Source organism: Symphalangus syndactylus, chromosome 1 (assembly GCF_028878055.3).
Source record: "Symphalangus syndactylus isolate Jambi chromosome 1, NHGRI_mSymSyn1-v2.1_pri, whole genome shotgun sequence".
Taxonomy (NCBI): Eukaryota; Metazoa; Chordata; class Mammalia; order Primates; family Hylobatidae; genus Symphalangus; species Symphalangus syndactylus.
In genome coordinates, this window is record NC_072423.2 from 55,087,487 (window position 1) to 55,375,844 (window position 288,358).

Sequence of the window (288,358 nt, forward strand, 5' to 3'; positions counted from 1 at the left end):
GCCCGTTTCTTTCATCTGTGTTTCTGCCCAGCCTTTTGAAAAACTGAGTTTGTGATTGCTGGTCTTCCAACAGCCATGTAAGTAGTATTTTCTTTTTGCCAAATAGACATTCCCACTTCTGTGAATGAATCTTGTTTAGACATAGTTTCTAAGATCCTCAGCATCCTGAACTTCCTTTTCTGGCATACTCCCCTTGGTCAAAGTTTCTCTTCAAATGTGATGCTCTGAACAAGACACAGTCCCTGAAGTAGATCAGGCCACAGGATGTTGAGACTGTTGCCTCCCTTGGCAAAGGCACTTTAGTGCAAATGTTGTACCCAGAATCCATCTGTAACTGTAGTAACTGTGACCCTCCCTTCATCATAACACTACCCACTGTGATCTGTTGGTCACAATAATCTAAAATGACCTATATTATCTGTCATCTTGTGCTTTGATCATTTATAATTTTAACGCAAATATGAGACCCTGTGTTTGTATCTGATATACCTCATCCTGTTAGTTTCAACCCACCACTTGATCCTTGATACGATTAGGCTTTGTGTCCCCACCTAAATCTCATCTTGAATTGTAACCCTCGTAATCCTCATGTGTCAAGGGAAAGACCAGGTGGAGGTAATTGAATCATGGGGAGCGGTTCCCTCATGCTGTTCTTGTGATAGTGAGTGAGTTCTCACAGGTTCTGGTGGTTTTACAAGGGGCTCTTCCCCCTTTGCTTGGCACTTCTTCCTGCCACCTTGTGAGGAAGGTGCTTTGCTTCCCCTTCATCTTCTACCATGATTGTAAGTTTCCTGAGGCCTCCCCAGTTATGCTGAACTGTGAGTCAATTAAACCTCTTTCCTTTATAAATTACCCAGTCTCAGGCAGTTCTTTATAGCCGTATTGAAACGGACTAATACAATCCTATTGACATCATTTAATAGTTGTTCTGGAAATTCCTCTCTTAGAACACCTTTCAGGCCATGCCCTTGGTCACTTCGACTTGCTTGCTTTCTGAACTATCATTGATCTGGAAATCATTAATGAAATCTGCATTTGAATAAGACAAGGAAGTGAGGAGAAAGTAAGGCAATTCAGGGTACAGAGGAGATCCTAAATTTCATTGGAAAATCACTGATAAAGCTTACAGAGATAAAGATTATTTTTTAATATAAAAAGATGAGAGGGTACAAAAAATAGAAAGAATAAGATCTACTATTTGATAGCACGACAGCGTGACTATGATTAATAATTGTATATTTTAAAATAAAGAGTGTAATTGGATTGTTTGTAACTGAAAAGATAAATGCTTGAGGAGATGGATACCCCATTCTCCATGATGTCCTTATTTCACATTGCATGCCTGTATTAAAACATTGCATGTACCCCATAAATATATACACCTACTATGCATCCACAAAAATTAAAATTAAAATTAAAAGATATAAAAATAGGAGAAAATTTTGGTAGAGAATTAAAGATTAAATGTAGGTAGTCTGGAGTCAAAGTGAGAGCTCTGGGAGAAGAAGCTTGCAGTGTTTTAGGTGAGAGAAAACCAAGGCTGAAGCATGAAGGAAAAAGCAAAAAATGGAGATGGAATGCATTATTTGTTAAATGAATGCTTGTATGGAGCCAATGGCAATGACAAATACAAGAAAAATCCAATATTTCTTGACTAAGAAGCAATTTATGATAAGAGAGGGTTATAGGGCTAAACATATACTCTCAAAGATAAGAAAGTCTTCCTTTCCTGTGTTTATTTGAGTTTGCGAAAGCTCTTTTCGGAGGATGGTTACATAGGATCCATGAAGGGGAATGAATTAGGGTCAATGGTCACCACATTCCTGGAGGCCTAAGTGGTTGCTGCAGATGCTGTGTGCTTGGGCACGATCAGTAGCTATGAAGATCCAATGCTTTAAAACAAAAGAGCACCAGTGAAGCATTTCAGTTACAAGTTTATGTCTTTTCTTAGCTATGTACTGTTTTTCCTCTCAATCTGACTGTGGGGCTGTAGCATAGATGTTTAACTGAGGTGAAAAAGATGAATTTGAGGACAACATTTCTCCTCCTCCTACAGAATATGCTGTGATTAATGAACAAGTTGCCTGGCTCTTAGTTTAGGGTTCTTCTGCCCTCTTCCTTATAATGGGCAGGTTTATCTATGAAAAATTTTGATATTATAGATAAACCCTTTCTTCTTGGTTTATTTTCTGAGGGTGCCTGTCAGCTGCTAGACAGTGATCTGTTGACACTGAAATGCCCACTAATATTAATGTGTCTAAGCTGATTACCCCGAGTTGGACACAGGCTGGCCGAGTGCTGAGACTGGGCCTCATGGTGGGGGTTAGGGGAGAGTGGAAATGACGATATTTGGGGACCCTAGATCTTTGCAGGTTGAATAATTCAACTTTGTCAGCTCCCCTTGAGGTGAATAAGCCTCGGGGGTTTGATTAATGGCAAGCAAATCATAAAAGATTCATGTTAAAACCATAATACCAATTTAATTAATAGTTAGATGGTTGCTAGGTAAACGAGAAATTGGAGCAAAGGCCCCGGGCTAATTTTCTGAGAGTATTTCATCCGGGCTGCAGGAGAGCCTAGGAAAGTTATCTGCCTTCTCTGCAGCACATACCTTTCTTGTGTTTGGAATGCCTGTGTCTGCCTTATCTGGCATGCCTCTCCTCCGCCAGTGTTGAATAAACACATAAAAAGCCTTCTCCCTTATCTTCCCTTCTTCCCTTGTCCATGTAAATAACCATCCAAGTAAAGGCAAACATTATCTAGGTTATATTAATTAGACCATATTTTATTTTTGTTAATTGTAGTTTGAATTTCTTGGTTGAATTTTGGGGGCCAACCTGGTTGGGAACAACCATTGAGAACTCCCTTGTGTAAGAATCTTCCACAACTCTTAGCCTGAGTGCTGCCATGCCCCATATTTGGGGACTGTATAACCAAGAGTGGCAACTTCAGTCCCACCCATGGCTTGAGAACACACCTGTCACTATCTGGGGGATTTTGCTGTATATCAGTAGCTCTGATGATTCAGGCAAGACACCCATGTCTTGGTCCAGGTTCATATCTGTCTTAGTGATCACACACGTGTTAGAAGATTTTATCCATAAACAGTTATTAGACACAGTTAAGAGTTTTGGCTTTAGGGTTACTCAAAGCTCACCCACCCCTACCTATGGGGCAGATACGCAGACAGAAGAGGAAGTTTAAATTTTTAAGATATTTTTTAAAAGAATCTATTTGGCATGTTTCCTTTGGGCTTCTTTTATCCGCCCCCCCACCCCACCCTGCCCCGGAGCTCTCATGCAGCTAGTGTAGCAAAACAAACTCGAAGTTGGAGGCCACTTAGGTGGCCTCTCTGGCCATGATCTGTGAGGGAAGGAGGAAGTGGGGTGTGGCCTTCTGGATATGTGATATGATATATACGATTTCCTCTCCAAACACATCCTTGTGATGTTTAATAACCTACCCCATTTACCAAGAGACTGTATTGGGGTATGGGTGAATTGCACCAGCCAGAATTAAAGAGGATTCATTTGGTTGACTCTGTGTCTGTACTTACATATCCCTTAGATCAGCTGTACTGATTCTGTGGCCATAATCCATTGTGCGTGGTTCAGGATATAGATTTTGGCTACTTCTATTTTCTTTCAACCTTGGAACTGAGAGAGATATTTTAAATTCAGCAACTAATTTAAAAGAAGCGACTATTAAGCATCTTCCTAATGTGAGCCAATGTGCTAGCCACCACTATGGGAGCTATCAAGAGAGGCATGTGCCTTCAAATTGCTTATAATTTAATTATTGAGAACATATACATATGAAAAAATGCTCAACATCACTGGTCCTTAGAGAAATACAAATCAAAACTACACTGAGATATCATCTCACACCCGTCAGAATGGCTACTAATAAAAAGTCAAAAAACAACAGATGCTGGTGAGGTTGCAGAGAAAAAGGAATGCTTTTACACCGTTGGTGTGAGTGACAATTAGTTCAACAACTGTGGAAGACAGTGTGGCAACTCCTCAAAGATCTAGAGGCAGAAATACCATTTGACTCAGCAATCCCATGACTGGGTATATACTCAAAGGAATATAAATCATTCTATTATAAAGATACATGCATGCATATATTCATTGCAGCACTATTCACAATAGCAGAGACATGGAATCAACCCAAATGCCCATCAATGATAAACTGAATAAAGAAAATATGGCATACACACACCATGGAATGCTATGCAGAAATAAAAAGGAATGAGATCATGCTCTTTGCAGGGACATGGATGGAGTTGGAAGACATTATCCTCAGCAAACGAATGCAGAAACAGAAGACCAACTACCACATGTTGTCACTTATAAGTGGGAGCTGAATGATGAAAACACATGGACACATGGGGGGAACAACGCACACTGGGGCCTGTTGGAGGAGGGGCAATGGGGGAGGGAGAGCATCAGGAAGAATAGCTAATGGACTCTGGGCTTAATACTTAGGTGATGGGATGATCTGTACAGCAAATCACCATGGCACACTTTTACCTGTGTAACAAACCTGCACATCCTGCACATGTACCCCTGAACTTAAAATAAAAGTTGAAGAAGTAGGAAAAAATATACCCAGTCAACAGGAAACAGTTGATGAGGTGGATGATAATTCACAGAGGGAGGAAGTGACTTTGGGATAGTGGAAGGTGTCTGTGAAGAGGTGAGATTGAAGCTTGATCATCAAGGAGAAATACAGTCTACAGAGGAAAAAAGAGCAGTGTGTGGAATTCCTCTCCCATACAAGTGGGAAAGCATTTGAGATGCTTCAGGTTGATGGGGATGGAAGAAGAAATAAATGGCATGAGTGCTGTGGAACCAGGAATGGAGGAAAATCCAGAACCTAGGAGTAGTAACCAAGCATAGAATCTGACGAAGCGTCAATGTTAATGGGCTAGGGTGAGAGGGTCAGACCAGGAGTGAGGCAGTGGGAGAGTCATGGAAGCAATGGAACAAGCAGGTCAGAAGGGGTAGGAGCAGTTCTAGAGCCTGGGATCTGATGGAGTCTGGGCCGTAGAGACATCTGAATGCTGTGCTTCTTCAGTTTTCCACATGCATAAAAATAATTTTATATAGATAGAATTATATATATTATATATACACACATATTTATTTGTGTGTGTGTGTATGTGTGTGTGTGTGTGTGTGTGTGTGTGTATTAGCATTTTGGGATAATTGGAAGAGATTGCTCCATTTGGAGATAATGAGCCCAGGGAATCCAGCTTCCCCAGGCCTCATTTGGCAACTCCAAGGGCAGAAGGGACCATTCCTGTAAACCATTTATTACACCTGGTTTGGGAATTTCAGCATAACACACTGAGGCCTAGTTAAGAGTGTTTGGCTATGATATTTGTTACTGCTATCATAGATGTTATCGGACTCTTGGAGCCTCTTCAGAGAAGGAAGGATGAGGGAGTGTCTCTGCGCACTGAGTTTACAGGACAAGAGAATCTGTTTTACAAGACACAGAAACCAGAATGAGTGCAGGTGCAAAAGTGGAAGAACACTAGGCATGGCCTGAGAACAAAGAGTAGAGCAGGGCCTACCATGTGGATTAGATGAACCTAATGAGATGAGCCAGAGACACCATTTGGAGTCAGACTGTGGAGGATCTTTAGTGCTCTCCTGAGAAGTTTGAGTTTTCTCTGTAAGTAAGAACATAAACCTATCTGGTAATTCAGGGCTATTACCCATGGAGCACTCTACCTCATGAGGTGGGGTGCCTCTTTGCCACTAGGGTACCCAGGTAGAAGCTCGCTGACCTCAGGCAGGAGTACTGGGGATGGGGCTTGGCAGTGAGTCAGAGTTGGAAATTCATGACCTTCAAAGTCCTTTCCGCTAACAAGTCTATATAAAAGGGTTATTGAGAGTTCTGAGAGTTCTGGGTTATTGACAGAACAACAGGATGGAAACTAGAGAGACTGAGCCTGGAAGAGCCTGGAGGAGAAAAATAACAGGCTAAGTGGCCATTTAGGACACTAATATAGTTGTGTAATCAGTAGGGTACAGCCTGTGGGTCAAGGTTACCTGCACCCCTGCCCTTCTGGAGTTATTGCAGATTCTTGAGTCTACAGGCACACTTGTATTTTCTCAATGAAATGTTATTTAAAAGACCTCTATTATGTGAAGGTCTGAATATATTTTATCATACTTTTAAAAGATATATTGTGCTAAAATTTACATATGGTAAAATTCTTTTTTAGGTGTACAGCTATATGAATTTTGACAAATGTATGTAAGTCATGTAATTAACAACAGAATCAAGAGTTGTAATATTTCCATCCAGAAAGTTTTCTCACACCATTTTGTAGTGAATTTCCTCCTTCCTCCCAGCCCCTGGCAACCACTGATTTGTTTTCTGTGGCTATAGTTTTGCCTGTTCCACAATGTCATACCCATTGAGTCCTGCAGTAAATAGCTTTGTCAGTGTGGCTTCTTGAAGTTGGCATAATTCCTTTTAACATTCCTCTATGTTGTTGCATGTTTTTATTAATTTTTTCTTTAATTTACTAGTAGTATTCGATGGAGTAGATATACTACAATTTATCAGTTCACCACTTAGCAGACATTTCAGTTGTTTCCAGTTTTTGGTGATTGTCTCATACATTTTCAAATGTAAAAACAATGTTCTTGCAAAGATGGAGAATATACCTAATAACGATAGGTAGTATTTATGAAACGGAATGACTTGCCCAAGAACTTAGAAACTGTGATGTGAGAGATACACTAAGAAATCAGCATGTCGCGAGAAAAGCAGAGCCATGCCACATTAACTCAGTTGGGGCTCTTAACCCGGGCTCTACAGATCCTTGATGTCTGTGAGCAGAATTCAGGAAACCTGTGATTACTGGATGAGAAAAAGATTGCATCTTTATACAAACCTCTGATTGCAATTTAGCATTTTCTTAAATTATGAATGTAGATAATAAGCCAGAGTAGTTATGAACAGTAACTGTGACTTTGTCACCAACAGAAATCACCGATATACTCCTATCACATATAGTTGATGGATACATTTTGAAATATTCTTTATGCTCATCACTACTTTAAAATTATGACACCCAGGGATAGATTTTGTAACTAATAAAGATGCACATATATTACTATATGACTATTTAAAAAATATTTTAATAATGGTGTTTCAACACATTTGGTTTCCTTTGTCATCCTCTGTATTTAATTTGATGCACAATAAGGTGAAGAACCTGGACACAGAGACAGAATAACCTCCCCCAGGCCATCAAGGCTTGGCGGTAATCGAGTGGAATCTACGAGCACATGTAAAGAAAATGGCAGTCATCCCTGGAATTTGTTGGCAGTGGAAGGAAATAAAAAAGGAAGTTGTAGTGTGTTGGCTTTTTGGACTGAAGATTTACAGTCTTATGGTCAGGACTTTTGCTGGAGCAGGAAACACTGCTGCAAAGACTTCCTACACAGATATGCCAGAAAGAGAATATATTAGTCATTCTGGCCTGTGTGGCTGCAGGATTTCTTATGGAATATTACTACATTGAGATTCTTACTTATGCGTTAGCCTTTGTGAGCTTGGTTAGTGAGTCCATTTCTGAGATTTTTAATGAAACTGTGATTCTGAGCCTCCCCAGTGGACTTCGGTCATTGGCCAGCCTGAATGAATTGGTAAATTCATCCAGGTAGCCCTGGAGAGAGAGTTAGTTGGCCTCCACGTGGAGACACTGACCTCAGTAAGCACCTCTCCTACAATGTCAACAATAGTAATCTGGGTGGGGGTAGTGCCACTGGTTATAGAAGGAAGGCATGGATGCAACAGACAGTGTTGTGCGAGGATTAATAGCAGAGAGACAGGGTGTTGAGGAAGGAAGCTGAAAGTCAGAATGATTCTCTAGTTTAGGACCCAAGAGGATTAGAGACGGTCTCCTTGACAGACACCTAAGATAGTGAATCAAAGTAACATCCAAGTAAACTGAAGATTTCATTTATGACAAGGGAAGTCATTGACTATTTAAAGGCAGAGGCTTAGGAGACAAGCAAGTTTAACTTTAATTCGATGTCCTTGCAACAAACACATGATTTCCTCAAACAAGGCCTTTGGTGTCCTGGAAGAGACAGTCTTAGACAAATGGACCACGAGAATGGAACAATAGAGGAATGCTTAGGTTGATCTGCTTCATCCCTCAGAGATGGAGAAGTATGACTGATTTTTCCAGTTGGCAGGATCCTGAGACCTGAGTGAACAAAAGGGATTGACCTACAAGTCAGGCTCCATTGCCTTTATCCTCGTAGGTGCAAACTCCTCCCTCGTCCCTGACTTCTCAGGCTTTCTGCTCTCTTGTGCTCACTTAGACTCCTCCACCCAATCCTTCCACTGAGTACCAGACAACTTCAATCCCACTGTGGCCAAATTTGCCAGTACCGTCAATCAGTGCCCTAAGTGCTCTCTGTACTTCGTCTTAGTTGGGATCGGGGTTCTCCTAGCAAGTGCACTTCTCTTGAGCTTTCTTCAGTGGTACCAGTTTCCCCATCTGATCAAGAGATCCTGGAGCCTCAGCACTCCTATTTGGGATTCGCTTATCTTCCCTACCAGCCTGTGTCCCGTGCTCAGTCGTTTCTCTCACCTGGCGCCCTAGATGCCTTCTGTCCTTAATCTTCCCCACCCTCTGACTGAAGAATATCCACGGGAGGAGGCAATGTGCTAAGCTTGCTTAAGGGAAAAGCAACAACGTGGTCTTGATCATGCCCTCGAAACGTTCATTTAATTCATGTATAACCCTTATTATAGCTTGGTAATTCTTACATTCATGTGCATACTGTATTTACTCCTTGTTGCATTTTCTACATATTTTTAAAGACTTGCGTTAAACATTCATCCTTCATTTCTTTCGTGAACCATTCCTTGACCCTTCTTTTGCTTTCATCTCCCATTCAGAAGAAAGTTCATTGTTTCTTCTGGGTTACCCCCGTGTTTCATTCTTCCAAGACTATTGCTCCTATTTTGACACTGATCTTAATTTATTTGTCTTTTTCTAAGATTATCTATTATCTACTCTCTATTGTCCTTTCTCCTTCTTTCTCCCTACCTTTTCTAGGTCTCTGTGCCTGAAAACTAATTCATGTCACCGCAAGGGAACTCATCCTTCCCAATCTTTCTACAGCCTTTGACTAGGATTCTGCCTCTCTTACTTCTATCACTGCTAATGATTAATCTACTGTGCCGCTTCTACTTTCTCATCACGAACAGCAGTGATGGCAGTCTAGTTTCCCCACCCTTTCTTCTTACAGGACTTTTTTCTACTTCAAGGGTGTTGGTATTCTTATCATCACCAGTTACAAAAGCATTTTGGTCAGGATTACACCTTGATCAGTTTCATGCAGAGCTGCTCTTCACCTCTAAGTAGGGCCATGAGGCTCTGGTCTTTCTGTCCCAGCCTCACAATCTGAATCCCTCAACTCTCTTAGCATCGCAATAGTGCCTCAAGCTCAACAGGCCTAAATCTGAACACTGCATTTCTTCATTCCCTTCTCCCCTTGCCCCATCATTCTTTCCCTAAGTGAAATCCTTATTCTCCTGGCTAGTCAAGGATAGAACCTCAAGAGTTAATGCTTGAATTCTGCCTCCCTTAACATCAGACTTCAAAAGGTAATACCAACTCTATTTCCAAAATATTTCCCCCATCTCTTACTTTCTGTTTCCACAACTGCCAACTGAATTCAAACCTTCCCTGTTAATCATATGGCCTTTTGCAATTATGTCCTAGCTGATCTCCTTACTGCTAATCTATTTTCCATATAATCTTTTCTATAAGCTACTGCCAAATTAATCTTCTTAATGCATACCTCTGATTACATCACATCTCTCTACAAAAGCTTTTCCGCACTCCTCATGGCCAGCCAAATAAAGTCAAATGTCCTTAGTCTGACATTCAGAGATGGTCATGACTTGGTTTTTTGCTTTGACCGTTCAAAAACCAGTTGAATTCTGGGCAAAGCCTGTGACAGGCCAGCCCAGGGCCTTTACTCCTTTCTCATCCATTCTCCCTCACACTTCTAATTGTCTGAAGGAGCCAGCATAGTGGGGTGTTGCTGAAGGCAGTGGTTACAGAGAGAAAAGGCCAGATGAGAGATAGTTATGGGAGTAGGAATAAGAGATTCTGGTGACATCAGAAATGGAAAGTGAGTGAGAAGAGCCAAAAATGTCTGGAAGGATGTTCAGATAGTGAAGCCATTAGCTTATATGATTAAAAATAGGAAAGAAAATGAATCTGTTTTTGGACATGTTGAGATAAAAAGGTCGATATGTAGGCATCCATGCCTAGAAGACGGCTGGAGGTGACAGCCTAGGAGATGGAGCTTAGAGGAAATCAGGTTGGAGATGGAGATACAGCATGTGAGTTCAAGTATAGCATTTGGAGGTCACCACTAGACTAAATTTTTATTTTATATTATTTTATTTGATTTTATGGACAGAGTCTTGCTCTGTTGCCCAGGATGGGGTGTAGTGGCATGACTATAGCTCACTGCACTCAAACTCATGAGCTCAAGTGAGGCTCGTGCCACAACATCCAGCTAATTTATTTACTCGCTTTTGTAGAGATAAGGGTCTCACTATGTTCCCCAGATTGGTCTTGAACTCCTGGCCTCAAGTGATCCTCCCGCCTTGGCCTCCCAAAGCACTGGGATTACAGGCATAAATATCCACCCTGGCCCCAAAAGCCTTTAACAACAAGAAGTCCAAAGATAGAGCGCTGGGGTAAACCAACCTTTGGCCAGTGATAAAAGCAAGAGAAACCTCAAGTAGAGGTTTCTCCAGGCAGAAGTTAACTCTGCTATGCAGTGCTTTGTACCTCTGTTGAACATTCATGCCATTCCATCAGAGTTGTTTGTGTTCACAATTTCTCTTTCTTGGGAAATGCCTTCTTACTTTTTGCATCCCCAGTCCTAGTGCAGGGCCTAGCATGCAGGAGATGCCCAGTAAATGATTGCCAAATGATTCAATAAATGAATGGAGTTAGCTGCAGTCGCAGCTGGGTCTTGCTTTCTCTCTTAGTGAACCAACACTTGCACTGCCCTCTATCCTGTTTCTGGCATTCCTGATTCCAGCTCAACAATCCAGCTGCCATTTTCCCATGTTCTTGATTGTGTGTGCCCAACTGAGCCAGACTGCTTCTGAGCCCCAGTGCTCCTTGTTCCATCCACTGATCGTGTCCTTCTTTTCCCACCTGCATTTGTTCATTTTCACCAGGCTGATAAAGACATACCTGAGACTGGGTAGTTTGTAAAGTAAAAGAAGTTTAATGGACTCACAGTTCCATATGGCTGGGGAGGCCTCACAATCATGGCAGAAGGCAAAAGTCACATCTAACATGGCAGCAGGCAAGAGAGAATGAGAGCCAAGGGAAAGGGGAAACCTCTTATAAAACCAGAAGATCTCATGAGACTTATTCACTACTGTGAGAACAGTATGGGGGAAACCAACCTCATGATTCACTTATTTCCTACTGGGTCCCTCCTACAACACGTGGGAATTAGGGGAGCTAAATTTCAAGATGAGATTTGGGTGGGGACACAGCCAAGCCATATCACCGCCCACATGCCTGTGCCCACCTTCCATTGCCACCCATCATTTTCCCTGGGCTTCTATATTTGTCTGAGGATTATTTCTTCATCTTTAATTTCAGACTCAAATGTAAAACTTCCTTAGGATGGTTTATCAGGATGAACAGAAGCCTTTCCCCCTGACATTTAAAAGCCTCTAAAATGTGCATTCTAGAAGACAAATTCCCCCTAACTTACATAGCCTAGGACAGATTTGGAAATTGGAACAAACTTCTTTATTCTGAGTTTTTAGATAAATCTTTTTTGTCCGTGGGGTCAGATGAGCAACTTTTCCTCCTATCTAATCACACATGCTACCTCAGTGGATCTCCACATATGGGCCCTACACAAGAGTATCACCATTCCCCAGGGAACTTGTTAGAAATGTAAATTCTAGGACCCCAGTCCAGAAACACTGAATCTGAAACTCTGGGGGTGGGACCTGGCAATCTGTGTTTTAACAAGCCTTCCAGATGATTCTGATGCTAAAGTTTGAAAGCCATTGTCTTAGATGCAACTAATAACCAGGAGTGAGGTTGGGCCATGGAATCTAGAGTCTGATGTCTTTAAAAGCTTTGCCACCTCCTAGCTGGGTAACTTTGGCCTAGTCACTTAACCTCTCCGGACTTACTTTTCTTTCCTCTAGGAGATAAAGCTTTTGAGTCAGTTGATCTCAAATTGTAGTCATTTTAGTCTATGGCTTTGTGAACACCTGTAAAGATAGCAATGGCAAATTCCTATTTTGTTAACAGGGCAAAACTTCAGGGATGGCTAGGCACATTAAAAGAGCTAAGCTGACTGGGGACCAGGTGCATGGCTACCTCTGGTTTCCTCTGACTTTGCTCAGAAACAAATCCATCTGGCCAGGTGTCCAAGGAGGGCATCTGGCCTCCGTTAATCAGATGCTAAAGTTCTGTGTTGAGAGAGGCAAAGCAAATGATCTGTGACATGTAGGTTCTACTGAATCAGGCTCTCTTTAATCTGCACAGAAAGATCTGTTTGCAGACAGCACTAGCTTAGGAAGGCTGGTGCAAAAGCAATGATCAACACAGGTTTCCACAGGCAGATGAGTTACCCAGATAGTGACTTGGTGTTGCCGTGTCCTAGTCACTTATAAATTCAGTAGAGGAGCTTGTTCATTGTGCTCTCAATTCAAAGAATTTAAACTATAAAGTCACTCTGAAAATGAGTGCTGATTCTTCCAGAGAAGTAAACCATGTCATTAGCTGCTTGTGTAGTCAATACAATTCCTTTGGAACACAATTCAGCTTCTGTTCTTTTAATGCATATTCATGCCAACACTATAATTCTTCAGTTGGGATGAATGTTTGCACAAGAAAACAAAATTAATTTATCCAGAGCTTTATCTGAGTCATGTATAATCTCATTTGGCCTTCTCTCCACTGCTTAGTTCTGAGAACTGCTCCAAAGTCATCCTGAAGATCAAGTGTGATTGCTGCTGATTGGGGTTAGCAGTTTTCCTAATAGCACAGTTGCAGTCAGCCCACTGTGTTTGCAATCTCTTACCTCCATCCCTGTGGTGCCATGGGGCTGAAGCCAGTTCCTGAGATGGGTAAGCTGCCCACCATGCATTATGCCCATCCCCTAGAGTCCTTCCTTCACTGCTCACCTCTGCCTGGAGACCTCAAAGGCGATAGACATAGCATTTGTACTTGGAGCTCCATATGGTAATTCATTGCCGAGTTTTTAAGAAGTTTACATGAGTGAGTAAGTGGAACATGTCTGTGCATATTTGATTTTTGAAATCTCTGTCTTATCAGGGTCAGCTGAGGGAATATTGATTTAAACACTCAGCTGGGACTTCTGTGGACAAGGGATAGTTTGAATTTTTGGTGTCAACAGTTTTTTGAGCCTTCTAAACATCTCCCCACTTTCTTATACTAGAGCCATACACAGATCTGTCCACACCCACCCTGACTGTAAGTGAAGGCTGCTAGGCAAAGAAATAATATTTCACTTGAGAAGCAAAGTAATGTAAGAGGAATAGTATGGGCTTTGGATTTTCGGAAAATCTTTGTCTGAGTCTGACTGCCTGAGTTTGCTTTGTACTAGATTGTTTACTTGTGTTTTCTTACACAACCGAGGCTTAGTGTCCTTATCTGTTAAATAGTGACAAGAATAGCATCTGCCTGTTAGGGAGGATTGAATTCAATAGTGGATAAGAAGCACAACACAGTTTATGGGCCATAGTAATTCATGAATACTGGTCCCATCTGGTAGAGGTGGAAATGGGGTTGGCAGACCTGCCCTAATTTTTATTTGAGCACTTTAATCTTTGGGTCTGTTTGTTGTTCGATAGAGAAAGTTGCAAGCCCACGGCTGTCTGGATCCATCTTCCAGCCTTTTGATAGCAATCACTTTATCACGACTCATTTTAAGACCCATTTCATTTTTGCTCTGAATGCAGATACAGTGTCAACAATATAAAATGTAAATCCATCAGAATTTGGCTATTTATTAACTTGATAGTTGCCTCATGGTTTATAAGCATGTAGAAATGTAACGAGTTAGTATGGCATTTAAATGATGTCCCCATTTATTTTAGTGGGACACACTATGCTAAATGGCTATTGCACCACGTAGTTTGTGAAAATAAAGGCAGTGAATTGGGTCAAGGAAAGAGAGTTTTGTTGTGTCTGTTAATACCATGAAATACGAAACTTGGTCCCCACCTTTCCTAACTATGCAAGGGTAGGGCTCTGAATAATCCTCACTCGGGGCTGGGTGCGGTGGCTCATGCCTGTAATCCCAGTACTTTGGGAGGCCGAGGCGGGCGGATCATGAGATCAGGAGATCGAGACCATCCCGGCTAACATGGTGGAACCCCGTCTCCACTAAAAGTACAAAAAATTAGCCAGATGTGGTGGTGGGCACCTGTAGTCCCAGCTACTGGGGAGGCTGAGGCAGGAGAATGGCGTGAACCCGGGAGGCGGAGCTTGCAGTGAGCCGAGATTGCGCCACTGCACTCCAGCCTGGGAGACAGCGAGACTCCGTCTCAAAAAAAAAAAAAAAAATCCTCACTGGGGAGAGGGAAGGATTGGAGCTGAGCCTTATTGTTTATTATAAACTGAAATAGAACTGTTTAAGTCATATTATAGACTGTGTATGATTTCAGCTCCCAGCAAATTGGTCAAGAGTGACTGTTGCATCAGTTGCCTTTAAACTTTTCCCTAAGCCTTGAACTTCTGCAAATTCAGACGCTAATTTTTGGCAGACTCAATGACTGTGTGTTCATAAATGGGGAACCTGGATTCTGGGCTGCAGCTAGCAGCATGCCACCTGACTGTGAATGAGGAAAGGAACAGCATTCATGTATGGATCAGTAGTTCCAAAATGTTCTAATATGACATTGAAGTTCTTTCAAATGTCAAAAAATCCTGGGACCTGAACTTTTAATATCTACCTATTTAAAAATAAATTTATAACAAAATGTAATAAAAAGTCAGTAATGGCTTGAAATGGCTTTGTATTTTATTCTTTTAAATTATTATTTGAGACAGGGTCTCACTTTGTCACCCAGGCTGGAGTGGTGTCGTGTGAACACAGCTCACTGCAGCCTCGACCTCCTGGGCTCAAGCAAACCTCCCACCTCAGCCTCCCAATTAGCTGGTACCACAAGCATGCACTGCATGCCTGGCTAATTTTTAAACAAACTTTTCGTAAAGACAATGCCTCTTGGCCAGGCACGGTGGCTCACGCCTGTAATCCCAGCACTTTGGGAGGCTGAAGTGGGTGGATCACCTGTGGTCAGGAGTTCAAAACCAGCCTAGCCAACATGGTGAAACCCTGTATCTACAAAAATACATAAATTAGCCAGGCATGATGGTGGGTGCCTGTAATCCCAGCTACTCAGGAGACAGAGGCAGGAGAATCGGTCGAACCCAGGAGGTGAAGGTTGTAGTGAGCCGAGATCACGCCACTGCACTCCAGCCTGGGTGACAGAGTGAGACTCCGTCTCAAAAAAAAAAAAAAAAAAAAAAGCAAAGAAAAGGCAATGCCTCTTCATGTTGCCCAGGCTGGTCTCAATCTCCTGAACTCAAGCAATCCTCCTGCCTTGGTCTCCCAAAGTGCTGGGATTACAGGCATGAGTCCTCATGCCTGGCTTGTATTTTATAAATCAAATGTGTGTATGGGTGTTTGAAAAACAGTAACCCATTTCTGGATGAATATCAGCTCCAGACCACCTGAAATGCCTAGGCCAAGGATTGGCAGGCCCTCTGCTGTACCTTTGTGCCCTCATACTCTGGAGGCCCAGAGATAGGGAACAAGAGCACTGCCTTCTCTTGGTCCTGAAGAAAAGCTCTCGAGGGTTCTCCTGCCAGTGCCTACATAGATGAGAGCATGCTGGGACTTGGGGAGGGAATTCAATCAGTGAGCGAATGCCCATCTTGAAGGGTGAAGTGCAGTCCTAGATCTTGGCTACAAGGAAAGTGTCTAGCATAACTGTCCTTGAGCAAGTGAAGCCTCGTGTTTGGAGAGTGTGTCAGGAACCAAGGTTATATTCTCGAAACCAGAGGCATGTCATAAAGTGCTGCGTTGGTGGTTCCGACTGAAATTGCCCAACACACTTGGGAAATGGGGAGCTCTCAGTATTCAGTTGTGGCATTAAAGAAGACTTTGTGGAGGAGATTTCACTGGGGTCTAGAGCAAATGATAAGATTCAAAGATACAGAAATGAAGCAGGGAGGAGAAGGGAGTTCTAGCACTGAAATTTTCATTACCCTTTGCCCACCTACAGACTGTTTTCACTTCCCCGCTTTCCCTCCTTCCCTCTCTTTCCTCCCTTTCCCCCTTATCTCCCACGTGTCCATCCTGCGAGCTTGCTGTCACTTGTACCATGCCAGTGGCTGTAGCAGAGACTGTGAGGAAGCACAGAACAGGTAGATCTTCCACAAGAGTATATTAAGTCAGATGTGGTTTGCTCCTGCTTGGCTGGGAGAACAGGTTAAAGTAGGATCCTGGGCCCTCTAGACCATCCAGGGGCTAGTGTCCTTAGGCTCAATGCTCAGTTTTTAGGACCCTTGGCACAGTTGTTCTGGAAACCCTCTCCTGCTAGATACTTCTTGATTTTGCCCCACAGTTATTGCACTGGGTGCTACCTGAGCAGCTTTTAGAGCCAACTCGGAGATTAAGATCCAAACCTCGACAGCAGCCAGACTGTGCCCCGACCTGGGCTCGCGGGAGGAGTCTGCACTGTGCCTGCTGCCCTTACCCAGACCTCGTCCAGTCTGGAAGGAACCTCCTTGCCTCCTCTAGGGCTATCCGCACAGGCCCACGGCAGTCTGAGGAGGAATGGGCCTGGGAGCCAGTAGCTAGTGGGGAACAGGAAGCATGCTTGGGGCCCTGGTACACCATGTTCGGTTGGATTCTTGGCTGGGATTTGCCATCCAAAGCCATCAATTTTACTTCATGTGTTCCTTCAGTCTAGGGCTTGAACTTTCTGGGAAAGCAGTACAAAAAATGGTACAAATGAGGTTGGGGGATTATCTGGGGATTTCAACAATGGTTGATTCCCTTTAAGAAGGATAATCTGGACTTGAAGGTATAAGGGTTGCAATTTCAAGTCTTATGCAGGCTGCAGGGGGCTGAGTGAAAACAGTGAATGCAAGAGAAATGTATACACAGAAGGGGATGCGTCTCTTCTTAGGACTGTGGAAAATTGGTCTTCTCATTGTGGCTTCCTCTGAGCGCTAGGCTGGAGCTGCCAGCTCAGCAGGGAATCTGCAGTGAGAGGCTCTCAGAAAACACCCCACTTCTCTAAAGACAGAGCAGACTCGTCTTTCGATGCTATTTTGCTGGGCTATCGTGACTGTGACCTTTTTGGGTGTTTACACCTCTGTTTACCTCTGGGATTTCTCTCATTCATTAGAAGAATTCATTATCCTCTGTTCTTGCAGAGAAAATCTCCTTAGGCAGCTGCTGGGAATAACTGTTAAGTTGTTCCTAGTATTTCCATGGCTACCCCCATCCCAAGTAGAAGACAAGCTGGGGTCTCCTCTAAGTAGACAAAGGTAGGGTGGGGTGGAGGAAGGATCAGGAGCTGTGAGTCAGACAGACCTCGTCCAAACCCCGCTTTTACCACCTTCTAGGCGTGCAGATGAATCTCAGCTCTCCCAGAGTTTCTAGTTCCTCCTCTGCATTGCTGAAGATTGGTAAAGATTGGGAAGAACAAGGCCTGGAAAGCACAGGTTTAACAAAGAATCGGCTCTCAGTCTATACTTATATTTCGTCACTTGAATGGCTTCTTATAAAACCTCTTTCTAATATGTTGCCTTCTTTCAGCGAAGTCTTGTTCTTTGTCTCTGATATACTATTTATCCCCTTTATCCTTGTATCTCCTCAAATCTTCCACCTGGCAGCTTTCCCAATGATAAACATCTCGCATCAGTGTGGTGCATTTGTTGTAATTGATAGCCAATATTGATGCATTATTCTCAACTGAAGTCCATAGTTTACATTAGGATCCACTTTGTGTTGAATGAGGTTTTGACAATTGTATGATAACACACATCCGCCATCACCGTATCATATGGAATAGTTTCACTGCCCTAAAATCCCCTTGTATTCCACCTATTTATCCCCCTCTCTTTCCTTACCTCCCCTGCAACCCCTGGCAACCACCGGTCTTTTGACTGTCTCCATGGTTTTGCATTTTCCAGAATGTCAGATAGTTGGAATCATACAGTATGTAGCCTTTTCAGATTGGCTTCTTTCACTTAGTAATATGCACTTAAAATTTCTTCATGTCTTTTCATGGCCTGATACCTCATTTCTTTTTATTGTTGAATCATATTTTGTTGTGTGGATGCACTAAAATTTGTTTATCCACTCCTCGTTGAAGGGCAACTTGGTTGCTTCCAAGTTTTGGCATCAACTATGCCAAATTATAAATTAATAAATAAATAAAGATATTATAAATATTTATGTCCAGGTTTTTGTGTGCAGGTTTTGATTGGCAGCTAGAATGACTGACCTAGCTTTAAGAATAATCTTAGCTTCTCCAATTATATGTGTTTATTTTAGCATGGTTTGCTTCACCTACTACATACAGGGATTTCTCAGTTCTCTAAGCTAATGCTTCCTCATTTAAAAAGAAACAATCATTGTCATATAACTGCAGGCATGGTGGCTTATGCTTGTAATCCCAGCACTTTGGGAGGCCAAGGCAAGAGAATCACTTAAGGCTAGGAGTTCAAGACCAGCCTGGGCAGTGTAGTGAGACCTCATCTCTACCAAAAAAAAATTAGCCAGGCATAGTGGCATGTCCCATAGTCCCAGCTACTTAGGAGGCTGAGGCAGGAGGATTGCTTGAGCCCAGGAGTGTGAGTCTGCAGTGAGCTATGATCAAGCCACTGCACCCCACCCTGGGTGACTGAGACCCCTTCTCAATTAAAAAGAAAATTTAAATGAAAGTCATATAACTTGCAGAATTCTGGAGTTCAGGAAGCTCTCAGGACCCAAGTCCACACGATGTCCTTCAGCTTCCAGGCTTGATTAGACTTAGGGGACTCTATCACTCTCACAGCAATTAGCAACCATGGAGCTTTAACCCAGAGAAAGATCTCACATGGGGGTTTCTGGAACGTGGCAGGCCATTCATAGCACTTGGCCGTAGGCTAGCTCCCTAGTGACTTTCAATCCCACTGTTCCTTCTCCTAAAACTGGCTCAAGCAAGGAGAGCTTCTCACCAGCTAATGCACCCCAGAGCACTGCTCAGGTTTCGGTGAACAACTGTGAGAACTGTTAGGGGGGAGTTTTTACTGGTGGGGGACACAATCCACACGTAGACCAAGAAGGAAATGCCTGAATCTTGTTTGCCCCTCCGTTTAGGCAATAGGGCTGTGAAATCTGTTTCCTGATCACTCTGCTGACTTAGCCCTGCCCTTTTCTTTTACTTGAGGGCTGAGATGGTAAGATTATCATTTTCTTTTCTTCCTTTTTTTTTTTTTTGCACTCCTAGGCTGGAGTGGAAGGCGTGATCTTGGCTCACTGCAACCTCCGCCTCCCGGGTTCAAGCGATTCTCCTGCCTCAGCCCCCTGAGTAGCTGGGATTATAGGTGCCCACCACAACACCCAGCTAATTTTTTGTATTTTTAGTAGAGTCGGGGTTTTGCCATGTTGGCCAGGCTGCTCTTGAACTCCTAACCTCAGGTGATCCACCCACCTTGGCCTCCCAAAGTGTTGGGATTGTGGGCATGAACCACTGCGCCTGGCCATTCTCATTTTCTATTTGCTCCTATTTTTACACAGCCGTTTCTTCTCTTCTAACTTTTAATTGCCTCAATAAAAAAGAATCTTGCAGGCCAGGCATGGTGGCTCACGCCTGTAATCCCAACACTTTGGGAGACCGAGGTGGGCAGATCGCTTGAGGTCAGGAGTTCGAGACCAGCCTGGCCAATGTGGTGAAACCCCATTTCTACCAAAAATACAAAAAATTAACCTGGCATGGTGGTGTGTGCCTGTAATCCCAGCTACCCAGGAGGCTGAGGCAGGAGAATCACTGGAACCTGGGAGGCAGAGGTTGCAGTGAGCTAAGATGGCACCACTGCACTCTAGCCTGGGTGACAGAGTGAGATTCCACTCCAAAAAAAAAAAATAAATAAATAAATAAAAATAAAAAATAATCTTGCTAGAAAGAACTCCCCTGGATGGAGGTATTAGTAAACAAAATTAGCGAATACATGTTGTTCCAAGCTATTAGGTTTTTCTGTTTCTTATTATTTTTCATTCTTTTCAATAATTTTAGTTAAGTTTAAATGAAAATAAAAATATGGTCCCGAGGTCAATTGGGATTGATTTTCTTGGTTGATTGAATTAAAATGCCACTTTCTTGAATTGCTAGTATCAGAAATAAAGGAGCCGAGGTGAGCAAAGGCAAAAACAAAACGAAGCAGACGCCTTTTTCCGAGTGTATAGATAAAAGAGCCCCAGTGACACACACATTCTAACAAGCTGTGTGTGAAAATGCACGTATATATGTGTTTACATTTATAAACCTGGATGTCTAGGTGTCCTACTCCATTTTGTGTTGTCATGAAGGAATACCTGAAACCGGGTAATTTATATAGAAAAGAGATTTATTTGGCTCATAGTTCTGTAGGCTGCATAAGAAGCATGGTGCCAGCAACTGGTTCTGGTGAGGGCCTCAGGCTGCTTCCACTCATGGCAGAAGGTGAAGGGGAGCTGGTGTGTGCAGAAATCCCATGGCCAGAGAGGAAGCAGGAGAGAAAGGGCTGGTGCCAGGCTCTTTTTAACAACCAGTTCTTGTGGGAACTAAGGGTGAGAACTCACTCATCCTCAAAGGAGGGCATTCATCAATTTATGAGGGATCTGCTCCCATGACCCGAACACCACCCACTAGGCCCCACCTGCAACACTGGGGATCAAATTCCCACATGAGGTTTGGAAGGGACAAATACCCAAAAGATAGCACTAGGTGCAGTTTACCACTTGGAAACACCTACGTAGAGGGACCCAATCAGATATGGAGTAGCGGGTGGGTGTGAGGGTTGTGGGGGCAGAGGGTAGGCCAGGAGAAGAGACAGCACTCAGAGACCTGGATATTGATTCCCAGGGCAGGGGACAGAACGGTAAACCTTGCCAGGCCTTCCTGCAGAGGTGACAGTGCTAGATCAGGGACTAGCTCAGGTGCAGGTAATGGGGAAATGCTTCATGGCCAGACCCTGTTCTTCTCTGGCTAAATAAAGCAGTTAGAATAATTTGTGTGCAAGTGTATTTAATTTAATGTCAGAGTTGAAGCCAAGATTAAGGTCCCCAACCAAGAAGAATGATTAACAAAATTCAGGCACTAAGAACCTGCTTACTTTTTATCGTGAAGCATAATGATGTGCAAACTCAAGACAAATTGGATGTCCTAATTATAACTCATAAATATTATAAATACTGACTGAGATCAGGGTTTAGCTTTGAAATTGATGGCAGTGAAATTCTCACCTGTGCCCACTGTGGAAGTTTAACTACATTCTCTATATTGATAATGACAGCATTTACATGTAGTGGAAGAAAAAAAAAACCGTTTGTCAAAGGCATAATATCCATTAACAGGTATCAGTATTGCCCCAATACTTACTGTAGAAGACCTCCACATAAACAAATACATGACTAGAGTTAACACAGAGGAAGAGTCTGGGACTCTGATGAATTTGGTATTATTCCTTCTCTGGGCATTGATTTCTTCTTTGTACTACAGCTGATTTTTCAAACGTTCCCCTTTTTGGTGTCTATGCATTCAACTCTAAGGAATTACATAGGAGAAAATATTGTTTTTTAATTTAATTTTATTAATTCTTGAGACAGGGTCTCACTATATTGCCCTGGTTGGTCTCGAACTCCTGGCGTCAAGTGGTCCTTCTGCCTTGGCCTCCCAAAGTGCTGAGATTGGAAGCATGAATCACCGTGCGTTCAACAGAAAATATATTGTGACCCTAGAAAAATTCGCATGAAGCTTTGTTATACACAGTCCTATGGACTAACTCCACGTGGTCTCCATTCATTTATTTTGTGCCCATAGGAGGAGTGGGTTGGGACAGGTTTGGTGGGCATAAGGTAGACCCAGCTTGGCAGTGTCAAGGCTGGGGCATGAGGTTACCTTGGGTGAAAGGATGCATGGGGCAGGAAATGGACTTCTTATTCCGAAGGAGAACAAAGGGCAAAGTTGTGTTAATACATCCAAAGCCTGATGACTGAGTCAGCAGAAGCCAAGGTTCAGAGCAAATCTCTGGCAAGAGAAAGTAGCAAAGCCAGGAGGTGGCAGAGTCTGGCAGGAAACACGAGAGGCAGCCTGAGGAAAGCATGGAGATTGCATACAGAGCACGTGGGTTTTTCTGTGGCCCTAAGTGGGCTTGCTTGGGCACTCTAGTTAAGTCCAGTGGGCTGCGAAAAAGCAGTGAATCCCTTGCAAAACTGGAAATGTTAAAAATGTATCAGGCATCTACCCAAGAACGCCTACCCACGAGTGGCTTGATCATCTGGCATGAGAGGAGTCAAGCGGTGGGTGGTTGCAGGTTGTCTCACAAGGTCAGCAGTGTCACAGGTCTGGGTTTTGCTTCTCTGTGATTCTCCTGACTTCTCTCACAGCTCTCAAGACAGCCACCAGAGCTGTCTTCTGCAGAAGCCTGAGGAGGGAAAAGGATGTTTCTTTTTATCTGGGAGAAAGCAACACCTTTTCACAACTTTCCCTCTGATGCTGGGAGCCAGGATTGGGACACAAGGCAGGTACTGGCTACGTGTGATGGTAGGACAGCCAGTGCCTGGAATTTTGGGCTTTTATCATCCAGAAAGGAAGACGGTCCAAGGAAATGGCTACTGTAAGAATGAATGACAGCCACAGCATTTTAATGTTCTGGAGCCTTTAAGGTCTTCTTTAGAAAATACAAGGAAATTGCAGCCACACTGCAATTTCATGTGACAGCCAACCTTTTCAATTGCTCTCCATCCTTATTGAAAGAACAGTTATTGATTCACCAGAACTACTCTTGAAACCCTGAATGCGAGGCAGACAGGAAGCTTGGAATCTCTTCTTCTGCCGCTGTTTGTGAATAACTGGAGGTGGCAGATCCTGGTTGAGAACTCTCTCCTAAGGAAGAAGGAAGGTTTGGGGAAAACGTTGGTATCAGTAGCAGAGCATGTGTAGGTCATGAATTATATTGCTCATCGGAGAATCTGTTACATGTAAACTACTGTGTGATGAATGTTCAGTGTGTGAAAAAAATTTTAGATAGAAAATATATCGGGTCCACTTCCAGAGTCAACTTTTCCATGGCTTTCTCTGAATTCAACCAGTGCTATTTGGCACTGCCACGTGTTCATATGTGTAATAACTTTAAAGCTATAAATCCTGCAGCAGCATTGAAATGTACTCAGTGTGCTGGATTGTTCCACAGTCACCTTTGGCTATGTTAGGAACTATGTTTTTCAGAATCCCTTCCCTCTATGGATCCTAAATAGAGTTGGCCAAAAGAGACACTTGCATGAGATTTGAGAGGCAGAAGAGAAATAGTGGTCATTTTTCTCTAGATCCCTTTGCAGGCTGATATCGTGACTATCAGCTGGGCAATGCCCTGTGGGTCCCAGCCCGTCTTTGCTCTGTTCCTCTCCATGTCCAGGTCTTCTTTCTGATTGTTGGCCCAGCACCAGCCACTTGGCCGTAGACCTGCAGTGGCCAACACTCCCTACCCACACATCCCAGCTCTCCTACTGTCATCCTGTTTCAGCAGCCCAACAGCACTTGGCCTTCCTTCCCTGATCTCTAGCAAGCTCTGATCAATCCACTTGGCCAGGGCTTCAGGAGGACTGGACAGTGAGTTTTCTCTGATACTCTCACTTCCCCTTCCAGATCTCTGCCTTCCCAGCTTCTCCCACAATTGTGTCAGGTCTAATCCCTATCCTGTCTCTTCTTCCACGATATCCACAGTGACTCTGCTTTCTTGAATGCATGCTGACAGATACATGCTGTTATTCAAATCTGCATAGATTTGGCCTTCATTCATCTTCTGTAACTGCTGTTTAGAGCCCCATTTCTACCAATGCTGGAGGCTGGGGTGGGATACTATTTAAACTTGCCAAAGCAAGAAAATTCTGTTTCTTATGGTTTAAAGTAGTCATTTCTGGGTTAACTTAAGCTGTCTTGCATCTCCCTCCTGTTTTCCTAAAATGCCTGTGGGTGCAGGGAGAGACCCACCCGTACTCCTGGTGGGACGGGCCTCTCCCAGCATGCTGGTCTCTGCTGTGGAATAGAGAAGCTGTCCCCGAACGTTCTGTACCATTCTTTCTTGAGATGTGTCTAATTGCACTTGTCCTTTGGACCAATATGCTGAGACTTGCTGCTGAATTTCAAGGCCACTGATGTTTGCCTCTATTGATGAGGGGCCACCCTCTCTGGCCTCATCTCCTGACCCTAGGCCTCCCCTGAGCCACCTGTTCTCTCTGCATCTCCATGTTGCTCTCCGGGACACTCCTGGCTTCCTAAATTTCATGCCAAGGCTGTGAAGGAATCAGGGTGCTATCTCAGGACCACTTAGAGGGTGTCTGCAAGTTAGGGGGCATCTGTAAGCAGGGAGGAAAGGTTTTCTAGAAATCACTAGAAAGTGGAAGAGAAGAGGTGATGGGAATAGAGCCATACCCTGGGGCTTGAGATAGAGGTTTCTGAGGTGGAACAGTTTCAGGAGCTGACAGGCTCATGGATCTGATCCAGGAGAGGGGAGTGAACTGGAGTATGCGGGGAAGTCCAATAATTGGAGTCATCAGACCTTGTCTGTGTGTCTAGGAGAGAGTTCAAGGAAAGCAGTGGGGAAGCACTAGGGTTTGCAGAGAAAGCGGAAGGTTGCTTAGGAGAGTAGAACAATTGGGAACTCTGTAAGCCAGCCTCCTGAGTTTAAATGCTGGCTCTAACGTCAAGAGTGGATCCTTTCTTGAGCCTCCCATTCTCCAGGTGTTAAATGGCTAAAATGATATCCCTTTTGTGGACAATTGTGAAATATTCAGCGTATAGCAGGGACTGGGTGCATGGTAATCCCCATCATTAGCTGCACTCACTACTCATCATCAGCTGCCAACTGTTAGAGAGAAAGTAGTGAAAAATGAGCATATTTCCTTAAGATGCTCCTCACTTATCCTAGGATTTCTAAAATCCAGATGATGTATATATTTGTTGTATTTGTTTCCATTTTTGTTCTTTTTGTTCCCTTACTAAACCAATGGTGCATCTTACAATTTTTGATACCTTGAATCCAGGAAATATATTCCTTTTTCTCCTCCTTATAGATACAAGGATGCTAGTACAGTTTGGAGTTCTTTTTGTCTCATTTTGCCACTAGATGGCAGGCCCATTCTATTATTCCTGCACCCCGCCCCCCACCCCAACCCCATCAGTGGAATGAAGAATTAAATTTTATAATAAAATTATAGCTAAAATTTTGAAATGGAAAAATAGGGTAATCTTGAATGGACAGATATCAAAATGCAAAGTTTCAAAAACAAAGAATGTCAGAACTTTACACAATAACACTCTGCTGCCATCATTTCTTTAAACATCTACTTTACCCCATGAAAACATAAGCTCCTTGCAGCCAAGGGCCGTGTTAAATCTTTCTATGTTCAGGACTTAGAAAGTCCAGTCCTGCTGCCAGGCCCAGTGGATTTAAAAATTGGACCCGGAGAAGAGAAAGGTCTTTATGAATTCATTACGCACATCAAGCAAGACTAAGATAACTCTTAAGAAAGATTGATGCCTTCTTTATGAAGAGTAGAAGAAGAGATTAGCTTGAAATAGTAGCAAGAGGGACTCCGATGAAACTTACAAAAGAACTTCCTGATACAGATGCTGTGAACCCTGGGAGTGGATAATCAAGAATGGTAGATAGCGGCCCCCTTCCACCTTTCACTGGTCAGGAGGTATCTCCTAATGGGAGAATTGGATTAGTTGGCCTCTCAAGCTTCTTTTAATTCTCTTTGTGATTGTAAATGTATTTTCCACACTTATTGCAAATTATTGCTGTTATTTGCTCCACTGGTGAAAATCTATTGTACAATTAATTTTTTTGTAGAGACTTCAAAGCATTTCATAGCCGATCTTCATTATCATGGGCTGATGTAGATTTCTGCAGAGACAGAAAAACTGAGAAACTCTACTGAGCAAGCTGGGGACCCTCCCCACAGTCGAGGATCTGTTCTCTTGCAAAGATCTTATGAGTTTTTTAAGCCAAATAAACAAAGAAAACTTGTTTTGCTCTGAAGGAAAAAAACAAAAAAGACAAACAAAATGAACAGCAACTTTGTCTGACCTTTCCATCGCCTGTAAGCCTCAGAGCTGTTGGCCGTGCCTTGTAATAACTCTGATTTTTTGACTAAAAAAGAATGCTAATCAGCCCGGCTTTGCCAACTTCCATTTGTTACCCAGTTGCTAAGTGATCGCTAAAGATTAGCCAGTCATAGGTGAATGGAAATTTCTACCCTGTGCTTTTTTGTAGAGATGAAAAATAGCTTAGGGCATTTAAAGAAAAACAAACAAACAAACACTTGTATGTCTTTGGCTCTTGAATTGTTTTCAAACAGCCTTTCTCTGTCCCAACAAATCCAAAAATTGGAAGAGGCAACAAATGTTTTTCTGAAGTTCTGAAGTGCCCTTAACCTTGGCTTTTTTCTTGTTCCCGTCATCATTTCTTTAGCTGGGGTGAACTGTCTGATGATGCAAAAGCCACGAGACAAACCACCAGCTTTATATATTGTATATCTTCTCCAGCTCACCCATCAAATTGGGGAAAAATAATAGTATTGATCACTAGGACTGTCGTGAGGATCAAATCAGACAATAGTATGAGAAATGCTCAGCACAGGGCCTCTCCAGAGAAGGTACCCAGTGCATACTGGAGTCTTTACTAGTGGTGTGATCACCATCACCTTTGCCGTCCGCCAGGTTCTCTCTGTGCTTCAGAGTATTATTATTCCAAAGGGAAATGCACATTGAATTTTCTCTCTTAAAAACTACTTGCAGTAGAACACCCTTTGACTGGGGTAAGAACCCTTGAGTAACAGGCCACTGTGTCCGAAAGCTTTACCTGTGTACAGGTGTGCCACAGTTGCATGAACCTCACCTTTGGCTTGCTCATCTAAAAAGTGGACCAATAAACCTTGTAACTGACACACAAGTTTAGAAAGGTCAGATAGCATGGTGGGTAGATCTATTCCAGGTTTCCTTGCAATTACCAAAAGGAGTTTGGGAGGATCTCTGTCTTGTAACTTTCAAATGCTTCATTAATCCACATGTAGCACTGCACAGAGCTGATTTTTTTTTCTTTTTTGAGATGGAGTCTCGCTCTGTTACCCAGGCTGGAGTGGAGTGGCATGATCTCGGCTCACTGCAACCTCCGCCTCCCAGGTTCAAGCAATTCTCCTGCCTCAGCCACCTCAGTAGCTGGGATTACAGGCATCCGCCACCACACCTGGCTAATTTTTGTATTTTTAGTAGAGACGGGGTTTCACCATGTTGGCTAGGCTAATCTCGAACTCCTGACCTCAGGTGATCCTCCCATCTTGGCCTCCCAAAGTGCTGGGATTACAGGTGTGAGCCACCACACCCGGCCCACAGCTCATTTTGAAGGAACTCTACCAATAACCTGCTGTTTACAATTTTTACATGATAAACAACATAGTAACAAACATCCTTATATACATATCTTTTCATAACTCTAAGACTCTCCTGAGGTAATATCCTAGAAGCTGGGCTGAAGAATTTGGTTCTTTTTCCATGGGTCGGGTCATTAGAATGTTCAGAGGATGCACCCGGTAGCAGATGCTCTTCATCCCTAGTTATCAGGGCTATGTCAGGAGCAGGGGGAAAGAGACATGAGGATTTTGTTTGCCTCTATGTTCCTTTTACTTCCTTAATAGTTTGTCTTGGTTTATCCTATTTCTTTTTTTAACCCCCTGGCTTTTACTTATGGCCAAATATTATTGGAGTATGTATGAGAGTAGAGGGAGACGCAGATGGGTCGGGGATGCAGGGAGCGGGAATATTGAGGGAATATTCCTCTTAATCATTATCTTTATTTTTATTTCATTCCAGCTTCTCAATGTGGATCAGGTGAGTAGATTTTTCTAATTTTTAAAACTATAAATCCTAAATGAATTTCTCTAATTTTTAAGACTCTAAGTCCTGTACTAGCAACAACATGGATTTTTCCACCCTTCCTTAGAGTGCTCCAGATTATGTGGGAATTTTATTTCTCTTTGTTTGCAAGAGAAACTCCTAAAGAGCTCATTCCTTAGAAAAGCATGAATTTCAACATGTCTCTTTAACCATCAATTTAGCTGCTCTCAAAGAAATCTGAAGAATGCTTTGCTTGTGTGTCTTTTTCCTTCTTTGTCCACTTTTAACTAAATGTCTGTTTCCAGTGTCTCCATTTCTAATTAACAAGAAGGAGTTAACTGGACTGATTATTCTTTGTCATCCCATTGTGGGCAGATCTTTGAACAGTCTATCTCTTGGGCTTCTAGACAACCTGTAGATGGCCACTTTTAGGTTCAGTACCTCTCTCATCCAGTCAGCTGTTGGTTGAGTGTGTGGTAGGGTGTGTATCATATGGAATGGAAAGATCCTCGGATGCTCTAGAATTCCGAGTGAGGTGAAGGGCATTCAGCAGACCTTGGGTGCTCTTACTCAGGGATTTCTTTTAAATTGGCAAGCTAGTCCAGGGGCAGTGGCAGCACTTCGGGAGGCCGAGGTGGGAGGATCACTTGAGCCCAGGAGTTCAAAACCAGCCTTGGCCACAGAGCAAATCCCCATCTCTACAAAAAATAAAAAAAAAAATAGCTTGATGTGGTGCATGCCTGTGGTCCCATCTACTCCAAGGGCGGAGGCAGAAGGATCACTTGAGTCTGGGAGATTGAGGCTGCAGTGAGCTATGATTGTGCCACTGCACTCCAGCCTGAGCAAGAGTGAACAGAGTGAGACCTTGTCTCAAAAAAAATAAAAAAAAATAACAAAAAAAATAATAATAAATAGGCAAACTAGGAGAGAAAAAGCATGGTAAGTATAGCCTGGCATTTTGGTAAAAAAAAAAAAAAAAAAGCTTCTAAAAAATGTCTACACATACATTTACCCTATGACCCAGCAATTTAGGTATTTGCCCCAGAGAAATGAAAACATATGGCCACCAAGACTTGAACATGAATGTTTATAGTAGCTTCATTTTTGATAACACAAAACTGGAGACAGTCTGGGTGTCCATCAAAATGAGAATGGAAAAGCAATTTTGACATAATTATACAATAGAATGCTACTGCCTTCCATTGCAAAATAGTTTCTTTTCTACAAAAAGAAATGTATTACTGGAACACACAACCTAGATGAATCTTAAAAAATTATGCTGAGTGATAGAAGTCTATTCCAGAGTACACACTATACGACTCCATTTATATAAAGTTCCAGGAGAGGCAAAACACAAAAAAATTTAAATAAAAAAGTCATTGCCTCTCAGAGATAGAGATGAGGCCTGAGCAGGAAGAGGCATTCGTATTTTCTGGGGTCATGGTCATTTTCACGTCTTGAAAGGGGTTTGGTTACACGGGTGTATGCATTCTCCAAAACTTAGCAAATGTACACTTAAAATTGATGCATTTCATGCTACGTGATTTTGCCTCAGAAGAAAAAATGTAAATAAATCTTGAACTGTAATTCAACTCTGATGTGTTCAGCGTACTGATGTATTTGAGTATACTTATGGCTATAATTTAATTTGAAATTCACCAAGAGAAATAAGATGGATTGATCAATGGATAGAGACATGGATAGATATGTAATAAACCAAGAACAGTAAAACGTTAATGGTGAAATCTTGGTGGTAGAAATTCAAGTGTTCACTTTCAGTTTGCTATGTGTGTGAAAAGTTTCCCAATAGAATGTTGGGGAAAATGTCTATTGATGTATGATATACCATTCAATTAACAACAAATAGTCATGCACCTGTCATATATAAAGCATTATGATATGTACTAAAGATGCAAGAATGCAGAAAGACAAAGCTTTTGGCTCGGAGGTTTCACAGTTTCATAAAGGAGACCAAAGTACCAAATTGATAGGGGAACAAACATGTCAACAATTTTCTAGAATCGTCTAATTTCAAGTGTTTTACTTTTATTTATTTTACATTTAAAAGAAATGCGTTTAATATTATTTAAGTTTCTGTTTCTATTTTTATATATTTCAGGGGTACAAGTGCAGGATTTTTTAATTTTCATTTTTTTAAAGCATAGTCTCCCGTCATCTAGGCTGGAGTACAGTGGCACAGTCATGGCTCACTGCAGCCTTGAATTCCTGGGCTCCAGTGATCTTCCCATGTCAGCCGCCCAAGCAGCTGAGACCGCAGGTGTACACCACCATGGCCACCTAATTTCTTAAAATTTTTGTAAAGACGAGGTCTCACTGTTGCCCAGGCTGGTCTAGAACTCCTGGGCTCAAGCAATCCTGCTGCCTTGGCCTCCCAAAGTGCTGGGATTACAGGCATGAACCACCGAGCCTGGCTGCAGATTTTTTACACGCACGGATTGCATAACAGTTACATCTAGGCTTTTTAGTGTACCCATCACCGGAATAGTGAACATTGTACCCGAGAGGTAATTTTTCAATCCTTACTTTCTCCTACCTTCCCACCTTTTGGAGTCCCCAGTGTCTATTATTCCACACTGTATGCCCACGTGTACCCACTGTTTAGCTTCCACTTATAAGTGAGAACATACTTTTTTTTTTTTTTTTTTTTTTTGAGACAGAGTTTCACTCTTGTTGCCCAGGCTGGAGTGCAATGGTGCAATCTCGGCTCACCGCAACCTCCGCATCCCAGGTTCAAGTGATTCTCCTGCCTCAGCCTCCCGAGTAGCTGGGATTACAGGCATGCACCACCACACAGGCTAATTTTATAATTTTAGTAGAGACGGGGCTTCTCCATGTTGGTAAGGCTGGTCTCGAATGACTTTCTGTTTTTGAGTTATTTCACTTAGGTTAATGGCCTCCAGTTCCATCCATGTTGCTGCAGAAGACATGATTTCATTCTTTTTTATGGCTGAGTAGTATCCCGTGGTATATACGTACCACAGTTTTTAATCCAATTGATGGATTAAATTGGACACTTAGGTTGATGCCACATTCAAGTACTTTACTTTTAAACGTAAGGAATTCTTTAAGTAAATGACTCCATGTTATTTTGATTATTTTGTAAGTGTTTTTATGTAAACAAACTCACAAGTTAGGAAAAAAATCTTTCATCAAATGCTGTCTTCTAATTTTGTTTAGGGAAATGTTTTTGTCATAACCATACCTTGCTTGTCTGTTGCCTCTGTGACCTATTGACAAAATATTTAAAATTTACTTTACAGCAAGGTAAAGGGCACTGAAAATGCATGAAAAAGTCAGTGAAAGTCAGAAGAAAAAAAGGTTAATATTTAAGTTTGACATTGGTTGGAGTTATCTTCAGCTTTCCCCACCCTCTTCCTGCAGAATCTCCTCCTTCCAGCTGAGGATTCTTTCTAAAACCTGGTTATAAGGTGTCTTGCTCACAATTGTCCGTGGCTCTCTACTGCATAAAGAGTCTGGTCCCACAGCCTTAGCTGCTGTTCCAAGTCCTCCATAGGGTGGCCTGTACCTGCCTCTTCACCCACACCTGCTGCGCTCACTGCCTCTAATCCCTTACCCGCTAGCCACCCTCACCTGTGTGAGGTAAGCTTCTGATCTAGATCGCCCTTCCTCCTGTTTACTTACTCTCTGGATTAGTTCATTTTTGCATTACTATAAAGAAATACCTGAGGCTGGTTATTTATTTATTTATTTATTTATTGAGACGGAGTCTCACTCTGTCGCCCAGGCTGGAGTGCAGTGGCGCCATCTCGGCTCACTGCAACCGCTGCCTCCCAGGTTCAACCGATTCTCCTGCCTCAGCCTCCAGAGTAGCTGGGAATACAGACGCCCGCCACCAAGCCCGGCTAGTTTTTGTATTTTCAGTAGAGATGGGGTTTTGCCATGTTGGTCAGGCTGGTCTTGAACTCCTGACCTCAGGTGATCTGACTGCCTCAGCCTCCCAAAGTGCTGTCATTACAGGTGTGAGCCACTACACCTGGCCTGAGGCTGGTAGTTTATAAAGAAAAGAGGTTTAATTGGCTCAAGGTTCTGCAGGTGAACCAGAGGTGTGGTGCTGGCATCTGCTTCTGGTGAGGGCCTCAGGAAGCTTCCAATTATTGGCGGAAGGCAAAGCAGGTGTATCACATGGTGAGACCAGGATCAAGAGAGAGGGGAGAGAGGGGCTACACTTTTAAAAAACAACCAGATCTCGCGTGAACTACCTGAGCGAGAACTGGCTCATCACCAAGGGGATGACACGAATCCGTTCATGAGGGATCGGTTCCCATCATCCAATACCTCCCACCAGACTCCACTTCCATCATTGGAGGTCACATTTCAACTGAGATTTGGAGGGGACCGTATCCTAACTATATTAACTTCCAATTTTCATCGAAAGCCCACCTGTCCAACAAGAGCTCCTAGACATTCCCTTTCCCCTTCAACTTGGAGGAATTGGGAATGACAAAGAGAAATTAATCAAAAGAAGAATTAATCTCTCCAATCAGCCTTGGCGTTTTCTTTCTATCTTTGGTATGTTGTTTTTTACAGAGTGTCTTGGTTTTCAGAATAAGCTGTTTGTAACTACTTCCTCCACTATATTGTGAGCCTCTGGAGGGCAAGGGCTGGGTCTCACTCATCTTTGAATAAGTTTAAAGCCACTAAACAGGGCTCTGCACATAGTGAGAATTCAACATATGCTTAGTTGAATCTAATTTTTCAGAAAAAGTCAACATCTGTTCTTAAGATTGCCCACACCAGGCTGAGTGTGTTATTTGTAAATCCATTGGCCAGCGTCATTTCCTCCAAAGTGCAGCATTTTTGATAGAACCAAAGGCTCATGACTGACCTTCAGAAAGACATTTTGTATTTCACCATCAAAGAGTGGTACAGGTTTTATTAGACTTCCGTAATCCAGGCCTCGTTTCTCAGGCAACTCTGAAGCATATCACACTTTATCTGAGAGGATCACAGTTAGTGAAGGAAGGTACTGGCCTTTGCAAGTTTGTGTTGCTCACGAACTTATTAAATTGCTTATTTTTTTTTCTTCCTAGCTTAGATTGACTTCGCCTCTTTTGCTGCGTGCATAGTGCCATCTTGTGGCCACGAAGCAATAACAGTCATAGTTATGCCACAGCGCTTCTGCAGTTCCATCTTATTTCTATAGTCCAGAGGATCTCTAAGTGTAGAAACACATGGATTATTACTAGGTGAGCGTACATATAGTTTACTGCTAAGCCAATTCGACCTGGTACATCTAGCTGGGGTATATCTAGAAGCATTTAAGATGCTTGTATTTTGTGCGTTTTCCAACTTCTTTCATTGAAGTACCCCAATCCAGTGTTTTTCTTTGAGAAAGAACCCATGTATACTAGGGAAACAATATATGTTGTCCTTGGAGAGGCTGGAATGAAAAACTCAAGATTACTTTAGAAGGGTCCAACTCGAGAGGGGTTGCAAAACCAAACTTCCCGCTAGAAGAAGCTGAAAGCAGTAGACGAGGGGCAGGGGAACATATAGGGTACGTTTTAATGTATAGCCTCGGGTAAAAAGAAAGAAGAATAAAACAGATCTTTAATAAGTGAGTAAAATCTCCAACAATCCAAGTAACCAGCATATAGGAACTGAAAGAGATTTTGAACCATTGCAAATAGATCGTGTCCTGCACTGAAACCTGACACAAAACCTGACACTGAAACTTGTCAGTTTTCCTCAGAATCCCTCAAACCCATTGAGAATCCATCAATTCAGACTTAACAATGAGAACTAACTTGGGCTTGGGATGCAGCACATTAAATGTTGCCAGTTAAATGAATCATGCACAGGTTTAGAAAACCAGTCTGAAAATTTTGTTTGGATTTTTGCGACTGTCCTGCTTGAATGTACCAAAAACCCTTACCCTCTGAGACAGGTAAATTCCTCCCACCACAGTTCACCATTCTTCCTATGACTGGCCCTCTGTTCATTCAGTCACCAACTATTTCTTTTGTTGGTTGATACTGGAGTAAGTATGAGGTGACAAACATCAAAAAGGCCCATTCCTGCCTTCATTTATCTCAATACCCACTGACAGTATGCAGGGGAACAATGGGGGATGCAAATCAATTCTTCAACAACTTTATGATCCTAACTTCAGAGATCCTATCTATAGGAACAATGGGAATGCAAATGGTCAGTACCTGGTGCTACCTGACTTTTAGCAACAATGAAGTGGGTCAAAGTGCAGCCTGATTAATGTTTAATTACAAATATATTTCTGTTCAGAACTTAGCATGCAATCGTTGTCAACACTGGGAGACAGTTTCAAGTCTGGTAATAATTGAGGAGGAAGCAACCACTACTAATGGGCCTAAAGGAACAAGAAGAGAGCATGGGTCCAGGAACTCAGAGAGGGAGTTGCTCTATAGAGGGATGTGTGACAGAGGGAGGTAGAGGGAGAGATGCCCTGATCTCATTTTTCTCTTTCTCACCAATCTCTAGCCAAGGCCATCACTTGCCAAGCCCATCTAAAAGCCAGAGGCAGCAAGCAGTGCCCGTTGAAACATCCATAAAAGGTAAGCTCCTGGGTCTTAGAGCAGGGTGAAGAAGGGCAGAGAGTGAGTATAAAGAGGCAAATGGAAAATACCTGGCCCAGGGCATATCTGGATTTTTAAGACACACATTCCTCATCACATGGTTTTTCAATCTGGATAGGTGGGTTTTTGTAATCTGTGGAGCAATGTGAGCCCATTCCCATCCACTGATGAACTTGATACTGTATGTTTCATATCATGCCAATAGCGCATTATAGCAAGTGGGGCAGGGGTATGATGGAAGGTGTGACGGACAGAAACAATGCTGAAAGCTTCTTGATTAGCATGAGGGTAGAAAGAAAGTCAGAGATTGAATGGCAATAGCAAGATCCACAAAGTGAAAGCTCAAGGTTCACATATATGATTTGTGAAATAGTAGAATATTTGAAGGTTGACTGTGATAAATTAAAGATGCATATTGTAATTTCCAGAACCATTGTAATCACCCAATGGGTTCTTCCTGCCACTGCACAGACAAAACCAATTCACTGAGACCATGACATTACAATAAAGAAAGAGTTTAATTGAAATGGGCTGGCCATATCACGTGGGAGGTTGTTATCAAATCAATCTCCCTGAACATTTGGAGGTGAGGGTTTTCAAGGATAGTTTGGCCGGCAGGGGGATAGGGGAATGGGTGCTGCTGATTGGTTGGGGATGCAATCGTAGGGGTGTGGAAAACGGTCCTAGTGCACCAAGTCTGCTACAGGATGGGGGCCACAGGAGCAGTTGAGCCAAGAGTCGTGGGTATCCAGTCGTCAAAAACGCAAAAGTAGCAAAGGACAGCCCAAAAGGCCAGTCTTATTTTCTATTATAATAATGTTATCTGCCGGAGTAATTGGGGAAGTTGCAAATTTTGTCACTTCCCGAATAATGGATGGTAATTGTTTACTCCTACACCTTAGCAGACTAGAAGCCCCTTTCATCCTCCTAACCTGGTGGTTAGTTTTCATTAGTTTTATAAAGGTGGTTTAGTTTTAGGGAAAGGTTCTTATCATTTAAACTATAACCTAAATTTCTGCCAAAGTTAGCTTAGCCCAAGCCCAGGAAAGACCAAAGGCAGTTTGGAGGTTAAAGGCAAGATAGGAGTTGGTTAGATCAGATCTCTTTCATGTCGTAATTTTCTCATTGTTATAATTTTTGCAAAGGTGGTTTCACTCTGAAGTTCCCCCCAAATCTTTACACAATGATAGAAATGTTCTAGATTTGTGCTGTCCAATTGGTAGCCGCTTGCCATGTAGAGCATAGCCCTAGAGTGTAAGTACAAATCTAAATGGGAAAAAACTGAATTTTCCCTGGTGCAAAAAAGGAAAACTTTCCCTTGCCATCTCTCATCTCTCTTTTCTTGGAGTATTCAGTTTAAAAAAACTTGCAGTTGTTAGTTCTTTCTCTATCTCCTTTGCCAGCTTTATAACCAGGGATGTCCTTCTGAAGGACCTGGGGCTATCTCTTTGAAATGTTAACATCAAGGAAGCTAGCCTCCCTATCTTCCCATCTCCATGGGTGCTTGCTCCAGATTATAACTAGCTACCTGTCAGAGAGGTCTAAGAAGTTTTATTATTTCTTTGAATAAAGGCAATTAGCAAACACAACAGCCACCTCAATTACTAGGTGAGTTTAATATGAGCTATGTATGACAAATGGTGCTGTCAAATCCGCTGACTTGAGGACAAGCTATAGTTTATCTTGTGAACAGGTATGTTCTAAATGGCTATATAAAAAGCAAGAACTTTTTGTCTTTGCAATTTCTTTTTTTTTCTTTTTCTTTTTCTTTTTTTTTTTTTTTGAGATGGAGTTTCACTCCTATTGCCAGGCTGGAGTGCAATGGTGCAATCTCAGCTCACTGCAAACTCCACCTCTTGTTCAAGCGATTCTCCTGCCTCAGCCTCCTGAGTAGTTGGGATTACAGGCACCTGCCACCTGCCCAGCTAAGTTTTTTATTTTTAGTAGAGATGGGTTTCTCTGGTCAGGCTGGTCTCAAACTCCTGATCTCAAGTGATCCGCCGGCCTTGGCCTCTCAAAGTGTTGGGATTAAAAACATGAGCCACCGCACCCAGCCTGCAGTTTCTTTTTTCTCTTTTTTTTTTTTTTGGACGGAGTCTCGCACTGTTGCCCAGGTGGGAGTGCAGTGGCGTGATCTCGGCTCACTGCAAGCTCTGCCTCCCAGGTTCAAGCAATTCTCCCGAGTAGCTGGGACTATAGGCGCCCGCCACCACGCCTGGCTAATTTTTTTTGTATTTTTAGTAGAGGCGGGGTTTCACCATGTTAGCCAGGATGGTCTTGATCTCCTGACCTCGTGATCTGACCACCTCGGCTTCCCAAAGTGCTGGGATTACAGGCGTGAGCCACTGCGCCCGGCCTGCAGTTTCTTTAGGAGCTACCTGTGATGTGCCTCACCTTCAGGGCTTAATGCTTATTCAATGATAACACTGTTTTCTTTCTCCTTTACTTTGTGGAAAGGTTTTTTAGGTTGATGGGAAATTTTGTTGTTAGTTGTATGTCCTCAATAAGAGCAACCAATTAAAAAGTAAACACAAGGGGGTGTAGGTGAAAGGTCAATAGAGGTGCTACAGTGGAATCCTAAAGTGTGCAGTACACAAAAGAAGTCAGGAAACAAGAGTGGAGAAAACCGAAAAACCAACAGAAAACCTAGGTGGACAAAGAGAAAACAAATACAAAGATGGGAGCTTAAACTTATCCATATATATAATTGTTGTAAAACCTTCTGATAAAAGTCAGAAATTGTCAAAACGGGAAAAGCCAAGACCTACCTGTATATTGTTTACAATAAATGTACTATAAAGGCACAGACAGGTGTCAAGCAAAAGGATCAAAAAGATATACCATGGAAGCACTAACCGTAAGAAGGCTGGTGTGGCTGTATTAATGTTAGGCAAAGTAGATTTCAAGACAAAGAATGTGTTAGAAGAAAAACTTCAGGCAAATTAAATTTTACAAAGTTGGCTGGGTGTGGTGGCTCACGCCTGTAATCCCAGCAGTTTGGGAGGCTGAGGCAGGTGGATCACTTGAGGCCAGGAGTTCGAGACCAGCCTGGGCAACATGGGGAAACCCCATTTCTACTTAAAAAAAAAAAAATACAAGAATTAGCCTGGTGTGGTGGCGTACGCCTGTAATCCCAGCTACTCAGGAGGCTGAGAGGAGAATCACTCGACCCCGGGAGGTGGAGGTTGCAATGAGCCGAGATCCCGCCACTGCACTTCAGCCTGGGTGACAGAGTGAGACTCCATCTCCAAAATAATAAATATATAAACAAATTTTACAAACTTTAATTGAGCAAAGAATAATTTGCAAATTGGGCAGCACCTAAACCAGAGTAGATTCAGAGCCACGCTGGCGCTGCCACATGGTCAGAGAGGATTTACGGATAGAAAAAGGAAGTGAGGTACAGAAATAGCAGGACTGGTTACAGCTCAGGGTTTGCCTTATTTGGATGCAGTTTGAACAGCTGGCTGCCTGTGAGTGGTTGAAGTATTGCGGCCATGATTGCCTCAGACAAGAGTAGGTTACAGTCTGTTTACAAATCCAGTTAGGTTATAGTTCACTAAGTATGGAGAAACCTTCAGGCCAAACTTAAAATATGTAACAAGGGCTGGGTGTGGTAATTCATGCCTGTAATCCCAGCACTTTGGGAGGCCGAGGCAGGCAGATCACCTGAGGTTGGAAGTTTGAGACCAGCCGGACCAATATGGAGAAACCCCGTCTCTATTAAAAATACAAAATTAGCTGGGCGTGGTGGCGCATGCCTGTAACCCCAGCTACTTGGGAGGGTGAGGCAGGAGAATCATTTGAACCTGGGAGGCAGAGGTTGTGGTGAGCTGAGATTGCGCCATTTCACTCCATTGAAACTCCGTCTCAAAAAAAAAAAAAAAAAAAAGAATGTAAGGAGGCAGCTTTAGGCTAAAGGTAATTAGCAGTTATAAACAGAGATGAAGAGAGGCATTTCATAATGATAAAAAGATCAGTTCTTCAGGAACACAGTAATCCTAAATGTATTTGTACCTAGTAACACAGGCAAAAAGTTTCAAAACACAGGAAACAAAAATAGAATTAAAGGGGGAAATAAGCAAAGCCACACTTGGGAGACTTCAACTTCTTTGTAATTAATGGAAAGAGTAGACAAAGTAATTGGGAATGATGTAGGGGATTAAAATAAAACATAAGGAAACTAATAAATTTTGGTCCATTAAGAAAGTCAGATTTAATGATCTGAAATGTCTCATTTTTAGGTGATGTTTGGTTAGCAACGTCCTACTGTAGACATTTTGATGTGGTGGTGATTGGAATATGGTCTGCAGAGATCAGCCAGAATTAGCTCCATGTGCCACTTGGAGTGGGAACTGAAGTCACACAGGAATAAAACCGTCTTCATGCTTTAGGATGTCCTGATGTGCCAGTGTCGCGAAATCTTCATTCATGAGAAATTCCAGTTTACCGGCAGTGTAGACTAGAATATGCTACAGCCCCCAAAATACGTTTTTAGTATAAGGATTATTTTGAGCTGATTATTTTGAGAAATAGCAGATGCAGGAGAAACTCTGAAGACAGAACATAAGTTTACCTTTTGTAAAGGGATTTAAATTTATAAGGGAAATGTCCATTTGTAAGACTGTCTCCCTCTGTACCGGAAACACAGGATGACTATAAGTGACAAAGACATTAATTTAAATCTGCATGATAAATCTCACTCAAGCTTACCAGACTTTTCCTGGTCACCTTCCCATAACTTGTTTCCCCTGCCCAGAAGCCCCTAATCCCCTTTCCTTTGTTTCAGCCCAAGTTGGTATATTATTAATTTTTTTTTTTTTTTTTTTTTTTGAGACGGAGTCTTGCTCTTTCACCCAGGCCAGAGTGCAGTGGCGCGATCTCGGCTCACTGCAAGCTCTGCCTCCCGGGTTCACGCCATTCTCCTGCCTCAGCCTCCCGAGTAGCTGGGACTACAGGCGCCCGCCACCGCGCCCGGCTATTTTTTTGTATTTTTTTAGTAGAGACGGGGGTTTCACCGTGTTAGCCAGGATGGTCTTGATCTCCTGACCTCGTGATCTGCCCGCCTCGGCCTCCCAAAGTGCTGGGATTACAGGTGTGAGCCACCGCACCCGGCCCCCAAGTTGGTATATTATTAAACTAAATTGGGCCTGAGGCTGCCTCCATACCTTGAGTCCCCACATGACGAACTGAAGCCTAGCCTGGTACATAAATGAACTGAAAGCCTAATTTAGGAGTATATTTTTGTAATACATAGCTGAGTGTCAATCAATCACAGCAGCTGAGTTTCAGCCAGTCACTGGCTGCCAACTGATCAGCCCACCTCCAAATAAGGCAAAGGCTCAGCTGTAACCAATCAAGCAACTTCCCTACCTCACTTCCATTTTCTGTCTATGAATACGGCCTGCTCATTATTGTACAATAGAGTTCTCTGAACCTTTTCTAGTTCCAGGGCAGCCCAATTTTGTGAACCATTCTTTGCTTAAATAAACGGTTAGATTTAATTTGTTTAAAGCTCTTAACATTTTACACCCAAGTTCTAACCACTCCTTTGAGCTGCTCATTCCAGTTACTCCAAAGCATGCATGAGATACACGTTAACAGACTAATGTTTGTCTTTCTCTTGTTAATCTGTGTTTTGTTACAGAGCCCCAGCTGGGGACCTAGAAGAAAAAAATTTGTTTTTCTTCTCTTACAGCAGCAACTCTTATCTTTTCCCTTCTAAACTATAACAAGCAATTAAAACAGCCTCTCAAACATTGGTAAAATGATTTCATCTCTTTGGGTTAGATATACTAGCCTTCTGCCAAACCCAACAGATTTCTCCAGCATTACTCTGGGCAGAGAGCAACCTTCACTTCCTTAGGAACAAGGTTGCCAGAGTTGGACAATGAAAATGCTGAGTACCCAGATAAATTTGAATTTTAGATAACCGATAACTTTTTTTATTGCAAGCAGATCTAATTAAGTAACAAAGTCCAAGAAACACCTGCCTTTAAGGCAGTCTCCCTAACAGAGTTATATTCCTCGTAAAATATAATAGAGAAATAAAAATCAATGGGGAAAGGGTCACTCTAAAGATAGTCTTTTTATTTAAATATTTTATGATGATACATATACAAATATAATCTTCCAAAAAACAAATGTAAAACTAATACAAATCACTTTTTCAGGAACAAAGAAAATCATTTAGAAAATGTGATTATGCTACAAGAGGCAGGTTAGGTTTCCAAGGCTGCTCAAGGTGGAAGCTTAAGACCAACCTTTGTTTGAGTACATAGGTGACATTGACATTTTCACATACTAGTGATATTCCTGTTGCATGCTTGGCAAAATAAAACTGTTAGTAAGTCTACAATAATAAAAGAAACAACAATTACTAAGTAAACAATTCTAGATGATGGAAGAGTAACCTCCATTTAAGCTAGACTTAGATGTCTAAAAATATGTGTCCTGATCTGTACACAGTTAGTGGGAGCACACTATATAAATCCTTTGCATAACACCATTCAACAATATTTTTTAAAGTCTACAAAATTTTAAAGTTTGACTTCCCTAGCAAAATATCTTCAGTCAAGAAATTAGTCTTTGAAAATTATTGTGTTGTGGGAAATATTTATACAAATTATTACTGATCATGCACATATATCTTGAAACATTGTTTCTAGGAGCAATAAAATACAACCTATTTAGGAGATAAACAACCCAAATGATTTGTAAAAAAATTAACTTGTAGAAAAGGATGTTGTGCAAAATCGAGTCGATTATTTGAGGTTTTTATAATATAGAGTACTTATGTACTAAGTCACACCCAGCCAGTCAATAACTGAGAAATCAAAATAAAACAATAATTTCAAAGAGTTACAGAAATACAGGGCCTTCTGAGATTTTTGGCAACTGTAAACAAAAACGAATAGTTTGTATACAATTCAGTGTAATTCTACGAATATTTATTTGGCACCCATGTTAGGCACTGAGGATACACAGCAGTGAAATAGGCCTAGTTGTTATCACAACTAGAGAACATAGCTGGTTAATGTAGCTGCACTAAATTGTAGCTGTTTAGAAGATAATATACCCTGAGGCTTTTTAAAGTATACTATTACTATAAGAAGTAAAATTATTTTATACTTATAAATTTTGTTTTGGATTATTCAACTGAATTTGGAGTGTTCAAAATTTTCATGGTGGTTGAGACGAGGAAGAGGTATAATGCTATTTTTTTCTTTCTTTTTTTTTTTTTTTTTTTTTGAGACGAAATCTCACTCTGTTGCCCAGACTGGAGTGCAATGGTGCGATCTCGGCTCACTGCAACCTCCACCTCCCGGGTTCAAGTGATTCTCCTGCCTCAGCCTCCCAAGTAGCTGGGATTACAGGCGCCCACCATCACGCCCAGCTAATTTTTGTATTTTTAGTAGAGACGGGGTTTCACCAGGTTGGCCTGGCTGATCTCAAACTCCTGACCTCAGGTGATCCACCCGCCTCGGCCTCCCAAAGTGCTGGGATTACAGGCGTGAACCACCACCCCCGGCCAGTATAATGCTATTTTTAAGACTATACAGTATGTATGTGCACACACACAAAGTCATGTGCACAGAAACATACAATGTGTATTCTTATCATCAATGGTCCAATTTAATGAATCACACAGATTAAAAGGGTTCAAGTCTTAAGGAAGTTATGAGCACCATAACTGGTGCTCAGATTGTGCATGTATCTTTAGATCAATGAGTTGTTGAACATCTGCTAGATGCAGTAAAGTACACAATACAGAACATCAATGTTTAATGGTAATATGGTAGGCAAAGAGACCCAATCAGTTTCCTGGGTTGCTTTACTGGACAGCTGATGAACTAGATACTCTGTTCACTTGGTAAATTTTCAGAAGCCAGATTGACTCTCTATGTATCTTGTTTCATCAGGATTGTTTGCATAGCTTGCTAAAAGGCACCTAAATAGCAGCATCATCTCTATGTCTTCAGTAAATCGTGGAACATTTCTAAAATACACTCCTGGAAGCACAGACAGTGTGGTCCTTTGCATATCAGTGACTGAGAAAAATTTTAAGATCAATGTGTATGTGTCTCTGTGTATCTGTAAGGCTCATGAAGAATCAGGTACATTGGAAACATGAAATTAGTCACCGCTAACTAAACTCTGGGTCAGTTTGTGGCTGACTGCTATTTAGGAGTAAGAATGCTGTACAGTGCTATGCTTGGTGACTCTGGTGGAAGATGTAGTTATGGTAGAATTAGAATGACCAGATTCCTCTAAACCAAAATCTGGCAGAGGGCCAGGGACTCCAGCTCCAGACACCATGGTGTTCCTAGCCTTCATAGAATTTTCAGTGGGAATCTGGTAACTGGATTGCAGAGTGGAAGCAGGTGCTAGAACTCTTTCTGTCACTGTCACATTCTGTCCTACTGCTATATTAGGCATGGCCAGAGTAGGCTGCACACCTGAGCTGGGGGCAAGGAAGCTCTCTCTTTCCCTCACCATGACGTAAGGTGCATCTTGAAGATGCTGAGTGCCTTCCAGAGGATTCGATCCACCCCCATGAGGCTGTATTACTCTTTCAGTGACCACAACTGTACCCTCATTAGCATAAGGCTGATCTACCAAGGTAGAAGCTGGAGCATACACCCTCTCTGTCACAATAAGGCTCTGTGGCTGTCTAGGACCCAGGATCACAGTGGTTGGTGGCACAGTGGACCCTGTGACATAGGAAGTTTCTGTTGCTATCACATTTCTAGAAGCCATTGGGTCAGGAAGAGGTGTAGCTACCTTTTGCGCCTGCCTAGAAGACACAGATCTTTCAGTGACTATTTCCTGAGTTACTTTCTCTGCATTTGCTTCTTGCAAAGATTTTGGAACTGGGAAGCTACTGCCAGAGGAGTAGGTATTCTCTGAATTAACCATAGTTTGCTCATAGAGTGAATGTGAAGCTGTGTTCATACTTGTTTCTGTGGCAGGTTTTTGTCTCTGCTCTATTTCCATATTTATATCTATTTTTTGACCCAGGCAAACTTCAGCTAGCGTCTTGAATTTAAGTCCCAAATCATCTAAGAAGCAGTCATCTAGCTCTCCTTCAATAAAACTGCAACAACCAATAGAAGCATTCAGCGATTCAGTTTCTTCCTGAGAATAAACCAGAAGGCAATCTTTGGCTGTGTGATTTTCATCTTCCTCAGTGTAAGAGGCCGCTTTCTAAAATGAAAACAAAACAAAACAAACACAAAACAGACAAATAATTAGCAATACAAATTCGTTTTAAAACAAGACTCTATATTCCTGTTCAAAATGCAGTAATGTGAATTTAATTACAAGGAACCATCAGGGAAACACAAATTGAGAGAGATCCAATGACACAACTGGCCTGTATTCTTAAAAAAAAATTAATATCAGGGAAAAACCAGAAAGGCAGAGGGGACTGTTTCAGATTAAAGGAGACTAAAGTGTCAGGACAACTAAATGGAATGCAGGATCCTGAGAAAAACAAAATTGCTATAAAAGATATTGTGATAGTTGGCTAAATTGAAATACGGACTGTGTCAATATTAAAGTTCTACATTTGTTAACTGTACTATAGTAAGTAAGAGAATGTGTGTGAATGTGTCAGTGAGAGAGAGACAGAGAAAATGGAAAAGCAAATAGCAAATGTGGCAAAATGTTTATTGGGTTCAAAATTTCTACTATTCTTGCAAATTTTCTGATAACTTTGAAATTACTTCCAAATCAAAAGTTAGTACATACATACGCAACCAAGAATGACTGGAGCAGGATTAGAGTGGAGAGAGGGAAAAATTATCAAAGGAAAACAAACAGGACGCTAGAATTGAGCTTAGCAGTGAGACAGGAAAGGCCAAGAAATGGTTTTGCTTGACACCAACCACATCCCTGTTAAGCTAAAACCTGAAGGTGGGTGAAGGATGGTATGAAAGATGGGAGGGTAAAAAGGAGCAGAAAGTGGGAAAGCACGCTAATAATTTGCAAATTTAGAAAAGAGGGGACAGAAGCAACTTGCTTTCCTCAATGGAAGCCCCTCCCCTTACTCCTCTCCAGTGCCCTTCAGATGCCTTATATTCCAACTCTGTCCATTCTCATGGGAGCACAGGGCCTTGTTCTCAAGAAAACCACCCAGTCCTTTTTTTTTTTTTTAAATTATTCTTACTATGTAAGATCTGAAGTAAAGTTCTTTATTTTACTTCTAATATCCATAGTTTGTGTTTAATCTCTTAATATCCTAATTAGTCTGGTAAAATGTTTATCAATTTTATTGACCTCAATAATAAGCTTGTGGCTTCAATTTTTTTTTCTTATTACTTTTTGCTAAATATTTCATTGATTTTGGCTCTAAAATTCATCATTATCTTATTTCTGCTTGTTTTGGGTTTAATTTGCTCTTCTAACTTCTGAAGGTGGAAGCTTAGGTCACTGATTTGAGAACCATCTTCTAATATAACCATTTTTGCTACAATTTCCCTTCAAGCATCACTTTAGTAGTACCCCACAAATTTTCATAAAGTATAATTTAATTTGCAGTCGTGTATTTATAAATATTTGAGTATATTTTATATATCTCTTTGTTACTGATCTCTGGTTTTAATTTTTTTGTCATCAAAGTACATTGTATGACTGCAGTTCTTTAAAAGTTCTTTACATTTATTTAACATCCCAGAATATATTCTATATGAAAAAGCATGTATATTCTGCTTCTGTTGCATAGAGTGTTCTGTCAATATCAACTAGATCCATTTGGTTGACAGTACTAAGTTTTCTATATGCTTACTGATTCTGTCACTTGTTCTTTCATTTACTGATAGATCAGGTTGAACTCTCCAACTATCATTATGAATTTGTCTGTTTCTCTTTCAGTTGTTTTTGCTTCAAGTTTTAAAATTTCTGTTATTAGGTTCTGACATATTTAGGAGTTTCAGGCCTCCTGATGAACTGACCCATTTTTCATTATGAACTATCCCTCATTATTACTGGTAATATTCCTTGTTCTGAAGTATACTTTATGTTATATATATATATATATATACATATTTTTTTTTTTAGACAGAGTTTCACTCTGTTGCCCAGGCTGGAGTGCAGTGGTATGATCACAGCTCACTGCATCCTTGGCTTTCCAGGCTCAAGTGATCCTCCTACCTCAGCCTTCTGAGTAGCTGGGACTACAGGTGTGTGCCAGCATGCCCGGTTAATTTTTTGTATTTTTGGAGAGATAGGGTTTTACCATATTGCCCAAGCTGGTCTTGAACTTCTGGGCTCAAGCAATCTGCCTGCCTTGACCTCCCAGAGTGCTGGGATCACAGGCATGAGCCACTGTGCCTGACCTCTACATTATACTTTTATTTTCAGTTCTGCTTCTAATTCCTTAATTCTAGCATGAGCTTCCTTATTGCATCTGATCATCTTCCTGGAACTTTTCTCATCATTTTTTGGTGGACCCTCACAATAGCAAAGCCAAGTACTCTCATACAGAAGGTAAAATTTAAATGGACTTAATAGATTGTGTTTTTTAGGTTATCTATTCTCTGCCTTTCCTACGGAGCTCATCCCTACCAAGCCTGCTCCTGCAGAGGGATGGAACTTTCCGACCCACTGACATCTGTCTTGGTCATATGACTTGCTTTGGTCAATGAAATGTGAATGTAAAAAGGTGGAGGCTTTGAGAGCCATTGCCTGGTTCTGCCTTGTTCTTTTCTTTGGGTCACAAGGATGGCAGCTTCCCAGGTACAATCTGCTCTCTCAGTGTGCATCTTGATATGAAAACATCACGAAGGAGAGCAGAGCTGAGCTGACTGGCAAAAACATAACTGTGAGAAATATGCCTGTGTGAGAACTCAGATCATGGGGTCACTTGTTACTGCAGCATAATTTAGCTAACACCGACTGATTCTGTGGGTCCCATTTCTCTTTCCTTATTGCCTGTAAGTATTCCCTGAAAAAAGAAAAAAAAAAACCACAAAAAACCCAAAGTCTCATTTGGATCCAAGGCAATGATTACCCTAATAATATCACATTCACATACAAATGTTCCCCCCACCCCCCACCACCAATACATAAAACCCATCCTTACATCAGTGAAATAATTTCTTACGAATTCTTCATTCAGTGCAACAGCAGCTGCCTGAGCTCCGGCCATGTCTCTGGAAGCCCCTGTGGCTCTTGTGGTCTTCATGGTTTCAGTGGTCATGATAGCGCCTGTGGCCCCTGTAACTTGGGTAGCTCTACCAGAAAGCAGGCTTCTGTGTTCTTCCCACCTTGCATCCATCTCAGACATCTCATGTTGCCCTTTGGCAATGGAAGCAGAGCTACCTCCTTTCATTGTGGCTTCCTTGGCCATACCTCCTACTCCATTTCTTCCTACTAGACTGTCCCCTTGATCCACTGGCAGAAATGATGGCACCACCTGTGAAAGCAAACACAGCTGAGAACTGAGTCAGGAGGATGGAGGGAATCCTTCATCCTTGGTAGAAGGATCTGAGCCAAGGAAGGATCTGAGCCATAGGAAGGTATAAGCTATTTCCACTGAGGCCAATTAGAAAAAGTATTTTGAGTTGAATAACTTATAAAAGTCTTATGAAGGTTTCCTTTCTTCTATCTTCTTGTTTTACAGCTGGATAGAACCCAAAGAGAAAACAAAGCCCAAACGGTCATGGGACCAATGGCACTTCAACCTCCCTCTACAGTTTGATACCTTCTTCTATAGTTATAGAATTCTTAATTTTGTTTTGACCTGGATCCATGGCCACCCAAAATAAAGACTATATTTCTAAGCCTCTGATGCCACTAGGTATAGCCACCTGACTAAACTGTGGTCAACGTGAATGAAGCAGAAATGGTGTACGCAAGTTCTGGGAAGTGTGCTTAAAGAGGGTTCTTCACTTTTCTCCCATCTGCTGGTTAGAATGTGGGGATGACAGCTAGGTAGCTAGAACTGGGACATGAGGACAGTGTGGGAATGGAACTCAACCATGGAAGAAAAACAAGGAAGAGGGAACTGGGGACCATGCTGTGGATGAATCATCATGTTGATCTTGGAATGCCCATTTTAGGGTTAAGCCACTGTTATTGTGAGTTCTCTGCCACCTGATGCTAAATTCTATCCTATTAGAAATGGTGCTCATAACAGATGGTGGTGAGAGGTCCAGGGTGAAGATGCAATAGAGAGACAAAGGGATATGGCTATGAAGTAGTTGGGAAACGGGGTTTTGCAACATTTTACAACCGTCATGGGGGTTGTGGGCTTACCTCTGCAAACCCTATGTATTGAGGGAAATGGGAATGAAGCAGTTCCTGGTTATGAAAACTGCCCATTTAATGTTAGGACAAAAGACTTAGATCCCTACACACTCTTGCTCTTCCTGAACCTTGCTCTACATTCTTTACAACATGGGAAGTGTCAAAACAGAGTAAAACTATCTCAATTCTGCCCCGGCAACAAACACAAAATATGCTGTCATTTGAACTCTTTGCTTAACAAAGGTACATGAGTGAAATCCATAGTGATCACTTTACTCATTCAACCAAACATGTAAGAAATACTTCCCTAGGCCCCTTTAAAACCCAAAAAGAAGACAAGTCATATTGACATCTGATCCACTGACCTTGTCTTCAGGTGGTGCTCCTTCATTATTCCAAGGATGCAGCATCTCTATGGTGCCAGGTATGGGGGTAAAGCCTTTGGCGCCCTTTCCGCAATGACACATCAGCAGTAAAAGTGGTACCACTGTACAGACACAAAATTGAACACAGATAAGGTTAACCTTGATATATTTCTAAATTTATATTGCACAATTTTGGAATTTGCATGTCCCTTCCTGGAGTTGTCTTCACTTATTTACAGCTCTATTTTTCTTTTCTTCACCCTGATCCAACCTTACCAAGCTTGTTTTGGGCGAGTTACTCCAAAACCCGAAGGCAGGATGAGAGAGTCTTACAGATTCAAGGCCTTGTTCATCAAAAAGAGGCTGTCTGTGGTTGCTGAGTGGAATACCAAGACTAGGTCAGATAGTATCCAAATCATCAAAACCAGCTTAAAGATTAATTTTTTTAAAACTATGGTCCAATTAAAAAAAAATCACTGTTGCAAAAATATATGTACTATTAAAAACAGTAATTAGAAATAATAAAGTGAAACATATAACAATTTCAGAGCCCTCTTCTTAGATTTTATTTTACACCTAGGAGGAAGAAAAGACCAAGGCTGACCCCTTGATCAATGCAGGAAAGAATTAAACACATCTGCATGCCCATCTGCCACTCCCATTTGGCAGCTTCCAGTGATGAACTAGCTACTGCCTAGATTCGTTTTTATGTCAAACAGTCAACAGCACATTAACTATAGCTACTATGATTAATAAGAAGACTGAAATCAGCCAGTGGCAATTCAACAATTTTAACAAACATTCATCAAGTGTCTATTGTGTGCCAAGTACCACATTAGGCTCCAGGGAATCTGCGATGAGAAAGCAGTGCAAGGAATTCCTGAGCAAAAGATACAGTCCCAGCTCCAGTACCTACCTACAAACTTGGTAAGCTGAGGCAAGTCATTTACCGTTATGTATCTGTATATGTAGCCATAGCATGGAGATGATGGTATAAAAGTACGCTGCAGACTGTTGAGTGCTGTGTATTCAATTGCACATCTACCAATGGCTCTCAAACAGCAGTCCCCAACCTTTTTGACACCAGGGACTGGTTTCACGGAAGACAGTTTTTCCACAGGGAAGTTAGGGGTAGGGGGGTTGGTTTTGGGATGACTCAAGTGCATTACATTCATTGTGTACTTTATTTCTATTATTATTACATTGTAATATATAATGAAATAATTATACAACTCACCATAATGTAGAATCAGTGGGAGCCCTGAGCTTATTTTTCTGCAACTAGATGGTCCCATTTGGGGGTGATGGGAGACAGTGACAGATCATCAGGCATTAGATTCTCATAAGGAGCACGCAACCTGGATCTCTTGGCATGAGTAGTTCACAATAGAGTTTGAGCTCCTACAAGAATTGAATGCCAGCACTGATCTAACAGGAGGCAGAGCTCAGGTGGTAACACAAGCGATGGGGAGTGGCTGTAAATATAGATGAAGCTTCACTCATTCTTCCACCACTCACCTCCTGCTGTGCGGCCTGGTTCCTAACAGGCCATGGATAGGTGCTGGTCTGTGGCCTGGGGGTTGGGGACCCCTTGTCTAACAGACCTCTCCTCTGTCACTCCACTAGCCTAGGCTGCCTTGGAGGTGGCCCTGTGTCCATATTCAGTGGTCAAGTAGAGTGATATTTCATGTGACCTCAGGATACAGTCCCTTGTTCTTTTATAAAAGGAAACCCGAGGTCTTTGGAGTGTGGGTAGGGCAGGCAGGACTGGTTGAGAACATCTTACGGTCAGGAAGGACAGGAAGTGCTCAGAGGGTCTGCCTACTTTTGGTGCTGGTGAAGAAACAGGCCAAGCGGGGAATATCAGGGGGGGAGAGCTCTGACAAATTGAATGTACAAAGCAGGATTGGTTGGAATAAGCTGGGTTTGTAAAAAACCTGTGCCCATAACCCAAAGTCATGCAACACATCTTTTTTGAGCACTTACTGCATGCAAGGCTCTGTTCCACACACTGGGAATACAGCAGTGAAGAGAACAGACAGCATGCTGCCCTCACAGAGCTCATCGAAATGGGAATACCAGCGAAGTTTATGCCAATAGTTCCTAAGTTACTGAAATCAGAAAATGATATACATTTATAAAACAAAATTCTGAAGAGTCTTATATTATGCTTTGGTGATTTGTCAATCATCAGTTGTTTCCCTATTCATTCTCAAAGTGCTCTAGTGTGGTTAAAGAATAACTGTGATGAAATCAATGACTACCATAGTAACACATCTCCAGGAGTGCACTCAAATTCCCAAAAGCACAACAGAGTGGCTTTTAAAGACTTACATAGCAGGAGCAGAAAGGCCAAAATCATGAGCGCAACTGCTGCGGGTCCCAGGCCCACATAGGAGTCATGCTGTGCTTCCCTGCAGCCGCTGCCATGCAGACACTCACAAACCGTGAGTGTAAGGATCTGCTTTTCAGGACAACTAAAACCCTGATTGTCTGAAATCAGGAACTGAATTTCACTTCTCCCAAGCTTTTTCTCACTTTGTTGCAGCAGCACACTGGTACCTATAAGGTTGGGAGGCAGAAGGAAATAAAAACGAATGATAACCAAGGATGAGGCAACAATAAATTCCACAAATGTTCTTTCATTGCTGATTGTATTTAACTCCAATTAGATACTTTGTTCTTCCTTCACTTACTGAAGTGTGCTCATTAAAATTTGTCTATAGGCCCTGAATATGCAGTTTAAATTGCAAAGGTTCAGACCTGGACACCTTACTTTCATGATGATTAGCTGTAACCAACGTGTGTGGGTCTAGGAAAGCTAGGAACTGTTCTATACGCTGGGAAGACAGTGACAAACAAGTGGTGAGTTAACATTTCTACTGAATGACCTTTATTTTACCATTTCTTTAAAAAAAACTTTATTAAGGCAATTTTTCAAACATAGTAATAGAGAGAAGAGCATAACCCCCATGGTACCCATCCTCAGCGTTAATCGTTTTCAACAATGGGCTGATCTTGTTTTCTCTAGTCCCTTCTTTTTTTGTTCTCAACACTATATACATTCAAAATGGAAAAAAAATTCAAACCTACAGAAAAGTTGAAAGAATATTTTAGTGAATATTAACAAACACTTCACTAACTGTTTACGTTTTGCAACAATGCTTTCTTGTCCTCTGTATACCCACTTTTTCTTTTTTTTAAAGTTTCTGAACTATTTCAAGGTAAGTTACAGATAGCACGACATTCTTCAGCATGCACTTTCTAAGATCAAGGAATATTAGCACTCTTAACGCTTCTTCTTCTTCTTATTTTTTGAAATGGAGTCTCGTTCTGTTGCCCAGGCTGGAGTGCTGTGCTGCCATCTTGGCTCACTGCAACCTCCACCTCCCAGGTTCACCTGCCTCAGCCTTCTGAGTAGCTGGGATTACAGGTGTCCACCACCATGCCCAGCTAATTTTTGTATTTATAGTAGAGATGGGGTTTCACCATGTTGGCCAGGCTGGTCTCAAACTCCTGACCTCAAGTGATCCACCTGCCTCAGCCTCCCAAAGTGCTAGGATTACAGGCGTGAGCCACCACGCCCGGCTTCAACTTGTTATTGATAATATTCTCTAATATACAACTCAATGTATTTGTAAGTTAAATTTATTAGAATTTTAGAGTATAAGGGTCACAGGGAGTTTTTTTTTTTTTTTTTTTTTTTTGAGACAGAGTCTTGCTCTGTCGCCCAGGCTGGAGTGCAGTGGCACAATCTCGGCTCACTGCAAGCTCTGCCTCCAGGGTTCATGCCATTCTCCTGCCTCAGCCTCCCGAGTAGCTGGGACTACAGGCGCCTGCCACCACACCTGGCTAATTTTTTGTATTTTTAGTAGAGACGGGGTTTCACCGTGTTAGCCAGGATGGTCTCGATCTCCTGACCTCATGATCCGCCCGCCTTGGCCTCCCAAAGTGCTGGGATTACAGGTGTGAGCCACTGTGCCTGGCTGGGAGGTTTTGTTAATTGAGATCACTGAAATATATAAGGAAACTAAATATAATAAATCTGTAAATAGAGCTTGAAATATTGATGGTGTTTAATTTGTTAATTGGACTAAACATTATTCAAACCCTCTTAAAATGATTTCAAACATTTGCTAGACTTAACATAATAAAGCTGTAAATTAAAAAAAAAAAACCTGACTATTGTCTTTGAAATTTTTCTGAAATGAACCCTAGTTGTTTAAAACAAAATAGTTTTCTGGATAGACTTTTCTGCATTCAGAACCAACCTGAAGGACATCTGAAAACTCACATCAACACATCATATAGTCCATGTGTCTAGATGTCCTGGATGTGGACATATGGACATGTCCACTGACATGGGGAAGGGGGGAATCAGACAACCCCCCTGTTATGTTGTTTCTATCATGTTCTAGCTTTGAGCTTTACTTACCTCCAGTTAAACCAAGGTATCCTCAGCTTTAATCAGGGAATAATGTTGAAGGAAGGATTAAATATGGTAATACATAGGATGGGCTAGCAGAATGCCTAGCACATAGCAAGTGCTCAATATTTTAATGGAATTATTGTTTTAAATGGAATTATTGTTACTATACTTCAAGATTTTTAGAAGGCACCTACTATGATTGTGGTGCTGACAAAGGCTTGGTACACCTCACCTTACCAGACAAAACTACTTCAAGGGCTATTTAGGGAATACCCAGCTACCTTCAAGACATTTTAGATTATTTTTCTTCTCTCCATAAGCATATAAAAGATACTATATGTCAGTAGGTTCAGGACCTCATTTCATAAACTCCTTTAAAAAACTATATTGGAAATATAATTTATGAGAAGAAATACAACTTACAAATATTTTAGATATCTATCATGCTTAATATTTAGATTTCAATGTAGTCCAGTGATTTTGCTTACTTTCTTGGCGTGCTATTTTCCATTTTTCTGCCATGCCAGGTGGTTTGTCAATGACAGAGAAACTGAAAGGGCCACTGTTTGGGTGTCCATCCAGGTCCTCTGCAGTAACATTCACATACTGTGCATCGTGACAGATTGTCTGCACAGGCTCCATCAGTGTGGGACAGTTGTCGTTGATGTCTTCAACATTGATAAGGACTGTGCCAGTGATGGTTTTTCTAGGATAATCTTAAAAATAAGAGAGAAAAAGTATGTACATTCTGTTCCTATTGCTGACAACAGACATAGTTTGAATTCCCTTGCCAATTTGGAGTGGAGAAGGTACTAACCACTTAAGACATTTTCTATCCTAGATATGTTTCAAATTTGGACCAAGTAATATCTTTTAATCCACCTACCAAGTAGAAATGTGAGATTTATCTATTGGAGAAATTAGGTGCTTATTTCATCTTATTAAAATTTTTTTTAAACATCTATTTTTTAATTTTATCTACCCCTCGTTTTTTTTTCGAAGATGGTGTCTTGCTTTTTTGTCCAGGCTGGTCTCAAACTCCTGGGCTCAAGTGTTCCTACCATCTCAGTTGCCTGAGTTGCTGGGATTACAGACACAAGCAACTGTGCTGGGCTGAGATTAGGTTTTTGTTTTTGTTTTTGTTTTTTGAGTTGGAGTCTTGCTTTGTCGCCAGGCTGAAGTGCAGTGGCGGGATCTCCGCTCACTGCAACCTCCACCTCCCAGGTTCAAGCAATTCTCCTGCCTCAGCCTCTTGAGTAGCTGGGACTACAGGTGCATGCCACCATGCCTGGCTAATGTTTGTATTTTTAGTAGAGACGGGGTTTCACCATGTTGGCCAGAATGGTCTTGATCTCTTGACCTTGTGATCTGCCTGCCTCGGCCTTCCAAAGTGTTGGGATTACAGGCATGAGCCACTGCTCCCGGCCGAGGTTAGGTTTTTATACACAATCAAATCAAAGGTTTCTGATGTTGGAAAATAAAAATCTAAATACATACAATCAATAAAAAGATCTATTTAATAACTTACCTTCTGATATGGCCACAATCTTTACAGTGTATGTGCCATTTTGAACATATCTAGATTCAAAATCAGGAAGTTTTGCCAGTTTAATTTCTGATGTGACAGAATCCAGAGAGATCCAATTATCTCTATCTTCTAATTTTACATATCTGTCATAAAACAAACATAAAATTAATTCTGAATTCTGCATGAATTGGAAATCTCTAACATCTACAGCTCTTTCAAGCTTACTTTTCTTCTCTTTAAATATGTTCTTATTACAGGCATTTGTTTTGAATGTTTTTAATTTCGTAAAACCATCCTAAAAGCCCCTCTCTTTACTGCATGTCACACTTAAATTGGACCTTCCTTATTCCTGCAACATACCCAAGACATAAAATTAAGGGTGATTCTCTTGAGCCCACTAACCACTAACCCAAGTTTTCAAGTTGCTCTGCAGTCTGACCTATGGCATTTGATTTAGTGTCCCTTAAAGTTGGGTTAAACTTTTGGGGAATAACTTAGTTATACAACAAGGACTGGTGGAGAAGAGCAGTCTTATGTTCTGTTGTTTAATTGGGGGTGTTAGCAACATTTACAAACATCAACTTTAAAAATCAATGATCGCAGGGGCCGGGTGCGTGGTAATCCCAGCACACTGGGAGGCTGAGGTGGGTGGATCACTTGAGGTCAGGAGTTTGAGACCAGCCTGGTCAACATGGTGAAACCCCGTCTCTACTAAAAACACAAAAAATGCCGGGCATGGTGGCGTGTGCCTGTAATCCCAGCTCCTCAGGAAGCTGTGGCAGAATTGCTTGAACCCAGGAGGTGGAGGTTGCAGTGAGCTGAGATCACGCTACTGCACTCTAGCCTGGGTGACAGAGCAAAACTCCGTCTCAACCACAACAACAAAAAATCAATGACCATTTTAAACGGAAGCATCTAAAAATTTTCTGATACTGTTGATTATTGGGGTAATAATTTTCTTTCGGGTAGAACTGGTTAAAAGTGGAAACAATGCCAATAAAATCATTTCTGGGTTTCTTCCCTCAAAGCAAGGAGAATTAGTGTGGAAGGAGCCAATGCTGGGAGATCAAGGCAAATGTCCATATTATGTTTTCAGAAATGTATGTAACTGGCCGAGTGTGGTGGCTCACGCCTATAATCCCAGCACTTTGGGAGGCCGAGGCAGATGGATCACCTGAGGTCAGGAGTTCAAGACCAGCCTGACCAACAGGGTAAAACCTCATCTCTACTAAAATACAAAAATTATCTGGGTGTGGGCCGGGCGCGGTGGCTCACGCTTGTAATCCCAGCACTTTGGGAGGCCGAGGCGGGCGGATCACGAGGTCAGGAGATCGAGACCACGGTGAAACCCCGTCTCTACTAAAAAAAAAAAAAAATACAAAAAATTAGCCGGGCGTGGTGGCGGGCGCCTGTAGTCCCAGCTACTCAGAGAGGCTGAGGCAGGAGAATGGCATGAACCAGGGAGGCGGAGCTTGCAGTGAGCCGAGATTGTGCCACTGCACTCCAGCCTGGGTGACAGAGCAAGACTCCGTCTCAAAAAAAAAAAAAAAAAAAAAAAAAAATTATCTGGGTGTGGTTGTGGGCACCTGTAATTCTAGCTATTTGGGAGGCTGAAGCAGAACTGCTTGAACCTGGGAGGCAGAGGTTGCAGTAAGCTGAGATTGTGCCACTGCACTCCAGCCTGAGTGACAGAGCGAGACTCAGTCTCAAAAAAAAAAAAAAAATGTATGTAGTTAGTTAATGAATACCAATGAGTTTAACATAAAAATACCACTACCAACCAAACATATGAGTATCTTGGTTTGCTCAATCAAATTGTTAATTTATTTTCTATTAAGTGGCTTTGAGGCACACAGGAATGACTGGCTAATTTATAGCAATATTTATTTATAGTGCTATTTCCAATTATACACTTGAACTAAATTTTTCTGCCTCTTAATACTGCTACCAGTAAATAACAATACATTTCGATTTTCACAATTAGTTTTGAATTTCATGTCTGAAATTTTAAAGCTTAGACGTAAGTTGCTGTCTATGGTTTACCAACATTCATACTGATAGTAAAAGCAGTCTTAGAAATAGGGATTACATTTCACAATGTGTTTGTTTAATCTCATTTAAGAAATTTTCTGTTCTCTGTTGTAAAAGCTAGACATCATTCAAGTAGCATAGCTGCTTACGTGTTATATCAAATATCCGTAAACAGCTGATACACATGAATAATCAATAAAACAGTAAATTATGACAAACAGTCTGGAGTGCAGTGGTGTGATGGCAACTCGCCGGAACCTTGAACTCCTAGGCTTAAGCAATCCCCCTGCCTAAGCCTCCCCAGTAGTGGGGACTACAAGCATGTGCCACCACGCCTGGCTAATTGAAAAACAATTTTTTTTTTGTAGAGACAGGGTCTTGCTGTGTTGCCCAGGTTGGTCTTGAACTCCTGGCCTCAAGTGATCCTCCTGCCTCGGATTCTTGAGTGCTGAGATGCCAGGCATGAACCCACCGTGCCCAGCCCCTTATCAGTGTTTCAAAATAACAACCACTAATTAGTTAGGTGAACATTTGGAAAATAATTTAACTTGGCTGTGCCTCCATTCCTTATCTGTAAAATAATAGGTTTGAGCTGGTCTTTAAGATCTTTTCTTTCTAAAATTCTGTAACTGCATTCTAAAGAATACAATAAAACACTAAGAAATAAAAAAGGCAGGGTTCATTATTCTTCCAGGCAGAACACACAATCTTTTGATGTATTCATGGCCCCTAAAACAAACAAACAAACAAACAAACAAAAAAAACAGCAGCCAAAAGTCAATAATTTGGTGGGAAACAGAAGCTTCAATAAGTGGCCACATATTATTGGTATATAATTAGTTTGAACATATAAGTTTCTCCGTAGACAGCAGTGAAAAATGATCATATAGAAAATTCATCCTCAATTTTGGGAATTCAGTTGGGTATACTGTCTTGTGAGGTATAGAGCTGAGAAAATTAAAACTAGACCAACTAGACCACATAACTCAAGAGAAGCACAGCGGGCCAAAGAATGTCACCAAGGCACTACAGAAAACATGGTGGAAGCTGTTTGTTAACACTATTTTGGAAAAAACATTATTTAAGGAATTCCATGAAAAGGCGATTCACTAAAAGGAAAAAGGTTGTTGAGGAGCTTCTTCCACATTTTCATTCTTGCTAAACTTGGCGATGCACTTAAATACAATGTTTTAGGAAGCACTCGTACACAGGGACTGCTATAATTTTAATGTTTGTAACCCTCGGAAATTCTTATGTTGGAGCCTAATACGCAGTATGATCATATTAAGAGGTGGGGCCTTTGGTAAGTGATTAAGTCATGAGGGCACCACCCTCATGAATGGAATTAGTGCTCTTAAAAAAGAGACTCCAGTGAGTTCCCTTGCTCCTTTGGCCACGTGAGGATGCAGCAAGATGATGCCATCTTGGAAGCAGACAGCAAGACTCACCAGATACCAAATCTGTTGGCTGGTGCCTTGATGGACTTCCCAGCCTTCAGAACTGAGTAACAAATCTGCTGTTTATAAGTTACTTGGTCTAATGTATTTTTGTTACGGCAGCTCAAATGGACTAAGACAGGGACACAGGTGTATAAGGACACTCAAGCAACCAGGCAGCTCTGGCACTGAGCAGGAAGTCACTAAAGTTGTGTCTGGGACAGCAGGTGGGGATTCTTTAAATTCAACTGCAGTCACAGTAACTAGAGCTCCATAAATAACAGCTCTGTAGAGAATGGTCTTTCCGTGGCATGGCACTGAGATCTAAGATGTAAATTTACTTTGAAAATTTGAAAGCATCACACAATAAGGTGCCACTACAGAGTGGACACAAGCTACTCTCTTCCAACACAGTGAGCATCTTGTAGGTTCTCAATAAATGTACTCTGAGTAAAGGTCACCATGATCAAGACAAACATAAACAGTGTAGAAGGCTCATTAATCTCTGAAGCAAATAGGTTTAAATGAAGATTCATTCCCAAGATTTATGCGTTAAGTAAAGCTGGTTTCCCCATATTAAAATACATTATGTAACTTGTATAAAGTAAATCTTGTGGATGTTATCTGCTATGTTCTCACCCTCCAATAATAATCTTTTAGGAAATAAGACAGGTTTTAAAAAGTTTTTTCCTGGACTTTTCCTTTGTTGCCTTTTAGCCATCTCTAGCCAGAACTGTGTCAGTGGTGAGTAAACCAGCTTCCTCCTCACACACAGGTGGTTGAAGAAGGTGGATTCTGGTGAAAATTCCCCCTCATCTCTCAGGTATGGACACATCTTTGGAAAATTTAACTTGTAGACCTTTGGGGAACTATAATGCTGGATTTGAAGGAATGAAGTGTTCAGATTTGATTATGATTTTTGAAAATAGGCACTGAAAATAATTTAAAATAAAGAAATACACGTGTCACTCTCTCTTACCTTGCATGGGCTGGTAGTCCAGTGTCCTCATCAAAAGCTTGAAATTTTCCAATTATTTGGCCTTTGCTTGATCTATCCATGCTCTCGCTAATGTAAACTGAGATGACGCTGCTTTTAAAATGAATGCCTTCTTTCACATTTTTCACTTTGACCTTGATGGGAATGGGTGTAGGCTTGTATTTACTCCTAATTGACTTGTGAAAAGCTGCTTTATTAGTGACAATAACACTGAAGTCAAGATTCTTCATTTCTTCATAATCTACTTCCTAAAAGGGAAAACCAAAGGGAATTCTTTTCAAAGAGAAAACAGAAGACACACATATATACATATACGTGTGTGGTTTTAATGTTAGATACAATAATTTAATGCACAGGAAATATAGCAACACTGAATAGTCCAACTCTTATACTGACACCAAGCAAATAACAATTCTCTGTCAATCTGGATAGTCATAAATGTTAAGGATGTTTAGAAAGTATTACCAACTTATTTTCCTAAATGTTGAAATCATTGTAAATATATATATATATATATTTTGTTCAGGCATGGTGGCTCATGCCTGTAATCCCAGCACTTTGGGAAGCCAAGGCAGGTAGATCATTTGAGCCCAGAAGTTTGAGACCAGCCTGGGCAACATAGGGAGTTCCCATCTGTACAAAAAAATACAAAAATTAGCTGGGCGTGATAGCTTGTGCCTGTGGTCCTAGCTACTGAGGAGGCTGAGGTGGGAGGATTGCTTGAGCCCAGAGGGTTGAGGCTGCAGTGAGCCATGATCATGCCACTGCACTTCAGCCTGGGCAATAAAGCGAGACCCTGTCTCAAAACATACACACACACATATCTATAGATATGCGTATATATATTTAACAATCTGAAGTGATTTTTTTTTCTAATGTAAAAAATTAGTGGGCATTCAGTATAAATCAGTATTCCTTAAAATGTGTTCCATGGGTTTATTTTAGTGAAAATAAGTAGTGGTAGCTCTGTGAACTCTGTCCCTCTAATATAGCTATATATTACACATTAGCATATTAAAATACTTGAACTCCTGGAGTAAAGAAGAAACCTAGAGATTTTCAAATTTGTTTAAACAGAGAGCTCCACTCTCCTCTTTTTTAGCATACGTATTAACCTATTAATATCTGGTTTGCTGTTAATTCCATAAAAGATTAACCTTTCTTCAAATAGTTCTTTGTAATAGCACAATTTCCATTTGAAATAATCAGTTCATTACTGTATACATATTTTATGTTCCAACTTTTCATTGTTTCTTTTTATAAACATTTCCATAGTATTCTACTACTTAGATATAGACAGTCATTCTATAATTAGGCATTTGGGCTATCACAATTTCTAAATATAATGAATACTGCTCTCATCATTTTTATACACATTATTTTTCCTCTGTTGACCTATATCCTATTACTAAAAGAATTACCTAAAGTTTACTTAGGTCCTGTTGCTTTTTATTTCCAGTATCTCTGACGATTTAGATGCACTAAACATTTTTGCTTGTTTCTTCAGTATAAAATTAAATACATTAGGTATGTTTACATGAATTACAGCAAAGCTTTTCACTTGTTTTTTTTGGAGAATTCACTGTGAATTTCCTTCCTTTGGAGCTACCACTACTTATTTTCACCAAAATAAGTCAGTCAGTTTTCCTCTCTATTGGGCTCTGAATGGATCACAACTTCTGCACCCTTTAAAAATATGGATCACTATGATGTTGAGACAAGGACACAGGAGAAAAAGACTAGAGAAAATACATCCTTTGTGACTGTAATATCTTTGTGAAAGCTTGTTAGTTTATTTAAGTCACTCTTCCACTTGACATGCTTGTCTGATGGCATGATATATGCCGGATGAGAAATGAAATCTTCCAGCCAGATGTCATTAGTATCCAAAGGCCAAGACCATGAAAAAAAAATCAATAAATAAAAGCTAGGTATTGGGGCCATAAGTGTTTCACAGTGTTAGTCATAAATAGCCATAATGCTCCAAAGCAAATGGAAAATTTTCAGTATCAAGAGCACTGTGAGGGAATAGACCTCTATTTTTTACAACTCTGTAAACTTTATCATTTGCGTTTTTGCTATTTTTTAATAACATTAAAGATTGTAAGTTAATTTGTTAACAAAGCTGTGAATTTTTCTCATGTGCCATTTACTATTTACTATCTCTATTTCCATATTTAAAAATATCTGTTCATCTCCTTTATCCTTTTTGGACAGCTTCATTCAGGTATAACTTAGCTTACCATAACTTCTCTATAAACTTTTTAATATTTTCTTAACTTTTTGACTCTTTTGTAATGAGCCTTAGCTTAAGACACAAACACACTGTGCAGCTACACAAAAATATTTTTTTTCTTTACATCCTTACTCTGTATTTCTCAGCTCCATTATAATTTAACGGGGCCATCGTCATATATGTAGTCTGTCACTGACTGAAACGTTCGTATGTGGCACATGACAATTCTATGCTAGCACCTCTGTCATTCATCAATATCTGACTGTTTCTCCTTGCGTGTATAATTGGCTTTTCTATCTCAGGTATCTGGCATGGTCACACCTATAAATTGATAGCTTAAAAATTATATTTCTACACAAGCAGATAAACTGATTTTGTCTCGAATGACATGATCCATTTCTTCAATAATCATGAGTTCTTCCCTTTAAACAGGAGGTAATGCTATTCAATTTTACTCTGCTTTTAAAAAGGTAGCTTAAATGCATATAGTAGCTGTCAATAAGTGGTGCTCAATTATCATGAAACCTCAAGTTAATTCTTCCCTATTCTGTTATACATTTATATCACCATTATTCCTCTTTCCACTGTCAGAGTTTTACCCAGTCTGTTATATATTAAGTTTTCATAAGAATTTTGAAACTTCTGGAATCAATTTTTGCCTATGTGTAATTTAATGAAATAGTATTTTGGAACTGTGGCTTTGTGTTTTATTTTAAGATCTGGTAAGGCAATTCTAATATAAACTACTTAAAATACACTGATATTATTCCTTACCTATATTTCTTGAGATGGAGTCTCACTCTATTGCCCAGGCTTGAGGGCAATGGCGTGATCTCGGCTCACTGCAACCTCTGCCTCCCAGGTTCAAGTGATTCTCCTGCCTCAGCCTCCTGCAAAGCTGGAATTACAGGCGTGCACCACCACGCTCGGCTAATTTTCGTATTTTTAGTAGTACAGATGGGGTTTCACCATGTTGGCCAGGCTGGTCTCGAACTCCTGACCTCGTGATCTGCCCTCCTTGGCCTCCCAAAGTGCTGGGATGGGATTACAGGCCTGAGCCACCACACCCGGCCCATCCTGTAATTCCACATAAATGCTTAATATCCCTATTTAGTTCAATTTTCCCTTCATTGACTCAATTAAGCACAAGAACTTAGTATACTATATTTCCAAATGTGAGCCTCATACTAATATTAGAATCACAAGTGGATTTTTGTTAAAAAGACAACTTCCTGAAACCTGCCCAATGAAACTTTTGGTTGATGAGACCAGGAACCTACATTTTTGGCATGCAGTTTTATGAGGTGATTCTCAGGCACACTTAACTATCAAGTTATCACAGCTTTTATTTTTAGATGTTATTAGTGAGATCTGGGTTTACTGGTTTTGTTTTGGGTTTTTTTTTTTTTTTTTTTTTTTTTTTGAAACAGGGTCTCACGCTGTTGCCCAGCTTGGAGTGCAGCAGTGTGACCATGGCTCACTGCAGCCTCCGCCTCCTGGGTTCAAGCTATCCTCTCACCTAAGCCTCTTTAGTAGCTGGGACTACAGGCATGTGCCGCCAGCCCAGCTAATTTTTGTATTTTTTTTCGTAGAAGCGGGGATTTGCCATGTTGTCTAGGCTGGTCTCGAACTCCTGGGCTCAAGCTATCTGCTTGCCTTGGCTTCTCAAAGTGTGGGGCTGGCTTTACTCTTAAGTAGATAAAATCAGAGGTAGTAATTGAGGGGATACTCAGTAGAGGCAAGAGGTTGTGATGTGAGAATGTGATCACCAGGTATGAGCTGCAAGAAAGCCTGGAAATGAGCTAAGCAGTAATGATGGTGGTACCATGCTGTCTGGCTAGGATTAGAAGCCCCTGATATGAATTTGAACCATAGTGTGACCACTTCCTAGGCATAGAACTTGGGCAAATAGGGATGGCTCCTTTCTCAAACAACTGTAGTGCTAGTTAATTGAGTATGTAAAGCACTTCTAAGTGTTCAGGGCTCAAAATATATTAGATTCCTTTCCAGCACCAACTTGGCCCACGCCAGTTTTGAATACTTAGTACTTACCTTAATAAGGGTCACGATTCCTTCATTAGTTTGAGCATCTGTTTCTATGTGGAAATAATTCCCTTCATTTCCTGATGCAATTGTAAAATTTGCTAGCCAATTATCAGAACCTATTTCGTCTGCATCGAACACTTTTATACGCGTAACTTCCACATTGACTTGATTTTCTTCAACCATCCCTTCAAGCTGCAAAACATGAACACATGATTTTTATTTCAATGAAATACAAATATAAGTGATATATTTTTAATTAGGACTAAAATATACATAAATAGGTACAGTTATTATAAGAATAATAGTTACCACTTTATTTTCTACTACAGGTATATTGTCATTGACATCCAAAATACGAATCTGAACTTGAGCTTGTTTTACAGGTTTGTCTGTAACTTCTCCATTGCCATCTCTTGCTTCTACCGTCAAAGTGTAGCTGCTGTGTTCCTGCAGAGCAATGAAAAATATCCAGCTGTGTGAAAAGAGTCACTCTTACATCTGGCTTTCTGGTTTTAGTCCAGTTTATCATGTACCACAGTATATTTTATTTACAAATCTGTCTTACGATCTGCTATTATTTGTGTGAAGATACTATTTACTTGCAGTCAGAGCTTTTGCAGAACAGAAAAGCCTTGGGAGTTGTAGATAGTCAAATTCTTCAATATGTCATTGGTGATATTATCAGGAGACAGTCTGCACAAAGGAGCCACTATTGAAAATGTAGCTTATTCTCTACTGAAAGTGAGGTGGAACTGTAGGAATTGGTTCTTTCTGTCTTGCACTTCATTCTCAGAGAGGAAAAGCTGGTCCTAAATAAACTTGGTTAGTGAAGGCAAAACTGGGTGAACTTTGTCCAGAATTCCCCAGAGATTTGATTCTTATAGTATGTGTCCTAGAGAACGGCTTCTCAGATGTCACTTCTTCTCTTCCATGAGGTCCCCTTACTATGGTTCTGTTCAGTGTGGCTGGAATTTAGGAGGGCAGGTAGTGCCAGTGCTTGGGGTCCCGTGTAGGGCAGAACCACTCAGTGCACAGCAAGACACCAGGACCCTGGAGCCATCTGCCTGGGTTCCAATTCTGGCATCACTTACTGACTGTGTTGGACATGCAGTTATTCGCTTTGACCTTCGGGTTCTTTATGTGTAAGATGAGGATAATAAGTGAATCTGCCTCACAGGGTTTCTATGTGGATTAAATGGGTTAATCCATAAAAAGGCTTAGAACAGTACCTGGCAGAAGGTAAATGCCCAGTAAGTTAACAGCCATTACTATTGGCTAAACTTTCTGTCCTTTAGAAACAGCAGCTTGTTAAAAATCACACTACTAATGCAAAGTAACACTTTTCCATTCTAATTTTATGTGAAAAGGTATAGAGTATAATTTTAGGTGTAATCATATTCTTTAATTTTATAAACATCCCCGTAAGCCTGTTGGGCACAATCCTTCCAATTTGGGCAGAATTAAATCATTTTTCTTTTCTTTTTTTTTTGGATACGGAGTCTCGCTCTGTTGCCCAGGCTGGAGTGCAGTGGCATGATCTCAGCTCACTGCAAGCTCTGCCTCCTGGGTTCACACCATTCTCCTGCCTCAGCCTCCCGAGTAGCTGGGACTACAGGTGCCCGCCACCACGCCCAGCTAATTTTTTGTATATTTAGTAGAGATGGGGTTTCACCGTGTTAGCCAGGATGGTCTCGATCTCCTGACCTTGTGATCTGCCCACCTCAGCCTTCCAAAGTGCTGGGATTACAGGCGTGAGCCACTGCGCCCAGCCAATCATTTTTCTAAGAAATACTGAACGTAGTGCACTTGGATGATGATTTATATCTGATGACAAAGAGTGTACTTTACAATCAACCACATTTTACTCTTGTATGCTGTCAAAACCTTTATGTATACAGCATTTAAAAAATCTTCTATCTCCCCTTTTTATTTAAAAATTTCCCTTTGAGTTAGAAATAATAAAGTGGAATGTTCGAGAGAAACGCCTTCCTAGTAAACCTACTCAAATTTTCCTTCAATTTGGGATTTAGAGTAATTCTCTCCTTTACAGATACTTTTATTCTCTAACTAGGATTCCTATTTTCATCCCTTTCCTCACTGCCTCCTATGTACTAGCAGTGGAGGGGCCTCCTAATGTTTCATTAGAGAACTGCAAACTGAGAAATGTTTTAGGAATCTCTAGTAAACAGAACCCTGATAGGAGAGGCCCTAGAATGGTGCTGTTTTTATATAATTTTAAATCTTCTAGTAGTCACATTTTAAAAAGAAACACATGATAACAATTTTAAACAAGTATATTTTATTTAATCCATGATATCTAAAATATTATTTTAACAAGCAATGATCACAAAAAACATTAAGGTCATATTTCGCATTTTTCATATTAAGTTTTTCAAATCTAGTGCATATATTACACATTCAACGTGCATACGGCACATTACAATTTGGGCCAGTCACATTTTAAGTGCTCAGTAGTCACATGGCCCATATTGGACAGCACATCCCTAAAAGAGAGTAATTCCAAGAGTTATCCTATGGATAAGGAATACAGAACAAAATAAGAAAATTAGAAAAGAAAAAGAGAGGAGAAACTGGAAAGGATAGAGAGTTTAAAGATGGGCAACAGAACATATTAACTTACCTCTCTGTCCAACGTAACACTGGTTGTATAAATCTCTCCTGTATCTTTATTTAGGTAGAACACTGGAGGATAAGCAGGCTCCAGAGATACGATTCTATAGGAAATTTTCGAGTTCAGGGTATTGGGCTCATCTGCATCTGTTGCATTGATTTTCATCACAAGTGTATCTGGCATTAGAAATAAAGATGTCTAAGATGAAATTCAACTTTAAGCACACTTACATGTTATTTTATTTATAATTTTAGCTTGTTCCAAAAAAGATTTCAGGTGCTTATCAAAATCACGTGCAGTTGACCACAATATAACATTTAACTGGATGAGGACATAGGCGTGAATGGAATATAACAATAGTAAAAACAAGATGAAGGCAAGGCTGAGGGTACAGTCCTGAAAAATTGCTGTATAAGGTGACAGATTTGTTTATAATAGTATTAGTAGCCAATACAAAGAAAGTAACATGAGCAGGTACACCATCCTGATATTTATTAAAATACAAACAAATCAGGAGAAGCGTAACTATTCTTTATATCATGGTCAAAAAGAAATCTCTCATTCGGGTCCTCATGAAGAGCACTGTGTTGAACAATGTTATGAATAAACCTTACAGTAAAAATAATACGACTTACAGGTCAGCAAACTATAGCCAAAGCTGTAGGGCCAAAGCTAACCAGCCACCTGTTTTTGTAAATAAAGTTTTATTGGAATACAGCTAGGCTCATTTGTTTACATATTGTCTATGGTGCTTTCCTGCAGACAGCAGAGTTGAGTAGTTGCTACAGAGACCTTATCTGTCACATTCATCTACCCTATCTGTTCTGAGGGTAAAAGCAATGGCATGTAAAGTCCTTTAAACCTATAAGGAAAGCAGTTCTGAACTGCTTTCTTATCATTTGTTCTGTAGGTAATACTCAACTTTCATTAAGATATGAAATTTAGTGTTTATTTACAGTGGGGATAAAGTAATCTTAGATATTTATTTATAAAAAAAAAAAAAGACTCTTACGTGCCGCACTCAACTCTTCAACAGACCCAACAAAGACATCCTGTGTGAACACTGGTTCATTGTCATTGATATCAAGAACCTTAATGCGTAGCTCTAAGGGTTTCTCTACATTGTTTCCTCTTGCATCCAAAGCGTAACCTGTTAGCTGAAATCATGACATAAATAATAAATAAGATTAGATTTAAGCTAAGAAAACTAAATTACCATACTATGAAAAAATAAAACAAATGATACTTATTATGAAAGAAAAACTACAAACTAATAAATGTAAAATTATTCTTCTTACCAGAAAAAATGGTGTTTCTTCTCGATCGAGAATGCTGGTAACGTTCAGCTCTCCAGTGTCTTTATTAAAGACAAATATACCAAAAGGTGGCTCTGTAATCCCTTTTCCAGTGTATTTGTAAGTAATTTTGAGTCCTCTTTCTTCTGCAAGATCAGAATGTATCTAACATAAAAATAACAGGAATATTTCAGGTTGAACTCTCTGTAATTTACTAGATTTGATCTTAGCCAAAAGCCTGAGAAGTGATTCTCTATAATTTACAGGTAAATATTTTTATGGACAATTTCCTTCTGAAGTTCTTTGGTAATACAGGCCAGAGATGACATGACTTGGACTAGGGGAATGGCAGTGGAGTTGAAGAGAAGCAGCAGATTTGGAATATATTTTTGGAATAGAACTGATAGTGTGTGGTACATTTTTGGATTGAAAAACAGGAGAGAATTATAGCGTCAATTACCAAAATGGGTAGAACTTATGAAGAAAAGCTTTGGGGGGAAAAAATGAAGGGTTTATGTTGTGCATGCCAACTTTGAAATATAGAGTAGCAACACTATCACATAATTTATCCAAAAAATTGGACCCGTTGAGAATGAAAACATAGATATTAATTATTAAGCCAGGACAACAGGCATAAACCACGACTGTCTCAGGCAGATGAAGATGGTCCCCCCACCTAGTAACAGACACCAGTTCATCTTGAAAATGACATTTTATGACATCCTCTTTTGGGTACTGAACATTTTGTGTTACCAGTGCCAAATCCCTTTACTCTTAGTTAAATCAAAACTCAAAGTTATCTATATTTTTGCCAATTATGCTGCATCTTCCGGAATGGGAAAGAGAATCTTAAAGTTGATACTTTATGCTAAAAAGCAAGCTCTGCTAGTTTTCAGATATATCTTGAATATTTAAAAACTCTGTAAGCACATTACACATTTTCCTTAAATCTTAAAGTAGACATAAAAGTCCTCTCACAGCACATTTTAGTCATATGCATATATTTCATGTTCCTCTTTAGGAGGTACCTTGGCAATTGGATTCTTTTTGGACAGATCCTCTCCCTCCCGAAGAGCCACGGGGGCGGTGATCCAGGCGCGCTTTTGCCGCACTAAATGAGGATGTTTAGGAAGCAGCTTATTTTCATTTCTTATGCTTAAGACCTACAACAATAGAATATTGCCAAAATTTATTATGTGTCATGAATATAGAACATTAGTATGCTGTCCTATAACATATTAAACTTTTAAATAGTGCAAATTTTAAGGTATGCTTCGTATTTCCTATGAGGCTTCATTGTCTAAAACGGAATATATATATTCCAGCAAACTGCGTAGGGCCTCAAGAGATTGTCTCCAAGCTAGTAAAGTATAGGGTTTTTTCTGGTTTATTTTTTCTTTTGAGACAGGGTCTTGCTTTGTCACCCAGGCTGGAGGGCAGTGGCATGATCTTGGCTCACTGTAGCCTTGACTTCCCCGGATCAAGCCATCTTCCTACCTCAGCCTCCCAAGAAGCTAGGATTATAGGCATGCACCACCACATCTGGCTAATTTTTGTATTTTTAGTAGAGATGGGGTTTCACCATGTTGCCTAAGCTGGCCTCTAACTCCTAGACTCAAGCCTCAAGCAATCCACCCGCCTCAGTCTCCCAAAGTGCTGTGATTACAAGTGTGAGCCCCTGTGCCCAGCCAGTAGAATTTTGTTTTTAACTATAAGAAATGATTTCCCAGAGTGAGAGTTTGAAAAGTTTAAAGAATCATTTAGTAGCCTTACAAATTGGCAAAGTAAAAAATAACAGATCATGTCAAAAACGTTTTTTCTTATTAACTGAAAATGAAGTTTCATTTTTCTGTGGTGGTTTGTGGTTTAAAAATAAATTACTAAATGTTTTTTAAGACTAAATCTTAGTAATCTATTGATATAAATTTGATTAAAACTAGGGAAACTGCCAGTTAATGAATTTATTGTTTTCAGGATTGGGTAAAGAATTAAATTTCCCATTTGATTTTCAGAACCTTAGGCAGAAAACCATTCTATCAATTTCCAGTTGGGTTTTATAGGTGAATATATATTTTATCCAAGGAAAATTTCAATACAGCTGACCTGGGATCTTAAGATCAGAAATAATCCTTATACTAGGTTTGGTTCATCATTTTACTCATTTTGTTGCTCTATGTAATAGCTATTTTACTTCAAAATATTTACACTGGTTATCACTAGGTCATTGATTTTTTTTTTTTTACTTGAACAAAATTTTCTATGACAAAAAATTGAAATTACTTTTTCATTTATACTTCACAAAGTATTCATTAACAGCTTGATTAATATCTTTTATGATTTTTCATAACTATACAGTTGCACATATATACACAGATGTATAAACGTCTTTTTGCTATAAAAATGGACTTACACTATGTATCTTATTTTGCCCCGATTTTCATTCAGCACCTCGTCACTGACATTCTTCCATGTACCATAAATGGTTTTAACATTCACCTATTGGTGGATATTTACATTGTCAAAAACTGCTGCACTGAATACCCCTGGATAAGCTCCTCTGCACTTGTTTGAATGGGAATGGCTGGGTCTAATACAACGTGTGTCTTTAATCTAGTAAAGCCCAGCCAACCTGTTTGCCATGGAATTAAGCCTCCTGAGTCAGAAGGCAGAAATAATCCCTTTGTTTCCTCACCTGTAAGTGAAGTCCACTTCCAACGTTAAAGCAGATCTGTAAAATAAAATTATTTGATATTTAGCCAATTTACTGCTCAATTCAGTGTGAAAACATTGTTCATGAATAACCTACCAATTGAATATTATAGATATAAAAAAAGTTTAACCACTACTACTATCCTTTGTCAAGAGGAAACTAATTTTTCCCGTTGCCTTCCCTAATGGGAAGTGCCAGAGGAGAAATCTATATTCTCCTGGATCCATACTGACTCCTCCAGAAAATAGTATCTTAAAAAACAAACAAAATTATCTGCCTTGTGAAATCTTAGAGATTCTCTCATCCTTTACTCCGCATCCTATGGTTTTTATCTTGTGTTCTCCAGGACCTGCTTACTCTTCCTCAAGGCCAGCAGTACGTAATGTACTCCACACCCAGCTAACTCCCACCATCCCTATGGATGTGTGTGCATTACACACACACAAACATACACACACCACACACACACAGACAGCCCATGTTCTGACCTCTCAGTTCCTCAATATCCTCAGTCCCACCAACTCTTTGCTTTGGTTCTTCATAGGCACAATCACGCTTGGGACTTCATCATGACATAGTACTGTTCTAAATACAGTTATGCTTACTCTTAAATTTGCCCAAAAAACTCCCATCTTGCTTTCTGAATATTTTGCACTCTAAAATAATAATTTTAAAAATTGATGCATTAAAGATGTGCATAGTTTTGGAATACATGTGATAATTTAATACATTCATATAATTTGTAAAAATAATTAGTGTACTTGGGATGTCAATTACCTTAAATACTTGTCTTTTCATTATGCTAGAAACATTCAAATAATTCTCTTCTAGCTGCTTTGAAATGTATAATAGGTTATTGTATAAACTATAGTCACCCTGCTGATCTATCGAACTGTTCTTATTTCTAACTAGTGGTCTTATTTCTTCTATCAAACCATATATTTGTACCCATTAATCAATTTCTTTTCTTCCCCCAACTCCCCACTACCTTTCCCAGTTTCTGGATTCTATCATTCTGTTCTCGATGCCCACGAGATCAAAACTTTTAGCTCCCACATATGAGTGAGAAGATGTTGTATTTGTCTTTCTGTGCCTAGCTTATTCAGTTAACATAATGACCTCCAGTTCCAGCCATGTTGTTTTGCTGCAAATGGCAGGATTTCCTTATAGTTCATTAATCTCCCGCTGGCTTCCTTCTTCTCTTGGCTCAATCTGAACCAGCACTTTCTAATATGGTAGCTACTTGTGGCTATTTGGATTTTAACGGAAATTATTTGAAATGAATAATCCAGTTGCTCAACAGCCACATGTGCTAAGGGCTACCCATTTGGACAGGGCAGACAGAAAACATTTCCACCACTGCACACAGTTCTACTGGACCAGTGCTAGCAGACTGCTGCCTGCCACTCTGAAGATGTTGTCAGTGACCACCAGGGAGCCTTCATTTTCATGACTGCTATTCCTGCCTCACTTTTCCTCTCAACTCTAGAAACCTATTATTCTCTTTAGTTCTGACCATGTACTGGCAATATCGCTAGAGGAGGCCACAGTGGCTGAATAGATCCCTTACACATTCATACTCTTGAATAGCTGCTCTTTCCATGGGGTGGCGGTTCCTTTCTAGTGTGACCATATGTCTGCATTTGCCCAGAAGAGTCTAGGTTGACACCTGCTGTGAGGCATTCCATTTGTTAGCAACCCTTTCATCCTCAAAAGTGTGCTCACACTATAAATTATATCGTCACCTTGTCATTGCCTTACCCTTATTGCATTTCTAAAATAGGCATTCCAAACTTTAGGAGATGACTCTAGTCACACCTCTGTACCTATTCACTCTTATGAGATGACCCCATGTATTATTTGACTGAGACTATCTTCAGTCATCCTCTCCTTCCCTTCTTTCCCCAGGGAAGAGGTGTCCTGACTCCTTTCCAAGGCAAACCATCGTTTGTGTGCTTTATTTGCAACTCTATTTGTTCTCCCACATTTATCTTCAAGAACCTTAATCCTTTTACTAACCTTTTATCTTCCTTCTCCATCGGCTAATCAACACATTTATTTCCTTCTGACTGGCAAACCAAATATATTTAGGTTTTCCTTATCTAAAAAAAAACCAGATCCCTCTCTTGTTTCTGTTAACAATCTATTGCTCTATATCCCTCTCTTACTTATAGTTCCAAACTGAAATTATTGTCTATAAGTATTGCTCCCACTACTCCACCTTCCATTTATGCATTAATTCACTGGACTCTGTCTTTGGTGTAGCTTGTCTCAGTTGTTTGCCTTTCCCCATCTGCATGGTCACATGGATCCATGAAGCCCTAGTTGGTACATCATGGGAAACAAGGCATTCCCTAAAATTTCAAAGTCTCTTTCACATCCTTTGCATTCATTTGAAAGCTTCCTGTAGGGTCCATTCCACAAGTGAATCCTTCAGCCTCTTTCTTTCCTTTCCATTGTCAGTTCATGTTCTTGGCTCTCCATTTCAAAGAGAAACTGAAGGAGAGCAGATGTTCAGCTTCCAGTGTGGGCTTCTCTGGGGCATATGAACAATCATGGCTAATTCTCTACTTTATGATCAGATCTATGATCTCTTCTTCATTCTGTCCACTATTAATTTGCCCAGCTAGCAATGGCCAGAGATGTCTCTAACCAAAGTGGTGCTCCCCAAATTTATGTATTTTCAAAGGTGGCATGGTATGAAAAGCAAGGGAAAGCAATGCTGAGATAGATCACTTCTCTCTGCGTGTTCCTTGGGTGGGAATTTTCGAAGGGAAAGATCAGTGCCTGGATCAGAGAGGTCCCAGTGTCCACATCATCAGGGAACAGTCTTAAAATTAAGTATATTTCGGCCGGGTACAGTGGCTCACGCCTGTAATCCCAGCACTTAGGGAGGCCGAGGCAGGCGGATCATGAGGTCAGGAGATTGAGACCATCCTGGCTAACACGGTGAAACCCTGTCTCTACTAAAAACACAAAAAAATATTAGCTGGCCGTGGTGATGGGTGCCTGTAGTCCCAGCTACTCGGGAGGCTGAGGCAGGAGAATGGCGTGAACCCGGGAGGCAGAGTTTGCAGTGAGCCAAGATCGCGCCACTGCACTCCAGCCTGGGCGACAGAGTGACACTCCATCTCAAACAAACAAACAAAAAAATTTAATATATTTCTTGCCCATCTTTCTAACCATCAGACTCTTCTCTTTGATACAGGCCATATTAAGGAGTTGGCTGCACTGAATATTTGCTACTTTTATTCTTCCCTACAATCTTACTGGCCCTAGCAAGAGGGTATAATTTACATGTCATTTTAAGTAAATATTATTATTCTGACCAAGTGTCATGTGTTTTACTAGGATATAAGAAAATGGAAGTAATTTATAGTCCTCTAGTCAAAGGTAAATTCATCATATGAGCATCTTCACTGATTTTTATTGGAATTTACTTTCTAGATGTGATTTGCTCAGAAATGCAGAAAATCACATGGTTACCAACAGTGCTTCTTAAACTTTAATGTGTATTTTGTTCACTGGGGACCTTGTTAAAATGAAGATTCCAATTCACTAGGTCTAGAGTTCAGCCTTACACTTTGCATTTCTAACAAGGTTTCAGATGATAGCAATGTTGTGGGTTCTCAGACCAAATTTTGAGGATCAAGACTGTAGAATGTGACATGAAATATCGTTTGTTTAGGTACAAACAACAGTCAATGAAGTCTGCCTTATCCATTATTGTTTCAGTGGTCAGCACAAGAATTTTTGTTACTCTTGACTGCTAGTATGTCGAAGGCAGAAACTCATAAAATATATTTCATTAATGTATGTATTTTTAACATTAAGATCATTTTAAATTGCAAACATGTATAAAAGCAGAGTGAATAGTAAAATGCACACCAATATAGCTAACATCCAGTTTCAACAATTACCTAGCACACATTTCTTTTAGAATATGTTTTTACTTAGGAATAGTTTTAGATTTACACAAATGTTGCAAAGATAGTACCAGCAGTTCCTTTCTCCAATTTCCTCATATGTTAACATCTTAAATAGCTGCTGTACATTTGTCAAAATTAAGAGATTAACATTGGTGCATTTAGTTAATGCACTGTTAACTAAATTCCATACTTTATTCTGATTTTACCATTTCCCCCACTAATGTTCTTTTGCTGTTCCAGGATCCAATCTACGATTCCACATTGCATTTGGTGATCACTTCTCCTTTATATCCTCTGGTCTTTGACAGGTATGTATGCCCATTTACTTTGATAGTGGCTGGTTTAGGCATAAATGTGTAAGAGAATTTTGGTCAATGAGGTTATCAGGAGACCCTACAAAAGATTCTCCTCACTGATTAGAAGAGAAGCGCATGCATAACCTCCCTATTTAAGCGCCTCTGGAGACTGTTGAGTGAGGAGGTGTCATTTGGAATAGCTACAGCCATGCTGTGACCATGAGGGGAAAGCTAACAAAATGCTAGAGAAGCCAAACTGAAACCATAAAGGCTTTAAGTCACAGAATCATTCAAATCTGGACCAACTCTCTCTCTAAACCTTTTCTTACGATATTCAACATTCTTTTCTTTAACCTAGTTTTAGTTGGGTTTTGTTACTTGCATCTGAAAGCCACCTAACTAGGACACATCCATTTTGCAGGGCTGACGTGCAAATTGAAGAAATACATGAACTGTAACTATTGCAGTGACTAGCATTCAATAAATAGAATTTATGAGACATTTCCTCAATTCTAAGTTTTGCATGGTCCTTATCTTAAAATTTCTGCAAGTTTGAATTAATTCATACCCTCAATTTCCTGAGCTTGTAGGATATGTTAAGTAACAAATATTCTTACCCTGTTGGATGCTTACATACTGGGGAGACAGACAAAGACAGACCAGGTTTTGATAAGAGCAATAAAAAAATTAAAGCAGGGTCAGGATAGTAGAGAGTGATTTGGAAGTGTGGGAAAACTCTCAGAAGGGGCTGCATTTGCACAGAGACCTGAATGGTATGAGGAAGCCAGTCAGGCAGAGCCCTGCAAAAGGAACGCCCAGGCCATGCAGTGGTGAATCAGTGATGATGATGTCACAGGGATAGGCCAGTACCCAGTCAGGGAGAGGACTTTGGGTTTTACCCTGAGTGTGAGAGGAAGCCACTGGAAGCTTTTATGTTTGGAAATGGTACAACCAGTTTATGTTTGAAAAAGCTTGCTGGTGCTACTGTATGGAGAACAGGCCATAAAGGGGCAGGAACAAATGTATAGAGACCAGACTGTAGTCACTGCATCACTGCAGAAGCCCGTGCAATAGATAACACTAGTTTAAACCCCGGGGGTTGCAGTAAAGATGAAAGAAAGCAGATATCTCCAGTGTTTATTTTGAAGGCAGAGGCAACAGAGACCTGTGAATGGAATGAATGAGGGCAAATAGTCAAGATGACCCTTAGAATTTTGACCCAGAACACCTGGGTGAGTGAAGGCACCACTTCCAGAGATGAGACAGAATGGGGAGAGAGATGGGGTAAGCTGAAGGTGGGGCAGGAGACGGGGATGGTGTTGAGGGAGGGGTGAAATGGGAGGTAAGAGCTGTTTTTATGTGTTCTGTGTGAATGGCCTTTTGGACATAGGAGTTAGTAGCTCAGAAAAGAAGTTATGCCTGGAGATAAAAATTTGGGAGTCATCAGTCGGTTTTAGTTAAGGAACTGGGATGCATATTAGAGGTTTTGTACATCTTTAATGCGATGTTTCTTTTCTTCTCTCAAAAGGCTGGTATTAAGTTGCTGAGCATCTAGGGAGCCAGTGTAACACAGACAAGGCTAATCTGCTGTGAATTGGGACAGCGGCTATCGGGGGATTGTAGGGACTGAGGGGAGCACAAGGGGCCTTCTGGGATGCTGGCAATCTGTTTCTTCACCTGGTTACTGGTGACATGGTGTTTTCAGTTTGTGAAGATTCAGTGCACTCATGATATGTGCACTTTTCTGGATGTATGTTACACTAAAACATTAGAAGAATTGATGTGCATCCTAAAGTCAAGGTTGTCTTGGAATCTAGGTAAGAGGGTTCTGCTATCTGCATTTTTAAAGCATGTATTGCAGTAGCATGTTTTTAGTGAGGTGTGATGGACTGAAATATTTGCTTCATTCACTGTACAAAAACGAAAAAAGAACTGCACTAACATTTTGTCAATTGTGGAACTGTTTGTTTATTTGACTGAACAAACAGTTAAGATCTCAGCCACCGCTTTCTAAATAATTTGGATCTGGTTCCTTAAGTTCCTGTATCTCACAGAACACATTCTTAATTTAGACCAATTGTTCTCCACTAGGGGCAGTTTTGCCGTGCCCCGCTCCTCCTGCCACTGGGGATATTTGGTAATGTCTGGAGACATTTCTGGTTGTCAAACCAGGGTTGGGCTCGAGGTAGGGGAGATAAATGCCAGTGGCATCTAGTGGGTAGAAATCGGAGATGCTGTCAAACATCCTACAATGCACGATAGCCCTTACAACTAAGTGTTATCTGGCTGCAACTGGCCAAGTGCCGAGGTCAAGAAACCACGGCTGCGTTTCTCTGATTGGAAGCTACTATAATAACTAGGTTCAGGACAGTAATACAAGCTGCAGAGGACTGTGGAGATTCTGTACATCTCTAGTGGGTAGTATACTGCAAGTAACATGAATGGAACAAGCAGAAACTCTCTGCCTTAGTCCTCCATTCCCACTCCCTGGCACTTTTTAAAAAACCTGTCCACTCTGTAAGTTCAAGTCACCTCCTGTGGGGATGCTGTAAAGGGGTTTCAAGCATTGGAAGGGTGGCTGGACAAAATGGCCAATAAGGGTTCCTCCAAACACTAAATCTGTGACTTTTTTTCTCACCAGGAACTTGGTGACAGAAAAATGTCACCTGCAACATGCCTTTAAGACTGACGAGGAAAAGTAAGCTGCTAGTTCCTGTATCCAAAGCAGTGTTTTCAGATGAACCAAAAAATTCTGCAAAAGCTTTTCTAATTTGCTAAACTCTAAAAAAATCATTTTATTAACTAGTTTTGCTGCTTTGAAAAACATGTAAAAAAATTTCCTACCATTGGATCCTGCACATCTTATAAAAACTGGACTTCCTGGTATCTGGCAAAAGATTTTTTTTTTTTTTTTTTTTCTGCAGAGGCATGAGGGAATACCAAACACTATTAATCAATGTACTCTTTGTTTTCAAGGTCAGCACTTTTAGAAAAGACTTCCTGTTCTGAAGTCACCTTGATGGGTTTAAACAAGAATCCAGGAGGACTCATGAGTCATTGGATGACAGCTCCTCCTGGCTGACAGGTTCTCTATCAGAAGTCTTTCCTTTAAAGTAGAGAATCTTGAAGTGTTCAGTGGTTTTATGGTGAGGTGATCCCTTAAACTTTAATAGATCAGACTAAGAGATATCTTATTAAAAATGGATGTAGAGAAATACAATTAGTTTAAAACATTATTTCAACTTTCAGTCACTATAATGGCTTCTAATGTCCATTCAGCGAGAAATTACTAGAAGGTAAGCAGTGTGCTCAACGGATTATCTATAGAACTCAAACACAGAGGACGTGGCACTTGCCAGTGGTTCTTTAAATTCATGCCCACCTCGGGCCCATCATCCAACATCTGTGTTATTTTCTTTCCTTGTGTTACTCAACCTTCCAACCAGCAGAATGTTTTGTAATTCTTTTGTTTCTCCCTTTTATTGTATGGGAAGTCAAATCAAAAACTGCCCAGAGGATCCCTGGTTTATCCCCAATCCATTCTTAAAGAGCTTTCAACTTTGGCTGAAATAATCTGAAAGAAATAAAATGAGATAAAATAAAGGGAGTGGATGCCACTTGTTTATTTCCTCTGGTCACACATCCTGATTTTTCTATTTGTATTGGCAGAGCTGGTGGTCTGGTCTGCAGTAGCGTCTGCAGCCACAAAGAAGGCTCTGTAGTCTATAGTCACAGAAATGTACACGTTCAGAAGAGTTCAAGTGACCCAGTGCAGTCAGGGTGGACCAATGAGTTTGGTGATCTGCTCTGATAAATCTGATGTGGGTCAGATTTATGTTAGAATTCACCTACTGCACTTTTTTCTTCTTAATCTTATTTTCAGGACGGGAGGAAGAAAAGGCAGTTTTTATAACATTTATTATTTTAAGGCTAACCAGCACAACTTATTTAGAAAATTCCAATTTAAAAGTCCAACTTATAGACGATCTAGACTTTTATATACTCCTATAGCAGTCTCACTCAACAGCTGATTTAAATACGTAAATATATTTTTCACAATTGCTAATTTAAAAAAAAACAAGAGCAATATTTTGAACTTTTAATTTTTGAACTCCGAATTTGAACTTTAGATAATAATAAATATTTTAAGTCTGACAGTAATAAAGTATATGACTTACCAAAATCTTTCACCTGTTCTTCAGATGTTTGGGCTAATCTGAATGCAACAAATATGATTTTAGGTGAGTCATATTGAAGTTAGTTACAAAGAGGAAGACAGTTTCTTTGAAAGCTTTTTATTAACTCATAGAATTTTAAAATATGCATTTAGCAATGCTTTGCTACACTTGACTTGCTCATTCATGCTGTGAATTCTTATTTCAAGTAAAGTTTTGTATATTAATGGACAGTTCCTATTTTTTCCCTTGGCATAGGGCTTTTTAATATTTAATCTTCTTTTCTACTCCAGTTATTTTTATTTTCTAATTGGGATGTTAACAGTGGTTTTCAAGCTTGAATAGCATTAGAATCACCTTGATAAAACACAGATTACTGAGCCCCGCCTTAGAGTGTCTGACTCAGTAGGTCTGGATGGGGTCCAAGAATTTGGATCTAACAAGTTTCCTGGGGATGCTGATGCTGCTTGGTCCCAAAAGTGGGACCACACTTTTGGAAACCACTGTGTAAAATCATATGGTAGCATAGGAAAGGGAAGAAGAGGAGAGCCTGGATAATTCATAAACTGGATAATGAGCCCCTAGTTACAGAGAGATGTGTGAAAAGATGTGTTCTAAATCAGGCAGTTCAGGCCAGGCTCATGCCTGTAAGCTCACACCTGTAATCCCAGCACTTTGGGAGGCAGAGGTGGGCGGATCACCTGTGGTCAGGAGTTCAAGACTAACCTGGCCAACATGGTGAAATTCCATCTCTACTAAAAACATAAAAATTAGCCAGGTGTGGTGGTGCATGCCTGTAATCCCAGCTACTCGGGAGGCTGAGGCACAAGAATCACTTGAACCCAGGAGGCGGAGGTTGCAGTGAGCTGAGATGGCGCCACTGCACTCCAGCCTGGGTGACAGAATGAGACTCTGTCTCAAGAATAAATAAAATAAAATAAAATAAATCAGGCAGTTCAGTTACTGTGAATTCTCCCTATCACAAAAAGATTTTTCATTTTACAAGTATTCATCAACCACAATTGAATTACTTTAGGTAGTGTTTTCCCCTGGTTTATACCTCTTCTTCTAGTTTAACTTTTACTGGTCCTAAGCATTTGTCACTTAAAAAATACCATTTTATGGTGTTGGGAAAACTGGCTAGCCACATGCAGAAAACTGAAACTGGACCCCTTCCTTACACCTTATATGAAAATTAACTCACGATGGATTGAAGACTTAAATGTAAGACCTAAAACCATAAAAACCCTAGAAGAAAACCTAGGCAATACCATTCAGGACATAGGCATTGGCAAAGACTTCATGACTAAAGCACCTAAAGCAATGGCAACAAAAGCCAAAATTGACAAATGGGATCTAATTAAACTGAAGAGCTTCTGCACAGCAAAAGAAACCATCATCAGAGTGAACAGGCAACCTACAGAATGGGAGAAAATTTTTGCAATCTATCCATCTGACAAAGGGCTAATATCCAGAATCTACAAGAAACTTAAACAAATTTACAAGAAAAAAACACTCAGCCCTATCAAAAAGTGGGTGAAGGATATGAACAGACACTTCTCAAAAGAAGACATTTATGCAGCCAACAAACGTGAAAAAAAGCTCATCATCGCTGGTCATTAGGGAAATGCAAATCAAAACCACAATGAGATACCATCTCACTCCAGTTAGAATGGCGATCATTAAAAAGCCAGGAAACAATAGATGCTGGAGAGGTTGTGGAGAAATAGGAATGCTTTTACACTGTTGGTGGGAGTGTAAATTAGTTCAACCATTGTGGAAGACAGTGTGGCGATTCATCAAGGATCTAGAAACAGAAATGCCATTTGACTCAGCAACCCCATTACTGGGTATATACCTATAAGATTATAAATCATTCTACTATAAAGACACATGCACACATATGTTTATTGCAGCACTATTCATGATAGCAAAAACTTGGAACCAGCCCAAATGCCCATCAATGATAGACTGGATAAAGAAAATGTGGCACATATACACCATGGAATACTATGCAGCCATAAAAAAGGATGAGCTCATGTCCTTTGCAGGGACATGGATGAAGCTGGAAACCATCATTCTCAGCAAACTAACACAAGAACAGAAAACCAAACACCGCATGTTCTCACTTATAAGTGAGAGTTGAACAACGAGAACACATGGACACAGGGAGGGGAACATCACACACTGGGGCCTGTTGGGGCTGGGGGGGGTAGGGGAGGGATAGTATTAGGAGAAATACCTAATACAGATGACAACTTGATGGGTGCAGCAAACCACCATGGCATGTGTAAACCTAAGTAACAAACCTGCACGTTCTGCACATGTACCCCAGAACTTAAAGTATAATTAAAAAAAAAAAGACAAAACAAAAAAGCAAAACAGTACTTTTTCTTTTCATTGAAGTCGTTGTTGGATTGCTCAAACAAGCAAACTAACTAAAATACAGTTTCAATTCAAAATAGCATTTGTTAAATGACTAGACAAGTAAAAAAATATTTTACTGTTTTATTGGTAGGTGTTTTCTGTAATGGCCACAAATGCTTTTGGAATTAGGCAAAATATAAATAAATCTGTATAACAGACTTCACAAAATTTGATAAACAAAAATTATAGGTTGTTTCCACTTTTTTGCTGCAATATATTCCTGAACACTACACTGAAAAGTAAAATGAAGAAAATGATTTCTTTTCACTGAGAAGTTTAAGAAAACCAAGAGCTTCAGACTGTCCTTTTTTACCATTAGATGGCACTGGCCTGTCAGTAAGGCAAACTGCAGGAACTACCAGAAATTAACCCACAGGCAACTCCAAGGTCCAAAGTGGGAAGCAGGCATTTCATTGGTCTCAAATAAGTGGATCAGCAAAATTGAAAAGAGTGAAAATCAAGGGCTTTAGAAAGTTATATGTACAGTTTTGCAGGATTGTATCTCTGAAATGAGGTAAATCTTCATTTACATTTCTTGTTTTTTCCTTTCTAGAATGATTCTAATTTGCAGTGAAATTAATTATCTAGTTCCAGAAGTTCGGACCTTATTGATGACTCACTGTAGCAAACTGCTGTAAGGGGAATTCATGATGATGCCTCTGGGTTGATAGACAGGCATTTGGTGCCAGGTGAACCTGGGTTTGATTCAGTTTCACCTATTATTAACTTTCACTAAATCCAGTGACTGGCACACAGCAGATATTCAAAAAATGTCAAGTTCTTGTCCTTACACTCCTTTCTCCACTGTAAGCTCCAGGATTGCAGGGGACAGTTCACATGTCCTTAGAAGACTGTTGGTCACATAGTAGATGCCCAATTTGTGACTGCTAAATGCATAAAATTTAAACAAAAATTTACTACTCGGCCAGGTGCGGTGGCTCACGCCTATAATCCCAGCACTTTGGGAGGCTGAGGCGGGCCAGGTCAAGAGGCCGAGACCATTCTGGCCAACATGGTGAAACTCCGTCTCTACTAAAAATACAAAAATTAGATGTGCGTGGTGGCACACAACTGTAGTCCCAGCTACTCGGGAGGCTGAGGCAGGAGAATCGCTTGACCCTGGGAGGTGGAAGCTGCAGTGAGCCGAGACTGTGCCACTGCACTCCAGCCTGGTGAAAGAGAGAGACTCCATCTCAAAAAAAAAAAAAAAAAAAATTACTACTTAACCTACCTGGGCATTAAATAATTCTCTTAAACACATGAAATCCATATCATTATTCCAGCTTTTCTAAACATAGAGAGATATTTTAACTCACGTTTTTAAAGAATACGTCCGTGCCCAAGGCATTTAGCTAGTTTATAGATAAAAGATACAAAGATCTTGCTCTGAAGAAGCTTACAGTTTAATAGGAGGATCAAACTACTATGAGGTAGGAAACCTTAACTGTATAACTGACGGCTATAAAAATAGTTCTGGGGAACTTAGAAAAGGCAAGATTACTTCCCTGTGGGGAAATCAGGAGAGGTTTAGCAAGGAGATAGCAATGGGCTTGGCCTTGGAAATGGAAGATAATCTGTTTCTGTGCATACAGGAGGAAGGAAAACGCACAGATGAGAGACTGCATGTGCCAGAACATGGAGATATTTGGACAAAAAATGAGAAGTAGTGCAGTTTGGCACCTAGAACTATACGATGGTGGCAAGTAGAAAATAAGGACAAAGCGTTGAGCTGAGGCTCTTCACTGATCTTATAAGGAGTGGAGAGTCGTTGTCAGCTTCTGATTAGGGAGACTATGTCGCTAGTGATTCTGAAAGATTTTTTGGCAGTACTGTGCAAGATAAAAGGCAGGAGACAGTTCAGAGATTAAAGTACTAAGTCAGGGAGATGGAATGAGGAACAGTATCAGGGGAATAGCAATGAGATAGACAGGTAGAAGTAGGAGTCTTTATGGGGACAAAAATCCTTGGCAATACCCTGTGTGGGGATAATAGGGAAGGAGTCAGAGGGTGCCAACGTTTTCAGTCTGAGTGGCTAGAAAGATGCAATTTCCAGAGGACAGATTGTAGACATGTTAAGCTTAGGTCCTGGGGAAAGTATTTGAGTAGGGCGGAGAGATGCTAGATAACAGAGAGCAGGGCAGTGCGGCTCAATGACGGGCATGGATTGCCTGGCCACTGGGGACATTCTCAACATCAACACACACACTGTCCTAAGGGCAGCACCCTCTTGGCCACTGCCATTGTCTCCCACCCCTACTTGATGTCTCCTAGTAATATGTGTACTGTGTCCCCCCCACTGCTGTCTGCCCCATCGTGCTTGGCCAGAAAAAAAAGGGGTGAGAAGCACTGCAGGTTCCTGTAAGTGAAAGGAACCCCAGAATATTGAGGAAGCAAAGGAAGGTGATATCTGAAACAAGAAATGATATGATTAATGGTGTTAAAAGAAGATGATGACTGAGCTAGGACCCTTGCCCAGTTTCTCAGTTAGCACTTTTGGGGTCTAAGGAGACTGGATCATTAAATTGAGGCAGTGGGTATCAAACATTGTTTAATGTTTTTGTTTGCATTGTAGGGGGCTTAAAAGAGTGGTGGGATGGAGGTGTTTTAGACCAAGGGAAATCTGAACGGTCTCATCTCCTCTCATCTCCATCCAAAACATTCCCCAGTCAGCCAGCTGGAAACTCCTTGACTGACGACAATAATCCACAGTCAGGTGTGATTTTGAGGTGCGACCTGGAACAGTGCTTGGCACAGAGTAGGTGCTCAATATTTGTTGAGTGGATGCATGTATCAAGGCGTATTTGCCTTGATATTTGCCTTTCAAAAAGGAGATATTTGCCTTTCAAAAAGAGGGTCCAGACAAGTAAAATAAATCCCTACATAGAACCTCTTACTTTGCCTATCACTGTTTCTCAATGTGGGTGCTATAAGCATTTTGGATAGAAAAATTCTTCACATGTGCCCAATTCTAGAAGGTTCTGCAGAATGTAGGAGTCTTAGCATCCCTGGACTTTGGGAACTAAATACCAGGGGCATCCTCAGGCACTGTGACAACCAAAATGCCTTCCCACCCCTTTGGCTCCCAAACCAATCTCCTTTTGGCAGTCAGGCTGCTTCTCCCTCCCAGGTACCCCATGGTCTCTGGGCTTTTCTGCCTGGCTTTGATCTCAGCTTACAATGTCCTCAATGCCTCTTGCCTCTCTTTTTAACCGGGCGAAATTATACTTAATCACTCAAATCCTATCTCTTCTTTCTTGACCCTTTCCTGACCATCTCAACCAAAGCCCATCTTTTCATTTACTTAGTGATGTGAATACCTCCCTGAAAACACTTCCTTGGCAAGTAACTTTTTTGGGCTTCTGTTGGCTTGAAGGCCTATCTTCCCATACATTCTTCTGCCTCACTTTCTATGTTCAAGCAACAATGAACGTTTAGGTTCCTCTGCAGAACCATGAACTGTCATTTTCAGGCCTTTGTAGATGCTCTTCTCTCTACCTAGAATCTATTTCTCTTCATATCATCTCACTAATTTATAATTATTCTCAGATACCAGCTGGGATACCCAGTGCTGAGATAGTTGCTGCTTCTGTAGGCTCCATGGTACTATGTTTCTCTATTATTACTCTTCTTATCGTTACCCATTTGGAAGTTAGCCATTTACTTGTTACACCATTCATTAGACTGTAAGCACCATGAAGGCAGAACACGTCTGGCTTTTTTATAGTTCCCCAGTGTTTAGCACATTGCCAAGCATCAAGCAGGGATTCACTAAATAGGGGTCATGTGTGTTTGGTTTCTTTTCTTATGGACATTTCTCATCTCACTATAGACCATAGTATGAATTCTGTTGTTCCAGCTTCTTCACTCTAATCACCAAGCTTTGCATATGATCAAAACTTAATAAAAAACAAAACTGAGAAGATAGTTTCTCATCATATATAGACTACATGTTTATAAACTATTGTCAAAGCTATTGAAATCTGTGTCAGAGTGAAAGACAGGGGATAAAAGCTGTGATTAAAAATTGCTCAAATAGGTCTAAAAGTCCTTTATGCTTCAATTAAAGTTCCTTCCTCCCTCCCTTCCTCCATCCCTCCTTTCCTTTCTTCCCTCCTTCCTTCCTTCTTTTTTTTGACAGAGTCTCCCTCTGTCACCCAGGCTGGAGTGCAGTGGCACAATCTCGGCTCACTGCAACCTCCGCCTCCCAGGTTCAAGCGATTCTCGTGCCTCAGCCTCCTGAGTAGCTGGGACTACAGGCATGCGCCACCACACCTAGCTAATTTTTTGCATTTTTAGTCGAGACGGGGTTTCACCATGCTGGTCAGGCTGGTCTCAAACTCCTGACCTCAGGTGATCTGCCCACCTTGGCCTCCCAAAGTGCTGGGATTACAGGCGTGAGCCACCATGCCCAGCCTAAAGTTTCTAATTTTAAATATAATTTGGCAGTTTTCAAAAACACCTACCCCTATTCAATGTGTAATTTTTCCCATGTAAATCTTTCTACGTCATAAATATAGATTTTTTTTTGCAAAATATAGACCAGTAATTCTCATGCTTACACTTGTCTGACAATTAGATCAATTGGGAAGTTTCTATAAATACATATTTATATTGTAGTGAGCCCGCCCCAGGGCTCACTACACTCACACACCACGGAATATTAGCCTTGGAAATTTTAATTTAGCTTATCAGGGATTTCTAATAATCAGAGAGAATGTAGGCCAATGAATGCTCATGTCTTTTTGTAAAGTACTTGCCTTAAGTTATAATTAAAGAAAATTTCTGTTAAGAGCTGCCATTTTCCCATTACCTACTAACTTTTAGAAACAAAAACCAGTAAGAAATCCATGTTTCTAAAATCCTTGGATATGATAATTGATTATTCTTATGGCTTCAATATTCACCATCTAATTTATACTTAAATGTATTCTTTAATATGTGTTATTCAGTTGTATATTAGAACACTAAGCATAACTATGATATTATTGATAATTTATAGATACTTCAATCCACTTGTTATGGATCAAATTATGACCCCTAAAAGATAATATATTGAAGTGCTAACCACCAGTACCTCAGAAACGTGACCTTATTTGGAAATAGGGTCTCTGCAGATTTAACCAAGTTGAGGTCATTATTTTGGGGCATAATCCAGTACAACTGATGTTCTTATAAAATGGGGAAATTTGGACAAGGACACAGACATGCACAGAGGGAAGATGATATAAAGAGACAAGAGAGAATGCCATGCACAGATGGAGGATTGGAGTAATGAATGCACCTACAAGAGAGGGAATGACAAAGATTGCCAACAAACCAGTACGCACTTGGAAGAGGAAAGGAGGGAAACTGGTTTCAGAGGGAGCATGGCCCTGCCCATATCTTGATTTTGGATTTCTAGCCTCTGGAACTGTGAGATCATACATTTTTGTTGTTTTAAGCTACTCAGTTTTTAGCACTTCGTTACAGCAGTCCTAGCAAACTAATACGCTACTAAATATATCTGCTCACAGTGTGATCTGCTGTCATTGAATCCTTAAAATGTAGTTTGATTTTAAAGCACAAGCTTCATTAGTCGAACCCAAAATTGAAGCAACCATCAGGAAATCTCTCACCCACGAGCCCTCCTTGGCAATCTGGCGAGGCCTATGAACCCCTTCTCAGATTAATGATTTCAAATGTATATAATAAAATACAGGGGATTATCAATGAACCCAATTATATTGAAATAGTTATCAGCATTTTTAAAATACCAATTTGTGATGCAGCAAATCATGTATTTTGTTATTAACATATTAAGTAAAAGATCTAGTAGAAAGTCTATTAGTAACGTTCAGAATAAACGATATTTTGAGATTACCATAAGACGTAAAGGTATTTGTGAATTCTATTGTGATAGTCACAGCTACTGCTCACACTACTATGCAGTGTCTTCCCCACACTCATAATTTAAAGAAATACTAAATTTCAGTCAGAAGTTAGTTAAAATATATATGTAATTAATTCCTTGCCATCTCTAGGAACCCCTTGAATTCTATCTATGAACCATTTGGGAGTCGATGGATTGCAGACAAAGAACCCTTGAGGAGGAAACATTCTCTGATTTTAATCAGAAAATTATTTCTTTTTCCCATTTTGATACAGCTGGCCTAAATGTGTGATAGCTATGTGGGTGACACAGCTACCTTCTGGTGTGTCTCCCCGTACTGCTAAGGAAAGCAAAATACCATGTGTCATAGACTCCACTGCAGGCCTTGTTCTGAATGGGGTTTGGGTTCAATCAGTATTTACATGATATTTGAAAGAAGGAAGTGAAACAGCTCTGTGCCTCCTGGCAAGCAGATACGGATGTACGGAGCTGGGTTCTTTGTAGTCATCTTATTATGGCTCTAGTGTCCAGCTACTAGATTCGCGAACACCAAGAGGCAAGGTACAAGCATCCATGTTGTTATGCATCCTAGCAGATGTGGCATGCATGGGTCTGCAGCTGGTAGTGAAAGTAGCACCCTGATCACAGCAGTTTTTCACACCGTGGGAGTGGCAGTGCCGTTCCTGGTCGCACGAGAGGCAGCAGCTCCCTAAGCAGTGTGGCTCTGCCATGTGGCTTTGAAGTCATCACTGACAGCTCAAATGGCAGTCTTCTCAATCCTTCCTACACTTAGGTAGTCAGTTTAGTGCCCCGAAATAAACCTATTCTTGCTTTAAATAGCTAGAGTAAATTCCGTTATCTGCAACTGAACTCTGATCTAACAGACTACAATTTATATTCCTTCCAATAAAGGACCTGTTTCCTTGGCAACTACTTCTGTCAGATGAGTTGCTTTCCATTTTTTTTACCAAAAAACTGCAACTGCAAACACACTGGGGGTAAAATGCTGCATTGCCCACTACTCTCTGGACAAAAATAAACATATTCAAATTTATACTGCAGAAAGTTTTATAGAAAATACATATAACAGTCCAAGAATTTTGCTCCTGTTCCATTGGCTATAGTCGCTTTCTAAAGGAGATGTTTATTACTGCCCAATAAGGTAAAAGTATCAAATTGCTAAAATGAAAGATATGCCTAATTTGCTTACCTGCTACTCTGTGAGTGTACAAATTGGCCTGATTGCTATATTGTTTGAAGATTAAAGGTCATTTGTTTTCATATATGGAAAGAATATGTAACTCTCAAAGTAAGCTAGGTGTTATATTAGCTTGGAATTCTCCTTAACCAAGGAAACATCAAGGTGAGAGGATCAGTTGTTTTGCCATCTCGGAGGCTAAAAACGACGTCCCAGATCACTTCTTAGAAAAGTTTTGTCAACAAAATGAACTTTCATTGAAAGTTACCTCAAAGACATGGGGAAAATGAAATGGATAAATAGAGCATGAAAATGAACTGTGTGCTAGGCCTGGACGTCCTAATTATCATGCTCTTCCACCAGAGTTCATGGAAATCTCTAGACTGGATTCAGTCACGCCTTTTTCCGTTTTGAGACACACACACACACACACACACACACGATTTTCTTCCATATCCCACCAAAACTCGAGGATAGAAGGGCTCATGTTTTTGGAAGTTAGAACTTTGAATATAGTGAATGTATTTGCATTTTTAATTATTACATAAGAAAACTGAGTATGATTTTGCATCTAATCTCTGTAAACACATATTTGTGAACTCTCTGGAAGGCGAACTCACACCTATATTTGCAGCATAACTGTCACTTTATTAAAACCCGTTTAGTAAACCCCTATAAGCGAGATACATACTTGCAACCCCTTAAACAAACAGAAAACCGACAGTTTAAAATCCAATTTGAACATAAGAACTCTAAATCCAGGGACTGAACGTCGTTTCCCGGGGGTGAGGGGTGGGGCTTGGGGGAGGGGGCGCTACACTTCCATTTTCTGTAACCTTTTAAATGAATAAGCCTTCAAACTATTACATATGTTTATTATCTTTAATATTGGAAAACTTTTGAAACACCAACTTCATAAACTTTAAGTTAAAACTATATGTGAGTGATCCACCTAAAAGTTAAGCTTTGTAAATTACACCTTTTAAGAAAATTTTTAGCCAACTTTTTGCACTCGAAGAATACAAGTATGTTCCTGGTTCCCCCAGTTCACTGGCTTGTGTCGGCGGCTAGAGGAGCTGGGGACTTCTAGGGAAATTTAAGGAACGTGGAAGAGGCGCGAGGTTGCTTCCTATTGCCCCCACGTTTCTCGTCCCAGAGACTCTAAACAAAGCCTCCGACCCCCAGCAATGGTGTTCCCCGCCCCAGGGCTCACTACACCCACACACCACAGAAAAGAGCGCTGGGGCCTGGGTGATAGGAAAACACAACTTCGATAGGTCGCAACTTACTCTCCTGGCTCCAGCCAAGAGGTTTTTCCGAAGCCCCAGGTCGGATCTCGCCGCAGCCTGCCCGGCCCTTCCCCACTCGGGCAGCAGGAGGGAGCGCCGGGCAGGTAACGCGCACAAGGGCAGCGGGCAAGTCTGGTCGCGAGCTCTAGACCTCGCCCACCGACGCCCTCCCGGGCGGTGGCTCCCCTGCCCCGCTCGCGGCACTTACCAGGAGAAGCAGCAGGGCGTACGCGAGTCCCGGGCTCCGCGCCATCGCACCCTCGCCTCCGCCTCCGCCTCCCGCCGCCGCACCGCTCCGCGCCGCCGCCTGCCCCGAACGCGCACTCGGCTCCTCCCCGGCCCGGCCAGCTCTGCCACCCTCTCCCTCCCCGCCCCGAGGGCTATCTTCCCCGTGGCGGTTGCGCGGCCCAGCCCAGCCCAACCCAAAGGCGCGGCTCCAGGTGTGGTCGCTGCGAGAAAATGGAGCTGGGGGCTGGCCCGGGCCGCTCTTACGGAGGTGGGGAGTTCCGCAGAGGAGGGAGGCGCGGGGTGGACTCCCGCCCCCTCGCACTCGCACCTGGGACCGTGACGTCCTTGGGTTGGGGACTGTGGGTGGCAGGCCCTGCCCCGCCGTTCCCTCCTTCCCGAGCCCCTCCTCTCTGGGAGAATGGCGGGAGGAGGGAGCCTCCCGGCGGGGCTCGACCTGGGTAGCGCGGGTCGCACGGCCCCGGCCCAAGGACAAAAGCTCCACGGAACAGAGTCCTGCGGGACCAACCGGCCCAGTGGTTGCGGGGCCAGGCCTCCCAGCGCCGCCCAAAGGTCCCGCGCTTTGTGATTGTGCTTTGGGCCCGGTGCGCAGGTGGCGCTGGTGACATGGGGACCCGCGTCCTCAGGAAAGCTGCGACCGCCGTGCGTTCGGCCAGTTCTCCGGGAGGGGAGGTTATGAAGCCGAATTTCAGGTGGCTGTCTCCGCAAAGGCCGCTCTTCCCTATGGCCCTTCACTGCTTCCAACAGGTTTGCAGCTTATCTGGCGCAGGGAGAAACAATCACCAGAGGTCAAAAAGGACAATTCTTGGGCTAGGAGAAAACTCTAGGGTGTTACGGGAGATATATATACTCTTTGAAATGATTTACAAATTCTTTTACACCACTAGATAGATCAGAGGCCCCGCTCCAAGAGTATCTAGCTGGGAGGCCGGGACTAGCCTCTCTGGGCCCCAGTTTCCAGATCTGTCAAATGGGGTTAATAGCGACCAACGCACAGGATGTTTTGAGAACGAAATTGGAAAATCTTATGTAAAGCATTTTGCAGTGTCTAGAACTTAAGGGTTCAATAAATAATTGTTAAAATTAGAACAATATGATTGCGAGGTAAGATGTTAAACTGACATCTTCTTGAAAAGCAGAAACTTAGTATGGGCATCCAAACACTAGAATCAGCACTGGATTACGAAACTTCCAAGAAATGTAACGACTGGAAGTAATGGACGAGCCTATTGTTCTGTGCCGGAAAGGCGCAAGGGGAGAAGAAAAGACACACAATACCTTTAAGGGTAAACAACATTTATCCCAATTATATGGCAACGCGGATATAATAAGCAAATGATATAATAAGCAAATTGCAATGGGAAGGGGAGAAGGAAAAGATATATTTATATTTACACTCACCAGACTGTGGAGGATTCACCACCAGACCAGGAAGCAACAGCCTGGGCTCCAGAGTCGGGACACTACACTCACCAGACTAGAGGATTCTCATGAAGTTTCCGCATAGTCTGGGACCCTAGCTCTTATTGTAACGAGTTGTTTGGCATGAGACCCAGTCACAAGGGCCCTTCCCGACTGGGCTCAAGGAACACAAAAAGGTCAACTTGTTCTTGCGATTGTCTGTTGTTTTTCAATAACTAACAAATAGGAATAGATTAAATGGAGATTTCTTTGAAACAGCGCTGGATGAATTCCTCAAGGGGCTCACACCACCTGTTCCGGGACTTGGTGACCATGTTTGTGTCCATGTTCAATTGAGTTCAAATGTAATATTTAACTTTTTTCCACACCTATATAAGCATAAAGGGTTATTTGGAGACTAGAAAGAGAGGTTTGGCATTAAATTTGGCTCAAATAGTAGAGTTCCTTCTGCGGTCCAAAGTGCCCCTTCTCCCTCTGGCAGCATCTCTCACCCTTCTCTCCCAAGTGCCAATCTTCAAGATCCAGTACAGTCACCACCTCCTCATTACACTCTTTCTTCCCAGGCCCCCAAGGACTACTGCCTATTTGAGTTGAGAGAAGCAGATTCTCCATATGTTTGGGGCTTAGCTGCTGAGTGGATTTTCTCGTGCAGTTACTGAAGTGATGGTGGCTGAATTAGTTGAGGACTTAGCTCATTACTCTGCTCAGAAGTATCTCAAACTGGATACTCTCAGTAAACTTGTTTACATCATTGAATCTGGAGGAAATATGTCTTAATTTCCACTGCTTTCTCTTGAGCTAGATGTGGGTATTAGCACACCTCAGTGATACTTCTCATTTGCCATCATGCTGGGAGCACTCCTGATTTAAGAAGTGAGGCTTTACCAAATCACTTGCAGAAATCATTGTAGGAAACTCTATGTCAGTCCTGCCTTAAATTTGTGCCCTTGCAATTGAGTCTTGTAGAGAAGTATTTATGCCTCATTATTAAGACTTTGGTTTCTATTCAGAAATGAAGATAATCATAGCTTCCAGAATGAGAAATAGCCAATGCAAACTTTATTTCTGTTGTATTATTCAACCTCCCCTGAAGGCTGTCAAAGTTAGTTTCTAGGTAATATTCCTTCTATAAGACATTTTCCCCAGGACTTTGAGAGAAGATGCCAATATGTCATCCAAAGCCATAGAATGTCACTCCTGAATTAGTTCTACTTTAAAAATTCTAAAACTTATGACTCAGGGAGATGAAGGGACTTCTCGAGAATCAGATGTTTCATAGCTAACTCTCTGGCTCCTAACTTCTTTATGCTGGGGTTAGAGTAAATCTGTTTTGTACATCTCTGTGCACAAAAATAAATGTAGCCATTACCAACAAAGGACTAAGGATTTGTTTAAAATAAATTGAAGTGTTAATAGGATGTGAACATTTTAACTTTCATGTTTTCCTCCCCCAAGTTAGTTCAACATTATGGTAAATGCACTTCTCTTAAGACATTTAGAATGGATTAGTTCAAAACATATTTTGTGCAAATAATAATTATCTTTAACATCTAGATATATTCAAAATATCTACCTGAATTTATGTTTTCCAGAATACTTTGCTTCACACACATACACAGATGAGAATAATCTTCAAGTGATTAGCTCATTAAAATCACCTGTTTAATATGATCTAAAACAAAAAATACTTTAAAGGGTTTCAGAAAGATCAATGAAAATTAATATATCTCTTTTCTACTAACGCTGCCTCCTTACTGCCAACACATCCTAGCATTAAATATTACTTTAAAACTGGACAGTTGTTCGCTAAAGGTCTGATAAGTGGCTGACCACTTAAATCCAGTGAAAATCTCATGAGTATATGTATTAGAATTAATGTTTCAGAGGTGAGAGCTAAATCTGGTTGTTATCCTTTTAAAATGCCTTATAAACAAGTCATAGAGTTGTGTAGCTGTTATGAAAAAAGGTTATCATGGTCAGGAGGATTACTCATAGAATGTTTATTAGCAAAGGGCATATGGACACAGGACAAAATATGAAATACTCCCAGGTAATCTGAGAAGGGAAATACGAGGAGGAATCTGTTTTTTGGTTTAGTTCTACTAGTTTATTCAATATTTACCTTGTCCCTGTTCAACAAACATTTAATTTGCATTTTATTGGAAATGCAAAATTAAATGTTTTCCTGTATCGAAAGAAACAAGAATAGGTGCTTATAAAATAATATAACTATAATTACTTATAAAATAATATAACCGCTGTGGTAGAACTACACATGCAGTATATGAACAGTGAAGAAGTTTCCCACCTCACGCTTTGGACTATGGGATTAGAAAAGGCTTCTTGGAGGAAGTTTGCTGAAGTGATTCTTAAAGGATGAGTAATTGTGAACCAGGTGTTGAACCTGCCAGGGCAGAGTGACTCAAAGCATAGACGCTGTTGATGAAGAGTCAGGGGCTTTCGCTTTAGCTGTGAAAAAAGCTTTCTTTTCATCACGTTGACACAAACAGGGAAATCAGAAGTAAAAACTTTTCTTTTGGTAAAAACATGTTGAATTTGAGACATTAGAACAAAATCCAATTAGAAAAGCCTAGCAAGTCATTTGAAATGAGAAAGGACAACTGCATTGCAAATAGATTTGGGTAGCAGAAATAGTCACCTTGTTTTGTTCGCATTCACTGGCTGTTCTTTCTCAATCCATTTCTTACCCTCTGCTACTTGTAAAATGTGTGTGACTTCTGAGTTCCATACTTTGCTTCTTTTCTTCTTACTTAGTAGCAGGTATGATTCTGTGGTCACTTCCATTGTGTAAACTTAGCTTTCTTTCTCCAGCTCAAATCATGGGACATCACTATTTGGATATTTCATGGGAACCTCACACTTCCATAATAATTTTGTAGGGATATCAAACTCAGCATATTGATAAAAAAGCTTTCCCTCTGATATGCTTTGGCTGTGTCCCCCACCTAAATCTCATCTTGAATTTTAGCTCCCATAATTCCCACGTTTTGTGGGAGGTACCTGGTGGGAGATAATTGAATCAGTTTCCCCCATACTGTACTCATGGTAGTGAATAAGTCTCACTAGATCTGATGGTTTTCTGATGGGTTTCCTCTTTTGCTTGGCTGTCATTCTCTCTTGTCTTCCTCCATGTAAGACATGCCTTTGCTTCTCTTTTGCCATGATTGTGAGGCCTCCCCAGCCATGTAGAACTGTGAGTCTACTAAACCTCTTTCCTTTATAAATTACCCAGTCTCAGGTATGTCTTTATTAGCAGCATGAGAACAGATTAATATCTCCTCTCTTTACTTTCTCTCCAGTGCAAGCTTGCTGCTTTCTCGTATGCCCCACTCAGTCAATGGCAGCCTTGCGAACTTGGCCACTCACATTAGGACCTGAGTGGCATCCTCTATTCCTTTTTCCATACTCTCCATATCCAGTTACTTACCTCTCCTTCAGTACTCTGTGGCTCTATCTCAGATGACTCACACAACCTGCATAGCAGCAATCACATTGTAGTTTATGGTTATTTCATCCCTATCTACTACTCCACCCATTTCTTTTTCTCAAAGCTCTTCCTTTTTTGAAAGCAGAGCTTTCTCAAAGCTCTTCCTTTTTTGAAAGCAGGCCATGTGATATTCACAGTGCGCCCAACCCTCAGCATCCAGCGCATATCAGATGATCAATTAAGACTTTTTGAAATAAGCCCACACACTGGAAGGGATTAATTTTAAGTGAAAAAGGAGTATTATAAGGAAAAGTGTTTGGAATATCCACTGTGGGTGAATTAGCAGAGGTTCTGGTAAGAAAATGTTGGTCTGTGATGTGTGTGTACGTGCATTTGCACACATATACACGCACGTTAGTTTGTGTATGTATGTTTCCCCTAACAACACTGCAGCCCAGAGCAGAATAAGGATGGCAGCTGGTAGGTGTAAGTCAGGGTTGTAGAGTGGCCGGGATGACAGTTAAGAGGTGTAAGTATCCAGGAAAGATCAACTATTATTTTGATGTTTTTCTAGGTCCAGATTGATGACATCTTATGGAAATATCTATGTAAAACATCTATAAAGAGAACTGAACTAGGCGCTGAGGACAATATCACACATACAAAGATGATAAACAAGATCTGTAACAAAAGGCTGAAGGTGCTGGGAATATTTAACCTAGTAAAGAATAAAGTGGTCAGGTGCAGTGGCTCAAGCCTGTAATCCCAGCACTTTGGGAGGCCTAGGTGGGTGAATCACCTGAGGTCAGGAGTTCAAGACCAGCCCAGCTAACATGGTAAAACCCCATCTCTACCAAATACAAAAAATTAGCTGAGTGTGATGGCGCATGTCTGTAATCTGAGCTACTTGGGAGGCTGAGGCAGGAGAATCGCTTGAACCTGGGAGGTGAAGGTTGCAGTGAGCCGAGATTGTGCCAGTGCACTCCAGCCTGGGCAACAAGAGTGAAACTCTGTCTCAGAAAAAAAAGAATAAAGTGACAGTATCAGAAATAGAATGTAAAAGTCCTAAAAATCATTTCTGTAAGGAATGTATTCCTGTTACTTCTTTAAGCAGAAACATGTTTAAGTTTCAGAGGAAAAGATGTATGTTAGAAACTGTAACTTTCCATTCCATAAAAAAAGCTTTATCAAAAGAAAAGAAAAAAAAGAGGTGTAAGTATCCAGGATACTCCTGGAATTGAGTGTGGTCAGGAGGAAGACAGACAGGGTGAATGAAGCTGGAGGAGCTCAGGGGCCAGCTGAGAACAGACAGTTCGTTACATTGGCCATGGAGAAATGGGAGAGGATCATCCTTTTCCTCAATCCTGGAGAAAGACCCATGGTCCTATTCCATGGAAGTCAAGGCATGGATGACAGCACCAACATTTGGAGTCAGGATCTTGAAATTCTTACGGACTCTCCAGTTAGATGGACCAAGAGCCGCTTCTGCCTTAGGTGGTGAGAGAGAAGCCTTGGCCAACGTGGGGGTGGAGGAGGCCTCTAATAAGAGAGTGGGAAAAGTTATGTTGACTTTCCCGGTTAGAACTCACAGGATAATAAAGCCCAGCAGACTCCAAGCCCTGTTGTCTAGCACAGAGAAGCCAGCACGTCCTTAATGAACAGTCCCCTCATTCTGGGGGAGCAAAAATAGGCAGCCCTGAGATCAAAGCCTCAGACGTCAACATCCCGAAAGAGTGAGAGTCCCAGTGCCATGAGTCACGGTGTCTCACTGAGCTTTCCCCACATGTTCTTCCTTGTGAGTCAGTATACATGGACTGACTGCTTTGGATGCAAAGTCTCTGAGCCAAGCTGTTTTAAGGAAATTGTTAACATTGCTCATGAGGTAGAGGAGAATTAGGGAAAGACAATGACAGTTGCAAAATAGGATTTGGTGCAGTAGAGGAAACAAAATGATCTATTCTTGGGAATCAGTAGGGTGTTGAACACACCTCATGCAATCTTTTTTGAGCTAAGTCACACTAGTTTAAAAATGTGATCAGAATATAATAATGCTGGATTGAGGCAATTATGAAACAGGCAACTGCCTGGGAAACCCCAGCAAGGCCTGGAGGCCCCAACAGAATGCCTCTCCCATTCACTGATTAATGTCGGCATTCCTTCAGCAGAAGCCTTCCTTGGAGTGCGTATTACCGGGAGGGCAGCGTGTTGATCCATTGTCAGTTATTTACATCTTAGACTAATGCCACAGGTTCACCAGGCATGCCCCACCTTGGAGCCTTGCACTTGCAGTTCCTTTTCCCTGGAAGGTTCTGCTCCAGAAATGTACAAGGTCTTTTCCATCACTCTTCACTTTTCTCCCCTCAAATATTACCTTCTCAGTAAGGACATTCCCTGACCAATGATTTTAAAATTGTAATTACCCTTCCCCCCGACCCCGTGCCCAGAGCTCCCCATCCCCATCCTCTTTTTCTCTTCTTTATTTTTCTTCTTGGTACATTGTAACCTAAAAGACTGTGTTTTAACTTATTTCTTATCTGTTGCCATTCCCTAGGATGTAAACTTTGTGAGGGCTGGGATTTTACTCTGTGAACTGCCGGGTATCCTGCAAATAAAACAGTGCCTGGCCCAACATAGGCTTTTGGTAAATCCCAGCTGAATGTGTAAATAAATAAATAAGTGAAGAAATTTTCAAGGTTATTTTGGAATTGAGAGAGAGAGAGAGAGAGTGTAAAATGAAGGTAAAGGGGAAAAGGGGAAGAGAACATTGGATTCCTGGAAGGACATGAGTGACTGTCACCAAACTGGGGCGGGGGCGTGACGGGAGGCCTGGCTCACTGTGGATAAAATTGCTCTACCTCACAATTTCGTCAAGGGTGGGCATTGCTAAGACTGCCCGGACAGGGTGATGTGGAGGAGTTCAGCGGCCAGTGGAGAACACTGCTGTGTTCTTCCTCTGCTTTAAGGCTCCCTTCCTTGCAGGGGGAACCAAGGAAGAAAGCATCAACAACATGAAAAATCCTCCTTCTCCCTGGAAATGAACAAAGTATGCATTCACTACAGGAGTGCAACACTGGGGAAAGTTGATTTTATCCGCTCATAACAAATCTGTCATTTTGGTTTCACCCTAAGTTTTGTTTATGGAAGTTCTTGGAAAGATAAGGGAAATAGCAAAGAAAGAGAGCAGGGGAGTCCTCGGTTGCTAACAGCAGTCCTGGACTGGAATCCATCACCAGCATGACAGGGCTTGCAGGGTTTTAGGGCAGGCACAGCAGTACTTACTGAGTTTCAGAGAGAAACCATCACACTGACCCATTGTGACTAATGAGCTTAGGGAGATACAGAGAAATAAATAAATTTTAAAAACCCCTCAGAAGACAGAAAAAACAAACAAAACTGGTTTTTGGCAATTATCTCATTCATTCGTAGATAGACAATGACAGTCTTATGTGCAATGAAAAAGTGAAATAGGAACAATGCAGTAGCTTTGGAGAGTGAACCTGGAAGTAAAATAGTGGGTTTAAAAATCTTTCCAAATGACCTAGAATGATAATTGTAAGTACTTTGGTTGAGAGATGCAGAATTTCAAAAGTACATGATTTTCATTCTAAAGAAAAAACAAGAATTTAAAGTAATTAAATTATTTATTTTAATTTACTTCACAAATTAGTCTTTTTGGTGGTGGCTTGAAAATTTCAGTCAACGTACTAATTTGTTAATAACATTCTGAAATTTGTGAAGGATTTCCTTTGTTAAAATGATTGGAGTGCATTTAAGGCTATTCAATAATGAACTTACCCACTTGTGTTCTGCTATTCTTCTCAGGTTGAGGAAAAACATGGGTTCCATCAGGGAAGGAGATGGGAGCCTTAGCCTTGATCACAGGGCTTCTCCATCTGAGGGCATGAGCTTGTGAATGTCATCTACCCTGGAGGACACATTTCATGAACTGTGCTGACTACAATTACAATATTGTTATTCTTGAATCCCAGGTTAGATATTGTGAATGGCAAATTACTTCTATCTAGTAACTTTACTTCTGTAGCAAAAGTAATTGAAAACCCCATAACACGATAAATAATAATTTAATTAACTTTGGCATCTATGTACACCCAGGGAACTGGAGAGTCAAAGCAGTCTTTCAGATATTATAAGAGAAGAGAACCAAAACGTTGCCTCTGGTGTCGAGAATTTCAGGAATTTTTTTTTTTTTTTTTTTTTTTTTTTTTTTTTTGAGACAGAGTCTCACTCTCTTGCCTGGGCTGGAGTGCAGTGGCATGATTTCAGCTCACTACAACCTCCACCTCCCGGGTTCAAGCGACTCTCCTGCCTTAGCCTCCTGAGTATCTGGGATTACAGGCACGTGACACCACACCCAGCTAATTTTTGTATTTTTAGTAGAGACGGGGTTTCACCATGTTGGTCAGGCTGGTCTCGAACTCCTGACCTCATGATCCACCCGCCTCGGCCTCCCAAAGTGCTGGAATTACAGGCGTGAGCCACCACGCCTGGCTGAAAATGTCTGTTTTTAAACCCATTTTGTTCAAACTATATAGCTTTTTTTTTTTTCAGTAGACCTAGATTGAGTTACATCACCTCTTCTAATTCTCACTCCAAGTGGAGGTTTTATGAGACAGAGATGTGTTTAAAGATTAAGCAAACTGATTAAGCAAAAAAGTTTAATACAAAGAAGGCAATGGGAAAAAAATTGCTCTGGATAGTTTAGATATAATGCTCACAACGACCCTTTTCAGCTTGTTTGAGGACAATTGTGGTTAAAATTAAAAAAAAAAAAAGATTGTGTTCATTATGAACATTACTGTGCATCTTGAAAGCTGACCCCTTACTTAGCTAGGCGGTTGTCTGCACATTTACCATAACATCTTCCTCTTCCCAATGGCTGTCTCTTCAGCTGGAACAATATGTGAATGACATTATACCTTTGGAGAGAGTTACACCCATCTTATGCAGAATCAGCTACAATAAAGTTAAGTCAGTCAACAAAGACTGCTTGTAATTAATTCTCTTATGGGTATGAGAGAGGATGAAAGTATATCACTGTACTTCTTTCTTAACTGTGGGATTAGAACATGAATCTGAAGTAAATAGGTATGTTGATGACAACAGGTTAAGCAGAACAGTATTACAGAAAAGCTTCGGAGTTGGATAATGTGAAGTCCATGTAAAAGCTCATGTGAAGAATTGCTCTATGGTTCATAAAATTGCCATGGCTAGTTTTCATTGTTTGACACTGCAGGAGAATTAGTCTACTCTATACCCCAGAATTTTCAATCATTGAAATCTTGAGTCTACAGAGTATGCTCAAAGGGTCAGAATTGTGAGGCCTGAGTCCCAGGTGTGATCATGTGCACAGAAATGGTCTAAATGGACAGATGTGAAATGTGTGATTAGGGGGATGCTGGACAGTGTGTGTTCTCAAGTTGCTTTACCTCCTAACCTATTGCTCAATGATAATGAAAATTAACTTTGTTTATGCAGTCAACAAATATTCTAAACATTAAAGACATACACTTCAGGGAGGAGTAACAAAGTGCTTTTTGTGATTTATACCTTACTGTGAATTAATTTCTCAAACAATTAAAAAACTTATCAACTAGTTATAGCCAGTTTTTAGAGGAAGCAGGTAGCAGTGAATATGAAGACATCAGGCATGTCATGTGCTAGAAATAAAGAAAAAACATGCAAAGGTAAAGACAGATTTCACTTCTTTCCATTTTATGATGGGTCAGCTGGCATTTGCAAATAAGCTCATTTTCACTTGCCCAGCAGTGATAATGGTCCATAAATCATATAGAAACTGAACATAAAAGTGTGGTCTTTTTTCACGCAGTTTGTCACTATTCTAGTAACATTAAAATATATATCCAATGGAAGTGGGGTCGATTAGCATCATTCTTTTCATGCTAGTTTTCAAGTAACTTTTTTTTCCCCAAAGCCATCTGGCTGTCCCATCTAGCTGGTAGAAATGACATAGTAAGTATTCTTTGGGGAAGAAAGAAGCCATCCATCCTGCCCATGACCCTATTGCAACCTACATGACCCTGTCACACTTAATATCCACCTGAAGACAGGAATTCAAGTCTTCATTTAGAAGCCTAAATTCACTTTTCCAAGGAAGCTGAATTGAAAAATGGCAATCATCTGGTGATTCTGATTGGCTTGGGTATACAAGATAACAATTTGTTATGAACTGGCACATCTTCATTGGACTGTCTATTCATCGGAATTTCCAGTGCTGAGAAGACTAGGACAATCCTTGTGGCTAAGGCAAAAAATTAATAAAAAAGACATATTATGGTGGCAGTCTAGAGTAGCAGAAAGAGAATCAGCCTAGCCAGTTCTTAACTCTGAAATTGATCCACGAGTTACTTCCCAGCCTCAGTTTAAGCATCTATATAAAAGGAGGGCTTTGGATCATACAATAGGGATATTTCGAGATTCTGTGGTTTCAGTAGTTTGTACGTCAGAACTCTTAACTTTCAGATGATTGAGTTCATTTTGAAGATTTAAAATACAGTAAAAAAATGAAAACAAATCTTTATGAGCATTTACTATGTTCAAAGTGCATTCTTGTAACTTTACAGAAACTCTGTGAAGTAGAAGCTATTATTATCTTCATAATAATAGTCCAGAGAGGTTCGCAGAGATTAAGAAACTTGCCCCAAACCATAAAGTTAGTAAGTTGGGAAACGGGGATTTGAACTCAAGTATGTAGTTTGTCTCCAAAGCCTGAACTCTTAACCATTAACTTAAATGCACAAAAAAGACAAAACAGAAGCCTTCTCAAGTTTAACTTTTTTTTTTTTGAGATGGAGTCTCGCTCTGTTGCGCAGGCTGGAGTGCAGTGGCTCAATCTCGGCTCACTGCAAGCTCTGCCTCCCGGGTTCACGCCATTCTCCTGCCTCAGCCTCCCGAGTAGCTGGGACTACAGGCGCCCGCCACCACGCCCGGCTAATTTTTTGTATTTTTAGTAGAGACGGGGTTTCACAGTGTTAGCCAGGATGGTCTCCATCTCCTGACCTCGTGATCCGCCTGCCTCGGCCTCCCAAAGTGCTGGGATTACAGATGTGAGCCACCGCGCCCGGCCTTAACTTTTGTCAATCATTAAAATATAATATAGTTATTTTGATTGATTAACAGATGGAATGAGGTTTTTAAAAATTCTCTTAGCTCCTTCAGTAGTGGGTTTTTTTTTTTTTTGCAAACTTTAATAGGTTTTCTTAGCTTGACAACTCATTCTCTATATTCACGAACATCTCCTGACTTGTTCCTTCAGTGGAGATACCCTTTTCTAGCCAGAGTTGGCAAAAGTAGCAATAGCATGCATTGGCTTGTTTGAGAGGCCCTGGGTGAGCCTTTGTTGCATAAAGTAGGAGATCTGTTATTGTCTTGGTAGCATATGCCTTCCTTACAAGTTTGCCTCCTTGAAAGAATATTCAAAGACCAGCACAAAAGAGAACATTTCCAGGATCCAAGAGCGTGTATGTAGAAACAGTGGCAAGTTAGAAAATCAACTTAGGTGTCAGATAGCAGCCACAAAATATGTTTTGAGGAAAAATTCATAGCAATTTATAACAGCTGAGAAAAAGAGGGAAGATACAGGAAGGTAGATTTTGTCAGAACTTACTAGACTAAGGATTTATTGCGTATTTTTTACTAATTAAATGTTGGGGATGTCAGACCTGGTTGAAAATAATTAAAAGTCTGGTTAAATAAGGCTTTTTCACCATAGCTTACCTAAAGAAATTCGGGTGCAAAATCTAGGTGATTATTATTATTTTCTAAAATAATAAAGCTAGATAGCAGAATTCTTAAGCGCAGAAACTTTGTGTCTGCAGCGCCCACTAAGCATTAGTGTCAGTCCACAGATTTGATAATGGAAAGACCCTGCTTTAGCTATGCCAAGCCATGAGGTTACCTGAGGCAAGAATGTGGGTGTGTGTGTGTTTCATCTGAGTTAGGACCATATAAATCTTATTATCAGTAGAAGTCAGTTGGACGTGAGAAGACATGACTGAAGTTAATCTCATATTTTGTGTTTAAATACTCATTTTTCACTTAGTAACAATGTCTTCTTGCAGGATTGAAAATCATGTCATTATGCCATTTGAATAAATACAGGATTACCTGATTCTTTACAGCGTTATAATCAAGAAAGTTCCTTGCAATCCTTCTTTTGATTATGAAAGAGCATAAATACTTCTTCTGCCTTCTGGGAAAATGAGGACATACACATTGTTTCAATATAAATGTTTTGCTTATATTATCATCATTTGATTGTCTGTGTTGTCACATAAAATTCACTGTTTGCTAACTTAGTAATGATGAATTCTGCACACAGAAAACATCAGAGATGTTCTGAGGCATAAAATTGAAAATACAGTGGTACCACGTTTCTCAGGAAAGTCAAAGTAGAAATGAAACTGACTTCAAGGAGTAAAAAATTTGTAGTTGTTAAAATGTGTTCTTTTCCACAAATCATGGAAACACTGAGCTGGAAGGACCTGTTTAAGGTAATCATTTCATATCCAGAAACATTTCATACAACCTCTGCTAAATAGTGTTTTATCAAAGTAATTCTTAGGGAGTTGACTGAGAAAGAGATTCCAGGTAGTTTTTTTCAGTACTTACAGCATCAGTTATAATTGTATAAAATTGCATTTTACTTTTGTATTAAAATACAAAAATTGTAATTTAAATTCAGCTAAATACTTGTTTCTGCGATTTAGGCTTTTGGCTCATTCTTATTAGTTATTGGTTGTGGAAGAGACCTGGTCACTGGCCCCTGAAAGAAAAACCTCCACATGTCCTTCAAAATAGCAGCATCATGTATTAGCATTCTCTTTCTCTCTCTCTCTGTCACTGTCTCTCTCTCCCTCCCACACACACATATGCCTACATTATACTGCTTCTTTAGTCTTTAAAATTACATCTAGATTTGTAATCCTTTTTATAATTTTCATTTTCTTTGTATTCTTTCTAATTTTTAATGTTCTACTCAAGTCTTAGACTGGAAGTGAACAGATTATTCTGAGAGTAATAGTTATTATTTCCAGACAACTATCGATAAACTTTCACATTTGTGTCACTTATTGTGCAACCTTGAGAAAGTTATTTTGCTTCTCTGAGTCTCTGTTTCCATGCCTGTAATCTAAGGATTACTCTAGAATTGAATTAGAGTATGCAGCTCTCTTGACCACTTGGTAACCCTCACCAATGTCTCTTTCCTTCTTGCTCTGAGAACCGCATCCATTTGTACTTGTTCTTCAGACGTTATCCTCTTGAGTTTTAACTATATCTCTATTGTGTCTAAAATTTTTTGTTTTTTATTTGTAAAAATGAATCAAACTGTTGAAGAAAAAGAAAGTAAAGACACCAACCAGAGAACAGCCTGATGTCTCTGGCCAGGGAGGGAATCTCAGCATAGGAGTCTCAGCATTCATCATGGAAAACATGTGGTTTCTGGCTTCTGGAATTTAAATGATTGTTTATCTTCTTGTCTTACCAATTATCCCCTTTACATAAAACCGTCTCAGACCATGTTACTGAACGCTGTTAAACCATATAATCTCTAATTCAGTATTCCTCTTTGTAGACCCAGAAGAAGATACGAGACAATGTGGAAATGCAAGAACAAGAAGGATTCTTAACTTTCGTTTCTAAATTGTTAGTTGCATTGAAACTAGTCAGTTGAATGTGTTCCATTCACACTCTTACCTCATGTATGAAGGTCCTCAAGTTAAACTAAACCGATTTTGTCACTTTTGTTCCTTGAACTTTCTATGAATAGAAGAAGCTGGTAATATTTTTGGATTTTATCTCCGTGACTTACATTTTCCTGGAATTGATTTGAAACATTTGAATTAAGCGAACTACCATTCTTTACTCAATATTTGCTTTAATCCAGTTTTTTTTCCTCCCCATACTCCACGTCCAAGCCTCATTGTCCAGATTTAAGAAGGAGGAAGGTCAGCCAGAAGAAAGTTCTGAAGCGTTGGAGGGACTTATTCTGTGGCATCTTTTAAAAGGAGGCGTAAGGACTTTAGCATTTATGGAAAAACAGTTCCACTTCTGGGGCTGATGGCTTTCACCAGTGACATGGTACACATTTTTCATCAGGCTAGATTGTAAATATTGCCTTCTCTTTACTCCAACTTTTCTCTCCAAGTCATCTTAGGATATTGCAACTTTTGAATGTCACAACAATGATCTCTCAGTTACCTGAGAGACAATTGCAACTTGCAAAATAAACAGTAGATGACTTAAAGATTCCAGTTAGTACAGTCCCTCTGCCCTGACCTCATCCAGCACTTTCTCCTGCACTATCCTGCACTATGTCCACCTGAAGTCATCCTGAATCTCGAGATACTTCCTTCCTGCTGGAAGATGCAGAAAAGCAATCAGCTAGAAAAAATAGCTAAAATACTGATAAAAAAACATATGTGAGTCATTTTATATCAGGGGTCCCCAAGCCCGCCCCCACCCCCAACAGTACCTGTCTGTGGCCTGTTGGGAACCAGGCCGTAGCAGGAGGTGAGCTGTGGGCAAGTGAGCAATCCAGCTTGAGCTCCGCCTCCTGTCTGATCAGCAGTGGCATTAGATTCTCACCGGAGCGTGAACCCTATTGTAAACTGCACATATGCGGGATCTAGGTTGCCTGCTCCTTATGATAATCTAATGCCTGATGATCTGAGGTGGGACAGTTTCATCCTGAAACCATCCCTGCCACTGTCTGTGGAAAAATTGTCTTCCACAAAAGTGGTTCCTGGTGCCAGAAGCGTTGGGGACTGCTGTTTTATAATAATATTTCTTAATAACTATTAATATAGCAAGTAGTTCAGCTTTTATTTATAAATTTATTGCTGGTTTTATTATAACAACATTACACTGTTTGTGGTTTAATACATATGGTTCAAAATGTATAATACATCAAGTAGTACAGTTTTAAAATTTTCTGCTTAAAACAAGTTTTGTGTAAAAAATGCAGATACATTTTACATGGTAAATCAGTTTTTAAGTCATCCTAAAGATTGATTTTTTTTGAAATTTAAAAACACATTTAATTTTAATTTCTCTCTTATATAACGTTTATTACTATAGCATGGTTTCCTCTACAGTTTAACAATGCAGCAAAATTCCCATTTCATGGTAAATTGGGTTTTAAGCAGCAAGGTTAAAATGCTTTGAAGATCCTGAATCACCTTTGAACTTTGAATGAGGGCTATGGTTGTTAATTTAACCCTCATGCATAAGCAGAGGCACAAGTTAGCTGCATGTGCTCTAGACCCCAGAGCGAGCCACTGTTGAGAAGCAAAGGACAGCAGCAGGAAGAGCAATGGAACCTCCTCAGGACTTACCAAGCTGCTGCGCAGGATCTAGCTTCTCCCACCTAAGATGGGCACATTGAAAGCCTTGTTGCAGCAGCACCCCCGTATGTGGAAGCACACAGCTGCCTGCACTTTTCCAGCTGCTCTAGCACCTGCCTTCCTGGTAGTCAGGGTGCCAGGGAGAGGGAGGAGCACCAGGGTGGGGGATATGTAGGGGACCTCTTTCCTTCAGGATCACACCTTTCTAGGTGAAAGCATAAACACTTGATTACTTTGCATTCCATCTGCAAAAACAAATTTAGGTTTTGAATATGGCAAAAAAAGAAGAAAGGAAAATATAAAACTCTGTTTATATATACAATAAGGAATAATGGAGGTTGATAATGATCTTGTGATCAGCTAAGACAATGTCAGTAAGCAGGTGAGGTAGGGTGCTTTCTATGGGCAAAAGGGCGAATATCTTGAATGACCAGAAATGACTCGAAGAGCTGCATTACTATCATGGTGGCATGCATGAAATAATACATCTAAACCTTTGCTAACCTAACATTATTACTCTCAAGCTTTATTACCCTCAAGCCTTAAATGGCTGTAGCTGTTTAATTTTAAAGCAAGGCTTAAAAAAATAGTGGTTACTCATAATTCCCTTTCCATATCCCTTTTTGACTTGAAAATTATTTCACCAACTACTTTTCTGAAATGCTGCTTATAATACATATTCACAGATTGCCCCATGTGTTATTCTAGTCATTGGCCCGTTTTGCTTATAAAAAAGGCCATGTTTTGTATTCTACAAAATCTGCAGACATTGTTAACATAATACACGTCATTATACATCATACGTATGCTACATCTACTCACTGACATTTAAAAAATGAGCTATTTTCAAAGACTAACACAGGATCTGTTACTGAGACGTGTGTAGGAAGGAGCTCAGTGTAAAATATTTTCTTTGGATAGATCCTTTCGAAGTGATTAAAACACACGAAATATTATTTATACTAAACTTTCTTAAATGTTCTATGATATTTCTATTTTAGAATTCTCTTATTGTGAGAATATGTGAAATATAGATGCAGCAAATTTAACACATAAGCTTATACCCCTTAGCTTGAGCAAAAGACGCATGTATGGCCTCCCAGCACCAAGAAGATGGAAGAAACGCTACAGCAACTACTTCCCTTTTACCAAGCAGCTCAAAATGCTTTAGCAAATACCTTGTGATTCTTACATCATTATCAATGATATAAGAAAAGGCAACGGAGACAAGAACCAGCGCTCCTGCTTAATCCACTAAACCACATTGCATTTTAAAATGATAAACACCTTCCTTTGGCAGTGGAAAAATAGAAGCTTAAGAATGTTTAGGAACATTTCCTGGCGAATATGATCTTAAGGATTTTGAAAAACTTTAAGATTTACTACCATTTGAATAGTACTTAAGAATTAGGAGTGACAACATATCACTTTTGGGGTATGAACCCAAACACTTAATTTATAATCGTGATCAGTTTATGAGAGAAGCTAATGAGTGCCAAATTATTAGCCCAATACAGTGAGCTTTGCTATGCCATTTTGAGTATTTTAGTCCAAAGATCCAGATTTGGTCAGTGTGCTATTCCAGCTCATTCTGGTCATATTAGACGGGAGCAAGGATCCTCTGTACAGAGCATAGTGTGTGACCCTCGTAGCTGCGTTGGGCCAGCTAGGTTGCCAGGAACACTGGAAATGGGACAGATCACCCTTTCTGTCACTATCACATTTTGTGTGAGAAGTGGATCAAAGCCTGCAGTGGAAGGTTGCAGGACGGAACCAGAAGCCGAGTAAGTCTCCGTTACCAAATAGTTACCGTGCTGCAGAGGGTCAGGGATGGAAACCGCTGGCTGGACAGACCCAGAGGCGGAAAAAGCAGAAGCTCCTTGACTTCCTGACAAAGTCTGGCACTTAACAAATCCTGGCTGCTGGACTTCTGTGAGACGGCCGCAGGATTCAATCCCATAACTGCTGTCTTTAGAGGGTGGCTGAACTTGTTTGCCTTCACCATCAACACCAAGGCTTATCTCTGCAAGTTTTTTAAATTTGGGGCCAAGTGAATCCAAGAAGCTGTCATCCAGGTCATCAGCAATAAAACTGCAACAACCCACGGAGCCCACAGGAGAACCAGTGGCATCTGCGCCTTCATTATCATAGATCAACAAGCAGTCATTTGCCTCCTGGCCATCGTCTTCCTCCGCACAGGCAAATGCTTTCTAAGATGGAGAAAAAGTGGGAAAAAATGAATTTTAAGAGTCAATTGAACAATATAATACTGTTTGTAGAACTCATTTGGATTATGAATGCCCAAACTAGGTATTCCATAGAAGTAAAGGGCACTGTCTATTAACAATCTTGTTCAAAAAATTATCTTGTGTTTGGACAACAGTATGGTTAACATTACCTCAAAATTGAGCTAGAACCTTTGTCTAGATTCTACGAATCTTGTGGGAGCCTGACCTGTGACTGTAACACACATCCCACCTAGAAATATCCCAAGAGTCCTCATCTCAAACAACCCCTCCCTTTCTCTCCTGCCCTGCAGTCTTTCTTCAAACACAATATCACTCTTTGTTTGCTTGGATAGTAGGTCAGACCTTGGCACTTACCAGTATCGATAACAAAACTCAATGTGAGATCCATTCTAACCATGCCTCTCTGCCCACTAATCTTTGGTTATCAAATGAGAGGCAAGCATCCTACTTTTCAAAGTCTTCTTTGTTTTCGTACCCATGTTCCTTTTCTGTTCTATGCTTCCTGACATGTCATTCCTCCCATCACTGATCTTCCATCCTATTCTTTTTGCCTCCCCTTTTTTGGGGGTCATTAATTCAGTGGTTCTTCAACTTTTTTAGACAGAGACTCCTTTGATAATGTGAATACTATCCCCCTCTCTCAGGAAAATATACACACATGTATTTGGATATCCTTTATGATATAGGAAATACAAAATGAACTGCTTTGTATTCTTAAAGAAGATGCTAGAAATTCTCACATAAAACAGATTTGCCCTCAATTGTTTGTTCAGTTGGAGGAATGAGATGCTACTTGCTATATGGTCTCATGTTGTGGTTATCCACTCATTCTTCTTTTATTATTAATTTGTTTATTTTAGAGACGAGGTCTCACTCTGTCACCCAGGCTGGAGTGCAGTGGTTCCATCATAGCTCACTGCAGCTTCTACCTCCTAGGTGCAAGCAATCCTCCCACCTCAGCCTCCTGAGTAGCTGGGACTGCAGGCATGTACCACTATGCCCGGCTCCCATTCTTCTTTTGATCAGTGACCCAATTTTGACAGCTACCTTAGGTTATCTGCATTATTTTGGCAAAAAACAAACAAACCATTTTTTTCTTGCATTTTAACAAGCTGTAAATGAAAAGAACTGCAAAACTGAAGTATATAATCAAATAAAAAGATCTCTAAGGTAAATAAGATAACCAAGCCACGAAGTTTTTCACCAAATTACCTGAGAAAAGTAGGAGTCCAGAAAATTCATGCTTATTGCCCCATCAGCGTAGTCCTTATTGGTTCCTCCAGTGGAATGCCTTGTTCTCATGGTTCCAGACTGCCCTGAGGAACAGATGCCAACTCCAGTGGCTGCTCCGAATCCCGAAGCAGCTCCTGACACTGTCCCTGTTGCAAAGCCTGCAGCACCTCCGGATTCAGTAGCTGCTCCAAGCTTAGTGGTCATTTCCATTCCTGAAGTGCCTTCCACTGCTGTCCCTCTGGCATACGTATTTGTACAAACTTCTAAAAACAAGGGAGAACATTCTGTAGGATCTTACGCTGTTATTTGTTGCATTTTATAAAACGGGTCTTGAGTGTCTATAAGCAGTCACCATGTTAAGCAAGTAAGTGGGAGAGAATACAATTATATGACGAGAGGTGATAATATCCCACAGTGTGTTATGTGAGAGTCATAAAGGAGGGCATATAAACGGGTGAAAAAGCTCTAAAAATATACTAATTTTAAAAGTGTACAAAGAAATAAGATTTTCAGTGACAACAGCCAGAAATAGAAAAGACAGGATATTTAGTACACAGCTATGGGAAGCTTCTAATGCAATGCTTGTTTGTTTTCATGAAAAAAACGTTATAATTAAGCAGTCATATGAGCTCAGTATGGAAACCAAAGAGGAAACATACATAATGTAATCATGCAAATTAGCATGTCTTGGTACCTAAAGAGAATTTAACAAATCACGACTATTCAGCCTGTTACCTTTACATTATGCTTTCATGGAAATTTACTTTTTTCTAGATAATTCTTTACATAGCTCTTGCTATGTAATTCTAACGGGAAAAGCAGGTGAGGATTGGAGCATCTGATAAAGGAAGACAGTTACATATTTGGGGAAATCTCATGCAGATTGTGCAGGATGGACACTTGAAAACAATCTATGGAATTAAGCAAAACTTTAATATTAGGCATTAAGTATTATTGTTCTTTTAGTTCACTGAGTAGTTGTGGCACTCAGATAATATTAATGAAATAGCCACTTGGTAAAACCAAAGAAATAAACAAATTCACCTGTATGACCTGTATGACAACATAAGTGATCATGTCCTATTATGTCTGAATCCAGGAATTAGTAATTGAACTGAAATCAGGATACTGTTAGTTCTGGGGAAGAAAGAAGGGGAACAGGATCGAGGATGTGCACATGAGAGTTTAACTGAAAATATGACCAATGTTTGGAACAGACAAAGTTGGGTGGTGGATACATAGATGTTTGTTATATTTTCCCTTACATTTTTCTATATGTGTGAAGTCTTTCCTAATTAAAAAATTAGTAATTGATTGCCTGAGAACTACACATCACTAAAGTTTGGAAAAAGTATAACAAATCTTTAGATATTGACAATGGTGGCATCAATGGATAAATTAACTTATTGAAGCCAGACATGTCAGGGAATTGACTAATATAAAAATACTAAAACAGCTTTTCTCCATTTCAGTGGTAACAGCTCCTGACATGTGCACACAGATGCAAATTATTAAGAAGATAATTTAAACACTTCTTATTTTTTAATATTTCTCACTGAACTCACCATTGCTTTCAAACATTTTATGTCCACTTACCAGAACTTTCCATGAAATCGGCTCCATTGGCTGTTACAGGAGGCACACAAATATTTGTGATTTCCTGCAAACCATGTGAAAAATAAATTCATTTAAAAGCGAACCAGATTTCAGAGCAATATAGTGACATGTGGCTCTTTGCAAATTTGCAAATGATAACATTACAAGAAGTGCAAATTCTTGCAGGGATAACCATTTCTATGATTTGACATCTGAAGAGCTAAAATCCTAAAAGCCTCCATCTATTCAGCACTGACTCTCAAACTGAAGGTCAAGAAATCTCTTTTTATGTCTCAATGTAAATCAAACATTTCCTCTATGTAATTGAAATACATAATTTATGAACTGGATGCTTACTTTGTCTTCAGGATGGGCTCCTTCAATTCCCCACTGATGAATTGTTCCTTCTGAGCCATCAGGAACTGGGATAAAACCACCTGTCACTCCCCCAGTGGAACCTGCCCCACAGTCACAGGTCAACAGCAGAAGGGGGGCCACTAGTGAAAAACAAAACAAGACATCAGAACACTTGACTAATTTAGGAACTGTTTAATGTGATAATTGTCAGAAATGTTACAAAGAAAATACAGTGTCTCAAATATTTGTAGACAATTCCTAATGAAAATCAAAATTAGTTTCTACAAATGAAACTTGGTACAGTAAGCACACTAAAATTTCATGTGATTATGAAATTGGAGACAGATCAGATCATTTCTTGTTTTTTTTTTGGTATATTGTCTTAAAATAGGCACTGATGTATGATGAAAGTAGCTGTTTGGTCCCTCAATCCTTTTCCTTAATATATTTTTATGATTATTGCATTTATTTGCACATGTTGGGGCTATGTATATTGTGTCAGGTGAATACACAGATAAATATATGACCAGAATGGTCCAGATTTTAGGTGGGCACGATGGTGTTTTGGTAATCTAGCCTCTAATTATCGCTCAGTAAACAGTAATTAACCAGAAAACTCCCTCAGTAACTAGGGTGATAGCCTAATAAATGGCTATCAATGCATTCTTCATTGTAATTTAAGAATTTCTTAGCTGTGGCTTGAGCTTGGAGGGCTCTTCTGGTAGTGTAAATATCCTTCTGTGCACATCCTTGGCAATAAAGGTTAATGTCATTCTCATGTTAACTGACCAAGAGTGAAATACTTATTCTTGAAAGCAGGTGTTTCCCACACTTTGTTGTCAGTGGCCCCACTGCCACCTCTGCCCTGCCAAGGCCACCTGAATCCTAATGTTTCAACTCTCTTCACTTAGAGGCAGCTTAGTGAGGGGTTTAAGCATGCAGCCTCTGAAGTCAGATTCTAGGGTTTAAATTTTGGCTGTACCACTTAACAGCTATGTAATGTTGGGCATGTGATATCAACCTTCTTTGCTCAGTTAACTCATCCATAAAATGGGGGAATAAATAGTATCTACATCATAGGTTGTTGTGAGGATTGAATTAATACAGGTAAAGGCCCAACTCCTTAATACTATTTTATTAGGGTTTAAGTTTCAACATATGAATTTTTCTGGGGGGACACACACATTCAGACCATAACAATTAATCTCCCAATCCTCTCCAGGGGCCACCATAATGCACGGCACACTTGTCCTTTCTTTTCCAGTCTCATGTCACAGCTCTAAATCTGAACTTCATCATCTCTCTTGAACTCTTACAATGACCTCTTAAGTGTTCTTTCCTTTCTAATTTACAGTACATACTGTGGCCAGGGTTGTCTTTCTAAAATACAAATATGATCATGTTAGTCTTTTATTTAAATGCTTTTAGCAGCTCCTCTTTCTCATAGGATAAAGTACAAACACCACAGCACGTCTATGTAGCCCTTTCAAATTAGTCCTAATGCATTCTCTGTTTCTCCTTCACTTTCCACAATTTCCCCACGCGTTAGCCTTCCAAGGCTGTGTGATTCCCAAAACAGAAAATATTGAGTGTTTTCTGGCCTTGGCTGATGCTGTCAAGTTTTGGAAACGCCTTTTCCATTTTTTTGTACTGATTATATCCTAATCATTCTTCAAGGCTCAATTGAATGATTCCTCTATTTCGTGAAATCTTCTGTAATTACCCATTTGTAGTAATTTCTATTATAGCTTTATCAAGGTATTTTTTCCCCTATAGTTAGACATGCATGAAAACCAAAATCAAATTTCCTTTTCAGCTAGAAGCTAGCATAGTGATTCACATAGAGGTACTTAAAAATTTTTGGTTCTTGAACTTGATTAATACGATATCGAAAAACCAAACCTCTGAGTGTCAATTTCAGCTCTTAAACTAAATGGTGTATAGTAACTTTAGAATAGTAAATGCTTTTGGAGAATAAGGAAGGGAAAAATATAGCATGTGTGGCAATTAGCTCTATCTATAGCAATTTATTTCTTTTTAAAAAAAGAGACCTGAAAAAATATTGCAAAACATTCATATCTGTTCAGTTGAAGTGATGGTTGTATGTGTAGTTGTCTACACATTTTCTCTACTTTTTGTGGTTTTAAAATTAATAATCATAAAATTAATTTTAACTCTAAAACTCTGTGATTTTTATAATAAATTAAGAAAGTGTGCATTTAGCAAGGATTTCTCTTGTTTATACAAGAATTAGTCAGGAAGTTCTTTTAAATAGAGACCTCTTACAATCAAAATACTATTTGATTTACAAGATTTTGATTCAAATACAACTTTTCAGAAACCTATTGATAAATTTTACCTTTATTGAAAAAGGATACTTATGCATCGTTTTCTAAATGTGTTTAATAAACTTAGTCATGTTAAATGTGAAGGTCTTAAAGGGGATGCATATTCAGATGGTAATCTATTTTGAGGAAATGCTAGATGAAGCAATAACTTCTCAGAACCTATGCTATCTTAATAGCATATGATATTAATATTAATATCATATGCTATTAATTAATATTAGTGAGGGGTTAATTAATTAATTAATATTAATAGCGTATGCTATCTTAATAGCCTATGATACCCTAGTTGTATTTCCCTAGGTTTATTTGACTAGTGTTCTCTTTTTATCTTAGAATCTCATGAGATGTGATCAATACAGAGAAAACATCTTAGAAAGCACCACACTCATGGATAAAGCCATAATTTTGACCACGAACATTACTAACAGTGTGTAGACAGTCTTCATGATTTGCTTTTCTCTTGATTATGTTGTGCTGTCTTCTAAATGTCTGACATATATAACTTGTGTTGCTATATTAATATAGACTGTTAGCAAGTGACATGTTACACATTTCAGATTCTTTCTGAAAATGCCATTTCCCCCTAGCTTTACCTATAAAACATCAGAGAATATTCTTTCCCCATTGCACAGATGAGCAGGGCAGTATGGAGGCCTTTGCAAATGAGGACACCCAGTTCAACAGAGAACGAAACATTGGCTACTCACACAGCAGCAGCAGGAGACCAAGGAGCAGCAGGCCGATGGCGGCAGGCCCCAGCCTCCCTGAGGGCAGCCTGCCATCCCTGGTCCCAGGGTCTGTGGTTGGGTAAGAAGTTCTACAGACATCCCTGTTGTCACACTGGCAGACTTCCAGTGTCAAGCTGCCTGGAATCTCACACCGATTGTTCTGACTGTCTGTAAGTACCAGGGAGATGTGGTACACTCCAGGAGCTATCTGTTCCTGTGCTCTGAGGAGGGCCGAGGTAGCTGTAGAGAAAGAATCATGCAAATCAACAGTAGGACGAGGTGTCTTTTCAGTCTGTTTTGTGTTGCTATAACAGAATATCACAGACTGGATAATTCATAAAGAAAACACATTTATTTCTCACAGTTCTGAAGGTTGGGAAGCTCAATATCAAGGTGTCAGAATCTGACAAAGGCCTTTGGACTTCATCAGCCCATGGCGGAAGGTGGAAGGACAGGACAGCATGAGAGCAAGTGGGGGCTGAACTCACCCTTATAACAACTCACTCTTACTGTAATGAACCCACTCCCATGGTAACGCCATTAATCCATGCATGAGGACAGAGCCCTCATGACCTCATTACCTCTTACAGGTCTCACCTCTCAACACTGTTGCAGTGGGGATTAAGTTTTCAACACATGAGCTTTGGAAGACCTATTCCAACCGTAGCAGTGTCTTACACTCTTACTACTTATTTTCATTAGCAGAGTTAGTTGCCACAAACAGTAGGGTTGATAATAGAGTGAGGTTTGAGCAGTGATGAGGGCTATAACGGGTTCAAGTGGGTAAATCTGTCTACACCTGCCTCCTTGTCCTCTCTGTTTCAGGTAGGCCCATTATTCTCTCCCAAGAAACTCGGTTCTACTCTGCTTTTCCCACGAAAGAAGATGGGCGACATCATTTAGAGTCAGGCACTCCGCTTCTGGGGCTTAACCACTCTCTTGTATGTCTGCACCAATCCTTGGACTTGTGTGGCCCTCTGAGTGTATGTGTTCCTGACTCTGTGTTCTTGTACTTATCAAGACTTTCAACTTTGGCTGCTACTACCTCAACTGCTCTTCCCGGTTCTTATCCCGTGAGCTGCAGGTCTATGATATGGGATTTCCTTGTGGTGATGGCCTATTGCCTATCTGAGTCCTGAGCATAGACTGTTTTCTATCTCCCACTGCTATGTTGCCTTTTTTAAGCGGATCCCACAATAGTTCTTATAAGGTTCAGCATTGCATTTGTTGCATCTTTTTGATCCCACCATACCCTTTGACATTGTGCCTTGCCCACCTAGTCCAATCACTGTTGCCTTGCCCAGCCACACCTGGGCAGGTATGTCTTGTGACACATCCTGGCCCTCTCTGATCTTTCTTTGGCAGCCTCTTCGTTGGCCACGTATCCAGTAAACGCATTTGGAGCAAAATGCTGCATGCAGTTTGGAGATAGATCTTTATGCCAGAAGTGTGAGGGCCCAAGGGAAGATGACCATCGAGATCAAGATCCCTTTGGTAACTCTGGCAGTGGCTGCTACTTAGGACTGAAGGACATGCTTTAACAGCATGTACATTCATGAAAGGAAGCAAGGCTGGTTCAGAAAGGAGCTAGGGAAAAGTGAGTTTACTAAGGATTTGAAGTAGTCTCGTCATTATAAAATCCAGAAAGGACGGAGACTTTTAGGAAGTGTAGTCTATTTCTATGACACTTCTGGAAAGCACAGACAATGTACAATGAGTATGATAAAGGTTAGGAAAGAGAAAGGATGAACTAGCTCCTCCCTGTTGGATAATGGGTTTGCAAATTTCAGTCCACTATGCCCTCAAGGTTCCTGACTAGTGACAGTGTAAGCGGCACTCCCTGTGGCCTTGGGCAGACTGATTTCTTCATGCTACATGTCTGCTCATAGACTGCTCCATCAGAACAAGTTTATGTATTTAGTATTTAGAAATCTAAACAGCTCTGTGATAAATAGATATCTGACTTTATTTTTTTAGACTGAGGTTTTACTCTTGTTGCCCAGGCTGGAGTGCAGTGGCACGATCTCGGCTCACTGCAACCTCCGCCTCCTGGGTTCAAGTGATTCTCCTGCCTCAGTCTCCTGAGTAGCTGGGATTATAGGCATGCGCCAGCACACCTAGCTACTTTTTGTATTTTTAGTAGAAATGGGGTTTCACCATGTTGGCCAGCTGGTCTTGAACTCCTGACCTCAGATGATCCTCCTGCCCCGGCCTCCCAAAGTACTGGCATTACAGGCGTGAGCCACCATGCCCCACCTAGATGCCTGATTCTAATTTTTTTTGGGTGCACTATGGAAGTAGAAATAAACAGATTTAAAATGTTAAAACATTGAATGAACCCTAAAAAGGATTCAAAATAAAATATTAAATGGTGCTAACAGTATATCATTCCTTTTCTCTTCTGAAAAGAGAAATAATTCACAAGGCTACAACCACATCTTCATTGCAAAGAATTTTTCCAGTTACTTTTGGAAGGACCTGCTCTTAAATGATCTTCCTTATCCTTCTGGAAATATAAAGGAGCAGTTTGCATTTATAGAAGCAACTTTACTGTTACCATTGAGGGTTGTGATACTCCATACGGCAGGCAACTTTACAGGCTGATCTTCCAGTGCAAATGTATAGGGGCCAGTGTATCTATTATTCAGTGTTCTAGCAGAGACAACCACGGAAGGTGAAGAACTGCAAATTGCATCTTTTTCGAGGACAGCTGTTGGACAATTGTCATTGAAACCGGGTACTCTAACATATACCGTGCCTGTAGAAGTTTTACCCGTGTATTCTGTAAGAACAACGTTTTAGAGTTAAAGAAATGTATAGAATAAAGTTGTACAAAAAAGGAGAATCTTTTACATTTCTCTTTTCTGTAGCCAACTTAGTGTGTCTTCTCATGAAATACTATATTATCCTTAGAAGTAAAAATAGTCATCCTATTTCTGCATCTTGTAAAAAGCAAATTTAAATTTACCAAATAGGCTGATGTCTTTAATTATAATTAATTGAAAATTAATTTAATATGCTCGAACCCAAGACCAGTAAGATGATGAATTCACCGATTTCAACTGAAATCAGCACAAAAATAATAACTTTCTTAAATGTGTTGATTTCACTTGTAATCAACGTGTGAAAGGTTTTTGCTTCTAAAGCGCACATTTTTTATTCAGAATAAAAAATTGTGTATTTTTATTACTCAAAACGTTAAAGTTTATTAAAGAAAAATTTTAAATGCTGAAAATAAAAAATAATGAAATAAAAATCTCTCTGTGGGGGCATTATGAGTCATTTCTGTTGTTACCCTTACTACTTTTTTTTTTTGTTTTCCCAAATGGCAATCTTTTTGATACTTATTTTTTTTGGGGGGGGGTTATGTTTTTTATTACCTTCAACATAAATTAATTTTATACTTGGGGAAACACATACCCTCAATGAATATTATTTTAAAACATTGCAGAAGAGGAAATTGCATTGTTCAATGATAAAAGTACATGAGGTCTCCATAGGTACCTCACAAAAGCACCTCACATTCAAGCTGAGCTTCCCTGGTGGGCTTTGTCTATGAATCCTTATCTGTTCCCTCAAACCCAGGGATTTCTGTCGGTCAAAAAATTTCTGCTTCAACCACAGCAAACTATAGGGACCTAACACAGAATTCGCTGGTTCAAACTCCACTGAGAAGTTGGAACTCTTAGTTTTCTCTCCTGGATTCAGCTGCCTCAAACTTGAGGCCCGACACTCCTAAGATAATTCTCTCTCTCTAGTGGTAAAGATAATATGTTGAATAATCATAATAATCTATGCATAAAGAAACATCAATTACAATAACATTTCTCTAAAATGATTCAAATATTTTTCTTACCATCTATGGCCAGAACCTCAGCTGTGATTGTTTTGTTAACTATGAAAGTAGAATCTCGGTCCATATTTTTGACAAATTTGATTTCAGCAGTTTTTGAATCAATCATTAGGTATCCACCATCGTTACGTCCCATGACATATCTGTTTCATAATATTAAAAAAAATAGTTTTCTTTCAAATGTGGAATGTTACATATTTAATGAAAATGACTCATTTTATATTTAGTATATTCATGTTTAATATATGTTGACATTGAAATATGCTTTTATAAAAAGCAACAGAAAATTAACACAGCATGGATGAGCCATATTTCATAATTCTTCTTTTTTTTTTTTGAGATGGTGTTTTGCTCTTGTTACCCAGGCTGGAGTGCAATGGTGCCATCTCAGCTCACCACAACCTCTGCCTCCTGGGTTCAAGCGATTCTCCTGCCTCAGCCTCCCAAGTAGCTGGGATTACAGGTGTGCACCACCACCGCTAATTTTGTATTTTTAGTAGCGATGGGGTTTCTTCATGTTGGTCAGGCTGGTCTCGAACTCCCAACCTCAAGTGATCCGTCTGCCTTGGCCTCCCAAAGTGCTGGGATTACAGGTGTGAGCCACTGTGCCAGGACCATATTTCATAATTCTTAAGCATATATTAGCTTAGTTTTCCAATTCTGCTGTGCACAATAAAATAAAATAAAATACCTGTGTTCTTGCTCTGTATAATATAGCAATTATTTTGTATGGTGCCATTATATTTTAGGCATATATGTCTTTGTATGTGCTGTTTTATATGATAAAAACATGTTCTCGTGGTGCACTTCTACTCCTTTGTAAGACTCAATTGTAAGTTTCCATGAGACGTGTTCCCAATTTCTGTTGATAGGCTAAGGCATTCTTCCCTTGGTTTCCACTGTAACTTATGCTTATTGTCTTTGCTTCTAGTATAGTTAGATGATCACCTAATGATTTAGCTAAATGTTACTTTTTGAGTTACCCAGTTTCTTGTTTTTATCAATGTCATATCTCTATTCTTGGCACATAATAGTTTATGTGTTATGTTGTGATAGCTTATAGATTAAAACCTCATCAAGAAATAGGATATAAATAAAAATAGTCTTACTTGACATTTGAGGCAGCTTTGTTAGTGTCCTCATCGATGGCTTGGTATGTTCCCAGGATATAATCCACCAATTGTTTGTTACTTATGCCTTTTTGCACAGTAAATATCTTGGAAGCAGGACGAAATGCAATTCCTTCTCTTACATTTATTACTTGAATCGTGACTGGGGTTGACTGAACTCGGTATCGAGAGATTACTGATTGGTGAAATTCAGCTTTGTTTTTGACAGCAATACTAAGTTTCACGCTTTGTAGTTGTTCATAATCTAGAGCCTGGAGAAAAAATAAAATTAGAAGGCAGTTTCACAAAAATATACTCCCGCAAACCCAGTAGATGATGACAGCACACTATGCAAGATGCTGTGAAAGAATTCTTTTGTTTTTAAATAGCAAAACAGCTTCAGAAATTATTGTAATGTTGAGATAGAGAAAGCTTTAGGATTCTTAACTCATGGGACCTCAGTTTGGTACTAATAAAGGTACCTCTTTCAGACTAGCAAGACATCATCATATTCTCTTTAGGCTATGAGGTGCAGTGGAAAAAACCCCAAGTTGGCTATGGTAACATGATTTGAATCCTGGTTCTGCCGCTTAATAGCTGTGTGACTCAGGGAACAATGTCTGTTTTCTCTGATCCTCAGCTCTCCACTTCTGAAAAAAAAAGGCTTACCTCATCAGGGTGTAGTGAGGACTGAACAAATCAAGCCCCCAAATACGTTCTTATAACTGGCAGTTATGGTCATTTGCAGAATCTTCATTGGATTTACGTGCAATGGTATCTTTCCTGACTTAAAAAATTCCTAGGTGGGAAAGGCAAACTATCTTCACAATCTTGGTTGGCAAATAGGCCCCTGCAAAGCAGTGAGCGGGTGGCCCAGCAACTCTTTGTAGACTCATTTTCAGAAGGTCTTGCATGATAGCCAATTTTTTGATCCCCTTATTGAGGTGGCCCAAATCAAGGCCTGAGGAATCCCAGGATAACTTTTCTTCGTTCACTAGTAAATTTTTTTGAGTGATGAGATAAGAAAATGCTTATATTGGTTACAACTGTATATCACTAAAAATGATTCAAGTAAGAGATCTGGATTTAAGTTTTAACTTTGCAATGACTGGCTTTGTGTGCTCAAGCATTTTCCAGTGAAGTGGAGGAGAAAGATGTCTAAACAGGGAACTATAATACAAGGGGTAAGAGGCAAAAGAGATGATAGGGTCTGTGTGTGAAAGCAAAGGAATAATTCTACTTAGGAGAGCTATGAAGGGTTCTGAGAGGTATTCATCTAAGCTGAGTGTTGAAGGATGCCGGGAAATTATCCAGGCATAGGTGAAAGCAGTTGTAGGCTGAATACAGATGGCAAATCGCCTTGTGAATTTCATCTTAAAGGGCTAGCAGCTAGCAACCCTGGCTGACTGTAGGAGTCACCTGAGGAGCCTTAAGGACCCACTGCTGCCTGGGCTTCTCCAATAGTTCCTACACGCTTACTGTCAAGGATAAGTTGCAGGTGACTTGAGTTGGTAATTAGGGTCGAGGGCCAACTTCACAGCCAGTGTAGAGCCAGGGATGGTTTTAAAGAGAAGAGTAAGGGATCCAAACTATTTTTAAGAAAAATATGGTGGTGCACTGGTAAGAATGAGGAGAACAAAGTCCATGGAGACAAGAGGTAGGGATATCTATTAGGAGGGACTGCGATCGTCTAAGAGAAGAGAGGAAAAGCCAGGCCAGGGTACAGGCAGTAAGAAGGTAGAAGAGGGTCAGACTTCAGAGACAATTTCTAAGGCTCCATGCTGTGAGCAAATGTCACGATTCAGGGTAAGGCCCACATTTCTAGTTTGGGAGACTGAATGACACCAATACACAAGATAGAGAATAGGTCACTCCCAGGCATTGGTGGGAGTTTATAGCAAAACCCTTAGAAGTGGGGATGGCTGTAGCACTTGTCCTGAAGAGCACAGTAACAAAGGACTGCATGTACAGCTTTCAGCAGCCCCCTTGTTAAAGGATTATATGGTCTGTCACTCAACTGGATTTAAGGCTTAAATAAGGACGCTCCCATGGAATCCAAAATGCTGTACCAAGGGCCAGATGCGATGGCTCATGCCTGTAATCCCAGTACTTTGGGAAGCCAAGGCGGGTGGATCACTTGAGGTCAGGAGTTCGAGACTAGCCTGGTCAATATGGTGAAACCTTATTTCTACTAAAACTATAAAAATTAGCCAGGCATGGCGTCACACAATGTGGACCCAGCTACTCAGGAGGCTGAGGTGGGAGGATCACTGGGGCCTGGGAGGTGAAGGCTGCAGTGAGCCAAAATCACACCACTGCACTCTTGCCTAGATGACAGAATGAGACCTTGTCTCAAAAAAAACCAACCAAACAAAAAACACCACAACCACAACCACAACCACAACAACAAAAAACAAAAACCAACCAACCAAACAAAAAACCAAAGTGCTGTACCATGGAAGGGGCCCAGATCACATTCTCAGATAAGGAGTCTGTCATAGCCAAGCATATTAGAAGCTTTACTCAATTATTTATCCTTTATTTTGCAGATTTTGTTCATAAATTCCCATTTAGTAGGAAGAGCTGCAATTTATTTTGTATTGATGGTAGCTAATCCATTTAAAACCGATTGACAAATGGGCAAGACATGATTCCATCTATTCTTATCTCGTCCTAACTTCAATCTGATTGTTGCTAATGAGATTAAGTCAAGAAATGTGTTTTGCTTTCTTGTGCTTAAAGTATGGACACCCATAATATATTACCATGTGCTTAAAGTATACATCATCACTCCCATAGCATGTTAGTGTGTTTGTGTTTACTATAGAAAGTTCAATAGCTTGGAACGAGTTCAAGATGTTAAGAGAGGTTGTCCTCAGGTAATGTGGCTCTATGGGGATTACAAACAATTCAATCTGCTTTTATGTGTTTTCTGTAATAAAGTGCTATTAACAAATAAATACATTTTACCTGTAGAAATGATCATTTTGGTTAATAAAGAATTTTTTTTACCAGTGAAGGGAAATCAGACCTTACCTTCACCACTTTCAGGATGCCTTCATTAGTTCTAGGATCAGTTTGTATTTCAAACCAATTTCCTTCATTCCCAGAGGTAAAGAAATATACTGCAAGCCAATTATCTGTGTACTCTTCATCCAAATCTGTTACTTGAAATCGAAGTAATTCAGAACTTAAAATATTTTCTTCAATACGTGCTGAATACTGAAAAGGTGAGAAGCAGAATTAAAGACCCAATGACAGGTTTTACATGGAGGGATTATGTTTCTTCTAAATGGTAATCCTTATTTCTCAAATTATGTATTTCCTTCTTCTGATTACTGAATTCTTATATATTTTTTTAATTATATTTTTTTCCTTTTTTATTAATTTTTTTAAAAAGCATATTTCTTTAAAGATAAATGCATATTTCTTTAAAGATAAGTGCAGAAAACTTAAATAAAAGCCAACAAACAGGCAAGTCCTGAATTAGGATTTCAAAGTATTAAATATATATCTAAATGATTCTTTAAGGAGCAATAGGTGTACCTGAGAGTCTCTAAACATTGGGAAGTTATCGTTGACATCTTTCACTTTAATATTACATTCACATTGAGTTGATAGTCCTTCTCCATCTTTGTCTGCACCACTCACAACCAGACGATAGCTGCTAGCTTGCTAATTTTGGATAAGAAATAAAGAAAAATAATTAATCTCTAAGAATTATAAATGGAAACTACTTGATTCCTATGGGTAAGGAGGTAGAAATATTCAAGTTTATGTAGAAGACGTTTGTGGGGCTCTGGATGGTTGGGTGGAGGTCTTTAAGGGGCTAGGGCAGGTTTTCTGTTTTGTGAGCTCCTTATGGCAGGACTGTACTGTATCCTTAGAGCAAAAATGGGCAATCAGTAGGGTGGGAATAATAAGCTCACTTATGGAGCTTCTCTGTTAGTCTATTGGGAAAGCCATTTGTACAAAAATAATTTGGAGTCTGATAGGGTAGCCTGTGGTAATGGAGATAGAAGGTGGTGGTAGGTAATGAGGCGGATTGGGGAAGGAGATTCTTTAGTGCTCTGGAAGCAGGGATAAAATTAAAAGAAATCAGGAGAAAAAGTGTGATATAAAAGAAGGCTTTATTCCAGACAGAAATTTCTCCCTTCATCTAAGACACTTGCTTCTCTTCCATCAAATGAGGAGTTAGCTGCAGTTCAATCTTTGTCCATGTATGTCTATGTCAATGCCTTCTTTCATTGCCCCTATTTAACTTCCACTGGTATGTTCAGGGTACAATTGATTCTGCAGGTTCCCGGTACACATCTCGCCTCACCAGGATCACACTTAAAAATGCAAACAATTTCCCTAGATTAGCCAAGTTAAGTACTGAGAACCTCTTTTCTTTTTTTATTTTCGGGTAAAATGGAGTCACCTCTCTTGGTTTTCTTATAATCAAACCCTTTATTTTTGAATGTTCCCCCAAGTGCTTTGCTGTACCTCTCGGTCAAGAGAATTGGTCAAAGTACGGACTTCTCCAGTGTTTCTGCTTAGGAGGAACATGGGTGTGCCTGCTGGTTCCTGAGAGACAATTTTGAAGGCAATTTTAGAATTCAAGTGGTTTGGTTCATCTGCATCTGTGGCATTTAGTATCATCACCAGTGAGTCTAGGAATACAGGAAAATGTTTATTAAAGAATACGCAACAATTAACATTATGTTTATTTTAAATATTCCAAACAAGTTCACATTGATGCTAATTTTTAAATATCCTAAAATAATCTATACGTTCAAAAAATTGCATATCACTTGTGATACCTCTTTCTGTCTCTCTGAACCAGGTAGAACTGTGTTTCCTTCCATACAAACTCTTCAGTTCTCTCTAAGCCTTACTTTTGCTGAGATTGAGGCTATATTCTATCTCAGTTTTCTCCCTTGATAGATTGTCATAATTCTCCTCTTTCCACAAATTATCCAAGTAATGTGAATGTGTCTCTGTCCCTTCTAACCTAAAAGAGCCCAGCTGATGCATCCAGGCTACCCAAGGCGCCTGTTTAGCTCTGTGACTGCCAAATGCTTATACAAATTGTATATACAGAATAAGATACTATTGACCTGATAACCAGACTATAACCTAGAAATACAATGATAGTAAATAATAGGCTCAAATACACATTTTAGAAAGGAAGACCCAGATTTATCTTAATGAATTTTACTTTTCAAAACAACTGATTTAACTAAGAGCATAAATTAGTTTATAAGAATGACATATTGTAGTGGGACTCACATTTGAAAGTAGATAAATTGAAAGTGGTAAGTACTGTAAAAGACTTACTTGAGGCACTATTTTCTTCAATTTCACCCATGAAAATTTGTTGTGAAAATACTGGAGGATTATCATTAATATCCAAAATTTTAACTGTTAGTATAAGTGGCTTCTCTACATCTAGTCCTTGGGCGTTTAAAGCCTGACATGTAATCTAGGAACAGAGGGAAAATGTGGATTATTACTCTGCTATCTTAGTTTTCATACTATTAAAACTTGTAGAAATAAGGCCTCTGTTGGCATGTACATAACTTTTGTGAAAAGAAGAAACGTTTCCCCAAAGGGTAGACAAAGTGGAAAAAGGTGCCTGCTCTGGACAGACCAATTGGGCAAGTTGCCCCTTCCACCAGGCTAATGCTGTGTCATGGCAAACTGAAGCACTTGGCATGCTAGGTGTCAGCCCTCACTCATGCACCCTCTGCTGTGTTCCCTCAGGCGAGGCTCTGTGGAGGGACTAATATTGTTATTTGCTGGTGGACTGATTCATGTACTGAACTCTCCTCTAAATTTACCAGTAGAAAAGTGTCACTTTCTAAAGTGATAGTATACAAGGAGAAGGGTAGCCTAATGTTGAGGACCCAAACTTACCAGGAAGCTTGGAGTTTCCTCTCGGTCAACTATAGCTGTTATGTTAATATCGCCAGTGTTTTTGTCAACAACAAAGATTCCAAAAGGCGGCTGATCAATTCCCACTCCAGAGATTCGGTAGGTAATTTTCTGGGTTGCTTGGTAATCTGAAGTAATCTACAGCCCCAAATACCCAAAATGTTGAGGTGACCATCACTCAAGCCTTTCCCTCTCCACCCCTACTTCCATAGTCTAAAGTCATCTGTTCATTCGATTCACTCTTTTTGACATTGTGCCATTTACTTTTTGCCTTGGTAGATATTAGGAATATGAAATAAAGTCAAACTGTTGTTTTTGACAACCAGCCTGAACCAATGTGTGCTCATCATTTTGGTGTTAGAATATTTGCTCAGACTGTGGCCACATGATAGTGTTAAAATGTTAAAAGAAAGTCAAAGACATTTAATATTGACAAGGCTACTCCTGAAGGCTCCCTCTTTACCTGAAAACATTTAAAAACAAAAGATATTTATTTAGTTTAAATAGGGGGAAGTGGAGAGACAAAAAGGGAAAGAGATCATATGGTAGGGTTAAAATATGTTTTAAAATAATTTACTTTTTATTATTGTAATTTTAAAGCTTTTTAACATGAAAGATGTGAAATATATATAAAGTTAGAATAGTATAACAGGCTGGGCGCGGTGGCTCACGCCTGTAATCCAAGCACTTTGGGAGGCTGAGGCGGGCAGATCATGAGATCAGAAGTTCGAGATCAGCCTGGCCAATACGGTGAAACCCTGTCTCTACTAAAAATACAAAAACAATTAGCTGGGCATGGTGGCACACGCCTGTAATCCCAGCTACTCAGGAGGCTGAGGCAGGAGAATTGCTTGAACCTGGGAGGAGGAGGTTGCAGTGAGCCAAGATCATGCTGCCACTGCACTCCAGCCTAGGCGGCAGAGTGACTCCATCTCAGAAAAAGAAAGAAAAAAAAGAATAGTATAATAAGCCTGATACATCCTATCACTGAGCTTCAACAATTATCAGTACATGGCCAATCCAAATTTTGCTCCCAACCATTTCTCTAACTGTCTTATACATGCATTATTTTTCCTATTTGTTTGCTAGACTCTGTATCCAAGTAAGCCTTCTATATTAAAATTGGTCAATATGTCTCAATTCTTTTTCATAACCCTAGAAGCTACCTTCCTTTCTCTTTCTCTCATTATTATTATTATCGTACTATTTTGTTGAGGATACCAGTTCACTTGTTCTGTGGACTCCCCAGTCTTCATTTTGTTATTTGGAATTGCCGTATTATTTTAATTTACACCTTATACATTTATTCTAAAAACTTATACTGCCCCTGTCGCTATAACTTACCTTGGCAATTGGGTTTCTTTTTGAGTTATCTTCTCCTTCTCTGCAGGGTTTGGCAAATTTCACCCATTCACGTTTTTGCCTTCTTTTAGCTTGTTGCACAGCCATCTCTTCTTCTTCATATTGACCTTTAGTCTTATGTAAAAAGGGATTCCATTTGTTATGCAAATTAATGGCAATTTTTGCTTAGAATATTGATTACAGACACCTAGTTGAGGAACCCCCTGTGTTTCAAGATCTCTAAGACTGTTAGGTATCTAATTAGCTCTACCTGATACTTTGTCAAGCAAGTAATAAATGTTAAATAACTAAAATAATTACAAAGCTATATGATTTTTAATATTAGCATTTAGTCATATTTTATATTTTCTTTTCATACTCCACAGTATCTTACTGGGCCCATAGGGTTTGACCAGCTGATTTGTTTAAGGTAAGAAGAAAAGAATGCATGAAATAAATTATAATAATGACATTTATGGATGACTAGTTTTTAAATATTGTTTTCAGTTACCAGAATTTTAATTTTATATATTTTCACAATTAAATTATTGAATAATTTTAGAAATTAAATATTCATTTCTACTAAACACAATTTAATTTTTTAAACTAAACTATTATTTTAAGAACAAAAACCTTTTTCATACTTTACCTCTATTCGCAATTCTCCATGAACCAATATGACCACCTGCAGACATTTAAACAAAGTCGAATTAGATGTGAATTCTTCAAATAAGGAATTACATACAACGAATAATCCTGATTATTATGTTCCATTGTTCATATTGTGATTTGTTTCTATTTCAAAAGAAGTAAGTTTCAAGAAGCAATAATCAAAGGGTAAGTTCCTACTAGGAAAAATAATATTACTATCAATATAAACACATTCCACCAGCTTTTTAATTGACTACAGAATTTTGATGATATAAAGAAGAACCTATTGGACTTTGCAAAAACTATGCCTAATAATCAGTTGCAGCAACCACACAATTCTTACCTGGCTGCTTTATACACAGTTCCTGGAAGCTATGAAAGTCATCGCTTTGGGAAACATTGGTAAGCACCATTGTGAAATACTTCAGAAAGGGGCCACAGGGGATTATTAAAAACCATCAGCCACCCAACTGATTTGTAGGAGGGCGATCCTGTATTAGTCCTCTACAATTACAGAACATCTTCTTTAATTGTACAAGTGAAAAGAATGGAATGGAACCAGTCTGGTTTAGAGAACAAAACTTAAAAGATGAGGATATGCTATTCCAATCACAAACCCTGTTTGCAGTGAGACATGGATCTGTTCATCTCTACTCTATTACTTCAATTTAAATATTGAACTTAATCTTCAGGGTGGTCCAAAAAATTAAATGAGAGCAAAATGAAGCCATGTAGGCTAGAGCCTTCACCTTCTCAAGAGCATATGAGATGTTCATCTGTGTCATTTTTCATCTTCTGTTCTGCCTGGCATGCATTACCTCTTTCTATTCCACCCACTTAAATATTGCTCATCCTTTCAGATCCATCAAGTTCCAACAACTTCCATGAAACTGTCTTTACTGATGTCTCTTTTTCTGAGTTTGTACAACACATATTCTGTACCATGAAATTTAGCCCATGATGGTTTACCACAGTTTATTATTTCTTGTTTTATATGCATGAAAGAATTTCTGTGCTAAGCCAGGAGTGTTGTAAACTTTCCAATTCAGTGCTATTAGGTTATTTTTTTTTTCTTGTAACCCTCACAGGTGCTTAACAAGTATTTGCTAATCCACTGATTATCTGATGAATCTGGTAGAAAAATAATGGTGGAAAATAAGTCAGAAGAAGAAAAAACTAGAAGAGTGATAACAGTAGCTAATGTTTATTGTGTAGTTTCAGTATCAGCTGCTACTCCTAGAGCTTTATACTTATTGTCTCATGTAATATTTACAGCAGGCACCTGAAGGAAATTCTAGTATTATAATCCCTAGTATACGGATGAAGAATTGGAGATGTGAGGGAATGAATACTTTGCCCTAGCTAATGGCCATAATAGGATAGTGACCGCAGCAGCCTAACTCCAGAGCAGGTACCTCACTACTACTAAATTCTTTTTTTTTTTTTTTTTTTTTGAGATGGAGTTTGGCTCTTTTTGCCCTGGCTGGAGTGCAATTGTGCGATCTCGACTCACTGTAACCTTCGTCTTCTGGGTTCAAGGGATTCTCTTGCCTTAGCCTCCCGAGTAACAGGGATTACAGGCGTGGGCACACCACCACACCCGGCTAATTTTGTATCTTTACTAGAGACGGAGTTTCACCATGTTGGCTAGGCTGGTCTGGAACTCCTGACCTCAGGTGATCCACCCGCCTTGGCCTCCCAAAGTGCTGGGATTACAGGTGTGAGCCAACTACTGCTAAATTCTAACCAAAGTTGTCATAAAGAGAAAAAAAAAAAAAACTAATGGTCCAAAGAAAATTATATGACAGTCAATTTAGATTTCTATTTGGCAAAAGACTATGGTTGCCCCTGAAACAATGTAGATTTATTACATTGTTTATTTTCTAGGGTTATAATGAATAGACTAGTACAAGTCTGAACCAAATGAATAATTATGTCAGACATAAGATGTCAGGACTCTTCCCTTCTAGGCATTCCAGCTGAAACCTTGATTCCAAGAAGTGTGTGTTCAAATTTGTCATGGAAAAGAACCACTACTTGTGGTTATAACATGTCTCAAAATTATTTTCCAACATTGTTGCTCTTTTTAAAGCAATACCTTGAGTTACTTGGTAGAAAAGACCAGAGCAATGTAGTGACTGCACAATTCCTTTCTCAGAGCATAAGAACGACTCAGCTACACGTGAGAGGAGGGATGGGCCAGGCTGGCTCCTCTTTACAGGAAAACTGGAGAGTCATCCCGAAAATATGAATCATGCTTGGACTAGCCCTACAGAGAATGATTCTTCTAATACACAATAGGTACAATTTCTGTTCTCCCGGGAAGTAGGTGATAGGAAACATTTCTGAATATTGCAATGATCTTTAGATTTTTAGAGGACATCACAGCCTTACATTATTTAGAATAGTATTTTTTTAAAAAAGTTATTTTAGTTGATTAATATTTATATAATGGCTACTTGTTTTAGTTAATTTGCTAATATAATAATTTTGGATATTTTAAAAACAATTTGTATGTTTTTATTTGTAAATCTATTTTCATTGACAAAATTGTATATTATTTATCATGTACATGTTGTTTTGAGATATTTGTAAACTGTGGAATGACTAAATCAAGCTAATAAATATTTACATAGTTTTCTGACGATTTGAATGAACTAAGTTGTCTCTTTTGGTGGCCTGGATTGGAAATACCAATGTGGAGGAAACCTCCCTTATCCTGAGAATTACTGTACTTTTCTTTCTTTTTGTTTTCTGGTTATTTTGTAAATTTTAATTATATGATTTTTAAAGCATTGATATAGCCTTAATGCCTTGGTATAGATATGAATTACAAATATTATCAAAAGCAAATCTAATTATTAAATTTAAAAAATATATGAAATAAAGCAATTTGATATCCATATGCTCTATTTGTTAATAAAAATGTATATGGTTGTATCATTAAGGTTCCTATTGAATATGGTATGTACACAATAAATATAATCCGAGGATATGGGTAGCTAGATTAAACAAAAAGCAAGTACAATAGCACCTGCTCTTTACTTTGGTTTGGCCGAGATCTTGTTTGGGGTTACCTCATACTTTAATGTGGCAGGGGACAGAACATAAGACTATGGATTAGATGCAGGTAGCTCATCCCAGCCAGGCCAAGGGCCTGACTACACTTCTGATTTCTAGAATTGGGATGCTTGGGGAAATTTGTAGAATGAATGAGATAATTCAAACAAATCAGTCCAAATTTTAAACATGATTTTGTATTTATTAAATTTTTTTGGGAAAAATACCATGAAATATACACAGGTAAGTAGTATCATTCATATTAGCATCTTTCATAATATCTCACAGCTTTCTATATATATTGAAATTTAAAATCTAAAAACTCTGAAACATTGTGATAAACTTTGTATTTATCAAAGCAAATTCCTTAATTGAACAAAGTTGATATATGTCTAATTACTAGGAAATTATTTAATTGTGAAGAATTCAATTTCCAATAACTGATTTTTAGAGTAAACTCAATTAATTTAGAAAGTTAAGCCTTGTATCATGACAGAATGCTAAGAAAAATAAATATCCCTGGATATTCTTAAATGCTTATTTGAAATGCTGTGTAGGCTGCAGTCAAGTATGATAATATAAAATTGGATACTGGATTCTGAATCACTGAATTTAAATCCAACTCCCAACCATGTACTAGCATATAACTTGGGAACATTCCTTAATCTTTCAGTTTCTTCATCTGTCCAATAGGAATAATAATTAATTTTACTTACCTTATAGGTTTGTTGTGAGGATTAAATTAATAGGTGTAAAGCACATAGGTGAGCCCTAGCCCAAAGTAAGTTAGTTTTATTAAATTGACATTTAATAAAATGTTAACCAATTCTGTCACCAAACTTCAAAAGAGATATAAAAGAGCATTTTTTTTTTTTTTTGAGACGGAGTCTCACTCTGTCACAAGGCTGAAGTGCAGTGGTGCCATCTCAGCTCACTGCAACCTCTGCCTCCCGGGTTCAAGCGATTCTCCTTCCTCAGCCTCCCGAGTAGCTGGGACTACAGGTGCGCACCACCAAGCCCAGCTAATTTTTGTATTTTCGGTAGAGATGAGGCTTCACCACGTTGGCCAGGATGGTCTCAATCTCTTGACCTTGTGATCTGCCTGCCTTGGCCTCCCAAAGTGCTGGGATTACAGGCATGAGCCACTGCACCCAGCCTAAAAGAGCCGTTTCTATATGAAGTGACCTGTTATTATTCACTGTCAAGGTGCATAAGAATGTTCTCTTTCTTGACCATGAGAAAGAGAAAAGAAATAGTACTCCACTGTACAATTGTCTAGGTTGCTCCTTGAATAATGCCAGGGCACTGCTCATGCTGTAGTTTATGTGAATGCACCTCCTGGAGTTGTGCAGTGTACAACCTAGCCAGCTGCACAGCAGCTCTCCAAGAAAAAGGTGTGCGTTAGACAGATTCCATTATTCATCTTGTGATTATGGGTAGTAACCAATCGTCTGTGTAATTTTCTTATGGTGAACTACCCAAAGCAAGGCCTCACCTTAGGCTACCAGCTTGACTCTTAACTGGACAGAAAGAGCCAAAGGCTAACAGGTTTGTGAGAAACCTCATGAGCACTGAGTGTTCTAGCTCCAGATGAAAACCGGTTTCAGGTATGAAGCAAGAGGGAGTGCTAATTGGTAGAAGTAATTACATCCTTCCTGACTTCTACCCAAGTAGGCAGGGCTGGAAGAACCACTCGGCAAGGTTTTTCTGATTTTAGAATATTAACTTTTTGGGAGGTTCAGTAGGACATTTATTTTTATACATATTAGCAGTGCTGGAAACTGGGTCAATCAGGAGAAGAAGAGATACCTTAGAGATTTTTCAATTTGTTAAACATTTGGGCCATTTAGCCTAGAATTCTTTTTCTAAAGATTTTCTTTTTAGATGTTTTATAGAAAACAAAGCGGTTGAAGATAGTTGTGCTGTATTTAGAACACTTGCTAACTCAAACTTGGTATTTAAACTACTTCTCTCTTTTTTTCCTACCACCAACTACTTTAAAAAAATTGTACTCTAAACATCTTTAGATTTCAAACATCTCTGTTAATTTTTAGTGAGGAAAGTTTTACCTAATATAGTAACATAAAGGTATATAGCAAATTGTCCAAATGCTCATAGCAGTGTTGGATGACAAACTGTTTTGGATTTGGTGGACTACAAAACACAGTGGTTTCCTCTGAAGATAAATTTTTTTTCAAAAGATTAAATCTCTGAAGATAAGCATTTTCAACCATGAGTCCTTTCCTCAAAAACATTTATTTTACATTGCATAAAATGGATCAAACAAGCACAAGAAACTGATACATATTACACTTTTTTCAATAGTAGACAGTTACTCCCCATGCCTTCTCCTCCCAAATATAGCTTTTATTTTTTCTCATCAATTTAAAAATTGATACGACACCTGTTTTTGATATACTTTGTAGCTCAAGACAAATGTAGGCCCTTTCTTGACTTACTAATACTGGTATCCATGGTTATTTAAGATAGTAAGGCACAATATTAAGAAGTTATCAAGAATTACCCCATTACTAAAAATAGTACAAGTGATAAAAATTAGAGGGTTTACAAATCACTTCATCTTTCTCACAGCACTTTTTAATTGTTTTGCATGCATTGCTGCTTTATTCTCACTACGACCGTTTTCATTAGGCAGGGGGTGGGGTATGATTCTTATTTGACAGTTGAGGAAACAAAGCCTGTAGTGAGTCAGTGGCATAGCCAGAGATTTAAGTCTATGACTTTGCTATTATTTCTCACTGTTCTGGGCAACCCATGTATGGTCACTGGATGGTGGATTATTACAAAACCTTCAAACACATCTGCCAACTTTCAGACCCCACCCTGCAACAGCAAAAGATGAGCATTCCCTCTTGAGAATGCTTTAGAAAACATTGCTTTCCCCCCCATAAGCACATTATTTCAAAACTCTGGGTGGCTCCCCACTTATAAAAGGTTTCCATGAGCCTTCACAAAATGCACTTTTCAATCTGACCCTCAGCTGCCTTTCCAATTCATGTCCAGATTCTCCAAAGCAAACTGTCATTCTAGTCAAACCGGTGTGTCCATTTCCCCCAGGCAAATCCTAACTGTGCCTGCCTTTCATTATACTCCTCTGACAACCCAAGAGATCTCCTTTTGGCCCGCCCATCTATACTTATTCCAAATCACCTCACATTTCACTGAATCCATAAAGACTTGATTGTCTCACTCCTGACTGACACTGCCTTCTATCAATAGCATTAATAGTAGACCAGTACTGTCCAACAGAAAGATAAAAACCACAAATGCGAGCCACATATAATTAAAAAATTTAGTCACATTTAAAATGTTTTTAAAAGGTGAAATGCATTTTAACAATATGTTTAACTTAATCTAATACATCCAAAATACTATCATTTCAACATGTAATCAACATAAAAAATTATTAATGACATATTTTACATTCTTTTGTTCATTCAAAGTCTTCTTCAAATTATGATGTATATTTTATATTAAATAGCACACCTCAACTCAGACCAACCACATTTCAAGTGGCTTAAAACCACATGTGGCTAGTGGCTACCATATTGGACAGAATAGGTATAGACCACTCAGTTGAACAATTATGTATGAAGTTATATTGTTGTTTAAACAGCATGTGTATGTAAACTTTTCCTGAGTGGAACCAAATATATGTCATTTCATAGTTTCCTTTATGACTAGAATTATAGGGACATTGTGTGGGGGTTTTATAGTTTAGAGAAGGCTCATTAAATCATTCATTTATTCATTCTTCAAACAATTGCATGTCCACTCTAAGATATAATAAGCATTGGGAATATAAAAATAAAAATTAGCCTCAATGTAAGGATGTCACAGTCACTCCAGAATCAGAGGGGTAATTGAGAGTGGCCTATATGTCAAAGCAGAAAAAAGGAGACCCCCCTTAGATTGTGGTGGCCCAATCCTATGTCCTCATGGCAATACTATCCCGACAGCCCATGCTGCATGGCCCCTAACTTCCTGAGCTTTGCCATTGGCTTGGACATAGGGGTTATCAGACTACCTGGAGTTCAGCCCAGACATTTCCCATCTGGAAAGGTGGGAAAGTCATACAACCATCACATTTCTCTTTAACAACATCCTCCTTTCAAATAAACTCATCAGGTATTGAGCACAGTTACATTGTCGTAATAGAAATAGAATCTTAGAGGCTGGGTGCAGTGGCTCACACCTGCAATCCCAGCATTGTGGGAGGCCGAGTTGGATGGATCCATTGAGGCTAGAGTTTGAGACTAGACTGGTCAACATGGAAAAACCCCATCTCTACTAAAAATACAAAAAAATTAGCTGGCTGTGGTGGTGCACGCCTGTAATCTCAGCTACTCAGGAGGCTGAGGCACGAGAATCACTTGAACCCCAGAGGTGGAGGTTGGAGATCGCACCACTGGATTCCAGCCTGGGTGACAGAGCCAGACCTTGTCACAAAAACAAAAACAAAAACAAAAACAAACAAAAAAAATCTTAGGGAGAGCTAAGAAAGTCCTTTCTTGAGATCTATCTCCCTGTGACTTCTTGAAGTCCATTTATCTCAATTTTTTAGATGAAAAAATGAGGTAAATTGACGCCTAGGCCAACCCAGCTTATCATGGAAACCATATGAATTCGCATTAGGAATTGTTTTGACATTCATTTTTAAGGTATATTTAGCTATTTTGATATCTCCCTATAACAGATAATATTGTGACTTTTTTTTTTTTTTTTTTTTGCTATAAGAATACAGTTAAGGAGTAAGTTAGTCTGTAACATCCAGGTTTTAAACAGTCTGTAACATTCCGTTTCTCTTTTAGATAATACTATGTACAACTTTCTCAATCAACAGAAGTATTACTCGTCTGGAAAAATGGCTTTAAAATGTTGTATGTCTTTCCCCCCACCCCCAAAGGCTGACATTTTCTTTTGGCACATAATAGCTAAACGTAAATACTTACTTAATAATCCTCCCAACTTCTCTAGAGTCAAACACTGCTTTGATTTTAACTCTGCGATTTTTTACTTTTAAAAGCATGTCAGGTATCAAGCCCAGGCGTGTAGAGTTCTTAGCTATATGCTAAGAGAGATGTAATCTTGGAAAATAGAAGTGGCTCCTGTGTTCTTGTTTGTGGGTTAGAAAAACTAGTAAAAGCATAACTTTAAAGAAAGTGAAAATGTTGTGGAAAATATAACCTGTGATTAAGATTACTTAATTCGTTAACTAAAAAAAAATTCTAAGTGGTTTTAAAAACTCATTTCTTTCTGGTTTACGTTTCTATGTAAAATACAACATAAACAGAAAACAACAAAAGAAGGAAATTGGTAATCTTCACAATTTCATTTTAAAGTGTTGATTTCCACTGCACTCCTTTTAGAATTTATAATAAAGATTGAGCAATCAAATATAATATTCTTTAACAAGGGAGGAAGCAGGGAAGTTTGTGATTATTAAGAAAATACAGGACTTACCATGAAGATGGCCAGAGCCCCTGTAGTTCTGGGGAAGAGCCCCATCATTGTCTCTGATTTCACTGGTGAACAAGTCCAAGTGAGCCGCTGCTTCTATCCTGCCAGCCGTCTGCAGATGATGTCTAAGAAAAGCCCTCTGCAGCGTCTCTGCTGCCTTCCGAAGGAGTCTACAGATGGTCTGTTATGCGGTCCCTCCCCACCCTAAACCAAGGGTAGGTCTCACCAGAAACGCTTGCATCACCTTTGCTCCCAGGTAAAAACTTAGCCACACCTCAATTCCTAAAGCAATGAAATCCTTTGTTGGAAGCTGAAAGAAAAGTTCACAGGCTAAAGACAAAGTTTAATAGGAAGGTACCAGATGAATAATAAATTAATCATGATGTGGAAGTGCAAAAGCTAGTCCGGACTACACTTGGTCAGTGTTGATGTCTTATGGCTGAATCGAGTTGACTATGGTTACAATGAAAACCGAAAAGCAAAGCAAAACATACGAAATCCCCCAAAATCTAACTTGTAAAAGAGCATTTATTTTCAGCCCGAGTATGTGTGGGTAGATCTAAAGTTAAGCAAAATGTAGATGTTAAGCAATGATATATTTTATTGAAAGGCACTAAAAATATGAAGAAGAAAAACATCCCATTAAGCAACTATGAATGTAGGCTTTGAATAAAAAAAATAGAAATAAAATTGAACAGTTATATGGTGCCTTGAATATTTGAAATATACAAATAATGCATTGCAAAATTACTCTGATGATAATCAAATGACATGTTTTATACTGTATTTCTTTTCATTTATAACTTTCAAAAAAGCCTAGATTGCCTAATAAGGTAGATTATCTTGGTGCTCTTTTCATTACTCAAGACATTTTCCCCAGTGTGGTGAACCTGGTTGCTGTTACATACTCGGAGGTGCTTAAATATTTCGACTCTAACCCAAGATAAAGCAGAGGGGAAAAATTACCAGCCCCATTTTAGCTACTTTGCTTATAACATTAGAATTTAAAGTACTTTTTACGTTTCAGAAATATTGAAAGAAAGGTTTGGTAGAAGAGCAATTTTATCTTTGCAAGTATTACACATTAGGTTTTAGAAACCACTTAATCACAGTTTTTTTTTGAATCGGGGTCTCGCTCTGTCTCTCAGACTAGAGAGCAGTGGCGCGATCTCGGCTCACTGCAACCGCTGCCTCCGGGTTCAAGCAATTCTCCTGAATTGAGGAGGCTGTCTCCTGCCTCAGTTTCCTGAGTAGTACAGAAAATGGAATATTAATTGGCCGGGCGCAGTGGCTCACACCTGTAATCCCAGCACTTTGGGAGGCCGAGGCGGGCGGATCACAAGGTCAGGAGATCGAGACTATCCTGGTTAACACGGTGAAACCCCGTCTCTACTAAAAATGTAAAAAATTAGCCGGGCGTGGTGGCGGGCGCCTGTAGTCCCAGCTACTCGGGAGGCTGAGGCAGGAGAATGGCATGAACCCGGGAGGCGGAATTTGCAGTGAGTCGAGATCCCGCCACTGCACTCCAGCCTGGGCGATAGAGTGAGACTCCGAATCAAAAAAAAAAAAAGAAAGAAAGAAAATGGAATATTATTCTTATTTATTTATTTATTTATTTATTTATTTGAGACGGCGTCTTGCTATGTTTCCCAGGCTGGAGTGCAATGGCGCGATCTCGGCTCACTGCAAGCTCCACCTTCCAGGTTCAAGTGATTCTTCTGCCTCAGCTTCCCGAGTAGCTGAGATTACGGGCGCCAGCCAACTCGCCCGGCTAATTTTTGTAGTTTTAGTAGAGACGGGGTTTCACTGTGTTAGTCAGGATGGTCTCGATCTCCTGACCTCGTGATCTTCCCGCCTCAGCTCCCAAAGTGCTGGGATTACAGGCGTGAGCCACCGAGCCCGGCCAATCACAGAGTATTTGAAGCAGAAAGGATTGTGTAGTCTAGGAGTTAGAAAAAACATCTTGTGAACAAAATTTTGTTTTTGTTTCTTTTTAAATTGTGGTAAAATATACATAACATAAAATCTATCATTTTAATTATTTTTAAGTGTACAAATCAGTGGCATTAAATATATTCACATTGTTGTGCAACCATGACCATTACCACCCTTCATTTCCAGAAAAGTCTTGTTTTTGAAATAAAGACTTTGTAAATAAAGTTTTATTGGAACACAGCTATGCCCATTTGTTCATGCATTGTGAATGGCTGCTTTTGTGTTGTAACAACAGAGTTGATATGGATAAAGTAAAAAATATTTTCTTGTTCTTTACAGAAAAAAAAGAAAAATTGCTCATCCCTGAGTGATACCATATATCTTAAATGGTATTTGTGACAAATCTGACGAGTGTTGATGCTAATAAATAATTAGGGAACCCTTAAAATCTGCTTCCACTAGGAAAGAAAATTTCGAAAGATCAGATTTGGTGTTCTTTGTAGAGTTCCCGCTAAATTCTATATATCATATTTTATGCACTTTTTGACTAAAATCAAAAAGTGAACTACTACTGAATCCTTTCCAACATGGGAAAACTGAGACACAGGACAAGGTCTTTTCTGAGTTAGGAGGTGATTTCTCTGTGACTAGACTAGTTAACAAATAAATGTGATAAAATCTGAGCTGAGTACTATTGAATTTGTTAGTGATTTATATAATGCGGAATTCAGTGACCAAAATGTTGGTTACCTTTCTGAATTTAGTGTTTGAGTTTGTTTAACAGTAGTGAGAGTTTGGGTTCATGTGGATGTATATGGGTGCTTTTTTCTTATAATATAATGTGAGGAAATATATAAGCATGGACAAACCCCATAATATACTGGAACTTATTTTCTGAATGAGGGGATTATAGATGTATTTTTATTTTTTCTTCATTGCATCTTTATATATTACATTTTCTGATTTTGTTTTTTTAATGAGGATACATTGTTTTTATAATTAAAAAAGAAAGTGATTTGAAAAATAATGTGAAGAAAGCTAGACTTTATGAATAATAGCATTCTAAACTTCGAGGCAGGTAAGAAGAGACAAACAATACACTTTTAGTTTTTTCTTTCCCATCATTTAATATATTGCAACTCTTCAGAGTGTTATTGTGATGAAGGCAAAGGAGATTTTTAAAAATGATAGCCAGTGAATTATATTTGTAAGCATACCTATTAAGTTGCATTGTGGACTAAATTCTAGATATGATTCACTTTGTCATGATTTGCATTTTCTAAAACTCCAGTTTGTTAACAATTTTAATTAATTAGTGCTTAAAAAGGTAATGATCATTCCACTGTTAGCTTACCTGAACACAGGTTAAGGATTTCACTGGTAATTCACTTCTGTATTTTGAAATACTATCTAGGGATTCTTGGTCAGGTAGTACATTAAGAGCAAATGCAGCCTTGATAGGAGTGTCATATGGCACATCGGTCTGATGCAGGCTGGTTCCATTTCTTGTCCCTGTACAGGATGATTGTAGAAAGCAATGACAAATCTCATCGTGCTGTCCATAGGCATTTGGGGATCTCTCATCTTTCCAAGTGCCCTTGACAGCACTCTGTTAAGCCAACACTTCCTCTCCTTTGGAAGATTGGGGACCTCAGTATAGTAATAAAGCATCCTTGTATTGGGGCTACATTTACACGGTGTTAGGAAGGTAATCTGCAGGTTAGTCCTGCTGGGATGTGCATTTGTGTAGAGCCTCTGGACTTAGCAGTTCTTTCTCTTTTTTTCTCATTTATGTTTGGAAAAGGAAGGAAGGAAGAATTTTCCCGTGTTTTCTAGTGAGTGGTTATGTTATTTATTCTCTAGATAATGTCTTTGGAAACTGAAGCCCAACCTGAAACTGGATCTTACTCAAGAGGTTGAAATAAAGATAAGAATTATAACACTATCATAATCACTAAAAGGGATCTTCACTGGGTGTGTAGATTGTGCTTCAATTAATGTGCCATGTTGAAAATGTATGAGTTGGAAAGTGGGTACAACACATCACAGGTTGAAAAAGCTAAAGAAACCATTTTTCTCTTTGGTGGAAATTGTGCCATGTTATATTGTCACATAAGGAGTGAAGCAATAAAAATGAGTATTTATTCCAATGGGCAGTACCTTCAGAGGTTTCCATAATGTTTCTAGAACTCATTATCTACAGAACTTTTATTGCCTAGTAAGTAGAGAATGTTAATTAACTTTGCTTTCACTGGCAAGCCTTCACTGGCTTTAGTTTGTTTTGACGGAAAACATGTAATATATCTTACATCTCAGATGTTACTACTTTTTGGTATTTAATTATTCTTGAATATCCAGAAATCCATGAATTGAGATCATAGTTCCACATATCATGCATTAACAAAATTATATACACATCTTGGGCCGGGCATGGTGGCTCATGCCTGTAATCCCAGCACTTTGGGAGTCTGAGGCAGGTGGATCACCTGAGGTCAGGAGTTTGACACCAGCCTGGCCAATGAGGTGAAACCCCATCTCTACTAAAAATACAAAAAAATTAGCTGGGCGTGGTGGCTCAAGCCTGTAATCCCAGGAGGGTAATCTTGGAAGGCTGAGGCAGGAGAATCTCTTGAACCCTGGAAGCAGAGGTTGCAGTGAGCCAACAAAGTGCCACTGCACTCCAGCCCGGGTGACAGAGCAAGACTGCTTCAAAAAACAAAATGAAACAAAACAAAAAAACCCAAAGTTATACATACATCTTGAAATGGCTTGCAAAAATAATGATCTATCACTTTTTGTTACTCAAAGCAATGGAAATCGTATACCTCTTCCCTTAGGATCATCATATGAAAATATCCAGAAATGTAACAAAATGCAATAATTGTGCATCTGTAGAGAACAGTCTGTACTTGAATCATCAGTAAAAGGAGCTGTTAACCCAATTTCCTTTTAGATGGTCTGTAACGTGGTTCACCATGCTTCTGTGATCCCTGGAATTATTTCTTTAAAAAGATTTGCAAAATTTTTATCATATGCTGATTTAAACCCAGACTTCAGAAGGGTAAATGTAGATGAACGTAACTTTCTAAAAGTTTTACTTATGCTGTGGCCCACAGTCAACCTCTTTTTGCTCTGAATTAGTCTGGTCAGGTAATTGCATATTTGTGGTAGTATATTTGTAAGGTCATAAAAAGTGTGACGAAGGAGTTTTCCAAATTAACCTAGTGCTCACTTTAACAAAATGTTTCTTTTAGGAAAATCTCTTCCTCAGTTCTTATTTGTCAGAGATACAACTGACAAGGTTTGATTTACTTGCAAAATGTATTTTGAATCCACTTTAGTTCTCTTCTCTGAGCTTCCTCATTAGCAAAATTTTTAACATCTCTCATGTAGCCTGGGCAGTGGGCTTATAACTGAGCTTTTGCTTTTTTCTCATCTCTTGTCCAGTTTTTCCCTCACTTAGGACACTGAGTGCTATTTCTAAAAAGATCATGGCTTCCATTGTGCTTGGAACAGAATAGAAACTGCCTGTCATGTAGTATAGGGAACTGCCTGACCCATTCCCCATTATCCTCTCCCGGCATATTGCACACTCCTTTTCTCTCACAGGCACATTTTTAATTCTTCCAAAGCCCTAAGCTCTTTCTGCCTCAAGTCTTCACTCAGAACCTCCCCACCATTAAGTGGTAGCTAATGAGACCTTCTCAGAGATGTCTTTATTCTCAACACTTGGGCACCCTCATCCTCATTTAAAAAAATCATTTATCCCAATGTGTTTCCTGTATAGTGCTTAGTATACATGGCATAATTTATTTCTTAGTTGGATTGCTTGTATTGCCTTTCTCTACCACATATAGTCCAAATGTTTCATAGATTGTCATCCATAAGACTATACCAATTTATGTTCCCACCGATAATGTAAGAGAATGCCTGTCCCTCCTCCTTGTCTGTCTCCCCATAAAGTTTGTTATTGGTAAATCTTTTCTGCTTCTTTTATGAGAAAAATAGCACTCATGAAAAAACATACTTTAGCTCTATTTAGAAATTTAAATGTTATTTAAATATTCTAATAATTTATTAGAACATAAGAAATTAAAATAAGGTAAAGTATGTCAATAGTATATCAATCTAAGACACCAGACTTAGAACTTAGAAAGTTCTGGATCTTGATTAGACCCAGGGAACCTGGCATCCCTCCTGGACCTAACATTGTCTTAACTCTTCCATCATCTCAGGTGATAGGATGATATGATATGAAAAGATGAGAACCAGCTATGCAAAGTCAGATATTAATTTACTACGCTCTTTGGTTCTGCTATGTCCCCTTCATTTGTATATTTTACATCTTCCTTTTGATGATAAAGAGCACAGTTCTCAGAAGTCCTCAAGTATTTTTAAGTAACATGGGAGAGTTGGCTTCTGTTTTTCTAGTAATCAAATTGTATTAGTCTTATTGTGGTAATTTCTGAGGAGGGAGATTTTCTTGTTTATGGGTGTTTTAATTTAGATCTCCACCCATGGGAAGAAATAATATGTAGACAACTCCACCAGCTTCTGAAACCACATGCCTGGAGCCCTGCCTGCTAATGGAAATGTATGAAGCAGCATCTGTGTTTCTTGCTATGCTGCAGATGCCAGTCTGTAGAAGAATGGAGTTTGAAAACAGCATGGAACATTAAGGAAAAATGACCTCCAAGGATTTCAGGAATGACTGCAGTTGAGAACTACTAGCTCTACCATGATGAGGAATGGAAATGCTTCTAAAAGAGGAGGCTGTCATTCTTTATTCTTCAGAGTCAGTACATTTTTCTACCAAAGACTCATGTATTACTGACTTTTTACCTAGTGAGGCATCATAGACTGATACTTTTATAATTAGTAAGTTCCAAGTTCGTTTGTCAAACCTGTAAAACTTGCACAACTTATTGTACTCTGTGTTTTAGTATTGGTGTTTTAAGAAGGAACTACAAAATCTTCTGAAAGATTAATTTAGAGCGAACAGACATTTCAAGGGTCTTATTTCCTTTTTTTCCTGCATTTTTCGGGTGACAGAATAATGCTTTCATCTCAAGTGGATCTGTAGTGCTCAGGAAAGCACCAAACTTTTAGTTTACACACACGAATATTTTCTCTGCAGTTTTGGACATGTTTAACTGGCCTTCCTTTGAATAAACACAATATTCTATTCACTGACATTAAGAAGATGATTAGAATCATTACTTACCTGAACTGTTAATAAATCTGTCTCATACATTAAAATGAGACTGCAGTCACGCCCTACTCTCCCCTTTGAGCTATGTATTCATCTCCCGAAACTGCTTGCTATTGCCACAGGCAGCTGTAAATTAACTTAATAATGCCGCACTGGACACAATAACCTGTAACCTATAGTAAGGGTGTCTAATCTTTTGGTTTCCCTGGGTCACATTGGAAGAAGTATTGTCTTGGGCTACATGTAAAATACACTAATACTAATAATAGCTGATGAACTAAAAAAAAAATCTCATAATGTTTTAAGAAAGTTTACGAATTTGTGTTGGGCTGCATTCAAAGCTGTCTTGGCCCACATGTGGCCCACGGGCCGCAAGTTGGACAAACTTATCCTATAGCTTAACAATGTATAGCCAATCATGAATCAATATTATTTCTTTAAACCAGTGAGAATTTCTGGCAAACAACTTTGTAGCAGCCCATTCCTGGTCCCCATTTTGTGCCTTTGCAAATCCACTTGTTGCTAACTGGAGTATATACTCAGGGCAACTTGAATCTATGCTCCTGGGTTGCAATCCTCTAGCTTAACTCAAATAAACTATCTACTTAAATTTAAAAAAATCTGTCTTATAGAAAAATGCATTATTAGCCTATAGTTTTTTTCTTTATTGTTTCATATTAACATTTAACATTATTTCAATTCCTTTATTGAAACTTAAGATTCCTATGGATTCATTCAGTCTGAATTCTAGTGTGTTTCTCAAAGCACAATCTTTGCAGCATAAATTGATGTTTTTGATCTGAGGCTGGCACAGCTGCAACATATCTGGCCTTTCTTCTGGAAGGTACACCTAAAAGAGATTAAAGGTAGAGAAAACTCCACCTCTGCTCTTCTTCATTAGCACAGCATGTCCATGAGTCAGCTTAGGCTTCCTTTTTGATGCATTAGACACTAGGCCAATTTTATGGATGTTTGTGCATGTTGCTCAACTTGTGCAACATGGTGGCTTAATGTCAATCTTTGATGTGAAGTCAGGATGGACAGATTCTCAGAATACCTCTTTATTTCTTTAGACTCTGAAGTGATGCAATTTCTGCTAAATTGGGTTGGTCAGCTTTCATTTGAAGGAAGTGCTTTGAGCTTATGAAATTTTATCTCCAGTTACTCAGTTTTGCTACACTGAAGCTCCTCAATATTCTTTATTTATTATTGTTTTTTGAGACAGGGTCTCACTCCTGTTGCCTAGGCTGGAGTGCAGTGGCATGATCATGGCTCACTGCAGCCTAGACTTTTCGGGCTCAGGTGATTCACCCACCTTAGCCTCCCAAGTAGCTGAAAGTACAAGTGCATGCCACCACACCTGGCTAATCTTTTGTATTTTTATTTATTTATTTATTTATTTTTAGTAAAGATGGCATTTTGGCATGTTGCCCAGGCTGGTCTTGAACTCCTGGGCTCAGGCTATCCACCTGTCTTGACCTCACAAAGTGCTGGGATTACAGGTGTGAGCTACTGCGCTAGGCTGCTCCTCAATATTCAATTGATCTATTAAGGTTTTCCTTTTTGGGGGCTACATTTTGATAATTTACATTTTGTAGGAAATTATTTATATCTCCCAGTGTTTTCAAATTTATTATTACACATGTGCACTTAGTACTTTTCTTAGAAATTTTAAAGTAAATTTTTATAGAATAAATATATAAATGAATCACTTTTCTTTATCCTAGTAATAAGGATCTAGAGAGTGAACTGAAAAAAAAATCTATTCACAGTTCAGTTAAAAATTGTAAAATTCTTGAAAGTTACTTTCCTAAGAATCCACAGAAGAATATTAATGAAGGACATAAAATAGGATCAAAGAAAATAGGAAGACATTATTAGATTTCTGGATGAAAAGAATTACTATTATGAAATATCAATTCCTAAAAAAATGTTTCATGCAATTCTCAGACTTGACCCATAGTATAAGTGGGGAATAGAGGTGGGAGAGAATACAAAAAATCTGGAAGTCTATATGAAAGAAAATATGTACCTAAAAGCTAATCAAAGAATAATTATGAAGAATAATGAAGGGTTTTGTCTTATCAGATATCAAACTTTACTATAAGGATACTATTATTCAAAAACCAACTGTTAGATATAATTATTGTTTCTGAACTCACATTTGTATGTGGGAGGCTTCAGCGACAGGAAAACTGACCTTGCTCCCCATCCCTCCTTCGCTCCTGTTTTTGGATGCAGGAAGAAATCCAGTGGAAATTGAAATTCCACTGAGAACTCTGGAATACGTATTCTAACACCGCATTTATTCATCTATGTCAAATTAAATACAGATTTAAAACATTAAAATTAAAAATAATGTTGTCATTGATATGCTTAATATATTTCCTTTCAAAGTATTAACTATCAAGATAAAAGAAAATTTACTATTTGATGTTTAAAACTATCTCGAAAAAGATGAACTTTACTATTTGATGTTTAAAACTATTTAGAAAAAGTGTTATATATATATATATACATACGTAATTATTATTTTAGGGCTTTGTCTAGTAACAAAAATAGCATAAAAATACTGAGCTATTGGATTTCTCTGAGTCACGTGTTTTGCGCTAAATAAGAACAATGCGGTCTGAAAACACATGCATCAGCTCTGCTCGTGCTGCTGAAGGTATCGACAGAGTGATCAACTGTGTTCATTTATTTTTCATATGACTGGTAGAGATGTGCCCTTGAATTAAAAGAGACAGGGGCAAAAATAGGGGAAGAGCCTTATTTTTACTAGCAGTTTGAAATGAAATCCCCAAACAGCATCATTCACTACTTTGGAAATAACATTCTTATTGCTGAAGATAGAGGGAGAGAATTGCTGTCCTGGCAATGGGTGTCAATAAAAAAGTGACATTACTAGGGGCACTGTGATTCACTAGCAATTTCTAGGAGCACAGACAGTTTTAAAAAGTGATCCCGGCTGTACCACTGGAAACCCTGGCCCATAGCAGGTGGGTAGCTCCCAGCAGGTGAGCGTGGAGGCTAGTTGTCCTCACCAGCAAGCCTAAGCCACTGATCTGGGAGAGTCTTGTCAGCTGTGAGCCAGCATCTCTCTCCAATGGGTCTAATTCAAAAGGCCAACCGGGACAGGAAGTGGGGTCGCTAGGCAGCGACTTCAGGTGTGTGGCTGGATCATAAATCAAAGCAATCCCGAATTCACGCAAGCAATGCAGGAAAAAGCATGCAGCCCAAAAGAGTAGGTCTCCTTTGGAAGGACTAGACTGCAAGCTCTCAGAGGGCGGGGGTTAGGGCGTCGGTCATTTGCCACTTCTCACCTGGTCCACTACTTGGCTCTCAACAGCTGCTTGTTGAGTAAATAAGTGGAAGGATGAATCACTGGATGTGGGAGTAGAGATGAAGGGAACTGAATTGTGATCCTTAGCTGGGCTCCAGATAGAGCTAGTCAAATAAAAGCTAGAAGCCAGGGGCCCCCATAATCCCCTTGAGGCTATAGTCTAAAGATCATTGAACACCCAAACACACTTTTATTTCAAGTGAGCAAGAGAGATGATGTTTACTGAATACGCTTTACATACTTAATTGTGGTGCTAAGTATTTTTAAAAATATTATTTATTTAATTATTTAATTTCCCAAATACCCTGTAAGGAATAGATTATTAACTCATTTTACAGACAAGGAAACAAACATTCAGAAATGGTGAACCCAGTAATTTATTAAAAAATCACCATACTGGTAAGTGGTGTAGGTAAATATTTGAATCAGATCTGTCTGACTTCAAAGTTTATATTTTCCCCACGACGCCATGACTCTGAAAGGAAGGACATAACTACATAAGAGAACATTTCATAATTTGGCAGAGAGTGGCAGAGGTTTTTAGTTTTAGTTTTTAGTCTTCATGTCTCCTTATTTGCAGACTGAAAACAAAGTAGTCTTATCTTCTATGACTGGCTTTTAAAAATTATGGTATTTATTGGAATTTCACATAACTACAGATTTGTATGTTTATCAAAAAGGGGTGTGGGTTTATAAAAGTTAAAAAATACTGTACTTGTGTATTTTGTGTTCATTCTCTTCTTAAACTATTTCAATCATTATTTTTGAAGTTGTATTAAAAAAATCAAGGAATTATATCTTAATATTTAGCCATGAGTTACTTTTTTTTTTCAAAAAAAGTTAAAGACAAATTTTTAAGAGAAGTTTTTAGATTCACAGTGAAAATGAGAGGAAGGCACAGAAGATTTCCCCTATACTCCCTACCCCCCACACATATATAGCCTCCCTGATGATCGACATCCCCCACCAGATTGGTATATTTGTTACAGTAATGAATCCACACAGACACATCACAATCACCGTAGTCCATTGTTTCCATTAGGGAACACTTGGTATTACACATTTGGTGGATTTGGACAAATGCGTAATGACACATATACACCATTATAGTATCATACAGAGTATTTTCACTGCCATAAAAATGCTCTGTGCTCTGCCAGTTTATTCCTCTCCCTCCGTAACCCCTAGCAGCCACTGATCTTTACTGTCTCCATAGTTTTGTCTTTTCCATAACGCCACATAGTTAGAATCATACAGAATGTAGCCTTTTCAGATTGGCTTCTTTCACTTAGTAATATGCGTTTATAGTGCTTAGATGTCTTTTTACGGCTTGACAGTGCACTTCCTTTTAGTGATAAATAATATTCCATTGTCTGTCTGTACCAGTTAACTTATCATTCACCTACTGAAGAATATTTTGATTGCTTCTCAGTTGTTTTGCAATTATGAATTAAGCTGCCATAAACATCTATGTGCTGGTTTTCATGTGGACATGAGTTTTCAACTTCTTTGAGTAGATACTAAGCAGTATGATTGTTGGATCATATGGTAAGAGTATGTTTAGTTTTTTAAGAAACTGCCAATTGTCTTCCAAAGAAATTGTACCATTTTACATTCGCATCAGAAATGAGTAAGAGTTTCTGTTGTTCCACATCTTTGACAGCACTTGGTGTTGTCAGCATTTTGACTATTTTAATTGATATGTAGTATTATCTCACTGTTGTTTTAATTTGCATCTCCCTGATGACATATCATCTGAAGCGTACCTATTTGCTATTTATGTATCTTCTTTGGTGAGCTATCTATTAAGGTCTTTGGCTGTTTTTTAAATCAAGTTGTTTGTTTTCTTATTGCTAAATTTTAAGAGTTCTTTCTATATTTTAGATAACAGTCTTTTATCAAGATTTGTCTTTTACAAATATTTTCTTCCAGTCTGTGGTTTGTCTCCTCATTCTCTTGACATTGTCTTCACAGAGCAGACATTTTTAATTTTAATGAAATCTAGCTTACCAATTATTTCCTTTATGGATCATGCCTTTTGTGATCTAAAACATCATTGCCATATTCAAGGTCATCTAGGTTTTCTCCTATGCTATCTTCTAGAAGTTTCATAGTTTTGCATTTTACATTTTAGATCTATGACCCATTTTAGTTAATTTTGTGAAAGGTATAACATTTGGGTCTAGCAATAGCAAAGACTTGCAACCAATCCAAATGTCCATCAATGATAGACTGGATTAAGAAAACGTGGCACATATACACCATGGAATACAATGCAGCCATAAAAAAGGATGAGTTTATGTCCTTTGTAGGGACATGCATGAAGTTAGAAACCATCATTCTGAGCAAACTATCGCAAGGACAGAAAACCAAACACCGCATGTTCTCACTCATAGGTGGGAATTGAATAATGAGAACACTTGGAGACAGGGTGGGGAACATCACACACCGGGGCCTGTTGTGAGGTGGGGAGAAGGGGGAGGGATAGCATTAGGAGATATACCTAATGTAAATGACGAGTTAACGGGTGCAGCACACCAACATGGCACATGTATACATATGTAACAAACCTGCAGTTGTGCACATGTATCCTAGAACTTAAAGTATATATAAAAAAAAAAGATTTGTGTCTAGATTCACCTCTCTGCATGTGGATGTCCAGTTCCAGCACTAGTTGATGAAAAGACTATCATTTCCCCATTGCATTGTTGTTGCTCTTTTGTCAAAGATCAGTTGACTATATTTACGTGGGTCTATTTCTGGGCTCTCTATTCTGTTCCACTGATTTAATTGGCTAGTCTTTAGCCAATATCACACTGTCTTGATTACTGAAGGTTCATAGCAAGTCCTGAAGTCAGGTAGTGCCAGTCCTCCAACTTTTTGCTTCTCTAATATTGTACTGGCTATTCTAGATCTTTTGCCTTTCTGCATAAACTTTATTTTGTTTGTTTGTATTTTTTTTTTTTTTGGAGATGTAGTCTCACTCTGTTGCCCAGGCTGGAGTGCAATGGCACAATCTCGGCTCACTGTAACCTCTGCCTCCTGGGTTCTAGCGATTCTCCTGCCTTAGCCTGCCAAGTAGTTGGAATTAGAGGCATGCACCACCACACCTAGCTAATTTTTTTTTTTTTTTTGAGTAGAGATGGAGTTTTGCCATGTTGGTCAGGCTGGTCTTGAACTCCTGGCCTCAAGTGATCTGCCCACCTCAGCCTCCCAAAGTGCTGGGATTACATGTGTGAGCCACCCTGCCCAGGCCTTTCTACATAAACTTTCAAACCAGCTTGCTGATATCAACAAAATAACTTTCTGGGATTTTGATTGGGACTGCATTAAGTCTATAGGACATGTTGGGAAGAACTGGCATCTTGACAATATTGAGCCTTCCTATCCAGGGACTTGGAATAGCTGTCCATTTTATTTAGTTCTTGTTTGATTTCTTTCAAAGTTTTGTAGTATTCCTCATATATATCTTAAACATATTTTGTTAAATTTATACTTAAGTTCTGAATTTTGGAGGATGATGATATAAATGATATTGTGTTTTAAACCCCAAATTATACTTGTTCATTGCTAGTATATGGGAAAGCAATTGAGTTTTTTATTTTAACTTGTATCCTGCAACCTTCCTGTAATTGCTTATTAGTTCCAGAAATTTTTTGGTTGATTCTTTCAGATTCTTTACATAGACAAAACAGTTTTATTTTTTTCTTCTCAATCTATATTCCTTTTATGTCATTGTCTTGTCTTATTGCATTAACTAGTGCAATATGATATTAAAAAGGAGTGGCAAGAGGAAACATTCTTGCCTTTTTTTCTGATCTTACTGAGAAAATCTTAGAGTTTCTTATTAAGTACGATGTTAGCTGTAGGTTTTTTGTAGACATTCTTTATCAAGTTGAGACAGTTTCCCTCTATTTTTAGTTTGCTGAGATTTTTTTTAAAATCATGAATGTGTGTTGGATTCTTTTTTTTAGCCTGTTGATGTGATGGATTACATTAATTGACTTCTAAAGGTTGAACCAGTTTTGCATACTGGGATAAATCCCATTTGGTTTTGGTGTATATTTTTAAAAAATATGTTGATGGATTTTATTTGCTAATTTTTTTTGAGGATTTTTGTATCTATGTTCATGAGAGAGATACTGGTCCGTAGTTTTTTTTTTTTTTTTGGTGATATTTTTGTCCAGTTTTGGTATAGGATAATGCTGGCCTCATAGAATGAGTTAGGAAGTATTCCTTCAGCTTCTCTCTTCTGATAGAGACTTTAGAGAATTGGTATAATTTATTCCTTAAATATTGATAGAATTCATCAGTGAACCCATCTGGGCCTGTTGCTTTCTGTTTGGAAAGGTTATCAATTATTTATTCAATTTCTTTAACAGATATAGGCCTACTCAGACAGTCTATTTCTTCTTGTGTTAGTTTTGGCAGATTGTGCCTTTCAAAGAATAGGTTTGTTTCATCTAGACTATCTAATTTGTGGGCATAGAGTCATTCATATTATTTCTTTTTTTTTTTTTTGAGACAGAGTCTCGCTGTCACCCAGGCTGGAGTGCAGTGGCGCGATCTCGGCTCACTGCAAGCTCTGCCTCCTGGGTTCACGCCATTCTCCTGCCTCAGCCTCTCCGAGTAGCTGGGACTACAGGTGCCCGCCACCACGCCTGGCTAATTTTTTTGTATTTTTAGTAGAGACGGGGTTTCACCGTGGTCTCGATCTCCTGACCTCGTGATCCACCCCCCTCGGCCTCCCAAAGTGCTGGGATTACAAGCGTGAGCCACCGTGCCCGGCCCCATATTATTTCTTGACTATACATTTAATGTCCATGGGATCTGTAGGATGTCCCTTTTTCATTTCTGATATTAGTAATTTGTATCATCTCTCTTTTTTTCTTACTCAGCCTAGCTAGAATTTTATTGATTTTTTAATCTTTTCAAAGCACCACCTTTTGGTTTCATTGATTTTTCTCTGTTGTTTTCCTTGGTTTCAGTTTCATTGATTTCTGCTCTAAGTTTTGTTATTTCTTTCCTTCTCTTTACTTTGAATTTAATTTGCTTTGTTTTTGTAGTTTCCAATGGTGGAAACTTAAATGATTGATTTTAGATTTTTATTTTTTCTAGTGTATACATTTAATGCTATACATTTTCCTCTAACCACTGCTTTCTCTGCATCCCACAAATTTGATAAGTTGTGTTTTCATTTTTGTGTAGTTTAAAACATTTCAAAATTATCTTGAGATTTCTTCTTTGACCCATGTATTATTTAGAAGTGTCTTCATAATTTAAAAAAACCCCTTTTTAGTATTACAAAAGTAGTAAATATGCATTGCAGAAAGTTAGAACACCCAGTCCAAAAAGAAATTAAAGTCACCAAATTCTGACCACCAGAGAGTATTTTTATAAAAACTTTAAAGTACGTGTCCTGTTTGTAAAATGGGGTAAATTGCATCTTCTTTGCAAGAAGTGTTTGGGAGAATTAAATAATTAAACAAGTGATATTAAAAAACATACTTAGCATAACATTTAAGTACATACAGGGTGCTTAATAAATATTAGTTCCCTTTCCTGATTGAAATTCTTCCAGTTACTTTTCTATTCACATTTATTTGTCTTTTTATACCAAGATAAGATTCTACCGTAAATGCTGTTTTGTTACTTGCTTTTTGCGTGAATGAGCTCTACCTTTTAGAGCTCACTAAATATTCATCTTCTTAATGTCACTAAATATTCATCTTCTCTAATACTCAGTCCATATTCAAATTTCCTCAGATAAACAAAACATGATTTTTATAGTTCATTTGTCTAAATCAGGATCTGACTCAGAAACACAACTTTTTTCCGCAAATTTCTTTTACTTTAGCAGTGTCCTTTTATTTAATTATTATTTTTAATATCAACTTGTTGAAAAAAACTGAAGCAGTTATCCAACAAAATGTTCCACTTTTGTATTGGTCTTGAGATGTTGTTTAACTTGTTCCTCTATCCTTGGATTTCTAATCCCTTGTGTTTTACTCTTAAATTTAAAGGTTCGTCAAATTCTAATTAAATATTTTTGTCCAGAATGCATCCTAAACACTTCATATTGCATGTTATCAGAAGGCATCATAATATACGATTAACCCACTTGCTCCTTTTTTTTTTTTTGAAATAAGGTTGGATGGGGTCTTGCTATGTTGCCCAGGCTAATCTCAAACTCCTTGGCTCAAGCTTTCCTCCTGCCTTGGCCTCTTAAAGTGCTGGGATTTCAGGCATGAGCTACTATACCTGGCCTTTTTTTTTTTTTTTTTTTGTCTGAATGCTGCTAATTAATTCAGGTTAAAATGGGAGTGAAGACCCCAAGGGAGATTCTAGTGCTCTGAAGTGATGGTCTATTTAACATGTGAAACAAGTTCCGAAATATTTCAACAGTTGCAAAAATAGACCAGATATTAAAGATATTAAACTAGCTCATTGGTAATAGCCTTCAAGGTCCAAAGACAAAGTAGCTTATCTGTGCAGCTGCCTTCAGTGGTACCCAATAGGTCCAGACTGTTACAGGTCTAGACGGGCTGAGAAATAAAGAACTGAAAGCCAGACCAGCCCAATTTCCTCTTTTCATCTAAACTTACTCTCCACAAATAATGAGAGTAAGTTTAAGTAAGGGAAATTTAAGTAAGGGAAACATACGTTCAGGTTTGCATTTCAGATGTGCCTTTTCGGTGCCAGCACCAAACAGGCACTAAAAATACATATCTGAAATGCAAACCTGAACATGTATTTCACTTACCTAAGTTTTTTCAATGTCTTCCCAAATACCGTAAGATAAACTTCCAGCTATTTTGAGTGATGCGTGGTTTTCCAGTGCTTGGTCAATGACATTTTCAGTCTAATTTCCTGTCCTTCCCTGGCGTGACTTTATGTTCTTTATGTGTGTGACATACCAGACTGCTGGTGGTTGTCCCCCCACCACCTCTGGAACAGGACTCCCCCACCCCTTTCCTAGCTGCTTCCCTAGCACTAAGCTCAGGATCCGTCTTCTCCAGGTACCCAGCTCTGAGCTCACATACTAGCCTGTGCTCTGTGTCTGCATGCCCACAGCACCTGGGTAGAGTTTTCTTAAAGGTTATACTGAAATGTTTGCTTAAAAGTTGATCTCTCTTGTTAGCCTATGATTCCCCCAAGGATGGGATTCTCTTTGTACCCCCAGTGCCTAATCTGTTCATAGCAGATACTGCATAAATATTTGTTGAGTTGAAGTGAACTCAGTGGATTAAAAGCCTGAGCAAAATATGAGCTAGAAATCAATCCTCTGAGGGTTACATGGAAGAATAGAGCTGGGGGGTCCTGGGAGGAAATCTAAGATCAGGGTCAGTGACAACAATTCAGACAGTAGGATATGGGCAAGTTTCAGTGTCTGAAACTTAAGGAATCAGAAGAGGCAGCTATTTAGTGCACCCAACTCCAAACCAGGAAATGACTGTATTCTAGAAGGCGGACTCTCCCTCTGCTCTGCCTTGGGCTGGGTGGGAGGGGCTGGCTTCTAATCACCTTTCAGGGTGTGCCCTTCTTCCTGTCTTTCTGGACCCAGCCTACTCTTTCCGGGCTTTCTACTGTCTCTTGTTCCCTCATTCTTCCTTCCTGCTGTTTCATTTTTTTTCCCTCTCTGCCTATCTATTCTTCTCTTTCTGTGTTTTTTCTATTACTTTCCTCCTTTGTCAGTTCACTCTTCCTCATTACCTCTGGGCAGAATGAGGATCTGAAGCTTATATCAATCTTTTTATCAGAGGAAAATTTTGTGTTTTGTATTTTCACTTAAAAATGTAAATGTCCCCAAATAACTTTTTCTCACTCTTAAAAAAATCAACTAATTAAATTGCTTGATGTTCATTTAGATTTAATTCAAATCTGCTGTGCACGAGCTTGAAGAAAAGCAAACACCTGTGTGTTGGGGGGAAATGTGACCCCCACCTTTACTGGGGTCAGGTTCAGGCATCCATCCTCCTGATCCATCTATCATCCCCCTGATCCATCTATCATCCCCTGATCCATCTATCATCCCCCTGATCCATCTATCATCCCCCTGATCCATCTATCATCCCCCTGATCCATCTATCATCTATCATCATCCATCGATCAGGGGGATGGATGTCCTGACAAAGATGTGAGCATCCCCTTCTCTTTCAGCCCATCAAGAAGGGCAGCACAGAGAAAGAGGTGAGGTTAACACAAAATCCCAAAGAATTCTGGAGTTCCTTTTAGAAAAGTTGTCCCTCAGGGAACAATTCTTCATTGCTCTCCAAGGGGCTTTGTCCAGTTTTCTCAATTGACTATAAAATATTCTGGGGATTGCATACCTGTGGCTTTACTCACAAAGAGGATCCTTTAGGACTGATTTCTTCTTGAAAAAAATGCCTGCAATCCTCAGGTCCTTCTCATTTAGGAAAGATATTTTATCCAACAGGGATTATCTTGCTAAATAGGAATAGGTGACAACTGGGCAATTTAACACCCAGAGATTACGTTGCCCAAGAAACTCACTTTTTGAAGGTGATGACCATGAAGCCCAGAGGGGTAAGGGACTGGTCTACCCTTGCACGGCCTGCCAGTGTTGAGGACAAAGTGCTAGAAGATAAGGGGCACATGTATCAACATCTACAAGATGTGGTCTAGTTTTATATTTCAAAAGTTGAAAATCAAAGCAAAGACAGTCAAAAGTGGGGTTTTCTAGGCTTCATTTAAATGAATGAAGAAATATGATGCACCTACAACCACAGACTTCTTTCTATGTAGATAAACTGCCTCTCCTTAGTAACGATTACAATGGGCCTAGAGTAGGTGAGGACCATTGAGTACTCATTTTTACAAATTCCTGTCTTGCAATCTAAGGATTTAATGACTTTCTTATTTTCCCAGTGCTTTTCTGGAAGAGGTGTTCTGTAGAAAGGACCTACCCAGTGCTTACCTTCCTGTGATGTGTATAATATCGAGGGTACTGATGGTATCTCTCAAATGCACAGCATTTTTTCTGCTCCAGGGGATACTGCCTTGTGTCTATTGCTCTAGTTTCCCTCTTCCTAGCGCTAAAAAACCCTTCCCATATCTCTCGCAACTTACTCATAGAATTCAAGCATTTGAGAGCCTGAGGAAACTTAGCATGAACTAGTCTAGTGGCTTTCAAATTTCTTTTAACCACAACTCATGGTCAAAAACATAGTTATGCCACCAACCAGTACACACACATACACACAGACACATGTACAGAAACGAAACAAAATTTTTAAGGCAATACTTACTCTTACGTTGTGTGATGTATTCTGATTTTTTAAATATTTTATTTAATTTCATTAAAAATGTCTAGATAGGCATACTAAATTGACTTTATGACCCATCATTGGAGGTGTGACTAACAGTTTGAAAAACATGATCTGGTCAAATTCTTTAATTTTATAAATAAGAAAAGAAATGAGAACAGATTTTATGTGTCTTATCCAAGAATTGGACCCAAGTATGAATAGAATTCTCAATCCAGTCATGCAAACTGCAAGCCTTGGTTGCAAGAAGCTGAAGCATCTAATATTTTACCCCTGAAAGGTTAATAACATATCTCTTTATAATTTCTTTTTTTAAAAGATAGATTTTTTTCCTGTAATCTATAGCTAATAGAAGAGATGATTTTGGTAAAAGTGTTAAGAAGTGACTGAAGAAGGATAACTCAACAAATATTCATTTTACAGGCATGTATTAGTGCCTAACACGTACTGAGCAGAGTCTGACCTAGAGACGTAAAGATAAATGAGATAATGGTATAATTTTGGATCAGGGTGTGCCAACAGGCATAGAAAAAAAGGAACTAATTCGACTCATGCTGTGAAGGATTATACATGACTGATTGGTTATGCAAAATTGACAAATATTTAATGAATGCCCATTATGGTGATTGTATTTTCTAAAACTCAATTTGATGTAACAAGAATGTATAATAAGAGGACAATAGGTAGATGATTTTAAGTTAAGCCTGACAGGGGTGGTGATAATAATTATGAACCTGCCCTGAAAATTCAGGAGGTATGGTTGCTATTAATCACGCACCCAACCCTTAGAGTCACCAATTGTTTCAAATTTCAGGACTCATGAGAAAGCATTTCCTTATTTCGACCAGATTTTCTTGTTGGCAAATTGATGGATGTTTTCTCTTTCAAGCAGTCACTGCTCATCTGTCTGCCTGTCATGGAGCTTAGTGGTTTCAACTTCAGATTTCATTTCTCAGCCTTTTTTCTTGTTAAGCTACATGCTTTTCTGTCTTAGCTGAGGATGCTTGACAAGTACTTTGCCAAAACATGCAGTGAAGTGAACACACCCTCATCTTCAGAGAAAGAACACTCCTTTTTATTCCATGGAAACCATAATTCCTAAGCCAGTGAGATTATCTGTGGTCTTTTCTCTTTATCCCCTCCTTTCGCCCTTTAGGGGAGAGAAGAGTGTGGAGGGAGGAATCGGGGAAGCCCAGTGCCCTACTGATGCTCTGGACTTTGTTTTTGGAGGTAGCCTGTGATGCAGGGCAGAAAAGAGCTGATGCCTTGGAGAGAGACTGGGAGAGGCTGGAGTTAATAGAGGGTAGGTGTACGGTTCTGTCTTATTCTGTTAGCGAATTGCTCACTTTTTCAGATTCTCTGGCTTGCTTTCTCCTTGTAGAGAGCCTCTGAGCCTTTTTAGCCTCCTCTCGGAAAATCTGAAAATTGAGGAAGGAAGATACTAACTTCCTAAATTAAAATAGATCAGTTACCTAGTTGATACCAAGTTACTTACGTGATAAATAATTTTTCTTTACTTTTTGTTTCTTTAGATAATTGGTTGTTTTTTTACTGATACCTTTTATGAAATTGGGGTGAGTGAAAAAGTGGTAAGGTTCTAGTTAACTTTTTTTAGCGCTTGCTCTGTGGCTTGGTCCTCAAGTACTACTAGATTTCAGTAGTTGGTGGAGGCATTCTGAATCTTTGATAAAGGATTCTAATCATGCTGTGAAGATTATGCTGCTGTATGAATAGATAACAGCCATCAGAAAAAGTTGGTGACTCTTATTAGCTTGCGACATTTGTTTGGCGGAGTTTGCACCCAGCTTGTAACTGTTATGAAAGTGATTACCATATAAATGGAATGTTCCTTCACGTGTCCGGGTCTCCCATCCTGTCCAAGGGATAAAACAAGACCTTTTATCTGAATTAAAATGTCAGTTGTCACAGTACCTTCTTTCTTGCCAATATCACAGTGCAGGTGAGGCAGAGCATATACATTCCCTAAATTAAGGGAGGCAAAGAGAGGGGTGGAAATGGAAATTATGGAAATAGAAACTAAGAAGGAGCAGGTTAGTACATGAAATCCACAAATTGTGAAAGATTAGTCATAGTGTAATGTATTCTGGACAGTGTAAAAATCTTCAATTGTTTGAAATTAGGAATGAAGATAAGTAATAAGTGCCATCTCAGGATAAGATCCACCATTGTCAAGTCAGATCATGTCCTTTTTGCTGGGAATATATATATTTTTCTTTTTTTCTTGTTCTCATTTGCACTGAAGGACTAAGCTGGGAATATTTTTTTCCTCTAAAATGTGTATTTAAATCTAAGGATACTTATTGATCGCTGTCTACCGAGTTCTATCAATCAGCCCACAGGTAATACCTGGGAGATTCTGTTGTGGTATTGTGATTCAGGTCTTCTCATGCCTATTTTCTTGGAGGAGAGAGTTCTTCAGGGTTCAAATTGTTAGATGTAATATGGCTCTTTCTTAGAAAATTATGTCCTATAACTTTGGTTCTAGGACTATACTATATATAGATGGGGCTGGACACATTATAGATAGCAAAGCCTACATTGTCTTCAGTCCAAAAACCAAGTAAGTTTTATGGCCATCAAAAACAACTGGCACAATCTAACCCTTGATAGCAGAGGTTATCTATTTAAATATGCCTTTATAATGCTGGCATCCTTATAAACAAATGTAAGCTTCATAATGATATCTATTGGACTCACAGACTCAGAACTGGAAGGAAAACTAGAACTCCAGAGATATAAAAAAATTTATAGCTATGATTATTGTACTTTGGTGTATAAGGTGTCTTCACTAACATCAAGGACTGTCTTGTTAACATAACAATGTGTTGTAATATACAGATTTTAAAATACGTGCATAGTCGTTGACCCCAAAACTTCAGTTCTAATGGAAATAATGTAAAGTGCATGTTAAGCTCTATGCACAAAGATATTAATCACACAATCACTTATAATATAAAAGGAGTAGAGGAAACCTCAGTGTCCTTTCATGGGATGAAATATCTCTTTAATTATTTTACAAAGAATATGAAGTGTAAAATGCAGGTACAGGCTTTTATATAGGATAACCTCAACTAAAAAAATAATGTATACAATGAATATGGGTATTAGAGAAAGACTAAATTTCAGTCACAGATTTGGGTTTCTAGGCCTTACCTATTAGTTGAAGGGTAGAGCTATGTTAGTATTAGTTGAGGAGAATTATCCTAGTGTTAGTTGTTGTCTCTGGGTAATGGGAAATTATTTTCATTTTCTTTTATATTTTTACATTTTCTAAATTTTCTACAATGAGCACATGTTAATTTTATACTGGGAAAATAATCATCCTGCACTAAGAGCAAAAAAAAAAAAAAAACCTTGACATCGTAACACGGAGTTTGTCTTTTCATTTCATTTCTATTCCTTATAAATGTAGAAGGCATATTTTTCTTGAGGTGGAGGACTAGGTCTGAGTCAGCTCCTTCAGCGCATGGTCCCACAGAGAGACCCTTAGAGTTTGCAGGGCATTTCCTGGGCTCCGTGCTTTTAGGTTACAGCGCCACCTTTGGGATACAGCCGGCATCACTCGTTACCACCATTTGCTGATGATGTGAAATGCACAATTGTAGTAAGATTTTGTGATGTGGGCAGCTAATTATTCAGTTATCCCAAGGGTTAAGATGTGTAGATGGAACGCATATTATTTCTTCACTGCCTTGGTTTATCGAAACAGCTCCTTTCTGGTCTTCTCATCAACAGCTTCATTCTCCTCCTATGCATGCCGAGGCAAACTTCACGAGAGATTTCAAATTCACTGTTCTTCTTTAGGCATATTCAATGGTTCTCTTTCAGATTTAACTATCAGATTAAAATGGAAATTCCTTAGCATGTCATTCATTTCCAGGTTTCTGACTCCTTCCTATCTTGTGATGATCTGCCTTTATTCTTCAGCCTTACCAGCTGCTTCCAGTTGTCAGAGGAGCCAGTCTTTCTCCATCTTCCCTGTTTCTCTCCTTCTCTCCAATTCCATCCTATTGGCCTGGAATGCTCTTCTCATTTGTTCATCTGGCTGTTTCCTGTGGTTCCTTCCAGGCTTGGCTCAAAGGTCGTTTCTTATGGGAAGCCTTTCCCACCTCATTAAGGCTAGGCACCCCTTCTCTTCTCCCTTAACACTCTCATTCATACCCCCTTGTATAAGTTTCTCATACTGTATTTCAACCCTTTACTTCTTCCTGAATCTGACTGAGGTCCTTGATGGTAAGGACCCTAATTCACCTTTCTATTCCTAGCCCTTAGCTCATATGCAAATAATGAAAATGCTCAAAAAACATTTAATGAATGAATGAATGAACATTGGAATTGGTTCACGGTGATTTCCTTATAGTTTTTCTTTTCAATTTTCTTCAACTATAAAAGAAAGATCATAAGCTGCATTAAATAAGAAAAATTTTGAGAAACAACTAGCCTAGTGCTAGACATATTTTAGTAAATACTTGTTTTTTACTTTTTTTTTTTAAATTCCTATCTAGTTTCATGTTCTCCACATATGGTGGCTCATGCCACACTGATATCAAAGTCGTCACCCAGTCAGTGCCTCCTTGTTAAATACATAATGTGTATTTAACAAGACTTCGTAGTCAATCAATATTTATTCTGATCACATGCATGCATGGTGACTTTTGTGCCAACACCTCACCATCACTCACCACACAAACTTGCTGCCTCCCTATCAAACACACATTCAGCTTCTCTCTTACCTTTAACTCGGTGATCTTATCAATCTCAGAAAACCTTAGCTCTGAATGTCTAACCAAAGTATGGTCCTTTTTTGTTTACCTCTCTCTTTTTTTTTTTTTCATTTTTAAAAAGTTGTATTTTAGAATCAGGGAGTACATGTGCAGGTTTATTACAAAGGTATATTACGTGATGCTGAGGTTTAGGATATGACTGTCACCCAGGTAGTGAGCACAGTACCAGACAGGTAGTTTTTCAGTCCTTGTCCCACACCCACCTCCACTCCAGTAGGCCCTGTGTCTATTTTCCCATCTTTATGTCCATGGGTACCCAACGTTTAGCTCCCACTTATAACTGAGAACATGTGGTACTTGGATTTCTGTTTTTGCATTAGTTCCTTAGGGTAATCACTCCAGTTGCATCCACCTTGCTGCAAAGGACATGATTTTCTTCCTTTTTATGGCTGCATAGTATTCCATGGTGTATACGTACCACATTCCCTTTATCCAGCCCATCACTGATGGGCACCTGGGTTGATTCCATGTTTTTGCTATCGTGAATAGTGCTGTGATGAATATATGGGTGCATGTGTCCTTTTGGTAGAGCAATTTATTTTCCTTTGGGTATATACTCAGTAATGGGATTGCTGGGTGGAATGGTAGTTCGATTCTTAGTTGTTGACAATCTCCTAACTGCTCTCCACAGTAGCTGGAGGAATTTACATTCCCACAAACAGCGTATCAGTGTCCACTTTTCTATGCAGCCTTGCCAACATCTGTTATTTTTTGACTTTTTAACAAAAGCCATTCTGACTGGAGTGAGATGCTGTCTTATTGTGGTTTTGATTTATATTTTGTGGTCCGCTTTTTAAGAAAAGTTTTCTAGGGTCAATCTTTTATGCCAACAACAATAAATACAGGTAGTCTTCAATTTTCATTTGTTCCCCTTTCATTCAACTCACTTTATCTACTTTATATATTGGCACCCTGACACTACCTTTCTTATGCACAATTCAGCTAGTGAACAAACACTTTGTGCTAGCACATGCTACCTGTGTGCCAACACTTCAGTAACTTCAGTAACCAGACAATACACATTGTTATCTGTAAAATGGATTTATATAATTTTATTTATAAAAATTTATATATAAATATATAAATGGATATGTATAATTTATATAAAATAATGTGTATAATTGCTTGAATAGTTTTATTGCCTTTTACCTTATTATTTTCAAAAATGATAAGACATCTCACAATCTTTTTTATTTATTTACTTTCTTAATCCATAAAAGCCTTGGCAAAATTGCTGCCAGTAATGCCTTCTCATTATCAACTGGGTTTCTTCAGCCTACTGGTATTTCAAGTAAGCTAAAATAGAATTTAAAGAAGTTGTCTTAGCAAATTAATTTTCATGATCTGTATTTGATAGTCTATGTTTAAAATATTGTAGCAATCATTTATGTATTTCAAATTTTATGATAAAAGTTGAAAATTATCTCACATTTACTGATATTAAGTTGGCTTTCTGGAAGTGGGATTTTTCCATGTGACATGTAAGTTTAAGTTTAGGATTCATTTATTTGGCTTTCATGTTGCTTTGGAAAATATGATTAAAATAAATAACTTTCATCTAGTTCTTAATATTGAGAGCTCTATTTTGCTACCTGTCATGTAATTTTTTTTTGTTACTGAATTTATACATAAGAAATAACTTCAAAAGAAAAGAAAAACTATTAATCAACTAATGGCTATAATGAAAGCAATCTTATTATCAATTGCCTCTGTCAATGATCAGCAAATTTCCAGAAGTTTTAACATTCTTCTAAATCATTTATCTTGTGTAAATGTCATAATGGAACAGGCAAAGTTACAAATTAATGCCGGAGTTTTGAAGATATCAAAGTTACTAATGTATAATCCAATTTAATTTTAATTAATTCTAAACATATCCTTCAAATTTTTTTAACTTCAATGTATTAGAAGTGCCAAGATAATAATAATAAAAAAAGAGTCAATGGGTGGGGATTGTACCTGTCAGATAGTAAACACACTGAAAACAGTATACTACAGCTGTAACAATAGTCAGAATTATCTGCATACCCAATAATACATCAATCTAATAGAAGAGAGACTAGAAATGTATTTAAGTATATATGGTAATTTATATTGATTGATTAATTTCTTTTATTGTCAACTAATATTTACTGAATGCCAAATTTTATATAATGATGAGTAATATCAAGTAATTATAATCTTTATTAGATTATTAAACATTAAAAAGCTGATAACATCAATTATTATTAGGTCTATGGCTAAGCAAGCCCTGTCAAGAACAGCTGTCAAAAGTCTAAGTGGACATTCTTGTTGACAGAAAAATTTGGGAAAACGCTATAAAAATTATTTGTCCATATGCTTTGATATGGCATCCCTCTTTAAAGAGTCTATCCTATACAAATATTTCAACTTCCATGTGTTTGTTCTTGTATGTACATCTATATCATGTCTATATTAGATATGAAAATATTCATTGTAGCATTATTTGTAATAGCAAAAACTGAAATCAGCCTAATTTTCTGGTAACAAGAGAATGGTTAAAAAGGTGTGGTGCAAATTTATGAATATTATGCAGATTTTTGAATGAATGAGGTTGATAAACGTGTGCTGACACCGCATGATGTTCATAATAATGTGAGAAAATCAAGCTACAGAAAAGTATACTAGAAAAAATTCAACGACAAACTCTTGGCACTAAATTCACATTCAAATACCTCTGTTTGGCTAACTGTAGGAAAAGCAAATCTGCTGTCACTGCTTTAAAAACTGGCTGTGTTGGGTATCTGTGCTGGATTGACAATTACCAATTGTCAATTTTGCTCTACCATCACACACTTTTAAGGCCTTTGTGGAACTACATTTCCCAGCTTCACTTTCTCTGTAGCATTTTTAGAATTTAGTTTATCCATCTATACCACAATTTCTTTCAAAAAGCATGCAAAGTTATTTTCCGTGACTTTATTTTAGTACTCTTTCTGCAAAAGATCGATTTCTCTGGAAATGTGATTGTCCTGTTAGTTAATAGGCTTGCATCTTCTCCTTAAGGGTGACATTGACACAAGCTTTTTGGAGACCATTCAGAAGGCTGCTATCTAGAGGCGACACTGTTGAACTGTAGACACTTACTTTTAGGTGCTTGAGAAAACTTGACTATATTTTTCACTTCTAAAATTAAATGAATGCGTGCTATACACTAGACTTTCTAACATCACAGATACAGGAAAGAGAAAAGCATTGTCTGTATTCTTAAGGGGCTCACAGGCTAGCAGGCACAGGGAAGTAGTGTGGTAATTTCTGAAGGGAATAAAGTAGAGCTAGCTGTAACAATAGTCAGAATTATCAGCATACCTAATCGTATGTCAACCTAATAGAAGAGAGACTATTAGCAGCACCCCAGCAGGCTGGGGTGGTGGAAGAGATAACAAGAAATGCTTCTGAGAACTGGCAATGCTTGAGGTGAGTGAGTAAGGAAAAGCTAAACAGAGGAGGCGAGTGGAGAGGGCTCCAGATTAAGAAACTAGGGTGGAGCAGCGTGACAGAGGTATGAGAAAGCAGGCCCTGTTCTAGGAACTACAATTAGTCCAAACACCTCACTTAAAGTGATCAAAACGGGAAGGGCATTCAATGTGCAAATACTTTGGCTAACAAGTAGGATGATTAATTGGAGTCGCTTTAGAAACATCACAGACCTGCTCACCTCACTGGTGAGCTAAAGGATTTCCTAGGCTTGGAATGGTGACTTATCAGGAGATCCTGACTTCCACAGAGACAAACACTAGGCTCTCCACCGCAGTGAACGAGCCACCTGGGTGTCTCAACAGAACACAGACAGACTATCATGAGGATTCCTGAGGGCCGTCTCAGTGCCATCTCATAAAATTGGGCCTGCCCATTGGCCGGTACAAAAAAATTTCACTGGTTCTCCATTTCCTACCAAGTTAAATCCAACCTCCTAACTGGATTCAAGATCCTTCTACAGGCTGCCTCTCACACATCCTTCCAGAATTAAATAAAAGAATTTGGTGAGTAGCAGTAAGAGTTTTGGAGTGAGTCCTGGGTTTGAATTTTAATTTTGCTACCCACTTAAGCTCTAACAAAAATGATTTCTGGCCGTGTGTGGTGACTTACGCCTGTAATCCCAGCACTTTGAGAGGCCGAGGCTGGCGGATCACTTGAGATCTGGAGTTTCAGACGAGCCTGGTTTAGTAGAAACCCTGTCTCTACTAAAAATACAAAAATTAGCCGTGTGTGGTGGCACGCACCTGTAATCCCAACTACTCGTGAGGCTGAGACAGGAGAATCGCTTGAACTCCGGAGGTGGAGGTTGCAGTGAGCCGAGATCGCGCCACTGCACTCCAGCCTGGGACACAGAGCGAGACTCCATCTCGAAAAATAGAAGAGGATTTCTCTTAGCTTAGCTTTTGTGTCTTCATCTATGACATGGGTATAAATCATACCTCATAGTGTTATTTTGATAATTCAATAGGATAGTATATTTTGAGTAATTAATGCAGTAACCATCATCTTAAAATGGTTGACTATATGATAATTTTAAAATTCCTATTTTGTTTCAGACATTTTTAAGTATGTTTAATTTGGCTACTTAATAGTCTTTGGATATAGCCTGTGTTTTGGCTTTTATACCTTTGTAATTTCCGTCAGATAAAATTCTACATCATCTTCAATTCTACATCCTTCCTCAATTCCCCTGATTGAAAATAATTATTCTTTCCTTATTCTACGTAAATTGGTACCTCTGGCACAGAAACAATAGTAATAATTTTGTTGAATACAGAATTGGTGAAAAAAAATTGTACAGGAAAATTTTCTTACCCTTTTCACAAGTACTGTTTTCACCTCTTTCTAAAATTTTAATTTGTTAGTTAAATGCTTGGTACTATTTTATTTTAAATTCGTATCTTAAATCTCATGCCCCAAGATTGAATCCAGTGGGAAGAGATAACGTTTTTTAAAACTTTTATTTTAAGTTCAGGGGTACATATACATGTACATGTCTGTTACATGGGTAAACTTGTGTCATGGGGATTTGTTGTACAGATTATTTTGTCACTCAGGTATTAAGCCTAGTACCTATTAGTTGTTTTTCCTGATCCTCTCCCTTCTCCCACTCTCCACCCTCCAAGACGTCCCATTGTCTGTTGTTCCCCTCTATGTATCCACGTGCTGTCATCATTTAGCTCCCATTTATAAGTGAGAACACATGGTATTTGGTTTTCTGTTCGTGCATGAGTTTGCTAAGGATAATAGCTTTCATCTCCATCCATGTTCCTGCAAAAGACATGATGCCATTCTTTTTTATGGCTGCATAGTATTCTATGGTGATACTTAATTTTTTAATTGCAGTATCTACAATAATTTATGGAGTTTATTAAATTTGTTATTTTATAATGAGCATTTAATAATAAAATAATAATTCTATTGAAAAATTTTATTATTAAAAAACAAATGAATTATTCTAAATTTTAATTTACAAGTGAATTCATGCCCCTGTACTGTGCACGTAATAATAAAGATGATTATCAGTAAAATGGGAAAAGATTTTCTGAATTTGTCTGTGTTTACCTATGAAATGCTACATTCACCAAAGAGAAAATAAAACATTGTTTCATCATATATATTTTTAAAATAAATACTTAAAAAATTATTACATTTAGTAATTAATACACCATGATCAGAAATAGTTAGTTCAAAAGAAGAATTTTTTTAGAAAATAACTTTTTTCTTGAACAAGTTTATTAACTCTATGTTCTTAATGTTTTCCTTTCCCTTCACCTATAAGACTTTTCCAAGATAACCCATTTATTCATGTAATGATGCTACCCCCTCAAGTAATTTCACAGGGCAGGAAATATGATTCAGATTATATGTTATCATATTTATTTATAAAATATAATTTCTCGAGCTTTTGGGTTCATTTTCAAACCTTAACATAAACACAATATCATTTTTACTTCTTAGACAAATTAATACCCTGAGTCTTAAGCAGTAAAGAGAATATTGGTTTATGCTATTTCGTTTGAGATGACATTTAAAAAATATGTCAATTTTGGAAGCTTGAGTTGCTTCCGAATGATACTGATCACCTTGGAATGGTGGAAGAGTTCCTCCTTACTAACAATGTTGAGAGAAAATTACATTGTTCAGCTCTTATTTCCACAGATCGTATGGAGGAGGGCATCTATTAGAGGCAAATCTTTTCTTTGGAAGCAGCTTTAAGTCTTTGTGTATTGATAAAGAGAAGAAAAAGCTCACAGGAACATTATCTTATCCTTTTCACAAGTGGTGTTTTAACCTCCTTTTAAAATTGTAAGCAGGGCCAGGTGTGGTGGCTCACGCCTGCAATCCCAGCAATTTGGGAGACCGAGGTGGGTGGATTGATTGAGGCCAGAAGTTTGAGACCAGCCTGGCCAACATGGCAAAAATCCGTCTCTACTAAAAATACAAAAAATTTAGCTGGGCTTGGTGGCGCGCGCCTATATTTCCAGCTACTCGGGAGGCTGAGGCACAAGAATCGCTTGAATCTGGGAGGTGGAGGTTGCAGTGAGTCAAAATCATGCCACTGCACTCCAGCCTGGGCAACAGAGCAAGACTGTCTCAAAAAAAAAAAAAAAAAAAAGAAGACTAATCTATTAGTTAAATGCTTGGTACTAATCTTCATTTCTTAAATCTCATATTGTTTTGACTATTTTATAATTCTTAGAATGATTGGCCTAATAGAATGCAAACTCTATTTTTGCAGGTCAATTTCCACTTTTTTGGTCAGTTTAAAATATAAAAAAAGACCCAAATTTAAAATAATCACTATGTTCTAGAAGAGAAAACTTATTGAGTTCATTTTTATAATTTTTTTAACATGTTTTAAATGTTAAATGATAACAGTAATTTAAAATACACTCAAAAAATTTCTCTAATGACAACATGTATTTCTATATACCAAGAGTATGATCCTACTTATCCATTTATAGTTAAAAACATTCAAACAGTATGGAGATTTCACAAAGAACTAAAAATAGAACTACCACTCAATGCAGAAATCTCGCCACTGGGCATCTGCCCAAAAGAATAGAAGTCATTATATAAAAAAGATACCTGTTTATAAATTTTTTATTTTGCTATTTTTCTTTTTCAACTTTTATTTTAGAATCAAGGAATACAAGCGCAGGTTTGTTACAAAGCTATATCACGTGACGCTGAGGTTTGCGGTATGACCGAACTTGTCACTCAGGTAGTGAGCATAGTACCCAATAGACAGTTTTTCAGCCCTTGCCCCTCTCCTTCTCTCCTTCCTCTAATAGCCCCCAGTGTCTATTGTTTCCATCTTTATGTCCATGTGAACCCAATGTTTTGCTCCCACTTATAAGTGAGAACGTAAGGTATTTGGTTTTCTGTTCCTGCACTAATTTGCTCAGCATAATGGCCTTTAGCTGCATCCATGTTGCTGCAAAGGACGTGATTTCATTCTTCATTCTTTTTTATGGCTGCATAGTAGTCCATGGTGTATATGTACCACATTTTCTTTGTCCAGTCCACTGTTGATGGGCACCTGGGTTGATTCCATGTTTTTGCTATTGTGAATAGCACTGCAGTGAACACGTGGGTACACATGTCCTGTTGGTAGAACAGTTTATTTTTCTTTGGGTTTATACCCAGTAATGGGATTGCTAGGTCAAATGGCTATTCTACTCCCAGTTCCTTGAAAATTCTCCAAACTATTTTCCACAGTAGCTAGACTAATTTGCATTCCCACCAACAGTGTATTAGTGTCCCCTTTTCTCTGCAGTCTCACCAACATGTTAGTTTTTGACTTAACAAAAGCCATCCAATGCAAACTTTAAGCGAGAAATGTCCATGTCAGGATTTGCCACAGAACGGAGTGTGTGCCAGATGCTATGTGGCTGGTTGTTGCTTGAGTGTTTAATCACCATGAGACCAATGCTCCTTAGATACCCCATGGATTTCATCAATTACAGAGTAGTAAAATTTACTAAAGTGAGAAATGGACGTAGCAGCTGGCAGTACACATAATTTGGAAAATATTAGGAAATATGTAAATAACTTTGTAGCATTACAATGTTTTAGCTGGTCTGAGCTTACACTTCATAAAACTTAATTTTTTGAGATAATTTTTCTTCCAATTAGGGAATAGCAAAGAGTATGCAACAGGCAGGTTTGGATCCTCTTCATATCTGGTGAAGTTATAGTATAAAAAAGCATACTGGCTAGGGTATCTGAACAATGGGTTCAAGGCTTTGTACCACAACTAGCTGGTTGTGGTCATTTAACCTCTCTATTTCTAGATTCCTTGCCTAGAAAATGAGAGAACTAGGTAAGAGGTTATCTGAGATGACTTAAATTCTACAACAGTTTTATTCATAAAGGAGCAAAAGATAGGCAAGAAGCACTACAATTATTTCCTTTCAAAAGGATTAAGCCTTGAAAATAAGTTTATTTCATTTACATTATCTCAGTCACATTATTGCTGCTACTGTATACATATTTTACAGAATTAAGTAAAATTACCTGGCTAGAGTTTCTTTTTTCTCAAGTCAGCTTTATGCCTACTAAAAGTAAGCAAAGTGTTTCCATTTTATTTATTCAACATAAACAGTAGTGTTGCAAAGAGAAACACAACTTGGTAATGGACTTAAATAGTTGGTTAATTATTGTTGTTAGGAACTTAAAGCCATATCCCAGAGTTTTATTTTAAGTCTAGAAACGAATAGAAGCTCTATGAAGGCAGAAACCATGTCTGTCTTCTTTACCTGTACATTCACAGAGCCAAGACTAGCACTCAACACCTAGTTGCTTCTAAGTAAATATTGTTGAATATATGAATAACTACAGAGTGTTTTTGGAAAATATCTGGTTGCAAGCTGAAAGCTCTATGATTCAGGTCAATGAAATTGATTAAGCCATATTTCATGTATTTTTCTGACATAATTGGCAACAGTAGGGAAAAAATTCCCTGTAAGTGGGGAAAACTCTAATATTTCCCCAATAACTCTTTCTACTTTAGGATTGTCATTTTTTTTGCTATTCTAGATTAATTTACAGTTAATCATATAAATCAATAAAGTTCAATAAAAATATATATTTTTCTTTGATGAACCATTTCCAGCCATGCTTTCAGTTGGCAAACTCTTTTCTTATTATATTAAGCATCCCCTATTGCTTAATAGCGCATAATCTTGAAAAATCTTTTGAAGAGACAAACGACTTCAGATATTTAAAGATATTGACAGATACTCTACGTTCCTTTCAGAAATGTACATTTCATTCAACTTTTCAATTAAAAATTTTAATATAAATATTTCTCTAAAGAAAAATATGGCTGGTGGATGTAGACAGGGCTTCTTTTGTAACTTCCAAGAACAAGGCATCTTGGTTTACAAGACTGGTTCTACGGGCCTCAAGACCCATAGGATTCACAATATGAGTTATGTGCTATTCATTAGACAGTATCAAGGGATGCAATACATTTTTCTGCACATTTTTTGACACATTATTTAAAATCAGAAAGAATTTTAAAAAGGCTTATCTAAAGTGCCTAGCCATATTCACCCTCAAAATGGTATAATCAGATAATGGCATTGAACTTAGAATATCTGAGTATTTGTTGACTATTAATATATATGGTACATTATATATTTTTGGTGGATGTATTGGTGATTACAAGGTGCAAGGTCTCCATATAGAATACTGACCATAAAGCACTTACTGTTGGGTGTAATGTATGTTACTGTATCGTGTTACTCTGTGTCGAGATGTCATTGGGGATGTGGAGCCAACGGTTTGGCTTATGGGAAGGTCTGGACTCATTATTTGCATCACTTGAATTTCTGGCCCTACTAAAATATTGCCGCTCATCACAGGTCCCATACAACCATCAGTCATGCTACTATTGCTCATGTCAGGCACACCAGGACTAGCCAGCACTCTCTCAGCATAGATTACATTGTTGTAATCTGCTAACTCAGCAGGTACACAAATATTCCCTTGAATATCATAGACAGGTGCCATTACTGCTTCAGTTACTACAACATTGGGTGCGAGCTGAGGATCAAAAATAATTGTAGTGGGTTGCACACCTTGATCAGCATTACCGTAAGTCTCAGTCACAATAATATCCCCATGGACCACAGGTTCAGATGCTGCCATTTCTTCTTGGAATTCAACTTCTGAGGGAGTCAATCCTGAAGATTCATTAACAAAGTAATTAGGTCCAAGCAAAGGGAGGTCAGTACTGATTGGTATACAAGCCTGGTGTGAAGGAAATGGTTCAATTTCTGTGTTTAAGCAGATCTCAGCAAGAGTCCTAAATTTTGGATCTAAAGTTTCCATGCAGCTTTCATCTAAGTCATCCACAATCCAACTGCAACAACCAATAGAGCCTACGGGAGACCCGACTCCCTCGTGGTCATAAATGAGCAAGCAGTCATTGGCTGGTCGACCTTCATCTTCATCTGCATAAGCATATGCTTTCTAAAATTAAAAGGAAATGTGAATTAGAAATTTCTTTTTCCCTAAAATAAGGAAGAATAACAGCAATCCCTCAGAGAGACTTCTGAGTTAAGTGGTTACAGAATAAACTGAATAATGGTATCAATCACTCATTAAAATAATTGATACTATCCATGCACATTCTGTGATAGCATTTGTAACTACCAATTTTAAGATATAGTTTACAATTGCAACAACATCTCCAGCATTTTTTTGGTAAAGAATAATGGTGAAATTCATGTATGAACAGATGGGGAATAAAGCAGGCTAACTGAAATATGAGATAAAATTCTAGTTCTATTTTAGTTCTTCTAAAATGTGTAATAAATTATTGTTAACTATAGTAATCCTGTTGTGCTACCAAATACTAGATCTTCTTCATTCTATCTAAGAGTATTTTTGCACCTATTAACCATCCCACTTTGTTTCCCCTCCCTACTACCCTTGTCAGCCTCTAGTAACCATCATTCTACTCTCTATCTCCATGAGTTTGGTTTTTTACTTTTAGCTTCCACAAATGAGTGAGAACTTGTCAAGTTAGTCTTTCTGTGCCTGGCATATTTCACTTAACACAGTGTCCCCCAGTTCCATCCATGTTGTTGCAAAATGACAAAATTTCATTTTGTATGGCTGAATAATATTCCATTGGGTATATGAATCACATTTTAAAAGTCCAATCATCTGTTGATGGACATAGGTTGATTCCATGTATTGGCTACGTGACTAGTGCTGCAATAAACATGGGGGTGCATATATTTCTTTGATATACTGATTTCCTTTCTTTTGGATATATACCCAGCAGTGCTATTGCTGGACCCCTTTTCTTAGTGAAGGTCAGTTGGTGGATAAGTCACTGGACTGAGAATAGGAGAGCTATCTTCTAGGTCTTAATCTAGCACGAGTTGTGGTGATGCTGTGTTCCTGAGTTTTAACTCCTTTCGTTCCCAATTCTTTTTATTTTCTCTTTTCTGTTGGAGGCTCCAGGAGAACATGAAGGACATCAAAAACAGAGGTCATAAATGCACCTTTTTTTCCCCTTGATGAGCATTTTCCTTCTTTGCTACTGCTATGGGAAACAAGGTGAGGAATCAAGGAAACAGAAGATAGAAAAATGGAAAAGGGAAGTGGAGAATGATGAGGGGTGTGGCCTTGTTCGCAGTACTAAGATGCGCTATGGCAGTTGAATATGAAATCCTGTGGCAAATTAGTATTTTGTGTTTTAAGGAGAAGTGAAATATTTTTTATTCAGGTTTGGGATAGGGTTGAGAATAACAGCATATTTCAGAAGAGGCCTACTGCCATTGTGAGTATTTTACTATTATTATTATTCAATCTCAAGACGATTTTGTGTGTGACTGTGAGGGCATTACCTCCGAGAAGTAGCTGTCCAAGAAAGCCATGTTGATGTCTGAGTCAGCGTAGTCCCGCAGGGTTCCCATGGTAGAGCTCCTCTTCCTTGCGGCTCCTGCGGCCCCTGCGGCCATGAGGCCAACGGCTGTCCCCATACCTGTGTTGAGCTCCACTCCCGATACACCTCCTTCCACCGTGCCCCCGGCTGCATAGGTGTTGGTGTAGATTTCTGAAAAGGGAGGATGTTGGTGTAACAGCGCTCGAGTTGCCTGCAGCGCGCATCTACCTAAAACGCTGCCGCCGCCGCCATCTGCGGTGCCAACACCACCGGGCAAGGCGTAGGCGCTAAAAAGCTGACAAAGAGCGATACGAGTTACATCGATACATCTCCAGGCTTGTTGACCAAATAAAAGTAAATTAATTACACAGAGGGAGTCAGTGGTGGGAAGTGGCCTTCCCACATTTGCACAGACTTCGCCCTAGACTTAAAGGTGTAGAACTTGCCAAGGGGAACTACAAGCAGGCGCCCGTTCCCGCCGTGGCTGCTGCGGGCTTGACCCACCTGAGAGCCCTCCAAAGCAAGGCCAGCGGCGTGATTGCAGAAACTGAGCTCATAGTCCTCCTTCACTCCCGAACAAGATGGAGCTGGGCTCACAGGGATGTTCAGTCACGAGTTTCTTTGCATACAAAGGGCCAAGCTTGGGATACTAAGGAACCATCAGAGAAAGCTCACGTGCACTGCAGAATTAAGCACCCTCTCTATTTGGTGCAATCATTGCCATATAGCTAAGTAGTGTGTTCAGTATTCTTAGATATTTGTGGGGCTGGTAAGATAGGAGAGTTTATGACACTCTTTTGAGGCAAAAGCTTGTCTGAATTTAAGAAAAGTTATTCAGTGTATTATTAGAGTACATTTACTGCCTTTTCTTTAGCTCCTTTTTTTTTTAAAAAAAAAAAAACAGCTTGTATTATAAATAATTAGTACAGTAGCATGTACTCTGTGCCAGGCACTACTCTAACGTATATTTTGTGATATATGTATATATACACACTTATATATGTGTGTGTATATATATAGACACACATACATGTATGTTATATATAATAAAATAATCTATACAATATATGTATATATTACATATATAATATGTATTATTTACTCCTCACAGCAACACTTTAAAGTAGGTGCTATCATAAGCTCAATTTTAAAGATGAGGAAACTGAGGCCCAGTGAGGTTAAATGTCTTGACTAAGGACTTATTACTACAGGTTGAGCATCCCAAATCCGATAATCAAGAATCCAAAATGCTCCTAAGTCTGAAACTTTTTGATCACCATGGCACAAAAAGTTTGAGCCAAACTCAAACTCATGGTCCTGTGCATTTCGGATAAAAGATATGCAACCCTTAAGCAAGTGGCAGAGCTGGGAATCAAACCCACGCATTCTGCTTCCAGAGTTTGCTCTTTTAACTGCTGTGTCATACTTCACTGTCTGTAGTTTCAGATAGAAAAAAAAAAGTGGCTACTTCAAACAGGTCACATTCCCTCTAATTATACTGTCACCCAAAGAGATCGACAGACTTTTCCATAAGGTACTTTTACATGAAGTTGGTCTGGTTGAATAATTTTGAAAAATTTAAAAGGAAAAACAGATTTTGATGTCTACTGACCAGAGGAATCCATCCGATCCTGGGTATTTGAGGCTGTCATGGGTGCACATATATTTGACACATCCTGAAAAGAAAAATAAACACTTTAAAAACAAATGCTTTATGTTAAACATTTAAAAACTGACATCTGTTCATTTTTTTGCAGCATGTAATTGTTAAGACATGCTCAATTTCCACTGAAACTCCACACTTCTCTGGAAAGTGACAGTCCACTTACCCTGTCCTCGGGATGGGCCCCTTCAATTCTCCAAGACTGCATCACTCCTTCTCCACCCTCAGGCACAGGAGCAAATCTTGTTCCCAGGCCTTCTGGCTGTCTCTGTTTGCAGCAACACAGGAGCAGCAAGAGTGGAGACACTGCCCAAGAAAGTGACAATGTCGAGTTAACACAAATTGCCCAGTTTAGGAAGTCACTGGATGAATCATTTTGGGAAGCATTTGGTGGCAGTATATTTCGAACAAAAACACAAATATATGTAAGAAAATCTCATTTTTTTCCTTTAGAGGATTGAGTATACATATCAAGTTTATAAATACAACACCACCAAATCACATAGAACTTTAGCGCTAGATGGCAAGGAGTTTGAGATCAGGTAATTGAATTTCCTTACTGACAGATTAGAAAAGTAAGGTCGTCTTTAGTCTAAGACTCTTGAGCTGGTTGGGGCAGATGCACACATACATGTAAGTTAAACGCATCATGAATATATGTTATCAAGAGGATTGAATACAGGATTCAGCTATAGGACCTGGAGATAGGACCTATCTTCAATCCTTATTACAGTTACACTTAAAATAGAAGTCAAATGATACTCACTAAATTTAATGGAGATATTTCCAATGATTTTAAGACTTTGTTTATAGACTATAATGAAAAATTAAAGCTATCAAAAATGTTTAGCTATCCAAGTGTTTCTTCCAAGAGGAAATTTCCTATTTGTTACCCTAATAATCACCTCAATTGTATATTTTAATCCATAAATATAGACACTGCTTAAGTTTTCTAAGATTCTAGAATACACTCTGTTTAGTTCTTTGGGCCCACTCTAGTTGCTTTTCATACTTTCCTAATTCTCTAGCACGGCATGCATTTTACTAAGTGGGTTAATTAAAGATAAAGAATAGAAGGATAAATGCTTGAGGGGATGGATGCCCCATTCTCCAGGATGTGAATATTTCACATTGCATGCCTGTATTAAAGCAGCTAATGTACCCCATAAATATGTACACCTATTATGTACCCACAAAAATTAAAAATTAAAAACAGATACAAAAGAAGAGAATATCAAAGCTGCAAAATCAGCTTTAATCTTATTACAACAATTAATTTGGCAATTTTGCAAATTTTCACTATGAACAGTGAAAGGTCAAGTTATATATTTCCATAGCATTTTCTGGAAAAGGACTAAAACTAGAATTGGTAGCCCCTAGGCCATGATTCCACCTATTCTATATTTCTGTGAATTTAAATGTGAGCTGGATCATGTACCACTGCAGGCAGGAGCTCTAACAAAGGCACTATCAAATAAATGAAATGAAGTGTTTTAGCACATACCCAATACAATTGCTGTATGTGTAATCTCATTTGGAGCTAACATCAAAAGTGTCAATTTGAGGTCCTTTGGGAACATAGGTTTGGGCTCAGATCCCTCCCACTACCATCACACTGCCCCCTCTCTCCTAAAATAGACCATGGGCTTCTCCATTGGAAACAAGTGTCCATAGGGGTATTCCTCTCCTATTCTACAATCAATCAGTTGAACAACTCTTGCGCTTTCTTTGACTGGGTCAGGAAAAAGTCTTGAAATTCTTAGTGCTAACCTTCTGGAAATGCAGCTGGCACTGGGTTTTTAACCCTGAACTGCACATTAGTCTCACCAAAGGGCTTGAACATGCTGATGCTTGTTCTCATCTTGAGTATGACCCAAGTATGAGTAATTTTGGAAGACCTTTAACTAATTCTTATGTACAACTAGGGTTGAGAACCACTAACTCAAAGCTTACCTGAAACCACTACTCAATTGCTGTAGAGTTATATTCTGGGAAAATACGTCTAATATCATTGTGAGAATCACTCATGATCTTTGCATAGCTTTGAAACCTCACGGATTATTTCAAGAAAGAAATCCTCACCAAAAGTCAGCTGTTATTTTTTATGCCTTGAAATGATTACATTTTAATTAGTGCTCATCCCTGAAAACATAGCAACAATACAGTTTGACGAATTTAATTCTCTTTAATTTTAGAACCCAGCTTTTGATCCCCATGAAACCTAAATATCGCAAGGGCAACCTAAAGTGTATGAAGTATTCTTCCTCTGAGGATCTATATGTTTAAAAAAACTCTATGGGGAAAGGGGGGCCCTTTTTGGGAAATTTTTGTTTGGTGATCTTGCCACTTCTATGACTAGTCTTAGTTTAGGCACTCACCCAGAGCCCAGAGGCTAATTCTCTGTTCTAGTCTCTTCTACTTGCTTCCTACCGCAGGGCCACCTGCGCTCATCAGCCCTCATCGATTCTTCTGTGCCATTGTACTGAAGCCCAGAATGCCTGGTGTGTCATGAACATGCCTCCATGCTGGCTCCCAGCCTCCCTTTTAGCCTCTCTGCTTCCTAGGTGTGCTATGCTCTTCCATATCTTGCTCCCTTTTGTTTGAGTGTGTGGTTTTTTTTTTCTTTTTGTTTTTGATTACCTTTCAAATTTCCTTAGACATCATCCTCCTTTAAAAGAAATCCTCAGCAGGGTGCAGTGGCTCACGCCTGTAATCCCAGCACTTTGAGAGGCCAAGGCGGGTGGATCATGAGGTCAGGAGTTCAAGACCATCCTGGCTACCACGGTGAAACCCCATCTCTACTAAAAATACAAAAATTAGCCAGTCGTGGTGGTGGGCGCCTGTAGTTGAGGCGAGATTGCGCCGCTGCACTCCAGCCTGGGCAATAGAGCAAGATTCCATCTCAAAAGAAAAAAATAAATAAATAAAAGAAAAAGAAAAAGAAAAAAAAATCCTCAGCTTTTCAGGCCCACCTCAAAATCCACTTTTCCAAAAAGATTGTCCTAACTTTTCCACGCTGACTTAATTGCTTCTGCCTCTCTACTCTTAGAGCATTTTAAGGAAATTTCCATGATGGGATTTGTTTTGTGCTTTTATGTAGTATATGTAGTGATTTGCATGTGTTTCCCATTTTTAGGACTCTCACTCACCCTAGGCTTTCTTAGTTATCATTGTGGATTAAGCGCATATACTTGTCAGTACCATTGTTTATTTCTAAGGCACTCAAGAATTGCTAGAGATAACAAAAAGAAATGGCTCCATGAACCTAACCATCCCAGTGAGCCTGGTTACAGTCCTATTTTGAAGAACTATTGAAAAGAAGGATTTAATTGAGTACTTACAAAGCAGTAGCAGGATGCCCAGAACCATCATGCCGATCCCTGCTGGTCCAAGACTAACATTTGAAACTCCAGCTTGGTCTTCAGTGACAGGCCCATACGTGTCACCAGTTATGTCCTCTGTGTAGATGCCCCCGGCACCAGAGTCCAGGCACATGTGGTTGTCATCGCAATCGCAGGCATATAACTGCACCATCTGTGCCAATTCACATGCTCTGTTATAGCTGTCCTTCACCAGGATTGGGATTTCGTAAAATCCTGGAGATAAAACCTGCTTAGCCGTAAGGATTGCCGAGGTGGCTGAAATGGAAGAGAGGAAACAGAAAATAAATGGAAATTCCTTGGTTGGCTGGGGGGGTGGTTAACTCTCCCTAATACCAAGCACTGACTTAAAACACTTGATTTTTCATGTTTTCTTAGTCATAAAGCACCTTGTACTTTTTTAACATTTACTTTATTATTATTATTATTCTTGTTATTTTTGAGACAGGGTCTCATTCCTATTGCCCAAGCTGGAGTGCAGTGGCACGAACATGACTCACTGCAGCCTTGACTTCCTAGGTTTAAGTGATTCTCCCACCTCAGCCTCCTGAGAAGCTGGGACTACAGGCGTGTGGCACCATGACTGGCTAATATATATATATATATTTAGTAGAGACAGGATTTTGCCATACTGCCCAGGGTGGTCTTGAACTCCTGGGCTCTAGCAATCCACCTGTCTTGGCCTCTTAAAGTGTTGGGATTACAAGCATGAGCCATTGTGCCTGGCCTTTTTTTCTTTTTCTTTTTCTTTTTTTTAAACATTTATAACTAATTTTTAAATAAGTATTGCTTACTGCTGGATTGCTACTTCTACAGTGCAGGCAAGGACCTTGTTGCATCTTTCCAGAGCAACAGTAATTGACATATAATATACATTCAATAAATATTTGCCCAATGAATAAATAATATTGAGCTGAAAGAAAATATTGGAAGTCTTCTATTTAGGATTACAGTTTACACAATACCTTCCTTAAGACTGTTTATACGTATCTTACTCAAAATTGTTGCCCTTTCATTTAAAATTGTTCAAATTCTCCTAATTCTTTGTGCTATCATTGCCTGTGAATTTTTATAAAACATATTGTCTAAAATATTGATTGGAATTTATTTGTTAATACAAGGAGCGTTAAATTTACAGCTAAACCATGAATAGTAACTGATTGATCCATTGCACACAATATTTTTTATTATGATGGTTTATTATCCTCAGTTAGCTAGATGGCAAGCCAGCTATGTCCACCAAAATCTAACCTGTGCACAAGGTAAAAGGGAGATAAGACAATGCCACAGCACATTAAGTGAAGTTCATTCTGTTCTAAAACACCAGCAAGCATTGAAGCAGGTCTCTAGGAATATTATCTCCAGTGTGGTTATATTTTTTATTGGCAAACCTGTAATAGCTATAATATTATACTTCCATGCAGAACATTTTTTCTTATATGTATAATCATAATATCTAGGATCTGAATGAGGGAAAAAGTGGTTAGCAATTATTATTGTTTATGAATGGGCTATCGAGCTAAATTTATAAGAGATGGTGAATTCAGAGTTGATTTGATATTAATGGAATTGCTTTAACGTGATTAACTTTAAAAAATATTAAAGTGGTTTTGTTGAAAAGAGCTAAAGGTTTGATGATAAAAACAAATTGCCTAATTTCTTACTTTGACCAAGTCTTTATCGGTGGTATTTTCCCCACCTTATTTTAGGGTTTCTCCATTCTGTAAATAGAGGGGCTTTGTGGCCTCAAAGAGGTGGGAAGTATTTCCTCTCACCCTGGGCTCTGTAGTCCGATGGCCACTGACTAGCCCATGAGATTTTCCCTGTAGCCCCAAATGAATATGAGATTAGGGAGCTATCTTAGCCCAAATGGGATCCTCTCATAGCATTTTCTTTTTTATTATGCACTTAACGTTTTAGGGAAAAGAACCCAAGGTAGATAACATGTTAAGTTATCTGAAATTTGTTCTTAATTTTTATCGATGTCAGCCATTCAGTTGTATGTAGTTATAGTCAAGATACATACATACACAACTTCGTGATCTGTTTTTCACTTTACTTTCTTTGGTTTATGCATTCTTTTGTATCTACATAATTTGCATAATTCTAATTTTAATGGATGTATATTAGTACATCTTAATAATATGTACTATAGTTTGTTTAATCATTCCTCTAATACTGAGCAATTCGGATTTAAATTTTTACCCTTAAAAATAAATCTGAGCTCATAGTTATTGTTAAAAACAATTTAATTGATTTTATGTGCTCCTAAGTGAGTAGTAAATGTTTAAATGTATCTATGGGATATATGAGTTTCAGAGACATTTATATGATTTGTCTGAATTTATTCAGAATAGGGAATTGTGACATTCTCAATTTATGAGTTTGTTAAGGGTTTTGTTTATTTTAAACTGAATAAATATTGGTTTAATGTTTTACCTACTCAAAATAATGGGTAAACTGGTAAATCTGGTAAAACTGGTAAATCAAAATCAAAACATTTTGACTCATTTAATTTCAGTTCAAAATTTTATCAAATATCCTCTGTGTACATGAATTTTTTTTTATTTAATGTTAATATGGCAAGAATTGTGGAAACAGAAGTACAATGTTTTATTAAGTGACTTGACACATATTTTGGTAATTGTTTTGCTTTTGGACTTAAAGTCCAAAAAGCAAGCTTACATTTCACTTACCATTTGTTGATCTGACATCCCACATGTCAGCTGTTCCCGGTGGCTCATCAACAACACAGAAAGTAAACGGAGACCCATAAGAGTGTTCATTAACAGAGATAAGGATTGATGGAGAGTCAATGCAGATGGTTCTTCTTTCAGGAAAAATGTTTGGACAATAATCATGGATATCAGGAACCTCAATACATATGGTTCCTGTAGCTGTTTTTCCAGAGCCATCTGAAAGAGTAAGTGTCATAGGTGTTGAGGTAAATGGCGTTAGGGAGAAAACTCTTTCTCATATCCCCTGATGATGCCATGGAACTTGTAGGAGACATACACGTGACTTAGGAGGCTTGACAGGTTCCTGCCCGCTTTAGTGACCCAAAGTCACTCTTCCCTTTGTGTGCTACCTTCCAGCCGCACTGCTTCTTTTGAAAAGAAAAAGCAGGTCAGTTCTTTTGTCTCTTGTTTTGTTCTATAGCACTGCTTGTTTCCTAGGCACTGCTTCATAGAATCATTAACTACTGATAAATAAACAAATCCTGTTGCTGCTCACCAAGAGGACTTGTTCTTTAAACAAGTTTCTTTTTTACTCTGGACTCTGGCACATTCTTTTCACCCTTCCTAAAATGTTTTCCACCCTCATTTCATTTTGCTAATTCTGACACATCCTAAGGCGCGAAATCAAATGTTCTTCCTCAGAGAAGGTTTACTGCTTTCTAATCTCACCCTGTTCCCATAAATTAGACCCCCAGTTCAGTTATGGACCTCCATTCAGGATGCTCACTGAGTCCTGTGTTTGTAGAAATAACCACAGTTGAAATAAATACTTGTTTGTGTTTTTCTTCTGTGCTCACTGTTTATTTTAATTGCATCTGTTACATGCTATTTCTTTCTGAAATGGCGTTTCTGAAAACAAATATAAGTCTATTAGATTTTTCCCTAATCCACTTGAAACAAGTTTTTGGATAGTATAATTTATCAGAAAGGGCCAAAGACTAAAGTCCAGGAGCTTTTTAGTCCACTTTTCTACTCTATGTTCTGTTACAGCGAATACAGAATTTTTTTTTGCTTGTTTTTAACTTGAAAAGAATCTTAGCTTTCTCGCTTTTAAACTAGAACATTGTCATCTCTAGGGTACATTACTAGGTCCTTTTCTGAGAAAGCAATAAATTCCTTTTACAGATGTTTTCTGTGTGCCTAAGTAGTAGTCACTGAGGTAACGGAATGAGAATAAACTGAGAGCCTACCTAAAGTCTATCTGATTTTGTATAATATGTTTATATACCCTATTCAGCATTGGACTTGATTTCACTAGATGAAAGATGTCGATTTCACTTAGTTTGTCATTAGAGAGGCATCAGATTATTCCACAGATTGTTTTGTCATTCTTTGATCTTTGGTAGCTCTTCTATTACCTCGTGATTGGCAACCAAAGCTCAAACTATTGCTTATAGCATTTGCTTCCCAATAAAGTTTGCTCTTTTTAGAGGTCCGTGTCTTCACCTGATGATGGTGTGTGCTGAAGCAAACTTATTCCAACCATTCAGATAGCTCTGTGCCAGTGCAGACACTCTGCTTAGGTGAATAAACAATCAGCTTTGTTTTTGGATTTCTCTTGGTACATTTTGACAGCACTTCTCTCTCTTTATTTGCTTGGAATGACTAATTATTTATTCTAGCATTTGAAGATTTTCACATACGACCAATATGCAAACATAGGGTGCAATCAACATGGTTAGAATCCATTTTCAAATTAGATCTTTCAGAATACTGACAATAAATAAGACAATGTTATTTATAAAACTGACCCAGGCATTAAAAGTTACCCACCACAGGATGAAGCCCAGGATGTACGGACAATAGTTGGTTTGGTTTTATCACGGTTTCTTTTTGAATTTTATGCTGCTTCTTTATCTTTATTCTTGTTTTGATACTGGAAAGGTCAGCTATAAACTTAAGGCAAACCTACAGTATCTATCTTACATTTGGCACGTATCTCGGACACCTATCTTTCCCCTTCCTTCATGGTTCCTGACCTTTGTCTCTTGTTTTGTTCTGTAGCTGCTGGTTTCCTAGGCACTGCTTCATAGAATCATTAACTATTGCTAAATAAACAAATCCTGTTGCTGCTCACCAAGAGGACTGCTTAACAGATTTACCCATGTGAGAACTGGTTCGCTTACAAGTTAAGCCAGTGCATCTGCATTTATGACTTTTAATATGGATCTCATATTTGGAATAATCTGTGCTTTCGTGGTCCATAGCACCTTACTGTGGAAATATGTCTAATCAAGCAACACTCACACAAGCTTCTCACTGTAGTTCAGTTTTAATGGCTCTAAAATAATTGTATTCTTGGAGACATTGCCTCCCTACAAGGTGATCCCCAAATGAACTTTGTAGAGCATGTAGCCCTTACTTTAAGTAAACATTCCCAACATATCCTACAAGTGAGATTAGCCATACTCAAGAGGCAAAGTCATAATCAGAAGATGAACTATATTTTAACTTTTATGCTGTAAGCCATATACAACTCATTTTTGGAAGTAGATGAAATAAACTATGGCTTAAGTGTAAATTATTATTTTAATTGACTTCAATTTTTGATTTAAGGTGTTTAGGACTTTCTATAAGTCTTGCATACACCATTAAAAATGTCTGAGTCACTCAAATATCAGCATTAGAATAACATAATATTTAATATAATAGTGCTAGTTTTTTTTAAATACTGAAAATAAATTTTCTTACCATCTATAGCCAGGATCTCTGCTGTGTATATCCCATTGATAATATATTTTGACTTCTTATCAAATTCTCTAGAAAGTTGTATCTCACCAGTTCTTGAATCAATTTTTAACCAGCTGCCTGCATCATGCCCTATGATATATCTGTTTTTAAATAAAAAGTTCATTATTATGCTTTTATGAAAGTTAGTACTTTTAAATTACATAAGAGCTACAATGTGGCAAACTTAAATATTGTGTTTTTATGTTTATAGTGATGATTGCCTTGGTTTATAAAAAGTATATATATATCAATAAAAATTCAATGATAAATACATTAATATACAGGTCTGCAAGTTTTAAAATTTCATAATTCTTACTCTTCTGGCTCCTAGGATAATTGTTAATAAAATGCATGAGATTATTTCAGCTCTATTTATTAAATCATAGCAATATCAAACATCCTTTATTCATTCAGAAACAAATATTGCTTATTTATTTTCACATGTGGTATACTTAGGATTTTTTTGTGGCTTTTCAGCCATGTTGATTTCAGAGCACCTCACTGATGGCCTGTTGGGGGCTTGTGGTATCCTCTGTTCAGTGTGTCTATCTGGATCTTGTTACAGGTGATAGATTTAAAGTGCTTGACCTCACTGGAAGAAGATCTGGTCTCCACCAGGCACAATTTCAAGTCTTCAGTTCCTTTATCTGAACTGCTTTTACCTCCACCCATCCTGTCAGACTTCACAGGTTTTTTCTGAGTCTGTCGATTTGTTAACTGATTTAATAACTAAAACTGTGAACATCAAAGTAACTTATAAGTCAGTAGACTTTGTTTACTCCAAGAATATTGGGAAGAAGAAGAGGAGATAGAGAAGGGCAAGATATAGAGAAGACCTGTGTACTTCACTGTGGTTATTTCCAGAATATTTTACACTGTTCTAATTCACATATAATCTACGTACCTAGTGCCCCAATACGATCTTTTTATTTCTCTTCTGACTCTCCTTATGCCTATCAAATTTCTAAAACACTGTTTTTAGCTTCTATGATTGTGTTTTTTGTCTTAGATTAAGCAGAGGATTGAAATTAGTCTCAAAGTCATAGGTAACACAGGTTTAAGAAAACAAGCGGTGACTCAACTTTTATGGTGTCTTATTGCCTACAATATGGCTTAATCGGCCTAGGTCCAGGGTAGTACAAACTGGCCACAAAAGATCAAAAAGACTTATGGAGTAATTTAGGAGGCTCTTTGATCTTACAGTTGCTCACTGGACACAATTACTTTTATAACTAGTTGGAGCCCTTACATTATTGAAGCCTCTAAAACACTTAAAATTCTAAGATTTCAAATGCTCTAATAGTCTTTTAAATCAAAGGAATAATAAAAGCAAAAAAGCCCTCCAAAAGTATTACGACCAACATATACTAGCACATGCTACATGAATTAACACCGGATAGAACCATAGAACGTGAAGAAAATATTTGCAGTACCTGACATCTGTTGCAGGGTTTCCTGTGTCCAAATCTATAGCTGTATATGTGCCAAGCACATAATTCAATAAGGAACTTCCTTTTATTCCTTCCCGCACACTAAAAGCCATAGTACTTGGATGAAATGCAAGTCCTTCTCTCACATTAACAACTTGAATTCTCACAGGGGTTGGGTGCATTCGGAATTGAGAAGCAACGGAGTAGTGAAAATCAGCTTGGTTTTTAACTCCGATACTAAGCTGAATATTAGGTGCTTGTTCATAATCCAGCATCTGAAATGAAAGAAAATAAAAAACTCTGAAACAGCAAAGAACTCTCTTTTGATAAAGTAAGAAGCCATGATAAAGCAAACCACACACTAGAATAAGGTCCAGGAGATATGCTGTTTAGATTTTGAATTGAAAAAAATTTTACTTATTACTGCATTAGGTATCTTAGATATGTTATTCTGTTTATCTTTTAGCATAATCAGCTATGTAGATCATTTAAGCCTGTGATTTTAAATTGGAATAAAATTTTGGAGTTTTGGACTTTTTATGCAAAAACGCTGAAATGAAAAACTATATTTTCCAAATGAGGTGTTTATGAAAAAAAGCTTTAGAATAAAATAAAAACTGTTCACACTATTGAATGAATAAATAAATAGTACCCAGATTTCCTTTATAGAACTCACATCTGAGAATCTTTTGAAAGTATAATCAGCAGAATAAAGGTGCTAATATATATGATGTCACTGAACACGTAATTATTTTTTAATGATGTAAACAACTTACAAAGAATTTATGATAATTATAGTCGCTGGGTCTGGTGGACAGGAAGACGGCTTTATGGGGCATATTCAAATAAGTAAATGCCATGCCCAGAGAAAAGTCACCTTTGAAATGGGTATTCTGGATAAAAAATAGAATCTTTTGATCCAGAATGATTGATGTGGTGACATGAAAAGTCACAATGAAAAAGTAGTTGCAAAGAACGAATTGCTGATCAATGTCTGCTTAGAAGTGTTCTGGAAGCTAAGGTAAGCATCACTTGCAATGCATTTCCAACAGCAGAAGTCAAGATATCAGCAAGGCTTGCCATCAGCAGAACTCTGAGGTAAATCCCTGCTTTTTAGGGAAACTCCCTGACATCATGAATGTTTCCTTAGGTTTTGGAGTTACATCTTTTTAGAAGAGCTGATAAGAAAAACATTCACAGAAATTTACTTAGGTTCTTCTTTGGAGATGGCTCAGCATGCCACGCTTGAATTTCAGTCAAAACCCTTGAGGTCTGAGATTTTGATTCCTTTTGCACATCTGTTTACAGATCCACATAATACCTAGTCCACTGGTCCACATAATAGACCACCCCACATGATACTTAGCACAAAACTGAATATAAATTATGTACTCAAAAATCAATTTTCAACTGGAAGAGATCTTTCTTCTACAAATCATTTTTTTATTTAATAGAATTCCATGCTATCTTCAAATAAATGAAAAATCGAGAACCTCTATTTTTTTTTTTTTTTTGAGACAGGGTCTCATTCCGTCGCTCAGGCTGGAGTGCAGTGGCGCAATCTCAGCTCACTGCAACCTCTGCCTCCTGGGTTCAAGCAATTCTCCTGCCTCAGCCTCCCAAGCAGCTGGGACTATAGGCATGCGCCACCACACTGGGCTAATTTTTGCATTTTTAGTATAGATGGGGGTTTTGCCTGTTGGCCAGGCTGGTCTCAAACTCCTGACCTCGGGTGATCCACCTGCCTTGGCCTCTCAAAGTGCTGTGATTACAGGCATGAGCCACTGTGCCCGGCCTGATAACCTCTATTCTGATAGAGAAATCTCTTGTGGTTTTCTTATGTATACACGCAAACGCACTTTTGTTTGTAAGAATATTAATTGTTCTCTCCCCATTGAACAGAGTGTGATGAAAATATACCAATATGTGCCTAAAGTTGTATCAATTAAAGATCTTCACATAATCTAGGAACAGGAAATTGGTCTGGGGTCAATCTTTCCTCTAGGAGGGAAAGCCAAATAGAGGAAAGGCATAAAATTGTTTATTTATTCTTTGCAAGTGGAGCCCTTTAGTCAGGATTTTCTGATTGTGTGCAGAGGTCAAGGATTGTAAAGAGCAATGGAAACAATGGTTTACCCTGGAGTCTCTTCATAAAGTAAAGGGAGAGGCTGGGGAAACTCGATCTCTGCAGTTTAAGGAAGAAATGAGGAATAACCACTTAACAAGGTACACAGGCGTGTGTTAGAGTGGCTGGGGGTTTTACCTGCAGTGACCTAGAGTGAGGCTCTGGAAGGGCTCAGGATGAAGATAACACATCCAGAAATGTATTTGACTTCTGGCAGGTTTTTGGCTGCTGTAAATTGTAGTATAGAAGTGAAGCTTAGATTCTCACATCCAATTTTTTTGTTCTAATTTAATATGACACTGCTAATTCTAGTGGGGACACTGATTCATTTTAGAATTAAGTATGAAAGAAGGAGAAAGTTAGAAGTGTCCATCCAAAAGAGAATGTGATAGCAGTTTTTCAACAGCAGGGGACTGGGGAAATGGTCAAATATCTGCCTGAGTGTGTATGTTCTGTTTCCAGGAAGGCTCATTTTCTGTTACAAATGTGTCTGGAAGAGAGAAGCAGGGCACACACAGCTGGGAAGGAGTTTATAGTGGTACACAGACTTGGAAGGAAAATCTCAGCGTGCTAGTTCTTTCCTAAAATCGGTTTTACTGGCCCCCGATTACACAGTGAGACACGAAGGTGGCAGTTAAATATGACTTTGGGACCAGAGAGTTCCGGATGGATCTTGTCTTTGCCATTCACCACCTTTGTAAATTGAGACTAGCTATTTGTCCTCTTCAGTTTTGTTTCACTTTCTCTAAAAATGGAATTACTGGTTGGGTGCGGTGGCTCACACACATAATCCCAGCACTGTGCGAAGCTGAGGTAGGCAGCTCACTTGAGGTCAGGAGTTTGAGACCAGCCTGGCCAACAATGGTGAAACCCCGTCTCTACTGAAAATACAAATATTAGCCGGCTGTGGTGGCGCATGCCTGTAATCCCAGCTACTCCGGAGGCTGACGCGTGAAAATCGCTTGAAGTTGGGAGGAGGAGTTGCAATGATCACACCACTGCACTCCAGCCTGAGTGACAGAGTGAGACTCTGTCTCAAAAAAAAAGAAAAAAAAAAAAAAAAAAAAAAAGCAATGACCCTATTTTCTTCCGAGAGATGTGAAGATTAAATGAGATAATATATGTGAACCCTCTGGATACACCTTATAACAGAATAGTTGGTGTTTAGTAATTGCTTAATAAATGTTAGAATTATTATAAAAATAGAGAATCAATTTTTTTGTTAGAATTCCAATTGTGTAGCATTTTGCTTTGCTTTTTTCTCAGTGTTGAAGTCAAATGTGTATATATATATATACACACACACACTTTTTTATTGCTTGTGTTTTAATATACACTTATCAATAAATAACAAGGAGAGGCTGTTATTGACAGAGAGACTTCTTTCATTTTTCTGAGACCTTTCTCTTGTTAAACTGTAAATTCCTTGAGAACAGGGACCATATCTTATTTGCCTTCATGTCCTTAACACATAGCAATTCTCAATAAATCTTTTTTTTTCCTTCTGCCTCCCGGGTTCAAGTGATTTTCATGCCTCAGCCCTCCTGAGTAACTGGAATTACAGGTGACCGCCCCACACCCATCTTTCAGTAGAGACTTGGTTTCACCCTGTTGTCCAGGCTGGTCTCCAACTCCTGGACTCAAGTGACCCTCCCACCTTGGCCTCCCAAAGTGCTGGGATTACAGGCACGAGCCACCTTAAATCCTTTGAATTGAATCTTTGTAATTTCCTCAGACTAAGAGAAGGGTTATATAAAGCTTAGTCAAAAGTCCAGTTTCCACAAGGTTAAGGGGTATCCTGAGTGAAAATGGAGAAGGTGTAAGAGGACATTAGTAACCTCATTCCAAATGTATCTGGAATGAGAGGCTGACCTCTGGCTGTTGAAAATGTCAAACATGGGAAAATTATGCGTATGTTCTCTAAAATAGTTCTTTTGGCTAGGTAGTAACACAAACATCAAGGTTTAAAGTTTCATTTTAATTAGCCTTTCTCTATTACTTTGCTATTTTTAAGCAAATTTTTTCTTACTCTTTTTAAGAGACTTGGAAAGTTATCATTCAGAAAAAAATAGATAGGGCTTTGTATATACAACATCCAAATTACCTTGACAAATTTTTCATGAAATTGATATTTCAATAGTTTTTTTTTTTAGCAATTAAGTATATCTTTAAAAAACGTTATCACAGAAGGCACATTACATTAAGTCAGATAGTACATTGCCTGCATTGTTAATTTTTTTCACATTTATAATTTTATGCAGAAGTTACGAATGATGCAATCAAGTCCAGTGACTTCTGTTTGGATGATATCTACACCATTAGTTTCAGGTAAATATTATCATCAATACTATTCTCAAATTTTGTGAGTCTCTACTATCTTTCGGACACTGGACTGGGTGCTGGGGGTAGAAAGATATTTAGATCAAGTTCTTTATGCACAAAATTCTTCTGTTATTTTAGTAGGTTGGGAGACAGACCAAAAGTGAAGAACAGTTACATATTATGAGATAATATACAGAGTTAGTCACTAAGATGGTAAGAACATAGGTAAGAATTGCATGTTATGTCTAGCTCTTGATTTTTAACCAGGATGCAAGGCTTAACAAATTCTGATCCCTGGAAGGAAAACTTGACTAAATATTCAGCATTTGATATGGTGGGAGGTGACCTCTTGTTCCTCTATTCCTCTTTGTGTTATATTTGGCAATGGCTCCTAAACCCATTCCTTTTTTTTTTTTTTTTCCATTTTTACTGCCATTGCCTTAGATCAGATGCTTAGTACCTCAGGACTTAATCAATGTGATAATAATTTTTATAACTTTGGTCTTTTCAGAGTTGAACTCATGTTAAGTTTCACTCTTGTTGCCTAGGCTGGAGTGCAATGGCACAATCTCAGCTCACTGCAACCTCCACTTCCCGGGTTCAAGCAATTATCCTGCCTCAGCCTCCTGAGTAGCTGGGATTACAGGCATGTGTCACCACACCTGGCTAATTTTGTATTTTTAGTAGAGATGGGGTTTCTCCATGTTGGTCAGGCTAGTCTCAAACTCCCGACCTCAGGTGATCTGCCCACCTTGGCCTCCCAAAGTGCTGGTATTACAGACATGAGCCACCTCGCCAGGCCGATGTTATTGTTATTTTAGAAAATATCCCAAAGCTTTCCTAGGTCTATAAGTAGGAATTGAAAAACTTTTTTGGTTAAGGGCCAGATAGTAAATGTTCTAGGTTTTAGGGGTCATATGATCCATAGTTTCTATCTCAAGTATTCAAATCAGCCACTTGAGTGTGGAAACAGCCATAGAAAATACGTAAATGAATGTATGTGGCTGTGTTCCAATAAAACTATTTATGAAACAGGGGACAGGTTAAATTTGACCTCTGGATCATAGTTTGCTGACCTCTGGCCCAAAGCAATGTTTTCCAAACAGAAAGTCCATGATATACTCTTTGAGTCCTTGTGTTCACTTAAGAAATTATAAAATTGTGTGTATTCATTTGGATGACAATCATATATAAATATTTTTCATAATTTTGGTGGCCAGCTCATAAGTTAATATACCATATGATTTCAGTGTGTATGGTTTTGCTTTGGTGGTAAAGTACTAATACTAAAATTGCTCAGATACTTGAGAAAGAAAAGAGAAAGACCCAATGAATAAACGATATGTTTGCATCCAGAAGGTTAAATGGCTTCCTAATATGCTATCTGAAAAAACTTCATAGTAACCTGATGATATGGTTTGGATGTCTGTCACCCACAAATCTCATCTTTAAATGTGATTCCCAAAGTTGGAGGTGGGGCCTGGTGAGGGGTGATCAGGCAGATCCCTCACGAATGGTTTAGCACCATATCCTTGGTGATAAATGAGTTTTTGCGAGATCTGGTTGTTTACAAGAGTCTAGGACCTCCCCCTTCTCTCTTTTGCTACTACCCTTGTCATGTGATACACTGGCTCCTCTTTTGCCTTCCACAATGATTGTAAGATTTCTGAGGCCCTCACTGGAAGGACATGTCGGCACTTTGCTTCCTGTACGGCCTGCAAAATGGTGATTCAACTGAACCTCTTTTCTTTATAAATTACCCAGTCTCAGCTATTACTTTATGGTAACACAAAAACAGCCTTATGTGCTTGAATAGAGAAAAATAGTAACAGAACTGAATAATCACACTGTAAATTTCACAATCACACTATGTAGCAAATTAAATGTGTGTACATATATGTCTTAATATATATTTTCCTGGCTATAAGTGTTTATGTCGTTAGCAGCAATTTCCTTTGATAAAAAATAACAATTTCCCTCATTACATTAATATGAATCTGAATCTTATTGGTTTGTGGTTTTATCCATTTGTAATTATAAATTTTTCAGTTTTATCATTGTCTGTGAATTAAAAGCAAGCAATTAGAGAAAAATTAATCTATAGAAAAAAAATCAAACCCGGTATTTCAGCATGCAAGGTTCTCAGCAGATCGATTCCAGCTTCACTTCTCTGATCTGACTTCTGATTACTTCCCTACTTGAATGCCCCACTACAGCCCCACGGGGTTGCTCACCATGCCCTGAACATCCTTCATGTTTTCTCACTCTGTGTGTTTGTTTATTTTATTATCCACATTAGCAATCTTAGCTATAACATCTTGCTTAAGCCTTATTTCCTGCATGAAATCTTTTCAGACAAATCTAGCTCAGAAGGATCTCACCATTTCTTATCTCATTCATTATTTCATATTCTACTCCCTTGGCAATTAATTATGTTTTATATCATGACATCTGTACTATTTATTACACTGTGAACTCCCATATATCATCTAATTTGGGGGTGCTTACCTTATCTTCACAACTAGATATTGGACACTGTCAGAACAAAACAGCCTTCCTATTTTTCTTGGTAATAAGTTTTGTGTTGCTAGCTTGGAGACTCAGACTGACATAGCAGTTACTTAGGACCCTTGATATAAGCAATATTCAGAGCTATGAAGTACTTTTTTTGAAGGCAGATTCTGTCACTAAGGTCATTGAAAACTTCTTTGGAAGAAAATATTGCAGAAGAAAATATTGCAAATCCTTATACTGTACCTTGACAACTTTCAAAATGCCTTCATTGGTTTGTGGGTCTGTTTGAATATCGAACCAATTCCCATCATTTCCAGAGAGAATTAAATATTGCGCCAACCAATTATCGGTGCCTTCTTCATCAAGATCAATTGCTTGTAATCGTATCAGTTCTGAACTTAAACAATTCTCTTCGATACTGGCTGAGTACTAAAATGCAGGGATTAATTTTGTAGTCAATGAATTTTCAAAAGAAGAAACGTACTTAAAACACATAATTATTATTTAAAATACTAACAACAAACTATGTCAATGATTTTTGCACCGTTATTAAATGCCCATAGTCCAATCAGGAAAATAACAATAAAATGATTATAAGATAATAAAACTGACATTCATGTGCTGTATGTAAAATCAAGGTCAAATTAGCACTTTGTTTCTTTCTCTTTTATTTCTTTTTTTTTTTTTGCTTATTGTTAATTTTCTTTATTCTTTTCTTTTAGATAGAGGATCAGATTTTTTTCTGTAAAGGGCTGAATAGTAAATATATTAGATACTGTGGGCCAGAGAATTGGTGTTGCAACCCCTCATCTCTGCTGTTGCAGCACAAAGCCCCCACAGACAATATGTAAAGGCGTGAGGACAGCTATGCTCTCCAATAACATGTTTTTTTTTTTTTGTTTGTTTGTTTGTTTTTAAACTGAAACAGACAGCAAGCCAGATTTGGCCTTGCTAGTTTGGATTTTATGCTTCTTTACGCTTAGAGATGAAAATGGAAGTTGAGAATGTCTGGGACTCTAGTAGAATTCATTCAGCAAATCATGAGGCATATACGAAAACATTAATGTTGCTATGTTATTCCCAGAGTTAGATCAACAGATTTCTGTGTTTCTGTGAATGGAGTATACAGAGTAGATAGTTCATTGCTTTCACAGAGAAGGCTTGTTTGGAGTAGTGAGTCAAAGACAAACATACAATTTGAAGGTATATTAGTATACATAAGAAATTCCAAAGTTTCTATAACAAAGTTGAGTATGTCCATACATAGGACAGAACCAGGCTCATGAGCCAGCATGAAAGCAAATTGATTATTGACACTTATGGAAAAAGGATGATAAGAATACAAACTTACTGAAGTTTTCTCTAAGGTGGGGAAATTATCGTTGACATCTAAAACCTTGATTCTACAGTCACATTCAGAAGACAGTCCATCTGCAGCTCCATCCCGATCTGAGCCTCTCACAACCAGGTTGTACATACTGTGTTGCTTAATCAAGATGAAAAAGAACATAAGACTTAGGTTTTGTCTTGAATAGAATCCAATGCATTTAACGCCATTATTTCTCGACTCTTTTATTTACATATCAAATGAGATTTATATAATTGAGCTTTTAATTTTTATTAAAAATGGATTATTTTCCTTTCCTCCTTTATATTGGAGTAAGGGTACATATGGATCATTTTATCTTTGTCTTTTCAAAATTGAATTTTTTATTTCTTATTCATTCACAGAAGGCTTTACCTCTCTGTCCAAGAAACTGGACATGGTGCGGACTTCTCCAGTGTACCTATTCAGAATGAACATGGGTGCACCTGACGGCTCCTGAGAGACGATCTTGTAGGCAATTTTAGAATTCAGATGATTTTCTTCATCTGCATCTGTGGCACATAACTTTACTACCAATGCGTCTAGAAATAGAAATGGAGGTGGAGAATGGTTGGGACTCTTAGAATAAATTCAGCAAATCATCAGGCATAAGAAGACAGAGCGGTTGGCCTTCTGAATTCTCTCTGTTTGAGTTTTCCATGGGATTATAGTACCATACCTTTCAGCTCTACCAGTGATTAAAAAAATTGTGGTTTGCTTTATAAAACCCTTTACTGTTTTAAAAGTATTTGCACTCCTTAAACGATTAAATGCTAAATTAGTAGCAAAACATAGTTCTCTTTAAAGTATGAAAAAGAAGTTCAATAGATTATCATAAAGCTGAATAAACAGATTTTTATCTGTTTTATTTTTTGCCATGGTCTTGTGAAATCATTTTAAAATGCTTAATTAAGGAAGATTATAGTTTAATTAAATGCAACATTGTAATTATTTATTGAACACCTATATTCTTCATTGCCACTTTCCGGAAAGCAGATAATCACTCTTCTTTGCTTTGGAAGATAGCACTTTACCAGTCACAAATATATAATTATTGAAAAGAAGACTTGTCCATAGCAATATAAGAAGTTCCTAATTACTCATAGGTAGAAAGAACAAGTATCCTAGGCAAATCCCCAAGGACGTCAGTCTACTGGACAGATTTTTCAGAATTGTCAGGTCCCTGATGTTCTTTTGCTTCTTAGGCAGGGGGACTTGGTTGTGGGTTTCACCTTCTCTTCCTTCACCTATGTTGTCTTGAGATGTGTTGATGAGGAAGTAAAGATGGACTTTGGAGTCTCTCTTTGTGTTGGCTCTCCTAGGCAAAATCTCTTTGCCTCTCTATGGGAGGACCATCCTAGTTCAAAAAAACATTTTGTGTTTATCTGCCTTTTTTCCTGAAATTAATTTTTCCTATTATTTCCCCCCAGCTTTGTGTAGAGGTATATGGACAGGCATAGATTTGAAAGGGAAAGGGACATTAGAGGATTGGGGAACAAACTGATATTCATGTGCTATACGGAAAATCAAGGTCAGAAGGCAAAGGGAGAGGAGAGACAGGAAAGTAGCCGTATAGGAAAAGCATAAGAGTAGGGAGGAAAGAAGTTCAGGAGAACTAATATAAAGGAAAGACAGAGGGTATTAGAACTGGAAATGGAATTAAGTGGAATGGAAAGAAATGAAAGAAAATGAGAGAATAGAATGTAGTTTGCTACGTAGTCTGTGAAGATCAGTGATTACCCTTAGTGATTGATCTGATGAGTACAATTGCACGTGCTTCCACCATCACGCTCTACCTGGTGTGGGTCAGCCAAACATTTTGGGTAATAGACCAGAACAGAGCCTTCTTAAACATTCCTGGTTTATTCCTCAGTTTGCTCACTTGGATTTAGTTGTTCATGAGCCCAGTAACAATCTCTAAGGAAGGTGCTAAGCACCTGCTAAATCCCTGTAGGGACCTTCCTCAAGTAAGAAGATATTTTATTTTATCATTTTAGACATGATTTCTTTTTCTAGCTCAATTATAAATTAAAATATGTGGGGTTTATTCAAAATACAAGTGTGACATTTTCTATCCTGTACATTTCCTGTATGTCAGTCTTCTAAAGCTTTTGACCAAGAGAAGTAGATATGCTGTGACATAGAGAAGGAATGTCATTCTACTTACTGGCATCACTATTTTCTTCAATACTGGCTGTGTATACACTTTGTGAAAAGACTGGAGCGTTATCATTTATGTCCATAACTTTGACTCTAAGCTCAAGAGGCTTTTCTAAGTCTTCACCCCGTGAATTCAGAGCTCGGCAATAGATCTGTGGAAAGTTGGAAAAAAGCTGTCTTTTTCCACCAAAGGAATTTTAGTAACATGCTTGAAAATATATCAGAAAATAGGCAAAGAAACAATTTTTTTCCAGTGAATTCAGACTGCAGTACAGTCAAATAATTTAAATATGATCAGGACACTTGACTACATGTACATGCAACATAACAGAGAATCCTGAACTATAAACTTTTATTTTCACACTCTTTCCATTGCTTCAAGTCTTCTATTTGGGTTCAGTCTACCATGTTTTATTAAAAGTAATCCATTATCTTAAGATAATATTTTTTGAAAAAGAGAAGAAAGCTAACATGAACAAATCAAAACATATGGGTATGACTTACCAAGAAAAGTGGAGTTATCTCTCTGTCTACCACTGAAGTGATGTTAATTTCCCCAGTGCCAGGATTAATGGTGAATACCCCATATGGTGGTCGATCGATCCCTACCCCAGAAATTCGGTATGTTATCTTCTGGTTTGATTCGCAGTCTGATCGAATCTATGAGAAAAATAGCTAGTATTGTGATCTAGTTTAGAGCAGATAATGCTTAAGAGTGTAGTGGAATGAGAAGGGAATGGGTTTCTTAACCAAATGGGCATTGGATTGAAACTTGGCACCATGACTTAGTCCTGTGTGACCTTGGAAAATTTACTTAAGTTTGCCCAGATCAGCTTATGGTGGGGATAATACCACCTATCACACAGATTTGTTGTGGGAATTACATGAGGTAATGTGTATAACATCCACACTTGGTGCTAGGTTTGTTGTTAATAACACATTGTTCAATTCTCTGATTTTTTAGCATACACGGAAAGAGCTTCACAAAAGAAATTACAATCTTTACTATTTTTTTAAAAAAGCTTGTGTCATATTAATAAGTATCCTACCTAAGCTGGAGTCTGAGATTTAGTCAAAATGGTAGATAAATTGAGAATATCAGAGAACTATAATGGTTAGTGATATTGGTAATAATTTTATAAATGTAAACATACTGCATCACTTTTCTGCCAAATAGATTTTATGGCAAATATTCTGCCACATAGATTTTGCTTTAGTAGCTTTACTATCTATTGCTGATAAATTTAAACTGAAACAGTTTTGAAATCTCATCTATATACTAAAGATAAGAGCATTCAGTAAAATGCTAAGATTTGTTACCCACACATTCACAGTCAAATAAAGACTGCTGGAAATAGAACTTTGGTTAGCTCAACTCTAATCCAAAGGCCCTTTTTACATACAAGAAAACTCTAGAACCTCCCAAAATGCAAAGAAAAAGAAAAGAATATTCAATATAAGTGAAATAACATAAACTATCACTATGAGTTGAATGGAAATAATAATTTAAAAGCATCCCTCCGATTTGAAAACATCTGAGAGAGAATAAATCTGTTTTCTTGAGCTGAGGTTGTATCTGTAACATCATTGCTGATGCTTACTATGTTTTTAATATAAAGCTGGAAGGACGGAATTCTGCAGATCACTTTACTGTTCAAGATCAAGATGTCTATAAAGAGTGAATGAAGCTATTAATGTGGATCCCATACTTCCTGGATCAATTTGTGTTACACATTCTTTAACTCTACTTCCTTTTCAGTAGGCATTATTTGTGAAAGTCTTTTAAGACTGTCTTATTTTCTGGATGTAGAGATCTGGTGGGAACTTCTGATACTATCCTTTCTTTCTTGGAGTTAATTCATCTAGTGCAGTAACCTTGGCTTGACTTTCTGGAGGGCAAGTCTTCAGACTGTCACTATGTGAATACATTTCCTATGACATTGACAGGCAATAATGAGCAGTACACAAATGGATGAACAAAGCCCAGTTGTGCTGGAGATCCAGTCCTTTCTTCTAGAATCACTTGCCATTGACTGCCTGCCCCACGTCAGCCTCCCTGCACATGATATTCAAATCAGTGGCTCAGCAACTGGAGCAAATGACCAGATTCTGTCTTCTTAAATAACTGTGGAGCAGTGAAGCCTGCAAATCTTGGAAATATTTGAAAGCTTCCCTGATCTGCAAAAGCATTTGTCATCAGCTTGCTTTGTCACTTACTTTGGCAATGGGGTTCCTCTTCGAGTTGTCCTCTCCTTCTCGACAGGCTGCGGCAAACTTGATCCACTCCCGCTTTTGTCTTCTGACTGTTTGCCATTTTGCAGTGCCATTTTCAATGTCAAATTCCTTCACCTTAAGCAAAAATGGTTCAGGTGTCTTACAGTGTTAGAACAATTTTACTTAGAAAGGACATTTATTTAATATTGTAAGGTGCATTTAGAAGATACAGTGATACTGAATTTGAAGAACAGAGAATGTTTTCACGAATTCACAACTGTGGATACATAGAGCTTGGTTACCTCTGGCTGCCACTTCTTTTGGAATCATCTTGGTTCCAATTATTTGATTCTAGTGAAACAAATTTAATTAGCTACTTGAGGAGCTCATGATGTGCTATACTGTATAAGTTGTGCAGTTTTCCTTTTTTCCATCTATCTTCACCATATAGGAGCCTTGCCTATCTCACCCTTCAGTGAGCTTTCACCAGAATTTACAGTCTGCAGAGTTTAAAGATTATCATTGTTCCGTGTACGCACATCCTATATAACATAAAAGTCGTGCTGGTGAGTCGTGCTCACCTAAAAGAGAGAAGAGATTTTTTATCTCCTGTTGATAAGGACACCACTGTGGCTAAGCACCCAAATATATTTTTGCAGAATTAGAAACATATTATTAATATTGGAGGAATTGATGACTCCTCCAATAATCCCATGGACACCTATAAGGCTTTGCAATGCTGTCATTTGTATCTGTGCTTGCTATACGGTTTTTCTTTCGTAGCCTTAAGTTGCTACTATTGATGTATACTTAAGAATTTCATACTATTAATGAGATTAGAAATGTCACTACATGTGCAAGCATATTTGTATACATGCAAAAACTATATAAATGCATGTATTTATTTTTGTAAGTCCTAATGTACCCCCTGAAACACAGGTGATAGTAAGTTTATTTAGGCTAAGCTTCATTTAATTACCACTTTGGGGGAAGGAGGTGTTCCACTGAATTAAGCGTATTTTACAACCAGAGTATTTACATTATTTCCCCATTTTGATACAACTTACTGAAATGTACCACCTATTCCCTATTTCACCAAAAAGATGAGAAAAGTAATTTTATTTTTTCCAATGATTTGAGAGGATCATAAGGAAAATTTAACTACTATAATAAAATAAAGCTCTGCCAGAGATAGAGGACAGCAGCTCTATTTCCTGAGTTCCACCCTAAATGGCACCAGATTATATGTTTTCCATTTAGTTGTGGTTATACAATTTGAATGTTTGTCCTTTTTCTCATTGATGAACCATTAATTGTCTTTCTGTCTAATGTGTCTAAACAGTCTCTTCCCACTCTAAAGTGTCACTTTGCTTCTTTTGCTTTGCCATGGATTGGAAAACATAAATAAACTACTCATATAGTTTGATAAACAGGAGTTACTAAGACACTAAGCTGTTGCAAACACATGCCCTAAAAGCATAGAGATTTGGGGGCATGGGTTTTACCATTGCTATTTCAGTTCACTAGTTCTTTCTCTTAACTTTTACCTGGATAATTACAATTTCAAATATTCTGATTTTTACATATAATACATTACAAAATTCAGTTTTTGTTTTAATTTTAAATTGAGAAAATAATTTTATTTTACATTACCTCAACAATAAATTCACTGTTTACTTCCATCACCACCTGTTTTAATAGAAGATAACACATTAGCATAAATTTGCATAATTTAGAGGAAGCCATGTCATAAAAACATTGACAATATTCTTTTATTACTTCATTTTTAAATATACATTTTGTTGATGATGTGAAATAAACATGGCTAACACAAATGAATAATAGACTTTTTGCCCTCCAAAGTATTTACATTTTAGAGAAGACAAACACGTAAGTCTACAGCAGGTTAGGATACCTCAGTGGGCTCGATGGAGGATAGAGAAGGCAGCTCAAGTTATCCAAGTGAATTTCAAGAGGACTTCCTAGGAGAGCAGGGATTTGAAAGGGCTCTGCAGAATGAAGCTAGTTTGGTAAGAGGAATTGGTGAGGAAGCGCATTTCACCCAGGGTGAAACAAGAACACAGTTGTAAAGGCTCTAAGTCGGTGGATGTTCCAGAAATGGTCAATAATATTTTTGCTGGAAGCTAAGGGAACATATGAGGAGCTGTGGGAGATGCAAGAATCTACATGCTGTTGCCCTCTGATGCTCAGTTTCATCCATTAGAAAAATAGATGAATAAGTTCTTTGTCAGTTGGAATTTATTTTACTCCTATTACTCCTTAAACTCTTATATCATATTTCTATTGATGAATTATCCCTTCCATAGGTTCATCCTACTGGAATATATTTTCAAGCTTCAAACATATTTTAATGTATTTTAAGGTTTTTATTGAGCAGCCTAGCATACTTGTCTGTAATGAAAATATACGTATTAATAGAAACTTTATTTTATTGGAATTTCTATCATTGTGAAGCTCTAAGTGTAAAGAAACACTTTTTCTCTGAATTGGATTAGTTTTACAATTATACTTAGTATCACAATTGAGCAAACAAAATGCAAACATTGAAATTTCAATGCAATATAATATGAAAAGTAAAACTTTATTGGAAATGCATTGGAAACACGGGGATGAAATTTTAAAAAAATTAGTTCTTAAATAAATATTACTTATTATCAGAATTAACCAAGCTTCAGAACCAATTCTGTTTTGTCTGGTTTTGTCTTTCAGTTGTAAGTACTGGGAAAACTTGTTCATATTAATAGATGACATTGGAATTTTTTTAATGGTAGCAGAGTCATTAAATTCTTAAAACTTATTCTGAATTACATGACTTAAATCTGTAAGGCAATTTATCATATAAATGATTTTTAATGATGTATAAGTTGACAACTCCTTTAGGTCCTCTTTTAATTTTGTTGAAAACAAATAATTGAAAAGCAGGACTTGCAAAAAGATTTGTTAAGTGCTTTGAAATTAACTCTCTTTCTCAATATTGACGTCAATATTTTCCATTATTCCTTAGTTTAGTGCCCCAGATAATTTCAAAATCCATTAGAGTGCAACAGAATAACGTTTGCCATGGCTGAGAGGTGTGACTTTTTAAGGGGGATTTGGGAGAGAAGAACTAGCTTGATACCTCAAGTTCAGGTGCACGCTGAGGTAGATTGACTTGAGGAAAGAGTAGAAGCTGAGGATCTGGAAAATGATTCCTTTAAAACTCTAGTTTTAAAACTCTAGTATTTTAAACTAGAGTTTTAAAGGAATATACTAGAATAAAACTAGAGTTTTAAAACCAGATGAAAAACTCTAGTTTTAAACTAGAGTTTCAAAGGAATATACTAGAATAAAGCTAGAGTTTTAAAACTAGAGTTTTAAAGGAATATGTATTCAGCAAAATATGTGTCCCAATTTGAAGACTCTTATAGGAACAATTAAGCTGATATCAAGTGTACATTTTGAAGTCCAGTGATTTATAGTCCATAATGGATATATAGCCTTAAATTATAATTTGGCTTTATAAAAAACAATGTGATTTATGAAAAATTTCTTGAGACATGCAGGCACAAGAACTGAGTAGTGTGGCTTTGGACAAATCCCCTGGCTTCTCCCTGTTTCAGACTCTGATTCAAATAGAATGACCAAGGTGGAAGTGACAGGCACAGCAAATGCTCAGTACATTTGTAAAGAGGAAGGAAGAATGAAAGAAGGGTTTTCTTCTGTGGCTTTCAAGGGCGTGTTCATAGTGCCCCATGACATCTAAAAGTACTAGTCGATCATTTTTAAGGACTTGAAAGTAGCCACATCAAGCAGACTTGTCTGTAGTTTAAAGGGATGAGGAGTTCTGAGTTCATTTTACCTTGGTCTTATCCTTTCTACAGAGCCCAGCTCAACTGAAGTAACTCTGAGAATGTTTGAGTATAAGCCCCTCATCCTTTTGCTGTCCCTGAATTTATTATTTTTCATTATTTTCAGGCCAGGAAAGTGGAATACTAGAACCCAGGGTTCTCATCTAGCAGAACCTATGCTGTGCTGATGGAGGCTTCCACAGTACATTTGTGGTATTTCTGCTCCCTGCTCAGCTGGCTCTAAGGATGAGGGTAACAGAAGCCAAACCCTCCAAATCCTGTCACTTTATGTACAGGTCTCCCAGAAGGAACTTGCCAGGTATTACTCCCAGGCCCTATGAAATCATAAGCCCCATCAGGAGCCCTCACTTTCTAGGAAACACCTGTTAATGAGTGTTTTGGAAGAAGTATGGAATGACATCAGCCTCCTAAACGGCACAACATAACTGTATGAACCTCAGTTAGACAGTGAAAAGTAGTCATGGACTCCTAGGTAATTGTGGAAATTCCTTGCCTACAAAAGTCTTTTTAAAAATTTTTCTTTTTTAAGACTAGTCAAGTGCAGTAGTGAGACAGGGGGAAAGAATAGGCCAAGGAGCTTGACCTGCAAGTGACTGTGAACAATCAGTTGAGATAACTCACTACCTTTGGACCAGCCCAAGAGTCACGTTTTCAGAGCAGTATGTGGGCCAGGCATCATCCGCTGATGTGGCTTGACCTGAGGCCCTGAGTAAAAGACCCACACACAGAAAGGAAATGGCTGAGCCACTTATCACAATGGTAGAGTACTAGAAAAGGGAGTTGGAGGCACGTGCTGCTGAGGGAGCAAACATAACCCAGAGAGATGTGTGGTATCCTAAATGTATTATAGTCTCTGTGGGCCTGGTTGATGACGGTTTCCTGTCTCCCTTTATTTTTGGATGTCCTTTTGATAGGTTGCATTAATGGCAAAAACTTGAACAGGACTTTTGCTGGAAATATAAAAATGCTTAAGATACTAAAATTTGGCTGGGCGTGGTGGCTTATGCCTATAATCTCAGCACTTTGGGAGGCTGAGGTGGGCAGATCACGAGGTCAGGAGTTTGAGACCAGCCTAGCCAACATAGTGAAACTCCATCTCTACTAAAAATACAAAAACAAAAACAAACAAACAAACAAACAAAAAGCTGGGCATGGTGGCGGGTGCCTCTAATCCCAAGCTACCAGGGAGGCTGAGGCAGGAAAATTGCTTGAACCCAGGAGGCGGATGTTGCAGTGAGCCAAGATTGCACCATTGCACTCCAGCCTGAGCAATGCTGCGAGACTCCCTCTCAAAAAAAAAAAAAAAAAAAAAAGAAACTAAAATTCCAGTCTCTGCTAATTTCTGAGAAAGAAATGAAGAGTAAGACACAGGCCTAGAAAGAGTGACTGTTAAAATAGGAGGCAAGCAGGAAAATAAAAAAAGATACTGGGATGAATTAGGCAATGTAAAGGAAGAATGTATAGGGTTGGGCATTGGCCCAAAGGGAGAAGAGAGTCAATGCTGGCAGAGTTGAAAGAGTTCTGGGTTCACATCCTGACTGTCCCAGTTGTGAGCTGTCTGACTAATTTATCCCACGAACATTTTTTCTTTTAATTTGTAAAATTTACCTTTCGAGACTTTTGTAATCTCTTCAAATGGTTTTGTTAACTGTGAAGTGTTTTGTTAGTGTCAGGTGTTGGAATGGCAATGTAGTGGCTGGCAGCTTCAGAGAACCAACACCTTGTCTCAATTTGAAATACTCGAGCTCTTTTTAAAGCTCACTAACCATGTTAAAGTTGCTCATCAATATGTGGGTGGGAAATATATGATTAAGTGACTTGGTAAGAAAGATAAGTTAGAAACTAAATCCATTCATTCATTGAAACATTTTCATTGACAAAGCATGTGACAGACACTGTTCTCTGTGTGCAAGACAAGTTTTGACCTGTAATAATGTATATATTCCAGAGAGGAATAATACGATACACCATACTCTATTGTCATCTAACTCTTAGAAAATTGTAGAAATTTTTCTGGGTCTTGTTTTCTCTTTTAATACTTACTTCTAGAGAGAATACGATGATTTTATATAAGATATGTAGACTTTAAGCATATAATATATGCTTCTTGCAATATTGGAATAGATATTATTCTCTTACATTCTGAGTGTATTTAAAGTAGTAGCTACAGAACAAGGCTATTTTTTCATCTCCATGACTTACCTTTTTGAAGTAGTCAGTTTTGAAGTTATCTGCATATGTAGGACCATCTTATTAATAAGCAGCTCTTTCCTGAATAATGCTTATAATAATAATTGAGTAAAGCAGTTACCATCCTACCAGGTCTATGGTAGAGTTGCCAAGTTCAAGCCTAATTATACCACTTTTGTTTATAATTGAAGGTGTATCAATAATGGCATCTTAGTTTGTAAGGCATGTAATTTTCAGCGCAGAAAAGAAGGGCAAACATTTCTCATGCAAGTTACGTCTGAAGGTTTCCCTCCAGGCACTGTTGTCACACACCCTGTAGTCAGAGCTGCTTTCCACGAGTGAGGAATTCCAACTGTGCTCCCACTTGGGGAAGGAAAGGAAACATTACTGCAGCTTAAACAACGGTTTCATTGCTCTACAAGGAACTCCTTCCTGGACACTTAAGAACTAGAAAAGAGTCATCAGACTAGGGACTCAGGATCCAGAAGCTCTCCCCGCTACAAAAAAAGTATCTTTCAAAAAGGAAAAGGGTCGTAGAATCCCAAGGGTCATGAAATCTTTTTAGAGCAGGATTTTTATCCTACAAGTCAATAGGTAGATAGTCTTGAGAAAACTATACTAAGATATAGGTCATGGTAATACTAGATATCTCTTGGGATATAAAACTTTTTTTATATGAGGTTCTCCCCATGGACTCTGCAGGAATTTGAAGGCAAAAAATATAAACTTATCCACTGATTTAAAATATATTTAGTAATTCCTTAGCCACTTATATCAACAAAACAATAATAGAGGTGAGATTTGCTTCGATGTAATCTTTGTGGTGATGAGTACACTCTTTCTGTAATAAGCAGTACGGAAACCAATCATTTAAAGCAATCTAGGGTATTCTGTTTAGTACAAATATCAAACCAAATCGGATAAGGTGTTTTTCTCTTCATCATATTTCTGGAAATTTGCCTGACAAGTAAATAGAAACAAATTTCTGTTCCATGTTTCAGAATAACATATTTGAGTGCATGTGAGAACTAAATTGATAAGTGGCTAAGTTAGTTTTAAATACGTTTTCAAATTTTGATGCCTGCTCTCAACTTGCAATGAGATAATAGCTATATTTAGCCACCTACCTTCTTTACTTCCAATGATTAGGCTGTTTAATGGAAGTGTTTACATCTTATATGTAGCATGAATGGTCACCACACATAGAGAAAAATTCTTATCTGATAAATGGTTGTCTTTTATGACCTTGTCCACTTGATATAATATAGGCCTCTTCCAGCTAATAACTGTCCTGCCTTAAGTGATTCTTTCCTTATAAAATTTATACAATCCATAGCATTACCTAAATCCTCAGATTCTCCAGCCAAATTTATGAAAACTATTTATGAGCCAGAAATGAGCTTCTACTACGTAAGTATTCAATGGAGATAATTTTAGAATTGCAGAGTTTCTACAGTGGAAGCAACTTAATAACATCATGTCTAACCATGTATTCTCACATGGGGTCAAAGGTAGCCCTGAGAAGTTGAGTGCTTTTGCCAAAGTTACACAGCCACTTTGAAGAGGAGCTGTGATTCAAACCCAGGACTTCTGAGTCTCGATTCACTGTTGATTGTCCCTCACCACCCCTATCTGTTTTGTAGGAGAAGAACATGATAAGCACCCTTAGGAAGAAAATGCCAAACGACTCGTGATAAAATCAATGCCCTATTGTAATCTAGAGTTTTGAGTACCTTTTGCTGGTTAGCCAGTCAGAACTTTGTTTAAAGTACTCTTTGCAGTTGAGATGTAGCTGACACAAACTACCTGTGAGTCTCTGAGAGGCTGCCACACCCTCATTAGTGTAAGCTGCAATGATGCCCCAGAGAGTCTTTGATTTAGTTAATGAAGAAGGGGCAGAGTTCAAGTTCAGGAAATTAAAAAGAAGTAGGCATGCCTACTTTCCTATAATATCTATAACATCATATTGATTCTCCTTAAACAATTCTTGTATTTGTTTCAATTTTGAAATATGATAGAAGTCTCTACCTCCCAATTCCAGACATTATTAATTGATATGGTAAGGGATCTATTAGACATGCATAAAGAAAAAAATACTGAAAGAACTTTTTCACAGTTACCATGAAATGTCAAACACAAAGACTTCAATATCAATGAGGAGTAGGAGGAATTAAGTATTAAAAACGCTAGTATTACCAAGGAAAATAAATAAATACTACCAAAAAAAGATCCTGAGAGTCTGAAATAAAATACGCTTTCAAGATCAAGGAGAAGAATCAACTCTTCAATTAAATAATATTATCATAAAACATGCCTGTGCAGAAGGCATTGGGAGGCAAGATTTAGTGCTCAGAAGTGGCCCTTAAAATCTTGACACATACAATTTTCCTTACAAGAAACCAAAAGTTTATCCGAGTCAAAGCATTAATATACTCAGTAGAAGAGTAACAAGAGGTATATCCTAATAATATTTCTATTGAACAAGAGGTATATCCAATACTATTTCTATTGAAGACCAAGTCTGATTCTTGCCTCTTCTTTTAGTAATATTTATTTTATTTAGTAAATAAATAATGATCATTATAACAGAATATTGCCCTTCTGTCTTGTGTTTTTAAGTTTAAAAATATTTTTCAAAAATGGTCTTGTTTAATAATCTGTCTCCTAAACTCAGAGGATGCAATATTCTATCACTGTTCTCACGTTCCCTTTTGAGCTTGGGGTTGTGTGCCTTTTGGCAGTGTTTGGCTCCTGCGCTGCTCTTGAAGTTTAGAAATGTGAATTCCAGAAAAGTAGCTCTCACTGTGCCTCCTGGACAATAATGTGCTCCCATCTCTCCCAGCCCTAGCTACTCTCTGTCTCTTACAACTGATGTTCAGAGGAGTCTGGTATAATTGCCACTTGCGTAAGAATAGGATGGGAATCATTTTCTAAGCTTAGGTTGTAGCACTAACGTGGATACTCCTGGGAGATTGAAGTGTGGCCAACTATAATGCATTTGTCTTAATTTACTTTGAAAAATTTGTACAATTCCTAATAATCCTGTCCTCTTATCTTCCCAGAATTGGCAATAGTTTGGTGATTGGCCAACTGGAACTTTGTTCTTCTTTGGAGTTGGAATTATCTCTTTCTAGGGTAGGATACTTGCTATGCATGCTGCCTGTCTGGAAATCATGTCACACCTTGGGCACCCAAAAGTTAGAGGGAAGTAATATAATACCCAAAATGCCATGTTTACTGTAAAGAAATAAGTTATTTAAATATTTCTTTGCTGGTCTGTAGGAATGCATTCATAATTCCAGAAAAGATTCATCTTGATGGCTGGGCTTCATTTTTCTTTAGCAATATCTGACTGGAAAAAATTCTCATGACTTTAATATTTCATCATTAGTTGCCATGTAATTTCAACATGGCTGTCATTCCTCCACTTTGAAAGAAACTCATAGGGAAATAACTACTGAAAAGAAATGGGCTTGATTAACTTCCCTTCAAATTTAGAACCCATTTGCACTGGGAGTTTTCACAGCAATCTATCTGATTTATTTATATGACCATAGAATATGAATTTTGTTTCCAATTTAAAATTTTAGAATAGTCCTAACACTTAAAGTGAAGTAGATTATGTCTCTGAGGGCATATAAATTTAATTCAGCCAGATTCTCACTCCGCTTCTCTATGGCATTTTCTTCCTCAAGGCGGAGAGAGTTGTTTGAAATTAACAGAGGCTGGACTTCTAGAACTCTCTTAGCAGGAAGGGGATTAAAAATGGAATAAATCCCATGTAGAAAGCCCGACAGGTAACAGAGGCAAGACCTTGAGGCTGCATTTCCTTCCCACCTCTTTAAATTCTACTTACCATTAGAATGATCAAAAGGTAAATGTTTCTGAAGAAGAGCCAATCCATTCCTTTGGGTTTCTCTTGCACACAAATCCTGTGAGATTCAATTTGAGCCCTCGTCTTCTCAGTTCCAAATTCTGCTCTACAGCAAGATATGCTTCGAGACACCCTTTTAGGAGGGCATGGGTGATAACTCTGGTGATCTCTGGGCAGAGAGATGAAGATATTCTATAATGACTCTGTTTCCCCACCCCAAACTCCCAGGCTTGTCTGGAAGACTGGCATTGTTTGGGCTCTGGGTAAGAATTTAGACACACCTTGATTCTTATTGCAATGAAACCCTTTGTTGGACACCAAAGAAAAACCCTACAGAGCGAGGACAAGATTTACAGGGAAGATAGCCAGTGAATAATAAATTACTCACAACATAAAAAATAATTAAAATGCTAGGGCCTATCATCATGCTGAATAAAATTAGAAGGCTTCTTACTGCCAACATTGTAAAAGCAAAATTACATATACTGACAACACATACACACACATGTCCACTACAGAACCCACTTCAAGGGATGATACTTTTAGCAGAGGCCATTGTTGAAAGTCATCAGGACTCAAGTATGGTATAGGAAGAAAGATAGAATAATGACGCTCATTTCAATTCAGTTGATTCCTGCTTCTCTCTTTAAAATGTCTTGTGGTTGAACTGCACTCTCAATTTTAAAGATGTTCTGAAATAACAAAGTTAAGATGAAGGAATTCTGATTTAACTAGTACCAGTATGTTTGTTTCCATACTTTGGCATTTTCTTTCTTGATTATTCAGTCAAGCCTCTACAATATGATATTTACAAAACCATTTTAAAGTAACTACAATACAATATTCTCACTTCTCATAGTATTACCACTGATAAAAAGTACATAATGTGGGTGAGGAACACCTTTTACACCATCACAAATATTTATTAAGGAGAAACTGAAGTTGGAAATGTGAGAATTTAATGAAAAAAAGCCCAGAGTGGGATCTGGATATTTTCGAATATTATTTCCCTTTTTTCATGTCTCCCTTTTCCTTTGTTAGCATGGGTTTGAAACAGGGTATAGAGTGTCCTGATGCAAACATTGTAGGCTGGCAGCAACATCAATAAACTTAAAAGAAAATGTAGTTAACTGTTCTCTGATTGATAGATAATAGATGTTGGTTGGAGAATTTCAAAGGGACACTGCCTCTTGTCTTCACTATCCCATCACTGTAATTCAGAAACAAGGTTGACCCTGGTAATAGAATGTATTCTAAGTATTGCTTAGTTTCTTGAGAAAAGTAGTTTTAGCATTTTTGGAAGCCAGATAAAGTAATTTACTTTTGCATTATTTCATGTCATGTTGAATTAGATAATTTAATTTGCCTAAGCGAATTAATGAAACAACTCCAGGTCCTTATGTGACATTGCTTTTCACAAGGGAAAAACAACATGCTTCTCTATTGTTGTGTTTGAAGGAGATATTTCACAAAGGTGTCTACCTTTTGTTTACACTATAGATGATTTCTTTTAAATACAAGATTTTCTATCTACTTGAATGCTATTTATAGGATGAGTTTTAAAGAAAAGAAACAGGAAGCAATAGAAATAGTACTAGATCATTTATGTGGGTTCCTCTAGCTTTCTCCATTTGAAACTCCTGATTTCAATGGAATCCAGAATTTGAATCCAGATTATAATTGTGAACATATTTAAAAGATTCTTCAGTAACTAAGGAGGAACTACCTGAAGCCCCATCATTTCATTTCTGTTTACTCCTTGGAGATCTGTGGGAATGATCTTTTGTTTAAATTTTTTTTTGGAGATAGAGTCTTGCTCTGTTTCTCAGGCTGGAGTGCAGTAGTGGTCTGATCACAGCTCACAGCAACCTCTGCCTCCTGAGTTCAAGCGATCCTCCCACCTCAGCCTCTCAAGTACTTGGGTTTATAGGTGCATATCACCACAGTTGGCTAATTTTTAAAATATTTTGTAGAGACAAAGTCTTGTTATATTTTCCAGGGTGGTCTCAAACTTTTGGGCTTAAGTGATCCTCCTGCCTTGGCCTCCCAAAGTGCTGAGATTACAGGTGTGAGCTACTGTTTCCCACAGGGGATGATTTTACAGTGGAATTCCCAAAGACAAAACTTGGTTATGGTTCTGAGCTTGTGTAGATAAAGAGTAGCTACTTCTGTTTCTCTTGAAGAGTATATCAGTCATTATAGAAACAGAGCATAAAACATTAATGCTTAAAGATACCACAGAGATCTTATAATCTAATCTCTCCTATCTTCCCTCTCTCCTACCCATGTGATAGTGAGAATCCAGAGAGGCTGTACAGTTTATTAGGGCCAAAGATAGGCAAGAATTCCATCTCCTAATTCATGGTCAGTTTATATAAATACCAAGCCACTTTTCATTATTAGCTACGTATGTGAAGGCAAAATAGTGGATGGTTAAATACTATTAGCTTTAAAAGACTTTCCCATACTTTAGACTTTACTGAACTGTTGGTTCTATGAGCAGAATATTTTTTAGCAAGTATTTTATAGTATTTATTTTTGATGTCAAACCAGTGACATTTCATTTGCTCAGATGAAACCATACATTGGCTTTTAGGGATGCTACTGATATTTAATTATTGTACTATGCTTCTATAATATTGTATAAAGTAGCAAGACACCTTTATTCTCCACATCACATCTGTGTAGAACACAGTGAGAGCTTCAACATCTGTACTTTTCAAATCAATGCCACAGAAGGCAAGGAATTCAATACATGCCAATACAAGTTCTCTTTGAAAAACAGAAATGTAATTTATACAGACAAAGATATTGTGGAAATGACATTAGGGCAAATTTTTCCATCAAATTATTCTAGTCTAGGGTTACTAGTGGATATTATTCAAGTATCCAAGGACAATTCTATTTCTTGAAAGCAAGATTTAGGGGGAAGGAAATTTAAAAAATATTTATGGTCCTAAAGTACGTTGGTCAAATGCAGCACAGGTTGTTTCTAGAGCTGACACAAGCAAAAAGTTTTCATCAGCCTGGGCCTGGGAAGGGGGAGACAAAAGGTAAACAAGGCTTGTAAAGGTTTTGACCTAGAGTCATTGCTGTGAACACGTCTATTCACCTACCACACTGAAGATATAAACATCCTGTCCCCTTATTAAAGGCAACTTATGTATGGCAACAAGGGGCCGGCCAACCAGGTTATTTAGTGGGTGTTAGAAATCATAGAGATTAAACATCAGTTTCATAAAGAGTTATGTTATTTCCATAAAGATGATGTTAGTTTACACCCTAAAATCATGCTTCCATCCTGACAGAGATGGCTTGTCGATTATCTCTGTGAATTCACAGATATGGGATGTATTCCAAATAAGTGGAGACAGAAGAGCGTGGCTTCTAGCTCTATATTAAATAAAGCGTATTACTTACATACTTATTGCATACTTGCTGCATACTTATCTCGGAAATATCATCTTAGTTTGCCTCCTGCCTCCCGATGACTACAGTGGCAGCCATTCTACAGTGTGATAATTACTTAGATGTCACTCCGGTTTCTTCAGTGACACTGGCAGTGCCCCTCTTATGACAAAGTTGTATCATGTGCATGGTTAACCTTTGATGCTGTTAGTTATATATCTGGCAGGCTCGACTATGGAATCTGGTCAGCTCAGGATGTCTGAGGAAGAAATCCAGCAATAGGAAGGTCAAAAGGTAGGCAGTGTTTTTTGAAATATATTTCTTAGGCCATTATGTAGAAAATGCAGATTTCCTGGCCCCAAATTTAGTGAATCAGAATCTTTGGGAATGAGATCTGGAATTATTCATTCTTAACATGCTCTTTAGGTAATTCTGGGGAGGCAGGCTGAAGTTGAAGAATTATTGAATCAGGGTAATCACCTGGCCATATGGGTGGCCCAGGGAGAAACGGCACCAGGTAAACAAGAACGTTTTTCTTTTTTTTTGAGACAGAGTCTCCCTCTGTCACTCAGGCTGGAGTGCAGTGGCGCAATCTTGGCTCACTGCAACTTCCACCTCCTGGGTTCAAGCAATTCTCCTGCCTCAGCCTCTTGAGTACCTGGGATTACAGGCACCCGCCACCACATCCGGCTAATTTTTTGTATTTTTAGTAAAGACGTGGTTTTACCATATTGCTCAGGCTGGTCTTGAACTCCTGACTTCAAGTAATCTGCCTGCCTCTGCCTCCCAAAGTGCTGGGATTACAGGCGTGAGCCACGGCACCCAGTCAAAAACATTTTTCTAGTGTGAATAAGATTAGCATCTCTTCATGGGGTGGGCCAGGGGCTGGGGAGAGATACTGGCCATTTATATTTCTTTTTATCTGAAATATTTATTTCCTTTTTCCTGGTTTTCCACTGGGCTGCTGATGTCTTTAATACTGGTTCTGTCATATACTTTTGTATATGAGAGAAACCAGCCTCTGTCATACGTGTCACAATTCACTTAATTTGCATTTTTTTGAATTTGTTTCGATTTTTTTGCAATTGATAATGATTATGTTTTTGCATAGGATAGGTTTTTATAAACAATTCTGCTTTCTGTATTAGTTTGTTGTTGTAATAAGTTATCACAAACTTAGTGACTTAAAACAACACAAATTTATTGTCTTACTGTTCTGGAGGTCTGAAGTCCACAATGAATCTTGGGCAAGGTTTGTTCCTGCTAGAGGTTCTTAGGAATAGATATATTTCCCTGCTATTTCCTGCTTGTAGAGGCTGTTTTCATTCTTTGGCTTATGTCCTCCTTCCAGCAATCACATCATCTCTGCTTCCTTTCTCATGTCTCCTTTATGTCAGCAAATGTACATGAATTCCCTAGCCTGCTAGAGAATACCAACTGGGCTCCCATCAGCAGTTTAAGGAGAGTTTTCTTTGCTCACCAACACCAATATCAAAAGCATTATTAGACTTTTAAATTTTAGCCAATTTGTAGGATGAGTATTATATCTCATTTGCATTTCTCTGATTATTGCTGTGTTGGGCATCTTTGCATATGTCTATTGGCCCTTTGCATTTTTTTCCTTTATTAGTATTAATTGTTAATATTCATATTAAATTATTTAATGTTATTAATATTAAATATTAATATAAACATTTAATATTTGCATATTAAAGTGTTTTCCCCCTTTTTAAACTGCATTGCTCTGTTTGCTAAAAATAATTTTTAGTGCTCTAAGTTGTGCATATCTATGTATTATTTGTTGGTTACACGCATTACAAATATTTTGAACTCGTTCTGTGGTTCATCTTTTAAATTTTTTAATGAGTTCTTATCGTGACTAGAAACTCTTATTTTCAGTCCTCATTTATCGATTCTTTCTTTTATAGTTAATGCTCTTACGTCTTGTTTAAGAAAGCTTTTTATGTACCTATAATATATTGCCTTACACGTTTACATCTCTAAATTACCTGGAGATGATTTTTGTAAATGGTATAGGGTCAATTTCATCTTTGTTTTTGTATGGATACCTTAATGTCCTAGCACATTCATTGAAAACAGTGTGTTTTTTTGCACTGCTTACAATACCAGCTATAATAAGTCAAAATCTGTGCATAAAATAAATAATATACAAATAATGATAATAAAATATTAAAAATTTAAATAAAAATAAGTGTTCATAAAAGTGTGTATCTTTTTAAACTGCATACTCTTTTTTCCTTTTACTTACTTATCTATTCTTATGTCATTGCTAATTTCATTTTAATTGCATAGTTTTGTAGTAAATCTTAATATCTGATAGAGAAAGTTCTCCCACTTTGCTCCATTCAAGTGTTTTGGCTATTCTCGGCCAGTTGTATTTCCTGTACATTTTTAAATCAGCTATCTATTTCACAGGTGAACTAGGATTTTGATTAGGATTGCAAAATATGTTTAAGTAAATTGGAAAGAATCAAATTTCAGTTTTGGCTCAAGTATTAGAATACATAAACAGAGAACCTATCTCTTTTTTAAGGTTTATTTAATACAGTTTAATTATGTCTCACTGTCAAGGTCTTACAGAGGCATTTAAAATACATATTGTTTGATACTTGAGATTTCTTTGATGCTAGTATAAATGTTATATTTCTTTAATTACGTTTTCTTGCAGATAGAAATACAATTGATTTCAGCCTTTTGATTTTTGTGTCCAGTAATTTTGTTAAATCCATATTTAAAATTGGAATGATATATCCAAAGATTCTTTTGGAGTTTTGACTACACGATCTTTTAATCTGACAATAATGATAGTTTTCTTTTTCTTCCAGTCCCTATAAGCTTTCCCTCCTACTTTTTGAACCATCAATGCCATGTTAAATGAAGCTGTGATAGTGAACATCATTGTTATTTCTTTATTTCAAAGAGAAAACTTTTAATATTCCACTATCAGGTATAATATTTGTTTCATTGATTTTATAGAAATTGTGTATAAGGTTAAGAAAATCTCCTGCTCATAATTTGCTAGGAATGTTTAATCATAAGAACATGCTGGATTTTAGCAAACATGTCATATATATTGGAAGATTATATGTTTTCTTCTCGATCTATTACTGTGTATATTACATGGATTGATTTTCTAATGTTAACCTAATCTTGCATTGTTGGTAACAAATTCAAATTTGGTCACTAGTATTTTTGGTATATTCCTGGATTCAGTTTGTGACTATTTTGTTTAGGAATTTTCCATCCGTGTTCATTACAACCAAGATAATGGACATATCCATTATCCCTAAAAGTTTCCCCATGCAACTTTATAATCCTTCCTTCCACCCTACCCAGCTACCTTATTCCAGGGCAACACTAATATGTTTTCTATCACTAGAGATTAATTTACTTTTTATGGAATTATCTGTTATGTTATATATTTATTAAGGTATAGTTTATTTTTTATATATGGGGCTACACAGTGTGTTCATTTTTTGTTTGACATTTGTCACTCAGCACAATTATTTTGTGATTCATACTCAGAGTTTTGTTCATCAATAGTTCATTCTCTTTTTAAATTGCCAAGTAGTATTTAACTGTGTAAGTATAGTACAATTGTTTAAACTTTGTTCATCTGTTGATGAACATTTGCATTGTTATCAGTTTGGGGCTATCTGAAATAGAGTTGCTATAAAAATTTGTGTACACATCTTTGTACAGATTTATAGACATTCATTTCTCTTGGGTAAATATCTGGGAGTAGAATGTCTGGGTCATGGTGTAGATGCATGTTTAACATTTTAAGAAACTGCCAAACTGCTTTCCAAACTTGAGGTATCATTTTGCTTTCCCACTAGCACTTGGTATGGCAGACTTTTTAATTTTGGCCGTTCTAATAAGCACATAGTGGTACCTCATTATAATTTAAATTTGTATTTTCTTTTTTAAAAATAATTTCAACTTTAATTTTAGATTTAGAGGGTACATGTTGTTACATGGGTACATTGTGTGATGCTAAGGTTTGGGGTGTGATTGATTCCATCACCCAGGTCTGAGCATAGTACTCAACAGTTAGTTGTTTTTTTTTGTTGAAGACGGAGTCTCGCTCTATCGCCTAGGCTGGAGTGCAGTGGCTCCATCTTGGCTCACTGCAATCTCTGCCTCCCAGGTTCAAGCGATTCTCCTGCCTCTACCTCCCAAGTTGCTGGTACTACAAATGCCCGCCACCATGCCCACCTAATTTTTGTATTTTTGGTAGAGACAGGGTTTCACTATGTTGGCCAGGCCGGTCTTGAACTCCTGACCTTGTGATCTGTCTGCCTTGGCTCCTCAAAGTGCTGGGATTACAGGTGAGCCACCGTGCTGGGCCCAATAGTTTTTCAACCCTTGCCCTTTGCCTCCCTCCCTACTCTAGTAGTCTCAGTGTCTATTGTTGCTATCTTTATGTCTATTAGTACCAATGCTTAGCTCTTACTTATAAATGAGAACATGCAGTATTTGTTTTTCTGTTCCTGAATTAATTCACTTTAGCATAATTGCCTCCAGCTGCATCCATATTGCTGCAAAGGACATAATTTCATTCTTTTTTAGGGCTGTGTAGTATTTCATGGTGTATATGTCCCTCATTTTGTTTATCCAGTCCACCATTAGTGGGCACCTAGGTTGATTCTATGTTTTGCTATTGTGAGTAGTGCTGTGATGAACATACACATGCATGTATCTTTTTGGTAGACTGAGTTATTTTCTTTTGGATATATATCTAGTAACAGGATCGCTGTGTTGAATGGTAGGTTCTGTTTCAAATTCTTTGACAAATCTCTAAACTGTTTTTCACAGTGGTTGAACTAATTTACATTCCCACTAACTGTGTATAATCTTTCCCTTCTCTCTGCAGCCTCGCCAGCATCTGTTTTTTTTTTTCCCTAAACTTTTTAATAATAGTCATTCTGACTGGTTTGGGGTGGTATCTCATTGTGATTTTAATTAGCATTTCTCTGATGATTAGTGATGTGGAGCATTTATTCATGTGTTTGTTGGCTGCTTGTATGTCTTCTTTTAAGTAGTGTCCATTCATGTCTTTTGCCCACTTTTTAATGTGGTTATTTGTTTATTGCTTGTTAAACTGTTTAAGTTCCTTACAGATTCTGAGTATTAGACATCGTTGGATGCATAGTTGCAAATATTTTCTCCCATTCTATAGGTCGTCTGTTTACTCTGTTGATAGTTTCTTTTGCTGTACAGAAGCTCTTTAGTTTAATTAGGCCCCACTTGTCAATTTTTTGTTTTTGTTGCAATTGCTTTTGAAGACTTAGCCATAAATTTTTTGCCAAGGCCAATGTCCAGGATGGTATTTCCTAGGTTTTCTTCTAGTATTCTTACAGTTTGAGGTCTTACATTTAAGTCTTTAATTCATCTTGAGTTGATTTTTGTATATGATGAAAAGTAGGGGTCCAGTTTCATTCACCTGCATATGGCTAGCAAGCTATCCCAGCATCATTTATTGAATAGAAAACCCTTTCCCCATTTGATTATTTTTTATCAATTTTGTCAAAGAGCAGATGGCTGTAGGTGTGTGGCTTTATTTCTGAGTTCTCTATTCTGTTCCATTGGTCTATGTATCTATTTCTGTACCACTACCATGCTGTTTTGGTTGCTGTAGCCTTATAGTATAGTTTAAAGTCAGGTAATGTGATGCAGCAAGCTTACTCTATATAGGCATTAATAACATTCATGAGGGCTCCACCTTCATGAGCTAATCACCTCTCAAAGGTCCCACCTCCTAATACCATCACCTTGGGGATTAGGAACCCAACATATTAATTTTGAGAGGACATGAACATTCAGGCAATAGCAACTTTGAAAGAGATCTGAAGGAAAATTAACTAGTTCTAAATGTTACTAATTTGAATACAAATTTTACTGTATTTAGTAGACATTCTTTGTGTTGTGTGTTTGTTTGGGGCAGAGGGGTTAATAGCCATTTCTAGGTTCTTTTTGAAGATGGGTTATTTTCTATTCTTATTTTATTTATTATTTATTGGTTTCATAGAGCTGAGTGGAGTAAGAATGTCTTAACTCTGATATCATTTACTGCACATTCTCGATGTCTTCATTTTTATCATCTTTGTCAGTTTTTATTTTGTAGAAGTTGAAATGTACATATTTTTAGCTTATTTATTCTTAATTATGGCTTCTAGTTCGTCAATAGTTATATAATTATATCCCTATTTATAGTTTAGGTAAATGTACTATGTCACTGAGGCATATTGAGACATGTACAGATTTAGATCTGCTTCAAATTCCAAAACTTCTGTTAACTTGGTTTGTTTCTATAAGCGAGTTAATTTAGCTCTCTAAATTACAATTTCCTAATCTATTTCCCTCCCTAGTGAATTTTGGGAGATTAAATTAGATAGTTTTATGTAAAGAAAATAGCATGTAATTTATCCTCTTTGAGTGTGTTCTGCCTTTCAGAATTTCTAGTTTATATCTTTAACTTGTTTATTAAAACCTATAGTATGAGGTATAGATCTGACTTGATTTTTTCTATATATTAATATCTAATTTTTAGTGATAGTTATTAAATAAGATTTTTCTTTTTTGTTTGCTTCTGTGCTTTATAACACATAATTTGTGATAATTGTCTACCTGTATTTGAAATTTTGTATTATATTAATTTTTAATTTTTATTTCGGTTTTAATGACTATTAAATATATTATTCATCTTTTTTTTTCTTTTTTTATTATTATACTTTAGGTTTTAGGGTACATGTGCACAATGTGCAGGTTTGTTACATATGTATCCATGTGCCATGTTGATTTCCTGCACCCATTAACTCATCATTTAGCATTAGGTATATCTCCTAATGCTGTCCCTCCTCCCTCCCCCAACCCCACAACAGTCCCCAGAGTGTGATGTTCCCCTTCCTGTGTCCATGAGTTCTCATTGTTCAATTCCCACCTATGAGTGAGAACATGTGGTGTTTGGTTTTTTGTCCTTGCGATAGTTTACTGAGAATGATGTTTTCCAATTTCATCCATGTCCCTACAAAGGACATGAACTCATCATTTTTTATGGCTGCATAGTATTCCATGGTGTATATGTGCCACATTTTCTTAATCCAGTCTATCGTTGTTGGACATTTGGGTTGATTCCAACTCTTTGCTATTGTGAATAGTGCCACAATAAACATACGTGTGCATGTGTCTTTATAGCAGCATGATTTATAGTCCTTTGGGTATATACCCAGTAATGGGATGGCTGGGTCAAATGGTATTTCTAGTTCTAGATCCCTGAGGAATCGCCACACTGACTTCCACAATGGTTGAACTAGTTTACAGTCCCACCAACAGTGTAAAAGTGTTCCTATTTCTCCACATCCTCTCCAGCACCTGTTGTTTCCTGCTTTTTTAATGATGGCCATTCTAACTGGTGTGAGATGGTATCTCACTGTGGTTTTGATTTGCATTTCTCTGATGGCCAGTGATGATGGGCATTTCTTCATGTGTTTTTTGGCTGCATAAATGTCTTCTTTTGAGAAGTGTCTGTTCATGTCCTTTGCCCACTTTTTGATGGGGTTGTTTGTTTTTTTCTTGTAAATTTGAACGATGAGAACACATGGACACAGGAAGGGGAACATCACACTCTGGGGACTGTTGTGGGGTGGGGGGAGGGGGGAGGGACAGCATTAGGAGATATACCTACTGCTAAATGATTAGTTTATGGGTGCAGCACACCAATGTGGCACATGGATACCTATTTAACAAACCTACACATTGTGCACATATACCCTAAATCTTAAAGTATAACAATAATAAAAAAAAGAAAAAAAAACCGTTTCCTTAATTCATTTCTTTTCAACTTTTCCATTACAACAATCATGTGCAAAATACTGTCATCCACTGTGGACCAATACTAACTCAGGCAGCTCCCTGCAGGCTTTTCTGGGACATTCACTGGAAATCCATTGAAATTTTTAAAATAGGGGGTTGACTCAACCTAATTAATATTTTAAAAGGCCACATATGTTCATCTATAGAAAATTGTTTGAAGAGGGCTGATGTGGAAGCAGAGAGACTACCTAGGAGGCCGTTGCCAGTAGGATGGTGACAGATAAGGATTAAAACTATTAAATGGTTTGGCTTTGTGTCCCCACCCAAATCTCATCTTGGATTATAATCCCCACGTGTAAAGGGAGGGAAGTGATTGGATCATGGGGGTGGTTTCCCCCATGCTGTTCTCATGATAGTGAGTGAGTTCTCATGACATCTGATGGTTTTATTAGCATCTGGCATTTCCCCTGCTTATGCTTCTCTCTCCTGCTGGCATATGAAGAAGGTCCTTGCTTCCCCTTCACCTTCCACCATGATTGTAAGTTTCCTGAGGCCTCCCAGCCATGCAGAAGTGTGAGTCAATTAAACCTCTTTCCTTTCAAAATTACCCAGTCTCAGGTAGTATCTTTATAGCAGTGTGATAATGGACTAATACAAACTATTAAATGGCTTAATATATATTTTGGTTACAAAATAAACAGAACTTCCTAATGGATAAAATTTGGGTAGTGAGAGAAAGAATGAGATCAAGGAGTACTTAGTTTCTGGCTTGAGTAATGGGTAGATGGGGTAATAATTATTGGAATGGGGAAACTCTGGAGGTAAAATTATGAGTTTAATTTTGAACATTTAAAAAGGGGTATTGATGAGGTCTCACAGAGTCAGTGTAAAATGTTAAGAGAAGAGGGCTTGGAGCCAAACTTTGGATTGGATAAATGAGAAACAAGGGAAATAGAATGAGCGAGACTGGCTGATGAAATACAAAGGATATCAGGAGATAATGATGTTACACAAGCCAAGACACAAGAGTGTTTCAAGGAGGAGAGAAGGGTTACTTTTTAAAGATTTTTCCCAGAGGTTAAGAAAGAGGGAGAAGAGAAAAGTGGGCCTTGTGCTTGCAATGCATAGATCTTAGACAAGCTTGGTAAGGACCACTATGATAATCTGATGGGAGGACTTTGAAGTCTGATGGGACATGGAAAAGAAAAGACAACATGTGTACATGAACCTCAAGAAGCTTGATGAAACAAGCAAACAAATGAGGCTTTAGCTACAAGGAGGGGTGCAGATGAAAATGTTCTAGGGAGAGGAAGGAAAGGGAAGGAAGAGAGGAGAGAGAGATGGTAGACAGAGGAGACAGGAAGAGAATGTGAAAGAGGAGATAAAAAGAGAGAGTGGAGAGAGAAAAAAGACAGGAGAAAGAGAGAGGAAAGAGAGAGAGAAGACGAGAAGAGAGAGAGAAGGAGAGGAAACAGAAAGAGAGAGAGAAAGAGGAAAAAGAATAGGAAAGAGACTATTAAGGGAGGAGTAAAGTCCTTGATTTGAGCAGAACTGGAGGACTGTGTTTTTGTATAAGTAGGCCACAAATCCATGGAATAAACCCATGGGAGGGAGGAGAAGATGGGTGCAAGTAGAGGTGGATATGGAGGTTTCGCAGAGGAATATGAATGTATTAGAAATAGATGACCTTTGATTTCTCAATGAACAATAGGATTAGATCATCAGCAAAGAATGAGAAAGGAAGAGGGGGTGTGGGAGGTTTGAGGACAGAGAAGATGCAGAGTAGCAATCTAGTATGATGACATGGGACATCTTTAAGAGAAGCAGATAGGATTTCAGGGAAGTATCTGATGTTATGCTGAGATTTGAGATTGAGTGCTTAATATTTAAAAAGTCAGCTCACTTGGATAATTTGTTTGGCTGTTTGTGTGCAGATGGAAATGGAGGGCAAAAGGTCTGAGAGCAGGGCAAGTAGGTTGAAGGCATTCACAAAGAGGTGACTCTAGTTGGACTCATGAAGCTAGATTAGACAGAGAGGTGAAGCTGACAGTGAGAAAGTGGTGAGAGTCAACACATTGAAGCTTTGATGAAGTGGAGGAATGACGACAATGTGAGCCCATGAGCTGGAAGGATGAGAGGGAAATGGTCAGAGGCTGTAGAGACAGAAACTGAGGCATTCCAGGTACCAATATGCTGGGTTATGACAAGGAAATGACAGCTGAGTGGAGGGGGGAAATGGAGGTCTAGAAATGAGAATCTTTGCCTTGGGTGGTTCATCAATGTGGATGTTTAAGTTACTATGAACACTCTCAGAAGTTAAGAAAGTCACAAAAGACTTTAGGCCAGGATATTGGAGCCTTCATTAAAAGTAGAGACATTATGAAGAAGAGAAGAGAGGGAAAGGATCATACGAGTCTGAAAGAGGTAAGATTTTGTGCAAGATGAAGTTGATAATAGTCTGGAAGTGCCATTGGGGAACAAAAGGAGATGCATCCCAGTAAAGATGAAAGGGTATGATTTAAAAGGCAAAAAAGAAGAAAAGTCATTTTAAAAGAAATAAAATGCTTGTGTAGGCAAAAATAAAAATGCAGAGTATGAAAGAAAGAAAGGTAAAAGTATAAAGATGCTACAAGTATTAAATAAAAACTAAAAATGCAGCGTTTTATCATCTGTTCATTTGTGGGGCTAAGCACCTGGTCAAGGCTGGGCTCTAGCATCTGTAATTAGTGATCCAGAGAGTAGGTTCCTCAGTACACATTAAAAAAAGATAGCTAGGAAATGGAGAATGAAAACATATTTTAATATTGTGAAAATAAAAGAATGATTATCTCCTCCAACACAGGATGATAATAACTAGATTTGATAACTTTGGTTTTACAGTCTAAAACCTCCCCCTTGCTTACAATTCAGAAAAGATAAGGGAGGCATATTAATCACTTTATTGCTGTATGCATAACTCTTTGGAAACTACAAATCAACTTAAAAAAACCAACAGATAACCAAGCAAGAAACTAGCACCCAAATAATCCAAAAACTTTTATATTGAAACTTGAATAAGAGAACCTTATTTTAAACACCACCAGAGATGAATATTAGAATTTTAAAATGCTTGTAAAACAGACAGCAAAAGAAAAATAAGTTAGACTAGGTACAGTTTGACGATAAAGCATTTAGTAATTCAAATACAGCTAAACTGGGAAGAGAATGTAGACAATTAAACAAGATTACACATTGTTTTAATATTATCTGATGGATAATAGGTTGATCTAGTCAAGATTTGTCCTAACATAAACTGAATAATCTGGAAGTGGAAGACAGATTTGATTTCAAGGAGAGTAGCACTCTACTGTGGACTGCCGTATCCTAGTGCAATGTGAAATGGGTCTTAAAAATACCAGAAATTGTAAAAAAAAAAGTTGGAATTTATGAAATAGGCATGGGAAAATGTGGCAAATACTTTTAAAAGTTTGCTTTGGGTTTTAAATGTCTTTCCAAAATAGTCATGACCATTTATGCTAAAGATTATAACGCCTTTCAACTCCAGCAAAAGTCAAAGGGTGTCATATATTTTGTACCATGACAATCAAACATTGGTATAAATTCAGAAATAAATTGCCAGATAACTAAAAACATCTACTTACTAGAGTAAAAAATGTAATTTTTGAAGACATATAATTAAAATTTTGTCAGAACATTTTCTTGAATAAAAATTATGATGCTAAAAACTTTATACACAAATGTAGAACAGATGTCTAGATGAAGATACATAAATAACCCTAAATATGTACTTTTTCTTTTAATTTTTCAGTGCAAATGCAATTACATCAGGCAATGTGCTTAGAAGTAAATAATATGTAGCAGGTATATCTGTAATTCAGTGTCAAAATTAGCTTGAGATGGTATTTTGTTTGATATTAAATGGTAAAGTATTTATAATACACTGATTTTTTCCCCTAAAGATTACCTCTTTAGACAGTCAGATAGATATTTTATAAACATTATGGTTTGTTTTCAAACCATACATACATAGTATTAAATTACTATCTCTTTCTTCTTCCTTTTGTTAAGAGCAAGTTGATCTGAAACTCAGCTTGAATCCTAATTATAGTATTCACTTATAAAATGATTTCCATATCTCTTCTTGGTCTATGACATGATGTATATGATCTAGAGTAAACATCTAAAAAGAAGAATGAAGTTCTGCCCAAAGCTTGTTCATTGAAAAATGACACGCCTTTAAATAACTACTAAAATCGTTGATGTCTTGAAAAGGTAATTTTAAAATTTAGGACTAAATGGAAAATCAATGTGCAATCCTGGAAGAAAAAATTAGTTGGAAAGTATCTTCCCAGAAAGATAGATGACTAATACTTCAATTTTTCTTGTTTTTCCCATCAATGTGCAATCCTGGAAGAAAAGTTTGATTAGAAAGTATCTTCCTAGAAAGATAGATGACTCATATGGCCACATTTTTTCCTGTTTTTCCCATCATTTAACAGTGTTTAGGAGTTCAAATGTAACTAAATTGGGGGGATCTTAACAACCAGTGGATTTTAACAGCAACAGTTATTAAAGACAGTGATTTTGTTGTTTGCAAGACAACCTAAAAAATATGTCTGGAAGATATCAGATGTCTGAAGAAAAGCTTGTGATGATATTTCACATCAAAACAGCAAGCAAGTTTCCTGTGGTCAGCTACCATTCCCTTTAATAAATTACTTAATTAATTCATTAATACTTATTTCTCTTCTGTAAAACTCCTGGACCCAGGCATACTCAAGTATGTTTTAATAAATACCTTTTGACTTTATTCCTGGAAAGATTACCCATCCTTAATGTAGCCCCCTAAGTGGCAGAAAAAGAAAAGACTCCCTTTGAATGACTTTATTTATACTTCTGCATTTAGCATACTACAGACTATCAAAATTTTACATAATCTACAGAGTTAAAAGAAGATGTATACTGTGGCTTTTAAAATATTAGCCTTATCTGTTGTTACAGAGCAAAATAGCTCTAGGTTAAATAATTCACTCCTATCCCCTTTTGACCAGTGGAGGAAGTCGAATATTCTTTGGCTTTGTAATTTCCTGGGAAATTTGAGTAATTGGGGTAAATTCTTTAAAAGTTGTACATAATTCACAACTCCAGGGCAAATTTTTTTTGCTAATTTTATTTTGTCATATAGAGTTTCATTTTAGTGAGCTTATAGTAACATTGTATTTAAGAAAGAAAAAGATTTCTCTACCATGCAATAGTAAATTTACCTTTTTCTTAGAATGCTTTGATTCTTTTTAGAGATTTTTAATTGGGTAATACTATATAGCAAACACACAGAAATGGTATATCATAAATAGGACATTACTAAATTTTGAAGCTAGAAAAATATGTTATACTATATAATTTGGACACTACCTATAAATCAGAGCATATATAAGCCAAGATCTTATTGACAAATCAAATCAGGAATTTAAAATTTGTGCTAGTGAGAAAAATTAGGGGGTGAGATAAACTAGCGGAATAGGTTTCTGGTATTATTTCATGCTTAACAACACCATATTGTCAATTCTGCTAAAAGTTCCTGGTTGATCCCTGCAAAATGGCAGCAGAGGTTTGCTAAAGCAACCACTACTTTACTTACTAAAAGCGAATAATTAGCATGGTATTACTTTACAAAAGAATTCTTTTCCAACTTTCCCCATTAAACATTTTACATGTTCTACAAACATTTTTTTAGATCCCCTTACAAAAAAAATTCCCCAAAGCTTAAGCATACTGCAAGCTTCCTCTTCTTTTTTTTTTGTCCACGGCTCGACCTATGTAAATCATTTTAACTTCAGAGCTATGTAATAAAGAGCTGGATATGAATGAATATCACGTACTAAAAACAAAACCTGAAAACACAATTCAGTTCCCATCTGCTTACTTGGAAGGTCGTTTGCCACTAGTGATGACAGCCATGTCAGGCCTCACTTGCTTCAGTTCGAGAAGTAAACTTAGCGAAGTTTGCTTTCTTAAGTCAAAACCACAGTGGTAAAGGGAAAGACGAGGGTGATATTCCTCAACCTCACCAGTAAGCAATATTCATCAAGACTACATCTATCACTAAACACAAACTAGAATCAGAAGAATCCTTGACTCCACAGGAGATTTAACTGAGGCCCCAAATTAAGGTTCAGGCTCAGGCATTGCTAGTTTACCCTGAAGAAACCTCATCCTATTGCCACTCTCTAGTGGAATTTTCCTCCTAGGAAACACTTCCTAACTTGAAATTTATTTTCTCTAGTGCAATAATTAAGGTAGGAGTGCTTGATGGCTTGTGGACTTGACTACGTAGTCAAACTTAAAAAAAATGGTTAACCCTTGTATAAATCTGTGGTTGAATTTTTATTTATGTTATCTGTGAAACCGACAGGGCATCTGGCACACATTTTAGATTTTTCCCATAGACATGAACATATATTGCATATTTAGTTCTTTTTGAATTTTGCTCGAGCTATACGGAAAAGCAAAACAGAGCAAGGAGAATTATGCCAATTGCCGTCGTAAGGCCAGTTACATGCTGGAGATACACTACAGGCCACTCAGGCACAAAGAAGACTCTGCCTCAAGTTTTAGTTCCTTAGTCTTTATATAAGAAAAAAGTTTATGAACGCTAAGGAGAGCTCTCCCCTAGCAGCGGTGTTTCCATTTATTTTTCTCATTGTGATTTCTCACCTTGCTCCTAGATGACCTGAACATGAAGTTGTGCGTTATAAATCACATTGTTAGTTTTTTAGTGGTGGGAATTGGATCTAAACCACAATGACTATGAAAAAGTGAGCTGGGGTCCTGACTACTTGCTATATTGCACGGTACTGTACTTTGTGATTCGACTTCGAGCTGTGCTAGGGGAGGCGGACCCAATGGTTTGGTTAAAGTGATGGTCAGAGGAACTCCTCATGTGGCCAATGGTGGCTGTCCCTCCCAAGCTGCTCAGGCCAATGCCACCACCACTTACGCCAGCTCCACTCAGGGCCCCGCCCCCAGCACCCATGCTGGTGCCAACCAGGCCACTGCTGCCTATGCCACCGCTGATCCCAGTGGTACCACTAATTCCAGTTACACCAGCACCAGAAACAACCCTCTCTGTCACAATCACATTGTGGGCATTGGCTAACTCGGGGTGCATACTCAGACTACCTATCATGCCAGAAGTTGGCTGGATTACTCTTTCTGTCACTACCACATTTGAGGACTCTCTAGGATGATGGATAGTCAGAGAGGTGGGTAGACTAGAGCTTGGTGCTATTACCCTTTCTGTCACTATAACATTCGACCCATCTCGCAAGTCAGGCATCTCTAACATTCCATGCAAATCAGTGCCAGAGATTGGGCCAACCACTCTCTCTGTCACCACCACGTTTGATGCTGGTCGGTTATCGTGAACATGCACAGAGGGCTTCAGAGTGTCAGAGGTGGTGTAAGACTCGGTCACAGTGACATTACCATAGCCCAGAGGATCGAGAATAGGCTTAGGATGCTGTACACCAGGTCCCGAGGGATAGGTGCTCTCAGAAATTACTGTGGTAGTGCCGAAATGTGGGGAGATTGGTGGGTATCCACTAACAATGGGCTCTGTTTCCTGAGGAAGGCAAACTGGTTCAGTGCTTTGGGGTGGCCAAGAAGGATCAAGGTCTGGATATGATTCTTTTCCTAGGCTGATGTCTGCCAACTTCTTAAATTTAGGTCCCAGGGTATCCAAGAAGCTGTCATCCAGGTCTTCTCCAATGAAGCTACAACAACCCACAGAGCCAGCAGGGGAACCTACACCTTCGATGTCATATATGAGCAAACAGTCATTAGATGGGCGTCCTTCATCTTCATCTGCATAAGCATATGCTTTCTGAATTTATAGGAGAAAGAGAAAATGAAATTATGAATGCATATTTAACAATAATAGAACAGGCTTTATCATTAGTTTTTCTTCCAGAGCATTTCCAAAGAGGAAAGAAATAAAACAAGATTCTAACATCTACTAGAGATGCCTTAAAAATCATTTTATAATTATTTGAAATAATTTGGTTAGAAATTATTTTAAGTATAATTCCAATAATACGATTTAAAAAATTTACTTAAATGGACTTATTTATAATTGTGTACTTTGGACATAAAACCATACACAAAATAATCACACGAATTATTTATAACAAAGTTAGAGGGAGGTATATAAAAATGCTGAACTTCAAGGACATAAAAATGTGTTGTTTTGTTTTTTGTCTGGAAAAGGTAGTTCATAGTTGAGTTGGGTTCACTCAGGATTTTGTTTCTTTCCTTCAGATGGAGTGAATATGGTGATTCTGTGAAGGTTTATTGCAACATGGCTTTTTCAGCACAGCAACAAGAAAATTTGACTCGGTCTGTTCTACAGAATTAAAGGTGATCAAAGACACTTTAAAAAAATATAATCTCCAAATTCAAAGTAAAAGCCCAAAGACTTATACACTTTTGTTTCATCTTTGTTGTTCATAATAGTGGATTGTAAACTTTCAGGTTAACAGAAATACCTTATAGGAAACCAACTCATTGTGCCATTCATATAAAAAAATGATTGAGCCTTTGCTATTTGCCAGACCCTCTGTGTTTGGAACTTAGCTGTGCATAATGAACAATACCAGATACAGTTGTTCTCTCACAGAGCTTACATTTTGGTTGAGTGAGACAGACAACACAGAAGCATATGGTCAGGAGGTGGCAGATGCAGGGTAAAGAAAAAGAAAGTGATGGGTGTTGTTCTTTTAGATAGGGTAATCAAGGAAGGGGTCTCTGATAAAGTGATATTTGATCAGAGATTGGAAGGAAGATATTTCTATGTTATTAAAATATAACATAAAATATTTTGTTATATATATCAATAAGTATTCCTATGGTTTTCAACAAGCCTCATTACTATCTATTGCTATTTGAATGCTTTTACCAATATTTTATTTAAAAATATCAGCCACTCTTTAAACCAACTACTAGGTTAGTTAATGAAACCATTTTAGGCCAGAATGTAGAAGGACAGAAATGTTTTTCTAGTCAGTATCAGAGACAGGAACTTCCTGAAGGTTGGGTATCACATGGTGTGTAACCATGGACAATTACATCTCTTCCTGGGGATGGCAAAGTTAATTCTCCTGCAGTTGCTTCTCCAGGCTTCATGCTCTTCCCACCACCTGCAGCTCATTCTTACGATGTTTTGGAAGTAGACTATGGCTCTTGACCCCACTCTTATTAACCATTGACTCTATGTCTAGAACTGAGCTATGTACTGGCAATATAATGTAGAGAATATATGGATGAGACACTAAAAGTGGTGGTAGACATATAAACTGACAGATTTTAGCAATGGTAGGTTCTATAAACGTGTAAACAAAGTACTGCAGAAATACAGACGAGAAAACATTAATCCTGTTTTGGATGAGAGGGTTAACTGTAAAACCTTCGGAGGGAGAGTGATATTTGGACTGGGTCTTGAAGGATGGGCAGGAGTTTGTGAGAGACATAGTGGGATGCAAGCATTCCAGGAGGGGCACAGGATAAGCAAACACACGGAGATGAAAGGTCTGTGGCAAAGGTACTCAGCAAGTGGAGTTGATGGCAAGGAGTAATTGGAGATGAGAGGGAGGGTTCATTTTGTGAACAATCTTAATTAACATGTTAAGGACTTTGGATTGCATGCCATGAACAAAAGAGAGCTGGAAGCCATTGGCTGTTCTTACATTGGGGAGTAAAGTGCTCAGGTCAGAGCTTTAGATATATAATTCATTAACAGCATGAATTGTTGGGCACAAAGACTAAAGGCTGAGAATCTAGTTAGGAGACTCCTGCCAAAGCCCCTTTAGGAATTAGTGAAAGCTTGGTGAAGAGCAGCAGGCACATGGATGGCGAGAAAGGCATGTGGCTAGGGACCTTACCTGACAGAAGTAGTTTTCCATGAAATTCATATTCAGACCTCCTTCTCTACATTCTCTCATAGAATTTCTTCTTAATGTTCCAGAGTATTCTTGACATATCTCAGGCATTCCTGAAGTTTTAACTCCCTCTGTTAGTTCAAATCCTGTCATTCTCTCTCCTCCTCCCAGATCTTGCATTTCTCTGCCACCATACTCATTTGTATAAACTCCTAAAAGTGTTGATCAAATTAAATTTATTTTCTTTAGTCTATCATAAACTAAAAATTAACAACTTGCCTTGTAATATACGATTTTTTCATTTAGGTATGCATTTGTGAACAAAGAAATAAAAAGATAATACATAAAGAAAGATATAAATACAATATTGAACTCAAAATAATATTATTAATTTGTTAATTTGATAATTATCTGTTGAGAGATTACTATATTCTCTGCTGGAAGTGAAGGCTGCAGAGGACTTAAAAAAATCTATATCCTAAAGCATTTGATTTCAACTTGTAGGAAATTGGAGGAAAAATACTCAGATTCTGAAAGTTAAAAAAATAGTGTAAGAATGACCCAGTGTATAACTAGAAGCACAAGACATCCAGAAAAAGACATGAGAACCACTGGCTTTCAGAGAGGAGGCCATGGCTATGTGAGGAGAAAGGTTTTCATGAAGAATCTTGGGTTTGCACTTGGATGTGACGAGTAAGTGGAAGCCTGTTACTATATTTGAGGTAGGTACTCGCTTCAGTAGCACATATACTAAAATTAGAACTATATAGAGATTAGGATTGCCCCTGCACAGGACGATACGCAAATTGGTCAAGTGTTTCATCTTTTTTAAATTAAAAAAAAAGAAATATTTGAGGTAGGTGAGATAAAATGATGGCCGGGACCGTGGAACTCCTATGGAATGAAGAATGTTGTCAGTGGGATATGTATCCACTGGCTTTAGTACGTGAAGGATCTTGAGTTTGGGAACAGTGTGTTTTTCATGCTTCAATTTTCCTTGGTGCCTCTTATGGTGCTTTGTTCAAAATTTGTGCAAAAGTTTGTGGATTTAATGGGAACAAACGTGTAAATAAATACTGATGGATTTGATAATAAGTCTTGAGAACTGATTTGGTGTCAGTGAATACGAGTCAACAATGAGATTCTGCTTTTGAGGTGAGAAGACATTGGGGTTATTAATGAAAATGGACAAATCAGGTGGAGAAATAGATTTAAAGACTACTGTGTCCAGTTCTTTGAATAAGGTCCAGTTCTACAAGTTATACACATTTCTATGCCTGTTAAAGTAGAAAACAATGGTTACTGTTTAAAAAGACTATGAGAAAAATAAGCTGACCAGTAGTATTTATTTACCTTGAGAAAAGTAATGTGATACAACTATTTTCACAGATATGAGATGTTATTTTAATTGTTCTTTTATTATAATGGTAGTTATCCACTTACTGTGAAATTCTAATTGTTTCCTGGGTTCTGCCTGTGAACTGGTCTAGATTCCCGTTTTAAGGCAAGTTGTATTTAAACAGTCTTACCCATGTGCTGGAAGAAACTCCACTATGTGCACACAATCTCAGTTGAGAGCTTAGAAAGATTTTGATAGTGTTTCACCTACCTGCTTTCAATTAAAGAAATTAGACAAATATTTTTTAGGTAATATTTGTGATGATACTGAAAATGGATGCAGTTTTTTTCTTTGTTATAATAAGCAGCTAAAGTCAAAGCAATTTTGAATCCTTAAATTAATTGTGTATAAAGATTTTAGCCTCAATAAATGAGCACAGGTCTATTTTAGTTGGGTTGTACTTTAATTTTAATTAGTGTATATATGTGTATGAAATATGTGTGTGTATGTATGTTAATGAAATTTGCTCTATTAAATTAAAAATCTTGACTAAAACTTACTCATGGTTACAATTCAGTACTTCTGCATATATAGAGATCCTAATTTGGTCATCTTCTAAGTACTCTTTGATGGTTGAGGAAAATTTTTAAAATGCAGCATATAACAATAATAATTACTGTAGGTTTTTCCTTGCCATTTAATTTACAAATTAGTCATTTAAAAAAGAATGATATAAACACTTTTGAAGAAAAATAAGATCATCAAAAAACAATAATCAAAGAGAGAAAACAGACTTCCTACTTAAGCATTTGAGTTGTTAAACAACAACACCTCTTTTTTCTTACCTGAGTTGTCAATGCATTCAATTATATTTGCATTATCAGGTGGTATTTGTGGTATGACAGTGGTCATATCCTAAAAGACAGGAAACAACATTTCCATTTGTAGTGACCAATGACTCTAATCTTTCTATAGTCATACATTTGGTTTATTCTTAAATTACCTCAGATTTCCTAAAAAAATACTATTTAGGAAATTCTGAAATCCATTTAAAATGTGAACTTCACTTAGAAAACCTTCCCTGGTTACTTCCATTTAATTTTGTTGTGGTTTTGATTCCTCTTCATCTTCTCCATTAGCTTTTTCAGCACAGAAAACAGCATAGACTGTGAGTGATGGTGGCCATCTTGGTTCATGTGTAAAGACTGAATTTCAGTGACTACCAACGGGTATTTCTTAGAATGTGGCACTTACCCTGGGTTCAGGCTGTGGTCCTTCTACTGCCCATGAATGAATTGCTCCATCTGAACATTCAGGAACAGGCTCAAAGCCAGCTGCACCACGAGAAGCACCTCCACAATCACAACAGATCATCAAAAATGGGACCACTGGTGGTGCAAGGATAGTAATACTAGAGTTAGCACTGAGTACAAATAAAAAACAAAACAACCTGATTTTTTATGGTTAAATTTGAATTCATAATATAATTCCGGTTGGTTCTAAAATTATGAAAGTTTCAGAATACAAGCTGAATGATGGTCAGACCCCAAAGTAAATGGGAGCTTCTGTTTATTAGGCTGCAGTCAATTTTAGTTTATTTTATAGTATTAAAAATTACAAATAGTGGGCCTGGCGTGGTGGCTCACACCTGTAATCCCAGCACTTTGGGAGGCAGAGGTGGGTGGATCACTAGAGCCCAGCAGCTTGAGACAAGCCTGAGCAACATGGTGAAATCCCATCTCTACAAAAAAATACAAAAATTAGGCATGTATGGGGGCTTTTGCCTGTAGTCTTAGCTACTCTGGAGCCTGAGGTGGGAGGATGGCTTGAGCCGGGGAAGTTGAGGCTACTCAACCAGGGAGGTGGGCAGTGGTTGTGCCACTGCACTCCAGCCTGAATGACAGAGTGAGACCCTCTCTCAAAAAAAAAAAACAATTACAGATAGTATTACATTATTAAAACCGATTAATCTTTCCACGTCATTATTTAGGAAAATATTAAAGGAGAGAAGAAGGAAAGATGAAAAGGTCAGGCAATATGTTTAATCCTTTGTGTTCTCTCCTCCGTGTCTTTATTTTCTTCCTTTAACATATGCTTGCCTTTATTTCAACAGTGAAATCTTATTCATGCTTCCAACAATTCTCTGTGAGGCTGCTATTTCCCCCTATGCAAGTGTCTTTTCTTTCAATAACTCTTATACAAATAGAAAACATCACACTGCTTAGCGCTGTCTTTTGCTGTTAATCAAGTGGAGTTTTCTTATTTATTTATTATCAGCCTCTTATATAATCTAATCTTGGTAAATGGTTTTGAATAAATGGATGAAAGAAAGAATGTGTAAATTAAAATTGTGAAGAAGGAGGAAAGGAAAAAAGAAGGAAGTAAATTAGGGAAGAAGGAAGGTAGTAAGGATAGACATAAGGGAGAGAAGGAGAGAAGAAAAAAGAATAAAAGAGGAAAAGAAGCTCATGTGTTGGTTTTCTGAAAATCTACTAGAGGAAACTTTGGGTCTACAGGTAATGATGACTCTAAGGCCTATATATAATTTATAAATCTTTTATTAACTACAGTACCCAGAGGTAGTCAGCAATATAAAAAACCAACTCAGGCCGGGCACGGTGGCTCATGCCTGTAATTCCAGCACTTTGAGAGGCCAAAGCGGGTGCATCACGAGGTCAGGAGATCGAGACCATCCTGGCCAATATGGTGAAACCCTGTCTCTACTAAAAATACAAAAATTATCCAGGTGTGGTGGTGCATGTGGGTAGTCCCAGCTACTCAGGAGGCTGAGGCAGGAGAATCACTTGAACCTGGGAGGTGAAGGTTACAGTGAGACGAGATTGCACCACTGTACTCCAGCCTGGGTGACAGAGTGAGACTCCATCTCAAAAAAACAAAAAAACAAACAAACAAACAAAAAACCCAAAAGAAAACAGAAAACAAACAAACAAAACTCAACATGAAAGTTAGGTATTATTTACGGTAGTGATAATCAGCACTTGGGTAATTAAGTTACTCTTATGAAGTATTACATTTAAACATTTTACAATGTTAGTTGGTAATAAATATGAATAACAGAGAGAATGAACTCTTTTCATATGTATTTTATGTTATATTCTGTAACTTCACTAGCATTTTTGCCTTTTTCTTGTCTTGGTTCATTTTGATGAGAATGCTTTTTTCTTTCTCTCTTTCCCTTTTCTCTGTTTCATAGAACTTTTCCTGGTTATTACTTCAATTAATTATGAGCTAGTAAGGATAAACTCTTATTTGTTAATGTAAAAATTTCATTTTTTGGAAACATGTTTTAAATTTTGGAAAAAGAACTCCAGCTCTAAGCTGTGTTATCACCATGGCCAGACTCGTTGTTTAGATGAGCCCAGTGTTGATTAAAACTTCAAAAACATGAGTTATTTAAAATCAGAGAAAACCCAGTTCACAAATAAATGTCCAAAAAATATCTGTCGCTGTTCATGTGCTAAGAAAAATGAAAGTAGAAAAAATATTTTCTATGTAAGTGCTCTGACTTCACATTTTGTGTGAGCGTTTGATTTAAATATCTGAGGTACCTTCTGACATTAAGATTTTATGATTCCACATTTGAAAATGACAATGTTTGCATTAATTTAATTGTAATGTGCAGACTACAACCTGCTTACTTTAGAGCTCCTGTTCTCATTTCTCAAAGACTGTGCCATGTGGTTTATCTTGCTCTAATTTCTATCATCATTCGAGGTAATGTTAACGGCCACCTGGAGAATCCACTGGATTCTACCTTTATAGCTAGACGCTTGACTAGTTCTACCCTAGTGGCCATAGAACATGTAAATGCTTCATGTGTGGTACTTCTTTTTCATCATCAAAGCATTGTTTTAAGGTAAGTATTATATCATACATGACAAAAGCAAGGCTCAGAAAGGTTAGGTGACCTTCGGAAGACTCAGACAATTAGGCTTAGAAACCAGAGTTTAACCCTTCGTCTATTTGACTCTCCTTTTATTAATACTGTGCAGTGTTAGTATAAATAAAATCTCTTTGAGACCTGGCCCCTGCCCATCTTTTAGTCTAAACTTTCACCATGCTGTCACGCACGTCTTTTATTTCTTGCGCATTTTGGAGTTCTTCATTGCAGTACCTTGCACTCTCATTCTTTTGGGTTTTTGCACATAGATTTTTTTCCCCTTGTTTTGTGTTCCCTTTCTCCTGTCCATCAGGCTAATTCTTATTCATCTTTTAAAATGCAACTCAGAGTTTACTCTTTCTCTGTAGCCTTTTCTTTCTTTCTTTCTTTCTTTCTTTCTTTCTTTCTTTCTTTCTTTCTTTCTTTCTTTCTTCTTTTCTTTTCTTTTTTTTTTTTTTGAGACTGAACCCCCGCCTCCTGGGTTCAAGCAATTCTCCTGCCTCAGCCTCTTTAGTAGCTGGGATTAGAAGCACCTACCACCATGCCCAGATCATTTTTGTATTTTTAGTAGAGACGTGGGTTTCACCATATTGGCCAGGCTGGTCTTGAACTTCTGACCTCAAGTGATCTGCCCGCCTTGGCCTCTCAAAGTTCTGGGATTACAGGCATGAGCCACCACATCCGGCCTCCTGTAGCCTTTTCTGATTGTCTTCTTCACTGAAATAGCAATTTGAGCCTACTTGTTATGGCACTTTCCCATTACACTGAGACTTATTGCAAATAAGTTTTTATCCTCCACAGTCTTATAAGGGGTCAAAAAGTTTAATTTTTTCGTCTTATAAACCCAGTGCCAAACATAGAAGTTTCTTTATAATTGCAGAAAATGAGAATTTGTAAAATACGTTTTATCAAAGAATCAGAAAACTTAACTCCTCCCCCAGCATTTTTGGGGGGACACATATACACAGGATTGCTAAAGTACTTACATCCTAAGACCAAGAATCCCATGATGAGGAGTCCAATGCCAGCAGGACCAAAATGTACATTGTCTGATAACCGTGAGGCAGGGCCAAGTCCAGGAGAAACTACATACGGAGATTCAGTAGAAGTTGTGCTGGTTTCATAGTCAGTGGAAGAAGGACTTTCTTGTCTGCCAGTATTGGTAGTAATTTCAGTGCTCGGCTCTGTATTAGTCCTGTCGTCTCCATCAAAACCTTGAATGTCAATATTAATTGTACCAGTGCAAGTTCTTTGAAGAGTATCTGTAATAACGTTCAAAATGGAAGAATATTTTAGACATTTAGTGTAGCAATGGTTGGACAATACAGAATTATTTTTTACATTAACATTTATTTCAGTGTCTTCATTCCCATAATTTCTCCTAACTTGCAAATCATCCCTTGTTTTTGACTCGGTTTTAAAAATCAATTAAATTTTTATATTATTATTATAACTAACATTATTAGTCATAGTAATACTATTTATTGGATTATTTCTTTACATTACCAATAGTTGGATATTATATGTAATTTGAAAAGTATAGAATTACAGAAAGAAGCAAAACAAAACCAGAAACCAAATTCATGGTAGCAGCACCCAAGGACGACCCCTGCTGATATTTTTTAAAATGATCTTTTGTCCTTAATTGTAATGCCGAATGGTTGCTTATTATTTATGTTACATTGATGTGATCATATGGTTCATTCCATTTTTTTTACTTTAAACTATAAGTATTCTTTTGTTTTTTAATAAACTTTGTATTAACATAGTTCCTGATGGTTATATAATTTTATATCAAATGGACCATGGTTTACTTACCCCAGTTGCCTATTATTGATGTGGTTTTCAATATTTAATTATTAGTGCTGTAATTAACATCTTGTGCCTTCATCTTGTTATATTTAAACTTTTCCTAAGATTATTGAAAGTGGAATTATTCAGCAAAAATATGGGAATAATTTGTTTGAGGTTATTTTTGTAATCTTTATTACACAGATGTGAGCTCAGTTGTCTGACTTTATTAATTGATGTAACCCTAGAATCTGGCACAATGGCTGACATTTAGTTAGGACTCATTTATACACTTTCTAAATAAATGAATAAAAACATTCTGGAACTATATAACAGAAATATGTTTAAATCCAGTCTATATGATATCAAAGCCCATGTCCTTTCAGCTCAACTATGCTAATCCTGTTGTTTTGTTTTTGTTGCTATTTTTATCATTATCATCACATCCTTCTAAACATATATTGTTATTGCTCCATTTTAAAAAAGGAATAACAGCTATAGATGGATTAAATAACTTCTCTAAGATTCTATAGCTAGTAAGTGATGGTAGAAGACACAAATCTAGTCTCATTTCAGGACTCATGGTCTTAGCTACTAAATTATACTGCCTCAAGTTGTTAAAGATATGAGTCTATAATGCCCAGTGTGATAACTTTTGTTGGAAAGGGGTTACTTCAAAATGTGATAATTAAAATGTTAATATCTTAAGGTACATACAGCTTTCTCTAGGAAAGATAAAAATGTAAATTGATTTCTTACCATCTATAGAGAGAATCGTTCCTTGGTATTTTCCTCCGAGCATATTGTACTGTTCCCTGGTAACTTTATTTTTCAAAGTGAGTTTGCCTGTTCTTGAATCAACAGCTAGCAGGTCAGCTGGATTATTTCCCATTACATACCTGTATTTGAAAGAAAGTGATACAAATTAATGTCAGCTATCTAAAAAAAGAAAGTTTAATTTAAAATGTATTTTTTTTTCAGTGAGTAGTTATAATCCCTAGATACAGTTTTCAATTACTAGAGACTATTTTTTTTTTCAGGGCAGTCTTAGCAATATGGGGCCACTCAGGGATATATCAAGATTTACATTTAAGAAAAAAAAATTACTGAGCACCCATTTCTGATGGAATGTCTTTTTATGCCCACTTGGATGTCAGAATAATCCTTTGATGCTTGCAGTCTCATTTTCATTTGATTTAGGTAGCAGCAGAACTATTACAGAAGACCCAGATCCTAGGATTTCCCGGGCTGCTCCTAATTCTAAACTACTCTTTTACAAAGAAGTTACTTCATCAGCTTGGCCTGAATTTCCCCCGTTTCTGCTCCTCCTCCCCACATGCATTAGAACTTGACAAGACCTCTTTTAATTCCAAACTATGGCTTTGCCTTGAGCCTCTATTCTATTCTTTTCTCATCTTTGACTTTGGTGTTTTTCTTCTCATCTACTATTTGTGAAACACTGGTTAGGTAATTCTCTCTCTCTCTCTCTCTCTCTGTCTCTCTCTGGCACTCTGCTAAGCTCTGGGTTGGGTCTACCTTCAGTGAACTCACTCCTGTGGGGTACAAGAGCGCTCATCAGCAACATGGTACAGTGTGACAGGACTTCTAACAGAACTACTCACACTATGTGAGGAGAACACCAAGAAAGAACTTTTAAAACACATGGGTGGGCTGAGTGCGGTGGCTTAAGCCTGTCATCTCAGCACTTTGGGAGGCCGAGGAGGGTGGATCACCTGAGCTCTGGAGTTCGAGACTGACCTGGCCAACATGGGGAAACCCCTTCTCTACTAAAACAAAAATAGCTGGGCGTGGTAGCAAGGTGCCTGTAATCCCAGCTACTTGGGAGGCTGAGTGAGGAGAATCGCGTGAACCCGGGAGGTGGAGGTGGCAGTGAACCGGGATCGTGCCACTGCACTCCAGCCTGGGTGACAGAATGAAACTCCGTCTCAAAAAACAAACAACAAACAAACAAACAAAAAACCCCCAAACAACAAAAAAATGCATGGGTAAAGTGCTTCTCCCATTCTTCTTATCACAGTCACATGTGCAAATACAGGTACATGTGCACGCACAGTTTTTTTTGTGACTTGGTAGAAATATTTGCATATATGGAGTTTTAAAAAATTACATGGCATAATTTTCCTTAATATAACTAATTTTTCACAGCAGCGTTATTAACCAATATTAAATGCTGAATAAAGTGAAGAATATAATTGAAATGAGCTAATAAAATCTAATTAATTTCAAGCTGAGCAGATTTGCAATCGGAAAATCATTCCTTAAACTCTTCTGAGGGACTAATCACGGCCTGTGGTAATCAGCTAATTGATCAATAAGATATAGAAATACAGGAGTGTCAGTGCTTTTGAGATATATTATTTTCACATATCACTACAGTTTAACATCTTACATCTTGCATGAATTTTTATGTTTTCTTAAGTTAAACATTTTAAATGAACAGTTTATAGTACTTTTTACCATTAAATGATAGTTTCAAAAATAATGAAAAGTATTTTAACTCAGATACTTATAATCTATAAAAAGAACATATGTACTTAAGTTCAATATGTAAGGAAAATTAGTTGAAAATCTCATTCTTACCTAACAGTCGTTGAAGGTCTACCTGTGTCCAGGTCAGTAGCTACAAAATCTCCCACTTTATCATTTGCTCCCATATTACCAGTTACAACATATGTCTTTGAACCTGGACGAAACACTGGGCCTTCAATTACATTTGACACAGTCACAGAAATTGCAGATGCTGTCAGTTTATATTGTGACATAATTGAATGATGAAATTCAGCTTTATTTCTGACACCAATACTGAGTTGCAGACTCTGCATAGCTTCATAATCTAAGGGCTAGAAAATACAGAGTAAAATAGTTTTATTATAAGAAAAGAAAATGTTCCAGGTGAAAGAGAAATCGTTTGATAATAGCAAAAAAAAGTATTATCTTTCTTTTATGAAACATAAATGCACACAAATACACAATCTATTCTTAAATTTTTAATCTTTAATTGATGTAAATTTGTGCAAATAAAGGAAGAAACAATTCAATTCCCCTAGATTCATTGTTAAAAAGTTGAAAACATATGACATGAGCTCTAATCGTTCACCAAACAAATTAAAAACTTAAAATAATACAGATAGTCAAATGTATGTATTTTTTAGTGCAAAGACAATTTATCCTAACTTCAATCATTTTATGTTTTTCAGAAAGTAGCTATTTATTACACAGTATGGGTCAAATATATTAGAGTTTCAATCATTTGGGTGGTTTTATCCATAAGAACTATTTAGAAGAAATTTCACATCTGTAAGTGTGACTCTTTGAACAAATCAGATAATATAATGTAATATATGTATAATACAAATAAATCTATTTTCTTCAACATGTTCTAGGAAATATTTATTTCATAAAATAATAAAGTAGTGATTTTCTTTATGAAAAATGATATTAATATCCAGAACAAATAAAATCCACAAACAATTATGCCATTAGGCCCATACACACCAAATATATTTTTCTAAAATTTCACAAGAGTAATTTAGATAAAAATAGAGTTTCACACATTGAACTCCCCTATTTAGCTAAAATTTTGAATCTTTGTTCTAATGTTGGTTTTATTTGCAATTCAAAGAATGGATGTAAAATCAAAAGTATATATACATTACACACACATAAAATATATATGTATATAGCTATAACAAAGGATTTAATATATGATATGTCTGGGCAAACAATTATCATTCCCATTTTACAGATAGAGATATTGAGGACAGATAGGTTGAATAATTTTCTAAAGTAATATAATAGTTTGGGGCAAAATAGATTAGACTCCAATTTCCCCAGTATTGAATCCTAAATAGTGTCATGGAAAGAATGTGAACTTCATATCTAGAGAAAACTAGGTTTAAATGTTGGCTGCACTGCTTACTAGCTATGAGAACTTATGCAGGTTCTGTGCTCTCTTGGAGCCTCAATGTCTTTATCTGCAATATGGAAATAATATAACCTAATTTGCAGGGATGCTGTGAGGGATAAACTAAAGCACCTGCACACTGTCTCAAGTTAAATACAAGCTGTAGGCATGGTGACACTTTAAGAAGACACAGGAGGCAAAAAGCCACACGTTCTTATGGGGACAGAGTTGTTTGAGAGTCTGTTTTCCAGACCTATTCTGAAAAAAGAAATAGTTAAATAGGGATTATATTTTACCATGAAAATATATATTGCATGCAACATATACAATCCATGCATAGCTGTTGTAGATTTTAAAAATTGACTGTATAAGTTGTATAGCACAGGGAGAAACTTTGACTATCAGCTCCCTAGGAGGCAAATTTTTTTTCTTACATCTCAGATGAAATTTTACTGCAGGTAAATTGTGGACCATTAATATGGGGAGGACATAAGAGAATGGCATCCAGTTGTTCTGGACCAGTTGATTTGGACCAAATTTCCAGTATATCTGTGTTCCTAATAAGCCTTGATCAGCAGCCACAGTGAGATGGGAGTGTGATAATTCTACATTTATAGTAATGTAACTTAAATTTTATGAAAACACACTGGAGGAATAAACACATTTTCATTTACATGATGAATATTCTACATGTGTAATAATTGACTTACACTGTTGACATGGACACAGTTTTAAAGCCCCTATTAAATATGCTTTAAAAAATTCTTAAGACATTAACCTTAATGATTAATTATACTTTGTTGTAAGCACAAAATATATTTTTATGTGTTTTTAATTTATATAGTCTATTTGGGAGTACTGTATTGACAAAATGTTTCAAGTTAAAATTCAGTACCTGTTTTTCTAAAATGATTATTAGCAGAAAGACTACACTAAAAAGCTCTATGTTATGTATAAATTTAAAACACAGTAGTTGTTATTCTTTCACTAAGTCAAGTTTGTGAAATGTTAGCATCATTTTATTTTAAGCTTAACATTTTGAAAAAAGATTAAGAAAACAAAATATTTAGGATAATTACACCATACCTTGACAACCTTTAAAATTCCCACATTTGTTCTTTCATTCATTTCTATCTCAAACCAATTTCCTTCATTTCCAGAGATAAAGAAAATTACTGCCATCCAGTTAGCTGAGAACTCTTCATCCAAATCAATTACTCTAATCTCGAGCAAATTTGAATTTAGAGTATTTTCTTGAATTTCTACGGCATACTGAAACAAGAAGTGAAAACTCTTAGCACAAACTGTGTGAAAGAAAGAAGTACAGTAGGCTTATACTGGACTGTTGATAACTTCATTATTTAGAAAAGAGATCTGTGGTTTTCATCTCATTTTTCATTGCTTAACTCCATCTATTCTTGCATAAACACAAGAAAAAGTTGTGTGTCTACATTTGGGTTGTATGACAATAAACATAACATGTGCCTCTGTAAGCAGAATTGTTCGTATATGTTTTAGAATATAGTGAATTTAGATTTATTAATTCCAAGAACAAATACTTACTGAAGACTGTTCCATGTAGGGGATATTATCATTGACATCGAGGATTTTAATGTTGCACTCACATTCCGCTGACATGCCATCTGCCCCGCCATCTCGGTCAGAGCCTCTTACAGCAAGAGAATACTGGCCGTATTGCTAAAAACACATATTACAAGCAATATCACACTTGACGTAGACAGCCTTTACTTTGTCTTATGTAAAGTTCTTTGAAATGTTGGCTCAACATTTACATAAATCTATGATAGAGGTAGGGTTAACACAGAATATGGGAAATCCACAAGTTTCATGTGATTATTCCCAATAATACTTATCATGCATTATTCAAAAGATGCAACACTTTTTGAAAGGCTTCATTTCTTATTAATAATAATATGTCCAGAGGTTGAAAAAGTTTATAAAGGGTAAAACAAACCACAATGATCTCAAGGAGAGAGATTAAGTTTACCAAAAATTTATGGCATGAATATTCCATAACCTAAATAATCAGCCCCCGAGTGTGCAAGAAGCATATAAAGAGAAAACAAAGCTTTGTGTTTTGAGAGGTAGTGGGTTGTGGCAATGGAATTATTGGTGATGTATCTATTCTTGACTCTATTCAATGGTGCTTACATTTCTAGAAGCTGGTAAAAGCTATGGAGGCTTTCCTTGACTCATGCAAAAATGCACACTCATTCAAAATGGTGGATATAATTTAGGGGGTTTTATAGAGACATCTTGAGGTCTCTCCATTGACCCCAGGTTGAGAATATCTGCCCTGGTGGCTTCCCAATGGCTGCAGAGTCCCTTTCCTTCTGACAGCCCTTTCTTAACAGTGCTTTACCATGAAAGCTCTTTTGACATGAAAGAAGCCCCATTGGGCTGTTTAAGACAGTTTGAGAGAGAAAAATGTAAACATTCAATTTCTTCTAATGTTGATTTTCAAACATGTATAAAAGGAGACTTAGGTAACCTAGAAACTTATAACATTTAGATAATTAAAGAGTATTAAAATAATATGATTTATCCTAAACCTAAAAGTCATCAGCAAGAAGATTGTCATTTTTAATAATTAAAACAAAATTAATTGAATACCATCAGAAAATAAAGCTTCCTCACTCATGCCACTAATGTACATTTAGGTCAGCAACATTCTATTAAAAGACAATTTTTTTTTAAATAATGAAAAAGCACATATTTTAAAACTAAATCATAAAATCACAAGGCATGCTAGAAACCTCATAATACTGATTTTACTGTTAACATCACTAGTTATTTTCTTATTTGTAAATAAAAAGATTGGTCAGGGCGGCCGGGCGCGGTGGCTCACGCTTGTAATCCCAGCACTTTGGGAAGCCGAGGCGGGCGGATCACGAGGTCAGGAGATCGAGACCACGGTGAAACCCCGTCTCTACTAAAAAAAATACAAAAAATTAGCCGGGCGCGGTGGCGGGCGCCTGTAGTCCCAGCTACTCGGAGGCTGAGGCAGGAGAATGGCGTGAACCCGGGAGGCGGAGCTTGCAGTGAGCCGAGATTGCGCCACTGCACTCCAGCCCGGGCGACAGAGCGAGACTCTGTCTCAAAAAAAAAAAAAAAAAAAAAAAAAAAAAGATTGGTCAGGCTGTCATTTAATTCCTATGCATCATTCTTATCCTGTGGTTCGTTTCCCAAAGTAAATGAATGGGTGGGCTATCAATAGATGTTACATAGGAAAAACCAGAATTCTGTTGTCAATGGAGCTTAGATATGCTAGGCTAAAGAAAGAAAACTTAGTGTGTCAATATTATTGGAGCCTCCAGCATACTCACATGCATTGTAACTCACCAAAACGTGGACATATAGCAAGTGATTCCTAAATTCATTTTATTATAGAACACACTTTTTAGAGAAATGGAGCTTTTGATTCTACCTTAGATTCTACCTTAGGCATATTTTCATGTACTTTCACAATATAGTTTTCTTAAATTGAAGCAAATTTTAATTAATTAATCATATGAAAAATGTCAGTACAAAATGTAATTGAAAAATCCTCCCTTTTTCATTTAAAAAATATTTCTTACATGAAAGAATTATGTGCAAAAGTTATATTTTTTCACATAATTTAAAAATTTAACACATCAAGTAAAAATTTAAAACATCATTTTAAAATGATGTTTAGGATAATTAAACATTTAAAACAAGTAAAAATTTAAAACATCATTTTCTTCATCTCTTTGTCTCTTCAGTATCCTTGCTTTTAGAATCAGTTCCTTTGAGACCAAAAACCCACTTAAAGAAAAAGAATTACCTCTCTGTCTAGAAAATTATTCATCGTTCGAATTTCTCCAGTATTTCTGTTGATAATAAACATTGGTGAATCTGAAGGTTCTTGTCTTATAATCTTGAAGGCTATTTTTGAGTTCAAATTGTTTGGTTCATCTGCGTCAGTAGCATTGAGTATCATCACCAGTGTATCTAGAAATCAGGGAAATTGATTGCAAATAAGCGATTTACATTTTTGTTACAGTACAGTATATCACCTTTCCAAAAAAGTGTTAAGAGTTAGTTGATCCATATGATGTAGACTTCACTGTCTTCCCTTTCTACTCCTTCAACATATGGATATCTTGGCTCTTTTGTATATCTTTGCCTAACAAGAAGGTCACATTTTACTAGGAATCTAGACATTGCTGATAACTGGGAAACAAAGGAAATGTGATACTCTGGCTTTCTATTTCTTCTTCTAGTATATTTTCTTCTTTTTTAAAGGATGCTGTGGCAAAACAAAATGATAATAAGGCCAGATCAACATTTTCTCCTTTCTCAACACTTTCTAGCTATATGATCTTGGTCTCAATTTTTATATCTATAAATGGGGATGATATTACTGCCATCCTCATTGAATTCATGTGAGAATTAAATCATTAATAAGAGAATATTATATAAAGTTCCTAATGAATAATGCACATTTGATAAATATACATTATTACTGTTTTGTTTTGGGTGATCCTTCGTCAAGTGCAAGGTAATTAGTAGATCTAAAGAAATGCTTGTTTAACTACATATATTGTCCTGTCTCTTATTTAAAAAGAGGGAAAAAACGCAGTAGGAGCAGAAAAGGGTGGGATCGTCTGTGTACAGTTAGACTGGGAGGCTAAATTCACATCCTGATGCCTCTGCCACCACTGTGCAAAATGCCTTTAAAATTTCTTGTTAGGACTCCTCTACAGGGCTGACCTGAGAGTTATGTGAGAAAAATCCTTCTCATTGCTTTGGAATCGCGCCTTGTGTCTCTCAGTTTGGAGCTGCTTCCGTAGTTGAAAGGAAAGACTTGCTATTCTGCATCTTTTCTATAGTTTATCTCTTACATTCATGATGTGTACTTTGACATAGTTTAGTCTCCAGTTAGGTGCCTGGCTGTTAGGAGTGATTTGGAAGCCACTACATTACTTACTTGCGTTAGAATTTTCTTCTATTTGTCCTGCAAATGTAGCCATTGAAAACACTGGAGGGTTGTCATTTATATCCAAAACCCTGACTCTGAGCTCAAGAGGCCTCTCTAAATCTTGGCCCATTGAGTTCAGAGCTCGGCAGTAGATCTGGGAGAGAAAAGAGAAATAATTATACAGTGAAACACAGATTTATTAAGTTCTTACTTTGAGCATTATGCTAGCACTGTGGCGAATTAAAAGAATTATTATGTCTAATTAGAACATAGGCACAAGCCCTACTTACAGTCACCAAGGGAAAGCAAATGTGGCATTCTTAAGCTAGGTAGTAGCTAGATGGGGGGTTTATATTATTACCATTATTATTATTATTACTATTATTATTTGCATTTGAAGCGTCCCTAAGTGTAATGTGTACTATTTTACAAAATGGCATATTTCATATATAAAGGCATTGTGATACTAGCCTGGGCAATATAATGAGACCCTGTCTCTAAAAAAATAATAAAGATGTAAAAAATGCATTGTGCCCCAAGAAAAGCTAACAGGGTAGCACGCCTTTTTAAAGTTTGTGGGGGATCATTGTGGGATAGAAGGGAGAAATAGAGATTTGGAATTGAAGGCTAAAGAATTAAAGTTGTATGAGGAATACAGGCAGGCAGTGTGAGTGAAAACTGCAAATATCGATTATTATTTGAAGGTGTTTTGGGATATGGATTGATGGGGTTTTAATAGAAGAAGTAACCGGAGCAACGTAGGGTTTCTTTATTTCTGTTTTTAATATTAAGAAGTGTTGGCCATGATGATAGAGGGAAATGGGAGTAGCCAAGGAACCAGCAGAAGGGAGACAGAAAAACAGAGGTGATGAAATGATTATCCAAGTAACTGGTAATTATAGGACGATGGAAATGTCTTGGAATACACTGTGGGAAAAAGCACACAGTTGATCCTGCTTTTGGATTTAATGAAGAACATTTCTGATCTGGGTGAGAGAGAAATAATTGTGGGAGTTTGTGATGGATTGCCTCAGCCTTTTTCGTGAAGTTGGTCACAAGGTCAACTGCTTAAAGTGGAAATGAGGTTGAGGGTTTGAAGAGATAGGATACCTAAGCTATGTGACAGCTCCTGTAAAGAATGGAGTGAGATTCACTTAAGAATGGATGCATTTTCAAGGTGCATTCGGAGCTCAGGTGAGCTTGAGAAATATGAATTTATAGTGAAGTATATTTGCTCAGAAAACAGTCCTGCAGTAGCTCTAGAATCATTACTTGACATTAGACTTAAAATAAGGTAACACTCCTTACTGAATTTTTTAAAAAAGGAAAAATTTAAAAGTTAGATATTTGTCCTTCCAAACAAATACTCTAGTTTGCCAGTGAGGATAGTATACAGGTTAGCATTTTTGCTGACACTTAAGTGAAACATTTCCTTCTCTCTTCATCTTTGCATTTCTTTTCAGTCATGGGACGCTCGTGAATTAAGAAACAACCAAAAATGCCAAATATTGAGACGCTCGAAATCAAATTAAGTAAGATCTGAGATTAAGAGCTTCTGAGAATTTAAGCATGAACATATATATTGACATGAAGTCCACTTACAATGAAGAAAGGAGTGACCTCTCGATCAACTATGGATGTTATATTAATTTCACCAGTTTTCTGATTAATGACAAAGATCCCATATGGTGGCTGATCAATTCCTACTCCAGAGATGCGGTATGTAACTTGCTGGTTTGCAGCACAATCAGAGTGAATCTGCAGAAGGAACAAAAGTAAAAATATTACAGGGAGCAAATAGAATTCTATATTTGATATATGACAGCTTTCTTGAGAGTTGTTGCATGTGATGACCTTGTTATTTAGGAAATGTTGACAATGGAGAATTATTTTCCTAGATAAGATTAACAATTACAGCTGTAATATTTTCAATGGTAACTGACAATGTAATCAAAGAAATTCGGTTTCTACTTCTATCAAACAAGAAAAAAAGCAAAATATCACCCTACTATATCTAAGTCTATGCAATCATCATGCATGCCTTCATTCATTCAACAGTTAAAATTTGATCTTGTATTATTTGCAGGGTCTGTGCTTGCACTGGAGCAACAGAAGGAAACTCCTTGCCCTCTTAAGGAGTTTACCAATGTTGTCATTATGCAACTTTAATCTTCAATTTGTTTTAAATGTAAAGTTTTTGAAGAAAGTAGATTTATTTAGGTGACAAGAGTTATCTGAGTTTGAGTGGAAGCTTGAATTCTGAAAATGGGAAGGGTGTGTTAGCAGAAAAGGAAGGAGACCACACAAATAAATGGTTATAGAAACCAGAACTCTTTCTTCGAAATAAAATATTGTTTGGCTGTAAACAAATCTTAGTGGGGAGTATTTGTGAGTGTCTGTGTAGATGTATGTGTATATTTGTGTGTGTATCTGTGGACGTGTATCTGTATGTTCATTAATTTGTGGGGGGTGTTTCTGAGTGTGTGTATGCAGAAAGGAAGATAGGGAAAAATGAATAGAAAAGGGGTATGAGAGAGGGCACCTTGTGAATGTTAATAAACAAACAAAAAAGTAGCAATCCAATTCTAATACATTGTGAGGCAAAAAGAGCACACATTGAAGTAATTCCTTTGAATGTGCTGAAAGCCAAATTCTTTATTAAAATAATGATCTTTCTTCATCTGGAGTTTGGGATAACACATGATCATGTGTATGCATTTCACCAATGAGGTGAGTCAACGTTTACCTGTTTCTCTGAGCACCTGCATTTCTTAATTTCTCCTTATGAGTTTCAGTTTTCATCATCTAGATGACTATAGTTCTGTTCTGTATCGCAGCTTCTCGGTGAGACATGTTCACGAAATATTTAACAGACAGTTTCTTTTGAAACTTTATCCATTCTGATTTTCAATGTTATGCTTTGGAGTTGATACCTACTTTGGCGATTGGGTTCCTCTTTGAGTTGTCTTCACCTTCACGACAGGCTGCTGCGAACTTGATCCATTCACGTTTCTGCCTTCGGATTGAATGCCATTTGATGGTGCCATTTTTAGTGTTATAATCTCTTACCTTAAGTGACAGCAATAAAGAAATGGTATATATTAATTTGAATTTGTAATTCAAACTCCACTGAGATTTTTGGAAGAGGGTATAATCTCAGAAATAGAGGATGCTTAATTGGGAAAATTGGTAATTTTGGTAATCCATGAATTTTAGCATTATATGAACTTGACTTATGAGAATACATTTTCTTCAGAAAATATATTGTTTTTCTCAAATTATTTTCTTGTTTAAAAATTTGGAAAAATGGATTTGTTATATATTACCTGGATTCGGAATTCACTGTTAACTTCTACCACCACCTGTAAAGAATAAGATAATCACACTAGTTATTTTTTAATTAAATGCTTTAAAATTTATATTATCCATTTACTTTAAAAACAACATGAAACCATAGGCTCGTGAGTCATTAAAATTATTTTATTAGCCAAATAGCAGGTGGATTTGGTTTATGTCTTGGGTCTGATAATGATGCTAAGAATTTTTGCTTTAACTTTCAATTTATTCTTCTTTTTATTACTATTATTTTGTACTTGTATTTCTCCTTAAATAAGAAATTTTCAACTTTTAATTGAATTTATTCAGAATTGCAAAGTATGAAAAACTTTATTTGTATAACTGATGTAAGAAAATTATAGTTTACATTTAAAAATACTAACAGTAGTCATTTAAAAATATAAAAAAGTTCTTTTTATAGTTAATTTTAATTGTACCATTAAAGAAAATATAAACTTAATGTCTCTAAGTATCTACTTTAAAAAAATTGCCACAATAGATAATTCAGAAAATAAGTATTTATGATCAATATGAGAAGTATAAAAAGATAATGTTTTTATTATGAGAATTACATATCCATTGTGTTTAATATTAATAATTATGATTGTCATTACTCTTATAATTTATTAAATAATAGCTAGGTATTAGATTATGTATTTATGTAAATCTATGCACTTAATCTTTACAACACATACATGTGGTCACCACTAATACTATCTCCATTTTGCAGATGAGGAAATTGAGTCTTGGATATTAACTTATGGCTAAATATAATTCAATACAATTTAGCATAAATTTTCACTTGAGCTGTGGGTTTTGTAATAAAATATGAGATAGCCTATTCCCTCAAGTAAATTACTACTAAGGAAAACATGCTACAAAGAATTTATATTGCAACTTTAAGAACTCAAAAAATTCTGATTTTAAACTAACCTATTATCCTTGTGATTGGTGATATTTACATACAACAATAGTAATACAGCATGAAGAAAAAGAAAGAAAAGTAAATGACCCAAATTTTAAAACATGTAACTGAAATGTTATCTGCAGAGCCCATCTTGGGTGCAGAACTGAAATGATGAAATGGTGGTCATGTAAATGCATGCTCCTTGCTACCCGTGAATTTATGAACACTTTTCCCTCTCTCTTGTTCGTGAGTGTGGGATGGGAGATGGGCATACCTTATTTGTCTGTTTGAAAGCCATTTCTTCATAGCTACAGAATTGTGCATGCATCTGTTATCTGTTATTGCACTTCCCTTACTACATTGGAGCGCCAGTGCTTGCTGTTTGTTTTGGAAAGCTATGCAGATGACTAAGAAATCTTTCCAGCTTTATGAAGCTGGGTCATTCTTTTTCCCATGAGAGACAGCTTGGGCAGAAGACCAAGTAGCTTTCGTCATACAGTCAGACTCTCAATTGGATTTGTAATCTAAAAACTGCCAAGTTTGCTTAAAAATGTCGTGGGTTGGTGTAAGCTTATTTTCTGTTGCTCAGAGTCTAGAATAAACTCTGATACAAAGTCACTCTTGGACTTTCAAAGGCAAAATAGTGAAATCTGACTCTTGATAGAGTTGGAAAATCTTCAACGTATTTCCTCAGTTCTCTGAACTTTAGTTTTCTCACTTGTAAAATGACAAGAGTAGACTAAATTTTATACAGGTAACTTTCCAGCTCTAATATTAAATGCCTGTGGGCAGTAGGAAAATATTGAAGTATTTAGACGTGGGAAGGGCATGATAAAATCGTGGTTTTAAAGCTTCCTCTGACAACAATTGGTAGGACTAGCGGGAAGAGGCAGTGATTACAGACAGTGAGCAGTTGAGGGTCTCTGTATGAAAGCAGACTGGAGGTGAGTAGGAATTACGCTGGAGCAGAGGCAGAGGGAATGGATGGGGAAAGATCAAGGCATACTGCAGCATAGCATTGGCAGTGCTTGAGAACAAATGGGATGGGGGTGTTCAAGAGAGGCAGGAAGCTCAGGGGATGGCAGTTTTAAACTGTGGGATTGGGAACAAGACAGTAATAGAATTTAGCGGATTAGAACACATCGAGTTTGTGATGTCAAATAATGCCTGGGTGAAGATGATCAGCAATTGGAAACATGTATCGAAAGTTGAGCAGAAGTTCAAGCTGCATATGCAGATTTGAGGTACATCTGCACAGGCAGGATAGTTGAAATCATGTGAGAATTTGAAATTCCTAAAGTAGAGGATACAGTCAAGAATCAGCCTGCAATTGAGGATAAAACTGGGAGAATTCCTACATTTATAGAACTAGGAACAACGACAACAAACAAACAAAAAAAAAAAGAAAGGAGAGGGCCGGGCACTGTGGCTCACGCCTGTAATCCAGCACTTTGGGAGGCTGAGGTGGGTGGATCACGAGGTCAGGAGATTGAGACCATCCTGGCCAACATGGTGAAACCCTGTCTCCATTAAAAATACAAAAATTAGCTGGGCATGGTGGTGCGTGCCTGTAGTCCCAGCTACTTGGGAGGCTGAGGCAGGAAAATCAATTGAACCCGGGAGGCAGAGGTTGCAGTAAGTGGAGATTGCACTACTGCACTCCTGGGGACAGAGCAAGACTTTGTCTCAAAAAAAGAAAAAAAAAAAAAAGGAAGGAGAGAAGGAGTGGTGAAAGAGAGGAGTGGCGAAAGAAACAATAGAAAAATATAATGCATTATAATGGAGGTCAGATGAAAAGGAAAATGGAAAGACAGATGGGGTTGAAAGAGATGAGGTAAAAAATTGAGCAGAGTGAATTCTGAGGAAATCCTGAGGTTCTGAGGGACCTTCAAGAGAATATTTTTAGCTGGATGGAACATGCACTTGCTTGACAGCAAGGGATTAGGAAATAAGAGGAGGAGAGGAGGACATAAAGATGGTCACCTTTTCAAGATATTGGTGATAAAAGGGAACAGAGGGACAAGATAGTAGCATTTTTTGAGAGAGGGTAACCTAAGGATTTTTGAAAGTTAAGATAGAAGCTAGGAGGAGATTTTGATTTAAAAGAAGAGATGTTCAGCAGGAAGATTCTCATAGAAGTGTTGTGATGGGGAGAGCAGGAGAGAATGGGCAGAAAAAGAAAGGACCTCAAAGACAAAGGCAAGGAAAGCTAGAGATTAAAATCAATCAATTAGGCAAGGGAAATTGGAAGACATTGTACTACATGACCTAGACTTTGTCCCTGGAGTAAGGGTGAGGTGGATGGAGATTAAAATCAATAAACTGGGGAAGGGAAATTGGAGGACACTCTCCTAAATGACCTAGACCTTGTCCCTGGAGTAAGGGTGAGGTTGTTTTCTGACAATTAGGGGAGAAGTTTGGATTCCCAAATGAGTTTGGAGTCTGTGCTATGGAGGCTGTGATGGAGATTTACCTAGAGATGAACACAGGGGTTGTCAGGCTGACTGAATGTATCTGAGCTGTTTTGCCCAGTGGATAGGGACGTTGGGGTAAGTCATTAAATCGGTCTGTGCCTCAGTTTCCTCAGCTGTATATGAGACTGAAAGTCCCTTCTATTCCTAAAATTCTATGAAAACAGTAAATAATTCACCTGAAATGCATCCTCAATGAGTTTTCCCTTCGTTTCTGTTTTAGGAACCAATCCATTTATGTACTTTTTAAAAGTTACAGGAGACAAAATCGCAGGCTAATTTTAATAAATCCCCAATTACAGTAATTTTGAATGTTTTCCTTTTTAATATTGAAGTTCATGAGTCCTTGCACATAATAAAAATGGGTTTGAGAGTAATAAGCTATTTTTATTAAAAAAAATCTCTTGCATTTAATAATTGTGAGATGGTCTTCCAAGTCACTTTTTGCTAAGCGTTGAATCCTAACATAATTGTTACATTTTTGTTAAGCATTCAATTCTAATGTAATTGTTAACTTTTATATACATCGTGAGGATGCACTTGAAACAAAGCTAAAATATCACAATTTGCTTTATTTAAAAACCTCCTCTTATCTTTCCTTTGTACTGCTCTGACAAAGGGTATCAGTCTGAGGTTGACAACATCTCAATGGGTTGAATTCTCTAATTTATTCTTTTCGTTTGTGTATTTTACAAGTACATACTGAATGTGTATTATGAGGATCCAACACTAGATTAAGACTTTTAAAGGCCTAAAAATATTATAGTAAGTCTCAGATGAAATGCAAAATGAATTTAATACTACACCATTAAAATGTTGGGGAAATCTAGTATTATTATTTCTATGTTTAATAGCATGATAATTTTTTGGAGTGTGTAGGGGAAGAGCTGTATAAACTACCCAAAAACTTCCCTGTGGTACCTCTGCTGTGTGTGATTAGACATCTTTTGAGCAATCTTGCACTGGTGCAAGGCACTATAAGGGATACAAAGGCAAATCAGACACAGAATCTGCCTTCAAATAACTTACAGTCCTGCAGTTTTGTGAGCAACAGGCAACCATTAATTTGTAGAGATATGATTTCTCATTAGACAAGTATGAAAAACTGTGCCCTATTCTCATAGACCAATTAAGAGCATGGATCAGCAGCCAATGGCATTTAAAAAAATTTGATCTGTCTAAGTCTATTGAAGGAATGTGCATATCAAGCATAATCAGCAAGGGTGGCATGACCCAGCACTGGGCAAGGGTGTTCCCTGAGTTGAGGGAGCATTATAAATCTAATTGTGATGCCTGGCAGAGCAGGCTTCCTGCTGATATGTTAGGCAATGTCTATTAGGACACAGGGATACTCAGCAACCATGTCTTTGATGAATGTGTTGTGGAGAAAGAGTTACCAGAAATTAAGTGCTCTGGGTATCGATAAGATAATTTTCTAGATTGATGAGATTTGTTAAACAAGTGAATCTTATTCCTAGGGTCGGCCTTTCAGATTTAAGACAGCATTCTTCAGTGCTTTAGTTTCTACTCTTTTCCTAAAACAGGGATGACAAAATATTTTTACTTTGTGGCAACTCAAACCAATTGAGCGATGATAAATTTGTACTTGTTTCTGTAAATGTGATAGAAGATGCTAATCCTAAATCTGCAGCGAAATAATAAAGTTTTATGAACACCATATAACTGTTAATGATGACACTTGAATGCAATTTGTAAGTTTCACTGAATACGTGAACAGAAATGTTCCTTCCATTTTCTATAAAATATTTTACTGAAACACTGATCTCTATACTACATATCACTATAATACACACTCAAGAAAGCACAAAGAGCCCTCTCTTTTGCTTGTCTTCTGTTTGGTCTGTACTAGTTTGTTAGTTCTTCTCTTGCTTTAGGCATCTGTGAACACAATTATGGGGACTTAAGATGTCTTCAAGTAAGTTTAGGAACTATGTAATGAAATGTGTATTATTTTCTGTGTATTTTAGCCTGAGTGCTGAAAGTACTCTTAAAAACTCCTGCTCATATTTTACAGAATTTCAGTTCAGTTCTAACTGTGGAGTTAGTTTATCAGGTGGTCAGAGGGTTGGAGTTTTTTTTGTTTGTTTTGAAATGAAATATTAACCCATAGAAAGAGGGGGAAAATGGTTAATATAATGAACCAAAATAATCAGATCATTCATAGTCATAGATAAAAGTCATTTTCTCTGTTCTTTGAGCTTGAGCTGCAGAAATTTACCTTTTTAGAAAAAGACATCTTCAGATTTGTATTGACTTAAATAGACTAACTGGACCTGGCAAAGTTGCAAGTAATTTTCAGAAATCATTAAAACCCTAGAGATCCCGCTGGCTCTATTTTGCTTTCCCACAGTGACCATGCTGTACTTTTTACCATTGTCGTATACAGGCACACAGATTTCTTTGGTGCATAGGAAGCATTGTTCTCTGGTCTAGAGAAAATATATTCTAACTCCTTTCTCTACTCCATACACTGATTATGTGGAAACCAAAAGAAGAAAGCAAAATAGATGCAGAATTAACAAAATGTGTTTGACTTGCAGTGTTATAGCAGGTGTAATCTCTTGTCTGTCCAGGAGACTTGTCAGAACAATAGAATAGTCATAGAGCAATCTTGATTGCTGTAAGAGCAGCTCCTCCAACTTTGTTCTCCCTGATTCAACCCACTCATTTGAACGAGGTTCACAACCTTCAGATGCATTGGGCTGAATACACAGTATGCTTGCAAACAAATAGTTGCCCAGTTCTCAGGTAGATTTGCTTAAAAGTCACTACCAATTTAAATATCTCAAAGGCCTTAACAATTGTACAAATACACTTCCTAATGCAGGGTCCCACTTACTGACTTTGAGTAGAGATGAATATAAATAATTTACATAGATTTTTTTTCATTTTTTGGTGAAAGCATGCATTTATAATGAGACCAGGAGAAAGATAACTGAGGCCGGGCATGGTGGCTCACGCTTGTAATCCCAGCACTTTGGGAGGCCGAGGCGGGCGGATCACGAGGTCAGGAGATAGAGACCATGATGAAACCCCGTCTCTACTAAAAATACAAAAAAAAATTAGCCGGGCGTGGTGGCTGGCGCCTGTAGTCCCAGCTACTCGGAGAGGCTGAGGCAGGAGAATGGCGTGAACCCGGGAGGCGGAGCTTGCAGTGAGCCGAGATTGCGCCACTGCACTCCAGCCTGGGCGACAGAGCGAGACTCTGTCTCAAAAAAAAAAAAAAAAAAAAAGATAACTGAAATAATTTGCTATAGTGGTGGTTGTTTTATGAAGAAAAAAATTATTTTAAAGAAAAATACAGATTAGGAAATTCCAAAGGACAATTACCAAAATTATCCCATGTGGTAAAATCAGTACTTAAAATAAATTTTGATCTTCCAAACCTTAGAAAGTGAAATGTTTTTTAAAAAAAAGCTATGATGTCAACATGAAAATGAAACATTGTAATTCATTATAGTGTAAGTTCTTTGAGAAAAAATTTTCATAAGGCATGTGGGAGACTTGTGATTAATTTTAATATAAAATAAGGTAACCTCCTCTTCCCCCATTCCCAAAAAAACCCCCATAAACCAACAAAAAAACAATCTAGGCACAGCTAGAGAAAGTTCAATAAAGATATACCATTTTGATGATGATACATTTTATTGAAGAATGACTAAATAGGAAGTGGCTGTTTAAAGAAATTTGATATTCTATAATTAATTTGAAATAAATAAATCAAGAAATAAGGCACATCTTAGAGATTCTATGAAAGTTAGTGTACACCTATCTGAACAAGCTGATCAACTAAAACTATAATAGCTCTTAATGGATCAAATTTATTTGAAATTTTAAGTAAAAGTACTTGATTACTGACAATGTGAAACTCTCATATTTCAGATGACATACTGTATAATGCTCAGTGATCCCTACCAAATCCAAAGTAATGGAATCAACTGATCCTAAATATCCACTGAAAACAGCATGGGATAGGGCTAATGTCTGAAGGAAAGCTTGGAACCAAAGCCACCAGCTTACTGATGCTCATTTGTAACTAAATCCACTGATTATGTCCTGCCTTAGTTAATAAAACTGAATTCAAACTAACCAGCATACTTTGAATCAAAGATCTAACTTATTATACCAACCCAACATTCCAGTTCAAAAATTAAGCAAGTAGAAACGAATGTGAACCACAGCACTATATATCCTGCCAAGCTGGAGGGCAAATTACTTGGCACCTGCCTTTTTGAATTACATTAACCTTACTGTGAGAGAGATTACAATTTTCAAATTTTCACTGAAAGTGAAATTGACATAATACATTAGTGGTGCACTTAGTATTATCTCTACAACGAGAAAACTAATTACATGTAAGGGGGCAATGATAAAGTATTTCATTACATTCGTCTGACCATCAAGTGCACAACTTTTATATCACAGTCATCACTGACATTCCAGTAGTAAAATTGAGTGTAATAATAATTATACTTACTCTTTAATTATAGCCACTTCTTCACTTAATATGTCATTTATAAACCTCCTATACTGCCATTTTTTGAAATTAAATGTTTTAAATAAAATCATAGTTAAACAGTGTGGGGCTTTTTATAGTAGTGATACAGATTCTAACCAAATATGCAACTGATGAGTTTATTTGGATAGCGAGACCAGCCACAAACTGCTATGATTTTAAATTATGTGGTGATATTTTTATGTTTTAAAAATTAGAGTAATTCCACCAACAAACATACAAAAAATAAAAAAATAGGGTAAAAATCCAGACACACTTGTGATATTTAGTTTAAAAGCCTTCTTGCAAAAGAGATTTTGAACCACAAAGTGCTACTAACTAGCGATAGGAATTTCCTAAATTCAATCTTTTCCCAGCATGACTTAGCAATGACTTCAATGTCAGAGATGTAATACAATGAGTTGACACTAATGCATTAACATGATCTTGAGTCTTCAATTAAAGAGAGAAATCCTACTGAAAAATCTAGTTTATAAAATCATCTTGTCATTAACATACATTTTTAATGGGTTTAGGTTAGAAATGACGCCTACTAACATTTTCTAAAAAGTTTTCACTGGTTTACAATGAGCACGATTATGAAGGACTTTTACCAGAATCCACTCACCAGAAAAATGAACAGCACTGCAGCTACTCTGAAGAAACTCCAGTCCATTTCTGCTGGATTATCTTACATCCAAGACCAAGGGAGTTTTGTTTGTTCTTCTCTGTTCTTTTTCTTTCTCCCGCTCAGCTGGTGTCTGATTAAAATAATTTCTCAGTAGATGTTCTTACATGCAGGCTTTGAGGTGTTTCTGCCTTCCTCTGGGAGAAGGACTGAAGGTACGTATAACCAGTCTGGATCCCCACCCTAAAAACTTGGGCTGGTCTCACTGAAATGCTTGACAAGATCATCATTGCTCCCAGGTAAAAACTTGGGGACACACCCTTCTAGCTGAAAGGCAACTCTTGATGGGGCAAGGAAGATTCACTCCTTTACTGAATGTTTTCAGTGGCAGGCTCTTAAAGTGAACAGAAATACTGAGGGTTATAAAGGTGATGGGGGCTTCTCACCCCATGCTTTCTTTACAGGTGGTTTAGTTTCTCCCATATTAAACAGGCAGGTATAACTTGAATGCTCATCTTATTCATTCGATTATCTGTTTGTAGCCAAACCCTCAGGTCATAGTAGAAAATTACAAACTTTCCATTTTAGTAGATGTTGGGAAAGTTTCAGTTATTTTCAGTTGTTAAGAGGCAGAAAATTTGCTGATGTCAGAGTGAGGTTTTTTTAAAGTTATTAATTCAAACAAGTAAAACCATGATACTTACAATTATTAAATCCTCTGCATAAGTCACAATTCCCATTAACTGACCAGCCTTCAGTCTAAGGAATCCTCCATTTTCCTTCTAAAGAAATTATTTTCTCTCCCTAATTATTTTTCTTTCTTTATGATTCTTTTTTTAAATGCAACAAAATAAAAATTTAAATATTACTAAACTTAATTAAGGGTGAATAGTGAGAACCACCAATTAAAATCCTGATAATAACTTTAAAAATGAGATTTGGTGCCTGAAATACTAATGGAAACACAGAAAGCTGCTCAGCAGGTGAGGTGGGTTAAAAGTCAATGACAATTCCTAAGCACGGAGCCAAGAATCTGTACAGTGAGCCAATTAGAGCATAGGGAATACACTGAAGAAATGGCTGCCTACACATGTAGATGGGAAACTGAACGCAGCCCTGAGGTTTGTGAAAATAAATAGCAACCTTCACAGGGCAGCATTTGGACATATTTTTGGACTCTCTTCTCTTCCCCTGGCAACGTCTAGTATAAATATTGTGAGTGGCAGGAAGCTCATAGACACTGGATGCCCTCAGAGTTTGAAACGGCTACTTGGAACAAGAGACCTATCTGATAAGATGTTGATTATGGTCAAAAAGATACTCAAAATGTCTCCAAAAGGAAGAAAATCTCTGAGGGTCAGAGGGTCTATAGAAGGCTGTCATTTCACTACAGATTTGTGGCAAAGAAGATGTGTGGTTTGAATTTTCATACTATCCATCATACAGTGTAGAGGGGAGGAGATAGGCTGCCCATGTTTATTTGCAGTGAATAAGAATGCTTATGATTGTAAAAGCAGATGTAAATAAATAAAATGTAGAAAGATGGGCTGGCCAATTTTCTCTAATGAGAAATGTCAAGTAAAATAGACTGTATCAACCTATGACTTAGTCTGAGCAATATATTAGTATCATGTTGTTTGACCATGAATAACAGAAGACTCACTGGGCACCAGAGACAACTGCACCTACTCTTGCAGCTTTCCAGTGGCAAGTCAATGTTTTATGTACCTTGGACTCTGGGCATGATGCTAGGGCATGCATGGGGGCTCCTTCATCCATTAAATTACGTTTCCTTAAACCTAACCCTGGCTCCACCCCTAACTCAATGCCTTGCTCCAACAATCCTATCTGACTAGGGGATTCATAAAGCAGCAACCTCTCAAACATCTTTCTGGAGAGGAGGTGTGATAGAACTCCAACATTGCAGAGCAGCGTCTGTCTTGGCAGTCACATGAGAGCCAATACGATGTTAAACACAGCGGGAGAGGGAAATTATTAATCACTTTCTCTCCTTTGCCTCCTTCCCTGCCTTTTTCTCTTTCTTACTCATTTTAATGTGCTCAGAACAGTGCTATCTGGTAGAACTTTCTGCAATACGAAAATGTTCTCCATCTATGCTGTCAGATATGGTAGCCACTTATAATATGTGACTACTGAGGATTTAAAATATGGTTATGACTAAGGAAGAGAATAGTTAACTTTGCTTAATTTAAATTTAAATAATCACATGTGGCTAGTGGCTACCACATTGGACAGTGCAGACATCATTGCTTTTGTTGTCTATCTTCTCTCTTACTCCAAGCCTTAACTTCTGATTTTTACAAACTCAGCTCTCTCAATCTATCTTATGCCTTTTCTTAATTGAGAACTCCACCATTGTTCCAGCTTTCAATGAGCACATTTAATTAGTTTTCCTTCATGTACTCTTATCTCAGTTGGTCCTGTCCCTTTTCCTGACTTAGTGGTCCTCTTTCCTAACGCCAATGAGTTAAGATACTTTAAAACATAGGCAACACAAACCGTTTCATTTCTGTATTCACATTGTTTTCAATTCATTCTTCCAGCAACGTCATCTGTAACCTCACATCACACTGTTGCTTCTTCTCTCCCATCTCAGTGAACTCCTTTTCTTTACTCTGAACATTGTTTAGTATGTGTACCTGCACATACATAGCAACAGTTCTCATTTCATAAAAATTTTATGAAATTTGGGGTGATTTTTCTGTTTGGAATTTCCCTGGTGAGCTGACAAAGGTTTCCATAGGGACTAAAATTCTCTAGAGAAGAGGATTTTCCTCTTTTTCATAAGGCATTGCAAACTCCAGAATGTAACTTAAGTGTTTGTATTTCTACATTTGTTGTTAGCTTGAAATATTGCAATACCCTTTAAGAAAACAAAATAATCAGCCTCTAAAAAAATAATTTTGAAAAACAAAATAATCCTCATATTTAACTAAAGGTAACACATTTTATTGATCTAGAAGTTCTCAAGCCTAATAACGGTAACTGTTTTATCCACCTTCATTTACATAGCATCCATAGCATGGACTCATATTTCAGAGAAACTCTTTGGAATGTGCTTTTTTTTCCTTTTAGCAATAAAGCATTTTTAAATTGATATGTAATAGCTGTACATATTTTTGGGGTGCATGTGATGTTTGCCTACCTATATGCAATGTTATAATGATTAAATCAGGGCAACTGTGACATCCGTCACCTTAAACGTTTATTTCTTTGTGTTGGGAAATTCTTCTCTTGTAGCTATATTGAAATATACAATAAATTATTGTTAACTATGTTTTAATGTTGTATGTGAACCTCTAGTTTTATATGTGTCTAAATTATCCTAATGAACTCTACAAATTGTTTAAAAAATAGGTGAAAGATGAAAAACTTAAAGCTGGAGGAGAAATTGAAGTAAATATGTTAGGCATTATATAAATAAAAATTTTCTGTTTGCCTCTATACTGTATTAATATTACCATGAGATATATTGATTGTAGATCTTGTTCACATTGTTTAAAATTAAACTATTCCTCAAAGAGTCAGTGTCACACCCACATACATCTGGGAGATGGGGGCTACATTTTAGATTAAAAGATACTTTTCTTTTTAATATATAACAGTCACAGCAATGTCTGGTTGGTAAGTGAATTTTTGGTTTGGACAAAAGAGCTATAGAAGTAATTTTGGGATATCTAATATCTGGGAAAATTTAAATAGGAACTGTAGAAAATTATGATATATTTTATCAGGTTATATTATATTATGTCTTTTTTTTTTTTTTTTTTTTTTGAGCTGCATCTAGCTCTCTTGCCCAGGCTGGAGTGCAGTAGCGTGATCTCAGCTCACTGCAACCTCTGTCTCCCAGAACAAGCAATTCTTGTGCCTCAGCCTCCTGAGTAGCTGGGTCTACAGGTGTGAGCCACCACACCCAGCTAATTTTTTGTAGTTTTAGTAGAGATGGGGTTTCACCATGTTGCCAGCCTGATCTTGAACTCCTGACCTCAAGTGTTCTACCCTCCTCGGCCTCCCAAAGTGCTTGGATTACAGGTGTGAGCCACCGTGCCCAGCCATATTATGTCTATTTTTAAAGATACGTGAATTAGGTTAGGAGTGAAATGTCATGATGATGGAAATTTTCTTCATGATAATTCAGCAATGAAACAGATAAAATAAATATGGCAAAATATTAACAACTGTTAAATCTAAATGATAGTATATGGTTTTCTTTGTTTTGTGTATATTTGAAAATTTTCCTAATAAAAGTAAAAATAATGAACTTAAGTAGATGTCAGCAAATTATTGCCATGGGCCAAATAGGGTCCACTGTGTGGTTTTTGTTCTTTTTTAGTTGAACACATCCATAGTCATTTGCATATAAATTGTGGCTCCTTTCATTCTACAACAGCCAGGCTAAGAAGTTATGACAGAGACCTGTTGGCGTAGAAAGCCTAAAATAATTACTTCTCTTGCCCTTTACAGAAAATGTTTGACAATCCCTTGACTATATGAATAGATTATAGCTTGCAGTATGAAATATGACTTATGAGTAGATTAGTTGATTTTAGGAGAAGTCACAAAATTGATCTCAAGGATGTGAACAGAAATCATGATGACTGAAAGTAGCCATTAAAATTTAAAAAACTAGGCCAGGCATGGTGGCTCATGGCTGTAATCCCAGCACTTTAGGAGGCCGAGGGGGGTGGATAACTTGAGGTGAGAAGTTTGAGAGCAGCCTGGCCAATGTGGTGAAACCCTGTCTCTACTAAAAAATACAAAAATTAGTTATGCGTGGTGGCAGACGCCTGTAATCCCAGCTACTCGGGAGGCTGAAGCAGGAGAATTGCTTGAACTCAGGAGGGGGAGGTTACAGTGAGCTGGGATGGTGCCACTGCACTACAGCTTGGGCAACAGAGAGAGACTTCATCTCAAATTAAAAAATAAATAAATAAATAAATAAAAAACTAATCACTGAGAAAAAGATATTTATAATAAAATTGTATTTTTAGTTTTATATGCTTAGAGAGATTTTGTTTATAATTGACCAAAATAATCTACAGCCTAACTCTTCTTCCTTTTTTTTAAAACCAGATCTAAGGGAAATCTTAATTATTTTTCTCTAGTAAATTCTAGAACGGGAATTCAACAGCATCACATCTTTATATGCTTTTCTCTATATAGAAACAATGTTTATGAACAAGGGAAAATCTCAAAAGATTTTGAGAACTGTGAACTCTCTCTAATATAATATGTAAGTATTTTATGATGAAATAAGAATAGTGAAAGAGACTAAGCTATTATTGCTTGTGCTTTAAAAAAGTTAAAAATATATGATAATTCTGAGTATTGCTACATGTTCATCACTGCAGTAGGCACTGTGTTCAAAACAATTTTGAACTCTGCTCTTAAGGAGCTTACCTTGTAGCTGCAAACACACTGACACAGAAGTAATACTACTTCCTTCTGGAAGACTGTTCTACTCATACACCTACGTGGGTTAGACACAGTCCCACTGTAGTGTTTGGATTTCATGTGCAACTTCAGGCTATTTTTTTTTTTTTTTACTTGTAATACGTTATCACCAGGCCAGTTCTACGGCATTTATTTCTTTGACCTACTATGTTCCTTGCACTATATTAGGGACTGAGGTTACAAAGATGAATAGAATATGGTTCTTGCCCTCATGTGGCTCCAGGCTGTGGAATGGGGAAAACAACATATTTTTTTTCCACTTGCTGAACAGAAGCATGCATAAGATGCTTTGGGAATCCATAGCCCAGTTTTATTGGAGGTGACATGAGAGAAATCTTATAATGTTAATGGCTACACATTTGTGGCATAATAGAACTGATTGCTGAAATACTTAATTTCTTTCTTTCTTTGTAGCTTACCTAAATCTCTCATCTTATACTTTAAATTTTATAGTGTTTAATTGAATGCAGCCATAGTTAATTGCTTCTATTGTCTGCACTTTGCCTTTCGGTCTTCATTTCCGTTCTCATGGTTTCTCTCCAGGCCCCCCTTACCTGGCATTGCTGTGCATACTTCTAATAATACATTTTGTATCAAAACTCTTCATTTTAATCCATCTTATATTTCTTTTCCAGAATAGTGTTTCTAAAACATTGCTTTCTTTATGTCATGCCTCTTCTCAAGAAAGTGCTGTAGGCTGGGCGCAGTAGCTAATGCCTGTAATCCCACCACTTCGGGAAGCTGAGGCAGGAGGATGGCTTGAGCCTGGGAGTTCAAGACAAGCCTGGGCAACATGGAGAAAGCCTGTCTCTACAAACGAATGCAAAAATTAGCTGGGTGTTGTGGTGCACGCCTGTAGTCCCAGCTACTTAAGAGGCTCAGGTGGGAGGATTGCTTGAGGTCGGGAGGCAGAGGATGTACTGAGCCAAGATCATGCCACCACACTGCAGCTTGCGTCACATTGAGACCCTGTCAAAAAAAAAAAAAGGTAAAGAAAAGAAAAGAAAATGCAATAACTCCATATTTCCTCTCAGATGAAAATGACTTCATATTGTAAAAACCTTATGGCAAATTTATGTCTCCAGGTTATTTATTGTTTATGATGGAAACAAAGTGCCATCACCCTCATGGTCTTAAGATTTTCCCACCATTGCCTTTCATTTTTGAAGACCAGGCTTTTGACAGTGATGATACTAATATGAAAGGTAACAGTCGTGATTGATGTTTGTCCAGGATAGTTTCCATTTAGGGGTATGTGTATAGCCCATGGGCATGTAAGCAGCTTACTCTATCATTTTCAGAAACTGCTTTTTGACTGCAGTTTTAAAAATTCAATTGCACCAATGTTTCTTGACCCTGGTAGGGACTGTGCTAGTTGCCAGGATAATTAATTTTTTTTTTAAATTTTACTTTAAGTTCTGGGATACCTGTGCAGAACGTGCAGGTTTGTTACATAGTTAGAATGGTGATCATTAAAAAGTCAGGAAACAACAGATGCTGGAGAGGATGTGGAGAAATAGGAACACTTTTACCCTGTTGGTGGGAGTGTAAATTAGTTCAACCATTGTGGAAGACAGTGTGGCAATTCCTCAAAGATTTAGAACGAGAAATACCATTTGACCCAGCAATCCCATTACTGGGTATATACCCAAAGGGTTATAAATCATTCTACTATAAAGACACATGCACATATATGTTTATTGCAGCACTGTTCACAATAGCAAAGACTTGGTACCAACCCAAATGCCCATCAATGATAGACTGGATAAAGAAAATGTGGCACATATACACCATAGAATACTATGCAGCCATAAAAAGGGATGAGTTCATGTCCTTTGCAGGCACATGGATAAAGCTGGAAAGCATCATTCTCAGCAAGCCAGGAGAAATTTTTAAAAAATAGATACTAGAAATTCCAAAGTTTAAGAAGGCTATCATTTTGACTGGATCTCAAAGGTGTGATGAGGCAGGCTTGTTCCTTTTACCAAGCACACTGACATATGTGGTATAGGAAAGATCTATAGTGTTTTATGAGCCCCTGAAAAGGGGAAATAATTTTCCCATTAAAGGAATTTGAGAGCACTTCATGGAAGAGGTAGATTTTGAAATTTTTGGGATGAATACATTCACAACAAATAAAGATGCGGATGGGAAAGAAGACAGAAAGAAATACCTATTTTTAAGGCCCAAAAGGAGTTCATATTGGACTAAGTGTCTCACTTGTGAGAGTTAGCAGGGCTGATAATAGAACAGAATGAAATCAGAATGTGACTGACTTTGAACGTTCTGCTGAGAAATTTGGACTATATTCAGTGGTAGAGAGAGAACCAGCGTGGGCTTTTGAGCAAGATATTGACCTTAAAGTTGTGTTTTTGGAGTTTGTCCTGGAAACTCTGTAATGAGTAGGTAGGCGAGAGACACTACAGGGAGAAAGATGAATTTGGCGGCTACTATAATAGTTTAGGTAAAGAACCTGAAATAGTGTGGTTTCAATGGGAAGGGGAAGAGATGGGAGCATGATGAAGTTAAAATAGATAGTACTAGATGGCAGTTTCAAAGTGTGTGGAGGAATAGGGTGATTGAGGCTCAGGGGAAACACTTTCCTTCTTTTGAAATAAGGTGCAAAGGGAAGATACTTATCCTATTAATAACAAAAAAAGAATCTGTTAGGGGTGTTTGTGGAAGAACTGATCAGTTTTTAACATTTAGTTTGTTTGTTTGTGTTTTGTTTTTCCCTATTTTTGCCTAAAAATTCAAACCTTCATCCAGATTTACAATATGTTAACATTTTGCCCTATTAGCTCTTTCTATGTATAAACACATCTTTTGCTGAATAATTTAAAAGTGAGTTGTAGATATTGTGCCACTTAATTACTACAGCATATACCTTATAATAATAAAGACTTTTGCTACATAATCATAGTTTTAGTGTCTTTGTTGCAAAAAGTACTAAAAATTGATGCTGATGAGCTATTTGGCATGCTGAATGAAAAAGAATACACGAGTCCATAGTGTTCCTCAAAAGGGTGGTGGTGGTGATGAAGAGTAAACTTTTCTTTAGGGAAGATTGCCAGTAAATAGAGAAGAAAATGATAGAAGTAGAAAATTGAGATATTGCACCCAGCAACATAAATAATGGATTCAGACAAAGGCCATCAATGGGTATTTATACTATTGAGTAAAAGTGTTAGAAAATTAGGAGTTTACATGGTCTCCAAGTATCTCACCATCTTACTGATGGATAAAACCTAGTATTGTTAATAATGAGACAAACTGACAATAGGTACCTCCTCATGACATAATGAAAACTATACAATGTCACACACAGTATTCTTGCCCAAAATATTTAACCCGAATTTGCAAAAGAGGAGACAATCCAAAAAACATCAATTTTAGAATTTCTAATAAAAATAAGCTGGATCTTTCAAAAATGTCATTGTTTATGACATACAAAATATAATAGGGGATTGTACTAGACTAAAAGAGACAAAAGAGACAACTAAAGCATGAGGGGCTTAAAACCTAGATAATGGGTTGATAGGTACAGCAAACCACCATGGCACATGTATACCTATGTAACAAATCTGCATGTTCTGCACATGTATCCCATAACTTAAAAAAAACTAAACTAAACTAAACTAAATATGATGTTCAATCCTTAATTGGATCATAGAACATCCACCAACAATAAAGAATAGCAATAAAGGACATTTTATGGGACAAGGGACAATTTAAAGTTTTGATTTTAGGCATTTTAAACTCTAGAAAAAAATCAAGTTTTCTAATGTTCATTTCTCTTAATATTTTTAATGTCATTGGTCTATGTGTCTGTTTTTTTACCAGTACCATGCCATTTTTGTTTTTGAACCAATACCATGCCATTTTGGTTACTATAGCCTTATAGTATAGTTTGAAGTTGGGTAATGTGATGTCTCCAACCTTGTTCTTTTTGCTTAGGATTGCTTTGGCTATTTGAGCTCTTTTTTTTTGGTTTCACATGAATTTTAGAATAGTTTTTTTCTAGTTCTGTGAAAAATGACATTGGTAGCTCCATAGGAATAGTATTGAATCTGTGGATTGCTTTGGGCAGTATGGCCATTTTAGCAATATTGATTCTTTGAATCCATGAACATGAAATGGTTTTTCATTTATGTCATCTGTAACTTCTTAAGTAGTGTTTTGTAGTTCTCCTTGTAGATATCTTTTACCTCCTTGGTTAGATGTATTCCTAGGTATTTTATTTTCTTGTGTGGCTATTATGAATCAGATTGCATTCTTGACTTGGCTCTCAGCTTGAATGTTATTGGTGTATAAAAAATGCTGCTGACTTTTGTACATTGGTTTTGTATCTTGAAACTTTACTAAAATAATATATCAGTTCCAAGAGACTTCTGGCATGGAGTCTTTAGGGTTTTCTAAGTACACGGTTATATTCTCAGTGAAGAGAGAGAGTTTGACTTCCTCTTTTCCTGTTTGGATGAGGGAAATTAAAAAAAATGAGACAACTAAATATGTAGATTGCAAATATATGGTGAAGAGGTAATTGTTATAAATATTTTTGCATCAGGTGAAATAGCGTAACATGCTAAAAAAAAACCCACAGGCAAAGTAGATAGGACAAAGAGGTTTTAATTTATATCTTTAGTCATTGACAGATTATAAAAAATGATTCTGCAAACAAATTAGACAAAGACAACAAACACAAAATGCAACACAACAGCAAGCCAAATGGAATAATCATATTCACTAATATAATTGCTAATGTTTGAAATAATACACTGATGTATCAATTTGGGGAGCACAGTAAAAGAATAAGTCATGACCAATTGAAATTCTTTCTAAAAATGCAAGGCGGTTTAATGTTTAAAAAGATCTATTACAGTAATTAATCATTGTAATAACTCAAATTAAAAAATAACTTCTGTGCATGTTTTGAAAAGCTTGATATAATTCATCATTTGTTTTTAAATGGAAAAACAAATATAAAAAAAGGATGGTTTCTCACTTAATAAAAATGATGTATTATACAAAAATTTATTATTCCTAGTGTCCAAATGGTAAACACAGTCTTACTAAAATCAGGGGAAAAATAATCTCACTATTACATTCTTAATGTTTTCTAGATGTAATAGCCAAAGGAAAATATTGGAAAGGAGTAAATATTATTAATAGACCATAAATTTGTCTACATAGGAATTCCAAGAGAATCAATTATAACTTGTAAGACACATGAAAATTTAATTAAGAATGTTCAGTACATAATTAATAAAATTCAATAATCTAATTATCAGTTACACAATATAATGAAATAAATATGTCCCATTTCAAGCATCAACTGTAAGTATAAATGATCTTATAAAGAAGCTGAGAAGAAATGTGTAGCACCTACCTGCCTGACAAAAACCTCAAACTTTCGCAAGAGACATAAAGAAGCCATGAATCAATAGAAAGGTGCTCTTGTTTTTGTACAGAAAGAGGCAATATCATAAAAAGACCTCCAAGTCTTTTGTGTGTGTGAAATTTGTCAAAATGATTTCATATTTCATATGGAACAACAAATAATCAAGAATAGAAATGAACATTCTGGAAAAGAATAGTAATTAGTAAAGTCACGTCTGACAAGTTACTAAACATTGTGATACTATAGTTATTCATGCATTTTGGAACTGGGAAATGAATAAAGTATTAAGGAAATTAGAGATCCAGAAATAAACTTAATAGAGGAGTTAACAAAAGATCTCTAGTCTGAAATAAAGATGGCTTTTCAAATCACTGAGCAAAATGTACATAACTCAAAAGATGGTGTTGAGCATGTGGCTAGCCACTTAGAACAAAATCAACCTACTTCTTATGCCAGAAAAAATTCCAGATGGAAAAAAGATTTAAATGTAAAAGAAACTAATAGTAGGGAAAAAATAACTGAGTAAAAATGGAAGTACTGGCCGGGCGCGGTGGCTCACACCTGTAATCCCAGCACTTTGGGAGGCTGAGGCAGGCGGATCACGAGGTCAGGAAATCGAGACCATCCTGGCTAACACAGTGAAACCCCGTCTCTACTAAAAATACAAAAAAATTAGCCAGGCGTGGCGGCGCCTGTAGTCCCAGCTACTCGGGAGGCTGAGGCAGGAGAACGGCGTGAACCCGGGAGGCGGAGCTTGCAGTGAGCCGAGATCGCGCTACTGCACTCCGGCCTGGGCGACAGAGAGAGACTCCGTCTCAAAAAAAAAAAAAAAAAAAAATGGAAGTACCTTGAAGTGGGGAATGTCTATCTAAATCCAGGACCAATAAAGGATTGACACATTTAGCAACATAAAAATTAAAATGTCCATATGATAAGTAAGCATAAGCAAAACAAAAAAAGTGGCAAGGTAGAAAAAAAGGTTTTTTACATATATAACAAACAAAGGTCTAGTTTCCAAAATATATACTTAACTCTTGTAAAACTATAAGAAAAAATCGATGACTCAAAAGAATAATAGGCAAAAGAAATAAAGAGGTCTTTCAGTTACATGAACACAAATAGTTCTTGCATTTAGAAAAATATAAAAATGGTTAATATGCAGAAGTAAAGATGTTCACCCTCAGTCAAAATCAGATATATAAATAGCAAAACAACAACAACAACCACCAAAGAAGTGAAAAAAATTTCACCCATCAGATTGGCCCTTTATAAAAAAAGTACTAGATTTTGGTTATAAATACTAGGTATCTATTGCTGAGGCAGAGGTAGAAAATCATTTACTTGACTGAAGTGAAAGTGTAAGTTGATATAATGTTTTCGGACAGCAATTTGACAACAACTAACAAAGTTAAAAATATATACACTTTCATGAAACAATTTCTATTCCCTGAATTTAGCTCGAGATGCACTGGCACAACTGATTAAAAATTACCTACAAAGATGTTCATTTCATTATTGTTGTAATAACGAAAAATTCTTAGCAACCACAATGTCTATTAGAATAGAATTTGGTCAGAAAATTTGGGTACATTTGTACGGCATAATAAAAAAAGACATCTTTATATGTTGATAATGAATGATGTCCAACTTACAGTAAGTGTAAAATCAAGTATGTAGAATAATAGGCCCAATGTGAACACTTGTGTATAAAAATAAAAATACGTGTGTGGATGTATTTTATATATGCATAGAAGTTTTTTGGAATTATTCACTAAAATCTGTTAACTGAAGAAATAATTGTATGCTTAATTCTCTATTCTTCTGATACATTTCTACAGTTTACTATTAATAGGCCTTTGTTTTATAACAAAAAGTAAAAATATTTTAAGCTTCATAATTGACTTTCTGGAGTAGTGTACATATATAGTATTGGTGCAGCAACTCGATGAGATGATGTTTTGTCCATCTGAAGATAGAGATGAGGATTAAAAATGCATATGTAAAAGTTGTCAGTTTAAAGGTGTTAATGAAATCACATAAGTGGAGGAAATCATGTAGGGAGAGCTGAAGAGAAAGACATGAAAATATCCGAAGAGCAAATTGGCTTGTCTACATTTGCTTAGAAAGAGGAAGAGTCAGCAAAGGAGACAGAAAGGTGCTTCGAAGAAGTCAAAGAACTAGCTCAATCCAATGTAATTTAAATCAAAGGCAATGCTTCAAGATAAAAAGTTTCCATACGACTCCTGAAGATAGGAGAATAGGAAGCGCACTGAAATTCCCCTGATGTTCTTTCCAACTTTCGTTTTTTTTTTTTTGAGACAGAGTCTCGCTCTGTCACCGAGGCTGGAGTGCAGTGGCATAATGGCGTGATCTCGGCTCACTGCAAACTCCGCCTCCCGGGTTCATGCCATTCTCCTGCCTCAGCCTCCCGAGTATCTGGGACTACAGGCGCCCGCCACCACACCCGGCTAATTTTTTTGTACTTTTAGTAGAGACGGGGTTTCACCGTGTTAGCCAAGATGGTCTCGACCTCCTGACCTCGTGATCTGCCTGCCTCGGTTCCCAAAGTGATGGGATTACAGACATGAGCCACCACGCCCGGCCGTTCTTTCCAACTTTCTGACTGTTACTTTTCTGTTTCTTTGCCAGTACATTCTTCTCTAACCACCCATTCAATGTATCGTCACATGAGGCTTGGGTCTGTGTCCCTCTTTCCTGTTTGTTGTCCCTCGCAAAAGTGATCTCATGCAAATAACAACTTATAGATAGAGCTATCTGGTCCAGGCCTTTTCTCCTGAACTCCAAACCTATAAATCCAGTTGCCTACTTGACATTTATCTTGGAAGTTTCAAATACAATTCAAACTCAATGTGTTGGAAATTCATTCTCACCTTCACCAGTGATCACTTCCCAGAAAATAATACCCCCATCTAGTTGTGCAACAGAGAAGCCCAAGAGATATTATCAACATTCTTTTTTTCCTACACTTCTATTTTAATCCATCACCAAGGTCTATTGATTTTTTACATCCAAAATATCTCTCAAGTTCATTCACTTTTTTCCATCTTGACTATCATTATGTTAGCCAGGTGATTATTGTCCTTCACCAGGATTGTTGTTGTAACTTTCTCACAGGTCTGCATCTATGCTGGCCAGCCACCAATCTGTTTCCTACACTAAAGGTGGAAAAATAATTTCAAAGAGCAAACCTAAGCATATCAATACCTTTTAAAAAAAACACCTGTTGGTAACTTTTAGAATAAAGGGGAAAAAGAGTCCTTCATCTGGGCTGCAAGGTCCTACATTGTCTAACACTTGCCCACTCTTCAGTCTCACCTTATACCACATTCAGTCCAGAAGGAGCTCTTGGGACCCTTGTCCATCTCCTCTTTCACATCTGTCATAGTTGCCAAGTTTACAGGCATTTGTGTGATTATTACTCTCTATCCTCACTACTAGATTGTTATATCCACGAGAACAAGAAAAACTTTTTTATTATTATTATTATTTCATAACATCCAGGGTATAGAATCATATGTTCTGAGGAGGAGATTTATTTATTTATTTTTCTTTTTATTATTTATTATTATTATTATACTTTAAGTTTTAGGGTACATGTGCACAATGTGCAGGCTTGTTACATATGTATCCATGTGCCATGCTGGTGTGCTGCACCCATTAACTCGTCATTTAGCATTAGGTATATCTCCTAATGCTGTCCCTCTCCCCTCCCCCCACCCCACAACAGTCCCCGGAGTGTGATGTTCCCCTTCCTGTGTCCATGTGTTCTCACTGAGAACAAGAAAAACGTTTTAATCGAAACTATGTTCTTGGAAGCTAGCATATAATATTTTTGAATTAATGGATAAATGAATGAAAGCAAAGTGGAGTTTCAAGAAGAAAGGGTATGTTTCAATCTTCATTCAGAGATCTAAGAAGATGGAAGTAAATCCTAAAGAAGCCAAGAAATTTGAAAATAGATGATTGTTGGAGAATTCCAGAAACATTTAGAACTATGTGGAGGTGAGTGTTGGCAAGAATATCCAAACAGACTATGGGGTATGTTCTGGAAAGGGAAGGAAGCAAAGAATAGATCCCTTATGTGATTAATTCTGAAGAAATGTAGAGTATGAGTTTGGAGTCTGTGAGGTCAAAAGACATTTGTGTTTTTAATACAAGCAAAGGAATGAGATTTTCAGAAGGATAGTAGATTGTGGTCCTAAAACTTTCATATTTGAGTTTAGATGTATAGAAGTAAATGATTTCCTAAGGCGTAGGGCGTGGCCATGAGAACCGGTGTTGATGATGGTATGAACTGTACTCTAGAGCCTGTGTACATGCTCCCGGAGAAGTAAAAAGGGCCTTAAAGTGGGGGAGCATGTGTCCCTCCCTCTGCTTCCTTACTGTTGCCTGGGATCCAGTGTAAACATAATAAATATTTTGAATTAAATTGAATTAAAGCGCTATTTTTCAGAAACTCTACCACTTTAGTTCTTAGAGCATCTCTCTAGACCATATCTCACAGTCACTGCCATATAAACTCTACTTCATTACAACTTCTTGAATGATAATTAGTATTTTTAAAGCCATCTATTTCCTCATCCCTTCATCCCAAGCAGTTATACATATATATATATATATAGCATTTTTTCTACTGCTAGGGACTTTAAGAATTACACTGCAGTTGCAGCCAGTAAGCAGCAATTCGTTTTTGGCAATTATGGCAAGAGTTACAACAAGAAACAGGTTTTAAAAACATGCTCTGGTTCTTGGGAGGGTTTTTCAACTAGAGCAACTGCAAACATCATCAAAATTACATGATATAATCAGCTAGGTGGTAGGAAATGCTGATGACTAACCTCTGGAAATGCACATGCAAGCAGTCAAACTTGTATATTGTGAGTCACAGAACTTTGGACTTAGAGTTAGTGAGAAGAACACCCAGGTAAATCTGCATACATTCAGATACCTTGATTGAGAGGTAACACCTAATTCTATCAGGAATCTTGTGTCAATGTTATATCAACTCTAACCCATATTAATCATACCAAGCAGAAACTATGGAATCTTAGCAAAATATTTTACCATTGAAAATATTTGCTTCCATCCAGAAGTATTAAATTTGATGGCAATAAACGTCATTGAATGGGGCCTTACCCAATAAGGCTCTGCTTGAGCCAGGGTTCCCTCATGCCAGGATCCTTGGTAAGGTGCAGTTTAGCCTTCAAGAGTTACTTCCTCTTTAAAGAGGGCATTTCCCAGAGATCTTCTTCGTTGTGAGGGAGGTGGTATAAATAAGGTCACACCCCTGCACTGCAGTATGGTCTGAGTGCCAGCAGGAATTCCACCTGCTCCTCGGAACACCCTTGCCTCCACCCACACTCACAGCCAACATACACTCACTTGGTGAAAGAATACCCATCAATTCTTATAACAGAGAAAAGATCCTGGTAGTAAAATAACTTGAGAAAGTGATGGATAATAAATTTACAGAGGCCTGCCAATTAGTAAAATTCAATAATTTACTTATTCATGCAATAAACATGGATTGAGTTCTTATTATGTTTCAGATGCTATGCTGGGTGTTGAGGAGTGACGATACTCATAAGGAGGTCACAGTCCAGGGAGCATGATGCCCTCATGGAGAAAATGCAAGCATTGTTTTGTATTTATAGGTATATTATTTATTTTCCTCAGGTCAAAGGAGCCCAGCCTGTAAGCTAGGAGCTTAGAGGGCTGAAATAATTGCAAGGAACCTCTGAAATCTTACATTTACTCATCAAATTTTATAGACTCATTAATTGATAGATACAAATTTATATATTTTCCATTCATTATTTAAGGTAAATGAATAGTAAATATGTCCAAGTAGCTATTCGAATTTTCAAATATTTATAAAAATCATCTCATTTATAAAATCCAATAAAATTAATAAAATGTAAATTAAATTAGTTGTAGCTTTAGTCATTTTTTGATAGATATTAATAGTAATATTACAATATAGTAAAAAGGTTTTATATAAACACAAGCTGAATCAATATTTAAAAGGAGACTCTCATATTCTAAAAATACAAACCATCAGAGAACCACTGACCATTTAAACTGCTAACATAAGTGAGCCAAGACATAGTTTTTAAAACAAATAATGAGTAATTTATTACTATTGTTTTTTCACCCACAAAGAATTTTTAGTTTGTAATATTTAAGGTTATAGTCTTTGATTTATTCCACTGGTGTTTACCGAGTGCCTACAACTATATGTTGCATCTGTCACAGAATATTTTATAAAAACTTGATATGTATTTTTGAGATTAACTATTTAATAACAAGATATATGAATAAGTTAATTTTTCTGTAATGACTCTATTTTTCTCATTAATTTGTGCATAAGATGTTAATGTTTCAGATAAAATGTAATTGGCCTTGCTAAATAATACTATCTTCAGGTAAAAATGCAGGTAAAAAAATGAATGCAGCACAATGTCTTTTTTATTACAAAAACTGGAAAAAACTTAGATATCCTCTAATCTGCTCCATGACCTGATATTTATTTATTGATTTATTTATTTATTTGTTTGTTTTTTCACAAATACAACCTTTATTGTTAGCAGGATCCCTACTAAGGGAATAGCAGAGATTACAAATATGAAAAAATAACCCTGCCCATAAAGAAAAATGAGTGTAAAATGACCAGATACACAGATTCTGGAACTTTCCCTTCATGTCTGTTTCTGCCTAGACTCCTTATTATGAGTTTATTTATTTATTTATTTATTTATTTATTTATTTATTTATTTTTGGAGACAGAGTCTCGCTGTGTCACCAGGCGCAATCTCTGCTCACTGCAACCTCCGCCTCCTGGGTTTAAGCGATTCTCATGACTCAGCTTCCCGATAGCTGGGACTACTAGTGCATGCCGCCTGTATTTTTGGTAGAGACCCGGTTTACCATGTTGGCCTGGATGATCTCTATCTCTTGACCTCGTAATCCACCTGCCTCGGCCTCCCAAAGTGCTGGGATTACAGGCGTGGGCCACTGCGCCCTGTCCTATTTTTTTATTTTTTATTCTACTTTAAGTTCTGGGATACAAGCGCAGAACATGTAGGTTTGTTACATAGGTATACATGTGCAATGGTGGTTTGCTGCATCTATCAACCCATCATCTAGGTTTTAAGCCCTGCATAAATAAGCCATTTGTCCTAATGCTCTCCCTCCCCTTGCCCCCAACCCCATGACTGGCCCCAGTGTGTGATGTTCCCCTCCCTGTGTCCATGGGTTCTCATTGCTCAACTCCCACTTCTGAGTGAGAACATGCAGTGTTTGGTTTTCTGTTCCTGTGTCAGTTTGCTGAGGATGATGGCTTCCAGCTTCATCCACATCCCTGCAAGAGATATGATCTCATTCTTTTTTATGGCTGCATAGTATTCCATGTATATATGTGCCATATTTTCTTTATCCAGTCTATCATTGATGAACATTTGGGTTGGTTCCATGTTTTTGTTATTGTAAATAGTGCTGCAGTTAACATACATGTACATGTGTCTTTTCAGTAGAATGATTTATATTCCTTTGGGTATATACCCAGTAATGGGATTGCTGGGTCAAATGGTATTTCTAGTTCTAGATCCTTGAGGAATTGCCACACTGTCTTCCACAATGATCGAACTTACTTATATTCCCACCAACAGTGTAAAATCCTTTCTATTTCTCTACAGCCTCACCAGCATCTATTGTTTCTTGACTTTTTAATAGTTGCCATTCTGACTGGCATGAGATGGTATCTCACTGTGGCTTTGATTTGCATTTCTCTAATGACCAGTGATGTTGAGCTTTTTTTCATGTGTTTGTTGGCCACATAAATGCCATGATCTCATATTTAAATTACCCCCTTGTATCACGTTTGATGGGAAATTGTGAAGAATTTGTTAAACTTTTCAAAGTTCATAAATGAATAAATCTATTGCAGTAACCCTAAATAGTGTTGTTTATATTTAAGTAAGTAAAGGGATATAAGCACTGAAAGTGAAAATGTAATATAAAATCAGAAATTCTGTTAGTGTGATTATCTACCGTATGCATTTTACTGCAGTAGAGATAGCAGACAAAAAGATTTTCAAATTTAATGAACGTAGTTGAACATCTCCTTAACTCCTAACTTTAAAGTATATTTTACATGAAATGTTCACTTCTTTTGCATTCTTATGAAATGAATCAATCACCATCTTTTGAAACATCCTTATTTTTAAGGACAGGGTATATAGTTTATTTAATTGTCTTTGAATTTCAGAAAGCTGTGGCATTTAAAACTGAAGATTATCTAAATTTGCTAAAACATAAGTGGATGCTCTAGTATTTTGGGTCATGTGTAGGACTAGCCGATACTTGATAGCACTGAGCAAATGAGTAGATTGTGACAGTCTTATCCATCTTCTCAATCTAACTGCTTATATACCTAAGGGCCTGTTGCTTACTAGGGACTATTACACATCAGGATGGTATTTGCAGAATCTAGCCAGGTACTGGCTTTCTTGAACATTGAACAGCTGATGAATTTGTGAGAGTGATGCATACAAAAGTTTACTAGACCCCTACCTGAAAGCAGTACCAGGTCAAAGTGATGATTTGTTTGTATTTATATGTATATTATTCACCAAATTCTCTAACTTGGGGGTCAATATTTGATTTAAACAGTAAGCCCTTAATTTCAAAATGATTTTGGAAACGCATGCATCACCTTCACAAATTCATCGACAGTCCAATGTTCAGGAAAATCATTACCTGGCTAGATTCTCCAAAATGATTTTGAAATTTGAGACATTACTAAAAGCTAAATGATCTTTCTTTTACTGCCTAACTAAATATTTGTTCCTTTAGAGATACCTCCCAGATAACGCCATAACCATAAATGCTACCTCACACTCAGCTTATGATGCATGTGTAAGTTGAATTAGAATAAAACTTGTGAAACTCAGGAAGCATTTGACCATTGTCCTATGTCCACTGCTATCTTTTTATCCTGTGAGCTGGTATAGTTGCTTTATGTCAATATTACTATTATTTTGCTAAATTAATAGGTCTACTAAATGTATATTCTCAGTGAGAACTTGTTAAACTTGTTTTGAGTAGGTGTGCCCAATTAGCATAAATTCATACTCAGACTCGTTATTTCTTTGGACCAACTGAAGTTATTCACATAGAACTTAGCTTTGGAGACAATGCATTCTTAATATTTCAAACACAGAAGCTTTAAGAAAATAACTAATTTTTAAAAGTTTCACATCATTCGTGACATTATAAATGAGCTTTTCTTGGTAGTATTCCAGAAAGTTATGGTTAATTTTTATAAAATTTTTTGTTCATTTTTAATTAAATTGTTCCTTGAGAAGAATTGCCATATCTCTTGGTCTCAGGGTTCTTTTTCACAAAGGAAAAATGGTAGGTTGGTTGAAGTGTGGCTGCTTTTAGTTCTAACAGGTTGTGATTCTAGGAAGTCAATATTTTTGTAATAAGTACATTTTCTTATGAGAAAGGAAATTTTAAAATTGCATTAAGGAAAGCTGCTGCATAGTTTTTTTTTTTTTTTTTTTGAGACAGAGTCTCACTCTGTTGCGCAGGCTGGAGTGCAGTGGCATGATCTCAGCTCACTGCAACCTCCGCCTCCCAGGCTCAAGCGATCCTCCTGCCTCAGCCTCCTGAGTAGCTGGGATTACAGCTACTGTAATCCTACTGTAATAGTAGCTGGGACAGGCGCCCACCATCATGCCTGGCTAATTTTTTGTATTTTTACATGAGACAGGGTTTCACCATATTGGCCAAGTTTGTCTCGTCCTCTTGACCTCAAGTGATCCACCTGCCTCAGCCTCCCAAAGTTCTGAGATTAGAGGTGTGAGCCACCACACCCTGCCACAGTTGGTTCTTACTGTAATGTATAATTCCAGCGTTTTATATTTAATTAGAAAGAATATGGTAATTATCAACATCAATTGATTGCACTAAGAGAGCCCTTGCCATCTTCAAAATTTAAAAAAGTCTGTCAAATATGAATGTTTCCTGTGAATTTCATCTCTCAGAGGGTAAGATTATAAGGTAATAGATGAAACCAGAATATCACTCTGATCATAAAAACCCAGAAAAACCTCTAAATTACTGACAAACAGCAATATACTTTGTGAACGTAAACTTACGTAGTGGTATAAAGTTACACATGTCTGATGGAGGAGGTAGGGTAGTAGTCATGGAGTGTGTCAGCCTGGGTTTAAACCATGGTCCAATCACTTCCTATCTATGTGACCCTGGGAAAGTTATTTAACCTCTCTGTGCCTCAGCTTTCTTGTTGATAAAATAGGACTAATACCAGCACCTACCACATAGTGTTAGGAGAATAAAGTGATTTAATATATGTGCCAGGCACAGAGCAAGTGCTGAATAAGTGTTGGCTATTATAATTACAACACCAAAATGTACATAATATATTAAAGTACATGCATCCTATCTAAATTTCCGTTGTTTTTCAAATGTGTGGTTGAATTCACAGGAAGTAATTTTGCACATGATATAGTTGGTGTATTTGGTTCCTTCCTCTGGTGTGTTATATTAATTTATGTTTTCTTCAGTGTATAGGTATATACACTTGGTAAAAGTGTAAAAGGTATTTCTTCTGATGGGTTATGGAAAAAAACAAAAGGGATTGAACGTGACTGTCCCACAGCATCCAAATTCCTCCCTAGTTAAGTGCCTTCTGAAAATTAAAGCCTTATTATTATTTTTTTTTGCTTTCTCTAGTGAACAATGAGCAGTAAAACTGGCTCCAGGGATGGAGAGTGAAGATAATGGTATAACTAGCTTGGGAGAGCAGCCGATCACCTCAGGGTGTCCACTGGGCGAGGAGCAGAGGCGGCAGGTGGGGAGGCAGAACTGGGTGGAGAAGTCCCAGAGCAAGCAGTAACCTGTGCTCAGACTCTGGGCTGGGCTGGACTGATGGGTGGGGAGGCTTCTCTGTGATTAGGCATGTTTGGTCCTTGAGCAGATTGAGTGCAGGTTGAGAGAAAGGAGAGAAAGTGTGAAAGTGTTTTAGGGCATATGATGTAGTTCTGAGGAAGATAGCACGGTTGAAACTTGGGAGGGAAAAGAGAAGAATAGATGGGGCAGGGCAAATGGTGAGAGATGTTGGGGGGAAGTGATAAAAATGAAAGTTGGAATCAATTGATAAGATTTGGGCCAGATGTAGTAGCTCATGCCTGTAATCCCAGTACTTTGGGAGGCCATGGAGGGAGGATCACTTGAGGCCAGGAGTTTGAGACCAGCCCGGGTGATGTAGTAAGACCCCGTCTCTACAGAAAAAAAAAAAAAATTAGTCAGGCAAAGTGACATACATCTGTTAATTCCAGCTCCTCAGGAGGCTGAAGTGGGAGGATTCCTTGAGCCCAAGAGTTGGAAGCTGCAATGAGCTATGATTATTCCATTGCACTCTAGACTGTGCAGAATGAGACCCTATCTCAAAAACATAAAAAAAGAGAAAAGAATCTATACACACTAGATTCCTTATAACTGAAATGATGTGCTAGTGCTCCTTAAGCTATAAGAGCTAAATTGAACAATGGCAAATCAATGCAATTCACAGGTTGTACTGTTTTCAATGTTTACGAACAAAAAGTTGTTGCTGCATGAGTAAAGTTCGAAGTTTCATTTCTGGAGCTAATGGTGAGCTTTTATCTAATTGTAGTCTTCATAAGGAATTGAAAAAGCACAAAGGGTATTGATGTGATTTTCAGTGTGATATGTTTGGAGACTTTTCTAAGGAGATACTGAACTATCCAGGAAACTAGCCAAAGGTTATAGTTATCCATTAAATCTAATAAACAAATTGTAGAGAAGCACCAAAAGGCAGTCTGTGAGAAAAAGAGATGGGTAAGTAGTGCTGATCCTTTTAATTGTAATTGATCTTTTAACAGATACAGGTCCCATCTGCTAAAACTCACCCCTGGATCACTAAAAAGACCATCCTTTCAACCTCCAAGCATTTCTGTGATTTCTTGTGGAATTCATTCAAGTGTTTATGAGCAGATCTGGTCAGATGCTTGAGCACCACTGCTCTTCCCCAGACAACACCCACTGTTCCACTGATGAGAGCTAGATCCTGGGATGCAGACATCTGGGGTGAAGAAAATAAAATATTGCCCTCTTTTCTTATAGGGGAATATCAAATTAATGATGCATTACAATATCTTTCAAAGCTAAAGAGTTTTGTACCACTGTCTCCCTGAATCTCAGACATGGGTGGGCCAGGAAGAGCTTAGAGTGGCACATACTATATGGTTTTCCCAGACCAAGGCTTTGTTTCTGGGTTGAGCTTTGCCTGCTTGTCTCTTTCCTTAGGATGAAGTATCTGCCTTTCTTTGCAACCACATATTAATTATCAATGTAACCTTTTAAAAATGACTTCATGGCCAGGCATGGTGGCTCATGCCTATAATCCCAGCACTTTGGGAGACTGAGGCAGGTGGATCACCTGAGGTCAGGAGTTTGAGACCAGCCTGGTCATCACAGTGAAATGCTGTTTCTGCTAAAAATACAAAAATTATCTGGGCATGGTGCGGTGGGTGGGGGGGGTGCCTGTAATCCCAGCTACTCAGGAGGCTGAGGCAGGAGAATCACTTGAACCCAGGAAGTGGAGGTTACACTGAGCCAATATCATGCTACTGCACTCCAGCCTGGGTGACAGAGCAAGACTCCATCTCAAAGAAAAAAAAAAAGAAAAAATGACTTCATGTGATTGTAAAAATAAAATATTTCAAAGGTTACTAGAGGGAAATAAATAAAACGATATCAATTCTTTCATTTTAGAGCTTCTAAAGCATTTCTTTTTCATGGAGAGCTCTTTTAGCATTTAGTAATTTCAATGAATAAATATGTAACTACATAAATTGTATTCTTTCCTTTTTTAGCTTCTCTTAAAATGCAAGATCTAGTAACTTGCAAGAAGTATGAATCTAAATGTAGTGAAGGCTACCTCTCTTTGATCCAGATTTATGCCTCCAGGTTCAGTAGGTATGGGATGAGCCACCAGCAATTCAGGTATGCATGAGGAACTGATGAGCTACCCAGAAGAGAATCTTATATATCTCATAGGGGAAAAGAGTCAGGTAGACAAGTTTGGTCCAGGAAACAAAAGATTTGTTGCCCTAGAGGAAAAAACAATCATGAATATACCATGTTGTCCGTAATATACATTTGTCTCTTGACCTCAATGTATGCTGAGGTGCTGAACGTAAGACTGAAATGACGTAAGATCCTTTCCAGACAAGCAAATACTGAGGGAATTTGTCACCACCAGACCTGCCTTTTAAGAGCTCCTGAAGGAAGCATTAAATTTGGAAAGGAAAAACCATTACTGGCCACTACAAAAAGACAGTGAAATACAGACCAGTGACACTATGAAGCAACCACATAAAAAAGCCTACAAAATAACCAACTAGCATTATTTGGTCCAACAGGATCAAATTCACATGTAACAATACTAATCTTAAATGTCAATGGGCTATATACCTCAATTAAAAGACACAGCATGACAAGCTAGATAAAGAGCCAGAACCCATCAGTATGCTGTCTTCAAGAGACCAATTTCACATGTGAAGACACACATAGGCCTACAATAAGGAAATGGAGGAAAATTTGCCAAGCAAGTTGAGAACAGAAAAAGTAGGGGTTGGAATCCCACTTTCTGATGAAATAGACTTTAAACCAACAAAGATCAAAAAAGACAAAGAAGGGTGTTACATAATGGCAAAATATTCAATTCAACAAGATCTAACTATCCTGAATATATATGCAACAAATACAGGAGTAACCAGATTTATAAAACAGTTCTTAGAGACCTTCAAAGAGATTTAGAGTCTCACAAAATAACAGTGGGAGACTTTAACACCCTACTGACAACATTCGACAAAACATTGAGGCAGAAAATTAATAAAGATATTCAGGACCTGATCTCAACTCTAGACCAAGTGGACCTGATAGATATCTACAAAACTCTCCACCCCAAAACAACAGAATATACATTATTCTCATTGTCACATGGCACTTACTCTAAAATTGGTCATATAATTGGAGGTGAAACACTTCTCAGCAAATGCAAAATAATCAAAATCATAACAAACAGTCTATCAGACCACAGCACAATCAAATTAGAACTCAAGATTAAGAAATTCAGTCAAAACCACACAACTACGTGGAAGTTAAACAACCTGCTCCTGAATGAATCCTAGATAAATAATGAAACGGAGGCAGAAATCAAGAAGTTCTTTGAAACTAATGAAAACAAAGAGACAATGTACCAAAGATCTCTGGGATGCAGCTAAAGCAGTGTTAAGAGGGAAATCTATAGCACTAAATGCCCATATCAAAAAGCTAGAAAGATCTCAGTTAACAACCTAACATCACAACTAAAACAACTAGATAACCAAGAGCAAACAATCCCAAAGCTAGCAGAAGATAAGAAATAACCAAGATCAGGGCTAAACTGAAGGAGATAAAGACAAAAAAAACCCTTCAAAATGTCAACAAATCCAGAAGATTTTTTTTGAAAAAATTGATAAAATAGACCACTAGCTAAACTAATAAAGAAGAAAAGAAAGAATCAAACAAATACAATCAGACTTGATAAGGGGGAAATCACCACTGACCCCACAGAAATACAAGTAACCATTAGGAAATACTATAAACACCTCTGTGCACATAAAATAGAAAATCTAGAAGCAATGGATAAATTCCTGGACACATACACCCTCCAAAGACTGAAGCAGGAAGAAATTGAATCCTCAAATACACCCATAATGAATTTTGAAATTAAGGCAGTAATAAATACCCAACTAACCAAAAAAAAAAAAAAGAAAAAGAAAAAAGAAAAAAACCAGGACCAGGCAGATTCACAGCTGAATTCTACCAGAAGTACAAAAAAGAGCTGGTATCATTTCTACTGAAACTATTCAAAAACATTGAAAAGGAGGGACTCCCTCTTAACTCATTCTATGAGGCCAGCATCATCTGATACCAAAACCTGGCAGAGATACAACAAAAAAAGAAAGCTTCAGGCCAATATCCCTGATGAACATCAACGTAGAAATTCTCGTAAAATATTGACAAACTGAATCCAGCAGAACATCAGAAAGCTTATCCACCATGATCAAGTTGGCTTCACCCCCAGGATGTAAGGTTGGCTCAACATATGCAAATGAACAAATGTGATTCATCACATAAACTGCACTACAGACAAACACCACATAATAATCTCAATTGATGGAGAAAGGTCTTTGATAAAATTCAACATCCGTTCATGTTAAAAACTCTCAATAAACTAGGTATTGAAGAAACACACTTCAAAATAATAAGAGCCATATATGACAAACTCACAGTCAATATCATACTGAATGGGCAAAAGCTGGACGCATTCCCCTTGAAAACTGGCACAAGACAAGAATGCCCTCTCTTACCAATCCTATTCAACATATATTGGAGTTTCTGGCAGGGTATTCAGGCCTCTGAGCCCAAGCTAAGCCATCATATCCCCTGTGACCTGCATATATACATCCAGATGGCCTGAAGTAACTGAAGAATCACAAAAGAAGTGAAAATGGCTTGTTCCTGCCTTAACTGATGCCATTACCTTGTGAAATTCCTTCTCCTGGCTCATCCTGGCTCAAAAGGTCCCCCACTGAGCACCTTGTGACCCCCACCCCTGCCAGCCAGAGAACAACCCCCTTTGACTTTAATTTTCCCCTACCTACTCAAATCCTATAAAATGGCCCCACCACTATCTCCCTTTGCTGACTCTCTTTTTGGACTCAGCCTGCCTGCACCCAGGTGAAATAAACAACCTAGTTGCTCACAAAATCCTGCTTGGTGGTCTCTTCACATGGACACGAGTGAAAAATATCATTTCGGACTTAGACACGGACAAATGTTTCATGACAAAAACATCAAAACCAATTGCAACTAGAGCAAAAATTGACAAACAGGATCTAGTTAAACTAAAGAGCTTCTGTACAGCAAAAGAAACTATCAGATTGACAGACAGTCCACAGAATATGAGAACTTTTTTTGCAATCTATTTATCTGACAAAGGTCTAACATCTAGAATGTATAAGGAACTTAAATTTACAAGAAAAAACAAATGACCCCATTATAAATTGGGCAAAAGACATGAACAGACACTTCTCAAAAGAAGACATACATGCGGCCAAGAAACATACAAACAAAAGCTCAACATCACTGATCATAAGAGAAATGCAAATCAAATCCACAATGAAATACCATCTCACACCAGTCAGAATGGCTATGATTAAAGAAGTAAAAAATCAACAGATGCTGGTCAAGTTGTGGATAAAAAGGAATGCTTTTACACTGCTGGTGGGAGTGTAAATTAATTCTGCCATTGTAGAAGACAGTGTAGGTAGCAATTCCTCAAAGACCTAGAGGCAGAATTACCATTTGACCCAGCAATCCCATTGCTGTGTATATACCCAGAGGAATAGAAATCATTCTATTATAAAGATACATGCACACATATGTTCATTGCAGCACTATTCACAATAGCAAAGACATGGAATCAACTTAAACGCCCATCAATGATAGACTAGATAAAGAAAATGTGGTACATGGGCACCATGGGATGCTATGCAGCCATAAAAAGGAAAAAGATCATGTCATTTGCAGGGATATGGATAAAGTTGGAAGCCATTATCCTCACCAAAATAAGGCAGGAACAGAAAAACAAAACCACATGTTCTCACTTGTAAATGGGAGCTGAATGATGAGAACAATGGACACGTGTTGGGGAACAACACACACTAGGGCTGTTGGAGAGGGGAAGTTGCAGGAGGGAGAGCATCAGGAAGAATAGCTAATGGATGCTGGGCTTAATACCTAGGTGATGGTATGATCGGTGCAGCAAACCACCAGGGCACATAATTACCTATGTAACAACCTGCACACCCTGGACATGTACCCTGGAACTGAAAATAAAAGTTGAAAAAAAAGATAAAAGTGTTAAACTTTAAAAATATATTCTAAATTTATATAATTATAAAATATATGAGTGAACATTGAATATGAATGAACATAGTGTAAAAATATAGGATATCCTTTGATGCTTAAAAGGGCAAGTTTTGGATAATAAAAGGAAGTAGAATCACAAAAGCTTGCAACTGTAAAGGAACTTTGATGTCATTAGATCAAGTTCTACTTTTTTATTCTCTGTATGACGCAGACCTAGAGAGATAAAAAGACGGACTCATCTTTTCACAAAAGCTTGAGGTAGCATGAGCCTTACTCTCTTTCTAGTGTTCTATCCATTACCCAATAGAACAGTTCAGAAAAAAATTACTCCCAAGAAATGGTGTGTGGCTAGACAAATAAATTGTTTTAAAAAATGCTTAAATCAATTCATTAATAACAAATTAACACTTTGAACACTAAATTGGAAATACTTTGTGTAACCATCGTTAGGCATTGCTATAGTAGAGATAGGGATGCTGAAACTGAAATTCACCCCAGAAACTGAAATACTGTCTAGGCACTTAACATAAGTTTTATCTCAGTACCTTACCTAAGTTATCTCAAACTCTCAATTACACTATCAGGTTTAACCAAAGAGATTTTTAAGTGCAGGGTTTAAGCTTCATGAAAACAGGAAACTCGTGTTTCTTGTGAACTACTTTATCTCCAGCATTCAAACCAGAATTGGCATAAAATAGATATCAATAAATATTTATTGAATGAAGTAGTGCAAATTGTATTCAAATCACAATGTGAGTGATTATAAAGCCCTTGTTGATTCCAAGATGCCCTGTTTACTCCCATGCTCTGATGAGAACAGAGCTGACTACAAGGCAGAAGAAATTATGCCTTAGTTGCTCTCTCTAAGAACATCTCTTGTAAAATCTCAACAAGGAAAACTAGTATGTACCTTTAACCAGACAGAAAATTATCATCAAGTTCTGCTGCAAAAACATCATGCTTTATAAAAATGCATGACAAAACAAAAACAAACACCCCTCAAACTGTGCCTTTCTGCCACCCTACGACCCCTCCACCCACCTGCCCATCACGTAAAAAAGCATGTTTTTTAAAACTTTGATAGATAATTGTGTCAATGAGGCACCAAGGTAAAAATCATGGCAGACTCAAGATTAAATTTTGTTAGCTCTAAAATTTGGTCACATTTAGTTTCTTTGACAACTGCATAATAATTATTTTCAAATAACAAAATAAGATTCTCATAAATATTCCAGAGTAATTTAAGTGTTGCTGGCTATAAGAGAAGGTAACAGGAGAAACCCACTTGTCCTTTTTGGAACCACAGATTCTAAGCATGTGGAATGGTACATGAAACCAGTAGATAATAACTGAAGGTTTTATAATGTTAAAATGTATGGCTTCCTAGTGTAAGGCATCTACAGGGGGTCAGGGAATTGTTATGCTAGTGAACAAGTAATCTGCCCATTCAAACCATAGGATTATCAAAGGTCAGACATATTTATCATTGAAGAAGGAATTCAAGTTTACTGTTGCTTCCTCCAGGAGCAGTTTGTTTTTAGTTTCTGGAATGATGTCAGAAATCAAGTAGCAGTTCCATGATAAATATGGATCAATAGTTAGAGAATTTCAGTTCCAATATTCTTCTACTCTCAGACTATACAAGCTTTATTGAAATCTTGAATTCAATTTTGAATCCACAACATGTAATAAATTCTAATAATGTAGAGAAAAGCCAGAAGAGAATCACAAAAAAAAATTATTCATGTTGGAAGTTAGACTTAAAAGTTAATGAACTCTGTTTATTCAGTCTAGGAAGTTAAAGCCTGAGGGAGGATAGTTATTTTCCTATCTATTCATTTGGCAAACATTTATTAGTTCTCACCATGTGCTAGTAAGTATTGTAAGTATTTAGGATACAGAAGTAAATAAAAAAGTAAAAATCCCTGAGTTATTGAGGCTTTCAGTCTAGTGGAAGGAGAGAGACAAGAACAATAAAATAATAAGTAAATTACATAGCATGTAGGAAAGTGTTGAGTGTCATGGGAAGGTTAGAGCAGAGGAAGGGGAATTTAAAAGAGCAGGGACCAGCCACTGTTAAATAGTATGATCAGGATGAGCTGCACTGAACACATGATTTTTGAGCACATAACTCCAAACAGTCAAGGGAATTTTCCATGCAGATACCTGAAGGATGAACCTCTCAGGTGGAGGAAACATCCAAAGCAAATATCTTAAAGCAGAAATACCTAAAACAAAATAGAGGAGAAGGAGAGTATGTCAGAAAACTGAAGGGAAGAGTGGAACAGATGATATGGGGCCTTTGTAAAGACATCATCAGGAATTTGACTTTTGCTCTGGATATGCTAAAGTGTTGCTGGATTTTGAACAGAGACATGATGTGATTTGACTTCTATTTTCAAAGGATGCCTCTCGCTGCAATGTGGAAAATAGAAAAGAGATGTGGAAGAGTGGCAGTCATGTAGCTAAGAGGCTTTCACAGTAATCCAGGTGAGTAATCTTGGTTGCTAACATTAACACTGTAGTAACGGAGGTGGGAGGAGGTGGTCCTGAATAAAGTTTGGAAGTTGGCTTCACAGACCGGTTGGATATGGGGTATGAAAGAAAGAGGGGAGGCAAAGAGGTTATTAAGATTTTTGGTCTGAATGATGGAAAGGATGGAGTTACAATTTATCGAGATGGGGGAAAACAATGAAGGTCATGATTTGGGGACAGAATGAGGGTGCTGAAGATGAATTCAGTTGGGACATGTTAAGTTTGAGATGTCTGTCAGACATCTAAGAGCAGATATTGAATAAGCTGTTGGATAAATACATACGGAGTTCAGGAAAGAGGTCTGGGCTGGAGATGTAAGTTTGATAGTCATTGGTGTCCACATGGTTTTTCAGGCCTTGAGACCAGAGGATACAATCAGTGGAGTGTGGCAAGAAAGGAGAACCAAAGGCTAAATCTTGTGGAATTTTAAATATGAGTACTCAGGAAAAAGAAGCAGACACACAAAATGAATCGACAAAGTGGTGAAGAGTAAGAAGAGAAGAAAGGTGTGGAACACTGTGGCTCAAATGAAGAAACCATTTTAAAGAAAGATGATCAATTTGATTGAATAATGCAGATGGGTCACACTATAGGACTGATAGGAAAATGACCATTAGTTGTGTCCAGTTTCTGAGAAACAGTGGGGATGAAAGCCTGATTGGAATGGGTTTAAGGGAGAATGAGAGAAGAGGAAATGTGAAAGTAAGTATGTGCAAATCTTGCTGAGAGTTTTGCTCTAACGGGTAAGAAAAATGGGGAGGTAGCAGGGAAGAAAAGTGGGAGTAACAGATTTTGGTACTTTTTAACAAGATTTTTAAGATGGGAGAAACAGAAGTACATTTGTACGTTGATGGGGAGGATCCAGTAGAGAGGGTAGGCTCTTTCTAAAATTGAAGACAGAATTGAATTTTGAATTGAAGACAGAAGAGTTTTTTGGGGGTCCAGTATTTATTGAACCAGAGGGGATGCATTTTGACAATAGTAAGGAAGATTAAAGATAAATATTATAAGCAGCTTCCTGATCATACAGCAGTGAGACCAGAAGATATTATCACAGGAAGTTATTAAAAGTTATCATCTGACTTTTAAAAGTCTTAACATAAATAATAATATAACAGATGGTCATGGAGTATTTCCAGCCCTAGAGCTAGTGGGGATACAAGGGTGAGTGAAACCCAGTCTTAGTTTTCAGGAGTTCATTACAGGAGAGTTCACCATAGGAGTATGGATCCTAAAGCCAGGTTGGCTGGGTTGAATCCTGGCTTTCTTATTTGTTAGCTGTGTGGTCTTGGGTAGGTTACTTCAATTTTCTCTGCCCCAGTTTGCATGTTTGTAAAATAAGGTAATAGTATGATCCTCATAGATCAGTTATGAATATTAAATGAGCCAGCGTAGTTAAAGAAATAACTTATACATAGCACATAGCATCTACAGCTACTTACTAGCTATTCTGAGTCCAATGTTATAAGTGCTCATTTAATGGAAGAAGATTAAAGTACAGTATCATGGCAGCATACAGGAGACAGTTATTCATTTTGATTTAGGGATTATAAGGAGTCCCAGAGCGCTTTACACAGAAGGTACATTTAAATGGACCCTGCAGAATGAGTCAGGCTTCACCAAGTAGCATAAAGCTCAGCTGAGCCTAGGTAAGCAAAGGCTCAGAGTTTGAGCTTGCAGGGTGTGCTTGAGAGCAGGGAGATCAGGAGTGTGAAAGGTCAGGCTGGGAAGTTGTCACTGGAGATAGGACAGCAGGGCCTTGAATGCCTTCTGTGGAATTTGCACTTGGTCCTCTCATAGTCGTCTCTGACAGTATTCAAATAGGGAGTCCAGGGAGTAAAACAAGAGTAAACAGGGGTGGCCACGGGCAGCACAAACTCAGCCTGCTTTCCTCTAACTTGCCATCTTTCCCCCCAGTTGAGTAGCATCAGCAGCCACTCTCACTGCATTTTTTACTGTCTTTTGGTTGGCCCGTTCTATCCTCCTCAGTTTCCCACCACTTTTAATATTCCCTCTTGCCTTTATATACTTTTACATTCTGTGCCGTGTGCTTGACCACTTCTTAATCTTCAAAGGCTCAGCTTGGACTAAGCTCTGGAGTTCTTCCTGACTTCTCTGGACAGGAAGTAAAGATTCTTCCTCCAGGCTCCCTGGGTGCTCTGGGCTTCTCCTGAGAGAGCATTTATCTCGTTTGATTTTATTTTTTTAGTTTCAGCCTCAAAACCAAAATAAAAGAAAAAAATGACAAACCAAAAATACTCTTTGAGCTCCTTGAGTTCTCACAATGCTTGGAATGAAATATGCTATCATAAATGCCGAGTAAATGAACACATTGGTGAAATAACTAATGACTTTAAATCCTTTAAGAAAAAAGGTGATCAGAGAATCAGGAGAAAGTGACGTTGTAAGTCCACAAAGGAAGTTCAAGGAACTCTCTTTCAGGTCCCTCTCAGCCTCCCAAAAATGAATCCTAGGAAATCA

General features: G+C 38.1%; 4 protein-coding genes, 1 long non-coding RNA gene and 1 other non-coding gene across 8 annotated transcripts; 2 read left to right on the forward strand and 4 right to left on the reverse strand.

The window, feature by feature from the left end:
* The first annotated feature begins 32,503 nt into the window (after nucleotides 1-32,503).
* LOC129458947 (uncharacterized) lies at nucleotides 32,504-47,614 on the forward strand. Its single transcript, XR_008649780.2, has 5 exons — nucleotides 32,504-32,787; nucleotides 33,309-33,464; nucleotides 34,735-34,808; nucleotides 43,851-44,021; nucleotides 47,455-47,614. It is a non-coding gene; the product is annotated as an uncharacterized lncRNA (long non-coding RNA).
* DSG2 (desmoglein 2) lies at nucleotides 40,899-89,419 on the reverse strand. Its single transcript, XM_055235339.2, has 15 exons — nucleotides 89,177-89,419; nucleotides 69,768-69,803; nucleotides 68,104-68,238; nucleotides 67,079-67,240; nucleotides 66,793-66,937; nucleotides 65,790-65,956; nucleotides 63,458-63,595; nucleotides 63,155-63,340; nucleotides 58,849-59,114; nucleotides 54,403-54,545; nucleotides 53,363-53,590; nucleotides 50,780-51,007; nucleotides 48,446-48,567; nucleotides 46,915-47,247; nucleotides 40,899-44,036 (listed from the first exon to the last, which is right to left on the reverse strand). Exons 1-15 carry the CDS (start codon nucleotides 89,219-89,221, stop codon nucleotides 43,014-43,016), a joined length of 3,357 nt encoding a protein of 1,118 aa, XP_055091314.2. The 5' UTR covers nucleotides 89,222-89,419; the 3' UTR covers nucleotides 40,899-43,013.
* Nucleotides 89,420-104,929: 15,510 nt separating this feature from the next.
* Nucleotides 104,930-135,479, reverse strand: DSG3 (desmoglein 3). Its single transcript, XM_055235388.2, has 16 exons — nucleotides 135,397-135,479; nucleotides 126,851-126,886; nucleotides 126,205-126,336; nucleotides 124,843-124,998; nucleotides 124,264-124,408; nucleotides 123,430-123,596; nucleotides 122,488-122,616; nucleotides 121,978-122,163; nucleotides 118,942-119,213; nucleotides 117,836-117,975; nucleotides 116,537-116,761; nucleotides 113,959-114,219; nucleotides 110,904-111,043; nucleotides 110,547-110,610; nucleotides 108,930-109,213; nucleotides 104,930-107,678 (listed from the first exon to the last, which is right to left on the reverse strand). Exons 1-16 carry the CDS (start codon nucleotides 135,442-135,444, stop codon nucleotides 107,064-107,066), a joined length of 3,000 nt encoding a protein of 999 aa, XP_055091363.2. The 5' UTR covers nucleotides 135,445-135,479; the 3' UTR covers nucleotides 104,930-107,063.
* Nucleotides 135,480-168,388: 32,909 nt separating this feature from the next.
* On the reverse strand, nucleotides 168,389-206,626 carry DSG4 (desmoglein 4). 2 transcript variants are annotated; one of them, XM_055235363.2, is made up of 16 exons: nucleotides 206,444-206,626; nucleotides 198,182-198,217; nucleotides 196,532-196,663; nucleotides 194,819-194,974; nucleotides 194,322-194,466; nucleotides 192,530-192,696; nucleotides 192,140-192,274; nucleotides 191,032-191,217; nucleotides 183,831-184,102; nucleotides 182,359-182,498; nucleotides 179,626-179,844; nucleotides 176,891-177,187; nucleotides 173,716-173,855; nucleotides 173,499-173,562; nucleotides 171,849-172,057; nucleotides 168,389-170,460 (listed from the first exon to the last, which is right to left on the reverse strand). In XM_055235363.2, exons 1-16 carry the CDS (start codon nucleotides 206,489-206,491, stop codon nucleotides 169,693-169,695), a joined length of 3,114 nt encoding a protein of 1,037 aa, XP_055091338.2. In that variant the 5' UTR covers nucleotides 206,492-206,626; the 3' UTR covers nucleotides 168,389-169,692. The 2 variants fall into 2 exon arrangements, with proteins under 2 accessions (XP_055091338.2, XP_055091329.2); XM_055235354.2 differs by lacking the exon at nucleotides 173,499-173,562 and having other exon boundaries at nucleotides 171,849-172,181.
* A 13,858-nt stretch (nucleotides 206,627-220,484) lies between these two features.
* DSG1 (desmoglein 1) lies at nucleotides 220,485-261,729 on the reverse strand. Of its 2 annotated transcripts, XM_063611904.1 has the most exons (16): nucleotides 261,444-261,729; nucleotides 255,415-255,808; nucleotides 246,883-246,918; nucleotides 246,494-246,625; nucleotides 245,159-245,314; nucleotides 243,566-243,710; nucleotides 242,420-242,586; nucleotides 240,157-240,291; nucleotides 239,680-239,865; nucleotides 237,270-237,529; nucleotides 235,428-235,567; nucleotides 233,864-234,139; nucleotides 230,231-230,364; nucleotides 229,822-229,891; nucleotides 227,641-227,849; nucleotides 220,485-225,587 (listed from the first exon to the last, which is right to left on the reverse strand). In XM_063611904.1, the coding sequence occupies exons 2-16, from the start codon at nucleotides 255,460-255,462 to the stop codon at nucleotides 224,538-224,540; spliced, it is 3,144 nt and encodes a 1,047-aa protein (XP_063467974.1). In that variant the 5' UTR covers nucleotides 255,463-255,808; nucleotides 261,444-261,729; the 3' UTR covers nucleotides 220,485-224,537. The 2 variants fall into 2 exon arrangements, with proteins under 2 accessions (XP_063467974.1, XP_055091349.2); XM_055235374.2 differs by lacking the exon at nucleotides 261,444-261,729 and having other exon boundaries at nucleotides 255,415-256,010.
* On the forward strand, nucleotides 228,364-228,466 carry LOC129461324 (U6 spliceosomal RNA). The gene has a single exon (XR_008650482.2). It is a non-coding gene; the product is annotated as a U6 spliceosomal RNA (small nuclear RNA).
* Nucleotides 261,730-288,358: the final 26,629 nt, after the last annotated feature.

Excerpts from the sequence above, each read along its gene's own strand:
- DSG2 (XM_055235339.2), bottom strand. The coding sequence starts at position 89,221 with ATGGCGCGGAGCCCGGGACTCGCGTACGCCCTGCTGCTTCTCCTG. Across the intron at positions 68,239-69,767 it reads GAAGTGGACTTCACTTACAG|GTCTTAAGCATAAGAAATGA; the intron begins GTGAGGAAACAA and ends CTATTGTTGTAG. Across the intron at positions 66,938-67,078 it reads AAGAAACACCATTTTTTCTG|CTAACAGGTTACGCTTTGGA; the intron begins GTAAGAAGAATA and ends TCATGATTTCAG.
- DSG1 (XM_063611904.1), bottom strand. The coding sequence starts at position 255,462 with ATGGACTGGAGTTTCTTCAGAGTAGCTGCAGTGCTGTTCATTTTTCTG. Across the intron at positions 239,866-240,156 it reads CCTACATGGAACAGTCTTCA|TATGCCGTAGAAATTCAAGA; the intron begins GTAAGTATTTGT and ends TTCTTGTTTCAG. Across the intron at positions 225,588-227,640 it reads TGGAAAACTACTTCTGTCAG|AAAGCATATGCTTATGCAGA; the intron begins GTAAGGTCCCTA and ends CTATAAATTCAG.
- DSG4 (XM_055235354.2), bottom strand. The coding sequence starts at position 206,491 with ATGGATTGGCTCTTCTTCAGAAACATTTACCTTTTGATCATTCTAATG. Across the intron at positions 179,845-182,358 it reads AGAGATCCTGGCTATAGATG|ATGGCTCTGGAAAAACAGCT; the intron begins GTAAGAAAATTT and ends TTACTCTTTCAG. Across the intron at positions 172,182-173,715 it reads GGGCCCATCCCGAGGACAGG|CTTTTTAGCGCCTACGCCTT; the intron begins GTAAGTGGACTG and ends GCTCTTTGTCAG.
- DSG3 (XM_055235388.2), bottom strand. The coding sequence starts at position 135,444 with ATGATGGGGCTCTTCCCCAGAACTACAGGGGCTCTGGCCATCTTCATG. Across the intron at positions 124,409-124,842 it reads AGGAAACTCCAAGCTTCCTG|ATTACATGTCAGGCTTTAAA; the intron begins GTAAGTTTGGGT and ends CTCTGTTCCTAG. Across the intron at positions 111,044-113,958 it reads TGGTCTCCTGCTGCTGCTGT|TGGCCCCCCTTCTGCTGTTG; the intron begins GTGAGTAGCCAA and ends GTTTTTCACTAG.